The sequence below is a fragment of the Bufo bufo genome, chromosome 1, assembly GCF_905171765.1.
Source record: "Bufo bufo chromosome 1, aBufBuf1.1, whole genome shotgun sequence".
NCBI classification, from domain to species: Eukaryota; Metazoa; Chordata; class Amphibia; order Anura; family Bufonidae; genus Bufo; species Bufo bufo.
Genome location: NC_053389.1, coordinates 440047557 through 440287003, shown reverse-complemented (window position 1 = coordinate 440287003; position 239447 = coordinate 440047557). Strand labels below are relative to the sequence as shown.

The following is a 239447-nucleotide window of genomic DNA, read 5'->3' as shown; positions in this document are numbered from 1 at the left end:
ACAATGGGTAGTACCCACAGCATTCCGAGGTTTGATGTTACAGCACGCCCATGATGCCCCAACGGCTGGTCCTCGAAGTGAGAAGTTGACGTATGAACTATTCCGGATTATGCTTATTGGCCTCATATGTGCGCGCATATTGTCTAGCATGTTTTAATATGTCCTCAATTCCAGCCACAAGCACCCACTCATGGAGCACCACTGATGAAAAGGGGATGTCCCATGCCATGGTCAGACATCTAGATTGACTTATTGGACCAGTAACAACTTCATCAAAAGGCAACAGATATAGTTAATCGTGACTTGCTATTTCACAAAAGGGTAGAATGTATTACCTTGCAAAACATGCAGTTCAAGTGTGTGCGCGTCTCTACTCATTAACCACGTATTTTCCAGGTTTGGTCTTCCCAACGCATCGAATCTGATCGCGGATGTAATTTTACTAGTGAGGTGATGACGAAAATGTGGGAGATACTGGGGTAAAAAGAAAGCTGATATAGATTATCGACCAGCATCTAGTGGTGGAGAGTAAATGCTACAACCAAACCATTGTTAACATTCTAAAGAAATTTGTCAATGAATCCGGTAAAGACTGGGATTTAAGGTTGCCTTTGGTTCTCATTGGCCATCAGGGCCACCCCAAGTGTCGGCAACCAAACTTTTCTTCTCCCTTCGAAATGATCACAGGCAGGAAGATGGTGTTACTCCAGCATTTACTTTACCGGACAACAGACCACAATTTGATGAATGCTTCAAAGGCTCATCAATATATAGAGAATCTACGCAAGCAACTTCAGCATGCTTTGTGTTTGCTCAGAAGAATATAGAGAAAGCAGCAGTAAGCGCCAAAACTTACTATGACCTGAAGACTACTCAAAAGGAGTACCAGATTTCCGATCAGGTTTATCTCTATAACCTATAACTTTGCAGGATCACCCTATGTTGTCGTTGACAAATTGTCACCTGTGGTCTACAAGATCAAAATTCCTAGGGGACTCCAATGGACCCTTTACATTGAGAAATGTTGTTTTTAAAATGCTGTAGCGAAGAAGATGCATCAAGAAAATGACGTGCTAAAGATAAATGTTAAGTAATATATGCATCTGCGAAGCTGGTACCTTACCACCCCCCAACACCCCTCCCCTAACCCAAACCCCCGTTCAACGTTCGGGCACAAACTTACTCTCTACTATCTGTCAGCTGACATATGATACCCACCATATCAACCACCTATTAAGAATATTCTAGAGATTGTACATTTTGGGAGGAATAATAGAAAGGACTTGACGCTAACAAAAACATAACTCCCAGTGTGTCCTCTTTTTGCCTGTATTTTTACCGATTACTGCACCGTAATGTGGACACCATGTACCAATGCTCTTTTCCTAAGATGTATCTGTTATGATATGTTGGATGTACGTTGATAAAAATTCGAAAATAAAGAATTCTAAAAAAATATAAAAAAAAATCCTAAGGGGGATGAATTTATAGAGAAATGGGTGCATATTAATCGATTACGTGTTTGTCATCCTAAGTAAGTCACAACTTTGCAAAATGGAAGGATTACCGGATGACGAGGAGAAAAGAGATATCAAGGTTCCAGCTAAGACAGAAACCCAGGATCGGTATCACATACACAAACAAAGTGTACTAACCTATCCTCATGTATTTTTCCTCTGTAACTAATTATCTCTTGACTCACTTCTGAACCCAAGAACTTGCTCTGTTAAAGAAAGAAAAACTATGCCAAATTGAAGATGTATGTTAGTATGACATCTTTTATGGTAGGGTTGATAAAAAGAAAAGTGGAAAGATGTATGTGCTCATATTTGTCATACAATATATTATAGGCGCAAGATGGCATCAAGAATTTGTTGCTATTATCTACATCGTCCTAATCTTGGGAAGGAGTTTCACGCTGAACCGATCACTGTGCCAGGCCTGTCATCTGGGATCATGCTGCAGAATACCACGGGATTCATCTTGACGAATAAGAGGACTCTATTCCAGAAGATCTACGTCAGTTTGGATCCACGCATCTATGTTGAAAGACAGTTTAAACGTTTCCAAGATTCAGTCTCCAGAGATAAAGATGTGGTATCAAATACACGTCGGTTATTCCCAAGAATGGATTACACAGATCCTGGAACAGGCAGAAAAACCCTGACCAGGGAACAGAGTCAACGACTAAAGCAGGTTATTTCTGTTATTGCAGCTGCCATAATCTTTGGCATAGTAGGCGCTGTCGTCGCCACCGGTGTATCAGCTGTTAATTCCATTTCTATTAAGACATTGGAACTTTGATATCGGTTCACTAAAAAGGAACCTGATATGACTTTACATGCAGAGATAGAAAATCTGAAGATTTTATTTCAATGGATTAGATTGTAATGAAGGGGGATTTGTTGTGCCTTTTCATATGTGTATAAAATTTATATCAAAATATCCTCATTATAGTGGATTTGGTATATAATTGGTCATGTGTATTATATTCACAATGTTATGTATTTTAACCCGTAGCGGACCCGCGCCGTACATGTATGGCGCAGATGTCTATGACTTAAGACCAGCACCGTACATGTACGGCGCTGTTATTGGACGGGTGCAGGAGATGCACCCGCCTGATCCGCGTCAGGGGTCCGGCAGTCACTGAAGCCGGACCCTGCTGCATGCGCCGACATCGTGAATCACCGATGCCGACGCATTAACCCTTGATGTCCATGCGATGTCCTTGCGGGTATCAGAGCTTCCATTGGGTCCCATGCTGCTGTGATAGGGACCCGATGGCAGGAAAGGCAGCCCGATGCCTTCCATAGCATCGTGGCTGCCTTCCGGGAGAGCCTGTGAGATCCAGCCCCTGGATCTCACAGGCAAACAGGCTGTAAGTGTATTACAGTCTGTAATAACACTTACAGCCAATGCATCACAATACAGAAGTATTGTGATGCATTGTAAAGGGGATCAGACCCCCAAAGGTTGAAGTCCCAGATTAGGATAAAAAATAAAGTGTAATACAAAGTAAAAAAGAAAGTATACAAAAAAGTTTAAAAAGAAAGAAAAAAAAAAGAAAAGTAGAAAAATTAGGTATCGCCGCGTCCATATTGACAGGCTCTATAAAAATATCACATGACCTAATCCCACTCAAATGAATACCTCATCCTACAAAAAATTATATCCTAACTAAGACAATCGCCCAAAAACTATGTCTCTCAGACTATGGAGTCACTAAAACATGATTTTTTTTGTTTGAAAAATGCTGTTATTGTGTAAAACTTAATTATACAAAAAAAGTATACATATTAGGTATCTACGCATCTGTAAAAACCTGCTCTATAAAAACCACATGACCTAACCCCTCAGATGAACACCGTAAAAAAAAAAAAAAAAAACGTGTCAAAAAGGCCATTTTTTGTCACCTTACATCACAAAAAGTGTAATAGCAAGCGATCAAAAAGTCATATGCACCCCAAAATAGTGCCAGTGTCATCTTATTACGAAAAAAAATGAGCCCCTACGCAAGACAGTCGCCCAAAAAAAATAATAATATAAATACGTCTTTCAGAATGTGGAGACACAATTTATTTTTTATTTTTTCTAAGCTAAAACAAACAACCAAAAAATTGTCATATTTGGTATTGTCGCGTCCGTAACAACCTGCTCTATAAAATACCACATGATCTAACCTGTCAGATGAACTTGTAAATAACAAAAAATAAAAAACAGTGCCAAAACAGCTATAAATAGTACCAACAAAACTGCCACCTTATCCGTAGTTTCCAAAATAGGGCACTTTTTTGGAGTTTCTACTTTAGGGGTGCATCGGGGGCTTCAAATGGGACATGGGGTCAAAAAACCAGTCCAGCAAAATCTGCCTCCCAAAAATCATATGGCATTCCTTTCCTTCTGCGCAATGCCGTGCGCCCGTACAGCAGTTTACGACCACATATGGGATGTTTCTGTAAACTACAGAATCAGGGCATAAATATTGAGTTTGTTTTGGCTGTTAACCCTTGCTTTGTAACTTGAAAAAAATGGATTACAATGGAAAAAAAGTGAAATTTTTAAATGTTATCCCTAGTTTCCATTAATTTATGTGGAACACCTAAAGGGTTAACAAAGTTTGTAAAATCTGTTTTGTATACCTCTGGGGGTCTTCAAATTTGTTAGTTGAAAAAAATAGAAAATCTGCCAAAAAAGTGAAATTCTGAAATTTCATCTCTATTTTCCATCAATTTTTGTGGAACACCTAAAGGGTTAACAAAGTTTGTCAAATCAGTTTTGTATACCTCTAGGGGTGCATCAGGGGGGTCTTCAAATTTGTTAGTGAAAAAAAATGGATTAAAATGGAAAATCTGCCAAGAAAGTGAAATTCTGAAATTTCATCTCTATTTTCCATAAATTCTTGTGGAACACCTAAAGGGTTAACAAAAATTGTAAAATCAGTTTTGTATACCTTGAGGGGTGTAGTTTCTAAATGGGGTCACTTTTTTGGTGGTTTCTATATAAGCTTCACAAAGGACTTGAGACCTGAACTGGTCCTTAAAAAGTGGGTTTTGGAAGTTTTCAGAAAATTTCAAGATTTGCTTATAAACTTCTAAGCCTTCTAACGTCCCAAAAAATAAAATGGCATTCACAAAATGATCCAAACATGAAGTAGACATATGGGAATGTAAAGTAATAACTATTTTTGGAGGTATTACTATCTATTATAAAAGTAGAGAAATTGAAATTTGGAAATTTTCACATTTTTTCAAATTATTTTGAAATTTGCAATTTTTTAATAAATAAAAAATACTTTTTTTTTTTACTCAATTTTACCACTGTCATGAAGTACAATATGTGACAGGAAAACAATCTCAGAATGGCCTGGATAAGTAAAAGCGTTTTAAAGTTATCAACACATAAAGTGACACATTTGCCTGGTCCTTAAGGTTAAAAATCAGGGTCCTAAAGGGGTTAAAGATGGCCGAGAGAAGTTCATGGAAAGGACACTGTTCATAAGGTTTCTTTTCTCATGGATGTACCAGTCTGTGAAGAGCATCCTTCTTTCCTTATGGATTTACGGCTGAGATAAGGATATTCGCTGGACGCAGCTGGTGCTAATTACCTCAACAGTTTGGTATCTATTAATGAACAGAAAATCTGTAATATCTATATACACATACACTGCGTGCAGAATTATTAGGCAAATTAGTATTTTGACACATCATCCTCTTTATGCATGTTGTCTTACTCCAAGCTGTATAGTTCGAAAGCCTACTACCAATTAAGCATATTAGGTGATGTGCATCTATGTAATGAGAAGGGGTGTGGTCTAATGACATCAACACCCTATATTAGGTGTGCATAATTATTAGGCAACTTCCTTTCCTTTGGCAAAATGGGTCAAAAGAAGGACTTGACAGGCTCAGAAAAGTCAAAAATAGTGAGATATCTTGCAGAGGGATGCAGCACTCCTAAAATTGCAAAGCTTCTGAAGCGTGATCATCGAACAATCAAGCGTTTCATTCAAAATAGTCAACAGGGTCGCAAGAAGCGTGTGGAAAAACCAAGGCGCAAAATAACTGCCCATGAACTGAGAAAAGTCAAGCGTGCAGCTGCAAGATGCCACTTCTTGCCACCAGTTTGGCCATATTTCAGAGCTGCAACATCACTGGAGTGCCCAAAGCACAAGGTGTGCAATACTCAGAGACATGGCCAAGGTAAGAAAGGCTGAAAGACGACCACACTGAACGAGACACACAAGCTGAAACGTCAAGACTGGGCCAAGAAATATCTCAAGACTGATTTTTCTAAGGTTTTACGGACTGATGAAATGAGAGTGAATCTTGATGGGCCAGATGGATGGGCCCGTGGCTGGATTGGTAAAGGGCAGAGAGCTCCAGTCCGACTCAGACGCCAGCAAGGTGGAGGTGGAGTACTGGTTTGGGCTGGTATCATCAAAGATGAGCTTGTGGGGCCTTTTCGGGTTGAGGATGGAGTCAAGCTCAACTCCCAGTCCTACTGCCAGTTTCTGGAAGACACCTTCTTCAAGCAGTGGTACAGGAAGAAGTCTGCATCCTTCAAGAAAAACATGATTTTCATGCAGGACAATGCTCCATCACACGCGTCCAAGTACTCCACAGCGTGGCTGGCAAGAAAGGGTATAAAAGAAGAAAATCTAATGACATGGCCTCCTTGTTCACCTGATCTGAAACCCATTGAGAACCTGTGGTCCATCATCAAATGTGAGATTTACAAGGAGGGAAAACAGAAAACCTCTCTGAACAGTGTCTGGGAGGCTGTGGTTGCTGCTGCACGCAATGTTGATGGTGAACAAATCAAAACACTAACATAATCCATTGATTGCAGGCTTTTTAGTTTCCTTGCAAAGAAAGGTGGCTATATTGGTCACTTATTTGTTTTTGTTTTGTTTTTGAATGTCAGAAATGTATATTTGTGAATGTTGAGATGTTATATTGGTTTCACTGGTAAAAATAAATAATTGAAATGGGTATATATTTGTTTTTGTTAAGTTGCCTAATAATTATGCACAGTAATAGTCACCTGCACACACAGATATCCCCCTAAAATAGCTAAAACTAAAAACAAACTAAAAACTACTTCCAAAAATATTCAGCTTTGATATTAATGAGTTTTTTGGGTTCATTGAGAACCTGGTTGTTGTTCAATAATAAAATTAATCCTCAAAAATACAACTTGCCTAATAATTCTGCACTCCCTGTAGAATCAACCTTAGTTTTGTTTGTATAAGAAAATCAATAAGACCTATGTATTTTGTTTTATATTGAATATTATGAAGGACGTTTATGTATCTGTTATTAAATATATATTTCTTAATAGGAACGCATACAGTTGTGTTCAAAATAATAGCAGTCAGACATCACTAACCTGATCATTCACTGTTTTTGGTAGAAATGATATTTCTACATGGCAAATAATTTACTAGCAGGTGTAGTTGAGTAATAGAAATCCAACAGACCCAACAGTCATGACATGCATGCTGCTGATTCTGTGTAATTGAATCACTAATTGAAAGGGGCATGTTCAAAATAATAGCAGTGTGGAGTTCAATGAGTGAGGTCATTCATTCTTTGAAAAACATGTGGCAATTAATGCCCTTATTTAAGGAAGAAGGCAGAAAATGTTGTACATGCTGGTTACAGTGCATTTCTCTCTAAAATTCTGAGGAAAATGGGTCGTTCCAGACATTGTTCAGAAGAACAGCATACCTTGATTAAAAAGTTGATTGGAGAGGGGAAAACATATAAAGAAGTGCAGAAAATGATAGGCTGCTCACCTAAAATAATCGCAAATGCTTCAAAATGGCAACCAAACCCTGAAAGACGTGGAAGAAAGCGAAAAACTACCATTCAAATGGATAGAAGAATAGCCAAAATGGCAAGGACTCAAACAATCAGCTCCAGGAAGATCAAAGAAGGTCTAAAGTTACCTTTGAGTACTGTTACAATTAGAAGACGCCTATGTGAAGCCAAGCTATCCGCAAGAAGAGGTTACAATTTGCCAAAGAGCACATTGACTGGCCTAAAGAGACATTTTGTGGACTGATGAAAGTAAGATTGTTCTTTTTGGGTCTAGTGGCCGGAGACAGTTTGTCAGACGACCCCCAAACACTGACTTCAAGCTACAGTACACTGTGAAGACAGTGAAGCATGGTGGAGCAAGCATCATGATATGGGGATGTTTCTCATACTACGGTGTTGGGCCTATTTATCGCATACCAGGAATCATGGATCAGTTTGAATACATCAGAATACTTGAAGAGATCATGCTGCCTTATGCTGAGGAAATGCCCTTGAAATGGGTGTTCCAACAAGACAACGACCCCAAACACACCAGTAAACGTGCAGCATCTTGGTTCCAGACCAACAAGATTGACGTTATGGAGTGGTCAGCCCAATCCCCAGATCTTAATCCAATAGAAAACTTGTGGGGTGACATCAAAAATGCAGTTTCTGAGGCAAAACCAAGAAATAGAGAAGAACTGTGGAATGTAGTCTAATCATGCTGGGCTGGAATACCTGTTCACAGGTGCCAGAAGTTGGTTGACTCCATGCAACACAGATTTACAGCAGTTCTCAGTGGCTATACAACTAAATATTAGTTAAGTGATTCAAAGGAAAGCAAAATCTTCAAACATTTTTCAGTTTATATAGTGAATGTTTGAGTTTGTAAAGAAGAATACAAACACTGCTATATTTGTGAACGGTTTAATATTCACTTTTCTTCAGGGGCAGGAACAGAGAAGAGGTTAAATTTCCCCCTCCCACGACCACTCCCCAGCATTTCAAAAAATTACTAGAGAGCCAACGTTAAAACTAGTGCAATATATGGTATTATATCATACCAACAAGAAAAGAGAATTATAAGGGAGGGAATTATGTGCTGTCATGGTGATTTCATGGAAACAGAATTACCGGTAAGACTAATTCCGATTTTCCATATCATCACCAAGACGGAGAACAAGGAGAACTAAAAAATTATACAGTTTTAGGGGGGGGGGGGCAACCGCCTGAAGGACCTATTTAGTTTGAAGATCCACTTACTTTCTTTCCGTGACATTTCCTTAATATAATTGCCACCTCTTTTATTTTTGGGCACCTTTTCAATACCTCCAAATATGGATCCCGCAAAGTTGCCCGCATGATATTGGGCATAATGGCAGGATAATGGGTGTCCCTCAAATTTTTGGTGTATGTTATTGATGTGCTCTCTGATTCTGATTTTTAGCTGTCTTTTTGTTCTCCCCACGTATATTTTTTGGCAGGGGCATCTTATATAGTATATGACTCCTATAGTATTACATGTCATGTAATGGTTGATTTTAAATACAGAGTTTTTTTCTTTTATTTTCATTATTGGTCCTTTTGTGAATTTTTTGTCAGTTTACAGTTGGCACATACAAACCGGATTCCAAAAAAGTTGGGACACTAAACAAATTGTGAATAAAAACTGAATGCAATGATGTGGAGATGGCAAATGTCAATATTTTATTTGTAATAGACAGATGACAGATCAAACGTTTAATCCGAGTAAATGTATCATTTTAAAGGAAAAATACGTTGATCCCAATTTTCAAATCCCCAAAAAGTTGGGACAAGTAGCAATAAGACGCTGGAAAAAGTAAATTTGAGCATAACGAACAGCTGGAAGACCAATTAACACTAATTAGGTCAATTGGCAACATGATTGGGTATAAAAAGAGCTTCTCAGAGTGGCAGTGTCTCTCAGAAGCCAAGATGGGTAGAGGATCACCAATTCCCACAATGTTGCGCAGAAAGATAGTGGAGCAATATCAGAAAGGTGTAACCCAGCGAAAAATTGCAAAGACTTTGCATCTACCATCATCAACTGTGCATAACATCATCCGAAGATTCAGAGAATCTGGAACAATCTCTGTGCGTAAGGGTCAAGGCCGTAAAACCATACTGGATGCCTGTGATCTCCGGGCCCTTAAACGACACTGCACCACAAACAGGAATGCTACTGTAAAGGAAATCACAGAATGGGCTCAGGAATACTTCCAGAAACCATTGTCAGTGAACACAATCCACCGTGCCATCCACCGTTGCCAGTTGAAACTCTACAGTGCAAAGAAGAAGCCATTTCTAAGCAAGATCCACAAGCTCGGGCATTTTCACTGGGCCAGGGATCATTTAAAATGGAGTGTGGCAAAATGGAAGACTGTTCTGTGGTCAGACGAGTCACGATTCGAAGTTCTTTTTGGAAATCTGGGACGCCATGTCATCCGGACCAAAGAGGACAAGGACAACCCAAGTTGTTATCAACGCTCAGTTCAGAAGCTTGCATCTCTGATGGTATGGGGTTGCATGAGTGCGTGTGGCATGGGCAGCTTGCATGTCTGGAAAGGCACCATCAATGCAGAAAAATATATTCAGGTTCTAGAACAACATATGCTCCCATCCAGACGTCATCTCTTTCAGGGAAGACCCTGCATTTTTCAACAAGATAATGCCAGACCACATTCTGCATCAATCACAACATCATGGCTGCGTAGGAGAAGGATCCGGGTACTGAAATGGCCAGTCTGCAGTCCAGATCTTTCACCTATAGAGAACATTTGGCGCATCATAAAGAGGAAGGTGCAACAAAGAAGGCCCAAGACGATTGAACAGTTAGAGGCCTGTATTAGACAAGAATAGGAGAGCATTCCTATTTCTAAACTTGAGAAACTGGTCTCCTCGGTCCCCAGACGTCTGTTGAGTGTTGTAAGAAGAAGGGGAGATGCCACACCTTGGTGAAAATGGCCTTGTCCCAACTTTTTGGGGATTTGTTGACACCATGAAATTCTGATTCAACATATTTTTCCCTTAAAATGGTACATTTTCTCAGTTTAAACTTTTGTTCCGTGATTTATGTTCTAGTCTGAATAAAATATTAGAAGTTGGCACCTCCACATTGTTGTGCCTTTTCATAGGTAAATACATTCATATCCAATTCATTATTGTCAAGATGGATGTTCATTGCCTTTAAGAGCCATGCTCGACTATAGTTACAATTTTGTATGTCTTAAGGTCACAAAAGCTTAATGTTATTCTTCTCATGAATATACCAGTCTGAGAAGAGGCCTCTCCTTGTTTACTTTTAAATTTATGAGGGCGATAAAGATAAGCTCTGTGCAGCTGGTGATAATCACCTATACAATTAGGCATTTATTAATGAAGCAAAATATATAATATGTATGTATTCATTTAATGAGCCTTAGTTAGTCCTTAGCATAAGACAATCAGTAGGACATATATATATATTTGTTTATATCATATTGTTATATGTTACGAAGACAACATGTATCCAGTATATTGTATATATTTCTCATTAGAAGAGTGTCTGTGAAGATGTGTATTTTGTAACAATTAATCACATCTTTGCTATGACAGAGGAGGTACTGATATCTCTGTGAGAAAACAAGCCATTTACGATCCATAAATTAAGTGTGAGAAACATTCAAAAGAGACGCCTAGAGGTCTGTCTCTAATTGCTACAAGTGTCAGAATTAATCCCTATGGCTTTGAATTAAAGCTTCTAAGGTCAAAATGTATATTCAGACCTTCATAAGTTAACCCTTTATACAATGATGCAGATAGCTTATACAGCAGTGCCACCTAGGTATCAATAGGTGACATTACAACAGTAGCAAAAGTGCATTCTGGGTAAGGTTATGATGTCACATTTTTAGTGTATCATACATGTACACATTGTACCCTTCTGACCCTCTATTTTATTGTACAATGCACGTACATACCCCCCTAATCATGTGGGGATGTTTCGGCTTCGGCACTTTCATTGTATCCTTTTAGACTTGAGAAAGGAGTTATAAACTCCGAAACGCGTTGTCTACTGCACAATAAACAGCTATCAAACCAAACGTTCCCCGATTGAGGTCGTCTTTTGTGCGCCAAAGAAGTACCCTACCGTGTGCCAGCACACAAACCACCCACAACTTCCTCCACAGTCCCTAGGAGTTTTGGCAACTCCATCCAAAGGGACCGAACGGGTACTGGCGGCACCGACCCCCCCCCCCTCCCTCTCTCTGTGGACCTGCCCCTACGGACGTTGTGCGCACACACGCACAACACCAAAAGGTGAGCACACTCCATCCATTTCTGTAAACCGTATCATCGATACCCACCACCCTATGAGCGCCTCTCCCCATTTTTTGTCTCTCGCCAAAACTGCAAGTTATATCCTTGGATGGATTTGCCCATCTTGAGGTCATGTGATGTGTAGTTGGTTAGAGGGGGGCAGAATGTATTTATCATTCTATATTGATGTCTAGGATTAGACATTCCCATCCTGATATCATGAGGTTTTCTCTGAACAGAAGTAATGTATATAACTTATGTTCATTTTTGATATCCTAACCTAATAATAGCTTTGTTATAATGTGACAAGTTATTTCCACTCACATGTATTGTTAAGCTTGTAATGGTTTATATTAACGCTATATTATTCATTTGCATGTATCATTATGTTTATTTACTTATATATGTTTATAATCTTGTAACCAATAAATCTGCATATTTTTATAATACCTGTGTATTATTGTATAATACAGAACTACATTTTGTCATTAACGTCATCTCACGTCAAAAAGAACTTATTTATCTGAGGAAATAGTCGGACTCAGATGTGAATTGTATCAATTAGGTTGTCTACAATTCACCAGGTCATGATTTTAAGAATTTATGACAAATTTTATAAATTTAAAATTTTTTATGGTTAATTATTTTTATGACCATAATTAATAATTCTTAATTGAATTATTACCCACCGACAACATCATTGCATTCAGTTTTTATTCACGATTTGTATAGTGTCCCAACTTTTTTGGAATCCGGTTTGTAATTTACAGGGATAAAAACCCTTCTTCATGGTTTGTTTCTGTATGGGTGGTTTATTAATTGTTATAGAAGGTGCCACCAGGTTAGAAAGGTTTGGGGCCTTCCTAAATATGAATTTTGGATATTCTGTGATCATTTCACCTATTTGCTTGTCCTGTTTTAATATTTCCCAATGCCATCTTATAGTGAAGGCATCTCAATTAAAAAAAAAAACTGTATCTGCTGATGATAGGGATTTCAATGTTTTGCTGTCCTACGTGTTTGTCATCTTTTGGTAGTTTTACTTTTTTTTTTCTTGTGTCTTTCTGTAATAACGCGGATTGATCAAGTCTAATAACTTGATCTGCGATCGGTACCACATTTTTTATATCATATCCCTTTTCTATTAATTTTTTATTTAATTTTTGGGATTCTTCTCTGTAATCCCTATCACTAGTGCAGTTTCTCCGTGCTCGTATATACTGGCTGCGTGGGATATTATTTAACCAAATTGGTAGGTGACAGCTGTTGAGGGGTATAAAACTATTGGTGTCCGTGGGTTTGTGATACGTCTTCGTATGGATGGACCTATCTTCAATCGAAATTGTTAAATCTAGAAAATGTATCTGTTTTTTACTCCAAGTAGGGCTGAAATTAAGATAAAATTCATTTTTATTTAACCCCTTAGTGACCACCCATACGTGTTTTTACGGCGGTCACTAAGGGGCCTTAGGCTGGGCCGCCGCGTTTTTACGGCGGCCCAGTTTAAGCGCCGCGCGGCTCCCCCGTGCAGCGGGGAGCGTGGACCTGGCTCTCACATGAGAGCCGGGTCCCTGCTCTAACAGCACGGAACGGCAGGAGTGCCGATCCGGGTGGTTTAACCATTTACATGCCGGGCGCAATGGCGCCCGCTGCATGTAAAGTGGTGACAGAGGAGCGGACTCCCTCTGTCTCCCATCAGCACCCCGAAAATGCGATCGCGGGGTGCTGATGTGCTGGGAAGCTTACCTTGCTTCCGATGAGGGCCCGAGCCTGTCTTCAGTTACTTCCAGCAGGCTGTGCCTCTCTGGCGCAGCCTGCTGGTCAATGTTCGAATAGCATTGCTATTGAAATGCAATGCATTATAGAGATAATGCATTACATTTTAAAAGCAATCAAAATACTGTATATTATAGTCCCCTTGTGGACTATTAAGTAGTAAAAAATAAATAAAAAAAAATACACATTTATTAAATAAAAAAAATTCCATAAAATAAAAAAATATGCCTTTTTTTCCATTGAAAATACGCTTTTCAATGAAAAAAATTGCAAAAAGAAAATATCCCCCATATGTTTGGTATTGCCGCGTCCGTAACGACCGGGACTACATAAATATTACATAAATTATCCCCTATGGTGAACGCCGTAAAAAATTAAAAATAAAAAAAGACAGAATTTTGAATTTATTCTTAGTTTCCACCGAAAAAAAAACGTAATAACAAGCGATCAAAAAGCGGCATTTACTCCAAAATCATACCCATGAAAAATACAAGTTGTCTTTCAAAAATCAAGCCCTCACACAATTCCATATAAAAAAATAAAAAAAAGTTCTGGGTCTTGTGAAGTGGCAATGCAAAATAATTTTTTGGGTTAATAAAAGGTGTTTTATTGCAAAAAAAGTTGTAAAATGTAAACAAAATTATAAGTATTTAGTATCACTGTAATCGTACTGACCCAGAGAATAAAGATATTATGTTATTTGTACCGAAAAATGAACGCCAAAAATGTATAATGTAAAAACGCAGTGGCAGTATTGCTATTTTTCCCCATCTCCCTCCCAGAAAGAGTTAATAAAAGTTAATCAGAAAGTTATGTGTACCCCAAAATGGCGCCATTAAAAACTACAACTTGTCCCGTAAAAAACAAGCCCTCATAAAGCTATATAGATGAAAAAAGAAAAAAGTTATAGCTCTTGGAACGAGACCATAAAAAAAGGAAGAAAAACGCTTGGTCATAAAGGCCCAAACAGGCTTGGTCACTAAGGGGTTAAACCAGTTAAAAAAATTTCCAATAAAAGTTCATCTTCCTTCCATATGAAAATCACGTCGTCAATAAAACGTTTCCAGAGGACCAGATTTGCACCAATCTCGCCCGAGGAGCGGTAGGTAAGCTCCTCCCATCGACCCATATACAGGTTTGCGAAGCTCGGTGCGAATCTGGTCCCCATCGCGGTCCCCCACGTCTGTAAATAAAAATCGGATCCATGTTTAAAATAGTTGTGCTTCAAAATGAATGTAATACATTCTCCGATAAATTTAATCTGTTCCTCTGGCATCATGCCATCTTTCTTTAAAAAATATTCAGTGGCTTCTCTTCCTTTTTCATATTCAATAACAGTGTAAAGTGATGCTACATCTAGGGTACCTAGAATGTAATTGTCCTTCCAATCTATCTCTTTTAGTATCTGTATAATATGTTTTGTGTCTTTAAGGTATGCTGGTAGCTTTTGTACATATGGTTGCAATCCATACAACTTTATATCAGTGTTTGTGCCTCTAAGCCCTTGACTACACAATAATCAGCGCAGACTCCCACTCTGGTTGTTTCAAAACCAGACTTTTCTTATATACGAATATTTGATAAATGTGTGCACGCTAGACCAGGTAGCGGCCCTACAAATGTTATCTAAAGAAGCACCCGCCTTCTCAGCAAAGGAAGACGACACTGCTCTAGTGGAATGTGCTCTAATATTCCTAGGAGGATCTAGACTAGATCTAGCAAACTGAACATGGAGGTTATCAGATTTCCTAAAATCCCTTGTGACCTCCAAATATCTTAGTACAATACGACGTACATCTAGAGTATGGAATTCGCTTTCTTTCTGATTATTTGGCTTGTTACAGAAAGGGGGAGATGATTTCTTGGTTTCTGTGAAAGCTAGAAACTACTTCAGAAAGGAACCCCGGGTCCAGTTTTAGGACAATTCTATCGTCAGAAATATTAAGATAGGGTTCTCTGATGGAGAGCGCTTGTATCTCACCTAACCTTCTAGATGAAGTTATAACAATGAGGAAGGCTGTTTTAAAGGAAAGAAGTTTAAGTGAACAATTTTCCAGGGGTTCAGAAGGGGCATGCATAAGTACATTAAGGACCGGGTTTAGGTACCAATTTGGGATGCAGGATTTCAGAGAGGGTCTTACAGTCCTGATCAAAAGTTTAAGACCACTTGAAAAATGGCAAAAAATCATATTTAGCATGGCTTGATCTTAACAAGGTTATAAGTAGAGCTTCAACATGCAACAAGAAGAAATGGGAGTGAGACAAAACATTTTTTGAGCATTCAATTTAATGAAAACAACAAATAAACTGAAAAGGGAAAAAACATCCAGTATGCGGCAGTCCTGTGGGCAAAAATGCCTTGTGGATGCTAGAGGTCAGAGGAGAATGGGCCGACTGATTCAAGCTGATAGAAGAGCAACGTTGACTGAAATAACCACTCGTTACAACTGAGGTATGTAGCAAAGCATTTGTGAAGCCACAACACGCACAACCTTGAGGCGGATGGGCTACAACAGCAGAAGACCCCATCGGGTACCACTCATCTCCACTACAAATAGGAAAAAGAGGCTACAATTTGCACGAGCTCACCAAAATTGGACTGGAAGACTGGAAAAATGTTGCCTGGTCTGATGAGTCTCGATTTCTGTTGAGACATTTAAATGGTAGAGTCCGAATTTGGCATAAACAGAATGAGAACATGTATCCATCCTCTGATGGCTACTTCCAGCAGGATAATGCACCATGTCACAAAGCTCGAATCATTTCAAATTGGTTTCTAGAACATGACAATGAGTTCACTGTACTGAAATGGCCCCCACAGTCACCAGATCTCAACCCAATAGAGCATCTTTGGGATGTGGTGGAACGGGAGCTTCGTGCCCTGGATGTGCATCCCTCAAATCTCCATCAACTGCAAGATGCTATCCTATCAATATGGGCCAACATTTCTAAAGAATGCTATCAGCACCTTGTTGAATCAATGCCACGTAGAATTAAGGCAGTTCTGAAGGCAAAAGGGGGTCCAACATCGTATTAGTATGGTGTTCCTAATAATTCTTTAGGTGAGTGTATAAATCTTTATTAAAAAAAATTTCCTTCATACAAAAAAAGTTATACAATCTTTAGAATACATAACATTATATTACCCCCCCCCCCCTTATTCAGTATCTGCTCCCGAGGATATCTTCTCCCGAGGAGAGAGAGAAAAAAACAAAAAAAAAAAACAAACTGATGTACCGCAAAGTGTAAATAAAAAAACATAAATGTCAAGTGTGACACAAAAGCTTGAAAAAAAAAAAAGAAAGAAAGAAAGAGCGTTGACTCTCCAGGGGTAGTCTCTTGGGCTCAGTGGTGAGCAGAATATTTTTAATTTTGCGTTTCTTCTTGAGGCAAACAGATCTATCATGGGAGTACCCCATTTCTCGGTTTTCATTTTGAATACCTGTTGAATTAATGACTAATCTGTTTGGTTTACCTTCTGCCTGCTGAGGTAATCTGCTTCTTGGTTTAAAGAGCCCCCCAGGTGAATTGCTGAGATTGACATCACCTCTCTATCGGCCCAGGAAAATCTCTTTCTCGAGATATCCCAAAGTTTTTCTGATTGCGTACATCCCTGGTGTCTGAGGTATGCTACTGTCGTCATGTTGTCCGATAGTATTTTGACGTGGTGATACTAGAGAGACTCTGTGGCTGATTTTAGTGTCTCCCAGATGGCTTTCAGCTCTCTGAAGTTTGACGATTGGCTGGATACTGCTTTTCCCCAGGAGCCTTGGTAGTATCTGTCCTTGATTTTTGCACCCCAACCTATTTTGCAGGCGTCTGTCAGAATTGTTATTGAATTAGATTTGTTCCATGTAACCCCCTTGGAAAGATTTTGCACAACTGTCCACCAGGATAGAGATGCATTTACAAAACTCGGTATTAGTAGCTTGTGGTCTAGTGACCCTATCGTCTTGTCCCATTGACGTAAGATCCAGATCTGCATGGTGCGATAGTGGGATTGAGACCATGCTACCGATGGAATACAGGATGTTAGAAGCCCCAGAAGGCTCATTGCTTCTCCTATCGAGCAACTTATTTTTCTCTGAGGGCATGTATTTTGTCCTGGGGAAGCAAGGTTATGCGAGTTCTGCGAGTCCAAAATTACTCCCAGGAATTTTACTTTTGCAGAGGGCTGTAGGCATGATTTTCCTAGGTTTACTACCCAACCTAGTTCTGACAGACGGGACGAAAAATATTTCTAAGTTGGAGGATAGGAGATCCACTGAGTCGCCGATGACCAGAAAGTCTTTCTTCAGGTGAGCCACCATCTCTATCACTAATTTTGTGAATAGCCTTGGAGCCAAGGTAATCCCAAAGGGTAGCGCTGTGAATTGGAAATGAAGGATCTGACTGTCCGTATTTCTGATCGCGAATCTTAAGAACTTCTGGTAGCTTGGGTGTATCGGGACGTGATAGGCATCTTTTAGATCGACCGTACACATGACCGCCCCCGCATTTATCAGTGGAATAATTGGCTTCAGGGACTCCATTCTGAATTTTCTGTACAAAATAAATTTGTTTAGGCCTTTTAGATTTATTTTTGTACGAAAAGCTCCTTCCTTTTTCTTTACAAGGAAGAAGAGTGTTGAATGAAATCCTTGTTTTCTTGGAGAGATGGAAACTGGAACTACTACTCCTATTTTTACTAAATTTAGAACACCTTGTAATATATTTTCTCGAGAATTTTTGGTACTTAAGCTTGTAATTAAGAACTTTTTGGGGGGGACTGATCTAAATTCTATTTTGTACCCTGATCGAATTATCTCTAGGGCCCTAGGATTTTGTGTTGTATTTTCCCAGGCAACCAGAAAATTTTTCAATCTCCCCACTATCCTGGCGTCATTGCTTGTCGTGTGATTTAGCTTGGGGGTTAAGCAGGAAACCCCATTCCTTTGCCCCCTTTGGGGTAGCTCCGGCAGCCCGACTTTCCCTTGCCCCTGAAGGATTTGTTCTGACTAGAATAGGGGCGAAAGGACAATTTCCTTCTGTAGGATCTATCTTCCGGAAAACCCTTTTTCCTGTCAGCCGCTTTCTCCAAAATCCTATCTAGAACTGGTCCGAAAACGTATTCTCCAGAGAAGGGGATTGAAGAAAGCTTCATTTTTGAAATTTTATCCTCCGACCAGGATTTCATCGAGAGAGCTCTCCGGGCAGCGTTAAAAAGGTTTTGCATCTCTGGCATAGATTCAAATAGATTCTGCCAAGGCATCTGCCAGAAAGGCCGTAGCGGACTTTAATAGCGGTATAGATTCTAATATCTCTTCATAAGAGATTTTATTCTGATGTTATTTTCTAACTCATTCAGCCACAGGTACATGGTTCTAGCAACCGAAGTGGCCGCTATATTTGTTTTTAGTCCGAACATGGATGCCTCCCATGATTTTCTCAAAAGGGCATCTGCTTTACGCTCCATTGATTTTGCGTTTTTGGTTGGACTGCGCTGCTTCAGGAGATCCCGGAAGAAAGTTCCTGCACCAGAACCATTCAGAAAAATTGGACATGGGAAAGTATTCAAGACACACAAAGCCTCCCTCTCTCTTTCTTCCGAGCTTCTGTGAAAAACCAAAGGTTGCGACAATAGTGAAGCACCTTCACATGAGTTGCGTTAAAAGGATTTATTATACTCACAAACTCGGTTCGATAACAAGCAGTGTGCAAAAGGATAAAACACCGGAAGAAAGAGAGAGGGAGGCTTCGTGTGTATGGAATGCTTTCCCATGTCCAATTTTTCTGAATGGTTCTGGTGCAGGAACTTTCTTCCGTGGTCTCCTGAAGCAGCGCAGTCCAACCAAAAACGCAACTTCTGTATGTGAACTGTTACCCACTTCACTGTTGGGACCTGCGACGTTGACATCATAGGCAACGTATTAAAGGAATTTATTATTTATTTATTTACACTCCATTGAGTCTCTGAGTTGGGCTGCGTCCTCAAATGGCAGTGAGGTCTTTTTGTTTACTTTAGCCACTTGTTCCTCCATTTTTGAAACCTCGTCAAATAATTTTGACTCAGAAGGATCAAATAGTAGACGTTTTTTAAACTCCTTGGAAATACCCAGCCTTTTCTCTGAGTCAGACCATTCTCCATTATCATATCTTTAATGTTGTCATTTATTGGGAACACTCTAGCCCGTCTAATTCTAAGCCCTCCAAACATTTCATCCTGAATGGAATGCGCTTTTTGAACTTCTTTAATTCCCATGGTGGCATGAACCGCCTTTAAAAGGTTACTCATTTCTTCAGAGGAAAAGTAAAATTTCCTATTTCCCTCAAGCACCTCTCCCTCAGAGAGAGATTCGTCCTCATCCCAGGGTCTGGTAGAGGAATCCTCACCCCCCATGCAATCTGAATCCGAGGAAGAAATTGCCCTCACTCTTGGGTGCTTTGGGGGTTGGAGTTGGAAAGAATCTGTTACACCTGATTTAGAGGCTCTTAATTCATCTTGAACCACGGCTCTAATACTCTCCATGAGAGATGGCTACTACCTGAATCAGATATGCAGTCTTTGTAGAGTAATTTGACATATGACTCAGGTAATCTTTTTGAGCAGGATATGCATTTTTGAGGCTTTTTAATTTTCTTTTCAGCCTCTTTTACCTGAGGATATGAGAAAAAAGAAGGGGGGAGCCCGTCAGGGGAACTGTATGAAAAAAAAAACAATACACCTTTGTAATTAACATATGTGTGCTAGATCTGGAACTCCCACAAGGGGAACTTACGGGGGGCAGCGCTGGGGCATCAAGCTCCATCAGACTTTGCAGCTCAGGGACCGATATGCTGAGACCGAACGGTATTACTCACTCAGACCTCAGATCCATGTCCCTCCGTGGCTTCATGCTGTTATATCTGCTGCCTCCTCCTTCTGTCGAGAGAACTTCCGGGTTGCACAGCGCAACCAGGAAGTGACGTCATACGTCTTTGGCGTGCGTGCACGCCGGCCACGCTATCAGCCCTCCCCACCAGGTGAGAGGATGTACTTGCAGCCTGGGAGCAGGCTCTGGATAAACCAGAGCGAGTCCTCCTGACACCCCCAGCCCAGCATTAGCACGAGGCCGCCAGCGGACTGGGGAGCTCACGTAATGAGTCTAAGGTAAAACAGGAGACCGTTCCTACGGATCCTCCTGAAATAAAATAATAAAAAAAGAAATAATTTCCTCTTCATCTCCCTGACGTACAGGGAGACTCTTCTCTGCACCTGGCCTCAGTAGGGACAGGAAACACTGGTGAGTGGTCTTGGGAGGGGACAATTGAATCTCTTCTCTGTTCCTGCCCCTACAGAGGTCATGGGTCAATCTCCTTGTGATGCCGTCATGGTGATGATATGGAAAACTTTATTCATGTAGTGTTGATATAAATTGATTATCCTGATATTTAGAAAACTCCCCATTGTATGGCAGATGTATAGTGTTAAAAGTACTACATCAATATTATCACTATTTAGTAAAGATGCATATTACTGAATAAAAGATCCAATATTGATATCAAGAGAGAATCTCTGATTGGAATATTCATTCCATAGCCATATCAGGCTTGATAATTTATAAGTTGTGTCGCAATACTACCCGATATCCGAAATTGGTCATAGTTTATGCAGATCAAGGGTTCGTATTTATCATTAACATTATTGAATTTTATATCTGATAATTGTGGTCGAGACGGATCGTATTACATTTTTGAGGTACTTTGCATACATTGGTCGTGGTATTAGTGCCATCTAATGGCGAATTGTGAGTACTGCAAATCACTGTGTGTTATTGCATATTATTTACTTTTATATTCATTAAGCTTTGATTGTATCTTAACCACCTCAGCCCCCAGTGCTTAACCACTTAAGGACCACAGGTTTATACCCCCCTAAAGACCAGGCCCTTTTTTACAAATCGGCACTCCACAACTTTAGCGGTTTATTGCTCGGTCATGCAACTTACCACCCAAATGAATTTTACCTCCTTTTCTTCTCACTAATAGAGCTTTCATTTGGTGGTATTTCATTGCTGCTGACATTTTTACTTTTTTTGTTATTAATCGAAATTTAACGATTTTTTTGCAAAAAAATGACATTTTTCACTTTCAGTTGTAAAATTTTGCAAAAAAAACGAGATCCATATATAAATTTTGCTCTAAATTTATTGTTCTACATGTCTTTGATAAAAAAAAAATGTTTGGGTAAAAAAAAAAATGGTTTGGGTAAAAGTTATAGCGTTTACAAACTATGGTACAAAAATGTGAATTTCCGCTTTTTGAAGCAGCTCTGACTTTCTGAGCACCTGTCATGTTTCCTGAGGTTCTACAATGGCCAGACAGTACAAACACCCCACAAATGACCCCATTTCGGAAAGTACACACCCTAAGGTATTCGCTGATGGGCATAGTGAGTTCATAGAACTTTTTCTTTTTTGTCACAAGTTAGCGGAAAATGATGATTTTTTTTTTTTTTTTTTTTCTTACAAAGTCTCATATTCCACTAACTTGTGACAAAAAATAAAAAGTTCTATGAACTCACTATGCCCATCACGAAATACCTTGGGGTCTCTTCTTTCCAAAATGGGGTCACTTGTGGGGTAGTTATACTGCCCTGGCATTCTAGGGGCCCTAATGTGTGGTAAGGAGTTTGAAATCAAATTCTGTAAAAAATGACGAGTGAAATCCGAAAGGTGCTCTTTGGAATATGGGCCCCTTTGCCCACCTAGGCTGCAAAAAAGTGTCACACATCTGGTATCTCCGTATTCAGTAGAAGTTGGGGAATGTGTTTTGGGGTGTCTTTTTACATATACCCATGCTGGGTGAGATAAATATCTTGGTCAAATGCCAACTTTGTATAAAAAAATGGGAAAAGTTGTCTTTTGCCAAGATATTTCTCTCACCCAGCATGGGTATATGTAAAATGACACCCCAAAACACATTCCCCAACTTCTCCTGAGTACGGAGATACCAGATGTGTGACACTTTTTTGCAGCCTAGGTGGGCAAAGGGGCCCATATTCCAAAGAGCACCTTTCGGATTTCACTGGTCATTTTTTACAGAATTTGATTTCAAACTCCTTACCACACATTTGGGCCCCTAGAATGCTAGGGCAGTATAACTACCCCACAAGTGACCCCATTTTGGAAAGAAGAGACCCCAAGGTATTCGCTGATGGGCATAGTGAGTTCATGGAAGTTTTTATTTTTTGTCACAAGTTAGTGGAATATGAGACTTTGTATGAAAAAAAAAAAAAAAAAGAAATCATCATTTTCCACTAACTTGTGACAAAAAATAAAAAATTCTAGGAACTCGCCATGCCCCTCACGGAATACCTTGGGGTGTCTTCTTTCCAAAATGGGGTCACTTGTGGGGTAGTTATACTGCCCTGGCATTTTCCAGGGGCCCTAATGTGTGGTAAGTAGGTAAATGACCTGTGAAATCTGAAAGGTGCTCTTTGGAATATGGGCCCCTTTGCCCACCTAGGCTGCAAAAAAGTGTCACACATCTGGTATCTCCGTACTCAGGAGAAGTTGGGAAATGTGTTTTGGGGTGTCATTTTACATATACCCATGCTGGGTGAGAGAAATATCTTGGCAAAAGACAACTTTTCCCATTTTTTTTATACAAAGTTGGCATTTGACCAAGACATTTCTCTCACCCAGCATGGGTATATGTAAAATGACACCCCAAAACACATTCCCCAACTTCTCCTGAGTACGGCGATACCAGATGTGTGACACTTTTTTGCAGCCTAGATGCGCAAAGGTGCCCAAATTCCTTTTAGGAGGGCATTTTTAGACATTTGGATACCAGACTTCTTCTCACGCTTTGGGGCCCCTAGAATGCCAGGGCAGTATAAATATCCCACATGTGACCCCATTTTGGAAAGAAGACACCCCAAGGTATTCAATGAGGGGCATGGCGAGTTCATAGAAATTTTTTTTTTTTGGCACAAGTTAGCGGAAATTGATATTTTTTATTTTTTTCTCACAAAGTCTCCCTTTCCGCTAACTTGGGACAAAAATTTCAATCTTTCATGGACTCAATATGCCCCTCACGGAATACCTGGGGGTGTCTTCTTTCCGAAATGGGGTCACATGTGGGGTATTTATACTGCCCTGGCATTCTAGGGGCCCTAAAGCGTGAGAAGAAGTCTGGAATATAAATGTCAAAAAATTTTTACGCATTTGGATTCCGTGAGGGGTATGGTGAGTTCATGTGAGATTTTATTTTTTGACACAAGTTAGTGGAATATGAGACTTTGTAAGAAAAAAAAAAAAAAATTCCGCTAACTTGGGCCAAAAAAATGTCTGAATGGAGCCTTACAGAGGGGTGATCAATGACAGGGGGGTGATCAATGACAGGGGGGTGATCAGGGAGTCTATATGGGGTGATCACCCCCCTGTCATTGATCACCCCCCTATAAGGCTCCATTCAGATGTCCGTATGTGTTTTGCGGATCCGATCCATGTATCCGTGGATCCGTAAAAATCATACGGACATCTGAATGCAGCCTGACAGGGGGGGTGATCAATGACAGGGGGGTGATCAGGGAGTCTATATGGGGTGATCACCACCCCTGGAAGGCTCCAGGGAGACGCCTGTATGTGTTTTGCGGATCCGATCCATCTATCAGTGGAGCCGTAAAAATCATGCGGACGTCTGAATGGAGCTTTACAGGGGTGTGATCAATGACAGGGGGGTAATCAATGACAGGGGGGTGATCAATGACAGGGGGGGTGATCAGGGAGTCTATATGGGGTGATCACCACAGTCATTGATCATGCCCCTGTAAGGCTCCATTCAGATGTCCGTATGTGTTTTGCGGATCTGATCCATGTATCCGTGGATCCGTAAAAATCATACGGACATCTGAATGCAGCCTGACAGGGGGGGGTGATCAATGACAGGGGGGTGATCAGGGAGTCTATATGGGGTGATCACCCCCCCTGGAAGGCTCCAGGGAGACGCCTGTATGTGTTTTGCGGATCCGATCCATCTATCAGTGGATCCGTAAAAATCATGTGGACGTCTGAATGGAGCTTTACAGGGGTGTGATCAATGACAGGGGGGTGATTAGGGAGTCTATATGGGGTGGTCCCCACAGTCATTGATCACGCCCCTGTAAGGCTCCATTCAGACGTCCGTGTGCGTTTTGCGGATCCGATCCATCTATCAGTGGATCCGTAAAAATCATGCGGACATCTGAATGGAGCTTTACAGGGGTGTGATCAATGACAGGGGGGTAATCAATGACAGGGGGGTGATCAGGGAGTCTATATGGGGTGGTCACCACAGTCATTGATCACGCCCCTGTAAGGCTCCATTCAGACGTCCGTGTGCGTTTTGCGGATCCGATCCATCTATCAGTGGATCCGTAAAAATCATGCGGACATCTGAATGGAGCTTTACAGGGGTGTGATCAATGACAGGGGGGTAATCAATGACAGGGGGGTGATGAGGGAGTCTATATGGGGTGATCAGGGGCTAATAAGGGGTTAATAAGTGACGGGGGGGAGGGGTGTAGTGTAGTGTAGTGGTGCTTGGTGCTACTTTACTGAGCTACCTGTGTCCTCTGGTGGTCGATCCAAACAAAGGGGACCACCAGAGGACCAGGTAGCAGGTATATTAGACGCTGTTATCAAAACAGCGTCTAATATACCTGTTAGGGGTTAAAAAAATCACATCTCCAGCCTGCCAGCGAACGATCGCCGCTGGCAGGCTGGAGATCAACTCTCTTACCTTCCGTTCCTGTGAGCGCGCGCGCCTGTGTGCGCGCGTTCACAGGAAATCTCGGCTCACGCGAGATGACGCCTATTGGCGTTAGCGTAGCCTGGGGGAGCCGCCGCGATGACGCCTTTCGGCGTTAGGCGTGCGGCAAGTGGTTAAACACCCTGAAAGACCAGGCCACTTTTTACACTTCTGACCTACACTACTTTCACCGTTTATTGCTCGGTCATGCAACTTACCACCCAAATGAATTTTACCTCCTTTTCTTCTCACTAATAGAGCTTTCATTTGGTGGTATTTCATTGCTGCTGACATTTTTACTTTTTTTGTTATTAATCGAAATTTAACGATTTTTTGCAAAAAAATGACATTTTTCACTTTCAGTTGTAAAATTTTGCAAAAAAAACGACATCCATATATAAATTTTGCTCTGAATTTATTGTTATACATGTCTTTGATAAAAAAAAAATGTTTGGGTAAAAAAAAAATGGTTTGGGTAAAAGTTATAGCGTTTACAAACTATGGTACAAAAATGTGAATTTCCGCTTTTTGAAGCAGCTCTGACTTTCTGAGCACCTGTCATGTTTCCTGAGGTTCTACAATGGCCAGACAGTACAAACACCCCACAAATGACCCCATTTCGGAAAGTAGACACCCTAAGGTATTCGCTGATGGGCATAGTGAGTTCATAGAACTTTTTATTTTTTGTCACAAGTTAGCGGAAAATTATGTTTTTTTTTTTTGTTTTGTTTTTTCTTACAAAGTCTCATATTCCACTAACTTGTGACAAAAAATAAAAAATTCTAGGAACTCGCCATGCCCCTCACGGAATACCTTGGGGTGTCTTCTTTCCAAAATGGGGTCACTTGTGGGGTAGTTATACTGCCCTGGCATTCTAGGGGCCCAAATGTTTGGTAAGGAGTTTGAAATCAAATTCTGTAAAAAATGACCAGTGAAATCCGAAAGGTGCTCTTTGGAATGTGGGCCCCTTTGCCCACCTAGGCTGCAAAAAAGTGTCACACATGTGGTATCTCCGTATTCAGGAGAAGTTGGGGAATGTGTTTTGGGGTGTCATTTTACATATACCCATGCTGGGTGAGATAAATATCTTGGTCAAATGCCAACTTTGTATAAAAAAAATGGGAAAAGTTGTCTTTTGCCAAGATATTTCTCTCACCCAGCATGGGTATATGTAAAATGACACCCCAAAACACATTCCCCAACTTCTCCTGAGTACGGCGATACCACATGTGTGACACTTTTTTGCAGCCTAGGTGGGCAAAGGGGCCCACATTCCAAAGAGCACCTTTCGGATTTCACCGGTCATTTTTTTACAGAATTTGATTTCAAACTCCTTACCACACATTTGGGCCCCTAGAATGCCAGGGCAGTATAACTACCCCACAAGTGACCCCATTTTGGAAAGAAGACACCCCAAGGTATTCGCTGATGGGCATAGTGAGTTCATGGAAGTTTTTATTTTTTGTCACAAGTTAGTGGAATATGAGACTTTGTAAGGAAAAAAATAAAATCATCATTTTCCACTAACTTGTGACAAAAAAAAAAAATTTCTAGGAACTCGCCATGCCCCTCACGGAATACCTTGGGGTGTCTTCTTTCCAAAATGGGGTCACTTGTGGGGTAGTTATACTGCCCTGGCATTTTCCAGGGGCCCTAATGTGTGGTAAGTAGGTAAATGACCTGTGAAATCCGAAAGGTGCTCTTTGGAATGTGAGCCCCTTTGCCCACCTAGGCTGCAAAAAAGTGCCACACATGTGGTATCTCCGTATTCAGGAGAAGTTGGGGAATGTGTTTTGGGGTGTCATTTTACATATACCCATGCTGGGTGAGAAATATCTTGGTCAAATGCCAACTTTGTATAAAAAAATGGGAAAAGTTGTCTTTTGCCAAGATATTTCTCTCACCCAGCATGGGTATATGTAAAATGACACCCCAAAACACATTCCCCAACTTCTCCTGAGTACGGCGATACCACATGTGTGACACTTTTTTGCAGCCTAGATGCGCAAAGGGGCCCACATTCCTTTTATGAGGGCATTTTTAGACATTTGGATCCCAGACTTCTTCTCACGCTTTAGGGCCCCTAGAATGCCAGGGCAGTATAAATACCCCACATGTGACCCCATTTTGGAAAGAAGACACCCCAAGGTATTCAATGAGGGGCATGGCGAGTTCATAGAAATTTTTTTTTTTTGGCACAAGTTAGCGGAAATTGATTTTATTTATTTTTTTCTCACAAAGTCTCCCTTTCCGCTAACTTGGGACAAAAATTTCAATCTTTCATGGACTCAATATGCCCCTCACGGAATACCTGGGGGTGTCTTCTTTCCGAAATGGGGTCACATGTGGGGTATTTATACTGCCCTGGAATTCTAGGGGCCCTAAAGCGTGAGAAGAAGTCTGGAATATAAATGTCTAAAAAATTTTACGCATTTGGATTCCGTGAGGGGTATGGTGAGTTCATGTGAGATTTTATTTTTTGACACAAGTTAGTGGAATATGAGACTTTGTAAGAAAAAAATAATAATTTCCGCTAACTTGGGCCAACAAAATGTCTGAATTGAGCCTTACAGGGGGGTGATCAATGACAGGGGGGTGATCAATGACAGGGGGGTGATCAGGGAGTCCATATGGGGTGATCACCCCCCTGTCATTGATCACCCCCCTATAAGGCTCCATTCAGATGTCCGTATGTGTTTTGCGGATCCGATCCATGTATCCGTGGATCCGTAAAAATCATACGGACATCTGAATGCAGCCTGACAGGGGGGTGATCAATGACGGGGGTAATCAATGACAGGGGGGTGATCAGGGAGTCTATATGGGGTGATCACCACAGTCATTGATCACGCCCCTGTAAGGCTCCATTCAGACGTCCGTATGCGTTTTGCGGATCCAATCCATCTATCAGTGGATCCGTAAAAATCATGCGGACATCTGAATGGAGCTTTACAGGGGGGTGATCAATGACAGGGGGGTAATCAATGACAGGGGGGTGTTTAGGGAGTCTATATGGGGTGATCACCACAGTCATTGATCACGCCCCTGTAAGGCTCCATTCAGACGTCCGTATGCGTTTTGCGGATCCGATCCATCTATCAGTGGATCCGTAAAAATCATGCGGACATCTGAATGGAGCTTTACAGGGGGGTGATCAATGACAGGGGGGTAATCAATGACAGGGGGGTGATCAGGGAGTCTATATGGGGTGATCAGGGGTGATCAAGGGTGAATAAGGGGTTAATAAGTGACAGGGGGGGGGGTGTAGTGTAGTGTTGCTTGGTGCAACATATTACTGAGCTGCCTGTGTCATCTGGTGGTCGATCCAAACAAAGGGGACCACCAGAGGACCAGGTAGCAGGTATATTAGACGCTGTTATCAAAACAGCGTCTAATATACCTGTTAGGGGTTAAAAAAAATCACATCTCCAGCCTGCCAGCGAACGATCGCCGCTGGCAGGCTGGAGATCCACTCGCTTACCTTCCGATCCTGTGAACGCGCGCGCCTGTGTGCGCGCGTTCACAGGAAATCTCGTGTCTCGCGAGATGACGCATAGATGCGTGACTGTGCGCAGGGCTGCCACCTCCGGAACGCGAATCTGCGTTAGGCGGTCCGGAGGTGGTTAAAGGGAGTCTTTCACGCCGATTGACCCTATTAACCTATTAACAGACTTATGTCCACGGCATCCTTCCTATTAAAACTGTTCTTACCGTTAGTTCCCTGCTAGCATCGTTCGTCCAAAAAACACTTTTATTCCGTATGCAAATTAGGCTGTGAAGGTCCTTCCTCCTACTGTCAGTAATCCCGCGCATGCGCCGATGACCACGATATCGGCGCGTGCGCATTGAATGACCACAGTCTGGCCGGGGCATCACAGTTTACTGTGTGCATGCGCCGGCCCAGGCCTAACTTACGTTCTTGCCGTGATGCATGCGCACGGTAAACTGTGATGCCCCGGCGAGACTGTGGTCATTCAATGCGCACGCGCCGATATCGCGGTCATCGGCGCATGCGCGGGATTACTGACAGTAGGAGGAAGGGTAGAGAAGAGACCAAGGGCGGGCAGACGCGGCGGATGGGCGGGCAGACGGGGCGGAGGGGGAGTGGATTGGTATGAAAATGACCCAGGGGCCTAGGCACCGGCCGTTGTAAGGCCGCCCCTGGGCACCTTCACAGCCTAATTTGCATACGGAATAAAAGTGTTTTTCGGACGAACGATGCTAGCAGGGAACTAACGGTAAAAACAGTTTTAATAGGGGGGTTGCCGTGGACATAAGTCTGTTAATAGGGTCAATCGGCGTGAAAGACTCCCTTTAAGTTATGGTATAATAAATCATTTAGATTTTTGCATAGACACTTGTACCATGATTTACGGATTGCACAACATAATTAAATTAACAACGATCTCTTTTTGAGGTGTTTTATATGTCCACCTTCGAGGATCAATACCCTTTGACATTTTTCTTTTGATCCTATTTTTTTTATATAACGCATTTGCTTTATATCCCCGACATACCACTGTCATGAAGTACAATATGTGCTGAGAAAACAATCTCAGAATGTCTTGGATAAGTAAAAGCGTTTTAAAGTTATCACCACATAAAGTGACACTGGTCAGATTTGTGAAAAATGGCAGGTTCCTTAAGGTGAAAAATGGCAGGGTCCTTAAGGGGTTAACTAGATGACTGAAGCTAACAGTCTTTGTCCCTTTCTATGTGCCTGTTGTTTTTTTTATGAACTTTTATTTTATGCAAATAAATAGTAGGGGCAACGCCCCCATTGCTCCTAGAAGCTCATTGAGATAAAATAAAGTAAATTTTTCCACAAAAACAGAGGCACATAGAAAGAAGGGACAATGACTGTTAGCTTCAGCTGACATTAGGACATGTCTAATGTCAGCCAGTTTAATGACCATGTTCCTGTTGACAGAAGCCCTTTAAAGTGTGAATCCACTTTTTTTCTTTTTTTACATTTTCTTCACAATAAGATTACATCATTCCAAGGGTGATACTTTTCCTAAAACAACAGAACAGCTTCAAGAGTAACAGGCTGTACCAGTCCAACAACTAACCGACTGACCCTAATCACAACTTTGCACCACGCATGCGCAGGAATGTGTTATGCTAAGTCGGCACATTCGCCAAAACGACTAAAATAACCAGCAGACTAACGGACGAAATCTGTTATTGGTCTTCCGATAACACTGCATATAGATGCTCACTCAGGAGTTAACATTATTCTAGATTAGCTGTAGAACTTTCTGCCCACCATTTCCGCGTTGAATGTGCCGCGTGTAATCGCCAGTCTTCTGCTGTGTGACGTGGAGCTGTAAGCAGCGCTTCCGGGAGGGACACCGAGCCCATCAGCTGCAGCAGTGGTGTGTGCACGGCCGCTTCTCCGTACAACATGGGTGAGTGCGCTGGTCAGGACCCTGTATCATCCAGTTCCCAGGATACCTTCTACATGAGGTGGTCAGTGATTTACCTCTGGGCAGCCAGTCATGCAAGGGTCAGCTCATAGGCTCTTTCTGATCTAATATGTACGTGGCAGCAAGCTCTCTAGCTAAATAGTAACGACCTTATAATAAACTGATCAGGATGGACATGTTGGTTAGTGCCCTGACTACCCATTGTTGGCCAGGTGTGCCTATAGACTCTGCTAGGTCGTCCCATCTGGGCGAGACTGGCGTGCTGTGTGGTTTTTAACATTTTTCCCATTGGAACGCTTCTTAGATCACTCATTGTGAGTAGTGTTGAGAGAACTTGTGTTTTAAGTTTGGCGTACAAGGTTCGGGTTATCTAAGAATTCCGTTATGGATTCCGGACCATAATGCATGGTCCGTGGTAGCGGAATCCATAAAGGAATTCTTAGATAAGGCTACTTTCACACTTGAGTTGTGAAGATCCGGCAGGCAGTTCTGTCGCCCGAACTGCCTGCCGGATCCGGAAAGCATTTGTAGACGGATGCGGAACTGTCTAACAAATGCTTTGAAACACCGGATCCATCTCTCCGGTATCATCCGGAAAAACTGTATTATATTTTTTTGCATTTTTAAAGGTCTGCGCATACGCAAACTGGATCCGTTTCGCCGGAAAACTTGGTGCTGGATCCGGCATTAATGCATTTCAATGGAAAATAATGCCGGATCCGGCATTCCGGACAGTATTCTGGAATTTTGGATGGAGAAAATACTGCAGCATACTGCGGTATTTTCTCCGGCCAAATACCGTAAGAGGGACTGAACTGATGCATCCTGAACGGATTTCTCTCCATTCAGAATGCATTAGGATAAAACTGATCAGTTTTTTTCCGGTATTGAGCCCCTAGGACGGAACTCAATGCCGGAAAAGAATAATGCAAGTGTGAAAGTACCCTTACCCAAACCTTGTACGCCAAACTTAAAACCACAAGTTCGCTCAACACTAGTAAATGCACTTTTGAGGATTTTCCGAATCCCCCATTGCTTCTGGTCCATCAGCCTTGGCTCTGTTGGCTGCGTCTGTGTCGCCCCAGAACTGACACAGGATTATGACATCTCTTTGGGGTTGAGGTTTCACCAGGTAGGTTTTATTACCTGGATGATGGAGCAAGTGACAGATTAGATTTCGCCTCCAGAGGTGTCTCCCAAGAAAGGAAACCATTTCGCCAGTGCCCATGACTCAAGATCCAACCTTCCGGTAAGTCTTGGGGTTTTAATTTTGGAATATTGCTTGGCTGTATTCCCTTGTCAAATCCCAAGGCTTGTTGGAGCCACCTCTAATAGGAGGCACTGTTGAGATGGTTGTTTTCCCTAGTAGATACCTCCTTTGCCATGGAGAACTTCCAGTAAGTCTCCATACAGGACTGGTCCCTCTTTAAATTCAGCACCCTGCCTAAGCCCTCTCCAGAATCCTAAAATATGAGTCTTCTAATAGTGTGTGAATGAGATTTTGAAATTTCATCTAACCTGGTTTCACACTTGCGTTGTCCGGATCCGGCGTGTACTCCATTTGCCGGAATTACACGCCGGATCCGGAAAAACGCAAGTGAACTGAAAGCATTTGAAGACGGATCCGTCTTCAAAATGCGTTCAGTGTTACTATGGCAGCCAGGACGCTATTAAAGTCCTGGTTGCCATAGTAGTAGTGGGGAGCAGTATACTTACAGTCCGTGCGGCTCCCGGGGCGCTCCAGAATGACGTCAGGGCGCCCCATGCGCATGTATGACGTGATCCATGCGATCACGTGATCCATGCGCTTGGGTTGCCCTGACGTCACTCTGGAGCGCCCGGGGAGCCGCACGGATGGTAAGTATACTGCTCCCCCACTCCCCACTACACTTTACCATGGCTGCCAGGACTTTAGCGTCTTGGCAGCCATGGTAACCATTCCGAAAAAGCTAAACGTCGGATCCGGGAATGCGCCGAAACGACGTTTAGCTTAAGGCCGGATCCGGATTAATGCCTTTCAATGGGCATTAATTCCGGATCCGGCCTTGCGGCAAGTCTTCAGGATTTTTGGCCGGAGCAAAAAGCGCAGCATGCTGCGGTATTTTCTCCGGCCCAAAAACGTTCCGGTCCGGAACTGAAGACATCCTGATGCATCCTGAACGGATTTCTCTCCATTCAGAATGCATTAGGATAAAACTGATCAGGATTCTTCCGGCATAGAGCACCGACGACGGAACTCTATGCCGGAAGAAAAGAACGCAAGTGTGAAAGAGCCCTAAGGGACCTGCCATGGCAGAATTAAACACGACTGGCCTTTGGCTAGTCCCATACATGGTGCTTTTCCACATGACCTCTCGCCTAGTTTAATACACATGACTTACATAAAAGTGGCATGTATATATCGCTTTGAAAAGTTATTTCTGTCTTGGCATAAGGCTTTGTCGTAAGATTATGGTCGGTGTTAGTATGGCGGCTGGCCTCTGGGAGCCCCACCAGAAAGGATGTGACCAAGGTCCCTTAGATTTTCCCCTGAACATTTGTGGTGGGTGGACGGTCACCCCAGCAAAGTGTTGCCTTACAAATACAAGAAATTACACAGTCACAGAGTAATTAAAGGGGTTATCCGGTAATTAATATTCATGACCTATCCTCATGACTGGTAATCTATATCAGATTGGTGGGGGGCTGACACCTAGGACCCCTGCTGTTTCACCTGTTAGAAGAGGCTGGTGCTCCATGAAAGATGCAGCCTCTTCCTGGGCCATGTGAAGTAAGTCACTGTACATCGGTCACATGGCCTAGTTGCAGCTCAGCCCTCATGGAAGTGAACAGGGCTTTGCTGCAATACCAAGCACTGCCACTATACAATGTACGGCGCTGTGCTCACCAGATGACCGCTCCCTGCAACAGCTGATCGTGGGGGTGCTGGGAATCGGCCAACCACGATCTGATAATGATGACCTATCCTGAGGATGTAGAGTGACAGGGGGAGAGGAAATCACCACGGTCCTCGTGATAATGCTCATAGGTAGTGTTGAGCGAACTTCTGTTTTAAGTTCGGCGTCTAAAGTTCGGCTTCCGGTTAGCGGAGGATCCCGATATGGATTCCGAATTCCGTTGTGGTCCGTGGTAGCGGAATCAATAATGGCCGATTATTGATTCCGCTACCACGGACCACAACGGAATTCGGAATCCATATCGGGATCCTCCGCTAACCGGAAGCCGAACTTTAGACGCCGAACTTAAAACAGAAGTTCGCTCAACACTACTCATAGGTTAAAAGACCTTTGATGTCATCACCATGTGACCAGTTACATCTACCTTGTTTCTGGTCACATGGCCATGACATAATCACAGGTCCTTTATCCTTCAAAATCCAGTAAGATCTTGATGCAGGAGGTTTCCTGCTGTGTGCCTGTAGTAATGTGAGGCACTTGGTCTTATTATTTTAGCACCTCCATGTGCCTCACATTAATAGTAACAGTGACCCCACAATGTCCTCATATAATGGACATGAGGTTAATGATGGTGTCACGTACTATTAATATGAGGCATTTGTAATATGTGCCTCAAGTTAATAACCCGATAATGTACCTCCACACATAATGGACAACATGGAGTTAATGTGAAGTACATAATGGGGTTACCTACTATTAATATGAGGCACGTGCCGTCATTAACCTCATGTTGTCTATTACGTGAGGAGGTACTTGACGAGGTTACCATTAACGTAATGCATATAGTTTTGTCAATTTAGACCTCCATGTGCCTCACATTATTAGTAAGTGACCCAGTCAAGAACCTCCTCACTTCATGGTCAATTGATATTTTACAAAAAAAAACACCTCCATGTTGCCGGCAATGTGTGGGTATTTTTTGTGTTTTTTTTGCGTGTTATTGACTATTGCAATACTTTTTCTTGGTAATCAAATCAAAATTCTGTTATGGTGACAACGGTACGGGTGAGTATTGTTTTTTCTGTTATTTTCTTGACGTCATATAGGATGTGGCGCAGTCATACATGAAGCTTACTTTAGGTAATATTGCGTTAGTTCCTATTGACTTTACCTCTCCCTCCTTTTAGGGGGTTTCTTTTCCAGCATCTTCTCCAGCTTGTTTGGAACCCGGGAGATGAGGATTTTGATTCTGGGTCTCGATGGAGCTGGGAAGACCACAATACTTTACAGACTACAAGTGGGAGAGGTTGTTACCACCATTCCAAGTATGTACTTGTGTGAGATAATAGTCTGTATACACGTTGGTGTGATGGGCACTTTTATATGTACGTGCCTAAATGTCAATCACTCGTTCTGTTAGTGGCTGTGGTAGCTTTTTACACAATTTATATTAGAAGGGGGCTAGTATGCCTATCTGATCTGGATAACTGGTGGCCTTTTAGACAGATTTCATGGTATACTATTTTGAGCCATTTTGAACTTGCTGATTACAGCTAGTGACATTATATGTTTTTATCTCCAGCCATTGGTTTCAATGTTGAGACAGTAACCTACAAGAATCTGAAATTCCAAGTATGGGACCTTGGAGGACAGACCAGTATCAGGTAATATTGATAGCTATTTTGGGCTTATTTGGAAGGCATTATTTAGATCTGGTATGTCACTTTCAGGATCGTATGCAGGGCCCGTGCAAGGATTTTTGCCGCCCTAGGCAAGATAAAAAATTGCCCCCCCCCCCCCCCCCCCCCCTTATCAGATGATCTGCCCATATCATGACATCACATATGTTCCACCCCTTGGTCAGCATTTAAATTAAAAGATAGTTATATGTTGCAATAAAGCCCCCTATTAAGAATGGTGGAGAATAACTACCATAACTTAAAGGGTTTCTATCACTTCGTATGACATAATTAGCTGTCAGACACTAGCGATCCGCTAGTGTCTGCTCTGGCCAACCATCCTAATATAACAGCTTTTGGGGCAGCCGTTTTGCTAAAAAAAGAACTTTTATAAAAATGCTAATGAGCCTCTAGGTGCTATGTGGGCGTCATTAGCACCTAGAGGCTCCGTCTACCTTCATACACTGCCACCGCCCAGCACGTCCCTCCAGCCCGCCCATCTCCTGCTGAATGCGATCCTCCGTGTGACGCAGCGGACGAATTCTCGCGCATGCGCCGTGCGCGGCTGTATCCGGCGCATGTGCAGTGAATGTCTGACCGCTTCCCTGCTCAGACATCTCCACTGCGCCGATGACGTCATAGTGCTCCAAGGAACAGGCGCAGTGGAGATGTCTGAGCAGGGAAGCGGTCAGACATTCACTGCGCATGCGCCGAATACAGCCGCAACGGCGCATGCACGATAATTTGTCCGCTGCGTCACACGGAGGATCGCATTCCGGAGGACATGGGCGGGCTGGAGGGACGTGCTGGGCGGTGGCTGTTTATGAAGGTAGACGGAGCCTCTAGGTGCTAATGACGCCCACATAGCACCTAGAGGCTCATTAGCATATTTATAAAAGTTCTTTTTTTTAGCAAAACGGCTGCCCCAAAAGCTGTTATATTAGGATGGTTGGCCAGAGCAGACACTAGCGGATCGCTAGTGTCTGACAGCTAATTATGTCATACGAAGTGATAGAAACCCTTTAAGCCATAGCTAAAGAAACAAGCCTGGGGCGAAAAACAATAAGGCCTTCCCCCATGACACAATGACTTTTACAGAAGAAACTGTATATTGTGGGGCACAGTGTAGGCTATATGTGTATAACATAAACATATTTCATATGTAAACTTACAATTACTTGGCTTGACCCTTGGGGATCTCGGACACCACTTCCACACTTTGGCCGGGGGAGCTGTTGTTGTGTTTTTATCCTAATGAGAAAGATTTCATAATAAGGATTTGGAGAAGGGTCAGAGGGATAGCAGAGCAGAGAGAGGCTGCTACTAGGGGGTCATACCATGGGGGAGTAATAAATCCCACCATAATGCCCCCCCCCCCCCGTAGAAATAATTATCCTTATTATCATGTGCCAGAGCCCCCCCCCATATCATGTGCCAGAGCGCCCCCCCCCCCTATCATGTCCCAGTAGCCATAGGGGCCCCCCCTATCCCTATCATGTCCCAGTAGCCACCAGTATTGACAACAACAAAAAAACACTTATACTTACCTCCATGTCAGCGATGCAGGCCTCTTCCAGCCTGTGTCCCGCGCTGTACGGCTCAGGGGGCGCGATGGTGTCATCGCGCCGGCCTCTGATAGGCTGCAGGCATTAGGCCGGCAGCCTATCAGAGGAAGGGGAAGGGACACACCTCTCCCTCCCCTGCCCTGCTACACAGCCATCTGTATCGCTGTCCTGAGGACGGTGATACAGTGGACTGGAGATGAGCGCTTCCACAATGGAAGCGCTCATCTCCGTGTGACGTGTGTCCACAGTCCTGCCTATAGTTAGTTGCGGGCCGGCGCATGAGGGGCGCCGCCGGCCACTTAACAAACGTTTATTTTTATTTTTTTTTAAACCGGACGGTTCCGGCGCCCCCTGCTAAATTGCGCCCTAGGCGGCTGGCTAGGTCTCCTTACAGGTGGCGCCGGCCCTGATCGTATATTGCAGCTCTTCAAATATCACACTGGTCTTTTTTTTTCTCTCTGTTTTAATCAATTACCTTTGTTTTCTGTATAATAGACAGATACAAAATGGAGGTGGGGAGCTGCTGGGCGCAGGACACTTTACAACCATAAATAAGGAGCAGTGGGGCAGATTTATTAAGACTGGAGGGTCATTTGCCAAATGTATTTAAAGGTGCATTCCTCTTTGGCACATTTTGGACTGTCCTAAAGTTGGGACTCAAATCTGAGAGTGCTATGAGTAGGCATAGATTTGTGCCAACATTTGCTCCATCTTCTGTCCTTAGTATTAATAAATCTGTCCAAAAGTTTTAGGCCATGCCCCCCCTCTGGTAACCCATGCTCAATGACTGAGCATTACGTGTGGGCTTCCTCGCTCTTCAGTCACTGAATGATGGGTTTCTGTGTATTGCTGTGCACATAGAGAGGCATGTCAATCAGTGGTTGGAGGGCAACCTCACAGGCCTCATGCTATGAATTGTAACTTGTGCATTCTCAAAATCTACTTACTGTTAAAGGGGTTGTCTCACGTGGAACATTAGTGGCATATCACTAGTATATGCAACCAATGTCAGATGGGTGCGGGTCCCGCTCTTATCTCGAGAATTTAACTCCCAAAGAGAACAAGAGCGCACCGTGCATGTGCGTCTTTCCTCCATTCATTTCTATGGCAGTGGTGAAAATAGCCGAGCCACTTGGCTATTTCCAGCAGTTCCATAGACGTGAATGGAGCACTGGCCGCGTCGCACTCTCAATTCACTTCTACTGGAGTTCTGAAAATTGCCAAACACGTCACTCGGCTATTTACTGCACTTCTATAGAAATGAAAGGAGGGTGGGTGAGCGCGTTCTCTTTGGGAACTTCATTCTAGAGCTAGGTGCTGGTCCCAGAGGTTCCACCAATGGTCCAGGTGACACAACCCCTTTAACTCCCAAGTGACAGACCACTGAAATCAGCGTGTGATGACAGGTTCTCTTTAGGTAAATTGCTAAATTGTTTTTTTTTCTCCAGTGTGGGCGTTTCATATGCCTTTTGTTCCATTACAGACCATACTGGCGCTGCTACTATTCCAACACAGATGCTGTAATATATGTGGTAGACAGCTGTGACCGAGACAGGATTGGGATTTCTAAATCTGAACTGGTTGCAATGTTAGAGGTAACAGTAACATAATACATTGCTAGTTACGTGGAAGTATATACACCTTTGAATAATAGCTCTTATAATCAGCAAACGTAATCTTGAGAAGCTCTTTTGCTGTTTTAACTTTTCATTAGCTAGCTGGTAACTAATTTCTTATGACAGGTATTTTAGCATCATGTACCTGTATTTGGTTAAATTGAACAAGGGTATCATGGCGGGCAAAGACCACACTAAAATTCAGTGCTATCCCAAATGTGCTTTTTTTCTGTCTACAAATTATTATTATTTTTTTCTATTTTACTTGCAGAAAACCACACTCACGCAAGCATATTTTTCAGGTGAAGGGCAGTCCTATGTCTGGCCTTACCCTAAGGGCTGTTTCACACGAGCGGATGCCGTTCGTGGAATCCGCTGCATGAATGACAGCCAAGCCCCGTTCCGGACAGCAGAGACACGGAGTATTAACATGACTGATAATGCTCCGTGCCGCTCTGTGATCTTTTTACTACAAAATCACAGTGAGGTAAAGTTGTCACAGTGATTTTGTAGCAAAGAGCATTATCAATCATGTTACTGCTCCGTGTTTCTGCTGTCCAGAGCGGGGCTTGGCTGTCATTCACGCTGCGGATGACACGCACGCCATCCGCTCGTGTGAAACAGCCCTAAGGCCCCTTTCAGACGAGCGAGTTCCACACTCCGGATTCACAGCGTGAGTATAAGACAGCTCTCGTCCTGAACTTCCCAGCACTGCTGGGGTCACATTGCATTATATTGATTTATGATGTTATGTAACCCTTACAGTTCTGGAATGTATTATGTAACACTGACAGCATTATGTCTGTGTTATCCAATACATTCCAGACCTCTAAGGGTTACATAACATCATAAATCAATATGGTGCTACGTGACCTGGTCAGTGCTGGGAGGTCAGGACGGGAGCTGCTGCATACTCACGCTGGGAGTTCAGAGTGTGGAACTCTATTGTCAAAAGGGCCATGAGGTACATTCACATTTTCGCAGTTATAAAAGGAATTGCTAATTTGTGAGGTTCGTTAAAATCATTACATCTAAAGCTTTTCTTGGAGGAAGAAACATATTGACAACCTTTTAAATATTTACTTATGGCATATGCTGTAATTATCACAAATCAAACTTACACTGACATTTTTCTCCTAGGAAGAGGAGCTGAAAAAGGCCATTCTTGTGGTTTTCGCTAATAAACAAGACATGGAACAGGCAATGACCCCCACAGAGGTAGCAAATTCATTAGGTTTACCCGCTTTGAAGGATCGTAAATGGCAGATTTTCAAGACATCAGCTACAAAGGGCACTGGCCTTGATGAGGCTATGGAATGGTAAGCAGAACACGTGTTCCATTGAATTCATAGTGCCAACATATTCATTTTAACAACAAAGTTCAACTTCTAGTGACAGCTAAGACTCTGTTCACACTGTGTCAGAGTAATATATTTGATGTATATGATAGGAAAACTATCAGCATTTAATTCAAACACATCCATAGGGTCCCGTTCACCCGATGGGGGCCTAAAGAGTGTCTTTTTGCCCCCTGGGGGTGGTATTCATTGCATACTTTTTTTTTTCCCTATTGTGGACTGCACTTTCCTGTGGGACCTGGGTGCCCCGCAAAATAAACTATACTGCTTGCTATGCCTTTTTTTCTTAACAATGTGAGTCAATGAAAAACATATGCCACTGTATGTCTGTACACTGTTATACTGTGGAGCCTTCTGTTGGAGGTATGTGTCGGGGAATTCTCCCATGGAAGGCTTAAACCCAATGTGCATAGCCTGATGCCTTGTGATGGCAAGCGGTAAAGAACACAAATGGGGAGATTTAACAAAACTGGCTTAGTTGCCCATAGCAACCAATCAGATTTAACCTTTGGAAAATGAAAGAAGGAATCCGATTGGTTGCTATGAGCAATGAGCCAGTTTTCCAGTTTTGATAAATCTCCCCCAATATGTCATTTTTTTTTTGTCATCTAATATTGGCATGTCCCTAATTGAAAAAACACATTTTTTCAAGTACGTTGTTAAGCAACTGGAGTACGTAGGCAATAGTCACCTATTTGGAAATCCTCATGTACTAAACAACAGAGACTGTCTCCAAATTACAGACATCTGTCAGCAGATTTGTACCTATGAAACTGGCTGACCTGTTAAATGTGCACTTGGCAGCTGAAGGCATCTGTGTTGGTCCCATGTTCGTATGTGCCTGTGTTGTTAAGAAAAATGTTGTTTTAATATATGCAAAGGAGCCCCTAGGAGCAAGAGGGGATGTTACCTTTACACCTAGAGACTCTGCTCTCTCTGCCACTGCCATGTCCTCCCCACTTTGATTGAGAGGGCCTGGTATAATGACCTTTTCACTCACTGGTCCTGGAGATGTCGTGGCAGTTGCGGAGAGAGCAGAGTCTCTAGGTGTAATGGCAACGCCCCCATTGCTTCTAGAGGCTCATTTGCATATATTAAAACATCATTTTTCTCAGTAAGGCCTCATGCACACAAACATATTTTCTTTTTTTGTGGACCGTTATATGGAACCATTCACTTCAATGGGTCCGCAAGAAAAACCAGAAGTTACTCTGTGGGCATTCTGTTTCCGTATGTCCGTATTTCTGTTCCGCAAAAGAATAGAACATGTCCTATTATTGTCCGCATCACTGACAAGGATAGTACTGTTCTATTAGGGGCCAGCTGTTCCGTTCTGCAAAATACGGAATGCACACAGACGTCGTACATATTTTTGGTGGATCCGTTTTTTGCGGAACGCAAAATACATACAGTCGTGTTCATGAGGTCTAATGCGGGCACATATGAACATAGGACCAACACAGATGCCTTCAGCTGCCAAGTGCACATGCAACAGGTAAGCCAGCTTCATGGGTACAAATCTGGCAGATACCCTTTGAGCTCAATTTCACCCATTATATTGTAACAGATGATGTAGATTTCATTTAAATAAGATTGGGCATGCAGCAGATCTGAAATTGCAGCAAGTTTAGAATCTGCTTTTTTAACCACCTCCGGACCGCTGTACGCACAGACGCGTCCTGGAGGTGGTTGATTCATTCCGCCTGGACGCATATACGCGTCATCTCGCGAGACGCGAGATTTCCTGTGAACGCGCGCACACAGGCGCGCGCGCTCACAGGAACGGAAGGTAAGAGAGTTGATCTCCAGCCTGCCAGCGGCGATCGTTCGCTGGCAGGCTGGAGATGTGTTTTTTTTTAACCCTAACAGGTATATTAGACGCTGTTTTGATAACAGCGTCTAATATACCTGCTACCTGGTCCTCTGGTGGTCCCCTTTGTTTGGATCGACCACCAGAGGACACAGGTAGCTCAGTAAAGTCCCACCAAGCACCACTACACTACACTACACCCCCCCCCCCGTCACTTATTAACCCCTTATTCACCCTTGATCACCCCTGATCACCCCATATAGACTCCCTGATCACCCCCCTGTCATTGATTACCCCCCTGTCATTGATCAACCCCCTGTAAAGCTCCATTCAGACGTCCGCATGATTTTTACGGATCCACTGATAGATGGATCGGATCCGCAAAACGCATCCGGACGTCTGAATGAAGCCTTACAGGGGCGTGATCAATGACTGTGGTTATCACCCCATATAGACTCCCTGATCACCCCCCTGTCATTGATTACACCCCTGTCATTGATTACCCCCCTGTAAAGCTCCATTCAGACGTCCGCATGATTTTTACGGATCCACTGATAGATGGATCCGATCAGCAAAACGCATCCGGACGTCTGAATGAAGCTTTACAGGGGCATGATCAATGACTGTGGTGATCACCCCATATAGACTCCCTGATCACCCCCCTGTAAAGCTCCATTCAGATGTCCGCATGATTTTTACGGATGCACTGATAGATGGATCCGATCCGCAAAACGCATCCGGACGTCTGAATGAAGCTTTACAGGGGCATGATCAATGACTGTGGTGATCACCCCATATAGACTCCCTGATCACCCCCCTGTAAAGCTCCATTCAGATGTCCGCATGATTTTTACGGATGCACTGATAGATGGATCCGATCCGCAAAACGCATCCGGACGTCTGAATGAAGCTTTACAGGGGCATGATCAATGACTGTGGTGATCACCCCATATAGACTCCCTGATCACCCCCCTGTAAAGCTCCATTCAGATGTCCGCATGATTTTTACGGATGCACTGATAGATGGATCCGATCCGCAAAACGCATCCGGACGTCTGAATGAAGCTTTACAGGGGCATGATCAATGACTGTGGTGATCACCCCATATAGACTCCCTGATCACCCCCCTGTAAAGCTCCATTCAGATGTCCGCATGATTTTTACGGATGCACTGATAGATGGATCCGATCCGCAAAACGCATCTGGACGTCTGAATGAAGCCTTACAGGGGCGTGATCAATGACTGTGGTTATTACCCCATATAGACTCCCTGATCACCCCCCTGTCATTGATTACACCCCTGTCATTGATCACCCCCCTGTAAAGCTCCATTCAGATGTCCGCATGATTTTTACGGATGCACTGATAGATGGATCGGATCCGCAAAACGCATCCGGACGTCTGAATGAAGCCTTACAGGGGCGTGATCAATGACTGTGGTGATCACCCCATATAGACTCCCTGATCACCCCCCTGTCATTGATTACACCCCTGTCATTGATCACCCCCCTGTAAAGCTCCATTCAGATGTCCGCATGATTTTTACGGATGCACTGATAGATGGATCGGATCCGCAAAACGCATCCGGACGTCTGAATGAAGCCTTACAGGGGCGTGATCAATGACTGTGGTGATCACCCCATATAGACTCCCTGATTACCCCCCTGTCATTGATTACCCCCCTGTCATTGATTACCCCCCTGTAAAGCTCCATTCAGACGTCCGCATGATTTTTACGGATCCACTGATAGATGGATCGGATCCGCAAAACGCATCCGGACGTCTGAATGAAGCCTTACAGGGGCATGATCAATGACTGTGGTGATCACCCCATATAGACTCCCTGATCACCCCCCTGTCATTGGTTACCCCCCTGTAAAGCTCCATTCAGATGTCCGCATGATTTTTACGGATGCACTGATAGATGGATCGGATCCGCAAAACGCATACGGACGTCTGAATGAAGCCTTACATGGGCGTGATCAATGACTGTGGTTATCACCCCATATAGACTCCCTGATCACCCCCCTGTCATTGATCAACCCCCTGTCATTGATCACCACCCCTGTCATTGATCACCACCCCTGTCATTGATCACCACCCCTGTAAGGCTCCATTCAGACATTTTTTTGGCCCAAGTTAGCGGAATTTTTATTTTTTTTTCTTACAAAGTCTCATATTCCACTAACTTGTGTCAAAAAATAAAATCTCACATGAACTCACCATACCCCTCACGGAATCCAAATGCGTAAAATTTTTTAGACATGTATATTCCAGACTTCTTCTCACGCTTTAGGGCCCCTAGAATGCCAGGGCAGTATAAATACCCCACATGTGACCCCATTTCGGAAAGAAGACACCCCCAGGTATTCCGTGAGGGGCATATTGAGTCCATGAAAGATTGAAATTTTTGTCCCAAGTTAGCGGAACGGGAGACTTTGTGAGAAAAAAATAAAAAATATCAATTTCCGCTAACTTGTGCCAAAAAAAAAAATTTCTATGAACTCGCCATGCCCCTCATTGAATACCTTGGGGTGTCTTCTTTCCAAAATGGGGTCACATGTGGGGTATTTATACTGCCCTGGCATTCTAGGGGCCCCAAAGCGTGAGAAGAAGTCTGGTATCCAAATGTCTAAAAATGCCCTCCTAAAAGGAATTTGGGCACCTTTGCGCATCTAGGCTGCAAAAAAGTGTCACACATCTGGTATCGCCGTACTCAGGAGAAGTTGGGGAATGTGTTTTGGGGTGTCATTTTACATATACCCATGCTGGGTGAGAGAAATATCTTGGTCAAATGCCAACTTTGTATAAAAAAATGGGAAAAGTTGTCTTTTGCCAAGATATTTCTCTCACCCAGCAAGGGTATATGTAAAATGACACCCCAAAACACATTCCCCACCTTCTCCTGAATACAGCGATACCACATGTGTGACACTTTTTTGCAGCCTAGGTGGGCAAAGGGGCCCATATTCCAAAGAGCACCTTTAGGATTTCACAGGTCATTTACCTACCTAACACACATTAGGGCCCCTGGAAAATGCCAGGGCAGTATAACTACCACACAAGTGACCCCATTTTGGAAAGAAGACACCCCAAGGTATTCCGTGAGGGGCATGGCGAGTTCCTAGAATTTTTTATTTTTTGTCATAAGTTAGTGGAAAATGCTGATTTTTTTTTTTTAATTTTTTTTTTTTATACAAAGTCTCATATTCCACTAACTTGTGACAAAAAATAAAAACTTCCATGAACTCACTATGCCCATCAGCGAATACCTTGGGGTCTCTTCTTTCCAAAATGGGGTCACTTGTGGGGTAGTTATACTGCCCTGGCATTCTAGGGGCCCAAATGTGTGGTAAGGAGTTTGAAATCAAATTCTGTAAAAAATGACCTGTGAAATCCTAAAGGTGCTCTTTGGAATATGGGCCCCTTTGCCCACCTAGGCTGCAAAAAAGTGTCACACATCTGGTATTGCCGTACTCAGGAGAAGGTGGGGAATGTGTTTTGGGGTGTCATTTTACATATACCCCTGCTGGGTGAGAGAAATATCTTGGCAAACGACAACTTTTCCCATTTTTTTATACAAAGTTGGCATTTGACCAAGATATTTATCTCACCCAGCATGGGTATATGTAAAAAGACACCCCAAAACACATTCCTCAACTTCTCCTGAGTACGGGGATACCAGATGTGTGACACTTTTTTGCAGCCTAGGTGGGCAAAGGGGCCCATATTCCAAAGAGCACCTTTCGGATTTCACAGGTCATTTTTCTCGCCCATATTCCTTGGGGGACACAGGAAACCATGGGTATAGCTCTGCTCCCTAGGAGGCGTGACACTAAGCGAAAGCTGTAAGCCCCTCCTCCATCAGCTATACCCTTCAGCCTGGAGAAGAGACTGCCAGTTTTTGCTTAGTGTCCAAGGAGGCAAGACACCCCCTGCTTATGCAGGGTTGTTATCCTATGATTTTTATTTTTTACGTATTTGTTGTTTTTAACTCGGTTTTTTTCTACCTACAGGGACAACAGAGGCGCATTGACCCCTCTGTTTCTCCCGGGGTTGAGTTGCGCCAGTGCCGGTAATTCCGCACTGCCGCCTCCCCCACAGAAGACAAGGTGGACCAGGGCAGCCTCGCTCCCCTGCGTCCCGCCAGCTCAGGGTCGCCCGCACGCCAAGTCCCTCCCCCGGCTTCCTGCCACCGCGGTGCCAGGAGCTGAAGGGGCGACCCCGCTGGATGGACTGAGGGCGAAGACAGCGTATGGTGAGAGTGGCTGCTCCAGCCTCCCCTTCCTCCCTCCCACCGCTGCTACCAACATGGCCACTGTTACATGACCACTGCAAACCGCCCCCCGCCCCCCCCCCCCCCCCCCCCCCCCCGCATATCGGGACGTTACCGGGCATAGTTGGAGGGCAGTCTATCTGGGCAAGTCCTAGAACGCTGCCTTACAGGGGACGGCTGCAGACTTGCAAGCAGTCTGCTACATCTAGGCGCGGTGGGAGCCGTTCTCCTGGCATGAACGGCGCCATGTCATGGCCGGCACTTCAACATCCTTGGGGGTTAAAATCATTTTGCCGCGCGCGCGCGGCTCTGCTTCGGCTTCAGCGCGGCAGAGGGGGGGCGGAGCTTCCTTACACATTCAGCTCCGTGCTGCTGCGCTCCGCTACTTCCGGGTTCATCTCTCTGCCGTGCGATCCTGAAGCCTTTCAGCTCCGTGCTGCTGCCTCTCCTCCACAGCCTCCTCAGTCCGTTCCCCTTACAGCTGCCGCTTGTATCATCGGGTCTGGTAGGACTGTTTAACCCCCTCCGTGCCACAGTACTGTTGCCTTAAAGTGCAACATCTTTCCACCATGTCAGACCCTTCTGCAGCCGCCAAGCCATGGTACCATGCCTGTACCGCTTGTAGGGAACCCTTTCCCCGGGGGCAGTCCGATCCGCACTGTACTGCATGCCGAGCCCCACCGCAGCCTCAGTCGCCCGCTGTGTCGCTCCCTGCTTCCTCTGACCCGCCTGACTGGGCTAGATCCCTGTCCCAGGCCGTGGAAAGCCTCACTCATGTCGTGGGCCGCCTAATAGATAGGCCACCTACCCCGCAGGACGCCACTCTGACTGTCGCGCCCTCCGGGTCCACTGCTTCTGCCGCTGCAGCGGGTTCATCCTCTCCTAGTGACCCCTCCCGAGCTAGGCACTCTCAGAAGCGTATTAGAGTAGAGCGAGCCTCCTCCTCGGATGCCTCCCTCTCCCCGCCACGCGTGCGCACCCAGACGAGCCTCTCCTCTCCAAAGGATTCGCTCTCTGAAGGTGAATTGGCGGCTTCAGATTTGGAAATGGACTCGGCCCTGCCGTCCAAGCTAGCCTCAGCGATGGCTCAACTCATCTCTGATATACGTGACACCTTTAAGGTGCAGGATGACCCCCCTAGCTCGGACGCAGCTAGCGTCTCCTTTATCAGACCCAGGCAGGCCTCAAAAGTCTTTCCAATCCACTCTGATTTCTCCTCCGTGGTGTCTAAGGCTTGGGCTCGCCCGGACGCCCGTTTTGTCAACCCAAAGAAGCTGGACATTTGCTATCCTTTTCCAGCCGATGTCGTGGCCACCTGGTCTTCCCCACCCAAGGTAGACCCCCCTGTGGCCCGGCTGTCAAAGAACACGGCCATCCCTGTTCCCGACGGGTCCTCTCTTCAGTCAGCGGAGGACCGTCGCATGGAGACCCTGTCCAAGGGCATTTTTGCTGCCTCCGGTTCTGCCCTCAGGCCGGTTTTTGCCTCTGCTTGGGCAGGGAAAGCAATCTCTGCTTGGGGTACGCAGCTGGAACAGGAGTTGGACTCGGACATCCCCATCCAGGACCTACGTTCCTTGGCCCAGCTTATTATTCGGGCCGGGAATTTTGTCTGTGAGGCCTCCCTTGATGCGGGAGCCCTTATTGCGCGCTCCTCCGCCCTGGCAGTTGCCGTCAGGAGGGAGCTCTGGCTGAAGGTCTGGAAAGCGGACGCTGCCTCCAAACGTTCCTTGGCGGGGCTACCGTTTGCGGGTTCCCGCCTTTTCGGGGTCCGCTTAGACGAACTTATTTCAGAGGCCACGGGTGGTAAAAGCACCCATCTTCCTCAACCCCAAGCCAGGGGCGCCCCCCGCGGACGCCCTGGTGCGTCTCGTTTTCGGTCCTCCCGCAGGGCCTCTGGGGCTCCCACCACAGCTGCCGCTTCGGCTCCTCCCCAGGACAAGCGTAGGAAGCCGTTTTTTCGGGCGCAGCCCTCCTGGCGCAAGCCGCAGGCTGCCCGCACACCCGCAGCAAAACAGTCCTCTGCCTGAAGGCGCGCCCCCACCCACCCGGGTGGGGGGCCGGCTCCTCCTTTTCAAGGACGTCTGGATGGCTCACGTCTCCGACGCCTGGGCCCTCGAAATTGTGTCCTCCGGATACAAAATCGAATTTGCATCCTTCCCTCCGGATCGGTTCTTTCGCTCCCGCCCCACGCGAGACCCGAAAGACGCGGCCGCGTTCTCCGCGGCCGTTCAAGCTTTACTGGACAGGGGGGTGATTACCCCCGTTCCTCTAGAGGAAAGATTCCAAGGGTTCTACTCGAACCTCTTTGTAGATCCTCCGTGGGGCGGTTCGGGGTCTCCTTCTCCACCGTCGACCGTCCTTCCGCTTCTGCATGCGGGTATTGGGGCAGATGGTTGCCTGCTTCGAGGCGATCCCATTTGCGCAGTTTCACTCCCGCCCTCTCCAACGGGCGATCCTCTCCTCCTGGGACAAATCGCCGCAGTCTCTGGATCATCCCTTCCATCTGTCGCCTCCGGTGCGGTCATCTCTCCGCTGGTGGTTACAGTCCCCTCTTCTGGGCAGGTCCTTTCTGCCACTCAACTGGTTGGTGGTTACAACCGATGCCAGTCTCTCGGGCTGGGGAGGCGTGTTTCCTCCCCGATCCGTCCAGGGCATTTGGTCTCCATCGGAGTCCAAACTCTCGATCAATGTCCTGGAACTGAGAGCGGCCCTTCTGTCTCTACGACACTGGACTCATCTGCTGAAGGGTCATCCAGTTCGTGTACAATCAGACAACGCCACGGCCGTGGCGTACATAAACCACCAGGGGGGCACTCGCAGCGCTGCAGCGATGCGGGAGGTCACCAGCATTCTCCGTTGGGCGGAAGCCCACGTCCCGGCCCTATCTGCAATTTTTATTCCAGGGGTGGACAATTGGGCGGCGGACTTCCTCAGTCGCACCACCGTCGACCCCGGCGAGTGGTCTCTTCACCCGGAGGTATTCGAGGCCATTTGCCTTCGTTGGGGCATTCCGGACGTGGACCTCATGGCCTCAAAATTCAATCACAAGGTCCCCGCCTATCTGTCCAGGGCCAGGGATCCGGGAGCTTGCGGAGCCGACGCCCTCGTTCTTCCTTGGCGAGGCTTCGCGCGCCCATACATATTCCCTCCCATCCCTCTCCTGCCCAAGGTCCTTCGGAAGATCGCGGCGGAAGGCGTCTCGGTGATTCTGGTCGCTCCGGACTGGCCCCGCCGGTCTTGGTATGCCGACCTCATGCTGCTCCTGGCAGACGCGCCCTGGCCACTGCCCGCCAGGGAAGATCTTCTCTCTCAGGGACCGATCTTCCACCCGCGTTTAGGGTCCCTACGTTTGACGGCGTGGTTGTTGAGACCACCGTCCTGACACGTAGGGGTTTTTCTGCGGATGTCGTCCGCACCATGATCCGCGCCCGTAAGCCGTCCTCTTCTAGGATCTATTATAGGACCTGGAGGACTTTTTTGGGGTTCTGTACCGATCTGGGGATTCCTCCGCTCCGCTTTTCTCTCCCCACCGTTTTGTCCTTCCTGCAGAGCGGACTGGCCCAAGGTCTAGGCCTTAGTTCTTTGAAGGGTCAGGTATCTGCGCTGTCCATTTTGTTTCAGCGCCCACTGGCCCCCCTTGGTCCTGTCAAGACCTTCCTTCAGGGCGTGGCTCACGCGGTTCCTCCGTATCGCCCTCCGGTACCGCCCTGGGACCTGAACCTGGTTCTCTCAGCGCTCCAGGCTTCTCCTTTCGAGCCTCTGCGGACGGTTTCCTTGCGACTTCTGTCCTGCAAGGTTATTTTCCTTGTAGCCATCACCTCTCTTCGGAGGGTGTCCGAATTGGCTGCACTCTCCTGTCTGGAACCTTTCCTAGTGTTCCACCAGGACAAGGTGGTTCTTCGTCCGGTCCCTTCCTTCCTTCCTAAGGTGGTCTCCGCCTTTCATCTGAACGAGGACATCGTTCTCCCCTCTTTGTGTCCTTCCCCTTCCCATCCGCGGGAGAGGAAGCTTCATCGCCTGGACGTTGTCAGGGCGCTCAAGATTTACCTGGAAGTAACCAGCTCTTTCAGGCATACTGACTCGCTCTTTGTGGTCCCGGAAGGGTCGCGCAGAGGGATGGCGGCATCCAAAGTTGCTATCGCTCGTTTTGTCAAGATGGCTGTTACTGAGGCTTATCTCGCCAAGGGCAGGGTTCCTCCCCTTGGTGTTACCGCTCACTCCACTAGAGCGGTCGGGGCTTCCTGGGCTCAGAGAAATCGGGCTTCTTCGGAGCAGATTTGCAAGGCGGCCACTTGGTCCTCCTTGCACACCTTCACCAAGTTCTACAGGGTGCATACTCATGCGTCGGCTGACGCTGCTTTAGGCCGTCTGGTGTTGCAGGCGGCAGTTGATTGATGCCTCTGGCGTTGGTTGAGTTTGTTCTGGTCCCTCCCTTCTGGGACTGCTCTGGAACGTCCCATGGTTTCCTGTGTCCCCCAAGGAATATGGGCGAGAAAAGGAGACTTTTGTATTACTTACCAGTAAAGTCTCTTTCTCGCTCTTCCTTGGGGGACACAGCACCCGCCCTTCATTGGGTTACAGTTGTGGTTCCGGCTTGGTTGCCCCCGTTGGGGCCCGACAGTTCTTTTTCCGGTTGGTGGTTATCTTTCACTACTTGGACACGCAACTGGCAGTCTCTTCTCCAGGCTGAAGGGTATAGCTGATGGAGGAGGGGCTTACAGCTTTCGCTTAGTGTCACGCCTCCTAGGGAGCAGAGCTATACCCATGGTTTCCTGTGTCCCCCAAGGAAGAGCGAGAAAGAGACTTTACTGGTAAGTAATACAAAAGTCTCCTTTTTACTGAATTTGATTTCAAACTCCTTACCACACATTTGGGCCCCTAGAATGCCAGGGCAGTATAACTACCCCACAAGTGACCCCATTTTGGAAAGAAGAGACCCCAAGGTATTCGCTGACGGGCATAGTGAGTTCATGGAAGTTTTTATTTTTTGTCACAAGTTAGTGGAATATGAGACTTTGTAAGAAAAAAAAAAAAAAAAAAAAAAATCATCATTTTCCGCTAACTTGTGACAAAAAATAAAAAGTTCTATGAACTCACTATGCCCATCAGCGAATACCTTAGGGTGTGTACTTTCAGAAATGGGGTCATTTGTGGGGTGTTTGTACTGTCTGGGCATTGTAGAACCTCAGGAAACATGACAGGTGCTCAGAAAGTCAGAGCTGCTTCAAAAAGCGGAAATTCACATTTTTGTACCATAGTTTGTAAACGCTATAACTTTTACCCAAACCATTTTTTTTCTACCCAAACATTTTTTTTTTATCAAAGACATGTAGAACTATAAATTTAGAGCAAAATTTCTATATGGATGTCGTTTTTTTTGCAAAATTTTACAACTGAAAGTGAAAAATGTCATTTTTTTGCAAAAAAATCGTTAAATTTCGATTAATAACAAAAAAAGTAAAAATGTCAGCAGCAATGAAATACCACCAAATGAAAGCTCTATTAGTGAGAAGAAAAGGAGGTAAAATTCATTTGGGTGGTAAGTTGCATGACCGAGCAATAAACGGTGAAAGTAGTGTAGGTCAGAAGTGTAAAAAGTGGCCTGGTCTTTCAGGGTGTTTAAAGCGAACCTGTCACCATGATTTTGGCATAGAGCTGGGGACATGGGCTGCTAGATGGCCACTAGCACATCTGCAGTACCCAGGTCCCACAGCTCTCTGCGCTTTCATTGTGTTAAAAAACAGTTTTGATCAATATGCAAATTACGTGATATGAGTCCTGTAGCCGGAGAGGAGTCAAGCCGGAAAGGAGCCCAGCACCGCCCCGCGTCCTCCGATTCTCCTCCTTGCCTGCTGACGTCACAGAGCTGGAGCGCCGAAATCTCGCGATGCGCGAGCTAGCGCATGCGCAGTTCGTTCCCTGTGCTGATGCCAGCACAGGGAATGAACATGATGCCGACACTGCGCATGCGCTCGCTCGCGCATCGCGAGATTTCGGCGCTCCAGCTCTGTGACGTCAGCCGGCAAGGAGGAGAATCGGAGGACGCGGGGCGGTGCTGGGCTCCTTTCCGGCTTGACTCATCTCCGGCTACAGGACTCATATCACGTAATTTGCATATCACTCAAAACTGTTTTTTAACACAATAAAAGCGCGGAGAGCTGTGGGACCTGGGTACTGCAGATGTGCTAGTGGCCATCTAGCAGCCCATGTCCCCAGCTCTGTGTGCAAAATCATGGTGACAGGTTCGCTTTAAGCACTGGGGGCTGAGGTGGTTAAAGAGGTTAGCTGGGCTTTTTCTATTGATGACCTGTCCCCAGGATAGAAATATCCAAAAATCTGCAGCACTCCTCCATTAATGAAAAAGTCCAGTCTTTTATTAAACCAGCAGCATAACTACAGCGACGTTTCGACCACCTCTGGTCTTTATCAAGCTGCTTGATAAAGACCAGAGGTGGTCGAAACATCGCTGTAGTTATGCTGCTGGTTTAATAAAAGACCAGATTTTTTCATTAATGGAGGAGTGCTGCAGATTTTTGTATATTTTTACCTGATAATGGGACCCTTGGCCGGGATCTCTATCTGCGAGCACCACCGCCCATGTTGGAATTTGTAGTGCTGCTTATCCTTTTTTTTTACCTGTCCCCAGGATAGGTCATCAATATCAGATTGGCGGGGGTCCGGCACCCAGCCGATCAGCTGTATGAGGAGACTGTGTGTGCATGCTGTCTGCCTTCCTGTCCGCTGCTGCTGTCCCATAGACATAGCAGCAGCAGGAAGAGAGAAAGGAGACTGCACCTGCACACTGTGTGCCGTCTCCCCGTACAGCTGATCGGCAGGGGTGGCTGGTGTCTGACACCTGCTGATCGGATATTGATGATCTATCCTGAGGATAGGTCATCAATAGAAAAGGCCCGAACAACCTGTTTAATTGGGTTTTGTCAAAATCTCCATTACTTACCGGTACATTATCCAGTATTTTGCAATGAACTTGGTAGGACAGAATTTTGGTAACTTGATCTCTTATTTTGATTTCTTTGTCTTGCAGGTTAGTGGAGTCCCTGAAGAGCAGGCAGTAATGTTATCTTTCAAGAATGTTTCTTACCTCCAGTGTAAGAATGGCTCTGGATGTACATAATCTGCACCATCACCACCTAACTTTGCTCCAACAGTGACTGACAAGGGTGTCTGAAGTCTGTACCTTCTGTACCCATCTCCAGTAGCACTGTATCATACTGCACTATACCTCGTGCCTGTCCTGTAGTGTAGATTCACCTTATTTATGACTGTTTTGTAATGGGAACTACAATGTGGGGGATTGCACAACTTGGTTTTGAGATCACATATCTGTCTCTGTTATGTGAGATTTTTATTTTAGTGTAAAAACCTGATTGATTTAGACGATGGCCAGCTGGACGAATGGCCCTCGGCTGTGTAAAGATTGTACTCTGAAATCCATCTGTATAGAATAAACATTTATAATTGGAATATTTATGTGTGAGACATAAATTTATCACTGTTTTGATAGTTTTTGCTTTATAGGGTAGTCCCTAAATGACCTATCCACAGGATGGGTAAGAAATGCCAAAACCCCCAGAAATCATGACAGTAGGAGGATCCCCGAGTCCTATGGGATAGTCTTTGCTCTCTAATGTTTAAATCAACTACATCAAAAACTGCAGTATGTGAATGTAAGCATTGTAACACCAGGTTCTTAGAAGCAGAGAACTGAAACATGGCATTATGGCCATACCCATTAAAATAAAATGCAGTTTCCTCCCGAGTGCCACTTCCTGGTCGGCACGTCTGCTGGGGCTTACCCCTGCGGCTTATTTTTCCCTGACCGGCGTCTGGGTTCGGCCAGGGATGCCGAATAGTGTTCTGGCGAGCGCAGGGGCGTGGCCTGACGGGCGCTTAGAGCTGGTGTCATTTTGGGGATGGGGCTTGTTTGCTCCGCCCCACGCCAGCAGAGGGCGAATGGGCTCCGCCCACTTCCAGGATTTAAAGCACCTGGCAGGACGCTGATGGTGCTTGCTGCTTGGAGGGACACGGGCTAGGTGAGTGTTTGTCCCTTCTTACAGGGCCTAACCTTTCCCTTATTGGGGTGCCAGGGGTATCATTATGTATGAACCCAGACCCCAGGTCCAGAAGCAAGCGGTCCCTTTGGTGCATCATTTTGCCTGCGCATCATGTCACGCAAAATTTCCTTCCCCAGTCAGACTAGCTCTGCTTTGCGTGTGCTGCGCTGCCATCTAGTGGCTCGGCTCCGGACCCATTGCTTGCCGCTGCCCAAGCTATGGAAGAACCAGAATGGGCACGTTCCCTGTCTAGGGTGGTGCAGGATGTCTCTAATACCAACAAAGCTATTGTGGATATATTGGGGCATTTGTCGGAAGGGCTGTCCTCTGAGGGATCATGGAGCTCGTACCCATCGCGGCCGCCCCACAAAATGGGCTAGAACTTCCTCCCCCAAAAAGGGTTCTGTGTCTCCCGTGTCCTCGGCCTCTCCTCCTCCTGCTAGAGAGTCTCACTCCGACATGTCCTCAGTTGAAGAGGCATGTTCCAAGGAGAGAGGGTCAGATGAGGATGTTGTCTCACTGGAGGGTCAGTTGTCCAAACTATCCTCCATGGTGGACAATTTAATTACGGCAGTTATTGAGACGTTGCAGGTTGAGGTTTCAGCTCTGTCATCTGTCAGCGTGGGTGTTTCCTGTAGGAAGTATTTCCCCAGCCACCAGGAGTTTGATTCCTCTCTCTCCAAGGAGTGGAATTTTCCTGATAGACATTTCATGTTGCCAAAATGCTTGAACATCCTTTATCTTTTCGCGGAGGATTTGACTAAGAAATGGTCGGCTCCACCTTTAGTGGACCCGCCCATTTCCCGCTTGGCTAAACATACTACCTTGCCAATGGCGGATGGGGCTTCTTTTTCTGATAAAGATAAGAAGCATTTGCAAAATCTGCCTTTGAAGCAGATTGGCACAGCGCTGCAGCCAGTGTTTGCCTCTACATGGGGGAATGGGCAAATAACTTACATCAGGGTCTTGAGTCGGGAGTCTTCTCGGAGGAACTTGCAGATGTGGCAAGATCTGCTGCCCAGAAACTATGATCTCTGGTTCCTGCATGAACGACAGGATTACCCGATGAACAAGCGTTTCTCTCGTTCATTGGCAGCACATTTACATGGACAGATTGTCAGGAAGAAGTTTCGCAGGACTTTCCCCATAATCTGGATGATTATTGGCTTGTGTAAATGCAGTTTAAGTGAAACAAGGGCTAGCTCCTCCTACAGCTATATCCCTCCTCCAAACCCAGAAGGAGAAGCAGAGAATGAAACAATGGAGACATAAAATGAAGGAAAGAACCACATAGGAACTGCCGCTGCCTAGCAGTGTGTGGAGGTAAACAAACAATTCCTTGCCCTGCGCTGGATGAAATGCTCATATGATAGGGGCCAGAGTGGTGAAGGTAGGGGATATGTCCAGGTTCAACTCTGAACCTGGACAACCACTTTAACTGCTGCCTGCAGAGATCTGCGACCATGTGGCACACTATAAAGTTTAGCAAAATTGTGAAAAGGTGACCAAGTTGCTGCCTTACACACATGCATGGCAGAAGCCTGGGTGTTGGACTGCCCAAGAGGAAAAAGCAGTTACTCGAAAGGGACTGGGTTCCTAGTCCTTGGAACAACAGGTTTCAACAAATTAATTGGGCTATGGTGACTTTCGATGCTGCCAAGCCACACTGGGGAACCTAAGGAATGGGGCCTATGGTAAAGCGGAAAAAACTGTGAAACTCACAATTGGGAATGTGCAGGTACACCCCTTGATGTCCAAAGATAGGAATTGATGCTGCTTCATAGAGGTAATTACTGACCACAGTTTCTGTCATTAACCACCAGAGCTTGAAGCAATTTAGTCACTTCAAGCCCAAGACTGGCTGAACTGAGCCCCTTTTCTTTGGGACCACAAAGAGGATGGAATAAAAAATAAATAAATCTGAAACCCTCTTTAGAAGAGACTGGAATGATCACCCCCTGCAAAAGGAGAGACTAAATGGCTGTGGACACCGCCTTGCATGCCCAGGTATCAGTCTTTTACCCATCTGAAGTGGATCGGATGGGAACCATGTTTTATTCAGAAGTAGACTTGGTGGCTAGAGTCCAGGGCGCCCCTGAAGCACGTACGTTTACTAAAGAAATTATTTAACAGGTCTTTATCAGGATTTGGACTCCAGATCTTCTGTATAGCAGGCAGAAGAGTTACCATTACACTACAGATCCACTCTGTTGGAAAGGCTGGCTTTTCTATGCTTAAAAATCTTCTTCATAACCATAACACTAAAATAGTACATTACTGAAATGAAGGGAAAAAATTGCATCATCTACCAATCACAAATAATAATGTGTTGTCTCCTGTCAATTAAAGGGGTTGTGCAGTGGTTTTACATTGACCTATCCTCAGATTAGGAAGGGGGGGTGGTGTCTAACACCTGGCACCCCCACCGATCAACTGTTTGAAGAGGAGGTGGCACTTCATGCGAGCGCTGCTTCCACTTCATTACACTGGACGTCGTCTCGGAAGTGCAATGTAATTACACGTACTCGCTCTATTCACTTGAATGGAGGAAGTACTTGTAATTACACTACGTTGCCTTTCCAAGGCAGACAATGTCTAGTGTAATAAAGAGTAACAGCTGATTGTGGGGGTGCTGGGTCTCAATCTCCCACCGATCTAATATTGATGACCCATCTCGAGGATACGTCATCAGTATAAAACTCCTGCACAAGCCCTTTAATGCTGAAAATTGCAATTCCCTTTAGCCCAGAAGGTGTCAACCATGGATGACATTTTAGAGGACTGGTCGTCATCCAGCACTGAGGCAGAGTCTGAGACCTCTCCTTCACACGGATTGAGAGGAGTAGTCAAACCACATGGCTGGTGGGGAAGGAGTTGACACTGGAGACACAAACAGGAGTCAGGACAAGGGTGGCCGGGGTCACTTGTGTGGTCTACTGCGCAGGGGGTCTGCAAAAGAGGACTTTTTGCAGTTCAAGGCTGAGGTGACATGCAACCCACCTCAGTAAGGTGCAAAACTGCCAGTGACAAGGAACATTCCCTCTTTGTTTGACTGGATTGGTACAATGACATTTATATGTTGGTCCTGAACATGAAATGCAGAGGGACTTTGACTGTAACAGAAAAAGAGGGGGATGCAAGGTGTGTTCCTGGTGCCTGACTTGTAGGCCCAAAGGAAAACATGTATGCAGAGGAATTTAAAGGGGTTGTGCCATAAACTACTTACTCTACTAACTTACTCTAATATTTACTTTAATCAATTATTCTATTCTTCCTTGGATTGTGTTTTTTTTTCCCCAAAATGTACCTAATTTGCAGTTTTCTCCCCCATGCTGGAATCCTGCTTCCTGGTTTGTCATGTGTCTGCTGTTCTATCATGCCTCATGGCAGTGGATATGTGTCCTGACATCAGATCATGTGACACTAACCAAGCCCCTTGTTCTTACCAATGACGCGTCCTACATTACAAGGATCCAATGTAAGAAGTAACCTACAGCAAATGAAAAGCAAAACAGATTTGCTACAGGGTACAATGGTAGGCTAAAAGTGATATAACAGCGATACCTTTTGGGTGGGCGTAAACCCTTTAACCAGATGAAGTATACAACTACAGCTTATTTGGTTTGCAATTATGCGGATTCAGATTTTTATTCATATCGTTTAACATTTCGGCACGCAGGCCTTCTTCAGACACTATGACACAGGTTCAAAAGAGGAAGAGTTGGTAGCAGGAAGTCAGACGCAGAAGGAGACACTGTGTGTGAACCACACTAGAGTAAGCAGGTAAGGCGTCTCACCTTACGCCTTACCTGCTTACTCTAGTGTGGTTCACACAGTGTCTCCTTCTGCGTCTGACTTCCTGCTACCAACTCTTCCTCTTTCAATCCTGCGGCATAGTATCTGAAGAAGGCCTGCGTGCCGAAACGTTAGACTATATGAATATTGCCGCAAGTAAATAAAAACCTGAATCGGCATAATTTCAAACCAAATAAGCTGTAGTTGTATACTTCATTGAAAACAGGGGTTGGAACCCTACTTACAGCTCCTCACAAGAGTGCGACAAAGATTTATTTGAATCTATCCTTTAACCAGATGTGACCATGGCGTCTGAGTGGTGCACCCGTAACAGCCTTCCATGGCTGAGATGAGGGAAACCATAATATGCTCCAATACCCATCACTGGTATATTCCAATACAGGCATGCAGGTGGAAGCACTGTATTGGAATACAGTGAATGGTGTTTTTTGTGATGGATAAATACCCACCAAATAATACAATTAGCAATTTAGGGCAAGTGACTTAAAAAAAGAGTTCAAATCATCCCCCTTTCCCCAAAATATAAATAAACAAAAAAAAAATAATAGGCTTCACAGTATCCGAAAACACCCGTACTAATAAAATATAAAAATATTTATCGCATACGGTGAATGGCATAACGGAAAAAAAAAAATCTAAATAGACAATTCGGCCTTTTTTGTCACCCCCTCCCTCCCAAAATTTTTAAAAAAGTGATCAAAGTCACACATACAGTATTTCAAAATGATATTACTGTAAAGTACAGATTGCCCTCAAAGAATGAGCCCTCACACAACTCCATAAAACATAAAAAGTTATGGGGTTTAGGCTACTTTCACAGTAGTGTTTCTATTTTCCGGTATTGAGATCCGTCATAGGGTCTCAATATCGGAAAAAAACGCTTCCGTTTGTCCCCATTCATTGTCAATGGGGACAAAACGTAACTGAACAGAACGGAATGCTCCAAAATGCATTCCGTTCTTATACTGGAGAGCAAACCGCAGCATGTTGCAGTTTGCTTTCCGTTCTCTCACACAATAGAAAACGGATCCGTCCCCCATTGACTTTCAATGGAGTTCATGACTGATCCGTCTTGGCTATGTTACAGATAATACAACCGGATCTGTTCATAACAAAAGCAGATGGTTGTATTATCAGTAAGGGAAGCGTTTTTTGCTGAACCCTGCCGGATCCAGCAAAAACGCTAGTGTGAAAGTAGCCTTAGAATATGGCAATAAAAAGAGAAAATATTTTTACTAAGTTTTAAATTTTCTTTCAGTATTAAAACACAAGAAAAACTCTACAGGAGTGGTATCGTTGTAATCGTACCGACCTGGAAAATGAAGGTAATAGGTCAATTTTACAGCATAGGGAACGCTGTAAAAAAAATATATAAAGTTGTGGCGAAATTGCGTTTATTTTCCAATTTCACCCCATTTGGAATGTGAACGAAAAAAAAAAAAAAAGTTAAAAGGGGATGTCCGGGTTCAGAGCTGAACCTGGACATATCCCCATTTTCACCCAGGCAGCCCCCCCTGACTTGAGCATTGGAGCAGTTCATGCTCCGATGCTCTCCTTTGTCCTGCGCTAAATTGCGCAGTGCAAAGGCGGGGAGGGTTTCACCCAGCAGTGAGCCGGTGACGTCACCGGCACTGATGGGTGGGCTTTAGAGCTGCCCTAGCCCATCAGAGCAGGTGACGTCACCGAACACACTACTGGGCGGAAGCCTCCACCCGGCAGTGTGTTATTGTAAATAAAAGAGCCCTTGTCCTGCGCGATCCAGCGCAGGGCAAAGGAGAGCATTGGAGCATGAAATGCAGATTGCATTGCATTTTGTGGTGACAGGTCCTCTTTAATTTGTCATACAGTATCTGTTCAATGTTTCCCGTTGGCTGCAGCCATTATGAACACCTGGCCATTCTTCCCATGTTTTTGGTCTAACCAAGAAAGCCATAGTTATTTTTGTTCAATAAAAGATCAATAAAACAGAATGGCCAAAATCTCATGTGCTCCCTGCCAAAAGGATGACAAAGTGTCTGCAATATATCCATCAAATTGCATCCAAAAATACTGTTGTACTCAGCTAGTATATGCTGTGACGTAACAGGACATCTGTCAAACACAAAATTAAAATTCATAAATAAAAAGAAAAATACAAAATTTCAATGAGAAGTAGAAAGTTTTTAATTGTAATGTACATTAAACTGTACTAATTTTTTTCTAGCAGCACAACACACATGGATTCACATACAAAACGCCAACAATTTTTCTCTGTTACTTGTTTTTATATGTGCATCCATAGCATTAAGCAATGTTTATGATTAGGGATGAACGAATCCAAGTTGGAGCCGAACCAGAGTTCGGTAAAAGGTTTTTAACAGTAGAAATTAATTTCTGAAGTTAATACCAGAAGTCTCGCGAGACTTCGCGCATTAATAACTTCGGCTCATCTGAGCCAATACAATTCTAATACTGTACGGAGCGCTCGCTCAGTACAGTATTCAAACAAAGTTTTATGCAAATTGACTTCAGATGTTTCGTCCGAAGTCGATTCGCTCATCCCTATTTATGATGTGTCTTAGCCACTATTATTCCACCATTGCTAAGTCTTTGAGAGAATGGCCGCGTAGCCTCTTGGCTTTATATCCAGGTCGCAGAAACTCTATTTTCCTCTTCTTAGCTTCAATTTTATTCCTGTGTTTCTTTAGCTTTTTCTTGGCTGCTACTTCAGGATTTGCTACCGCCTAAAAGACAGACACACAATCTCAAGTATTCCATAACACAAACGACAATCATGTGTGCAAATGATAGAATTTATTCAAGTACATCTCTACCCCCTCTACTCCCAGCCCCGGTTTGCTATCAGAAACATTACCTGCAGTGCTTTTTGCTTTTTCCTCTTAACCCTCCTTAGATTGGCTTCTTTCTGTACGCTAGCAAAAGACCAGGAGAAACACTCCAATCCAACCAAGCTTTTCAGAATCTCAATGATTTCTTGAGAGAGGTTTTTCAGTGTAGGGTCTAAAAAAAACAAGGACAAGCCAAATTTGTAGGAAAAGCTGAAAATGTTCACATGAAAGAGTCAGGAACTGTTAACATCCCAATGAACGCCATTGCCTTGCAGTTATTCACTTGCTGCTGTCCCATTAGACCATTTTGTCAGAATTCTTAGAATGCTCAGGAAAACAATATAACAGGCCTCATTCTGACATGTCTTGCACCAATGTCTAGATTTCTAGACCTGGGCTCTCTGAGGTTCAGATGCACTGACTTGTATATTTACTAAAATGCAGGCTACATGTCTGCTATATGAGGATGTCACTAATGCTGGTAAAGGGCTTGTGACATCCTCCTAGTTTTCTTAAAAAGGTGATACTGGTGATCCCCAACCAAATGATGAAACTTGCCATATAATACCTTGAGCCATTTTTTTTTTAAACTTCTGAGTATGCTTTATGTATGTTAAATGTACTCACTCATAGTGTTGACATGTTCATCAGAGCCTTACAGACAGTATCACTTGCGGTCTCCAGTAGACCTCACAATCTTAACTTCCCTATCAGTATGTCTTTGGAGTGTGGGAGGAAACCCATGCAAACTCCATGCAGATGTTGTCCCTGATCAGATTCGAACCTAGGAGCCCAGCGCTGCAAGGCACCAGTGCTAACTACTGAGCCATAGTGTTGTCCATGTTAAGTCCCAAAGAAGAGAAAGGCAGTACTGCCTAATATGTATCAATGTTTCAGCTCTTACCAGAGTCTTCGCCAAGGTTTGAGAACCAAAATGCTGCTTGGGTGAATAAACATTTTTCACTTAGAAGTCAAGTGTTGCTTTGTTCATTGTGCTGCTGTCTTTTTCATTCTTCATATTGGAAGACTTTATATAGATATATTCCATTACACTGCCTGGCTAGGCAAGCACTGATCAATAATAAAAAGTGCATCGACCAAAGATCACTTGAATCGGTTTATTACACTGGCTGATGGAAAGTATGCATAGGAGGAAGAATTGCTACTGCAATTGTTCCTCCCCATTCAGATGTATCGCCCTCATTACACAGGGCGATGTGCTACTGATAAAGAATTCTACATAAAAGATGAAATGACATGCTGCGGTTTCTCACCTTGGTCTGCATATGTGCTGTTCAGTTCTCTGTAGAGTGGGGCAATGATAGTTGGCAGGAATGGCTTCACTTTTTCATTTCCAAGATCTACTGCTATTGCTCCCAGGAATTTAAATATACATATTCTCTATGGCAGAAGCACAGAAAATCAATAAGGTTGCATGTAGTTTAGGAGAATATCTAAATAAAAATAATTAGACAAGTATATAGAAAACACCCACACACAATAAGAGATGAAAAGATTCTGGCATAAATAGGATTTTTTGTGGCCCCACCTGTAAAATCCTTTTCTCGCTGAGTTCATTAGGAGACACAGAAGACCATGAGTATAGCTGCTGCCATTAAGAGGCGACACTAATTAGGATACAGGTTAGCTCCTCCTATTGGCTATGGCCCTCCTGCAGACACTGAGCTAATTCGTTTTAGACACAAGCAGCAGGAGCGGCCAACAGAAATTAGATTGTAACAAAAAGATCTGGAGATGGTTTAGAACCATGAACAGTTAGGACCCATCAATAAAAGCCCCTTTACACAGGCTGAGAATCGCACAGATTATCGCTGTTCATATCACGTTCATGGTAATGCTGTGTAAAGACTATCTTCTGCCAGCAAACAACAAGTCAGTATGGGGAAGAGCGATGGCATCAGTAATCGCTCCTCCCCATATTCTGCAGGAGATCACTGCACATAAATGCAGCGGTCTCCTCCACCAGCAATAAGCAGATTGTGGGGAAGGAACGCTTCTCTCCCGACAATCTGCTGCTCTCTCATCCCATGTAAGGGAACCTTAAACATCATCAGCAAAATAACTGAGTGGGAGCTGTGCCCCCAATGAACTCAGTGGAAAAGGGATTTTATAGGAGAGTCACAAACTTATTTTCTCGCTTCTGTCATTGGGGTCACAGAAGAGTATAGGATGTCCTAAAGCAGTCTCAAGATAAATAAAAACCGAAGCACAAAACATAAAACCAGCTGCAGCAACCAAAAAACATCTATGGATGCCAAAGGCAACCTCCTATAAAGACAGGAGATAGATGTGGAAAGGAGGTCAGACAGTGGCTTTACACAACTCTAGAGTGGAAGCATCATGGCACCCTGGCAAGAGCAAGACAAGGATTAGTCCTGCCCTATGGAGCTAAACCAATTGGGAGCAGACTTCAGAGCACACCAGAGGATGAATGACAAGTGGGAAAATAAGGAAGATAAACATGAGGATGGAGCAAATCCAAGTGCCCACTGAAGATGTAGGGTATACAGGGCCTAGTATGGGACTATAATCCTCCTTAGGGAAAAAGATAACAAGTGGACCACCCCGATACATGCGCAGCCGCCCTCCATTCATTTCTATGGGGCCGCCGAAAATAGCCGAGCGCTAGCTCGGCTATTTCCATCTGCCCTATAGAAATGAATGGGAGCAGGGGCTGCGCGTGCGCGGTGCGCTCCCATTCACTTCTACAGGAGCAGCGCTTGGGGGTTTACGGACCGTGGGAAATCCATGGTCCTCCAGCAACAACTCTCCCCGCTCCGTTCTCGTTGTAGGTGCGGGTCCCAGAGGTGGGACCCGCACCTATCAGACAATGGGGGCATATCCTAGCGATATGCCCCCATTGTCTGTGATGGGAATACCCCTTTAAACATAAGAAGCAACCTCTCTCAGAAATCTAGGCCAGGAGGATGCCTTACCAGAAAGATGTTTAGGTATGAGACAATGCCACAGAATAGATACATGCTATGGCTGTGACAAACCTCCCTGCCCATACAGGGACAATGGAGCATTTTCACCCCAGGAAGAAAATACAAGCTCCCTCTTCAGTGGAGGCAGATGGTAAAACAAAGAGGCACCCTAGATCAAGGATGCATACTAACAAACATAGGGGGACATTTACTAAGACTGGCGATTTAAATGCCGGTCTTAGTCCATGTCCGCTGGCACTTGAAGGCGCCGGCCTCTACATAACTTGGGCGCTCACAGTGCAACTTGCTTAAATCTATGCCGGCCTCCTTGCTGGCATAGATTTAAGTCATTTGCTACACCAAAAACAGGCCTAGTAAATGATAAATAATATGGGCTGACCGGCCGCCCCCACCACACCGCCACCTCGGAAAAGTGGCATGAGCGGGGATAAGTCGCAGATTTGGCTGCAAATCCTCTCTGCGACCGAATTTGTAACAAAAGAAGTGCCATAATTCGCTTCATAAATGACCACCATAGTCTGAAAGTCCAAAAAGGCACCCAATGGAGACAACTGCAAATAAACGATGCAAGACTGCAAAAAAAAAAAAAAAGAATGAATCTGTATTCTCCATGGATCCTGGATGAGGCCTTACCACAGTGAAAGGGATAATCTTGCTAAACCTGAGACTGAGGGTGCAAAATAAAGCTAGAAGACTGGAAAACAGACAAAGGAATCTATGGGTAGTCAACAGCAGAACAACTCCTGGAATATCAGACAAGCACGTCTACATATAAAAAAAATGTGAAGAAAAAAAGCAGAATATATCATTTAAGACCAGAAATGTAATCCAGCAACTCCCTTGTGCCAAAGTCTCACTCTGTGAAGGTGGGAATTGCCTATGAATTGAAAGATGGACAGAAGAGAAGGGAGCCCAGGGCAGCCTCCAAGGTGGTATCAGTCAGACAAACTGTCCCTGATGTGCTGTGAGGTGGCCCAAATTGGGCTGACTCAAGCAAAGACACAGAAAGTGGCCAGGTCACCTGAGGTGTGAAAATCGACTAGCCGAGTGGCTGGTGGGGAAGCTGGGCTGGCATGGGCATGTCTGGAGCACCTACTCCAGACCCGGAAGATGATCAAGAGCCAGGAGGGCAAGGGGAAGGCCACAGAAAACCATAGCTTGAAGGAGGACAGGAAGGAGGAGGGGGGAGAGTATTAATACTAACCCCTCCAAAGTCTCCAGCACCAAATCCAGCTGGGTCACCATCTTCTGTGTGTTGTCCCTTGGTGAGGTAGGGAATGAGCAAAGGATTTGGTGACCCACTGGTTTCCTTCCTTGCTAATAGGGTAAACAGGGGCTTGCTGCCTCCTGTATACCCATAAGACACGAAAACGGTTTTGTTAAGTGTCTGCAGGAGGGGTATAACTGACAGAGCTTAGGAAGATCTGCAGAGAAAAATGGCAAAAAATGCCCAAATCCAGATTTGCAAACCTTGTGGCATCATACCCAAGAAGACTGGAGGTCTGCCAAAGGTGCATCAACTAAATCTAAAGTGAGGGGCCGGAATACCTAGGTCAATGCAATATTTTAGTTTTTCCTTTTCAATAAATTAGCAAAGATTTTAAAATTCAGTTTTCTCTTTCTCATTATGGTGTATTGAATGCAAATTGATGGGGAACTTGATTTTTTATTTTATTTTAGCAAAAGGCACATAAAAAATGTGAAAAAAGTTAAAGGGTCTGAAGTCTTTCCAAATGAATTGCAGATATATCATGAAAATAATCAGAATGAATGGAAGCCACTCCATGCTCTTAAACAATTACATGAAACAAATGCAGTGAAATATTCAACACTCACTTTCAGTGGAATTTTTGGTGTGTGCGCCGCTTCCCTCGTGGCCAGTATGGAAAGCTTTTTCATAAGCCACATCAAGGTGGCAACTTTCTCATCACTGGTCTCTTTTTCAGCATCCTCCTCATCCTCAGAGCCATCTTCTTTCTCACCCTGGTCATTGATTTCCTCTTCAGTAACTGTCTGGGTGTCCTCCACTTCAGGATGGAGGAGATACATCACTTTCGCCACAAATAATAAATTCTTTATAACCTTAAAATGAGAAGCACTATTACAATTTCAGATTGAAAAATACTACTTGTGGGAAAACTTTGCACCACAAGAATGCAGTTATTCCCCAAATGTCCTCGATATACCCTGCCATTACCCAAAAAATGAACTTTAATCAGGCATATTTTAGGCTATGTTACACATATTAGTAATGCTGCTCCTATTCTAAAGAATAATGTTTAAGACCTCACAAGAGGTTATCATTCATTTTTTTAAATACCTGTTCCCCCAGCGTCTGGTCAAGAAATTTTGACTTCAACTGATGGCAGAAGGCAAGAGCAAGATCCTTCATCTGTGAAAGGACAAATATACAGTATGACAATGATTTCAAATACCTGCAGACATCAGATCATTTTTGCCACTGATTAAATTCTTTTTTTTTTTTTTCAATAAGTTAAAATCAATTGAAAAAAAACAAACAAACTAAAGAGGCTTGGTTACCTTTGTTTCCAGCTGATCAGCTAAGAACAAGTCTGAGCACTCAGGTTGGCTTTTCTTTTTCTTTGTTTTCCTAGCCATCCATTTACTGACCAGTTCATCTGGTTTTTGAAGGGAAAACAACTGTCCAAAAATCTGGGAAGAGGTTAACCAGACCCAGCTGTGGGGGTACCATAAATGGGACTGAACGTGAGCTAAAAAACATAAGAAACAGGACAATTAGACAATTGTCTACAGCTCCTGAGTAAACCTACACATCTCCAATAACAGACAACAACCCAAATCCATGTAGTGAGATTTGCTACAGTTAAAATATATTTTGGCACAAGATCGTACAGAATATGATGTATATATAAACTAATAACACATCTAATATACAGTTAAACATGAGGTGCTCATTTTTGATCAAAAATATCTGCCCATCCACCACAAGGTGACCTCTGTACAGATGGGAACCTACTCTAATACCTTTGCCTATGTCATACATGGGCATCTAGATTCAAGAAGAGCAGAACCCATATACAGTGGTCCCTCAAGTTACAATATTAATTGGTTCCAGGACGACCATTGTATGTTGTATCCATTGTAAGTTGACTAATCGATTCCAAAGCCCCAAAATGTCATCCAAGATAAGAGAAAATGAAGATCTAAGAAAAATAAGCAGATAACTAATACTGATAAAACAAGTCCTTACATATAAGGAATAGGTATAGCTGCTAACTAGCAACTAATACAGCTAATTTACCAGAGAAGTGGCCTTGACTGGATGGATCTGAGACATTGTATGTTGAGTCTAGTTTCAACTTACGAAGGATCAGAAAAGACCATTGTATGTTGAAAATATTGTATCCTGAGGCCATTGTATCTTGAGGGATCTCTGCTACAATTCTTACCTCTCTGGGTTAGCAGGCCATGACCTGCCATGACATGACTATGTGCACCTGAGTATTTATTTTAACCTGTAGGATGTACTGACTAGTTTTGCTTCCGTTCATAAGATCCTATATTTGAATTTTTTCGGGTATTCTGCAGGAAACTTAGAAAGTCCCAATTAGTATTCGGCTGTAAATCCAGAACAGAGGAGTGCCCTTACCACATATTTTATGCGTGATCTCTAGGTGCTTTGGCAGCTGCATAACATTGCACTCCTTGATCAGCTTGGTAAGCAGAGTCAGTAAACTGAACAGTAATCTGTCTGCTGCCTTTTCTTCAGTCTCCTCCTTTAACTGCAATACATAAATGAATTATGTGTAAAAAAAAACATAACCTGATTTTTTCTTTTACAAAAAATTTGATGTTGCATAAATACTTACATCCTCAAAGTGTATAGGATCAATCTCGCTTTCAATTTTTGACAGAACAGCTTTAAGTCTCCTCTCAAATTCAACTCCTTCAACTTCAACAAACAACCCACAGGTCAGAGCACCCAACCTCTTGTGAGAGGACTAAGGGGAAAAAGAAAGAACTTCATCAGGCATAGCAGTTGTTCTTTTTACAGATCACACATAACAACGTGATGCAGGAGGGTGGGAAACAAATGGGGTTTAGTACAGATATTTTCTCCGATATGACTTGACCATGCCCAGTGCTAATGCTCCTGTGCAGGGTGTCACACAGCCAACTATATGGACTACATAACATTCCCCCACACCCAACAACATGGATGGGAGCTGCATTGTGAGGGAAATCACGCCCTAAAGCCTTGTGCAGTTGGTTATGTCCTAAAATGAAAGGCTGATGAAGAAGATCTTAAGTGAACAACCCATCTTGGGCTGGACCAATATCATGTGAACGTAATACTGTGGATACGATAGCCAAGACAGATACAGAAGTAATTAATGGGATTATCGGATTTATCAGGATGCTGGGGGTCCTGAGTCCACAGTGATGGGTAGATGTGCTGCTTCATTCACTGTCTATGGGGCAGACAGGAACAGCTGAGTGCTTTACTCTGCCGTTTCCCTTGCCTTCATAGGCACTGATCGGAGGGGCAGAGCAATGCTGTCAAACTCCTTCCCACAATGGCCATGTGGTCAGGACTAGAAACCTCAGTTTTAGTGATTGATGGGGCCTCCAGCTATCAGACATTTTCTGTGGATTGGTGATAAATGTAAATTGTGGTATATTCCCTTTAAAGTTTGTTAAAATGGGATGTTGGACAGCCTTGCGATTACCTTTTCATTATTCAACCATTGTGTAGTCAGTGAAAACATCAAGTCCTTCTGCTTATTATCGACTTTGCCAAGAAGTGATTTTGCTGCCAAGGCGGCCATTTTTTTACACTTTGTCGAATCATCGTTGACCATCAGCAAAGCAAGTGGCACAAACATAAGTCCACAGAATTGATTAAGTATTCCCTGATGCGAGGAAAGAGCAAAACAAAAGCCTTTGTCAATTGGGGATGGCACTGGCTCTACTACACACTATAAATGTAATATAAGTATATATATATATATATATATGTAAAGATAAATGTATTTCCATTTGAAAGGACAATATATTCAAACTAGCGTATATTCACGTATCCAAAAGGCAACAGTGACCAAACCAAAATCTACGTTACTTACCGCTGGGAAAGTCTGGAACAGATAAGCGATCATTTCCAAGGCAGAATCCCGCCCTGTTTCATATTCATAACTACACAAAAGGACAGAAAGAAACAATGATGTTGGTAAAAAAAAGAAAAACTGCCAATTCAGTTATATAACATATATAAAAAGACGACAAATGTACAGTGCCTTATAAGAATATAGTATCAATGGCACACTAAACACTGCGGATGTTTGCAAGAAGATGGACAACAGACAATAAAGTTCCTTTCAGCAGTGCTGTTATCAGGAATGCCAATGTTCACACCTGTGTTTTATATGTTTGCCACGTCAGGCCAAACATACTCCTCACCTATCATCCAGCATAAAATACAGTAGCGAGAGTTGCACGGTACACTAAACAGACATAGTGCACATTCGTATCACTATATGTGCGGCCATTCAGCAACTTATTTGTGTTAGTCTACCACTTGTATAATAAACCACATTCATAAGCCTCACAATACACCTATGAGAGATCACACAGTGAATGCCTATAGTACATAAAATAGCTTGCTGTAATGTGTGCTTTAATGTGAATGTGTCTGAATACTGTAGTGCATCCAAATGACACATATACAAGAACGTGTCATGCGCAACAAAGAGTAACGTGAATATTGTTCACTACAATTTACAGTAATCCTTGGTAATCACTACTGTCAGTTCTTGTCTTTATGACCGATTTGTGACTTAAAGGGGTTGTCCCACAAAAAATATTCCAGTTTTCAAACCAGCTCCTGGATCTGAATTCTTTTGTAATTGCATGTAATTAAAAATTTTGCATAGCCGCTGAGTTATTCAATAAAATGTATCTGTATAGCGCCACCTGCTTTCTTATTTCTTTGTCCTGCTCGCCGAGATGGCCGCACATGCTCAGTTTCATCCTTCAGCTGCCTCCTGAGCTGTGATAGGGAGAGTGGAGATACACCCCTGAGCTGTGATAGGGAGAGCTTAGACACGCCCCCTGAGCTGCAGCAGAATAGACACCCCCCCTAAGCTGTCTGCTTGATATAAATCTAGCAGAGCAATAAATTAGGACATCTCTGGATCCATGTGAGGTACAGGGCTGGTTCTAGATTTGTTAGAAAGAGGTTGCCATTTTCTATATGATGTCTGATTTTAATCTTTTACATTAGTCATGGGATAACCCCTTTAAAGGGGTTTTCTGGGATTTTAATATCGATGACCTATGCTCAGGATAGGTCATCAATATGTGATCGTTGGGGGTCCAACACCCCTGACGATCATCTGTTTGAAGGGGCTGCTGCGCTCAAGTGAATGCCTTGGCTTCCTCACAGCATACCAAGCACAGTGGTGTACATTGTATAGCTGCTGTGCTTGGCATTGCAGCCCAGGCCTATTCACTTGAATGGGACAGAGCTGCAAGTAGGTCATGTGACAAATGAAGGTAATGTTACACGCCTAGGGAGAGACTGCGGTACTCATTTGAGCACTGCGGGCTATTCCAACAGATCAGACCCCCACCGTTCAGATGTTGATGTCCTAGTCTGAGGATAGGACAGCAATACTGAATTCCCAGAAAACCCCTTTAAGGGTACGGCCACGACGCCAGGTTTCTGCGTGCAGTTTTTGAATCCCAAATCATGAGTTAGACATAAAATGATAGAAAGGACAGATATGACTTTTTTATTTTATTTATAAAGTTATGAATGCAATCTTTGATAAATTTGTCACAACATATCACAGCATTTTCTATTCCAATTCTTGCGTGGAGTACAGATGGACCTATTTCTCTCACTTACTCCTTTTTGTTCAGCAGGAAAAAAATGACAGGATACACATTTTGTGACTTAAAAAAAAAAATATAATATCTAATAAATGTGTCCAAGTCCCAGAGAATGAGTACATCAAACCTACTTTTAGTCCGGCTGCCTCTCGCCATGCGTTGCCGGAACTCCGCCCCTATTATAGTTAATGGGGACGGAGCGGCCATCTGGGGGTACACGTGAACTAGAGACAGGACGGATCAGACAGGCTGTTCACCCGCCGGAAAAGCCTGCCGGAGTCCCCTGCCGCTAATGTGAAAGTGCCTTTAGAAGAAATATCAGGAGAGGTCATAACTTCACATTCGAAACTATGCACTTACCTTAATTGGGCAATTATAAATTCCAAGTTGAGTTTGAGATTTTCTCCAAGTGGATAGTCTAGCAAATACTTTAGGTATATCTGGAAGGACAATTGAGAGAGAATGGATTTGCAGCCGATTTCCAGCACAGGCATCACATACTATTGTTTCAATGTAGCATTACACTCACCTGACGACACTGGACTCTCACTGGGTCACTCTGGGCAGTGACTGACAACTTTGCCACTTTCTTCATCACCTCATCCATCTCAGGAACAATAAGTTTTCTAGATACTATAGCCTTTAAAAGAGACAAACACAATATCTTAATACATTTATACTTGGAAAAGTGTTTGAAGAAAATTCACTTTAATACAAGAGGCTGAAATCTGCATGGGTTGACAAAGGGGTTGTTTTCATGAAGACAACCTTTGTCCATATACTGTGGTAAAGCATATGGACATCTGTGAGGAGGGTCCTCCACTCAAGACACCCCTCCATTAGGCTAGAACAGAGGCATATTCTGTACAAGCAGCTCCTGTTGTTGTGGACTCGAGTTTTTCTTGTATTATGGGTCGCCAATCATTTGAATGGCGCCCAAGTTATACAATAGTCCGCTGCAGGAGGTGCTCAGGGAATATATGTGGCTGCCTGTGGGATCAGCTGCTAAGACACATCATTTACAACCTAACCTGATAACGCATCTTTCCCTAAATCAAAAGTAACGTGTGAATTTTGTAATATTACACAATACATTACATAATAAATATATTATAATATTACCTAATATAGGAAAATGTCCCACTCTGATTTCACTCCCTATGCAAAGACCAAATTTAATGGTGAAAGCTGAGACAACCTTGAATTTTATATGTAGACACGTTATTATCTACATATAATTACAGATTAAAAAGACATTTCTGCAGCACTGCAAAGTAGACATGCAAATGGCTAGAATGTGATGTGCCTTGATCAACAGGTAATTCCAGGATGTATCACGTGATCAGTTTGCACTTATTTCTGAAAAAATTTGTTTAAAGGGGTTCTGGGCTAAACCTGTTCTCAGTGATCCGACACTGCCACTGATCCGCTGTTTCAGGCTGCCACAGCACCGAAGACAGTGTATGGCGCAAAAGCAGAAGGCTCTGTGCACTGTGTAGTTTCCATCTGAAACCCCACCGCTGCCACTACACAGTCCACCTCCAAATCTGTACACTGTATAGCTTCTGACCCGAAACAGCCGACTGGTGGGGGTGTCGGGTCTCACACTCCCAACAATCTGATATTGATGACCTATCTGGATAACCCCTTTAATTATATCTGTGTGTGTAAATATATATATATATATATATATATATATATATATATATATGGAGAGAGAGAGAGAGAGAGAGAGACCCGTGATCAGAATGCCATTAATTTTAGCTTTTACTCCTGACGAAGCAAGACCAGATGTGCAGGTTGTTACTGGACTGCCCCTAGCTAGGCAGCAGATAGTAAGTTTAAATATGAAAAAAATAATTAATAACTTTAAATATGAAATAACTTGAATTGCAAAGCATTAGGAAATGACTTACTTTCAACAATCCAAAAGCTGTGGCCTGACGTGATGAATCGTAAAGATCCTCCTCGGCATATCCAAGTAAGACCTGTAGCTGCTTCTCAGTGATGGTTCCCTTCATATGTCGTACCAGTATGGTAACACACTGCACAGAAAATAAGACATATCATATGCATGTTTATACTTCTAATATATTTGATAAGAATTACAAAACCACACAACACCAGAAAAACTAGTCTGTTCACAGCAATCATTGCTCCGAAAACAACTGCACTAAAAGCACTGCAGCCCCATCAACAACCTCTTCCAATAAGCCACTATCAGGGTGTTAACATTATATAGTCATATATATGATCCATTTAACTGTCATATTAAGAGAGACCGTGCAGTGTACTTTCAGTAAATCTTTGAGATGTCGTAGGGACATAAAGTTTAGATCGGTGGATGTCTGAGCACTGAGACCACCATCGATCTCTAGAAAAAGAGGAGACAAGCACTCGCTTTGCAAGTTCTTTCTCCTCTCTGCAGGTCAGAAATCGAGAAGGACTCAATAGAAAGTCTATGGGCCTGTTTCACTCCCATTTTGAGCAGCGAGAAGAAAGCCCTAAGCGAGCGCTTCTCTCCTCTCATTCTAGAGATCATGGGGGGTCTAAACACTGAGACCCCCACCGATCTCTAGAATGCTAGGAGAGAAGCGCTCGCTTAGCAAGTTCTCACCCCTCACTGCAGGACATAAAGTGAGATGGACTCAATAGAAAGTCTATGGGCCTCAGGCTACCAGTAGTGACAAGGATAATAAAGAACTAGAGAAGAATCAGCCAGGACATTTAAGGGAAGAATAATTGTCTGTGACCTCCATCTGCAAAACCATTGCACCGCACTGCACCACTAATGAATATAGTTTATGCTTAATACAAATGCAGGTTGCGCTGCGGGTGCCGGGCATATCCCATACCCGGCACCCAGCCTCTATGACTGCGCGTTGTGATCCGCCGCTATTAACCCCTCAGGTACCAGTCATAGAAGCTGGGTGCTGGGTATGGGATATGGCCGGCACCCACAGCGCAGCCTGCGTTTGTATTAAAGGGGTTCTGCACTTTCATTTAACTGATGATCTATCTTCTGGGACCCGGGACCCCCGCCGATCAGCTGTTTGAGAAGGCAGCGGCGCTCCACCAGCACCGCGGCCTTCTCACTGTTTACCGCCGGCCCACTGACGTCACGACTAGTATCAACTAGTGTGGGCACGGCTAAGCTCCATTCAAGTGAACAGAGCTTAGCCCAGCCCAGGCCAGTGATGCTAGTCGTGACGTCACTTGGCCTGCGGTAAACAGTGAGGAGGCCGCGGCGCTGCTGGAGCGCTGCTGCCTTCTCAAACAGCTGATCGGCGGGGGTCCCGGGTGTCGGATCCCCGCCGATCAGAAGCTGATGATCTATCCAGAGGATAGATAATCAGTTAAATGAAAGTGCAGAACCCTTTAAGCATAAACTATATTCATTGGTGGTGCAGTGGCCACAGCCCCTCCCCTCCTCCTCCCTGCTATCAGCCCATTGGCAGCAGCGGTACAGGGGGGAGGGACTGCCTCCTTCTCCCCTGTGCTGTTGAGAAGAACATGACACGCACTGACAGCAGCGGGTGCCATGTCAGTTTGTGAAAGCAGCAGAGCAGCGGCGGGTCTAGGCGCAAATGGCAACAAGACTACAAAGTCTTGTTGCCATTTAGCAATTCTAGGTCGCATTTGCGACCATTTTGGTCGCCATCTGGAGCCCTGCCTTTGGTACCTGCCCCTATCTCCAGAAGAGGATCCTTGAAATGAAGGCGATCGCACCAAGCAAGCATGGCTGCCCTCCATTTACTGTTATGTGAAAATAGAGCAGCACCATAGTGGTGACTGGAGAGCAAGTTGTACATGTGCGGTGTGCTCTCCTTCACTTCAGGGGCCCCGTTCTGGAGATAGGAGCAGGTCCCAGAAGCAGGGCCTGTCCCCATCTGATATTGATGCCATAGCCTAACAATATGTCATCAATGTCTGAGATGGGCTAACCCCTTTAAGTGTTCCCTTAACATTTGAGAAATGTATATTGAGTATTCTACTCAATCATCTGAGTATAAGATTTGCATAGCGGGTAGACAGGAGGACTGCATCACTTACCTTAAAACAACTGACTACCAGGTGGAAATTCTGCCCTCTGGCTACTCCAGCTTTAGCATAATCATTTAACAAAAGGAAAAGCTGTTTAATTAGCTGCTGTGTATTCTGCTGGACAGATGGCAAAGAAAACTTCAACATCCAGATCAGAGACTGCAAAGCACCGGTGATAACCTGCAGAAAATCATCAACTCTTCTAATATTACAATATATACAGCAGAACATACAATACAAATGCTAGATAGAGTCTACAGATCCATACTTTAAGTTAGATTTTGATTTGGAATAACACTATGTGGGATTACCACGGGCAGTGTCTCAAGGCACAAAGAACACATGTGCCATGTGGAGGTTATCATATTGACTGGGGTATTGTAGGAGTTTTAATAACACGTTTAAGGGTACTTCCACACTAGCGTTATTCTATTCCGGCACTGAGTTCCGTCCTAGGGGCTCTATACCGGAAAAGAACTGATCGGTTTTATCCTAATGCATTCTGAATGGAGAGTAATCTGTTCAGGATGCATCAGGATGTCTTCAGTTAAGTCATTTTGACTGTTCAGGACGGAGATAAAACTGCAGCATTCTACGGTTTTATCTCCGGTAAAAAAAAACAGAACACTTGCCAGAATGCCGTCTCCGGCATTTTTTTTCTCCATAGGAACGTATTAGTGCCGGATCCGGCATTCAAAATACTGGAATGCCAGATCCGTCCTTCCGGTCTGCGCATGCAGATCGAAAAAAAGTGTCAAAAAAATAAATGCCAGATCCGTTTTTCCAGGTGACACCGGAAAGACGGATCCAGCATTTCAATGGATTTGTAAGACGGATCAGGATCCTGATCAGTCTTACAAATACCATCAGTTGGCATACGTCTTGAAGGATCCGGCAGGCAGCTCCGGCTACGGAACTGCTTGCCGGATCACTCTGCCGCAAGTGTGAAAGTACCCTTAACAAGAAGGCTCGATAAAAGTGATTGTTCCTGGTTTGGTTTTGTACCAATAGTATTTTTTGGAGACTAATCAGGATGCTTACAGCAGCACGCAGACCATGTTGGGCCATGTCAGTATGACTGCATTAGTGATTAGATAGAAGAAATAGCAAGTTCTTGGTCAGGTGCCGGTTCTAGAAAAACCTACATCACCTTTACACTAATAGAAACATTGACGTAGATTACCAGTCTGTCTTACAATGTACAAAGAGACTGATAAGGTTCCCATTTTCAGTGGAAACTATGGAAGGAAGCTACGAGCCACACATTAGATATGTGCACTATTGGGCTATTGCACTATTTGCAATCATTTTTTAAAATCCTCAAATGCATCCAAACTATAAGTTACAAAGCTTTTCAAAAAGCCTTAGAAGAGGGACCTGCAGAAACCCAGGCACCTGCTTCAGATAAATGGAGCTGGTTTTCTGAAACAGAAATTTCTGCAAAAAATCTGCAGCATATAAATATACTCTTTCTGCTTTTCATTTGCCCTATCTTGTACTGTCATGTCGGAGGTAGGTTGGTACAGCCGAAATGCGTCACATGATGTTATAATGTGACAATAAACTACAACAAGCAAACAAGTGCTGGTCTTTTTTCTACAAATTTACCAAGAAGAGGGACATAAGAAGTGGAAATCTCCCTTAAACGGGCAAGACAGATATAACAATAGCAAAATGACTAACCTGGACATCCCTGAACTGCAGGCAGCCGATCAGCATGGGAACAAAGGGATCCAGCATTTCCAGTGCTTGCTCCTCAGAAGAGTTCACTTTGGACTTTCTTAAGCTCATATACAGAAGCTGGATCATAGGAAGGAATACACAAACAGACAAATGCACAATGAAATACACTGACCAGTGAAAAACACATAATGACTATATACATGTAAAACTATTTGTGTGTGGTTTTAGTTTATAGCCATATTACCAATGAACCAATTCATTTACTGGGACTGCCCTCAGAATTTTATATGGTATATACAGATTCTGTTACATGAAAAAATAGTAATCAGAACTAATTGATAATTGAGTCAGTGGGATATTGACTATATACCACCTCTTCTGCTTCCCATACTGTGATATGAACACGCTTAAGCCTCATGCACACGGCCGTTGTTTTGGTCCGCATCCGAGCCGCCGTTTTGACAGCTCGGATGCGGACCCATTCACTTCAATGGGGCCGCAAAAGATGTGGACAGCACTCCATGTGCTGTCCACATCCGTTGCTCCGTTCCGTGGCCCCGCTAAAAAAATATAACATGTCCTATTCTTGTCCGCGCTTTGCGGACAAGAATAGGCATTTATATTAAAGGCTGTCCGTGCCGTTCCGCAAATTGCGGAACGCGCACAGACGCCATCCGTGTTTTGCGGATCGCAAAACACACCACGGTCGTGTGCATGAGGCCTTACTATGATCTTGGTTCATACCCTTTAAGTCATACAAATAGGTGTCGAGTTATGCTCTAAATAATATTAATTATAGGGGATTAAGGTAGATTCCATTATTAACTCATTAGCATCATAAGAGAGTGGAAAGTAGTATGTACTATATATTTCTACTAGTGCAAATCATATCAATAATGACATCTCCTAAGCCAGCCTAAATCTCCTGTGCACTGGCATGAGATCCACCTAAGAGGCTTAACAAAATTAGGTGCATCTCTGCCCTTAAGAGAAAGTGTAATCTATGCCAGGTCGTAGCCTTGAGCTATCTTTTCTGGCAGTTTCTGGCATAAATGAAGGTAAATTTGGCAGGCTATTCGAGACTCTCCCTTTCCTGCTATGCCCGGTCCCCTTTTCTTCCCATGTTTGAAAAGTGACTATAAGCACTAAGGGGGTCATTTATTAACCTGAAATACACCTATATTAGGCGTATTTCAAGTGCACATTGCACTTGGAAAAAGTTGGCATGGCATGGGAGGGCCAGCAGGTTTAGGGGTAGAAAAATGGTAGCAGTGCTGGATGCGCAAAGGTTATGTAAAGGCTGGCACCTCTTCATAACTCCGGCGCCTAAAACGCCATTCTTAATAAATTACTTTTTTATTCCACAAAACTGGTGGAGAAGCTTTAATAAACCTGCCCCTGTGGTCACTATATAAAGCCAATCCCCAGCACGCTTATACTATGAACACCTTGCGTGACACTCAGAGAAAATTTACACTTGTGTTGCTTGTCATGTTAAAGGGGTTGTCCGGGTTCTGAGCTGAACCCGGACATACCCATATTTTCACCCAGGCAGCCCTCCTGATGCTAGCATCGGAGCATCTCATGCTCCAATGTTCTCACTTGCCCTGCGCTAGATCGTGCAGGGCACAGGCTCTTTTATTTACAACAACACACTGCCGGGAGGAAGCTTCTGCCCGGCAGTGTGTTTGGTGACTTCACCGGCTCAGATGGGCGTGCTTTAGCGCTGCCCTAGCGGTTTTACTGGCTAGGGCAGCGCTAAAGCCCGCCCATTAGTGCCGGTCACGTCACCGGGCTTCCTGGCAGCCCCATGGAGAGCCCGGATCGTCACCGGAACTCCTGAAAATGCCTTTGCCCTGTGCTCATCGGAGCATGGACTGCTCCGACGCTCAAGTTAGGGGGGCAGCCTGGGTGAAAATGTAGGTATGTCCGGGTTCAGCTCTGAACCCGGACAACCCCTTTAAGGCCATTTTCACATTTTGTATCAGTATTTAAAAGTCAAAAACAGAAATGGAATCTACACAGAAAAAAAATAAAATTTAAAGACTTCCACTAGATAACGCTTTCACGTCCGATTTTTTTTTTCCAGATTTGACTGACAATACTGATGCGAATAGTGACCAAAAGGCTGCCATGTAAAAATGACCTAACTGTGACTTTTAGGTGGAGGCACAGAGACCTGACAATAAAAAAATAAGGAGTATAATATCGCTAGCGGATTATATTGTACTCGCCTTATCATAGCAGAATGTTAGGTTTTATTCACTTCTCTTTCTGTACTGCCATCTCTACCCAGCAGCATAGTGTTGTAAGACTGGGTATGAAATACAATCTACACTCGGGTGTACACTACAGCCGGGTGCACAACCAGCAGCCCACAATGCCTTCCTCTGCCAAAAGATAGCTGCATTCTTCTGATGCAGAAAACAAGGTGCCATGCCATGTGGCTAGCAATGATACAGGAGTCATGGAATGGCACTGGTAAGGGAGACCTGAGGGGCTATACGAGTTCTATTTCAAGCAATTTAAAGGAGAAATCTAGGCAAAATAGCAACTATGTCATGCCTAGTACAGACCATGATTGGTCATCTAGCAGTTCTTCAAATCTCCTTCAGGTTTACTAGGTATAACATAGTGCATCATTATACCCAGTTTACTCCCTTAAAGTGGTATTTCCCACATTCACAGGTTCTTTCTCAGAAGAGAAGGTAGATAAATATGGCTTTGCTGCAGTTTGTCTAAATCCCAAAAACTACAGTGAATAAAGCCGCAGTCATATGCGGCCACATTGTCTAGTTTTCTTTCGAATGCTGAAGAGGCGAGCTGGAGATACCTATTCTCTTAATACGTGAGAGACCCAGAAGTGGAACCCACACCTATCAGACATGTATGGCTTTAATTACTCAGACACGAATACGCCTGTTCATTTAATTGCAGCCCTTGAAAGTAGTACGTGGAAATGGACAAGAAAAGGATGTGCATATCTGGTCTACAGGGTGATCTTGTATTTGTCTTTTCTAACATAGACCAAACAGCTTCTGCGGAAAATGGCTGCATTCTGACATTTAAACCATAAGAGTATACACATAATATACATTACTAGCAATATCTACAGAAGTATACACTTCAAGATTATCGAAGGCGTCTAAACAATTTGTGAACACAGCTAACCTTCAGTCCAGTGTCTACAAGAACATGCATGTTAGTCTTGGTGCTAACAGCAGCTTTCACACCACCACGTGGAGGAGGAGGCTGGATTATCAAACAACTCTTTGGTGGAAGGCGAGGATCTGGGGGAGGCATCTCTAAGTTTTTGTTCCTAAAAGTAAAAGATAAAATTAAAATTTACCAAAATTCATATTACAGTCATTTCCCATCCAGTGTGCATTCCTTTGACAAGTGGTCAACATTTCTAGACAGGGGGAAAAGGTCGGCAAACTAGCTCTCTTTCTGAAAAGAAAACTTTGCCTCTGGTGCCACCAGATGTAAGGTACCTATCTGAAAAATTAATGTTCAACCTTTTATATAGGCCTTGGGATATAATTTAGAATTATAAATAATGTCTCAATGCCTGCTTTAACCCTTTCTACCCCGGGCCAGTTTTCACCTTTCTGCCCAGGCCATTTTTTGCAAATCTGACATGTGTCACTTTATGTGGTAATAGCTTTGGAATGGTTTTATTTATCCAAGCCATTCTGAGATTGTTTTCTCGTGACACATTGTACTTCATGATAGTCATAAATTTGAGTCAATATATTTCACCTTTATTTAAGAAAAAATCCCAAATTTACCAAAAATTTTAAAAAATTCGCAATTTTCAAAATTTCAATTTCTCTGCTTTTAAAACAGAAAGTCATACCTCATAAAATATTTATTACTTAACATTTGCCAGATGTCTACTTTATGTTGGCATCATTTTGTAAATGTTATATTTTTTTTTTTTAGGACGTTAGAAGGCTTAGAATTTTAGAAGCAATTCTTAAAATTTTTAAGAAAATTTCCAAAACCCACCTGTTAAGCATTAGTTCAGGTCTGAAGTCACTTTGTGGGGCTTACATAGTGAAAAACTCCCCATAAATGACCCCATTGTAGAAACTACACCCCTCAAGCTACTAAAATTTGATTTTACAAACTTTGTTAACCCTTTAGGTGTCCCACAAGAATTAAAAGAATATTTCACTTTTTTGGCAGATTTTCCATTTTAATCCATTTTTTTCTTAAACACATCGAGGGTTAACAGCCAAACAAAACAATATTTATTAACCTGATTCTGCGGTTTACAGAAACACCCCACATGTGGTCGTAAACTGATGTAAGGGCACACGGCAGGGCGCTGAAGAAAAGGAATGCCATATGGTTTTTGGAAGGCAGATTTTGCTGGACTGTTTTTTAGATGCCATGTCCCATTTTAAGCCCCCCTGATGCACTCTTACAGTAGAAACTCCCAAAAAGTGACCCCATTTTGGAAACTAGGGAATAAGGTGCCAGTTTTATTGGTACTATTTTGGGGTACATGATTTTTAATTGCTCTATATTACGATTTATGTGAGGCAAGGTAACCAAAAAGTTGCTGTTTTGACACAATTTTTATTTTTTACAACATTCATCTGACAGGGTAGATTATGTGCTATTTTTATAGAGCAGGTTTTATGGACGCAATGATATAAAATATGTCTACTTTCTTTGTTTGTTTCAGTTTTTAAAAAAAAAATTGAAAAAAAAGTATGTTTTTGTGTCTCTATTTTCTGAAAGCCATATTTTTTTTATTTTTCTGCCGATCGTCCTGTGCAGGGGCTAGTTTTTTTTGCAGGAAGAGTTGACGTTTTTATTGGTACCATTTTTGGGTACATATGATTTTTTGATCATTCATTATTACACTTTATGGGGCAAGGTGACCAAAAAATTTGTAATTTTGGCACCGTTTTTATTTATTTATTTTTCCGGCGTTCACCTGAGGGGTTAGGTCATGTAATATTTTTTATAGAGCAGATCGTTACGGACGTGGCAATACCTAGCATATACACTTTTTCTTATTTAAGTTTTACACAAATATAGCATTTTTGAAACCCCAAAAAATGATGTTTTAGTGTATCCATAGTCTGAGAGCCATAGCTTTTTTATTTTTTGACCGATTGTCTTAGGTACGGTCTCCTTTTTTGCAGTATGAGGTGACTGTTTGATTGGTACTATTTTGGGGGGGCATACGCCTCTTTGGTCGCTTGGTGTTGCAATTTTAGTGATGTAAGGTGACATAAAATGTCTTTTTTGTCACATTTTTTACGGTGTTCACCTGAGGGGTTAGGTCATGTGGTATTTTTATAGAGCAGGTTGTTACGGACGTGGCAATACCTAATACAGCTACCCCCAGTACAACAGGAAGATAGTAGTCGCGGAACAAAAAACGGCAGGTAAGGCAGAGACAACTAACCTCGAGACAGATAAGGTATAATTGAGGGCACCATCACTACCTCAGACCCGAGCGAATGGATTACCAGTACAGGGAGTGAGAGACTACGACCTACCAGTTAAGGGCCAATATGGCAAGGAATAGAAGGTAAGTGCCGGAAGCGCTACCGTTACCACTGTAGAGACCCAGATTCAAGCCTGGGGGTCAACTTACCGAGAAGGTAAGTTTACAGCAGGACCCCCACCTAAAACGGAAAAACGCAATCTGTCACCTAAGCATGAGTACAGAACGCGGTAAGCACGGTAAGTGGGCACACGGCCAGTACAGCTAGTGTGAATGAGGGAGACGGTCCGAGGTCACAACAGAAACTCCGGAACCATCCAAGTCAACAACCATACTCTCCCGAGGAGATGGCTGTAAAGGAACAGCCTCTAAAGCCTGACCAGGGCAGAAGCCACATCGGAAGGATATGCCCTGAGCAACCGAAAGGAGGAGTGGGTAACAGGGTAGTCAGAGTAGGACAGCTCAAAGACAGAACACCCGATACTCTGTGTGTCGCCCGGCTCACCGCCTCGCAGAAGGCGAACACCCTGAAGAACCCAAGGTGGAGGTCCCCCGGACCTGGCATAACCGAAGCACCCAAGAGAAGTTGGGTGTCCCTCCAAAGGAGAGCGGCCCGAACCTGGCAGCAGAGCGGCACTAAAGTGCAGAGGGCGCCCATAGGAAGGACTCATACCACACCACATCCGTAGAGGAGGAAATGGTAGTAGGTGAGGGAACCGTAGTCCTGCCAGAGCCAACGTAGAATTCGAAGGGCGCTGCAGACAGCCCTCTCGTCCACGAGACCGCTTGCGCAGGGAAGCAAAGCAGCAGGAGGGCGAAATGGGTAAGCATCCAGGAGCCATGAACACTCCACGGGTGGAAGGACCAACGAGCATGGTGGATACTGCCACAAGCGGAACCGCAAAATACTGTCCAAACCCGAGAATGAGCACCGCCTAGCTCGGTGCTCGCAGAGAGCAAGTAGACCATGTCCGGACCAGGTGGAAGCAGAATGATCTCTTCGGAGAAGAGTGTAAGGAGTGCGGCTAGCATCGTATCCCAAGAGAAACACGTATGTCGCGGGAGGAAGGGGGGCATACGTACGGTCAGCCCAGTAAGCAGTGAGAATGCCAACCCACCTACGGGAGGAGAAGGCATATACGGCCCATACAATGCTCAGAGCGCGCATGAATGTTCACCCACTGTAAATATTCACTCTGGGAAGGGGGCCATCGACAGAGCCCCACAGTATCTACAGAAGTGCAATATGCCGCCTGGAAGGGAGTCATGCACAAGACTAGTACAGTATGCGATGGAACGCAAGCAGTCCGCCTAGAAAAGGGGGATATGCACCTGGCAAACACTGCATTCGGCAAGAGTGTAAAGGCCCGCCTAAGAAGGGGGTGATGCCCAAGACCAGTACCGACTTCAGAGAAGTAGGACATACCATATTCCGCCCAGAAGGGGGTCATGCACATGGCCGCACTGAATCCAGTAGGAACGCAGGAAGTCCGCCATGGATACCATCGCATTAAGTGATAGTGTAATAATCCACCTAACACCGTATCCCGTGAGAGTGCAACTACCCCGCCAATGAAAGGGGACATGCACAAGGCCAGCACAGCATGTACAAGGTCAGCCTTGAGTCCCATGAGTGTGCAAAATTCCCCCTATGGAATGAGGGGCGGTCATGCACATGGCCAGCACCGCATCCAGTGGGAGTGCAAGTATTCCACCCAGGGAATGGGGTCATGCACATGGCCAGCAACGTATCCGGTGAGAGTGCAGTATTCCGCCTAAGGAAGGGGATCATGCACGTGGCCAGCACCGCATCCAGTGAGAGTGCAAGCACCCCGCCGATGAAAGGGGGTCATGCACATGGCCAGCAACGTACCGACGAGAGAACAACCTCATGCAGTGAGAGCGCATTATGCCGCCTAAGGAAAGGAGGCATGCACATGGCCGGCAGCGAATCCAGTGAGCGTGCATAATTCCGCCTATGGAAGGAGGTTGTGCACGTGGCCAGCACCTCCAGTGAGAGTGCAGTATTCCGCCCATGGAAGGGGGGCATGCACATGGCCGGCAGCGGATCCAGTGAGAGTGCAGCATTCTGCCTATGGAAGGAGGTCATGCACATGGCCGGCAGCGGATACCGTGAGAGTGCCGAATTCCGCATATGAAAGGAGGTCGTGTACATGGCCAGCACCGTAGCCGGTGAAAGTGCAGTATTCCGCCTATGGAAGGGGGTCATGCACATGGCCAGCCCGCAGCCAGGGAGAGTGCAGTATTCCGCCTAGGAAGGGGGGGGGGGGGGGGTAATGCACAAGGCCAGTACCATAACCGGTGAGAGTGCGGAATTCCGCCTATAGAAAGGGCACATGCACCCAGTCGACACTGTACTCCGGGGCGGGGTGCAAGATTCCACCTAGGGAAGGGGGCATGTACTTTGGCCAGCGCCGTGTCCGGGGAGCGCAACATGCCGCCTATGGAAGGGGGGCATGCACATGGCTAGCTCTGCCGAGATCAGGCTGCAGCGTCCAGCGCAGCCAACAAGAATTCCATAGCGTACAAACTTGACACAGATTTTCTTCTTTTTTTTTTTTAACCACTTTCCGTCCGCCCATAGGATATAAACGTCCTATGGGTGGACCTCTATTTCTGAAAGCACGTTTTAAAGTAGACATATGGGGAATGTTACGTAATAAATATTTTATGAGGTATCACTTTCTGTTTTAAAAGCAGAGAAATAGAAATTTAGAAAATTGCTAATTTTTCAAATTTTTGGGTAAATTTGGGATTTTTCATAAATAAAGGTGAAATATTTTGACTCAAATTTATGACTATCATGAAGTACAATGTGTCACGAGAAAACAATCTCTGAATGACTTGGATAAATAAAGGCGTTCCAAAGTTATTACCACATAAAGTGAGATATGTCAGATTTGCAAAATTAGGCCTGGTCAGGAAGGGGGCAAATGGCCCAGATGGCAAGTGGTTAAATGACACAGCCTCTCTGAGAGGTAGGAAGGGGCCACCATACAGGCCCATGAGAAAGGCCCGGATCTCAAAGGGCCTCCTCTATACGGGAGCCGGCCCATGGAGATGGCCGGTACCTAAGGGGTTAACTGGGATCCGGCCTGGGGGCGGCACAGCGATCCCCTGGGGGAGGAGGAACCTCCAGACGGGAAGAATTTGCGCCTGGGAGAAGTTCCCTCCCCCTGTAATTAAGGCCGGGGCCTAAATTTGCAGCGCCCGGCCGGTGCCTGGAGAGACCCGGAGCGGCGCGAAGGCGTCCGCATGTACATGCCGGCCGTGGGTGCCCACCCCGCGGTCCGGAAAAGTCAGGGGGCCCGGAGAAGAAGGGCCGGAATTGCGGCCTAGTAGGCCGCGAAGACGGGGCCTAAATTTGTGGCGCCCGGCCGACCGGGAAGTACCGACGGTCGGCTGGGGTCAGGAGGGACCCGGAGCGGCGCGAAGGCGCCCGCAAGTACATGCCGGCCGCAGGAGCTCACCCCGCGGCCGGAAGAGTCAGGCGACCGGGAGCCCGTGAATCCCCAGGAGGGTCTGGGGGCAGCTTGGCGTGGGCCTCCCGGCCCTGACGCAGGGAAAAGAGGCAGAGCAGCTATACCATGGCTGCCGCGGAGGAGCGGTGAGGTGACCGAAAATGTCCTATGGAGGTAGGGGGCAGGAGGGAAGGAGGGGGGCTGGGAGCATGGATTGCAGCCCTTGCGAGTATGCCCCCTGTTATCAGCCATTTCAGGGGAGAGGATGATTGTAGGACAGGAGACACCCCAGGAGCCAGTCTGCCCGAGTATGGGGGTCAGTCACATAGGAGACCGGGGGGGAGGCGTTGGGCTGGAGAAGCCACTCTCTCACCATCAGCCATCTTCACCCTCGGTCCTTTCCAGCAGGGTCGCCCCTTCAGCTACCGGCACCGTAGTGGCAGGATGCTGGAAGAGGGACTTGGCGTGCAGGCGACCCTTACGCTGGCGGGATGCAGGGGAGCTAGGCTGCCCTGGTCCTCCTTGTCTTCTGTGGGGGAGGCAGCAATGCGGATGACCGGCACTGGCTCGACCCCGGGAGAAACAGAGAGGTCTAGTGCGTCTCTGTTGTCCCTGAAGAGAAGAAGAAAAAAAATAATAATTTTTTTTTATAAGGAGATAAAAAAACAGCCCTGCGGAGCAGGGAGTGTCTTGCCTCCTTGGACACTAAGCAAAAACTGGCAGTCTCTCTCTCCAGGCTGAAGGTATAGCTGATGGAGGAGGGGCTTAACAGTTTTCACTTAGTGTCACGCCTCCTAGGGAGCTGAGCTATACCCAAGGTCTCCTGTGTCCCCCAAGGAAAATGGGCGAGAAAAAAAACTTTTGCCAACCATAACAGCTCAGTTTTACAGGCAAAGACTCACTATAATGAGTAAATGATGTGTGGGCTTAAAGGAGTTGTCCCACAAAAATATTCTACAGTTTTCAAACAGCACCTTAATCTGAATACTTTTGTAATTACATGTAACAAAAAAACTATTATAGCTACTGAGTAATTCAATTAAATCAATCTGTATAGCGCCACCTGCTGTTTGCTTTTTTTCTAATTTTTCTGTCCAGCTCAGTGAGACAGAAGCACATGCTCAGTTCCATCCTTCAACCACCACCAGCTGCAGCAGAAAAGACACATTCCTTGAGAAAGTGGCAGCTTAAATTAAATCTAGAAGAAAAATTGAAGCAATGGGGAGAACTCTGAATCCATGTTAGGTACATGGGTGGGTTTTAGCTTCGTTAGAGAGAGATTGTCATGTACTATTATGTATGATTTTCACTTTTACATTATTCATAGGATATCCTCTTCAATAAGAATAAAACATACTTTTCTTGATCGGTTAAGAGAGGAAGATTTTCACTGACGAGGCCGTAACTGAGCAGAAGGATGGACTGTGCAGTCATGTCTTCATTGGCTATTAAGCCAAAAACAATTCTGCGGAAAGCTTCATGGACTTTACGAGCCAGTTTTAGACTTGTGGTTTTCTCCAACACCTGCACATTAAGGGCATTGAAAAAAGTTAGCTAGATAAAGAAATACAGATATCTCCACTGTACATAATTATATAAATGATTACTATTCATAGCATTCTACATGTATCTTACCTCTTTCATGGGAAGGATCACTTTTATAACATGATCCTTTCCAACAAACTGTGCAAGAAGTTCATAAGAGTCATAGCTTTTGCTGCTTCGGGCTTCCATGACTTTAGAGACTATTCCTTTTACTTCTTTTTCCTCCGCAATGGACCCAAACAATTCATGGTTAAATATCTTTAAACAACAGAAAATACAAAGAATAAATGATACCAAAAATGTCAGGCATTTATTTTTGATTGCACATGAAGGCATTCATATATCGTCATATTCTGACCCCCCATAACTTTTTTATATTTATGTCTACAGAGCTGTGCGAGGGCTAATTTTTTTGCAGGGAGGGCAATCTGTAGTTTTCAGAGATACCATTTTGGGGTTTTTATGACTGTCACTTTTTATTCTTTTTTGGGGGGAGGAGATGTGACCATAAAACGGTGAATCAGACATTTTCCAGTTACGGCATTCACCACATGGGATCAATACATTTATGTTTTAATAGTTAGGCATTCTGGGATGCAAATTATCTTAATTTTTTATTGTTTATTTTAATTATCAGGAGGGGGGTGATTTGAATTTTAAAAAACTATAAAAAAAATTTTAAGCCCCCATAGGGGACCAGAACATGTAATCATTAGAGTGCTTCTCCCATACACTAATGTGATTTAATACATTTAATGTATGAAAAATTCAGCATATTCCAATGCAGTACTGCCACCTACAGACCTACAGTCGTGGCCAAAAGTTTTGAGAATGACACATATTAGTTTTCACAAAGTTTGCTGCTAAACTGCTTTTAGATCTTTGTTTCAGTTGTTTCTGTGATGTAGTGAAATATAATTACACGCACTTAATACGTTTCAAAGGCTTTTATCGACAATTACATGACATTTATGCAAAGAGTCAGTATTTGCAGTGTTGGCCCTTCTTTTTCAGGACCTCTGCAATTCGACTGGGCATGCTCTCAATCAACTTCTGGGCCAATTCCTGACTGATAGCAACCCATTCTTTCATAATCACTTCTTGGAGTTTGTCAGAATTAGTGGGTTTTTGTTTGTCCACCCGCCTCTTGAGGATTGACCACAATTTCTCAATGGGATTAAGATCTGGGGAGTTTCCAGGCCATAGACCCAAAATGTCAACGTTTTGGTCCTCGAGCCACTTAGTTATCACTTTTGCCTTATGGTACGGTGCTCCATCGTGCTGGAAAATGCATTGTTCTTCACCAAACTGTTGTTGGATTGTTGGAAGAAGTTGCTGTTGGAGGGTGTTTTGGTACCATTCTTTATTCATGGCTGTGTTTTTGGGCAAAATTGTGAGTGAGCCCACTCCCTTGGATGAGAAGCAACCCCACACATGAATGGTCTCAGGATGCTTTACTGTTGGCATGACACAGGACTGATGGTAGAGCTCACCTTTTCTTCTCCGGACAAGCCTTTTTCCTGATGCCCCAAACAATCGGAAAGAGGCTTCATCAGAGAATATGACTTTGCCCCAGTCCTCAGCAGTCCATTCACCATACTTTCTGCAGAAGATCAATTTGTCCCTGATGTTTTTTTTGGAGAGAAGAGGCTTCTTTGCTGCCCTTCTTGACACCAGGCCATCTTCCAAAAGTCTTCGCCTCACTGTGCGTGCAGATGCGCTCACACCTGCCTGCTGCCATTCCTGAGCAAGCTCTGCACTGGTGGCACTCCGATCCCGCAGCTGAATCCTCTTTAGGAGACGATGCTGGCGCTTGCTGGACTTTTTTGGACGCCCTGAAGCCTTCTTAACAAGAATTGAACCTCTTTCCTTGAAGTTCTTGATAATCCTATAAATTGTTGATTGAGGTTCAATCTTAGTAGCCACAATATCCTTGCCTGTGAAGCCATTTTTATGCAACGCAATGATGGCTGCACGCGTTTCTTTGCAGGTCACCATGGTTAACAATGGAAGAACAATGATTTCAAGCATCACCCTCCTTTTAACATGTCAAGTCTGCCATTTGAACCCAATCAGCCTGACATAATGATCTCCAGCCTTGTGCTCGTCAACATTCTCACCTGAGTTAACAAGACGATTACTGAAATGATCTCAGCAGGTCCTTTAATGACAGCAATGAAATGCAGTGGAAAGTTTTTTTTGGGATTAAGTTAATTTTCATGGCAAAGAAGGACTATGCAATTCATCTGATCACTCTTCATAACATTCTGGAGTATATGCAAATTGCTATTATAAAAACTTAAGCAGCAACTTTTCCAATTTCCAATAATCATGTAATTCTCAAAACTTTTGGCCACGACTGTACATCAGAATATACCTGTGATAGGTGTGGTAGCCTCATACAGGCTCCAGCCCATCACCAGGGGCGTAGCTATAGGGGGTGCAGAGGTAGCAGTTGCTACCGGGCCCAGGAGCTTGAGGGGGCCCAAAGATCCTTGTGCCACATAAGACACTGGCATTATAGAAAGTGCATGCTGGTCAATTTACACCTCTGGCTGGAGAGAAGGGGTTAGGTCAAGAATTTGGCATGAGGGGGTGCCCTTTCAATGTTTGCCTCAGGCAGCAGGAAGGATATTTGCTCCCCTACCCCTTGCCACAAAGTACTGAGGGAAGGGGGGCCCAAGCTGAACTCTTGCACCAGGGCCCATGAGCCTTTAGCTACGCCCCTGCCTATCACCATCAATGAACAGCTTTCTTGATTTCAGTGAGGGTAAGCCAAACGGGCCCAGGAAGCGCTACAGGGAAAAGCATGCGTGTACAGCACATCTTGTCAAAGGGTCAGGTCTACATAGGCTTATACATTTGAAAGCCATCAACCATCAAATTCATTACCTGAATTAGAGACTCAATGCAACCATCCAAGTCTCCACTCTTCAGTCTGGAAGAAAGGCCTTTCAGCAGTAAGTTTACTGTAAATGTTAGCACATGAACCTATGAATTTACAAGAAGGAGAAAGAGTATTGTAAGTAATCATGTAATTTACATTATGTTTCAGTGCACCATGGCTTGCATATCTATGCACAACTAGCACCCAATACCTGGTATCCTTTAACTAAGACCGTCTGCATCTCGTTTAATACATATTGCAGGTAACGAGGCCCGAGTGTTTCTATGATCTTAATTAGAGTGTTTCTTGCAATGTCACGAATTTCCTGTGCTCTGTTTCTCAGGTGAATACACACCTTTAACAGGATGCTGAAATACAACAGATATATAAAACGTAAGATTCAAAGTGTCAGAGAAAAAAAAAAAAAATTATCAGCCTTATGCATCAATCTATGCAAAAAGTGGAGTGTATTCCTTGAAGAAATATTCTAGGGAAAAAGCTGACAATTTTACAGGGCAGTACCACATTCATGATCTTGGTGGCCCAGATTGTAACTTACGCTATTACAGTTACGAGTTATGTTCCTTCATCTGGTACAGAAGAGGAGACCCGGGCGCAGAGAAGCAATGTGTCAGGCCATATTATAATGAAAATGGGAGGCAGCAAGTAGTGGGAAGTAGAAAAAACTGATTTTTACTTTGCCTAGAATATTTATCTGATTTAACTTAATACTACCTTGGCAGATTGACTTCCATAACCTCTTGTGGAAGTGTCTGCATCAACTTGATTAAAGCAAATGCTATTGGAATACGGACCACTTCTTCTTCATTAACTACTTTGCTTTTCACAAGTTTGTGCTCTTCCTCACTTTTAATCTGTAGGGACAATACAAACATTCAATGAAAAGTCACTATATTTGGATAATCTTTAAAGGGGTTTTCTGGGATTTTTATATTGATGGTCTAGCCCACTGATCAGCTGTATGAAGAAGCTGTGACGTTCCGTGAGCTCTTAGGACTCTTCTTAGGCCAGTGGCGTCACGTTCATTAGTCAAGTGACTTAGGCGCAGCTCAGTCCTATTTAAATTAATGCGGCTAACAGCAGTTATACAATGTATGGTGCTGTTCATGGAAAGCAGCGTGGAGGAAGCGGCGCTCAATGGAGCACTGCGGCCTCCTCAAACAGCTGATCAGTGGGGCTGCCAGGAGTCGTACCCCCACTGATCAGATACTGATGACCTATCCTGAAGATAGGTCATCAGTATGTAAATCACGGAAAACCTCTTTAATACTACATTAATATATCCATTCATACAATTTAATTGGCTGTCAGTGGCCACATGCATATACACACCATGTCACTTCTGGTCAAGCAGGTACTAGAAGCATTGTGAATGGGAACAGCCATGTTGGAACTGGGACACTAAATCCAATACAAAAAAATTCCCAGCTGCCTTGCTTGCTTCAATCTCGTATCTTTATTTGTCAAACAACAAAAGTCCTCAAACGGACACGTTTCGGCAATATAGCTGAGGAAGGCAATATGTGCCGAAACGCGTCCGTTTGAGGACTTTTGTTGTTTGACAAATAAAGATACGAGATTGAAGCAAGCAAGGCAGCTGGGAATTTTTTGTATTAGATTTCGTGTGGGGATCCCTCCCCTTTTCCCATGCAGCCGAAACAGGAACGTGAGCTGTTGATTTTGATTACTGACAAGGTGAATGTTTTTTTTCTAACAAAAATGTAAACTAATGACATACTTGAAAGAAAAAAGGGAAACCAAAAAGAGATGGAAAATCCGAACCAGATCTTCAACATCGTGTAATACAAGACACCAACCTTTGCATCAATACACTTCTGCAGCTTTGGAATTATGTTATTTGCCACAGTCTCCTGAATATGACTAATAAGTGAGACCAGATCTTCTTTATTTCTTGGAAGAGAGTTCAAGACTTGCTTGTTTTTGGGATTGTTGTCTTGCTGCTTACAAGGGGGCTCATTCTCTTTATTGGTGGGGGCTGCTCCCTGAGTGTCCATCTGCTCTTCCTCCTCTTCATGCTCTAACTCCATTAACTCATCTTCCACATTGTTCTCTTTTAGATCTAGAAAAGTAACCAGTAGGGCAGCACTATAATATCAGGTACCGGTAGACAAGATGTAAAATATGAAATGTACAATGCTTACCGCGTTTACTGCCTTTTATCTCAACTGCTTGAAGTTGCTTCTCCATAGTCATATAATCAAAGTGAAAAGCGTCGAGCACAGTCACCAGTAAGCTGTACAGAAGATACCGTCACAATTAAAAATTTTCCTACATATTTGACATTTCTGTTCTAACTTACAAGTTATCTAAATGGGCTTTTAAATTAGGAAAAACTCTGACTTTCTTTGCTCCAGAAACGGTGCCTTTTTCTAATCCCACAAACAACCCTTTAAAAAGTAACTAAACTTTGCAAAAACCTTTGTTACGTCAGTGATATATAAAAGGTTTTGATCAGTTGGGGTGGAAGTGCTGAGACCCCCACCAATCGCTATAACGAGGAGTTACCCCTCGCTGCTGAAGACAGCTTCACACACTTTCTATTGAGCCTGTCTACAACAGCGAGGAGAGTACGTGAGCAATTCTAACTTCTCGTTTTAGCAATCAGTAGAGGTCTCAGCACTCAGATCCCCACTAATTAAAACCTTTCATATTTCATTATGGAAACCCTATGTCAAGACAGTGGCCCTTTTAACTGCGTTTTTAGGACATTCAAAGGGGTACTCCAGTTATTTCAAATTATCCCCTAAAAATGGGAAGGGAAACAAGTATTAGTGTTCTGGTCCCAACTGATCACAAGAATGTACCCTGTACCCTGCCAATGAATGGAGTGTCATGTCGAGCATGCACACTGCCACTCCACTCATCGCTATGGGACTGGCAGATAGAATACAAGCTCTCAGCTATTTTGACAGTCCAGTATAGATGAAGGAGCAGCAGTGTGCATGCTCGACCTGCTTAACCATTCATTTCAGGGTTCCCCACGGGTTATGGAGCCCTCGTTCTTGAGGTCACTGGGGGTCCCAGCAGTCGGACCCAATAGTTATATAAACTGTCAAAATATTCTTCATTTCTCCAATATCAGCTCAATTTTATAGAAATTGAAAAATAAAAAAATACTAAACACTTTACCTGACTCCCAGTTTTTGATTGATTTGTCCCATCTGAAGCACATGAATAAAATGTTTTAAATAATACATGTATGCAGACCAGGACAGGTTTTTACACACAGAGCCAATCATTTCCACTGAGGCATTGATCATATGTTCATGCTGAAAAAAAAATAAGACATGGGTGATAAGATCATATAACAAGTTTACCTGGAATGTAAAATTTCACACAGAAACACTGAAAAAAAAAAAAAAGACCCCCCTCCCCAAAAAAATAAAAATAAAATAAAATTTTATAAAAATCAAGTCATTTCAGGCAGCTATTACACAGTGATTGCAGTAGCTGTTACTCCACACCACACCAATGATTCTAAACCAAGTGTGTGGCCATATAAACAGAAAACACCCAAAAAGCCACACTACAAAAATGTAAATAAATATAATATTTATTGAATTCCATATAATAAAAGATATAATGATACAATCACAGAGATACGGTTAAAAACGGATACCATATTGCAGCATGTGGAAAGTCACACATAAAAGCATACAGCGATCTATGCGTATCAAAGAACGCCTGTAAAAGTCGACTAATCAGAGGGGCCCATATCAGTACACTAATCCTGAAAGTCAGGATGATTTATATAGCTAGGTAGAAAGTTCCCTAGCCAACCTACACAGCAGGCAGGCCCAAGGGGGAGTTCCTGGAGGTCACACTATACAGCGGTCTGTATCATTTCATGTTTCTATGTTTGTTACACTTATTACCTTTGAGTCTAGCCTTGTGCCTTACCTACCTTATATTGTGGTTTATACAGTTGGGCTGGTTATCCAACATGCACTAATGCGATATGGCCATTGGGCCTGCCTGCTGTGTAGGTTGGCTAGGGAACTTTCTACCTAGCTATATAAATCATCCTGACTTTCAGGATTAGTGTACTGATATCGGCCCTTCTGACTAGTGGACTTTTACAGGCGTTCTTTGATACGCATAGATCGCTGTATGCTTTTATGTATGACTTGCCACAGGCTGCTATATGGGATCCGTTTTTACTGTATCTTTGTAATTGTATCATTATATCTTTTATTATATGGAATTCAATAAATATTATATTTACTTACATTTTTGTAGTGTGGCTTTTTTGGTGTTAGTAGTTGTTACTCAACATCGCATAAACTCTCATGCATTTATATCCTCTTCCCTCCCCAACTATGCGGCCTATTGTCTTTTTAATCCTAAACCTTAGAAAATCAAAATGGACGACGCTGCAGGTCTCACACCTTATCACAGCACTCAGTTCACGGTCCCCTGGTGCCTATGGATATGGCATGTAAACACTCGATGGCAGCAGCTGACAAGTCCATAGCACTTAAGGTGATTTGCCCTCTTCTGTGCAAGTGCTAAAAGTATAGAGAATACATAGATACAAGAGATTCTGCTTCCTGTATCTGCGCATGTGCTGAATGCTTTCAGAGCCTGCACAAAATAGGATGCTACCAAAGATTCTAGAGCTATACTTTAAAGAGCAATACTACAGAAATGTAATAAGCATCAGCACCTACTAAAGATAATATAAATATAAAGTTATTACAGGAGAGTTTATCCCCCCCCTTCCTTACCAGGCCAGTTTTTCAGTTGTAGCAATGCGTCTATCATCTAACCGCATATAACTGATTAATTTCTGAGCCTGCCTACATGTATTTGATATTATTTTTCTTGGGATGCCTTAGACCTTTCTTTTGTGCCATTAGATGATGGATAGAATATTTTTAACCCCTTAAGGACTCGGCCATTTTTTGCAAATCTGACCAGTGTCACTTTAAGTGCTGATAACTTTAAAACGCTTTGACTTATCCAGGCCATTCTGAGATAGTTTTTTCGTCACATATTGTACTTCATGACACTTGTAAAATGAAGCCAAAAAAATTCATTTTTATTTATAAAAAAAATACCAAATTAACCCAAAATTTGTAAAAAATTGCAAATTTCCAAGTTTCAATCTCTCTACTTCTATATTACATAGTAATACCTCCTAAAATAGTTATTACTTTACATTCCCCATATGTCTACTTCATGTTTGGATCATTTTGGGAATGATATTTTATTTTTTGGGGATGTTACAAGGCTTAGAAGTTTAGAAAGTTTCAAAAACCCCATTTTTAGGGACCAGTTCAGGTCTAAAGTCACTTTGCGAGGCTTACATAATAGAAAGTTAACCACCCACAAATGACCCCATTCTATAAACTACACCCCTCTAGGTATTCAAAAACTGATTTTACAAACGTTGTTAACCCTTTAGGTGTTCCACAAGAATTAATGGAAAATACAGATACAATTTCAAAATTTCACTTTTTTGGCAGATTTTCCATTTTAATAATTGTTTTCCAGTTACAAAGCAAGGGTTAACAGCCAAACCAAACTGATTATTTATGGCCTTGATTCTGTTGTTTACAGAAACACCCCATATGTGGTCGTAAACTGCTGTACGGGCACACGGCAGGGCGCAGAAGGAAAGGAATGCCAAAGTTTTTTGGAAGGCAGATTTTGCTGGACTGGTTTTTTTGACACCATGTCCCATTTGAAGCCCCCCTGATGCACCCCTAGAGTAGAAACTCCCAAAAAGTGGCCCCATTTTAGAAACTACGGGATAGGGTGTCAGTATTATTGGTACTAGTTTAGGGTACATATGATTTTTGGTTGCTCTATATTACACTTTTTGTGAGGCAAGATAACAAGAAATAGCTGTTTTGGCACTGTTTTTATTTTTTGTTATTTACAACATTCATCTGACAGGTTAGAGCATGTGACATTTTTATAGATCAGGTTGTCACGGATGCGGCGATACCTAATATGTGTACTTTTTTTTTTATTTATGTAAGTTTTACACAATGATTTATTTTTTGAAGCAAAAAAAAATCATGTTTTAGTGTTTCAATAGTCTGGGGGCCTTAATTTTTTCAGTTTTTGGGCGATTACCTTGGGTAGGGTATGATTTTTGGGGGATGAGATGACGGTTTTATTGGCACTATTTTGGGGTGCGTGTGACTTTTTGATCGCTTGCTATTACACTTTTTGTGATGTAAGGTGACAAAAAATGGTTTATTTAGCACAGTTTTTATTTTTTACGGTGTTCATCTGAGAGGTTAGGTCATGTGATATTTTTATAGAGCCGATCGATACGAACGCGGCGATACTAAATATGTATACTTTATTTTTATTTATGTAAGTTTTACACAATAACAGCTTTTTTAAAACAAAAAAAAATGATGTTTTAGTGTCTCCATATTCTGAGCCATAGTTTTTTTTTTTTTTTAGGCGATTGTCTCAGGTAGGGGCTCATTTTTTGCGGGATGAGGTGACGGTTAGATTGGTGCTATTTTAGTGGGCAAACGCCTTTTTGATCGCTTGCTGTTGTACTTTTTGTGATGTAAGGTGACAAAAAAATTGTTTATTTAGCACAGTTTTTATTTTTTACGGTGTTCATCTGAGGGGTTAGGTCATGTGATAGGTTTATAGAGCCGGTAGATACGGACGTGGCGATACCTAATAGGTATACTTTTTTATTTTTTTCCTTTTTTTTTTTAACTTTATTTGGGGAAAATGACATTTTTGTTTATTTTTACTTAAAACTTTAAATTTTTTGGGGGGGAAACTTACATTTTTCTACTTTTTTTTTTCACTTTATTTTTTGTCCCACTTTGGGACTTGAACTTTTGGGGGTCTAATCCTTTACAATGCATTCCAATACTTCTGTATTTGAATGCATTGGCTGTATGAGTAATACAGTGTGTATTACTCATACAGCTTCCGGCCTGTGAGATCCAGGGGGCAGTACAAACATATGTTTGTGGAGCATTTATGATCAGTAGTAGTGTGAATATAAATGTTTATTCTGCTGGATTCTGCACTTGCAAGTGCCCAGGGTGAAGCTTCACTGTGAAATGGAGTTTGTTCTCTGCACTTAGCCGCTTCAAAAGTTCTCCCCTCTCCTCTTAGGCTACTTTCACACTAGCGTTTTTGCTGGATCCAGCAGGGATCAGCAAAAACGCTTTAGTTACTGATCATACAACCATCTGCATCGGTTATGAACAGATCCGGTTGTATTATTTGTAACACAGCCAAGACGGATCGGTCATGAACTCCACTGAAAGTCAATGGGAGACGGATCCGTTTTCTATTGTGTCAGAGAAAAATGGATCTGTCCCTATTGACTTGCATTGTGGCTCATGATGTTTTGCTCCGCATCCCAGGACGGAAAGCAAACCGCAGCATGCTGCGGTTTGCTCTCCGGTATAAGAACGGAATGCATTTTGGAGCACTCCCTTCTGTTCAGTTACGTTTTGTCCCCAGTGACAATGAATGGGGACGAAACAGAAGCGTTTTTTCCAGTATTGAGACCCTATGACGGATCTCAATACCGGAAAATATTAACGCTAGTGTGAAAGTAGCCTTAGTGACAGCTGTAGTGGTCTCCTGGTTGGTTGCTACAGCTGTCACTTAGAGAAGAGGTAAGGGGCTGTGAAGCAGCTTGAATGCAGAGAGAATATAACAGTGAAGCTCTGCCCTGGCCACTCAAGGGGCAGAATCTGGCAGAATGAAATTTCATATTCACATTACTCCCAATAATAAAAGTTTCACAAAAGATACCATATGTTTATGCCCTTCCTAGCCACCACCTAGCGCTGTCAGCAGTTTGGCATGGTCCTAACTGCTGATGGCTCACGACAAACAGAATTAGTAATCATTATATACCTTAAGCATTTTCTCATCAAATACAGTGCTGGTTGCATACGGCATTATGTAATTTTGCAGGGATCTGGAGGACAGCACTACATTTCCTTCAGTTAAATGCTTTGCTAGTTTTCTCAATGCTCGCGCTCTCCTGTGGATCTGTTAAAAAAAAAATAACACCGCAGTAATAATTTAAAGATAAGTTCTGACATTTTCCCACACAGCTGTAAGAAACTATAAGTGCAGAAATATAGCATAAAAACACTGCACATACCTGAATATGTTTCATATTCTCAAAAAAGTCCATTTCAGGATCATTGTAATCTGTAAGCTGAACCAAGTCAGAGAACTCTGGATGCTTAGGAAATGTTCGGATCAAGTTAGAGAGTAAAGTAGTGTAATCCTGCTGAATAGTCTGTTAAAAGAAAAGGGTCATCTAGATTATGTACATGACATCACTTGTATTTCTAAGAGCCAGGACACAAACACATTTGTGCCATGGTACTTGCACATTACAGCTTACGCGTTTTGAGTAGCAGTTGCTGTTATTCACAGATGCAAGAGCAACTGCTGCTTGAAACACATAAGCCATTTTCTATACTGACCACTAATGTTTTTCGTGAAATAATAAAGCATTGAAGACTTTAACGTGGAGTACCACACTTGACCTTTGAACTAAGTGGTTGTGAAACACCACATTTGTGTATTACAGATCCAATACATTTTAATGCTCTACGGAGACAGGTCTTCGTACAACATTAAAACAAAGTGTTTGAACAAATTGTCAATATCTGATCAGTGGTGGCCAACTCCCGGCACCTCTGCCAACTGGTGCTCCTGTGATAGCGGTGGCCCCCTACTAGCCCAGTGATGCCATGCTCATCCATCACATGGCTTATGTGCAGCTCAGTCCCATTTAGGTGAATGGGCCTTGGCTACAATATTAAAGGGGTTGTGCAGGCCATATATATTGATGACCTATCCTCAGAATACATGTAGATCAAGGGACGTCATTTATATGATTCAATGCCCATGTAGCGTGATTTATATAGGAGAGACTACGATGGAGATTAGAGAAAGGATTAACAAACACAAGAGTACCATTAGGAAGAGAATGATGGATAAACCTGTAGCAAAACATTTTATTGAATGTGGCCACTCCATTAACCAACTACGATTCAGAGTAATTGACTCTGTGGGAAAGTTGAGAAGAGGGGGAGATAGAAACAGGATTCTGAGGAAAAAAGAATTGAAATGGATTTTCACACTAAGAGCACTTCAACCATATGGCTTGAATATTGAGTTTAATGTGAGTGCTGTAGAATAAAAATAATCTACTTCATTAGTGACCTGTAGTATATTGCTACTTTTATATTGATTTTACTTTGTTCTTATTGTTCCCTGCAGGGGTTAATGAATATAGCATTGAGCATTTCCCTTATATGTCCTAACACTACTGGCGGTCAGATACATAAGATGTGTCCACCCCTATTAGAATCACACAAACATGAAAATCGCGATTAGTTTTGATCACAGAGCATATGTCTTGATTCTGCGCTCCAATATCGCCTCGGGTGTCGGTTGCCGCGGCAACCAGACGGCGGAGTGTGGAGATAAGCTGGTATAGTCAAAAGATAGCGAAGATTCCTATCATGTGACTCGGACTGAGTCACGTGACTTAGGGGAGGAGCAGAGAGCGATATGCTCTGAACTACACATAGAAGTTTCGCAGAGCGTTCGAGCAGACCTGAATGAAGACTGGTAAGATAGTGAGTGGGAGGGGTCATGACGATGTGAGCAGCGGAGATGACGGATAGCTGCTGAGACATGCGCAATTAGCGAGTGGTGACGCCAAGTGGTGTGTGGACAAGAGGCGAAATGCTCATTGGTGGAGAAGGTACCTTGATAATTGAATACAGGTGCACGGTTTTGTTGATTACCTGCAGAGATGTCCCCATTGGTAGATTTCCAAGTGGGGAGTGGAAGTTTGATAGGTGTCCATTGTGATTGATGAAGTGTGACTTATAAGGTATAAATGTTTGGAGTAAGCACTGTATACTGAGCTTGATAAAGACTACGCAGTAGTCGAAACGTTGCTGTTTTTATGGGTCGGTTTTGTACGTATATCATGGATTAACCAACAATAAAGAATTAATGGAGAATAATGCTGCCATCATCGATTAACTGAATATCTATCCTCAGAATATGTCATCAAAATCTGATTGACGGGGATCAGACACCGGGGCACCCCTGCTGATCATCTGTTTGAAGAGGAGGCGGTGCTCCATGCTAGTGCTGCTTCCTCTTCATTACACTGCCCGTCGTCTCAGAAGAGCAGTGAAATAGCAAGCACTTGCTCCATCCACTTGAATGGAGCAAGTACTTGTAATTACACTACGCCACCGCTACAAGGGAGATGACGAGTAGTGTAATGAAATAATGTTCATTGTAATGTAAGGGTGCCGGGTGTTGGACCCCCACAGATCAGATACTGGTGACCTATCCTGACAATAGGTAATCAGTGTATATGGCCTGCACAATCACTTTAGGCATAGTCACTATACAATGTATGGCACTATGCTTGGTATGCTGTGAGGAGGCGGCAACTTCTTCAAGCAGCTGATAGGCGGCAGTGCAGAGAGACGGAGCCCCAGTTCTGATATTGATAACTTATCCGCAAGATAGGAAAGCTCTTTTTATGCTTTAACAAAACACGGCACAAACACAGATGAACTTAAAACACAATACAGAAACCAAAACGGATACAATGTGGAAACAAAAACTGAACAAACTGCATAAAAAAAAAAAATCTGTACTGATATGTATATCCGTGTGTTAAAGGGGTAATGCAGTTACTACAAGTTATCTCTATACTTGACTTTCTTTCTGAATGATGCAGCAGTCTAGTCTATTAAAGGGGTTGTCCGGGTTCAGAGCTGAAGCTGGACATACCCATATTTTCACCCAGGCAGCCCCCTGACAAGAGCATCGGAGCATTTCATGCTCCGATGCTCTCCTTTGCCCTGCGCTGAATCTCGTAGGGCAAAGGCATTTTCAGGAGTTCCGGGCTCTCCTTAGGGCTGCCAGGCAGAGGCTTCCGCCCAGTAGTAAGCCCGGTGATGTCACCGGCACTGGTGGGCGGGCTTTAGTGCTGCCCTAGCCTGTAAAACAGCTTCCGCCCAGCAGTGTATTATCTCTTATAATTTCTGGCTGTTCTTTATGTGCGACCAAATGACTGGACCGATCTTCATTTTGGCACACAGGTACATCAGATGTCCGGGAAGGTTTTAGACCGGATTTCAGCTCTCTAGGATGTACCGTTCCTGAGATATTCCCAAAAAATTACCTGCATTAGCCAATACAAGCCTGCAAGTCTCTCTCTTCAAATCCCAACTGCCATACACACGGACATATCCCTTATCAGCCAATAGAAGCTCGCAGGCTCTTAGTCTACACATACACAGTTTTACTCCAGGTTTCCATAACAACCCAGCCATTTTTCTTCACTGCTGTAGGTCAGCTTTAGGCTAGGGCTACACGACGACAATAAGTCGCACGACACATAAGGCACAACTACACTGCTACATGCATCCATATTGGATGGATTTTTTGCGACTGTCGTGTCGCAGTCGCAGCATGTCGCAGTGCGACACCATAGCCTATCATTATAAAAATTGTTGCGCCACATTGGTATGACTAAATGTCGCGCGACACATGTCGTCATGTAGCCCCAGCCTTAAAGGGGCACGGTGCTGTGGAGGTCACTGTCGTCAGGGGACACTATTAAAGGGGCAGCTGCTGTGGAGGTCACTGGTAAAGGGGCGTTCACTGTCGATGTTACTGTTAAGGAAGCAAGCCGCTGTGGAGGTCACTGTTAAAGGGGTGGGCACTGTGGAGGTCACTGTTAAAGGGGTGGGCACTGTGGAGGTCACTGTTAAGGGGGCAGGGGCACTATTAAAGGGGCAGCTGCTGTAGAGGTCACTGTTAAAGGGGCAGGCAATGTGGAGGTCACCGTTAAGGGGGCAGGCCGCTGTGGAGGTCACTGTTAAAGCGGCGTTCACCATGGATGTTACAGTTAAGGGGGCAGGCTGCTGTGGAAGGGGCACTGTTAAAGGGGCAGGCACTGTGGAGGTCACTGTTAAGGGTGCAGGAGCCACTATTAAAGGGACAGCTGCTGTGGAGGTAACTTTTAAGGCAGTGGGGTACTGGGGGACTAAGACTCCAATTCTCTGGATTGGTGGGGGTCTGAGTGCTCGGATTAGTTATTTATCCACTATTAAGTGGATAGGAGATAACTTGACGTAACTGTAATACCCCTTTAAGGTGAAATATTAAGATATTAGTTATCCATTGGCCATGTCAATAAAATATTGCTTGTTTAACAAAATAAACATTATTTCAAATAAAAATAGATACTTTATTTACCGTAATATTGCAACTACGTACCTCAACTTTACTTTTGAGGCCAATCTTCAAGCTGTCAAGCAGAGTGCGCTGAATGATCTCCCGGTACTCCTCCTCTGTGTGCTTTACTGCTGCTAGCAGCTTCATAATACTGGTAAGGAGTAGCCCTGCATTGTCACTCAAAGACATATCGCCAAGCTGGAAGAATAAACATATTAAAATATTATCATAACTTGTGGATATATTAATGCGGACTATGTCCACTTGCTTTGGAGCTTCAGCAAAATAAGAAGTTATTGGGATGATGTTTTCGTTACCCTAGAAAGGGAGAGTTCAATGAATTATAACCCGGGGGTTTTGATCGTGCTCTTTGGAGAATGTGGGTCATAAGTGGAAGTCCCGGCCCAGGTCAGACGGATTTGGATGCGGGGATTGATGGTCACTAAAGCTATATTGATAAAGTATTGGGGCTCTGTCTCCCCGCCCTCAACAAGGGAGTGGGGTTCATATCTTCAAAAAATTTGAGTTTATGAGGACATTGAAAGGAAACGGAGAATTGCACGCAGATCTACACAGCCATAATTAATATTATTCTACACATTAATGAATGGAGTGGACGGCAGCCAATGGGGGGGGGGGGGGTGGATATAGTTACTATTATATATTGTCATGAGGGTGTTCTTAGGAAGCTGTATAGAATTTTTCTTCTTGTAAGGATGTTTATGATTGCCATACTAGGCATACCGTTGTGATTATTACTGTTTTATGTACTAATATCATGATTTGGAAAATAAAAATATATATTTATTTAAAAAAAAGTTACAACATAAAAAAAAAAAAAAAAGTATTATCATAACTTGAAATATGTATAGCATATCCAGTACAAGATTTACAAAAACTAGGGAAGTGGTTTACAATCTACCTGCAAAAAAGGAAGATTTAGCCATGCAATTATCCAAATGTTTAATTCATATTAGTAACTATAACCCAAAGGAAAAGGAGTAAGATTTACCTGGATTGTGTAGAAACAGTTGTGCATAAGTAGAAGAATGTAGTTCAAATCTATAGATTTCATCTCTTTAATAAAGGAAGTTGCTTTTTGGAAGGCTGTTAATCGAACGTCAAAGTGGATATCATCCAAATGTCTCTGATCATATGCATTTAACTGTGTGAAACAAATAAAATAGCAAACATAAGCTCAAGCCAAGTGTTGCCATAAGATGAAAAAGGGATCATAAAAAAAACCAAACCTTGACAACAACATCGGTGATGTACTGTAACTGAGGATCAAGTTCAGAGAGCACCTGAAAAAAAAAAAATAATAATATAAAAAATCAATATATAAACTACTAAACACTGAGCGAAAAGGTTCATGAGCACAAACCACATCAATAAATGCATACTTTACCTGAAAAGTAGTACAAAGGGTCTGCCGGGATAGCTTATTCTGGATCACAGCAAACAGTTTGGCTAGTGGCTTTAAGAAACTTGTGCGCTTCAGACAGTGTCTCAGCAAGTTCTGCACAGTCTCCAGGATGTCCACTTCTGTGTCCTAGTAAGAGAAGAACCGGATTCACTATATAGTACATCTCAGTCATTTTTGTCCCCAGGGACACTGTCTAAACGTTGCAAGAACCTCTTCTCCATGTCCATGTTTTCAGGTTAACAACAGATAAAATAACAGTTTTTAATTCCTCTTGAATGTTAACAGAATTGACAACCAAATCGTACATGCAAACTAGCTCTGAAGTCGCACACCAACTCACTGCTAAGAATGCTAAGAATCATACAGTTTGATAGAGAACATATAACTCACCTGAGCCAAGTTACCTTTATGCAAGTAGGATATAAGGAGCCCTATGAGTAAATTACTCTGTTCTTTGTCTTGGATAAATTTGCTGATCCTGTTAAAGACAAAAATATAGATTTCAGTAATGTTCTAACATCTATGGATGCCCCCGTATCTCAGGAGGACTCAGTGCAACCATGTATTTTATATGACTGGACTCCATTTAATATTGACATTTCTCCTCCAAATGACTGTTCACCTATTATGATAAATTAAGAAAATAAAGCAACTCTTCAGATGGGAGGAGGGCTGGGGGTCATAGCTCTATTCAAGCCCTATCATTTTATTTTTGTGAAGATCATAGCAATTTTATTGATATATAGAAATAACTTTAGCAATGTCTATGCTAAGCAGAGACTGTTGAGCTCATTTACCAGTGCCGGCCAGTCCACTCACACTTTTTATTTTTTGGTTATATAAAATTGAACTAAGAGTCCTAGAGAAAAAAAAAACAGCATATCATCTACCTTTAACAATTATTTTCTTGCTTGGCAGGTCTAAAAAGTATTTTGTAAAAGTCATTTAAACTGCAAACTAGAGAGCAATCTCCGCTACAGAGACTTGTTGGGATGGAAACCTGACTGGTGTGAAAGTACGCTGCACTCTGTGAATACAGACACTAGAGGGAGACAGAGAGGCAGCACATTGCCTCCTCTGCAAGGTGTATTACAGCACAACAGATCTGACTGGACCTTTCAGAACCCTAATAAATCCTGTGATTATTGTGTGTACTTCATACTACCTAGATAAATAATGGAATCTGATCCCACTTGGGCATGCCTTCTAGGAGTTTTCTGGGATCTGGTATCTAAGGAAAGAATCATACTCGTCTGCTCCCTTCCGCTCCAGTCCGGAGCTTCTGGCCAGGGTACAGACAGCACACGTGACCCCATTCATACACCAGCTGGAAGTCAACAAGCCAGGGATTGGAAGATAGCCAAGCAAAGCCAGGGTGCCCAAATGGCAGTAGCAGGTGATTATGATAATTTTCTTAGGTACCAAGTGCTAAGGGGTCTAACTAAAAAGGGAAGAAATCCGAGAAAACCTTTTTAATTCAATGCATGCAAAAAGGCCATTGTTTTCACATACAAGTAAATGATTATTTAATTTACTATAAAAACTTTGTTTTATTGCTTGTACAATTATTACATTCCACGTAGAGGCACCCTTTTTTTGCAGATTTAAAAATACAGAATGTGCACAGTATGCATCCACTGTTCAGTCTAGATTTGCTGCCATCAGTAGTTGTTACTCTACTATCATTCATTTTAGCCACCCCCCTTGGTGATTATATTATCATACCATCCCTCAGGTGAAACCACACTTTATATTGACGTTTTTCATCTCTTCTTATCATGTTATGTATATCTATTCAATAAAGATTATTATATATACTCGTTGAGCTATAGAGACTCTGGTGTCTTTATGTAGGTTTTTCTGTAAGTATTGAGTTAGCTCTGTGAGAGGGGTTTAGAGTTTAGATATGTTTTACCTAATTGTTTGGGTTTGCATTTGTTTCTTTGATGTGTAACCTTCATATAATAATCATCATTCATTTATATAGAAATAGATTTGGATTTAACCTATAATATTTTAATATTTATATTATAGAAGATGTGACCATATTTATTATTTCAGATTGAAGCAAGGTGGCAAAAAACAATAGCTTTAAACCTGTAGCGACACTGGAGGATCTGAGGCCTGTCATAGCAACATTCCTATTAAACCCAGCCTGTGGCAGGGCTGTATAGGGACAAACTGATTTTCCAATAGACTGCAATGGAAAGACATTGCAGTCTATGGCATAAAATAAAAAAATAAAAAAGGTTTTAAAAATATAAAAAAGCAAAAAATAAAAATTCACATCACTCCCTCTACTCATTTTAGAAATAAAAAAAAAATAAAGATCCTAGGTATTGCGGTATCCAAAAATGCCCAAACTATTAAAATATAAACTTATTTTTTCCCCATATGGTGAACGCCGTAATAAAAAATTAAAAATCCAAATGACCAATTCACAATTTTTTTTGTTGCTTCACCTCCCCCCCAAAAAAATGAATATAAAGTGATCAAAAAGTCATACACACCCCAAAATGGTATTACATTTTTTTTTTTCATAACGCTACCTCATAGACATAAATATAAAAAGGTTATAGGCGTCAGGATGTGGTGATTAAAAAAAAAAAAAATGCAGTATTAAAACACAGGAAAAACTATAAAACTATTAAAAATGTAGTATTGTTGCAATAATACTGACACAGAGAAGGATGGTAACAGGTCAGTATAGATATGTGTGACCTGCATGTCAATGTTCAGTTGCGGGTGCACATAGAGGACCAGGGGGACATGTATCAAGAATGAGAAATCTATGCACTCCAGAATTGTTCTTCAATGCTTTTATTACGAACTTCAAGAAGGTTCATATCCAGAGGAATACATAGCCACTTATGAATGTCCGGATGTTTGGGTCAGAATTGACATCCAGCTGCTTTGCTCCCTCCTTACAGCTACAGATACCGTTGAAAAAGGTAATTTCTAACCAAAACGTCCGGAGATTTATAAGTGACTATGTACTAAAACATGGATATTCACCTTGATGTCAACGGTCTTGAAGTTACATAATTAAAGCTTTGAAAAGCAATTCCAGAGCGCCATAGATTTCTCATACTTAGTTTTACTGCATAGCAAACACCATAAAAACTAAATCCATAAAACGGTGTCGGAATTGAGTTTTTTCACTCAATTTCATTCCAAATGGAATTTCTTTTCAGCTTCCCACTACATCGATGTAATAAATAAATGGTGCCATTAGGAAGTACAACTTGTTCTGCAAAAAACAAGTTCTCCTACGTGAATGGAAAAATAAAAATGTTATGGCTCCAGGAAGGCAGGGAATGAAAAATGAAAAACCAGAAAAGTTCAATTTGTAAAGCAAAATCTGTTATTTAAATGCCAATGTAGATTAGGAGATTTTCATTTAGGGCTGAAACGATTACTCAAATTAATCGATTAACTCGACATAAAAAAATCCTTGATGCAAATTTTTTCGTTTGTGCCATGTGACCATGGAGTGTGAGTGAAGAGCTTGCTATTACTCACGATCCATGGTAACCCGCCTGCCTGCACAGCGCTGCACTGGATCCTGATATACACACATTGTCAGGACACAGTGCACGCAAGCACGCACTATGACCTGATGCTGTGTGACGTCAGGTCCCAGTGCAGCGCGTGAAGAAGAGGATGGAATATCTCTGGAGCGTCGTCAGTGCCCCAAAAGGAAAGGTAAGTATTTTAATTCACAGGCACTGTGGTTGGGCACTGATGGCTAGGAGGGGGAGTGGGGGAAACTATGCCAGTGGGAGCAGCTGGTGGCATTGGGGGAGGAGTTGGTGGCATTGGAGGGGGAGCTGATGGCACTGGGAGGGGGAGCAACTGATGACATAGGAAAGCTGGTGTCACTGGGGGGAGCTGGTGGCATCGGAGGGGGAAATGATGGCACTGGGGGAAGCTGGTGGCACTGCTGAAGGAACTAATTGCATTGGAGGAAGAACTGATGGCACTAGGGAAGAACTAATGGTACTGGAGGGGGAACTGATGGCAGGGGAGCTGATGAGTTTTTATTAAAAAAAAGTTCTTTTAATTAGCTTTTTCTTATTAGAGTACTTGATTAATCGTTGGATTAAATCGGTAGAATACTTGATTACTAAAATAATCGATAGCTGCAGCCCTATTTTCATTCTGCACTTAGTTGTATGACAGTCTGTTCTCAAGCCATGAGTTAACACTTTCCCAATTTCCGACATCTCACAACTTGTACAGTTTCTTGAATTTATATTTGCAGTTCATTTACACAAGAATATTATAGCTCAGCTCACAGTTTGTTTTGTCACACGGACCAATGTGTATGCATGGATATACACAGCAGCTAGCTGTTAATCACAGTGACAAAGACAGGAGAGGTGGGGAGAACGCTCTGGTCATAAAAAAAATGCAGAAACGGTGTGTCCGATGTATTGTATAATCGCTCCCGATAGGCAAAGAGCACAATATTTTGGCTAATAGTAGAGCCGACCTGTCTCCATACAATGCTGCTCTTACATAGTGGGTTGCACAAGATGTGAAAATAATAAAGCAGACTCTCTTTTCTAATCTCAGACAACGTCTTTTAAATGCTCCTGTCCAATGACAGGTGCTGCAAAAAGACACTCCAGCAAACTTGTCTCCTGTCTTTCCCAGGTGGTACGCATGAGCAATTGTCTGCAATGACAGTGACAAAACAGATCTTCAAAACAGTGTGGAAATCCACCTTTATCTCTCCGATCAGCCTCATCATCCATTGTTTAGCAGCAGCCTGAATAGAAGTGGCAGTGTAGCATACAACAAAGTGAATAAATTATTCACTATGGAATCACTAATACATAATTATATTGGGTATAAGCCTTTACAGGATGCATTAAAAAGAACCTGTCTCCACAAAATGCAGTGTAATCTGCAGGCAGTATGTAATAAAGCAGGGGGAGCTGAGCAGAATGATGTATAGTTTTATGGAAAAAGATGCAGTAAAACTTGTCATTTATACATTTAGATCTGTTTTTTCTGACTTTAGTTGCACATGAGGGAGGTGTTATCAGTGATTGATAGCATTCCCAATGTAAGCGTGTAGACTGAGATAGCGGTCAGTTATTGATAACGGTACATGGGGAGGTGTTATCAGTGATTGATAGCATTCTCTGTGTAAGTGTGTATACATTTTGCAAAAACACGTCTGAAGTCTCCCTAAGGCCTCTTTCACACTACAGTATGTCTTTTCCAGTGTTTTGCGGTCCGTTTTAAACGGATCCGTTGTTCCGTTTTTTGGTTCCGTTGTGGTTCCGTTTCCGTTCCGTTTGTCCGTTTCCGTTTTTCCGTATGGCAAATACAGTATACAGTAATTTCATAGAAAAAATTGGGCTGGGCATAACATTTTCAATAGATGGATCCGCAAAAAACGGAACGGATACGGAAGACATACGGATGCACTTCCGTATGTGTTCCGTTTTTTTGCGGACCCATAGACTTTAATGGAGCCACGGACCGTGATTTGCGGACAAACATAGGACATGTTCTATCTTTCCACGGCACGGAAAAACGGAAATACGGAAACGGAATGCATACGGAACACATTCCGTTTTTTTGCGGACCCATTGAAATGAATGGTTCCGTATACGGACCGTATACGGACCGCAAAAAACGGACCGCAAAACGGAAGAAAAAAACGGTAGTGTGAAAGAGGCCTAAAGCATGTGGGAAAAGGTGTTATGGTCTGATGAAACCAAGGTTGAACTTTTTGGCCATGATTCCAAAAGATATGTTTGGCCCAAAAACAACACTGCACATCACCAAAAGAACAACATACCCACAGTGAAGCATGGTGGTGGCAGCATCATGCTTTGGGGCTGTTTTTCTTCAGCTGGAACTGGGGCCTTAGTTAAGCTAGAGGGAATTATGAACAGTTCCAAATACCAGTCAATATTGGCACAAAACCTTCAGGCTTCTGCTAGAAAGCTGAACATGAAGAGGAACTTCATCTTTCAGCATGACAACGACCCAAAGCATACATCCAAACCAACAAAGGAATGGCTTCACCAGAAGATTAAAGTTTTGGAATGACCCAGCCAGAGCCCAGACCTGAATCCGAAAATCTGTGGGGTGATCTGAAGAGGGCTGTGCACAGGAGATGCCCTCGTAATCCTACAGATTTGGAGTGTTTTTGCAAAGAAGAGTGGGCAAATCTTGCCAAGTCAAAATGTGCCATGCTGATAGACTTATACCCAAAAAGACTGAGTGCTGTAATAAAATCAAAATGTGCTTCAACAAAGTATTAGTTTAAGGGTGTGCCCACTTATGCAACCATATTATTTTATGTTTATATTTCCCTCCACCTAAAAGATTTCAGTTTGTTTTTCAATTGAGTTGTACAGTTTATAGGTCACATTAAAGGTGGAAAAAGTTCTGAAATGATTTATCTTTGTGTCATTTTCTTTTTACTTTATAGAAACCTGACATTTTAACAGGAGTGTGTAGACTTTTTATATCCACTGTATATAGAGATAGCCGTCAGTAACTCATAGCTGTACACAGGGGAGGTGTTATCAGTGATTGATAACATTATCTGTGTAAGTGTGTATACATAGATAGCTGTCAGTCACTGATAGTTATACATAGGGGAGGTGTTATCAGAGATTGATAGCATTCTCTGTGTAAGTGTGTATACATAGATAGCTGTCAGTCACTGATAGTTATACATAGGGGAGGTGTTATCAGTGATTGATAGCATTGTCTGTATAAGTGTGTATACATAGATAGCTGTCAGTCACTGATAGTTGTACACAGGGGAGGTGTTATCAGTGATTCATAGCATTCTCTGTGTAAGTGTGTATACAGAGATAGCTGTCAGTCACTGATAGTATTCTCTATCCTACTTATATAACATGCTTTGATATCCTTCTCTATAACATTCTGCCTGCAGACTGCATTGTATTTCATGGTGACAGGTTTTCTCTTTAATGCAATTTTTAAAACATTTTAGCAATGCCTCCTATTTTCATTGTCTGAAATGCACGTACCTTGATAGGATGCTCAGCTCCTTGCTGACTTGTGCACTAAATTTCTTCTTCTTGATTTTTTCTGCATTCAGCATGCTCTTACAGAGATACTGTAAGAGCACTCGCACATTGGGTAAAACCAGCTTCACCCCAAAGGTTGGGCACTCTAAATTCAACAAAATATCCACACATTATTATGAGGAAGGCCACCACAAATGTAAAGGCAATGAATGAAGTACATAAACTTCTTCCCTACCATCACTGATGTTTGTGGCATCATGAACAACACAGTCATTGACAACCAAACGTGTGAGGCTTTCAGTTTCTTCAAAGTCCGGGCTGTTCAGCAGATTACTAGTTATATCTATGATTACACCTGCTGTCGTGTCAGATAAATTCTTTGTAGAGAGCAGAGAAAATGCATTCAGGAGTACATCAAACTCGGGCTGCCCAGGCTTTTGTTTAGCAAGTAAAGGAAAATACCTACAGAAAAACAGAACCATAAGTTCCATAATAAATGAGCATCATTCACGGTATCAATAAAAGTAAAGGCACACTGCAGGTTTTAATTTGCGCATCACTTAATTCTTATTTGGATTGCTAAAATTTGCCTTTAAAGTGTAACTGCCATTTGTTTTCTTCTAATATGTAGGGACAGTGATAGAGAACATTTAGAGAATTTGAACATTTATATGAGAAAACTTGCCCTGAAATCCTGAAATGTCCCTTAGCAGCGCTCTTTGAATGAGTGTTGCTAAGGCATGTCCGTCAACACATATGGCTCCAATATATTTCTAGAAATTAACATCTGTGCTATACATATATATTTGCTCTGCCCTCCTGCTATATTGACACTGATCAGCATGGTCAGCACTGACAGTGAATACTTCTTCTGTATCTCTGGCATTCTGAATAACTAACTAGCCGCCGGAAGATGCAGGGCATATTGTGCAGGCAGCACTGGCTATTGAGGAGAGACAGGGATAGCTGATTTATATTATATACTGTCCCTATATGTTGTAAATCAACTACCCCCTGTCTCTGTAAATTTATATGCATAGTACAGATAATTCAATGATTCATTTCTAGAAATATATAGCAGCCAGCAGGGAAGGAAAAAGAATTAACCCAGAAGTCTTTACAGTGAGCGCTGCTTTGTACTGTGTAGACAGACCTATGTAGAGATGAGGGAAATTTCAGGGCAAGTTCTCATGTAAATGTAGAAATTCTCTAAATAAAATGTTTTAGAAAAATGTTCCTTATTACTGTCCCTACACATAAGAAAAAATAAATAAATGGCAAGAAACACATCATTAAAATTTATAGTCATTAAAGGCATTGTCTCACCTCAGACATTGGGGGCATATCGCTAGGATATGCCTCCGATGTCTGATATGTATGGGTCACGCCTCTTTGCCTACCTGGTAACACAATGAACATTTAGAAACGCTCAGTGAGGGTAGCATAGTAGAGGTGACAGGTTCCCTTTAAAGGCCATATTCACAAGAGGTTATGCTGCAATGTTGTTGTTGCCGTAAATTACCATAGCTTAATTTACCCCACTAACTTTAATGGGGAAAAATGTCTGTAATAAGAGCAACCATTAAAATGGAATACAGAAATAAAAATGGTTAGAGTTCCCTTCCAAGAGGGGATTCACATGACCGTATCCGCAAACTGCAGACAAAACATGGATACCGGCCACGTGTGTTCTGCATTTTGCGAATCAGCATGTCCCACCCTATGTTAGAAATGCTTAGTCTTGTCAGCAAAATGGACATATTTGATTTTTTTTGCGGGCCAGTGGAACAGACAAATGGATGCGGACAGTATGATGTGCAGTCCGCATCTTTTGCGGTCTCATTGAAATAAATGGGTCCGATCCGCACCAAAAATGCGATCAAATACATGGGGCCTTAATGTAGCATGCCACAATGCTGTATGCTTTTTACGTAGCATGGCAATTCTACTACTAAGTGTATGAGCGGTGCACGACACAAACAGTGTATATATGTAATATGTTTACCATTGAAATGAATGGCTCTGCATCTAATCTGCAAAAATGCAGATTGGATGCAGACAGAAAATACGGTCGTGTGAATGGGCCATTATACTGTGTATGTAATAGTAGCAAAACCACATGCTTGCATGCGTTTTTACAAGATTTGTGGTGCTCCGATTGCATAGGGTCTGCTACACCTATATGACACTATAATTTGCCACAAATATAAGTTCTGAGACAGACCCTCAAATACAATAATTTGGAGAAAGCAGATACCAATAAAGGAATAAATCAATGTATTACCTGGAAGACTGACTCCAAACATGAATTAACTTTAGAACAAAAGAAGGAGAATGCTGACTTTCCAATGCCAGCCTGCAAATCTGTAATATAGAATAAAATATTTATTAAGTGTTCATATCAGACCCAAAAAGATAACGCCTGAAATATGTAAATGCATTCTCAAGAATACTATATTACTAAAGTGATATTTACCTGAGGCCAAACCATAGCAACAAATACAGCATCAATCTCCTCAGCAGTGTAGGGGTAGGTGTCAAAATCAGTGAAAAATTCTAATAAGCGTTTCATTCCCAGACGTCTCAAATTTTTTAGTGGATTAATAAACTTAAGTTGAATCTATTAAAGAGAAATAATGAAAAACTAATAAGAACTAAATATATAACATTTTCATTCAACATTTTATTATGCTTGGGAAAAATGTTTTCTATATATCTGCACCAGAAGTGTCATTATGCTTTGGGATTCATATTTAGGGGTTGTCCTGTGAATATTCATTTTACTGGTAGATCATGCAAAACATAAGTTTTCAACTGGAATAATGTAAAGGGTTGTCTCACGAAAAGTATTCTACATTTTTCAAACCAGCACCTGGATCTGAACACTTCTGTAATTGCATGCAATTAAAATTTTATTCAATTATTTAATAAAATATATCTGTATAGCACCACCTGCCGTTTGTTATTGTCCTTATTTCTCCGTCCACATCAGTCACTGATGTGGTTGCACATGCTCAGTTCCATCCTTTAACAGCCGTATCTACTGTTGGAATCTGTGACAGTTACAGAGAGAGCTGCCGCAGAAAGGACACAACCCCGAGAAACCACTCCCATCCCAAGCTGTGACAGTCAGGCCCCACGCTCCAGACTCGCAGCGTGTGTCAGGGAGAGCCACTTGGACCACCACCTTTTCCCCTTAGCTACTTCCGCGTCCCTTGAGCAACAGGGCCAGGCATCCTCAAAGTCTTCAAAGATGACACCTACTCAGAACCTGAGCGGGCGCCACATCAGCTGGGTTTCTACTGTTTTACACAGCAGACACCCGACCATAGCATATGAGCTGAGAAACTGCAAGAAAGCTGCACTCCTGGGGCCCAAATGGCTTCCCCATGCCAAGGTCAAGGGAGCCATTTACGGTAGTTGCTATGGCAGCTTTGAGCCTTCTGAAGGTCCCGAGGCAAGGTAGGGCTCAACAGTAACACAGTGAATCTTCCATAGCCTGAAATGTTAAATCACTGCTGTCTACGGGAGAAGTCATCAGACAACTGCATGTTAAAATAAAAAATAACCCCCTTTGCCCATATTAAAATAAAAATAAACAGTCATTAGCATCGTTAATAGAATAGTAGCACGTGTCACCTTATTCACAAATGTACCTTTCTATTAGACATTGGTGGTTCCAATCTTCAGAAAATGAACTTTGCAGGCTCATTTGCATTTCAAACGAAGTGCCCAATGGGGCGTTACAGACGGCAGAAACAGCTTAGGGACGCTTCTTACCAGTGTCCAAGCCCGCCTTCATGTACAGCTCAAGCCCGCCTCCTCTCAGCTTTGACATAACTCCCCCTGCTTCAATATGTACACCCCCTCCGTGCCACGTCACTGTCACGGACCCCCAGGTGACTGATGTCAGGAAATCAAGGAGATTGGCTGAGCGTGGAGGAATCTAACAGCCACCTTGATTTCTCTTGATTCAATCTTGATAGGGTTAATGACCACTTCCCTTTTTGTCAGCTGTTGCTCAGTGGTCATCACTTCTACCCTTTATAGTCTGACCCCACCCTTCTGACTATGCGGTAGATAGCTTCATTTGGGTTTGGCTGAGCTGGTTTGAGTTTGTCTCTGGTGTTCCTGCTCGTCCGTCTCTACAGAAGTGTCGCATTTGTTTGTGTTTGGTATATTCCCTGTTGTTTGTATCTGGGCCTGAGACAGAGACTTCCATTCGTCCATCTGGGGAGGAATGGGTTGTCTCTGGTCCTAACCTTTTCCAGGGCCTAATAGGGATATAAAGGCCTAGGTATCCTGCATATGAATATTCCGACCTTCAGGGTCTATTCATATTGATAGATAGTTAGGGCCCGGATTAGGGTTGTCTAGGTGGTGACCTGTTTCTTCCCTAGTTTCCAGGCCCAGTTACTGTTCCCCTTCCCTCCTGTGTTCAGTGTGGAGTCCTACCCCCCCCACACTGATCGTGACAGTCACATTCCAGCCTCATCTCCAACCGACTGTTTGTTGCTGCATCTCGTCTATGTGCAGTGCAGATAAAAATCTTGTATCAAAGTAATCGTACTGACCAGGAGAATTAAATTAACAGGTCACTGCACAGGGAACGCCATAAAAATAACATCCATAAAACTGTGGAAGAATTAAGTTTTTTCCCCCAATTCTATCCCAGTAGAAATTTCTTTCCAGCCTCCCACTACATCGTATGCAATATAAAATGGTGAAGTGGTGACAATAAAAAGTAAATCTTGTCCTGCACAAAATAATCCCTCATATGGCTATGCAAACAGAAAAATAAAGTTATGGCTCCAGGAAGGCAGGTTGTAAAAATGAAAATGGAAAAACCGCAAGATCAGGAAGGGGTTAGGAAATTATAAAAGTCTGATAAGTTCTCAGTTCAATTTAGGTAGCCTAAGTGCTTAACCTCTTAAAAGTTCTAACAGCTCAGCTGCAACTCTGTCAATAAGTTCTTACGTAGATGTCATAAATCTAATGACAAAGTTTAAACCTTCTTGGTATCTGGACCCTCAGGGTCAGTAAGAGCCCTGCTCTACAAGTGGAAATTTAACCAAATAGTCTTTTTCCTAATCTAGCTTTAGACTGTTACATAATCATTAGCCAGATTGAAGCCTGTGGCATTTAGCTTCTTGAACTTTTCACACCTTGCTGTCTAATGAAGCGACAAATGAACTCCACAAATGACTGCCTGGCATACGAGACACATATCTACAAGTTAGTGAATCTGAAAACCTGCTGTTAGACCATTCTGAGTATGGACATTACATGCTGTTCAATGTAAGGCTCTTTATAAAAAATGTTTATAGAGGTTCTGTGAACAAGTAACATGGAGTTTTAAGTAAAGTGATTACCAGGAAAAAAAACAAAACAATAGTCCATTTGCATTCTAGAAATACCGCTGACATCCGGAGATTTAGAGGCTGGATGCGCGAAATGACTAAAGTCATAATCAGATAATTTTGAGAACGGGTTTCAGATACTACATGGACGCACAAAGATATTTTTGTACATAAGCCCCGACGGCTCCATAAGCAGTGACAGACGGTAGTCTCTGGTTTGGCCAATCATTTTGCAACTGGCTACAAAGACAATCCAGACGGCTTAGTCACAGACTCTTATGGAATCACGGCTTGCCATGGTCAAAAAAAAAAATTCAAGAAACACATTGCGGCTGGCATTCACTACCTCAAATATCTCTGTCAGGGGCGTAGTTCAGGCTGGGCATCACCTAAATTAATGTATATGAATACTGCCATAATATGGAAGCCTCCATATTTTTCTAGGCCTATATCTGGCACACTTTTAGATCAATTTGTATGGATTGATCTGTGATCTTGCTTTTTTTCTTTCAGGATTAATCCACATTAACTTACATCAATAAATAAATGATATATATATATATATATATATATATATAGCACCATAAAAGTGCCAAATAATGTACAAGGCACACCAAAAAAAGAAAAAGTATCCTGACATAAACCTGACGAAGACTTAAGCCCCATTTACCTGACTTTGTGCTGATTGGATGCGGACCCATTCATTTCAAAGGGGCCCCAAAAAAATGTGAACAGCACTTGTGAGCTGTCCACATCTGTGGGTCCGCTCCACAGTCCGGAAAATAGGATAGAATATGTCCTATTCTTGTCCGTTTTACGGACAAGAAAAGGCATTGTTACCACGGATCCACTAACAAAAAACGGATAGAATGAGGACGTCAATCGCATTTTCTTGCCGATCACAAAATATATATTGTCATGTGAATACACCCTTAGTGATTTTTCCCCCACTGAAAAGTACTGGATTCTTAGAGCAAATCTTTTTTTTTTTTTTTTTTTATTAAATATATTTATTTTTTCAACAAAAGCAATATAAAAGTATATATATCTATAGACAAGGAGAGTCACACGCACATAGCACAGATACCGTTTCTTAAAGCATTTCTAGGTGCCTAGCCAAAGCATTAAAGACCTGATCGGTCAGCCAGATAACAACATAACTACTCAAACATCAAGACCAGGACATCCCCTATTAGTGCCAATCTCCTATCTCCGATATATAAAACAAACCAACCCAAACCAATTGTTTTGGCTGAAGAGGACCGGACATCTCCTAGCATTCCCTGTTGAATCAATGCCTCTGCAGAGCTTACTCTGGGGATCTGCATACTGGAAAGTGGGCACTATACAGTAACCTGGAAGAGGCGTGGGACAAAGTCAAAGAGCTAAAGCAGTAGATTTGTAAGAATCAGTAGAAGTAATCGCACTACAGTATACGGATGTCAACTGAACTCGCCTCTGAGCTTGGTTAAAGCACGTTTGCCTTCTAAAAAGGATAATGAATTTAGTAATAAGCAACGGGGACCACCTAAGAAGAATGTTCTGAAACTTGCTTACCTTTTCTTTCTGTTCAAGAACACGAGACACGGATGCTGTAAAGCAAAGTAAAATCTGGAGCATCTCTGGCAAGAAGGGGCTGATCAAGTGACCTAAATTTTTAAGAACGACCTCCAAACTGTTGAGTAAGCTGTGCTGTCGTCCAAGTGGCAGAACCTTAGAGAGGTCCACCTGTTCCACAGACTGTTGTACCAGTGCCAGACAGCTGCCTGCAAAGTAAAAATTAATTAGACACCAGCAAGCAAAAAATGTGTATTTTTTCATTTTAAAGTGCCATTGTACATAGACTGAGGACATCACGGCTCCTCTCAGTTACCAATCTGCAATATGCTGTTTGAGCTGACATATTTCTTTGCTTTCTTATTCTGAAATACCCTTTGAGCACATTTATCATTTCCTTGGCCACCTGAGGACATCCACAGTATAGGGGGTAACTATTAGATTGGTGGCCTCTTAATAAACTAGGCACATCTCTGACCCTCCTTGCGCCAGAAATGCAAAACACCACCAGCTAGGGGCAGGCGCAGACTTGTGCTTAGGCCAATTTCTGGTTTAAACTGTAGTAAATCTGGTGGGTGACTCTTCCACCTACTGCTAAGCCTCACCCCTTTCCTTGTCACTTTAGAAAAAAAGTCGAGAACTAAAAAAAAAAAAAAAGTCATTAATAAGGGAGTGCAAAACAATTTGTGACTTTTTAACTCCACTTTTTGGCGTAAAATACTTAAAAGGAAGTTATGGAAACAGCGGAGCACCGGCCCGCTCGGCTGTTTCAGTATGCCCGGCCACCTGGGGCCAGCACTTAGTCCCATCTTGAAGTGGAAACTGAGATGGGGCAACCCTTTACTAAATCTCACCCAGTGTGTGGGGTCTTTGACCCCTTTGCATCCATACGGTTTATTAGGAAATATGGAAACCATTAAGTGGAGAAAGCCACTGTCTTATCTGAATGGCCATAACAGAATATTACATTCTCTACATTGTCTGGCTGTCCAGTGTTTGGCTGGTGATAACAGGCAGGCTTCAGTTACCAAATGGGTACGTCCAAACAACAAGTGAATTAAAGATTTGCATGCAGTGTATAATATCCTACCATCCTTCAGATGTTTCACAGGCTCATACAGAAGATCTAAGAACATCCTAATCTCTTCAGACTGGGAACCAGCTAAGAAACGGAGAACAATTGACATTCGTGTTCCAGCGCCTGACTTGCCCTGTGTTTTGCTGCCTGTTTTGCTTCTCATGCGTCCATATAATATTCTATAAAAGGAGAAAAAAAGGAAACGTATATGACTAATGTTGCATCTAATGTACAGGCAAGTGGAACAATTCTATAGATTACTCTTTGATTCAATTTCTCTAAACCTTCAGAACGTAAGCTCAGAAACACATATAGGTATTTATTGGTAATGATCAGAGAGAAGAGCTGAGAATCATGTCTGCAGCTATTTTAACCCCTACGTTAGTGTTATACATTAAAGAATCCGCCCAAAAAAATAAGATCAATTAGGTAACTTGGGGTTCATTTAGAAGGCATGACGTGGGGCTATAGCGAGTGGCAATTGATGATAAAGCAATTGAAGTGGTGTTCATATAAAAGGCCTTCACACTGTACAATGGATCCTGTATCGGGGATGAACTTTGATCTTTTGTCCCACATACACTTTATATTATTGTGGCCGCACATCCCTTGTGCTGCCAACCACTGAGCAGTGTTATACCCGCATTAAGGATCTGATCAGCTGACAAACATGTATCAGCTCCTTGGTTGGCTGATAGCTGCCGTGCACACTGAGAAATGACTGGGAGTGCGGGGGTGTTCCTCCATCTGCCACCTATTCCTGTTCCCAGAGGGTAGGACAGCAAATACATTATTGAAACCATGAAATGCAGCATAAAAATAGGTGTAAGACAAAGACTATACTAGCAGGAGTAACTTATCTGGAACAAAATATTTTCTACATTAAACTATAAAAAAAAGTTGAATTTAAACATTTCTGTTTCAGGACCATAATTACCGAATCTGTTGCCAGTCTGTACATAGGACTTACCTCATGAGCATAGGCATTAGGTCTGCTCTATGCATAGGCTTCACTATAGAGCTCTCCTCTGAAATGCTGAAATGGACAATTTCCTCCTTAAAATTTTTATCTTCCAGCAACCTCTGCAGGTTTTCCCTGTAAGATGTGAAAACACATTTCACCAATACTTCAGAAGAAATTAAGTGTACAATTCACATTGGCATCAAAATGCACAGTAAGGTTTATACATCGCAATATATTTAGGATGTGGCAATAAATTACGTTCCGAAGCGTTAATACTTCAGCTTCTTTATATGGCCTCATGCCTCCTCATTTTCCCAATAGAAATGCCTATTCTTGACTGCAAAACAGACAAAAATAGGATATGTTCTATAGTTTGAGGAATGGCTGCCGAATGCTTACAGCACACAGATCACATGTGTTTGCAGTCCGCATTTTTTGTGGACCCGTTTGCAATACGCAAAAAAATGCTGATCCAAACAAAGGTTGTGTGCATGAGACCTATGGGAGTATAGCCAGATTTAATTCTAGGAATGGCGGGAGAATAAGGGCTTAGGAGAAATAGGGGAAGGAGAAAACACAACATATGGGACTGGGTGGTTAGCATAGTGTGAGCGTAATCAACTCTACTGATGTGATTAGGGATAAGGAAATCGACTTCGGATTAAACATCCAAAGTCGATTCGCATTAAAAACATCATTAGAACACTGTACGTAGCGAGCGCTCCGTACAGTATTAGAATGTATTGACTCCGATGAGCCGAAGTTATTACTTCACGACGACTTCGGGTAATAACTTCAGAAATTATTTTATACTGTTAAAAATCTTTTACCGAACTCGGGTTCTGTTCTAAGGTACCACTTGGAACCAAAACAGAGTTCGGGAAATGGTTTTTAACAGTAGAAATTAACTTCTCAAGTTATTCCCGAAGTTCCGCGAGACTTCGCAAAGTAATAACTTCAGCTCATAGGAGCCAATACATTCTAATACTGTACGGAGCGCTCGCAACGTACAGTATTCTAACGAAGTTTTATGCAAATCGACTTCGGATGTTTCATTCAAAGTTGATTCACTCATCCCTAGATGTGATGATAGGGACAAATCAACGGTTAAGTTGTGCAGCTCAGGAAAAATCATCATACAGAGACACAGGCGGTGTGTTCTCCACAAAATGACTTCAAACTTTATTTCAGCAATCGTGGATATGTATAACGACAGCATATCATAATGGCTCTGGGCCAAAAAGCTGTGAAACTCACAAAAGTGAGGACAAAACATTCGGTCTTGTATGGGAAAGATGAAATTTATGGGAGATTTTGGCATTAGACGATAAGGACAATTCATTTTTAACACCAAAATACACTAAAATAGTATAAAACAAAAAGAAAAGGATATAAAAAAAAAATCTATAAAATGAAAAATAAAATATGTGCTCTATATAGCACAAAGCCAACTGCATCATTTAGACTGTAAAGTTGAGTAGATATGCTGCAGAATAGTTGCAGATTTTTAGTTTGGATTCTGTCATAATTCACAATAGTTTTAAAATCCCAGCCACATGGAGCAAAAAATATGTTATTTCATATTTACGGTAGCTGCATGTCAATCCTTTTGCAAAGTTGTTGCATATTCTCAACATGAATTTTGCACTTCTCAAAATCTGCAAATAACATATGCAGATATCACTGCAAACCTACAACAAAAAGTCTGCAGCATATGATACTCAGACTAAGCGACCATTTCATAAACGCCTGATGCGTGATCCAAATGAAGAAAAGAGTGAGGCATCCAGACAGTTTTACTGCAAATGGGGACTAGAGTGGATTTTGTGGCCAAATCATAAATGAACATACATACATATATTGTTATTCAATGACTTTAATTATACCTAAGGAGGTGGTCACATAAAATAACTACCAATGATTTGAGTGGAAAAATTTATTTTCAACATGGTTTTGACTCTACGTTCTATCTTTCAAAATTTCAGATTTCCCAAATCCATAAAAAATAAGAAAATAGTTACTTGTAGGGTTGAATATGTGGGTGTTTGTAGCTCAGCACACAATCCAAGGCAACTTTTTGTACGTTTTGATCTTGATGGCACAGCAGCTGGAGAGAAAAGGGGAGAAATTAACCATGTCCCATAAAATATTTGGGTCTTCTGTGCTTTATCATTGCATTATACCCTAGGGAGGTGGTCAGTGGTTTACATAACTTCAAATAGAACAGACTGTAGGTATTGCTGAACATCTTAAAAGGGTTGTGTGTGTTTAAACTAAAGGCCTATTCTTAGGATAGTTCATCAGCAGGGGCGGATTGGCCATAGACCCTACAGTGAAATTTCCCGGTGGCTCGATGCCCCAGGGGGCCACCCAAGTTCTCCTCTCTGCCACTGACCTGGTACATAATGAGCTCTCAACACTAATTAACGCTGTGAGATTCAGTTACTCCTGTACCCAGCCGGCAACCACACATGCCCTCCTGAATTCAAATGCTGCGGCCCGCACCTCACCTCCTAAGTTCCCTGCTCAACTGCAGGAGGAGGACAGAAGATGGTAGCTATTGATGACCACCACGGAAGGCCAGCTTTTGAGCCAGTATATTGTGATTTGGTTCCACTGGGATGGTGTTTTGCACTATGGTATTGTTGACCACCGCCTACTTGTGTTGCCCCGCCTTCTTGTTTTTTTTCCCAGAGCCATTCAGCCCCTGGTAATCAGTATAGATGGGCACCCGGCCAATCACCTGTCACTGCTGCAGCCAATTAAGGGCCTCAGCAGTCAAGTGCAGAGTATTGCTGAGGCCAGTGATTGGCTGCATGGTGACTTGGTGTGCACGGGATACTAGCGTCAATGCTGAAGGACTGAAGTGTTATGCTAGAAGTAGCAAGGGAAAATAGTGGTAAAAATTACTTTTGTTAGTTATTTTATATTTATTGTTGCAGTGATTTTTTTATTTTTATTTAAACTTTGACAAGCCGTTTGTGGAGAATTTTCAACCAGCCAAGTTAGGAAAGTGACTAATAATAATTATTTTTCAATTTACAGATATATTGGCATTTTTGTAAAAGTGACTACAGTTGATATTACACGTCACCTTTAAATGAGCTTCTCACAAACACACAGTAAGGGTCCATTCACACGTCAGTATTTTTACCTTTCCAGAAAAACGTTCCTTTTGCGGATCCGTTTTTCAGTACAACCTTCCGTTTTTTTACTAAAGTGCTTCCGCATCCGTTCCGTGTTTCCGTTTTTTCGTTTTGTTTTTTTTCCATCCATTTTCCTGTCAACGGATCCGCAAAATCGGATGACATTCGGAAGGTTTTGTGCATGTCACCCGCATTTATGCGGATCCATTGACTAGAATGGACAACGGACCCGAAAAACGGACAGAAAGTAGGACAAGCTTAATTTTTTTTCAGGATACGCATACTCGAAAATAGGAAAACGGAACGGATTCCGTGATTCGGACAGCACTGATTGGTGTCCGCATTTTTGCAGAGGCAATTGAAATTAACGGATCTGAAAAAACGTTCCGATTTAAATCGGAACGGAAACGGAGTGTTATAACGGACATGTGAATGGACCCTTAAGCTGTTACTTGTGCCCAACTTAACAGGACAGTTACCAACAATTGGCAGACGTAGACGATCCCAGTAATTTATAGTTTATTAATGTGTCACAAATTTTATATTTTAGAATTTGAATTTTAAAATTAAATATCTAGCTTTTTACCTAAATAGTTTTAAAAGTCTGTGTCAGATTAATTTCATAATGTATCTTCATAGTGGACAGAGATGTTTTTCGGATACCCAAGGTCCAAATTCCCCACACTGACAAATCATAGTGGACAGAGATGTTTTTCGGATACCCAAGGTCCAAATTCCCCACACTGACAAAGTTACATGTTTGGTTCTCAAACCTGAGGCTGCCCAGAATTGGATAAAAGTGTTGCTGGTGTCATAAACCAGCGTCTCTGGTTTTTGACATATGAACCCATTAATAACCAGTCACGACACAGACATGACTTAAATATATTTTAGTACACGTGCTTATATTTATCACTTGTATCATTGGGGGACATAGAAGACCATGGGGTATAACCTCTGCCACTAGGAGGGGACACTAAGCTGAAATGTTAGTGCCTCCCCTCAGCTATATCCCTCCTGAAGGCACTAAGCTAATCAGTTTTAGCTTAGTGTGCATAGGAGGCAGACCTCCCTGCTTTGCAGGCTAACTTCTGCCATTTTCTTTTATTATTTTACCTTTTTCCTCTTTAGGTATGGGAAACAGAGATGACGCGCCTCTCCGTTTACACAGGGAGGAAGGCCGGCGTCAGTTTCCCTCACTGCCCGACCTCCACGAAGAACACAAAGTGCATTCCACCAGCCATGGGGTCACCTGCACTCTGTAGTCCCCCCCTCCACTCCAGCCTCCCTACCACCTGAGTGCTAGCGGATAAAGAGGTAACCCTGCTGGTACCCCAAGTGGGGGTGAAGTGAAGAGAATGAAAAGAGTATAATCCCCTCTTATCCCTACTCACTCCACTCCTCTAATCCGCCTCAATCCCCTCCCAGCCTGGGTTGGTCATACATGTGCGGTCCCCTGTCCTGCACTTTGTGGAAGTGGGTGCGGGTCCCACTTAGGGATATGCCACCAATACTTGAGATGGGCTAACCCCTTTAATCTAGGGCTCTGGTCTGGAGTTTGAATTTCTGTTGCTTGTAAGGGTAGCAATGGGATGCATAAGTAAAAGGAAGAAAGAGAAAAGAAGAAAGGGAAAGTGGACTATTTCAAACAGAGAAGATGTCACCTGTGAGGCACTGGATATTCTGCCTGTACCAGTGCCTGATCAGTTCTGCATTTTTGTGTGTGCAGCGTGAATATACTCTGTAGACCACCTGTGTAGAACTAGTATCTGACCACTATAAAGGTTTGTGGGTAAGGTTTCCTGATGCAATTTTGGAGTGGATCATAAAATGAGAGAAAGTATACAGTACAGATACAACTTCCCCCTCATTTTTTTATTCACTCCTGGATTTGGCTTCCAAATATTAAAAGCAGAAAGCGGACCAGGTGGTGGCATTATTGGGTATAGTCATAGCACACACTTGAACCTCACTGAAAGAGCAAGCACATGCCTGTCCCTAATTATGGGATTAGGCGTTTGTGTTCCACTTTCAATTTTCGCCTAGTATTGACTTTCTGACACTTTCAAAAGAAACAACTCAGCTCCCGAACACTTCTCATCTAGTAGCCAATTTGGCCAGACAGGAGTTTAGTATTTCAATCTACTTCTACGGAATTCTGAACTGTGTAGCAGAAAACTGAAGCTTTATCTGTTGTAATTGTATTTTCATTTATTTTCATTATGTCAGGATAGAATTTCAAAATTCTATTCAAAAATTTATAAATGACATACAATGTGAAAACAGACTGGCCAGGATTGAGATCTTTTGAAAAATATAATTAAATAGTAAATAAGTGAATTCACACAATCTATCATATTAACTAATAAAAATATCTTTTTATAGGGATAGGTTGCCCGACTATGTTATTGCTTCCTTTATAACTGCCTTTTGTAAGCCATTATAATGACTAGCTGTAAGTCTGACAATATCTCAACCGTTTACCATTAGGGATCCAAGCATTCTAGGTATAACCCTGTGTCTTCAGCCTGAGTGAGCAGAACTAGTTATGTAAATTACTCAAATACTACTGCTCACAGCAAACTGTTTCCACCTTAGGGTCAAAATACAGTTTTCCCACTGCTGTGCCTACGTCGTGCAGCACAATCAACACAAACCAGCACAGCCAAGGGTATAAATATTACTAAAATAGCAAATACACAAATGTGCCTGGTTCAGCTCTAAACATGGTAGCCAATGGTCCTTTAAACTAAAGGGTTTGTCCAGGCTTTACTAAGTTATGGCCTGTCCTGAAGATAAGCCATCACTAATAGGGATGAGCGAACTTCTGTTTTCAAGTTCGGCGTACAAGGTCCGTGGTAGCGGAACCCATAACGGAATTCTTAGATAACCCGAACCTTGTACGCCGAACTTGAAAACAGAAGTTCACTCTTCCCTAATCACCAACTAATCAGCGGGTGTCCAACACTCCCCACGCGGCTGATCAGTGGTTCAGCTGCAGCTTCTTCTCCAAAAGTTGGAACTACACAGTTTTGTCAACCTTGTAATGGACACAGCTGGTCACTGCAGATATGCTCTTATGGACGTTCCAGCTCCAGCTTCCGGTGACGAAGTTGCACCGGAACAACTAATCTGACACCCTGCACCCCTGCCGATCAGCTAGTGGTGGCCTATCTTGAGTAAGTCAGCAAACCTCGGATAACCTTTTTAAGGCCTCATGCACACAACAAAATGGGGTTCTGTTGTTCCGTGATCCGTTTCCGTGTGTCTTCCATTAATTTTGGAGGACCACCAGACATAAAAGGAAAGTAAAAAAAAGTCTAAGGCAGGTTTGTCATGCAAATGATAGGAAACAAAAAGGACGCGGATGACAATCTTGTGTGCCTCCGCGTTTTTTAGTGGTCCCATTGACTTGAATGGGTCCGCGAACCATTTTCCGTGAAAATAATAGGACAGGTTATATTTTTTTGACGGACTGGAACTACGGATCACAGACGCGGATGGCAAACGGTGCATTAGCCGAGTTTTCAACGGACCCATTGAAAATCAATGGGTCTGCAGAAAATCACGAAAAACTACACAACGGACACGGAATAAAACAACGGTCGTGTGCATGACGTCTAATGCAATGTACCTATCTTTTTCAAGGACCTGCACTGCTGTATACTCTTCAACGATTATTAAAGTTTCTAAATTTGTAAAATGCTCTTCAACTATTTCTACGGTTCGGCAGCAGAGAGGACAAGCCATGCATAAAGGATCTCAGGTAACTTGTCATCCTAGATACAGCGAGAGGAATCCAGGACATGGCGCTCTGCCATGAGAGACTCTGTTGGGATTTCATGCTGCCGTGGTTTAGGCAGCATCACCTGATGACAGGTTCCCTTTAATATATAACAAAATCGTAAAGTAATATAATATCCATGCTAACAGAGTAGTTACTTAATGACAGAGCTGAACCTGGGTTCAAAACATTAACAGTAGTATATATATTATGTATGTTACAAAGTGAAGTTACACATTCTCTAAAGTTAAACTAGAAAACACCACAGGATAGCTATGCTGTGCAGGTGGCATTAACTTTAATGGGTTGGTGTATCCTTATTGGCACACAGTAGTGTGGGTAATAAAATTACATAACTATATTAGTTACAGGAAAACACAAAGTCACTTACTGGCATTTGACAGGAGTTGACATTGACTAAGGGCTCTTTCACACTTGTGGCAGGACGGATCCGACATGCTGTTCACCATGTCGGATCCGTCCTGCCGCTATTTCGCCGTGCCGCCGCTCCGTCCCCATTGACTATAATGGGGACAGGGGCGGAGCTCCGGCGCAGCACGCCGAAAGCCGCCAGACTAAGAAGTCGGACATGCAGGACTTTTTAGTCCGGCGGCTTTCGCCGTGCTGCGCCGGAGCTCCGCCCCTGTCCCCATTATAGTCAATGGGGACGGAGCGGTGGTCCGGCGGCACGGCGAAATAGCGGCAGGACGGATCCGACATGGTGAACAGCATGTCGGATCCGTCCTGCCGCAAGTGTGAAAGAGCCCTAAAAGTCATTTATCACAATAGTTAAAAGAAACAAATTGAATTATATAAACATAGATACCATGCGGGTGATTACCTGGGTATAGAGCTCATATAACTTGGGTTCCAGATATAACGCACGTGGATTTGAAAACTTGGAAAAAACTCCTAAATGAACGATCAGTTGCCTTCAGAATCAAGAAACAAAATACACAAAAAAAAATATTATAATAATCACAATAAATGAATAGATTACCTTATTTTATTTTATATTTTTGGACTATAAAACAAACTTGACTATACAGTGCACTTAGGTACAAAGGGTCTGCCAGTATTTAAATTGAATTATACTAATCTACTGTGAGGCTAGTAAAATAATAAAATAACTTCGCTAACCTTCACTAGCCTCTATGATCCAACCTTGCTGTTACTTCCTCTTCATTGGGTTCCACCCAGTGATATATTGTTGCGGCTGCAACGGTGACATCCCATATACCACTGGAGCCAATAAATCACTGGCCTCAGTGGCAAATGATCCCAAGATTTTCAAGGCCAGCGTTTACCTGTGCTTGTGCAGTGTGTTCTCTTGTTTTCTTGACTGTGGTGGCCTGGACTGCAGGAGTGTGCATTTTTGCACATGCACAGCAGCCACCCACATAGGCACCACTCGGCATTGCAACAGTAATATCTGGAACAGGTGCGCAGTAGCCCAAGGGCTATTCAATACAGTGATGCAGAGCACAAACAGTCCTGCTCTGCCGATGCTGTTAATAGGGACATTATGATGTCACCAGAGCACCACTTGCCTGGCGAATCAAAGTGTATGGTAGCACCCACACACAGAAGCGGTGAGCAGAATGGGGGAAGAGAGGTGAAAAGGGGAGATGGGATAACGAGATTTTTGTGGACTCACCTGTAAAATCTCTCTTTCTCGCTTAGTTCATTGGGGGACACAGGACCATGGGTATAGCTACTGCTGCCAGTAGGAGGCGACACTAGGCTGAAAAGTGTTAGCTCCTCCTCTGCCGGCTATACCCTTTCTAGCCTGGAGAGAGCATATCAGTTTGTGCCCAAGCAGTAGGAGAAAAACATACATGAAAGGAAACCTAACCTAACCAATGTCAGTAGGACCGAACTAGAACTGAGGACTAGAGATGAGCGAACTTCTGTTTTAAGTTCGGCGTCTAAAGTTCGGCTTCCGGTTAGCGGAGGATCCCGATATGGATTCCGAATTCCGTTGTGGTCCGTGGTAGTGGAATCAATAATCGGCCATTATTGATTCCACTACCACGGACCACAACGGAATTCGGAATCCATATCGGGATCCTCCGCTAACCGGAAGCCGAACTTTAGACGCCAAACTTAAAACAGAAGTTCGCTCATCTCTACTGAGGACCCTACCGGCAAACCAACCGCCATCACCTGTGGCAAAAATAGAACAATAATGGACTGAGGGACATTCCAAGGCAGTCCACGGGGAGGAAAGAACCCATGGACAACGTCCTCGCGGAAGCTTAAGACACTGCTGCCTGCAAGACCTTGCGGCCCAGAGCGGCGTCAGTTGATGCAAAGGTATGCACTTGGTGAAAGTGTGCAAGAAAGACCAAGTCGCTGCCTTACACAGCTGTGAGGAGGAAGCATGGCGGAAACAAGCCCAAGAAGCGCCCACCTGGTTGAGTGAGCCGTGATACAGAGGTGCGGTGCCTTGCCCCGGGAGCGGTATGCCTCAGCAATTGCCGAGCGAATCCACCTGCCAATCGTCACCTTAGAGGCTGGCAAGCCCTTGCGGGGACCTTCAGGAACAACGAACAGGGAGTCCGTACAGTGGAACGACCTAGAAATGGACAAGTAAATCCCCAGAATCCAAACCACGTCCAGCTGATGGAGAGTTCACTCCCTAGGATGTGAGGGAGAGGGGCAGAACGAAGGGAGAACAATGTCTTAGTTGACGTGGAAACAGAAAAGATCATCCTTCGGCGCAAAAACGGACCGGCCAGTTGGAGTTAACAGCAATCTTCCAGGTTTATTGGTTATAAAAACACTTCACAACACGTTTCGGGGAAAACAACTCCCCTTCTTCAGGTAGAAAAAAGGTTGCTTGCTTAAAATAGCAGATATATATAAATACATTTTAACTTGAGAAAAAGCCTAAAACAAGGGTCAAAAGGGAAGGAAGAGGGGGTGGTCCCTAGGTTCAGGGGTGATCATAGAGAAATCCCTATAAAGATACATAAAAATAGTAATATGGGTGCCTTTGGGGTGAGTGGGACCTCTAAAATCGGGGGCAGCTTTAGGTGCAATCTACCCAGATGCGCCACAATAAGTTATCCCTCACTTTTTGTAGCAATTCCACAGGGGACTCCTTTCCGATTAAAGACCATCTAGATTGCGGATCTCAAAACATAATTTATGTATTGGAATGCCCCAGTGTCTCTAGTCATGCGGCTGAACACCACGAGGGGAGCTTTGCAGGTTTTAAAGTAATGCCCATTGAAAAAATATCAAATGACTGTCGAAACATAGGCCAAGCCTTAAAAAGACAGGAAATGTTCTGGATTTTCAAGTTGAATTGCTTGAATCCAAACGGTCAGAATGAAGCCTTCGAAATAAATCTATGAAAATAAGAACTGGAGCCTCAAAAAAGCCCTATATTAAAAAAATTGTTTCCAGGCTGATGATCTAAATGAAGCCCATTAACGATAAGATCCCCATTTTTTCTATAGCTAGGGTAAAAGACCTTTGACATAATGAAAATGGGGATAAGGGGCCATTCTGGGCGCCCAAAAATGCACCAGCTCTTTCTATCCCATAGTTTAGACCGCAGTTTACCCACTATATATTTTATCCCTGAATTAAATTTATAAACTGGCATAGAGTAATATCTAGCCTAAGACTATATTTACAGTCCTTAAGGAGGCACCGTGAAGCAGCCTATTTTATAACAAGGCCCGCACCTCTGGTCCTGATGCCCCTCTATATAATTGGTTTAACTAATAAAAGGAAAAAATTCTTAAGTATTGTAATATTGGGTTTGAAAATGAAACCCATATTCTGTGCATAGTTCTTTTATATATGGTTAGAGTATACAATCGATGGTTTTATATAATTATACACTTATTGCTATTTACACCTTTTAAAACCTTCTATTTTAGTAATGTTATATTTTTAGCATTTTCTAATTCCCCTAATATTCCTATCTCAATAAGGCTCCATTCACACATCCGTAATAATGGGTCCGCATCCGTTCCGCAATTACTGACCCATGTGAGATTTTCCCTCGTCCAGACGCCGGGGAACCCGCTCCTTCCGGCGTCTGGTCGCCCAGGCAGCATTGCGGCAGACGCGTGCTGTGCTGGGAGCAGGCGCCCAGTACTGGGCGTCTGGTTCCCATGGAAATATGGCACATAACCTGCTAGTTGCGGTCATGTGACCTTGCAGCTCGATGTAATCATGCGATATAGCATGAATTCTTTTAAAATAAGTACACTTTTTCATTATACAAGAAAAGCCCCTGATTAAATAAGTTTAACGGGTTTGTCTGAGTTATGGAAAAAAAATATAGCACTGTAAATCTGATGGTCAGCGATATATAACTCAGCTAACCAAGTTTTAGGCAAAAAAAAATCTATTTCCTCATTTCCCTGGTTCTCTTCTGGCCCTTTGTTTACCTGTAATAACAACAATCTCTGCCCCTCCCCCTGCACTGCTAAGGGAGTGGATACAAGAGCTGCCCTGAGCGACATGCCAGCCTGCTGGGAGACTCTGCAGCATGTTGTATGTGTAGGACTACAAGTCCCAGCTGTATAATGACACTGCCAAGGGAGTGAATACAAGAGCTGCCCTGAGCGACATGCCAGCCTGCTGGGAGACTCTGCAGCATGTTGTATGTGTAGGACTACAAGTCCCAGCTGTATAATGACACTGCCAAGGGAGTGAATACAAGAGCTGCCCTGAGCGACATGTCTGCCTGCTGGGAGACTCTGCAGCATGTTGTATGTGTAGGACTACAAGTCCCAGCTGTATAATGACACTGCCAAGGGAGTGAATACAAAAGCTGCCCTGAGTGACATGCCAGCCTGCTGGGAGACTCTGCAGCATGTTGTATGTGTAGGACTACAAGTCCCAGCTGTATAATGACACTGCCAAGGGAGTGAATACAAGAGCTGCCCTGAGCGACATGCCAGCCTGCTGGGAGACTCTGCAGCATGTTGTATGTGTAGGACTACAAGTCCCAGCTGTATAATGACACTGCTAAGGGAGTGAATACAAGTGCTGCCCTGAGTGACATGTCTGCCTGCTGGGAGACTCTGCAGCATGTTGTATGTGTAGGACTACAAGTCCCAGCTGTATAATGACACTGCTAAGGGAGTGAATACAAGTGCTGCCCTGAGTGACATGTCTGCCTGCTGGGAGACTCTGCAGCATGTTGTATGTGTAGGACTACAAGTCCCAGATGTATAATGACACTGCTAAGGGAGTGGATACAAGAGCTGCCCTGAGTGACATGTCTGCCTGCTGGGAGACTCTGCAGCATGTTGTATGTGTAGGACTACAAGTCCCAGCTGTATAATGACACTGCTAAGGAAGTGAATACAAGAGCTGCCCTGAGTGACATGTCTGCCTGCTGGGAGACTCAGCAGCATGTTGTATGTGTAGGACTACAAGTCCCAGCTGTATAATGACACTGCTAAGGGAGTGGATACAAGTACTGCCCTGAGTGACATGTCTGCCTGCTGGGAGACTCTGCAGCATGTTGTATGTGTAGGACTACAAGTCCCAGCTGTATAATGACACTGCTAAGGGAGTGAATACAAGAGCTGCCCTGAGTGCTGGGAGACTCTGCAGCATGTTGTATGTGTAGGACTACAAGTCCCAGCTGTATAATGACACTGCTAAGGGAGTGAATACAAGTACTGCCCTGAGTGCTATGTCTGCCTGCTGAGAGACTTTGCAGCATGTTGTATGTGTAGGACTACGAGTCCTACCTGTACAATGACAATGCAGATAAACACAGGATCTTCCACCTACCTGCAATGCTCTGCAGAACTTCTCTTTCAGCTCCTGTGCCCAGCATTTGTCTCCTCACTGCCTGCAGCTACACAGTAAACACTTCAGCCCTGAGTCTGTGCAGCTGAAGGGGTTAAGAATCCTGGGAGAGAGCAATAAGCAGCAGCCGGCAGTGCAGGGGGCGTGGCCAGCACTGTGACGTCTGGTGTACAGATCTCTCAGGTTTGTGCACAAACATTATCAGAGCAGGGAGAGAAGCGGACATCACAGGTCATGTGACCCTTAGTGAAATCTGAGAAACCAGGCACTGGAGATAAAGTGAGTTAATTGGAAAGCTGTTACATTTGCCTAGTTAGAAACATAGAAAGAATAAAAAAATAACCCCTTTAAATCTTTTTTTTGAGGACGTTTTTATGTATCCTTATAGGGATTTCTCTATGATCACCCCTGAACCTATGGACCACCCCCTATTCCTTCCCCTTTGACCCTTGTTTTAGGCTTTTGTTCTAGTTGAAATGTATGTATATATATTTGCTCTTATGATGCTATTCTAAGCAACCTTTTTTCACCTGAAGGGGAGTTGTTTTCCCCAAAACGCGTTGTGAACTGTTTTTATAACCAATAAACCTGGAAGATTGCTGTTAACTCCAACTGGCCGGTCCGTTTTTGCGCGGAAGGATGATCTTTTCTGTATCTGCATAACAATCCCCAGTGAGACTTCAGGCAACCCCACTTGAGGATATTCACATCTGCATACTGACCGCATCCAGGGAACGTAAAGCTATTCCCGACACGCCTACAATAGAGTTGTGGCTATGTTTTACACAACACCCTAAGGTGAGCCTCCAACTGGGGTATTATTTGGAACCGTGTATGTACGTTTTTCCCCCAATGGTGCGCCTCTATCTTTTTTGTTTATATATATATAGTAAACAAAGCTTGTGCACATGATTCGTTGACGTGGAAGGCAGAGACTACCTTCGGGTGAAAAGAAGTTACCGGGCGGAGCACTGCCTTATCTTGGTGGAAAACAAGAAAGGGCTCCTTACAAGAAAGCGCTGCCAATTCTGAAACGCGCCTGATGGATGTGATTGCCACCAGGAATGCAACCTTCCAGGATAGAAAACGGAGGGAAACAACGTCTAGAGGCTCAAAAGGAGCAGATTGGAGGGAACCGAGGACAAGGTTCAAGTCCTAAAAGGGCAAAGGGGGACAGTGTGAGCCACCCCTTGTAGAAAGATCTTAACCGGGGGCCTTTCCTGCTAACGGACGCTGGAAAAAAATTGACAGTGCCGACACTTGTCCCTTTAAGGAACTAAGAGCAAGACCCAAATCCAGACCCGATTGCAGAAAGGAAGGGAAAGGATGGTGGGAAGTAAGACGCGCAGTAGACGGAGGCTACGTTCCGCACAGAAGCGCAGAAAAGACCTCCAAGTCCTATAATATATTTTGGATGACACTGGTTTCCTGGCCTTAATCATGGTTTGAATGACCTTGTCAGGGAAACCTCTCTGCTTCAGAATGGCGGTTTCAACAGCCACACCGTCAAACGTAGCGAATCTAAACGCTGGTGGAAGACAGGTACCTGAAAGAGAAGATCGACTGAGCGGAAGAGGCCACAGTGTGTCTCCTAGAAGGAGCATATCGGTGTACCACATGCGACGGGGCCAATCCGGAGCAATGAGAATGGTCTGGATGCCCTCCATCCTGATTCTGCGCAGGACTCGGGGCAGGAGGGGAAGGAATACGTACAGTAGAGAGAACCCGTCCCATGGTGCCACCAGTGCGTCTACAGTGCACGCCCAGGGATCTCTTGTTCGAGAGAAGAAGGCGGGAAGTTTGTTGCTGAGCCTGAATGCCATCAAGTCCACCTCCGGTTGGCCCCAACGGAGACAAATGGAGTCGAACACCTCCGGGTGCAGAGACCACTCTCCCGGGTCCACGGTCGTCCGACTGAGGAAATCTGCCAGAAAGGCATACAGCAGTTCGAGTCGCTTGGATGTGGTAAAGCAACGATCTGGATGTCCCCACGCCTTTGCAATGACCACCGAAAAGTCGTCATGTAAGGGAAAGGCTTTAGGAGAATGTCTGGAGCGGAGAAAAGACCCCCCTGGTGGCTCGTGGAGGGGGGAGTCATCCTGCACCTGGAAGGTGTCACGGACAGCAGTAACTAGGCTCTCCACCATGGAAGCAATCTTAGAAGACTGTTCCGGATCCATATCAGAGTCAGAGTCCCCAATCTCCCCATCGGACAGAACTTCCCCTGGGAGGAAGGATGCGTCCGAGCATGACCCAGGTGGGGGTGGAGATGCTGAGGCGTTAGAGGAACCCCATAATCACAATGATGGCCAGGCTGTAAGGGCGCAACTGTCAGGACATGTCGATGTCCTGAAGGGGGGCTCCTCTCTAGGACTTGTCACAATTGATTGATATGCTCCACCGCTTGGGTCTAGATAATCATTTAAAATGTGGCTCTGTAAGTTTTTAATAAACGTCACAACAGCTGCAGACTTTTTGTTGTAGGTTTGCAGTGAAAATTTCTGAAGCACAGAAACTGAACTAAAATTGCACAGTCAGAAAATGCTAATAGGAACATTTTTTAGACTGAGTAACTCAATCAGATAACTCATTGAAAAATGCTGGAATTTAAATAGGTTTTCTGCTTTCCCCATATTATGACCTATACCCAGGATAGGTAATTAATTTCAGATTAGTGGGGGTCCGAGTCCTGGCACCCCCCGCCAATCAGCAAGCACTGCGCTCTGTTCACGGTTTACTTGCGTGCCGTCGACATTACAGCGGCGAGCAGAGTAATTACAGCAATTCCGTCTCATTTGAATGGGAGGTGTAACTACAATTGCTCTGTACCATTCAAGTGATCTCTGCTACATTTACTTTTAATGACTGTATAGTACAGAAAAATGATGTGCATATAAACATTTTTTTAACTTTTATAGAGTACAAAGTGTTTAATATAACATCATGCTAAGCGTTTTCTTGGTTTACCCATCCACTGTATTTTTCATGACACGTGATTATAGGCCCATATTCTCTAGCATTACTGAATAGAATAAAAAATGCTGCTGTGTAAAATGCGTGTAATTTAACTTGAAGATGCGGTCATTTTAGTGCACAGTAAATACTTTTCAAGTGCACTGAAAACAAACACTCACTTTGACGCAGCTCTTCTAGTTTTCTTTGGGTGTGATCCAATATTGTCAATCTCGTCAAATTCGGTGTTATCTTCTTCTTCCATCGCTACATCTTCAGCAATGGTTTGATCCCCAGTACAATCCTTCACCTTGTCAAACTTCCGAAGGTCTTGAGAAGGAGCTACTAACAAATCTGTTGGATAGTATTCATTGCTGAAAACAATAAAAGGTGGCAAACTGAAGATATAGTTGATTCATTTTAAAAACGCATTTAAAAACATTTTAAAAGGAAGCCACCTCCAAAATCTGTTCTAAAGTAAGCATACCACCATGAAGGTTCTGTGTCCTGAAACGTAACTATGCATTTCTTGTGGAAATCTGGTCCTCTAATCCCAAGAAATGCTTCTTTTTATTCAGGTCTTCGGTGCATGGGTGGGGCTTCTCTGTTTGGTGCACCCAGCTTCCTCTGCGTCATCACTACCACCTCTGAAATTTCAGGTGGTTGTCAATCAAACAAGAGGAAGAGGCCTAGACATGGCTGTTGGGGGTGCAACCCATGGTCCACTGAGACCCTATGCTTACTTGGAAACATACTTTGGAGGTATCAGACTCCCTTTAAGGGTACAGCTACCCAGCGATGCTCTCGCTGCCATGATCTCAGCATAGCGGTGATTCCACAGAAATGAATGGGATCACATCGCAAGTCACCAAATCCGGCAGCGTTGGATTTTCCTCACCATAATTCCATTCATATCAATGGAATCACCGCAACTTTGCGTACCTGGCCGCTACCAGTGTCACTATATAGCTGTAATGTAAAGTGTTACTGTTCTTCTACAAAGGGTTTTTCCAGGAGTTAACATTGATGACCTATTCTCAGGACTCCTCCAAGTACCATGTCTCCTTCAAACAGCTGATCAATGGGTTGATCCCACAGGTCTGATATTGAGGATAGGTCATCAATATACAGTACAAATCCTGGAAGACCCCTTGAAAGTAAACATAAGATACATAAAAAGAAAGAGCATAGCCACCATTTTCCTGCCTACAGGTTCTCTGTATATCAAAATGGTTCTCAGTCCCCTCAAAGAAGACAAAGAGGAGGGAGAGAGGATGTAGCAGCAGTTTCTCCCTCATGCAATTTCCTTGAACTACTGAAATGGAGAGGGAGCAGCAGCACTTCTGCAAAAGAATCACTGCATTCTGTTCCTGTTCAAAAGGGTTGTGCCACAAAAATATTCTACATTTTTAAAACCAGCACCTGGATCTGAATAAGGCAAGTTTCACACTAGCGGCAGGGGAGTCCGGCAGGCTGTTTTGGCGGGTGAACAGCCTGTCTGATCAGTCCTGCCGCTAGTTCACGTGTGCCCCCGGACTGCCGCTCCGTCCCGATTGACTATAATTGAGCAAGGGCGGAGTTCTGGCGGCAGCATGGCAGTGCACGGAGAGAGGCAGCCAGACTAAAAGTACTGCATGCAGTACTTTTAGTCTGGCTGCCTCTCACCGTGCGCTGCCATGCTGCCGCCAGAACTCCGCCCTTGCTCCATTTTAGTCAATGGGGACGGAGCGGCAGTCCGGGGGCACACGTGAACTAGCGGCAGGACCCTGGAACAGCCTGCCAGACTCCCCTGCCGCTAATGTGAAAGTACCCTAATTGCATGTAATCATAAATTTAGCATCGCCTGCTGTTCTTTTTCTCATTTCTTGTCCACCTTACTGAGGTGGTCGCACATGTTCACTTTATGTCCTTTATTAGAAACTGTGGCAGTTACAGAGAAAGCTGCAGCAGACAGGGCACAGCCTGAGAAAGGACATGCCCACTGAGCTGCCAGCCTGAAATAAATCTAGCAGAATAATTAGAGCGATAAACGATGGAATATCTGGATCCATGTGAGGTACAGGGCTGGTTCCAGCTTTGTCAGAAAGAGACTGTCATGTACTATAACTATGTCCGATTTCAAATTTTTACATCAAACTCTAACACCTTTAACTGTAATGCATCAAACCAACAAAACCTCATAAATAAATCATTAGATGCAAGATTGTAATGTGACTTTACAAGGTGTAGACTTAGCCGACAGGGCATTTATTGGACAGCTGCACGTTTTGGAATAGGGATGGTATACCTACCCAAGAGGCAGCCTTGGGAACCCGCACCCATCAGACCTTTGTGGCATATTTGACAGACATAATTTAAATGTCTAAATTGGGGAAACCCCCTTTAAACTATGAAACCCTTGATTCAAGAGCAGAGTTCTCAGTCTGAGGCAGACATACTAATACATTTACTAGGTTCGACTTCTAAACGGTTACATCACTTCTTCAATGGAGCAGAAAGCTTGAAGACATTTAGAAAGTGGTGTGATTTCACATTTGTTAACGTAAACTTAATTCTACCTTATAAATCTCAGGAGAAGAGGGGAAAGTTCCCTTGACCGTGGTTCCACCCTGTCAGGGAAGTGCGACATTGCTTTCCACAGCAGAAACCGAAAGTTGGTATAATCAGTCCTCTCATTTACATCTGTCCTACATTTCAGCATGTCACCATAGAGAACTCCAATGTCTCCAGCATAAAAGCCAGGGGAATCCTTTGCCTGGTTGCACTGTAGCTCATCTATTTGCTCATCCTGTAGTTCTCGTTCTGCATAAAAAAGCAAAATCACTTGTGAAATGCAGAAAAAACACGTTCAAGGTAAAAATGGAAGAATATAAGTTTGTGGAACATATTTCTTTATCAATCCTTTCCATTATAAATGGAAGGCATGGTGCTAATGTGAACAGAGCCTTAGCATGGATATATAGTCATATAGGGCAAGATAATTATAATCTAAGTGTTGGGTATCACGACACATCTAAAGAATCAACAGCACATTACCGGCATAAGCAGCGGCCTTTTCCAAATGCTCATAAAACACCTTCCAGAAAGTTTTGTTTTCCATCTCATTTGCATGAGAACTGTGAACAAGAAACAAGAGAAAATGACTTTGGGACCAGAGCCATGGAATGTATCTGAAACTTTCCAGTTCAATGACTCTTGACAAATCCTTCCTGTCTTGGGTCGATCACACAGTACGCGATGTGATATTAACTGGACATTTCCCATTCACATAACTATGCGGAGCAATTCTGAGATATCGTACAATTCTAGCACAAGTTATATCTTTAACTTTACCCCAATCAGTTAAAGGGGTTGTCCTGCCGTTAATATTGATGACCTATAGTCCCCACGTATCAGCTGTTTGAAGAGGAGGCAATGCTCTATGAGAGTGCCGCTTCCTCTTCATTACTCTGCACTTCGTCTTGGAAGTGCAGTGTAATACAAGTACTCATTCCATTCAAGTGAATGGAGCAAGTACTTGTAATTACACTATACCTCCGCTCCATAGGAAACTAAACATAGTGTAATGACAAGAGAGCGGCGCTTGAATGGAGCGCCGCCTCCACGTCTCATAGCTGATCAGCGGGGGTCCCGGGGGTCGGACCCCCACTGATCAGATATTGATGACCTATACTGATGATAGGTCATCAATATCAACAGCTGGACAACCCCTTTAATGGTTTATTGGATCTACTCCACAATACACTATTTGTCTTGGTTATACTAATACAAAAAAACACTGAATAACTACAACCTCAGTTAGATCAGAACCCAAATAAGGCTAATGTATGTAGTATAACAGAAAGACTGACTCACACAATCAACTCAATCACTGGGTCCCAGAGAGGACTGAAGTTCACATAAAGCATGGCCAGCAAATATCTTAATGGTACCTGGAAATAAACATAATGACGTAGTTAGAGGGGTGAGTAAGATGGAAAAGTAAAAACCAAAAAAGAAAACAGAATAAGGGCCGAGAAAGCTAAAGCATGCGATAAAAGTAGCTAAATGAATAGCCAGAGTGCAATACTATTCATATAGTGCACCGATCATGCACTTGATAGAATGGTCATGTTACATAAAAAGCATACAGCATTGTGGCATGCTACATTAAGGCCCCGATCCACATTTTTTGTAGACCAGATGCAGACCCATTTATTTCAAAGGGGCCACAAAAGATGTGGACAGCACACCGTGTGATGTCTGCATCCATTTGTCCGTTCAGTGGACCAACAAGAAAGAACATGTGTTATTCCTAGGACAGGACATTTCAACAGGGGTAAAAAAATTAAATAAAATTGTGGTATGCAAACAGGAGAGATCCATGTTTTGCGGATTTGCGGTTTGCAGGCCGCAAAACACAAACAGGCATAATGGTGGCTACATCTGTACATAAATACAGCCAGAAAGCGGATATCCAACAAACCTCCTGAAAACCTTCCTTTGCTGCCGCTTTTACAAGGTCATGTCTAAGTTTCCGAAGTTGTAGTAATTTTTCTCGATAGTCGTGGACAGTAGCCGGGACAAGTTCAGCTTGTAGGAGTATAGAAAACACTGACAAGTTCTCCCCTTCTCTAGTTTCCTAGAAATCAGACATACAGCGGTTAGGCCTTCTCTCATTGTAACATGACAAAGCAGTGCCTCTGGCATATTCACTTACCTCTAGACTTGCAGACGGTTGATCACAAAAGTGATGTAAAATCCGTATAGTCAATAGACGCACCTAAACCAGATTGGAAACATATTTATAACTAATTTAAATAAGTGACATTTAATGCACATAGTGAGAGTTGCTGGAATTACATGGTATGTTACAACAGAACAAGGCGAGAAGAAAGGTTAACTCATTAATGGAGTCCCCCAGACAAAAAATTAAAAATTAAAAAATTAAAATACATCATTGTTAATGCTCTAGCAATCGTAAGGAAAACTTAGATAAAAGCCCGGCGCCGTTTGTAGGGTCTCCATATCAGTGCTCTAGTTTCCACCATAACATCCACAAGTACAGTAGATAAATAATGAATAACCAAATATGTGAAAGTGGTAGGGGAAATATTTCTTATAAGCCACTAGTGCAAACTTAGAACCATGCGGCAGCAACAGAGCTAGAGAGTTATATAACATCTAATCTAGTGTATGGGGTCTCCCGGCTCTTTAAAGGGGTTGTGCAGTGGTGTAATACTGATGACCTACCCTCAGGATAGGAAATCAATGTTACTCCACTGCACAATCCATTTAAGAGTCATTGGGAGTGTCAGTGATCAGCTGTTGAAGGGGTTGCAGTGCTCATGGAAGCAGTGTGTCCTTTTCAAAGTTTACCTGCATGTTGTATCTGTTGATGCAATGGTGGTGCAGTGTAGCTATAACTGCTCCATCTCATCTCCACCGCACTTTAATTACACTGCCATTCACAGAAGTCTGAAAGTGGCTTTCTCCCATTTATCCATTCAGGACACTGGATCAGCCAAGCCAAGCGGCATATTCGGCCTTCCCCTCACTGGCCCTAGACAGCTCTACAAGTGGTGGCAACCAGTACTGCTCACATTCTAGGTTGCTGGCGACAATTTTAAATCATTTACAGAGAACCTCTTTAACATAGTTTTGTTGTTACAGAACCTTGCAAATAGTATATTGGATTAATAATAGACAAAACAAATTTTTAAGCTGTCCATACACATTAGATAGCTGTCAGTCGAACATGCCCGCTTTGCTTGGCTAAACATGCAATGCCCTGAATGGAGAAAGGGGGAAGGGGGAAAAACCACTGCCAGACTACTGTGAGTGGCTTATCTCCTCAAGAACAAAAGGACCAATATCAGATCGGTGGGGGTACGACTCCCAAATAGATAAGCTTTGACAATCACCTATTGTGAATGGTGGATCCTGTCGTATCCATACACAGATGTGATATCATTACAGGCAGGATTACAATGATATATAAGCAGATAACTGCAGTAAAGCGATCCAGACAAAGAAGTGGTGCCTACAATTAGACTTAGTGGCCAGTGCGAAAACTGCAGGATTTTATGTTTTTTGTTTAATTACAGATATTGAAAAACGAGATTTTTGCATAATTTACCAGTAAAATCTCTTTCTCGCTCTTCCTAGCTCAACTCCCTAGGAGGCGTGACACTAAGTGAAAACTGTTAAGCCCCTCCTCCAGCAGCTATACCCTCAGCCTGGAGAGAGAGACTGCCAGTTGCGTGTCCAAGTAGTGAGAAAAAAAGGCAATGACCAACAAAGTGGAAACCAAACAAGTCAACTACTCGACAGGGGCAACCAAACCGTAACCTGTAGAACAAATAATGATGGGTGGATGCTGTGTCCCCCAAGGAAGAGCGAGAAAGAGATTTTACTGGTAAGGCTACTTTCACACTAGCGTTCAGAGCGGGTCCGTCTGATGTCTGCTCAGACGGATCCGCTCCTATAATGCAGACGTTTGTATCCGTTCAGAACGGATCCGTCTGCATTATAGTTTGAAAAAAATACTAAGTCAGAAAGTAGCCTGAACGGATCCGTCCAGACTTTACATTGAAAGTCAATGGGGGACGGATCCGTTTGAAGATTGAGCCATATGGCGTCATCTTCAAGCGGATCCGTCCCCATTGACTTCCATTGTAAGTCTGGACGGATCCGCTTGCCTCCGCACGGCCAGGCGGACACCCGAACGCTGCAAGCAGCGTTCAGGTGTCCGCTCGCTGAGCGGAGGCTGAACGCTGGCAGACTGATGCATTCTCAGCGGATCCACGTCCACTGAGAATGCATTAAGGCTGGACGGTTGCGTTCGGGGCCGCTTGTGAGCCCCTTCAAACGGAGCTCACGAGCGGACACCCGAACGCAGGTGTGAAAGTAGCCTTAGTTATACAAAAATCTCATTTTCTCGCCCATTTCCTTCAGGGACACAGAAGACCTTGGGATGTCAGAGAACAGCCTAAGAAGGGAGGGACCACAGCCCACAGCGAAGCCACCGTAGGCATCATGAAACCGCCGCCTGCAAGACCAGGCGGCCCAAAGCAGCATCCGCCGATGCTTAAGTGTGTACCCTGTAAAACTTGGTAAAAGTGTGCATGAAAGCCCAAGTGGCCGCCTTGCACAATTGTTCAGCCGAAGCCCGATGTCTCTGGGCCCAAGAGGCGGAATGAGCGGTGACACCGAAAGGCGGAACCCTGCCCTTGGCGCGGTAAGCCTCAGCAATAGCTAATTTGATGAAACGGGCGATAGCCACCTTGGAGGCCGCCAATCCCTTCCGCGGACCCTCCGGAACTACAAAAAGATTCTGAGCGACGAAAGGGGCCGGTGATCTCCAAGTAAATCTTCAAGGCCCTAACAACGTCCAAGCGGTGAAGTTCCCGTTCCCGGGGGTGGGAAGGGGATGGGCACAGAGAGGGGAGGACGATGTTCTCATTGAGATGAGAGACCACCTTCGGAAGGAAGAAAGGGACGGGACGGAGAACAGCCATATCTTGGTGAAAGACCAGAAAAGGCTCGGAACAAGAAAGGGCCGCCAATTAGGACACCCGTCTGAGAGACGTGATTGCCACAAGGAACACGACCTTACAAGACAAAAGTCGTAGGGAGATCTTCCGTAACGGCTCGAAGGGGGAAGCTTGTAGCGCCGAGAGCACCATATTCAGGTCCCATCCATGGCGGAATCGGGGAACGGTATGGAGGAACCGAGTGAGCCACTCCTTGGATGAAGGTCTTGAGAGGTCCGAGAGGAGCCAGGGGACGCTGGAAGAGGATGGACAGCGCCGATACCTGACCCAGCCCCAGGTCCAGGTCGAACTGGAGGAAGGACAGAACCGTGGGGAGAGAGAGAAACGGAGAGGGGGAACACCCAGATTCTCACAGAATCCCAAATAAGACCTCCAAGTCCGATAATAGATCTTGGACGAGGCAGACTTCCGGGCGCAGATCATGGTGCGAACCACATCCGCGGAAAGCTCCAATTACGTAAAAAATGCGGTCTCAACAGCCACGCCGTCAAACGTAGCGACTTGAAATGCTGGTGGAAGATCGGCCCTTGAGAGAGGAGATCTTCTCTGAGAGGTAACGGCCACGGCGCGTCTCCCAGGAGCAGCATCAGATCGGCCGGCGAGGCCAATCCGGAGCGACCAGAATCGTGGGAATGCCTTCTGCCGTGATCATCCGGAGAATCCGAGGCAGTAGGGGAATGGGTGGAAACACATACAGAAGGGAAAATTCTTGCCACAGAAGAACGAGGGCGTCGGCGTCATATGCCCTCGGGTCCCTTGCCCTGGCCAGGAAGGTGGGAAGCTTGTGGTTAAACCTGGAGGCCATGAGGTCCACATCCGGACGACCCCAACGAAGGCAAATGGACTCGAACATGTCCGGGTGTAGCGACCACTCGCCCCGGTCGATGGTGGTCCGGCTGAGGAAGTCCACCGTCCAGTTCTCCACCCCTGGAATATAAATCGCTGACAGGGCCGGAACGTGAACTTCCGCCCAGAGGAGAATGCGGGTAACCTCTCGCATTGCCGCGGCGCTGCGAGTGCCCCCCTGGTGGTTTATGTATGCCACGGCCTTGGACACGGATGGGTCAGCCTTTTAGCAGGGGAGTCCAGTGTCGGAGCGACAAGAAGATCGCCCTCAATTCCAGGACGTTGGACTCCGATGGAGACCAAGTGCCCTGGACGGACCGAGGAGGAAACACACACCCCCCCCCAACCCTGCAGACTGGCGTCGGTGGTAACCACCTGCCATGTCATTGGAAGGAAGGATTTCCCTTGGAGAGGGGTCCGCAACCACCAGCGGAGGGAGGCCCGAACTTGGGGAGTTAGAAGGAAGGGCCGGTCCAGACTCTCTGGTGACTTGTCTTAGGCAGAGAGGATCACCCTTTGAAAGGCGCGGAAATGAAACTGTGCGAAAGGAATCGCCTCGAAGCAGGCAACCATTTGTCCCAACACCCGCATGCTGGATCGGAAGGACGGACGGCGGTGGTGAAGAAGATTGTGAACCGACCGGTGGAGGGCCAGACGCTTGTCCGTTAGAAGACGGACCTCCGCCGCCTCCTTATCCAGCAGCATCCCCAGGAAGATCAACCGTCTGGAGGGAATCAGGGAAGACTTGCGAAGGTTGAGAAGCCAACCGAACTGTCCCCGGGTCTCCAGAGTGAGGTCCACGCTGGCGGACGTCTGAGGAAAGGAGGGCGCCCTGATGAGGACGTCGTCCAAGTAAGGCAGCAGAAAAACACCCCTGGAGCGGAGCAAAGCTAGGACAGTGGCCAGGACCTTGGTGAACACCCGAGGAGCCGTCGCCAGACCGAAGGGAAGGGCGACAAACTGATAGTGATCATTCCCCACTGCAAAGCGAAGGAAACGATGGTGACACCGAGCAACCGGAACGTGGAGGTAGGCTTCCTGAATGTCGATTAATGACATAAAGTCCCCCTTCTCCAGGGAGGCCACCGCAGATCGGAGGGACTCCATCCGGAATCGCCGAAGGCTGAGAAAACGGTTTAGCCGTTTTAAGTCTAGGATCGGCCGCACCGAGCCTTCTTTTTTGGGGACCACGAAGAGGTTCGAGTAGAACCCCTTGAATTGGTCCGCCGGAGGCACGGGGACGATGACTCCCTTGTCCAGTAGGGTGTGAATGGCTGCGGAGAAAGCGGCCGCACCCACGGGGTCCCGCGGAGAACGGGACAGAAAGAAACGATCCGGAGGGAGAGAAGCAAACGCGATTTTGTATCCGGAGGATTTCGAGCGCCCAGGCATCTGAGATGTGAGCCTGCCAGACATCCCTGAAAAGGAGAAGGCGGCGCACCTTCAGGTGGGGGGCTGCTTGGCCGTGGAGGGACGAGCATCCTGTGACTTGCGCCAGGTGGGCTGAGCCCGAAAAAAGGGCTTCTTGCGTCTATCCTGAGAGGGGCCAGATGAGGAACCGGCTGTGAATCTAGACCCGGAGGACCTGCGGGAGGACCGAAAACGAGACGAGCCAGAGCGACCCCGAGGGGTGCCTTTGGTTCTGGACTGGGGAAGATGGGTGCTCTTGCCACCCGTGGCTTCTGAAATAATTTCGTCCCAATGGGTCCCCAATAAACGGGAGCCCGTGAATGGTAGCCCAGTAAGGGAACGCCCAAACCTTCAGCCAAAGTTCCCTTCTGACGGAAACGGCTAAGGCAGATCAGTGTGCTATGAGGGCACCCGCATCGAGAGAAGCCTCATAGATAAATTTTCCTGCCTGAACTATCAGTTGGGGCCAAGGATTGGAGGTCCTGAATGGGGACGTCCAATCCCAAATCCTGTTCAAGCTGGTAGCCCTATTCGGAGACCGCTTTCCCCACCCAGGCGGAGGCAAGGACCGGTATGAGGGCTGAACCCGAGGAAGCAAAGATGGCCTTGGAGAGAGACTCCATACGACGGTCCTCGTGGAATGAAGTCAGGAACCGTCTGCTACAGGAATGGCCGTGCTCTTAGACAGGCAGGCCACAGGAGGGTCAACCTTAGGCGGGGACGCCCATGTGGCAACACAATCCGCTGGAAATGGATAACATATGTCCAGCTTTTTGGGGGAGGTAAAGCGGGCATCAGGGCGAGCCCAAGCTTTAGAGACAACTGAAGAGAAGTCGGCGTGGAGAGGAAAAAACTTGGACGCCTGTTTGGAGCGGAAAAAAGACACGCCGGCCTGATCAGTGCTGGGAGGGTCATCGTGTATCTTAAAGGTATCACGGATGTTAGTGATGAGGTGACCCACTGTGGAGGCTAGTTTGGATGGTAGTGCCGAGTCCATGTCCCAATCCGAATCCGCCGAATCTCTCTCAGAGGGCGTGTCCAGAGGGGAGGAGAGGCCCGACTGAGTCCGCACGCGTGGCAGGGAGAGAGAGAGACGCATCTGAGGAGGATGCGCACTCTGTCCTGGAGCGCTTCTGAGAGTGCCGGGCCCTGGAGGATTCGCTGTGTGCGAGTGAATCAGTGGGGGCGGCAGAAGCGGTAGAGCCAGAGGGTGCGACAGGAGGTGTGGCAGCCTGCGGGGTAGGCGGTTTATCTACCAGGCGGCCTACTATGTGGGTGAGACTTTCCATGGCCTGGGACAGGGATCTGGTCCAGTCAGGCGGACCAGAGGAACGGTGAGCGGCACGGCCGGTGGCGGACCCTGCATGATACCAGGGCTTAGAGGCCCCTGTGGGGTCCGACATGTTGGTGATGAGGGGTAATATAATCCAGGAAGCAAGGCCTAAACCCGACAGACACCGGCCTTCCTCCCTGGGTAAACATAGAGGCCGGGCGTCTCTGTTTTCCGTACCTAAAGGGGAAAAAAAGGAAAAATAACAAAAGAAGATGCCCTGCAAAGCAGGGAGGTCTGCCTCATACAGACACTAAGCTAAAACTGATTAGCTCAGTGTATGCCGGAGGGATATAGCTAAGAGGAGGAGCTAACACTTTTTTTTGCCTAGTGTCGCCACCTAGTGGCAGCAGCTATACCCATGGTCTCCTGTGTCCCCCAATGAACTAAGCGAGAAATGGAAAATAAAAAAAATAAAAAAATTCTTTAAAAATGTGTTAAATATAAAAATGTGATTTGGACAATAGGTCATTTTCTGCAATGCAAATGCCATATACAGTTAACATTATAAAAGTTTAGTTTGTGATGAGATACCTTTGATGAGTTGCTCGATAAATTAAATTGTAACTTGGAAAAAATCTCCATCTTCATGTCATGAGAAAGTTGCGCTTGATAGCCACAGAAAACTAGTCTAGTCCAGTACAGATCAGCCAGTAATAACGCACATGGATCAGAGGGGGCGGCACTATAGAAAAAGAACCAGTTCAAGTGAGACTAAGATCATTCATGAACAGACAGATAACAGGTAACCAAGCACAATCCAAATAAAAATGCACGCCCTTTCCATGGGTTGAAGAGGGTTCTACTCAAAATCAAGGGGATTCTTCACTTAATTAGAAAGGAAAATGTTGGCAAAGATGAAAACAGACAAAAGCTTGACTACACAAGCATATTAGCAAGGCTGGCAGTAATAAACAGTCTGTTTGTCAATCACATGTATGGTCTTGTGGAACTAGGAAATGGTCCTAGAGGTGGTACACTATAATGAAATGGTACAATAAAGGCCAGAATTCGGGCAAGGTGCATCTTTCTACTTTGAGTAGTGCCAAACGTATTGAGTCCTTCCGATCACACAAGCATCGAAACCAACATCATCAAACATAATATCAATTTAAGGCCTCACACGACCAGAAGCATTTTGTGGTCTGCAAACTAAGAATCCACAGAATATGGAAGAGGTAAGTGTGCCCTCTGCATTTTTTTCCGAACCCCTTGACTTCAATGGGTCCATTTTTGTAGACAAGTATAGGACATGTTCTATCTGTTGTGGAATAGACATTCAGATCAGGAAAGCACACAGAAGTCACCCATGTGCTGTCTGCATCCATATGTCTGTTCCGCAAAAGATAGAACATGTCCTACACTTGTCCACAAAAAAAAAATGTGGACAGCACAGGGACCGGTTTCCGCACAAAATGCTTCTGGTCGTGTGCATGGGGCCTAATGGTGCGAATCTGACTTATCTGAGACTTACAGTAACAGGTTTTTCACTCTTTCCATGGGCAGCACCTGCAGAACATCAGCCGAATCATCAAGACTTAGAAGAGTACTCACAGCTTGGCAGGCTACAAGCAGGACATCTGACAGACAGAAACATGTTAGTAGGTCAGACTACAGGCATCACACCATCACAACCATCATTGGCAGTATCATCCATTAAATCAATATGGAAGCAATATCTCTGAGGACAGCAGTGATGACCTGACCATACGATGCTGAAGCAATATTGACTGGGCAATGTGTCACTAAGCGTCCTATTAGACAGGAAGTCATTTTTTGCATTAACGAGCAGCTATCGACAATTTGGATATAGTCTTTTTCATTCAGAATCCAATTACACAAAAACAATTACAGGAAACAATAATTGCTAAATATTTTTTGCTGTTTGCTCGTTCCTGTGATCATCCCTACACTGCTAATGAATGGCAGATTTCTGATGTGGTGACAGCTAATGATAATCTTTCAAACGGGCAGATTTGTCCAATCCAAAGATGGCTCCATTTGATAGCTTCATGCTAGTACATTTGATGATAAATACTGAAATTTCAGCAGTTAGACGAGAATTCAAGCGATAATCGGTTTGTCTAATAGGCCCATAACGATTTTTGTATACAAAGGCAAACAGCATGGGAAAAGAAGACGCGTTTAATTCTTGATTGTCGGATCCGTCCTGCCGCTAGTTCAAGTGTGCCCCCGGGACTGCCGCTTTGTCCCCATTGACTATAATGGGGGCGGAGTTCCGGCAGCGCACGGTGAGAGGCAGCCAGACTTAAACTACGACATGCAGTACTTTTAGTCCGGCTGCCTCTCGCCGTGCGCTGCCGGAACTCCGCCCCCTGCCCCCATTATAGAAAGGCTGTTCACCCGCCGAACTCCTCTGCCGCTAGTGTGAAACTAGCCTTAGACAACCCCTTAATGTTAAAGATAGCAACTGAAACTAAATTCAGCAGAAAGGAAATGCTTTAGGAATCAAATAATTGTCAGTGTTACAGCGCTATACAGAACAGCCGCTTCTGCCTGGTCTTCAACCCAACCGCACTGCAGGTCTTCTGAGCAGATCACAGCTCAATGTACTAATTCACAAGAATCAGATGAAAGCTCATACCATCCTGTTCGCACAACGTGGCTTGAAAACATATGCAGATTATTTTTACTTTACCATATTGACTTGGGAACTAGACTGAATGGTGTAAACTGCAGCTTTAAAAACTAAATACAAAAAACCTGTCTGCTCTGTACATGAGATACCAGCATTTCATTCAAATTCCTGAAAGATATTCCTAGAATGGGTTATACAAATAAAAAAAAGCCCCATCTGCATTATTACCATTCAGCTTTTGGCCATGAGAAGGTGGCATAGATGTATTTGTTCATGATCACTACACTTTTCTTTTCTAGATTCTTACCTTGAGGAAACAGTGTTTGGTTCATCAAAGAAAAAACATTCTCTATGAATTGGGATAAAACTGGAAGAATTCTGTCCTTTTCTAAAGGCCTGTAGAAAGCAACACAAGTATATCAGAATTCTTGGAAATCTGTTTTTCATGTATATTTTGTTAAAAATAATAGAATTGTTCTTGACTATGAATTTTCCATATAATATTTACCTTAGATGAGGCAGAACAACCAGAGCAGACCAACAATAGGACAGTTCACGGACATTGTCATGTGAGGACAGCGTCACCAAAGACAAGACGTAGTCTAGTACAGGGGATCCCTGGATGTCACCACTTCTCAGCTTAGCACTAATAAGAAGACAACAGAAGTAAAGGGCAATTCAATCCACTTTACATTTAAAGGGGTATTCCCATCTTTCATATTCTGGGATAAACCTATAGGAAGAACAAGGGACCTGTGACCCCAACCTGATGATTTTATGCCATCAGCAGCCACTTTTACCACCAAGTCTATTAAAGGGGTTGTCTCACCTCAGACATTGCTGGCATATCGCTAGGATATGCCACCTATCTCTAGCATGGGGCCCCCAAACTGAATGAGTATGCACTGCGCGTGCACTGCATGCTCTCCATTCACTTCTATAGGAGTTCAGCTATTTTTGGAACTTGCATAGAAATGAATGGAGGGCGAAAATCGCAAGCGTGGCCATCACTCCAATCACTTCTATGGGACTGCCAGAAATCAGAATTCCCATAGAAATTGAGGGCAGATACCGAAGGTTCCAGCGGTAGGACCCGCACCTATCTGACACTGTCTGAGGTGAGACAATCTCTTTAAAGTCTATTGTAGTTTTTGTTTTTGTTTTTTAACTCTTTTCAAACTCCAACTGACTACAATGGAAAGGGCAATTCTCTGTGTCTTGACTTACGGGTTAGTCTTTTCCAGAAACACAAGGGGATATTTTTCAAATGCAAGGGAAGCAACAACAGGCGGCTCCGCCTTTTCCAAAATGAGCTTCGTCAGGATCGCCAGAGCCTCACTTCTAGCTGAGCCGTCCTCTTCAGTAAAGAGCTGCAGAATATACTGCAAGAGGCTTGGCAGGAGATGCTAAAATATAAAAATGTATTAAACTATTATAAAGATGCAGATTCGCTGGTTCAGATGGCAACTATCCTTCCTACATAAACATGCATGCTCGGCTCATTGAGAATAAAAGAATTGTGCATGCCGAGATCCAACAACCCGATCCTTCTGAAGGTGGAGCTTAAATGTGAGGAACTCACTGCACTCAGCTGCTTCACAGCCCCCCCTCCTTCTGCATCACACCTATAGTGGTCTCCGGATTGGATGCTACAGTTGGCACTCAAAACTAAGTGGAGGGACTGTGAAGCAGCTCAATTCAGAGAGCACTTCCCACTGAAGCTGCCCCCTGGGCACTTGCAGGAGCAGAATCTGGCAGAATAAAAGTTCATATTCACACTACTGCTTGAAAGGTATGTTTATACTCTTCTCCCCAGCCCCTACCTAGAGCTTTCTATAGTTTAGCATGGTCAAACTGCTGAGAGAGCACGTGATAGTTAATAACTATTAGATTGGTAGGGGTCTGACCGCTGGGAGCCCCACTGATTGTGAGAAAAGGCGCCCCATACCCTGCAGGACTCTCAAAATGAATGGAGTGGAAGGTTCAGCATGTGCACTGTCATTCCATTCATCTCTATTGAACTACTGGAAACAGAAAACTACAAGCACTGGCCGTTTTCAACAGTCCCACAGAGAGGAATGGAGCAGCAGTGTGCTCGCTCAACTGGCTACTCCATTCATTTTCAACAGTCCCTGCAGGGTACGGGGACTCTGTTCTAAAGATGGGCCGGGATCCCAGTGGGTGGACCCCTACCGATCTATCTTGCAGATAGCGGATAACTTGATGTAAGCAGAATACTTCTTTAAGGCTTTTTGCAAGATTGTATTATGTATATCTGTTACTTAAAAAAAGTATAGTAATACTTGCCTGCTCAAATTGCATCATATTGAACATTTCTTCTGAGAACTCCAAAAGTAAATCCCTTGAAACATCACTCTCAAGTACCTACAAGATAATGTAATATATGCATTTGTTATATACTTCCCTCTAATGCAGTTTATCACCTCCTGCAGTCTAATCATTAAAGTTTGTTGCATAAAACTGGGGAAAATAGTTGGAGTATTTAGAGGCAAAACTATGCAGCTTGTAGCACACATGTAAAAGGTCACAGTGGCTCAGAGGTTTACACTGCCGCCTTGAATCACGGACGGGAGGGGGGTTCAGGCTTTATATCCCAGCAGGATAACATCTGCATTACGCTTGTATGATCCCAATGTTACATGGTTTCCTCCCACCCTTCAAAAACATGCTGATAGGTTCCTGTGTAAATTGGCCCACGTGTCAGATAGGGATTCTCAAAAAGGGATATATTAAACTTGATATACACACTGAAATTATTATTTTGAAACAAGCGAAGTACCTTGGTAACAGCTCCTTCGATCTCAGAGGCTGATAAGGAGATGTTTTCACTGAGAAGTAAAGTAGCAATGATGGAAAGAAGTTTACAACAGCAAGATGACGAGATTTGTGGGACTCGCAGTATGTCTGTCAGGGTCTAACGAAATGAAACCAATAAAAAAAAAAATCATACAACTTTCAGTAAAATGGAAGGCTTAGCAAGGTGAACAGAGGAAAGATGGACTTACCGTACAGATACGTTCTGGATGAGTGACTTTTGAACCGTGGCCATGTTCTACCAAGATATCCAAGGCTTCCAGTACCCGTTCTATTTGATCTGAACATTCTGCACTCTGACCTGGACTCATTTTTCCTGCCAGTTCCATAAGTGCATTCTTGATGAAGACAAACACAAGTAAGTATGACAGTTTAATAAGCCAGTCCTTGCTTTCAGGTGACTTATTGTTAAAGCTGAAGTATTCTTCATTATCTCATTACTTCTCCTACTCATTGTATTTCTTTGAATACCTAAAGGCGCATTTACACGTGCTGCCCATCCCTTCCCGATAATTGCCTGCTTGTCAGTGGAGGTAAGAGATGCACTTCCCCTTTCGCCATCCACTGTATGGGTACAAGGGATCATTACTATTACTACCAGCCCAGAAACAACGATTTAGGTATCCACATAAACACTTGTTCATCAGGTGATCAGCAGCACCTTTACATGGCCAGATTATTGGGAACAAGCTTTTGTACTAACGTTTGTTTCCCATTTTCGTTTTGTTTCCCCATTGGACGGACGATTGTGTGGTACATTGTGTGTACACAGAGATACAAGACCAATTTCATTTAGTTTCTGCTTGCATATATTCCCACTGTAAACTTTATTGTCATAAGTGCATTTTATTGGGAATGCATACTGTACTTTTATTGAAAAACTTTCTGAATAAAAAATTATTATACTATATTACGCAAACATTGTTTAGTCCTGTATGTACCCATATCTATCGTAAGCACCCATCAGAGCAGCTTTAAAAACAACTTGTCACCATAAAATACAATACAATCTGAAAGCAGTGTGTTATAAAGCAGGAGGAGCAGAGCAGATTCAAATATAGCTTTTTGGGAAAAGATTCAGTAAACTTTTATTTTATACATTTGTATCTTTGCTTTTTTTAACCGCTCTCAGTACAGGAAGAGGTGTTACCAGTGACTGACAGCCATCTATGTAAACACACTTACACAGAGAACACTATCAATCACTGATAACACCTCCCCTGTGTACAACTATCAGTGACTGACAGCTATCTAGGTATGCACACTTAGGGCTCATTCAGACGACCAAATGAATGGGTCCGCAAAAGATGTGTGCTCTCTGCATCCGTTGTTCCGTTCGGCGGGCCAGCAAAAAAAACATAGAAAATGCCAATTCTTGTCCACAATTGCTCACGCTCTATCATAGCGCTAGCCATATGCGGTCTGCAAAATACGGAACACACACGGCCGGTATCAGTGTTTTGCGAATCCGCAATTTGCCCTTACACAGAGAATGCTATCAATCACTGATAACATCTCCCCTGTGTACAGCTATCAGTGACTGACAGCTATCTCTGTATACACACTTACACAGAGACTATCAGTGACTGACAGCTATGCATACACACTTACACAGAGAATGCTATCAATCACTGATGACACCTCACCCATGTACAATTATCAATAACTGACCGCTATCTATGCATACACCCTTATACAGAGAATGCTATCAATCACTGATAACACCTCCCCTGTGTACAAGTATCAGTGACTGACAGCCATTTCCGTATACACATTTACACAGAGAATGCTATCAATCACTGATGGCTGTACACAGGTGTGGCATTAAGTTCAGAAAGAGAAGAGATCTAAAATATGTATAAAGTTTTACTAAACCTATTCCCACAAAACTAATTATCAATCTGCTCGGCTCCTCTGCTGCCTCAAGATTACACTTAGTTTTCTGGTCCTCTTTAAAGAGGTTACGACAGGGGTACTCAACTGGTGGACCGCAAATACCAGTCGACTGGACCCCTGCATGTCCAGTTAAATATAACTGTATAGCAGGGTGATGTCAGCTCTCTGCTTCACCATTCACCTGCCATTAGTAGTTTATTGCCAGCAAGCACAATGCAGTGATGCCTGTGCTGAGCCACAGCCAACAAGTACTTATATATATATATTCAGCATATAAGGATTATGCATCACCAGCTTATACGCTGAATGCAAAGTAAAAAGATAGGTGAATTAGACTCACAGAGGTCCACTGGCCAACTATAAGCTTACATTTACATTCAAAGTAAACACACCCACAAAAAGTGACTGTCAAATGTTAAGGCTGTGGTTTATATGCTAGTTAAATTAATGGTTTCTTGCATCTTGTTTCATATGAGATAATACCTGAATATTATTAAAAAGAGGCTCAAATTCTTCTTTTTGAATATATGATGTAGCAGATTCCACAAAGTGCTTGAAAACCTCTCCCACCAAAGTCCAGGGAAGTGACTCTTCTTTCTCAGTTACTGGTCCTATCTTCTGTAGAATGAGTTGTATTGCCTACCAAACAACAAAGATGAAAGATAAAATGATACCAAAAAAGGATAGGCAAATTGGTTCTACCAATTTGTGATTCAGTCCAAATTTCTCAAAAAGTTTGGAGTCGCTTGAAACTGGATTTTTTTTGTGATTCGTTTTGAGGGAGAGAGTGCCTAGTATACAAATGTGTGTTTCTCAATAATATATCTGTTGTCTAAGGGGTACTCTTTCTCACTATGGAGAATTCCTAGTATTCCGAGTACGTGTGCGCAGTATCGTAGGCCAGGCAATGCCCCTCTATTAGCTTTTCTAAACCTATCTGATGCCAGCAGATGTATATTTGCATATGTTTTCCCTAGAAGTCAAGAGAAGCATTGTTTAGTCTATAGTAGTCATCACGTATATCATCCGGTTTCCGCAATAGAAATAGCACCCACCCTAAAGGTTCCCCCTAAGGCCTTGTAACTAGGAAATCTATTTTCATCTGCTTTCCTCTGATAAAGGTTTTTTTTCCCTGAAAGAGCTAGCAGGAGATGTGAGGCTGGCTTGGCTATTTTTCTATTTTTAATGGTATCTGTCGGTGTCCGGCATATGCCGCATCTGGTGATTCCATACTGAATTTCAAGAACTGAATGTTCGCCGCTGATGTGGAACTAGTCTAACCCATGTAATTAAAATAAAAAAACAGGACTCTTTGAAAATAGCCTTAATTATAAATCATCATGCAGTTTTGTATACACAGCTCCTATGCAGACAGAGGTTTCCATGTGTCAATAATACTCCGGTCATTGTGGAGTTCATTGCAAGCTGTTCATGGTAAACTCCCAACCCTTAGATGCTTACATAATTCTGAACACAATCAGCAAGAGTTATTAATCAAACTGTGCCAGAAATCTGGTGTAACTTGCATAAAAAAACTGATGTGCAAGCTTTGCAGCATGGTGCAGCACGGTGGTGGCTCAGTGATTAGCACTGGTGCCTTGCAGCGCTGGGGTCCTAGGTTTAAATGTAACCAAGGACAACATCTGCATGGAGTTTGTATGTCCTCCTTGTGTTTGCTTGGGCTTCCTCTGGGTACTCCGGTTCAGGGTCGGCGCCACCCATAAGCAGAGTAGGCCACCGCGTAGAGCGCCACTCTTGCTGGGGGCGCCGGCGCTCGAGTCTGGGTGCGGGCCGCACTGGGTGACACCAGTCTAATGGGGTGTCACCCGCCAGACCCAAGTTGCCAACACCACTATCACCCGCCCCCTTGTACTTGTGTCGCTGATCTGATCCTGTACTTGCCGGCTGTGCAGGCATGAGTTCAGTCACTTTGGCACGCAATCCCGAAGACACTGAACTTAACGTAACTCATGCTTGCGCAGCCGGCAAGTACAGACTGTACAGGCTCAGCGACAAGTACAGGGGAAGGGGGGCAAACTACATAATGGAGGGCAGTCTGGGGGCAAAATTAACTTGTGTGGGGGAAAATTACTTAGTAGGGGGCAAATTACATAATAGAGGGCAGTGTGGGGGGCATATTACTTAATGTGGGGCAGTGTAGGGGGCAGTATTACTAATGAGGGCATTCTAGAAGAGAATTACTATTGGTGGGACGATTACTATGGGGGCACTATTATTTCTTCAGGATAGTATTTGTGGTATTGGGGGGCACAGCGAGCAGCAGGATAACACTGTGTGGACTCCAGGTTGGGAAATGATGATAGAATAGTGAGGACACTAAGATGTGTGTCACTCTGCAGAGACGAGGCGGCTGAGATTAGTGTCCGGACCGAATGGAGAAGATGATGACAGAGAAGATCTACATTGGAGGAGACGTCACCTGGAGGCCCTGGATGTGAGAGCTACAATCTGCTGTATATGTTCAATGCTGCTATTTTATGTATTGCATATGAGAAAATGTTTGAATTAAATGTTCTATTTTACAATTTTTATTATTTGGTCGAAAGGCTTATTAAGAATATCTAAAATTAGCTGGTCAAGTAAAATGTTGCATGCAACAATCATTAAATAGGTGGCCAACAAAAAAGGGGCGGGTCAAAGGGCGTGGTCAACGGGCAGAGTCAAGGGGCGGCAAAATTTGCTTTTGCCTAGGGTGGCAAAAATCCTTGCACCAGCCCTGCTCTGGTTTCCTCCCACACTCCAAAGACATACTGATCGGGAACTTAGATTGTGAGCTCCACTGGGGAGAGCAGAAAATGATAATGTCTGTAAAGAAATGAGGAATATCTTGGCACTATACAAGTAAGTAAAATAAATTTAATAAGCGTTGCAGATATTTTTTGTGACTTATCCAACAAGGGCGTGAGGCTTCGTGGGAAAGGAGTCATGGCTTAAATCCAACAGCGTGCACCAGCATTTTTTGGAGTAAACTAATTAAATGGATGGTGTTAACTTTGACTAGAAGTTTATATATGCACCAGATTTATCATCCAGCATCAGCCACTATGATAAATCTGGTGCAGTTAAGGCCTCGTGCACACGATTGTATCCATTTTGCAGTTCGCAAACTACGGATCCGCAAAATACTGACACCACCTGTGTGCATACCGTAATTTTGTTAGAGAAATGTCCATTTGAAGAGCATTTGCGTAACGACAACATTGAAGTACATCCATGTGCTGTCTGCATTTTCCGCGAAGCATAGAAATGAATAGGTCCTCGTGTGACCTGCAAAAATGTGAATTGGACGCAGACCCACAATATAGTCGTGTGCCTGGGGCCTTGGTTTGACTAAGCTTACATGGTCTTATTTTTAGACAATATTAATAAAAAGGTCAAAAAAGGTTCACTTTAAAACAGGCAATGCCAAAGGTTATTTATATATGATGCTTATAAAATAGACTTAGTAAAATAAAAATATAAAGGCATTGGTCCTACACTAATGTTCATATTTTGCTTTTTCAAGCACTACACCAAGAAATAATTGAGAACTTTGAGCACAAGAACATTTCTTGCAGCAGTTTGTTACCTTTGTGGCACAAGAATGAAACATGTTTCTGACCCCTTTACATGTCTCAAACAGCAGCCGCCCCAAACCATCAGCCTTCTGGGGATGTTCCTTCAGATCCAAGAACATGCAGTTAAATAGTCCATTCAAATCAGACACCTAAATCCACATGGAAAAAGAGTTTACATTACTATAAAAGAATAAAGGGCAAATAAAAAGCACTGATGAGCGCAGCACAAAACAAATCTGTACAGTAAATTGACCTTTGGTGTGGATTTTAAATACACATCATTTCAATTTATGCTACAGATTTATGGATTTCACCCTTTGCAATGCATAGGGTGAAATCCATGTCAAATCCGCAGCAAAACTGGTGTCAATCTGCATGAAACACGTAGATTTGGTGGTGGACCTGGCAAAATTTTTACGGTGGCAATACTGCAATATCCACTGTAAAAATTCTTCCCTGTATGGCCGTACCATAAGACCACGGTCATAGTGAAGGAAAATCCAGCCGAATAACCGTATAAAAAAAATGACATGCGGTTTTTGCTGCAGAAAAGCCAGTGAATTTCACCCTCTCCACTGAGAAGGGTTAAATCCGCAATATGTGGATTTCAAATGTGTAATACCGTAGCTTTTCTGCTGCATTTTTTGAACGCAACATGTGGATGACAATTGCATGATTTTCCTAGTTTACGACGTAAAGTCATGATTTTATTAACGACACGGAGGCGAGTATTGCATTCTCATTCTCCACAGCAGCAAAGAAAACCCACAAAAAATAAACCTACAGACCACCCCCACAAGGGGTAACCCCTCCCACAGTCCAGTCCATAAATGGGTCCTCCCACCGGAACCCTTCCTCTTTCTTTGCTGCTGTCCATGGCAGATAAGTATAATGTTAGGGCTCATGTCTATCGTTTTTCTACCCTATTTTCTTGATTTTTTTGAAGAATGTTTTTTCTCTGGGGGGGGTTTTGCTGGAACTGTAAAACCCTTCCGCATGAAAAATTGCTACGGCGAATTCGCAGTTAATCAGTTACGTGCGACTCCGGCCTAAAGGTATGCTTACATGACTGAAATGCTGCAGATTATCTGCGGCCAAAAAGTCAGCACTATTTCTGCTGGGAATCCACATAAGAAAAAAATGCAAGAAATTGTGAATATTTCTGTTGTGGATTTCATGGCAGTTATGCTGCAGATTTGAGAAAGATTTTACTATTTGCATTGCAAGGGGTGAAATCTACAGCATAAACAGACTGAAAACCTGGTTACTGGTCATTTTTTGCACTGCAGATTTTCTTCTGCATTGTGTGGATGAGAACTGCTAAAGAATCATTTACTTTGCTGGGATTGTAAAACATTGCAGATTTTCTGCAAGCAACTCCACAACAGAAAATCTGCAGCGTGTCCTCTATTTGTGAACAAACCCTAAGGTTCACGCAGAATCTGCCTCCCATTGTATTCAATGGGAATCCGCATTTACAGCATGTCCAGCCACACCAAAAAAAAAAAAGAAAAATACATGGGGCACATTTATTAAGGGTGGCGTTTTAGATGCTGGTCTTCATAAAGCCCCATAAGTGGCGAAGGATCCGCCAGAGTTATGAAGAGGTGCAGGCCTAAGTACAAATGTAAGACCATTTTATACACCTAAAACATGCGTAGACAATGATGAATGAGACGGGGAATCTGTGAAAAATCTCCAATGGCAAAAACTGCTGTTTTAACATTCCGTAAGGCCCCTTGCAGAAGAGTGTGTCGGATTCAGTCCGGATGCGTTGCGGGCGGGTTCAGGGAAACCGGCGCGAGTTCGCATGCAATTTGTCTGCTATTATAACATGGTTATAATGGAAAATAATAGCATTCTTTAATACAGAATGCTAAGTAAAATGTCCATTGAGGGTTAAAAAAATGACTCACCTTATCCACTTGATCGCGCAGCCGTTATCGTCTTCCTTCTTCTTGCAGGACCTGCAAAAGGACCTGCGCTAACATCATCGCGCTCACCACATGGTGAGTGCGATGATGTTAGCGCAGGTCCTTTTGCAGGTCCTGCAAGAAGAAGGAAGACGATAACGGCTGCGCGATCAAGTGGATGAGGTGAGTTTTTTTATTATTTTTTTACCCTCAATGGACATTTTACTTAGCATTCTGTATTAAAGAATGCTATTATTTTCCATTATAACCATGTTACAATGGAAAAACAAGATTACTTACCAGTAAAATCTCTTTCTCGCTCTTTCCTTGGGGGACACAGAAGACCTTGGGTATAGCTCATCTCCATAGGAGGCGTGACACTAAGTGAAAGCTGTTAAGCCCCTCCTCCACAGCTATACCCTCAGCCTGGAGAGAGAGACTGCCAGTTGCGTGTCCAAGCAGTGAGAAAAGGCAAAGTCCAACAAGGAACCAACAAGCCAACTACCCAACGGGTAACACAAACTCGGAAACCGTGTAGAGAAAAACAATGAATGGGTGGGTGCTGTGTCCCCCAAGGAAAGAGCGAGAAAGAGATTTTACTGGTAAGTTATACAAAAATCTCGTTTTCTCGCCCAGTTTCCTTGGGGGACACAGAAGACCTTGGGACGTTCAAAAGCAGTCCAAAAAGGGGAGGGACCACAGCTCCAAGGCGAAGCACCCGAAGGCATCAAGGAACCGCCGCCTGCAGACCCAGGCGGACCAAGGCAGCATACGCCGAAGCCAGAGTATGCACCCTGTAGAACTCTGTAAAGCGTGCACGGAAGACCTGTGGCCGCCCTGCTCAAATGCATGGCCGAAGCCCAATGTCTCCGGCCCAGGAGGCACCGATCGCTCTGGTGAAATGAACAGTGACAGCAAAGGCAGAATCCTGCCCTCGGTGCGGTAACCTCAGCAATAGCCAATCTGATAAGGCGGAGGAAAACCACCCTGGAGTCCGTCAACTCTAAGCGCGGACCTCCAGGAAACCCAAGAGACCAAACGTCGACAAGAGTCGGAGATCTCCAAGTAAAACCGGCAAGGCCCAAACAACGTCCAAATCGGTGAAGTGTTGAAGCGAAAGGCAAACACCACCTTCAGAAGGAAGGAACGGGATGTAGAACAGCCCTGTCCTGGGAAAAGACATAAGGCTCAGAACAAAAAGGGGCCATTCAGGCACCAGTCAGAGACACGACTGATACGGAAACACAACCGTACAGGACAGACGGGGTAGAGAGAACTTCTGTAACGGCTCCAAGGACAAGATTGGAGCACCGAGAGCTCAGTATGAAGTTCCCAGGGCGATACCGAAGGACAGTACAGAGGAACCAAAGAGCCATTTCGAGTAAGAAGGTCTTGACAGGCCCAGAGGGCCGGGGAACGCTGGAAGAGGAAGAACAGCGCTGACACTTGACACCTCAAGTAAAGGAATCCCAGTCCCAGGTCCAGGCCGGACTGGAAAAAAGACAGAACCATGGGGAGAGAAAAAAGTCAGAGTGGGGAATGCACAGCTTCCCACAGAACCCCAGACAAAGATCCTGGACGAAATACAGCCAGGAGCGGACAGTAGCAAACCCGCTGGAGTCGCCTGGCAAGCGGGCGAAAAAAACCAATGTGATCAGGCGCAGACCAGTAACACGGGCAGAAGTCGACAAAACTGGTCCCGTCGGCCCCCGGGCAACGTTGTCCCGTATCCACCCTAGCGGGGGAGTAGAAGGACAGACTGAAAGGAACCAAAGGGCCCGCCCAGCATCCGCCAGATGCCAGGACAAGACAGGCTAAAGTCCATGCTGATGTAGCCATGTTCTACAGTCCCGGTGTGGGAGATCAAAGGACAATCTGGACCGAAAGGTAGTCCCCCCCAAGTTACCGAGAAGGTAAGTCTACAGCAGGACCATTGACTTAGAATGGACCACGCAATCTGCACTCAGCGGGAGGACAGAACGCGGTAGACTCGGTAAATAGGCACAGCTAATACAGCCAGTGTGGACAAGGGAGACAGTACGAGGCCAAAAGGAACACCGGAACCATCCACATGAACAACCATGCTCTCCCCAGAGGGGAGGACAGTGAAGGAACAGCCTCTGAAGTCTGGCGGGACAGAAGCCACATCGGAGTGATCTGTACCGAGCGGGAGCCAAACAGAGCCTGCGAGATAAGGTAGTCGAGACAGAGGCCGGCATAACACCCTCCAATCGAAAGGAGGAGTGGGCAACAGGGAAGCCATAGGACAGCTCAAAAGCAGAACCCTGCTACACTGTGAGATGCCCGGTTCACCGCCTCGCAGAAGGCGAATACCCTGAAGAACCCAAGGTGGAGGTCCTCCGGACCTGGGTAATCGAGCACCCAAGAGAATTTGGGTGACCTTCCCGAGAAAAGCGGCCCGCACCTGGTAGCAGATCAGACTGAAGCGTAGAGGCGCCAAGAGGAAGGACTCATACCACACTACATCCGAAGAGGAGGAAATTGCAGCAGGCAAGGGAACCGCAGTCCTGCCAGAGCCAACGAAGAATTCGAGGGGCGCTCCAGACAACAGCACTCCCGACCATGTGACCACTAACGCAGGGAAGCAATACCGCGGAAGGACGAATGGGCACGCATCTAGGAACCACGAACACTCCCTGGGATGAAGGGCCAACTAAATGAATGAGTACCACCCAGCTCCGTGCAGCAGAGAGCAAGTAGAGCCCGTCCGGGTCAGGTGGACAGAATGAACTCCTTAGAGACGAGTGCAAGGCTTGCGGCCAGCATAGTATCCCAAGAAAACAAAAGTATGCCGCAGGAAGCAGGTGAGGCATACGTACGAGCAGCCCGTAAGCAGTGAGAAGGCCAACCCACCTACAGGAGGAGAAGGCATAAACGGCCCAAACAACGCACAAGAACGTTCGCTCACTGCAAAAAGGTTAATTCAGCGAAAAAGGGGGCTCGCCACAGAGTGCCACAGCATGTACGGAATTGCAAAGTGCAACCTGAAAGGGAGTTATGCACAAGCCTAGTATAGCATGCGATGGAACGCAAGCAGTCCGCCCCGAAAGGGGGGAAATTGTATCTGGCAAACTGCAGTCTGCAAGAGTGCAAAGGCCGGTCCCAAAAGGGAGTGATGCCTAAGGCCGTACCTACTTCAGAGAAGCAGGACATACCCTATAATCCAGCAGGAACGCAGGAGGTCCACCTAGTGAAAGGGGAACATGCACAGGGTTATCCTAGCATTAAGTGAGTGTGCAATAATACACCCAACACTGACTTAGCGAGAGTGCAACTACTCTGCCAATGAAGGGGGACATGTACAAGTCCAGTACAGCCATACAAGGACAGCCGTAAATCTCATGAGCGTGCCAAACTCTGCCCATGGAACAAGGGGTGGTCACGCACAAGGCCAGCACCGTATCCAATGGGAGTGCAAGCGTTCCACCCATGTTAGAGGGCCATGCTCATGGCCAGCAAGGTATCCGGTGAGAGTGTAGCATGCCGCCCAGAAAAAAGGGGGGGTAATGCACATGGCCAGCATCTCATCCAGGGAGAGTGCGTGCACCCGCCATGTATGGGAGTCATACACATGGCCAGCAACGTACTGGTGAGAGACAAACACAGTCAGTGAGAATGTGTGTATGTCACCTGAGGAAGGAAGGCATGCCCATGGCAGGCAGCGAATCCAGCGAGAGTGCGTACACCGCCCACGGAATAGGGGTCATGCATATGGCCGACAGCGGATCCTGCGAGAGTGCAAGCCCCCCGCCATGTATGGGGTACTTACACATGGCCAGCAACGTACCTGCGAGAAAACAACCACAGACAGAGGGATGTATGTATGCTGCCTGAATCATGCCTATGGCCGGCAGCGGAACCAGTGAGAGTGCAGCATAGTAACATAGTACATAAGTTCATCATAGCACATCAGAGAGAGTGCAGCGTTCCGCCTATGGAAGGGGGTCGTGCACATAGCCAGTACCGAATCCGGTGAGAGTGCAGTATTCCGCCTAAAAAGGGGGGTCATGCACACGATCGGCAACAGATCCAGTGAGAGTGTAGCGTTCCGCCTAAGAAGGGGGTCACGCACATGGCCGACAGCGAATCCAGTGAGAGCGCTGCGTTCCGCCCATGGAAGGGGGTCACGCACATGGCCGGCAGTGAATCCAGTGAGAGTGCAGCGTTCCGCTTAGAGAAGGGGGTCACGCACATGGCCGGCAGCAAATCCATAGAGAGTGCAGCATTCCGCCTAGGAAGGGGGTCATGCACATGGCCAGCACCGTATCCGGTGAAGGTGCAGCATTCCGCCTAAAAGGCGGTCATGCACATGGCCAGCCGGCAGCCAGGGAGAGTGCAGTATCCCGCCTAGGAGGGGGGGGATGCACATGGCAGGCACCATAACTGGAGAGATGATGAATGCTGCCTACGGAAGGGCCGCATGCACTTGGCCAGCGCCGTATCCTGGAAGAGGGCAGGAAAACTGCCTAAAAGGGGAAATGCCCTAGCACCGATGCAGGTTGGGAGCGCAACACTATGCCGCCTGTGGAAAGAGGGCATGCAGACATGCAGCACTACTGATGAGGCTGCAGCGTCCTGCGCAGTCCAATAGAAATCTGTTATATATATATATTTTTTTTTTTTTTTTTTTTTTTTTTTTTTAAACACAGCCTCTCTGAGGCTAAAGGGGGCCACCATATAGGGGCACAGATAGTCAGGAAAAAGGGGGGGGCCAGCCATACAGGCCCATTGGGAGCCGGCCTGTACCCAAAAGGGTTAACATGGATCCGGCCTGGAGGGCGGCGCTGCGATCCCCTGGGGGCGGAGGAACCTCCCGGCGGGAAAAATTCGCGCCTGGAGAAGTTCCCGCCCCCTCCACCAGAGGCCGGAATTTTGCGGCCTAGCAGGCCGTGAGGCCGGGGTCTAAATTTGCGGCGCCCGGTATGTACCGCCGGAACCTGAGGCGGAGTGGCGCATCAAACCGGCCGCGGGTGCCCACCCCGCGGGCCGGTCGGAATTGCGGCCCAGCAGGCCGCGAAGCCTGGGCCACAATTTGCGGAGCCCCACCGACCGGCACCGACGGTCGGCCGGGGCCTGCTGAAGTCAAGCCCAAAGCCGGCCGCGGGAGCCCACCCCGCCGGCCGGAATGGCGGCTTGCCGGCCGCGGGAGCCCACCCCGCCGGCCGGAAGAGTCAGGGGCCCGGAATAGCGGCTTTCCGGCCGCGGGAGCCCACCCCGCCGGCCGGAAGAGTCAGGGGCCCGGAATGGCGGCTTGCCGGCCGCGGGAGCCCACCCCGCCGGCCGGAAGAGTCAGGGGCTCGGAATGGCGGCTTGCCGGCCGCGGGAGCCCACCCCGCCGGCCGGAAGAGTCAGGGACCCGGAATGGCGGCCTAGCAGGCCGCGGAGCCTGGGCTAAGATTTTTGCGGCGCCCGGTCGCACCAGAGTACCAATGTCGGCCGGAGGCGAGGCCTCACTCCAACACTCCGGTAGGAGATGGGGGGGGGACCCAGAGACCGGGTGCCTGTGGTAGAAATAAACTATGTTGCCGCTTCTGTAGCTGGCTGTGGAGACAGCCACTGGCTGCATGTCTATGGGAGCCAGGCAGGGGGGGGGGGGGTAAGGCAGAAGGAGATTGCCGCTCTGCAGGTGCCAGCATAGATCCAGCAGGGGACTAGAGGCCCAGTATGGGGGTCAGGCACGCAGGAGACCGGGGGGGACGGGGACGTAGGGCTGGAGAAGCCTCTCTCTTACCACAGCCGTCTTCACCCTCGGTCCATTCCAGCAGGGTCGCCCCTTCAGCTACTGGCACCGTAGTGGCAGGACGCTGGAAGAGGGACTTGGCGTGCGGGCGACCCTTGGGCTGGCGGGATGCAGGGGAGCTAGGCTGCCCTGGTCCACCTTGCCTTCTGTGGGGGAGGCAGCAGTGCGGGTGACCGGCACTGGCGCAGCTCAACCCCGGGAGAACAGAGAGGTCTAGTGCGACTCTGTTATCCCTGATGATCTGGAACAAAAAAGAAAAGAAAAAAGTAAAATCTAAAATTTAAACAAGTAGAATACAGCCCTGCAGAGCAGGGAGTGTCTTGCCTCCTTGGACACTAAGCAAAAAACTGGCAGTCTCTCTCTCCAGGCTGAGGGTATAGCTGTGGAGGAGGGGCTTAACAGCTTTCACTTAGTGTCACGCCTCCTATGGAGATGAGCTATACCCAAGGTCTTCTGTGTCCCCCAAGGAAACTGGGCGAGAAATAATAAAGTTAATGGACTTTAATGGGGTCACGGGGCTCATCCCTATTTATTATCATCTCCTTAGCAAACATCCGTGAAAATCGCATTGCATCCGCACTTGCTTGTGGATGCAATGCGTTTTTCACGCAGCCCCATTGACTTCTATGGGGCCTGCATTGCGTGAAAAACGCAGAATATAGAGCATGCTGCGATGTTCACACAACGCACAAGTGATGCGTGAAAAACAACCCTCATGTACACAGCCCCATTGAAATTAATGGGTCAGGATTCAGTGCGGGCGCAATGCGTTCAAGTCATGCATTGCACACACACGGAAAACTCGCCCGTGTGAAAGGGGCCTAAAGGTTATGTACAGGTCTAAGGTAGATGGAAGACTAAGTAATGTGATCACGCTTCTACAAATCATTTTGCTTAGAAAACATCATTAGATATAAATAATAGAGATCTGTACAGTAATGTAATGCTGAAGGCAGCAAGGGCAAATATCTACTTGGGATATTCCACGTCATACTAGAAAGTCAATGCTTCTTGTAACAAAAGGTCAGATCACTGACATTAATTTTTAACCTGCACAGGGGAAATAAAATCTTAAATCTGACTGGTTAGTATGTGAACAGACACGCTCTTTAATTGGTCTGGTTTCGTAAGAGGCCCAATCCTAGGTTTATAGCATAATACAATGAATGCTATTATATCCTATTTATACACAATATGCTGGAAGCTCTGCTTCTTAAAGGATGCCAAATGACATAAATCTGTCACTGCCCAGCTCCAGTGACACTACAACAGTGCTGATGGATTTCCCTTCGTTCTGGCTTTGAATTAAAGGGCTTCTCCATGGCAGCGTATGCTAGACACATGTAACACTAAGAGCAGCTGGAAGACAGTCCAGGGACAGGCAATGATATCTTCCTTCCCATCAGACGACAAATGTGCTTGCTAATGAAGCGGCATCAGAGGGGAGAAATAGTGAAGTCGAGGATTACCAAAATACTGAGGAGCATAATGGTAAATTGCATTGAAAATGCAAAGATCAACTGGTTCTTACCTTTCTCATTAAAAATGCAAAGCTCTCCGCAGCAAAGTTTCGGATGTGCTCCTTCTGATGAGCCAACAGTGTACTGTACAAGCTAAAAGAAGGACAGGTGTCAATGTTTCAATACTTTCCTCAAACCCTAGGATTCATCAGCCCATAAATATTGTAATTCTCTAATGTTCTGTTAAAATAAAAGACTAATTCCAGCCCAATCTAACACTGAACGTGAAGAGAGGCAGAGGGCAGACTGCGCGACGCAGTTGTGGAAGAAACCCGAGGTCGCCTGAAGAGTTACATGCATCCTACCATGACATGAACAACTATACTGTCCGACCTCCAGAAAAGGAAAGGGAATAGAATTATAGGGCCATACATATTAGACAGCAGTCAGCTGAATGCTTGTTCAGTCCACAGCTATCTCTCCCCTCTGCCCCATAAGCATGCAGGAAGGGGAAAAAATACTCTGTCAGATGCCTTCGATTGATCGTGGCGTATTTCCCCAAGAACAAAAGGATTGGACATTTTGAAATCTGGACTATCCTTATCTCCTCAAACATCCGCTGTCAGGAGGCCCCATAAACATTAGATGGTCGGCCAGTCCCTACAAAATCAAAGATTGTAAGCTCATACGAACAGGGCCCTCACTCCTCTTGACAGTGACACGAATTGTAAAGTGGGGCGGGATATGTTGACACTATATAAGATTATTATTATAATTAAATCAGGCAGCTTTGGAAGATTTAATATGTTTGGCCAGCTCAAGTCATTTCTCTAATAAAACGAACAACTCTAAAGGGTATATTAGACAGGTAGATTTTCTGCCACATAATCGCTAACAAGCATTCCTATGAACGCTCATTAGCAATCATCTGTCAGTGTAATACTGCCTCCGTGTGCTCATTCATTGGGCAATTCTGATCTTTCTGCATACTGAAAGATCTGGATTTGCCATCACCAGATAGTGCTGTGTAATCATAATCTGCCACTGGCACACCGCTGTCCTGCATGGGAACAAGTGATGGCATAGAGATCGCTGCTCCCCATGCTGCGGAGGACATTGCTGCATGTAATAGCAGCGTTCTCCTCTGCTAGCTATCTGGCGACTGCCAGGAGGGAACGATTCCTTCCTGACAACGGCTTGCAGCATCAGGGTATCTAATACACCCTTAACAAGTTGACTCCAGATATCATAGTTTCCCATCAGTGTATTATCTCAGGTTTACTGAAATTTGAACCCTAATTGGCTACCTACGATCTACTCAGAAACTGATTAGACTAAGCATGGAATAAATACACCAGCAGAAAATGGAAAGACACCATCTGGGATTGAGACGAGATTGATAAAGTATAAACTACTAGTGGTGCTTGATCAATGATCACACAACCAAGGTGGTGCACCTTTATTTTAGGTTCTGCACGGTTCAGCTTTGACCCATAGTTCAGCCAAAGATGGTCACTGGCTGCTGTGCATGGGAGATCTTTCACCCCATCCAGTCCAAGATATTCTTGATGGGCGAGATATCTGGTAACCAAGCTGGCCAGGGGCATGCTGTGTAGCACTGGCAGTGTGTGCAGCCGGACTGGTTCCACAATGTCCTGGACATACCAAATACTAGTCAATGTCCCCCCCTACACCATGACACCAAGTGTTTGTACTGTGTGTCTCCACACCATGTATAGTGGCAGCAGGCATTCTCCATACCTCCTGCAAACTCTAATGCAGCCATCATTAGTACCAAGGCAGAAGCTGCTTTCATCACTGAACACTGTTTGCCATTGATGAATGCATCATAGTTTGCAGGAAGGCTGGAGCATGCCTAAAGCTATCATGTATAATACAGAGACACACAGAACCAACACCAGATGTCATGATGTAGGGCGACATTAGCTACCAAAGCTGTTTCTGTCTGGTATTCGTGGAGGGAACATTGACCAGCCTTTGGTATGTTCAGGACATTGTGGAAACCATGCTACTTTTTTTTTACTAAGGTAGAAGATGTAGTGTTGCAACAAGATAAAGACGTCCACAAACCGCTCGCTCTACACACCACGCTCTTCAGGGTACCCAGCAGCATCCCAACTCGATTACCAGATCTGTCCCCAATCGAGAATGTCTGGGACAGGATGGGGTGACAGATCTCCCATGCACAGCAGAAAACATCTACTTTGGCTGAACTATTAGTCCAAACTGAAAGAGCTCGGAATGACATACCACAGGGGAATACACAGCATCTCTATGACCTTTACCATGCCAAACTAGCAGCCTGTATCTCACCAAAGGGTAATGCCACCCAGTATAACTGTGATCCTGCCTCAACATAAACCCAAAATAAAGGATGCACCATCTTGGTTGTGCGATGGCTGATCAAGCACCATTAGCATTATTATACTTGGTCAATCTCAGTTCAATCACATTACGTTTTCCAGGTGTCCTTTTTTCATTTTCCGGTAGTGTACAAACTCATACTTTCTAAGTTTGGGGAAAAAAAGGGCGGATGGGTTAAAAGGAAGGGCTATATACAACTCAAAATGGCATTTGTATCAACACAGACAATTCTGCAACTTTCTAATGCCTATTGTCAGGTTATTGATTATTGATCGACCTATTGGGGTCCTTCACCAAGGTAGATGGAGTTGCCATATGTCTTGTACACAGGGAATCAATGAGACATGTGCATGCTCGGTATGTCATTATTCTGAGTGAAGCCATTCATACAACCTGTATTTAAACTGATGAACAAACATAATACATAAATATGGCAGACAACTGAAATAACCAAATTACGAAATTTTCCATGCAATTTAAGAACATGTTGCAAACACAACTATAAATCATGACTATAAAGGTTATATGATTATTTCTGGGCACGATCAAGGTCATAATTCTCCTGTTGACCCTACCCTTGGCTCTATGCCTTGAGTCAAATGCAAGCTCCTTACACTCCCTTACTAAACTTGACAAATGTATTGCTCGATTATCAGCGCATTTTTAGAAAAGTACATTTGGAAAATAACAAGATGTAATGTGTTATGCATTACTTCCACATTATCACACAGTATTGTGTGCAGTGACCTCAGTTCCCTTACTTCCCACTATGCTTGATTCGCTCCCAAAGCTGATAAGGAGAGATCAGACTTACAGGAGCTTCTCTGCTCTTCAGAAGCAGTGTAGAAGCAGTTCTATTAGGTCAGGGGCTCAGCTAGCTCTGGCATGCCGCGACGCCCCGTTACCTGTGAGCTGTCTTCTATGTCTCTGTTACTAGAGATGGATCTAGCCTCACAACAGGCAGTGGACAACAAGTTAGGCGGAAGTGAAAGCCCTAGTGGCCATGACTTTACAGCTTTTTTTCAGACGGATGCAGGCAGATTTTTTAAATGACATGGTTTAGAAATTTGTGAATTACACCATTCTCTAAAATTAAATTGTGTCAAAGTACAGTGACTCTTTAAGGAAAATCTGCAATGAACGCCTACACTGGAAACTATAGACATACCAAATTCCAGTCCAGAAGGGGTTGCTTTGGGTTTCTGTGAAGGGTTAACTACTACTGTGTCTGTTACCCTACTTACAAGATCACAATGCTAAGAGTAGTGCTGTGACAAATACCTGTATATTGCTGGCATGTCCTTCACCATAATTTTCCACAGGTATTTGTACAGGTAGGATAAGGACGTGAAGGCCCATTCTATTCGTTCAGTGTCCTTTGTGTCAAGCAAGGAGGAAATGGCTTTGAAGAAATCTTGAAAATGAGGGTAGAAATCAGCCTGAAGATCTCGAGCCAGCTGGACCACCAGACTAAATGGAAGCAGAAAAGGTTTCACAATAATGCGCGCCGCCAAGTTTCATACCATGGGCATATGTATACAGCATGCATGGGGGAGAGAATGGGGAAGCAGCGCAATCTCAGTTTTACATAAAGTGAAAGGCTGGATGCCACGGGTATACTGTATAATCTCTTGTACATACTCAAGTAGAGGCTGGTAGGCAAGGCTATTCTTCACTTGTAGGTGCGTCTTCAAACTTTGCACTATGGCAGTCTGGTGGTAAACAAGCATGTGGAATGACTGGCATTTGCTGGACACTTCCCTGTAGAACGTAACTGAAGAATAGACAATAAGTCGTATATTAATAAGGAGACAGGTTGACTGGAGCCTTTCCATATAATGCAGGTCAGTGGATAAGAGTCTTGAAAATCAAACTAAGTCAATAAAAGCCAGGGACGCAATGGATGGCAATTACAACGTACCTATTCACATGTATTACATTATATATCACTTGAAAAGTTGCCAGAGATTTTATATATATATATATACACACACACACACACATATACAAAGATCCATCACACAATGGACACCACTAGTTCTCAACAGACCCCTATGACTTACTGTAGATAAATTACTCTCTCTAGAACAGAGCTCCGAAAGTGAAGGAGAGCTCACTGCGCATGCGGAGCTTCCTTTTGTTCATTTCTATCGGAGTGCTGGAATTAGCTGGCTCGGCTATTTTCGGCACTCCAATAGAAGTGAATAGAACGGTGGCTGTGCTTGCGCGGTGCACTCTCCATTCATTTCTATGGGACTTCCAATGATAGGTGAGCGCTATTCTTGGCACTCCCATAGAAAATGAATGGAGGGTGGCCGCGCATGCGCTCCTTCTAAAGATAGGTGTGGGTACCATCGGTGGCATATCCTAACAACATGCTAGCAATGTCTCAGGTGAGACAACTGGAAATGAATATGTTCATAAGACAATTCCTCTAAATACTGGCACAGTAAAGTACCATAAGTGTAAATAAGTACATACCAAAATTTTGTGTGAGGTTGAGATCTCTCCATTTCTGTAAACCTTCATAGAAATAAGTCTCAACATCCTAGATTTACGAGAGAAAAAATCCAAATGTATATTACTTTAAGTAGAATAATGATAGAATACTATTATAGTGTACCTTCAGTTTGGGGACAAAACTGATCAGTATGCATCAGTTCCGTTTTATTGCATTTTAAAATGTGGAGTGCCTTTCCCCTATCTGTGGCTGGATGCATCAACCTCCTTGAAATGATACTTCTTCCCAAGCTTTTATACACTCTTGATGCTATAATGCCGCAACGGTTTTTCACTGAACTCCCTCCTATCTCCTTTCAAATGGGAACGGGGCGGGGAGAGAGAGAACTAAACTCCATAAGGCTGCGTTCACACGGGCGAGATTTCCGCGTGGGTGCAATGCGGTAGGTGAACGCATTGCACCCGCACTGAATCTGGAGCCATTCATTTCAATGGGGCTGTTCAGATGAGCGATGATTTTCACGCATCACTTATGCGTTGCGTGAAAATCGCAGCATGCTCTATATTCTGCATTTTTCACGCAATGCAGGCCCTATAGAAGTGAATGGGGTTGCGTGAAAATCGCAAGCATCCGCAAGCAAGTGCGGATGCGGTGCGATTTTCACGCATGGTTGCTAGGTGACAGTCTATAAACTGCATTATTTCCCCTTATAACATGGTTATAAGGGAAAATAATAGCATTCTGAATACAGAATGCTTAGTAGGTGATCAATTGAGGGTTAAAAAAAAATAAAAAAATTAACTCACCTTCTCCTCTTGTTCGCGTAGTTCTCCCGGTCTTTAGTTCTTTAAAAGATGAACTATGGGCTAAAGGACCTTTGGTGACGTCAGATCACATGCTCCAATCACATGGTACATCACATGAACTCGCCATGCCCTTCACAAAATACCTTGGGGTGTCTTCTTTCCAAAATGGGGTCACTTGTGGGGTATTTATACTGCCCTAGCATTTTAGGGGACCTAAAGCGTGAGAAGTAGTTTGGAATCCAAATGCGTAAAAATGCCCTGTGAAATCCTAAAGGTACTCATTGGAATTTGGGCCCCTTTGCGCACCTAGGCTGCAAAAAAGTGTCACACATGTGGTATCGCCATACTCAGGAGAAGTAGGGCAAAGTGTTTTGGGGTGTATTTTTACATATACCCATACTGTGTGTGAGAAATATCTCTGTAAATGACAACTTTTTAAAAAAAATTATACAAAATTTACAGAGATATTTCTCTCACCCAGCATGGGTATATGTAAAAATACACCCCAAAACACATTGCCCTACTTCTCCTTTGGCACAAGTTAGCGGAAAATTATTATAATTTTTTTTTTTTTTCTCTTACAAAGTCTCATATTCCACTAACTTGTGATAATTTATTTTTTTTTTTTTACATGAACTCGCCATGCCCCTCATGAAATACCTTGGGGTGTCTTCTTTCCAAAATGGGGTCACATGTGGGGTATTTATACTGCTCTGGCATTTTAGGGGCCCTAAAGTGTGAGAAGAAGTCTGGAATATAAATGTCTAATAAATTTTACGCATTTGGATTCCGTGAGGGGTATGGTGAGTTCATGTGAGATTTTATTTTTTGTCACAATTTAGTGGAATATGAGACTTTGTAAGAAAAAACTAAAAAACAAAAAAAATAATCAATTTCCGCTAACTTGTGCCAAAAAAAAAAAATCTTCTATGAACTCGCCATGCCCCTCAAAAGTGATCTTTATAGCGCCGCAGTGATTTTACGGTGTTTTTGCAGTGATCAGAAAAAAAAAATTCTGTCACTGCGGTGGGGCGGACTGAACGCAAGTGTGCGCACAAGATCAGGCCTAATCGGGCAAACACTGCATTTTTTGTAGAGCCTATAGAACATGTTCTATTCTTGTCCGCAATTGCGGACAAGAAAAGGCATTTTCTATATAGTTCTGGCAATGTGTGGATCCGCAAAATGCGGAAAGCACATTGCCGGTGTCCATGTTTTGCGGATCCGTGGTGTCCGTGTTTTGCGGATCCGTGGATCCGCAAAACACATACGGACGTCTGAATGAAGCCTTACAGGGGGGTGATCAGGGGTTAATAAGTGACGGGGGGGGGAAGGGGGGAGTGTAGTGTGGTGATTGGTGCTACTTTACAGAGCTGCCCGTGTCCTCTGGTGGTCGATCCAAGCAAAAAGGACCACCAGAGGACCAGGTATATCAGACGCTGTTAACAAAACAGCGTCTGATATACCTTTCAGGGGTTAAAAAAAATCGCATCTACAGCCTGCCAGCGAATGATCGGCGTTGGCAGGCTGTAGATCAGCTCGTTTACCTTCCGATCCTGTGAACGCGCGCTCCTGTGTGCGCGCGTTCACAGGAAATGTCGCATCTCGCGAGATGACGCGCCGATGCGTCCAAGAGGAACAAACCGACCGCCCGCAGGACGCATCCCTGCGTTAGGTAGTCAGGGGGAGGTTAAACAGCATGAGGAGTCTTATTGGCCAGGCAACGCTTCCCTGGAAGCTCTGCCTCTAATGCTACCAGATGTAAGGTAGCTTTCCTATAAGTTAATATTCGACCTTTTAAAAGGCCTAGGTCGAACATTGACTTATAGGATAGCTACCTTACATCTGGTAGCATTAGAGGCAGAGCTTGCTAACAGCTCATTTGCATACCATGTTCCCAGAATTCCAGTGTTGCCTGGCTTATAACACTTTATAGAATTCAGAAAACTGGGCTGTAAAAATAAAAAATACATTTTTTTTTTACAGGAAAATGGTGCTTTAAGCCCTAACTTTCTTTATCACAAGGGATAACAGGAGATCACCCCACAATTCGCTAACCATTTTCTCCTAAGTACAGTAACACCATATACTGCCGTTTAGGAATATGCCAGGGCCCAGAAGGGAAAGAGCGGCATCTGGATTTTCTAACATGGAATTTGCTGAAATCGTTTTTAAGAGCCATAACTTTTTTTTATTCTTTTGTTGACTGAGCTGCGTGAAAATTCATTTTTTGTTGGACAAGCTGTGGTTTTTATTGGCACCATTTTGGGATACATTTGGCTCTCTAATCGCTATTTATCTCATTTTTTGGGAAGTGGGCATTCTGTCTGTTTTTTTTATTTTTTTATGGGGTTCACCATGTGGTATATATGATAATGACTTTTTTTTGCAGGTTGATACGATTATGGTAATAAATTTATATTGGGTTTTTTTTTTCATGTTTTACTACTGTTGCATAATAAAAACACTTTTTGTTGAAAACCTGTTATATTGTGCATCGCCATATACTAACATCCATAACGTTTTTATTTTTCTGCCAATGTAGATGTCTGAGGACTTGCCTTTTGCAGAACAGACTGTACTGTTTATCGGTACCATTTTGGGGTACATATGCCTTTTTGATTGCATGGTAATATGTTTTTTGGGAGATGAATTTTAATTTTTTTTACAGCGTTCACCTGATGGGGTAGATAATGTGTTATTTTTATAAAGCCAATCATTACAGATGTGGTGATACCAAATAAGGAGACTTTTGTATTACTTACCAGTAAAGTCTCTTTCTCGCTCTTCCTTGGGGGACACAGGAAACCATGGGTATAGCTCTGCTCCCTAGGAGGCGTGACACTAAGTGAAAGCTGTAAGCCCCTCCTCCATCAGCTATACCCTTCAGCCTGGAGAAGAGACTGCCAGTTGCGTGTCCAAGTAGTGAAAGATAACCACCAACCGGAAAAAAGAACTGTCGAGCCCCAACGGGGGCAACCAAGCCGGAACCACAACTGTAACCCAAATGAAGGGCGGGTGCTGTGTCCCCCAAGGAAGAGCGAGAAAGAGACTTTACTGGTAAGTAATACAAAAGTCTCCTTTTCTCGCCCATATTCCTTGGGGGACACAGGAAACCATGGGACGTTCCAGAGCAGTCCCAGAAGGGAGGGACCAGAACAAACTAGACCAACACCAGAGGCATCAATCAACTGCCGCCTGCAACACCAGACGGCCTAAAGCAGCGTCAGCCGACGCATGAGTATGCACCCTGTAGAACTTGGTGAAGGTGTGCAAGGAGGACCAAGTGGCCGCCTTGCAAATCTGCTCCGTAGAAGCCCGATTCCTCTGAGCCCAGGAAGCCCCGACCGCTCTAGTGGAGTGAGCGGTAACACCGAGGGGCGGAACCTTGCCCTTGGCGAGATAAGCCTCAGTAACAGCCATCTTGACAAAACGGGCGATAGCAACTTTGGATGCCGCCATCCCTCTGCGCGACCCCTCCGGAACCACAAAGAGCGAGTCAGTACGCCTGAAAGAGCTGGTTACCTCCAGGTAAACCTTGAGCGCCCTGACAACGTCCAGGCGATGAAGCTTCCTCTCCCGCGGGTGGGAAGGGGAAGGACACAAAGAGGGGAGAACGATGTCCTCGTTCAGATGAAAGGCGGAGACCACCTTAGGAAGGAAGGAAGGGACCGGACGAAGAACTACCTTGTCCTGGTGGAACACTAGGAAAGGTTCCAGATAGGAGAGTGCAGCCAATTCGGACACCCTCCGAAGAGAGGTGACGGCTACAAGGAAAATAACCTTGCAGGACAGAAGTCGCAAGGAAACCGTCCGCAGAGGCTCGAAAGGAGAAGCCTGGAGCGCTAAGAGAACCAGGTTCAGGTCCCAGGGCGGTACCGGAGGGCGAAACGGGGGAACCGCGTGAGCCACGCCCTGAAGGAAGGTCTTGACAGGACCAAGGGGGGCCAGTGGGCGCTGAAACAAAATGGACAGCGCAGACACCTGACCCTTCAAAGAACTAAGGCCCAGACCTTGGGCAAGTCCGCTCTGCAGGAAGGACAAAACGGTGGGAAGAGAAAAGCGGAGCGGAGGAATCCCCAGATCGGCACAGAACCCCAAATAGGTCCTCCAGGTCCTATAATAGATCCTAGAAGAGGACGGCTTACGGGCGCGGATCATGGTGCGGACGACGTCCGCAGAAAAACCCCTACGTGTCAGGACGGTGGTCTCAACAACCACGCCGTCAAACGTAGGGACCTTAAACGCGGGTGGAAGATTGGTCCCTGAGAGAGAAGATCTTCCCTGGCGGGCAGCGGCCACGGCGCGTCTGCCAGGAGCAGCATGAGGTCGGCATACCAAGACCGGCGGGGCCAGTCCGGAGCGACCAGAATCACCGAGACGCCTTCCGCCGCGATCTTCCGAAGGACCTTGGGCAGGAGTGGGATGGGAGGAAATATGTATGGACGCGCGAAGCCTCGCCAAGGAAGAACGAGGGCGTCGGCTCCGCAGGCTCCCGGATCCCTGGCCCTGGACAGATAGGCGGGGACCTTGTGATTGAATTTGGAGGCCATGAGGATCACGTCCGGTATGCCCCAACGAAGGCAAATGGCCTCGAACACCTCCGGGTGAAGAGACCACTCGCCGGGGTCGACGGTGGTGCGACTGAGGAAGTCCGCCGCCCAATTGTCCACCCCTGGAATAAAAATTGCAGATAGGGCCGGGACGTGGGCTTCCGCCCAACGGAGAATGCTGGTGACCTCCCGCATTGCTGCAACGCTGCGAGTGCCCCCCTGGTGGTTTATGTACGCCACGGCCGTGGCGTTGTCCGATTGCACACGAACTGGATGACCCTTCAGCAGATGAGTCCAGTGTCGCAGAGACAGAAGGGCCGCTCTCAGCTCCAGGACATTGATCGAGAGTTTGGACTCCGATGGAGACCAAATGCCCTGGACGGATCGGGGAGGAAACACGCCTCCCCAGCCCAAGAGACTGGCATCGGTTGTAACCACCAACCAGTTGAGCGGCAGAAAGGACCTGCCCAGAAGAGGGGACTGCAACCACCAGCGGAGAGATGACCGCACCGGAGGCGATAGATGGAAGGGATGATCCAGAGACTCCGGCGATTTGTCCCAGGAGGAGAGGATCGCCCGTTGGAGAGGGCGGGAGTGAAACTGCGCAAATGGGATCGCCTCGAAGCAGGCAACCATCTGCCCCAAGACCCGCATGCAGAAGCGGAAGGACGGTCGACGGTGGAGAAGGAGACCCCGAATCGCCCGACGGAGGGTCAGTCGTTTTTCCGAGGGAAGACGTACCTCCGCCGCTTCCGTGTCTAAAAGCATTCCCAGGAAGACCAGTTGTCTGGCGGGAGGAAGGGAGGACTTGGGGAAGTTAATGACCCAACCGAATCTCGCCAGAGTCTCTAGAGTGAGATCCACGCTGGCAACCGCTTGGGAAAGGGACGGAGCCTTGATGAGGATATCGTCCAAGTACGGTAGCAGAAAAACACCCCTGGAACGGAGTAAGGCCAAAACCGGGGCCAGGACCTTGGTGAACACCCGGGGGGCTGTTGCCAGCCCAAAGGGAAGGGCGACAAACTGGAAGTGGAGGTCCCCCACGGCAAATCGGAGGAAGCGATGGTGACACCGGGCTACCGGAACATGGAGGTAGGCATCCTGTATATCGATGGAAGACATGAAATCTCCCTGCTCCAGGGAAGCCACCGCGGAACGGAGGGACTCCATCCGAAACCGTCGAAGGAGGAGAAAACGGTTGAGCTTTTTGAGGTCCAAAATGGCCCGCACCGAACCTCCCTTCTTGGGAACTACAAAGAGGTTCGAATAGAACCCTTGGAACCTTTCCTCTAGAGGAACGGGGGTAATCACCCCCCTGTCCAGTAAGGCTTGAACAGCCGCGGAGAACGCAGCCGCGCTTTTCGGGTCCCGCGGGGGGCGGGAGCGAAAGAACCGATCTGGAGGGAAGGACGCAAATTCGATTTTGTATCCTGAGAACACAATTTCGAGAGCCCAGGCGTCGGAGACGTGAGCCATCCAGATGTCCCTGAAAAGGAGGAGCCGGCCCCCCCACCCGGGTGGGTGGGGGCGCGCCTTCAGGCAGAGGACTGCTTTGCTGCGGGTGTGCGGGCAGCCTGCGGCCTGCGCCAGGAGGGCTGCGCCCGAAAAAACGGCTTCCTACGCTTATCCTGGGGAGGGGCCGAAGCGGCAGCTGCGGGGGGAGCCCCAGAGGTCCTGCGGGAGGACCGAAAACGAGACGCACCGGGGCGTCCGCGGGGGGCGCCCCTGGCTTGGGGTTGAGGAAGATGGGTGCTTTTACCACCCGTGGCCTCCGAAATAAGCTCGTCTAGGCGGACCCCGAAAAGGCGGGAACCCGCAAACGGTAGCCCCGCCAAGGAACGTTTGGAGGCAGCGTCCGCTTTCCAAACCTTCAGCCAGAGCTCCCTCCTGACGGAAACCGCCAGGGCGGAGGAGCGTGCAATAAGGGCTCCCGCATCAAGGGAGGCCTCACAAACAAAATTCCCGGCCCGAATAATAAGCTGGGCCAAGGAACGTAGGTCCTGGATGGGGACGTCCGAGTCCAACTCCTGTTCCAGCTGCGCACCCCAAGCAGAGATTGCTTTACCTGCCCAAGCAGAGGCAAAAACCGGTCTGAGAGCAGAACCGGAGGCAGCAAAAATGCCCTTGGAAAGGGTCTCCATGCGACGGTCCTCCGCTGACTGAAGAGAGGACCCGTCGGGAACAGGGATGGCCGTGTTCTTTGACAGACGGGCCACAGGGGGGTCCACCTTGGGTGGGGACGACCAGGTGGCCACGACATCGGCTGGAAAAGGATAGCAAATGTCCAGCTTCTTGGGATTGACAAAACGGGCGTCCGGGCGAGCCCAAGCCTTAGACACCACGGAGGAGAAATCAGAGTGGATTGGAAAGACTTTTGAGGCCTGCCTGGGTCTGATAAAGGAGACGCTAGCTGCGTCAGAGCTAGGGGGGTCATCTTGCACCTTAAAGGTGTCACGAATATCCGAGATGAGTTGACCCATCGCTGAGGCTAGCTTGGACGGCAGGGCCGAGTCCATTTCCAAATCTGAAACCGCCAATTCACCTTCAGAGAGCGAATCCTTTGGAGAGGAGAGGCTCGTCTGAGTGCGCACGCGTGGCGGGGAGAGGGAGGCATCCGAGGAGGAGGCTCGCTCTACTCTAAGACGCTTCTGAGAGTGCCTAGCTCGGGAGGGGTCACTAAGAAGGGGTGAACCCGCTGCAGCGGCAGAAGCGGTGGACCCGGAGGGCGCGACAGTAAGAGTGGCGTCCTGCGGGGTAGGCGGCCTGTCTATTAGGCGGCCCACGACATGAGTGAGGCTTTCCACGGCCTGGGACAGGGATCTAGCCCAGTCAGGCGGGTCAGAGGAAGCAGGGAGCGACACAGCGGGCGACTGAGGCTGCGGTGGAACTCGGCATGCAGGACAGTGCGGATCAGACTGCCCCCGGGGAAAAGGTTCCCTACAAGCAGTACAGGCATGGTACCAAGGCTTGGCGGCTGCAGAAGGGTCTGACATGGTGGAAAAAAATGTTGCCTTAAAGTGGGAGACCCCAGGGCAAAAGGAACGGGGATTACACCCAACAACAGTACTGGTGGCACGGAGGGGGTTAACAGTCCTACCAGACCCGGATGATGCAAGCGGCAGCAGCAAGGGGAGCAGACTGAAGGAGGCTGTGGAGGAGAGGCAGCAGGCACGGGGATGAATAGCTTCAGGATCGGACGCAGAGAGGATTCCACGCAGCACTATGCGATGTGGAGCTCGACGAAACCGGAAGTAGCGGAGCGCTGTGAAGCTCCGCCCACCCCTTGCCGCGCTGTAAGAGACGCAGAGCCGCGCGCGCGCGGCAAAATGATTTTAACCCCCGAGGTGGATGAGTGCCGGCCAGATGAAATGGCGCCGCCAAGAAAACGGCCCCCGCCGCGCCTGATATGGCAGACGGCCTCCTGCCTACAGCCGTCCCCTGAAGGCAAAGTCCGTGCCCTGCCGCTAAATAAAGGATTTTGCCCAGATAAAGTCCCCCCCCCCAAATGATACCCGGTAAGGTTGCCGGTACGAAATGCCCATGGGGGGGGATGTAGCAGCGGTGGGAGGAAGGAAGGGGAGGCTGGAGCAGCCACTCTCACCATACGCTGTCTTCGCCCTCAATCCATCCAGCAGGGTCGCCCCTTCAGCTACTGGCACCGCAGTGGCAGGAAGCCGGGGGAGGGACTTGGCGTGCGGGCGACCCTTGAGCTGGCGGGACGCAGGGGAGCGAGGCTGCCCTGGTCCACCTTGTCTTCTGTGGGGGAGGCGGCAGTGCGGAATTACCGGCACTGGCGCAACTCAACCCCGGGAGAAACAGAGGGGTCTAATGCGCCTCTGTTGTCCCTGTAAGTAGAAAAAAATCGAATTAAAACAACAAAAAACGCAAAAATAAAAATTATAGGAAAACAACCCTGCATAAGCAGGGGGTGTCTTGCCTCCTTGGACACTAAGCAAAAACTGGCAGTCTCTTCTCCAGGCTGAAGGGTATAGCTGATGGAGGAGGGGCTTACAGCTTTCACTTAGTGTCACGCCTCCTAGGGAGCAGAGCTATACCCATGGTTTCCTGTGTCCCCCAAGGAATATGGGCGAGAAATGTTTTTTCTATTTTTTACAAATTTTAAATGACTAGGGGAATTAGGGGAAAGGAAAGTTGTTGTTTTTTTCACAACTGAAACTTTTATTTTTTTATACCATACTTTTTTTATATATATATATATATATATATATATATATATATATATATATATATATATATATATTTGTATTTTACACTTTGTGCCCCCATAAGTTCATACAACACATTTGGGGACATTTAACATTCTTTTTTTACTGCCGATTTCTCCTGTAAGGCCAAGTTCACGCTTCAGTTATATGGTCAGTTTTATCCATCAGTTAGGGTTGTTTCACATTTGCATTATGCAGATCTGACAGACAGTTGCGGCTGGGAACAGCCTGCCGGATCCGTGAATACCGTGCGCTGCCTATATACCGTCCGGCCCCATTCACTAAAATAGAGACCGGCTGAGCAGCCTGGCAAATATGCTGAGGAGTGGCCAGACAAATACCGCTGTGTGCAGCAGTTTTCCGTCCGGCTGGTTCTCGGCATACTTGCCGGGTAGCAGATGAATCTCCGCCAGTCCCCATTACAGTGAATGGGGCCGGCCGGTATCTAGGCAGTGCACGGTAGCACCCGGTATTCATGGATCCTGTAGGCTGTTTCTGGCCAAAGCAGGATGTTCATAGTCTAGTCAGGAACCAGTTAATTCATCAGAATAGCACTCTCGCAACTTTTGAGTAACTCCAGACCTTATATAATATCCCTAAATCGTGTTTCTATGGATTCCTCAAAGTACATCATACCTTAAAGGGGTTGTGCAAGAATTTGGTAGCCATTCAGGTCCCATTCTGTGGAACCAGAAATGGAAAGATAACTCATCTGCTTCCCGTTCCTTCTTCTACTGGCCTGCAATGCTCATCTGGGCTCCAGCAATTTCAACATCCAGTTTGACATCACCGCAGCCAATCACAGGCCGTGGTGGTGTCAGGTTCCGCTTTTGTCATGACAAATGGTCACATGGTTGCAAGAGGAACCTGACACTGCTGCGACCTGTGATTGGTGGTGGTGATGTCAAACTGGATGCTGACATCACTGGAGCCCAGGAGAGCACTGCAGGCCAGGAGAACAGGGAGCGGAGAGCCAGCACTGGGAAACAAGTAAGTCATCTTTCCTTTGCAGGTCCTGCAGAATTGGGGGAGGGGGGTTGCCAAAAAAAAAAAAACATTCTTTCACACACCCTTTAAATATGAAGTTTCCAACACCACTAGAAGTGGTGGATAGATGCAGACTAACCCCAGATCCCAGTCTGACATGTGATAGGTGACTTATAATACTGAATATACAAGAAATGTGCAGCTTCCAGAACAAACAATTAGGGATGAGCGAATCGACTTCGGATGAAACATTGTATTTTATCTGCTTATCTTAGATACAGTGAATGAAGAAGGGCGCAGCACAGCTTACCTCTGAAAAGGCTTCTGTTCTGTCAATGCGATGTATGATGTCAATGTTGACATTTGCTAATCTTTCCGAAAATGTCAAAAACTAAAGAAAAATGGAAAAAGAAACAAATATATTAAATAATTCTAAAACTGAGCAACATAGTATCCATCATATATCAAACACAGTAATTTAGAGTTATAAGAAGTTATGATTAAATAATAAAATGTAATTAATTTTCAATTTAAAGGGGAAGAGGTGGTCAGCAGTACTTGCCTTTCATCGCACCGCCAATACCACGCTCTTGCCGTGATCAAGTGACTGCAGCTCTTCCAAGTCCTATTTCCTCCTGTTCAGTTGCATAATGTATATGCAGCTGAGCAGGAAGACACAGGAGCACATCCGGTCAGGACCTCAGCTGAAGAGTCTGCAGCCTGGTCACGTGATCATGGAATAAGTGGCGTGACGGAAGGGTACCTTGCAGCACTGGGGTCCTAGGTTCAAATCTAACCAAGGACAACATCAGCATGGAGTTTGTATGTTCTCCCGCTACTTGCGTGGGTTTCCTCCGATACTCCACATACTGATAGGGAACTTACATTGTGAGCTTTAATGGGGACAGCAAGTGATGACAATGTCTGTAATGCGCTGCAGAATATGTCAGCGATAGATCAGGGAGTAAAAAATAAATAAACTGTCGTGTCCATTGTCAGATATCCTATTGGAATTAGAGGAGGGTCCTTCATTCAGGATCCCCAGAACAACCCTCTCTCTAAAGGACCTTCGGTTGATGTGAATGAGCACTGTGCAATGCCTCCCCTGTGGTGGCACTGACTGGTTTCCACAGAGATTACAGTTCATTTCTGGGGGTCCCAGCAGGACAACTCTTCAGTGTATTGTCAAGGGGCCCTTATTAATCACTAGAACAGATGATCCCTGCATGTACATGGCTGCTTAAAAGGGTTAACATATCCTCAAGGTAGGTCATCATGATCACATTGGTAGGGGTCAGAGTCCTGGCACCCCCGCCGATCAGCTGCCGCTCTCATGAGCACTGCGGACTCCCAGCAGCTTACCAGTTACAGCGCCATACGTAGTATACTGGCTGTGCTTGGTATTGCAGCTCAGCCCCATTACCCTCCATGTGAACGATGTACGGTGATGTCACATGGCCTAGGAAGAGGCTGCGGCACTCACGGTGCACCGGCCTCTTCTAACAGCTGATCAGCAGGGTTCCCGGGAGTTGGACCCAGAATAACTCCTTTAAAAGGGGTTGTCCGAGTTTAGAGCTGAACCCGGACATAGCCCTATTTTCACCCCTCCTGCCCCCCCCCCCCTGAATCGCGTAGGGAAAGGGCTTTTTGTTTATATTATTACACTGCTAGGCAGAGGTTTCCATCTAGCAGTGTTCCTGGTGACATCACCGCCTCTAATGGGCGGGCTTTAGAGTCGTTTTACAGGCTAGGGCAGCGTTAAAGCCCACCCATTAGTGCCTGTGACGTCACCAGGCTCACTACTAGGCGGAAGCCTCCACCTAGCTTACCCATGGAGAGCCCAGGACGTCACTGGATCTCATAAAAAAGCCCTTGCTCTGCACGATTCAGGAGAGTATCGGAGCATGAAATGTTCTGATACTTATATCAGGGGGGCCCAGAGGGGTGAAGATGGAGATATGTCTGGGTTTAGCTCTGAACCCAGACAACCCCTTTAAGGGTACTTACACACTAGCATTGTTAGAATCCGGCAGGCAGTTCTGGGAAACCGTATACAAACGGATAGCTTTTTTCCTGGATGCGTTAGAAGTTCCAGGGATGCTCAACCTGCGGCCGTCCAGCTGTTGCAAAACTACAACTCCCAGCATGCCTGGACAGTCTACAACTATCATCCTACAGCAGGGCATGGTGGGAGTTGTAGTTTTACAACAGCTGGAGGGCCGCAGGTTGAGCATCCCTGCTAGACAGATCCGGTGATATACGGGATCCGTCTCATCCGGAATAATGGATCCGTATTTAAATTTTTTCAAAGATCAAACGCGAAAGTGGCTCCTCCTATATCCCGGCGCATGAACAGACTGGAAAAACGGATCCTGCGATGCGGCAATTTCCGGATGTGGCAAGTGCGGTATTATTCCGGGATTTTGCCCAGAAAAAATACCACAGCAAGCTGCGGTATCTTGTCCAGTCAAGTACCGTACAAGGGGCGGAACGGAAGACATCCTGATGCATACTGAACGGATTTCTTTCCATTCAGAATGCATTAGGACAAAACTGATGCGTTTTTTTCCGGTATTGAGACCCTTTACCGGATTTCAATACCGGAAAAGAATAACCCTAGTGTGAAAGTACTCTAATTCATACACTATGTAAGTTTCTATTTCTTCCACTGAGTTTGAAGTGATTAGCGGGGGCCCATAGGTAAGTGAAGGTTATGGTTTTAATATCATTTTCGTCACTATAATAACACAGACTGGGGTCATTTCTCAAAACTTGTGCAAAGTAGAACTGGCTTAGTTGTCCATAGTAGCCAATCAGATTCCTCCTTTCATTGTCCTAAGGAGCCCTGAAAGATGAAATCTGGTTGGTTGCTATGGGCAACAAAGCCATTTTTCCTTTACACCAGTTTTGATAAATCTCCCTCTTTATCTCCAGAAGATGAAATACTGACTGAAGTGTTCAGTGCTGCATCCATATGACTGTATAGCATAGCCAATCCCTGGCCTCATTGGTATATAGCAAAAGCCCACTGAGGCCAGCGACTGGCTACAGCTGCCATATGTGGTATGTGACAACCATGAAAACAAAGCCCAGAGAGGAGGAGCTGGGCGGTGGCACTGCAATGGAGGGGCTTCGGACTAGTGTGTCTAGCTTTTTTCCCCCCATGCCTTAAATTATTTATATTTTTTTTTAAGTCAGACAACCCTTTAAGGGATTATTCATAGCGTTGAGCGAACACGTGTTTTAAGTTTTAAGTTTGGCGTACAAGGTTAAGGTTATCTAATAATTCCATTATGGATTCCGGACCATAACTTATGGTCTGTGGTAGTGGAATCCATAACGGAATTCTTAGATAACCCAAACTTAAAACCACACGTTCGCTCATCCCTTATTAACCTCCAAGAGCAGAACTGACTGCGTACTGACAACCAATATATGGAAGAATGTATCCACAGAGCCCCACACTGGTCATGCGGCACTGTCCCTTTAACAGGCAAAAGCAATCAATCAATTAACTTTATTTATAAGGCTCAGAACACCACTCAATGTATATACCCCCACTAGGTACGTCCATGTGTTCAGTACATGCTGGGACTTGTAGTCCTACAGAACCAAATCTTCCATGTTGTGACCGTACAGTGACTGCTACACTGTATGCAGGAGACATTACCTTGAACGTGTTTTCGGCCTTGTGGTGAGAGGATTTTGTCTTCATGGCTGCCGAGAGGTAGGATCTGTACTACGGCGACAATGAAGCAGAGAATGCGCGTTATCGTATTACTGTATTACACTTTTTCATCCACAGCAACAAAAAGACACGTTGTTAGATACTGGGAGCTGCCATGTTGCCTCGGAGAATCAGGCAGGATTTCCGGCTTCCACTTACCAACCACAATATGAAAACGTACTTGCTCACGCGACAGTCGCCATTTTGTGATTGGCAGCGGCAAGGCTCTGCGCATGCGCTTCTGCTGCCCAGTGGCTCAGGCAGGTTATAGGCAGTACTGTGAGGCTATCCGGAGTCCGGACGCCTGGCTGCGTTTATTACTGCTAGTAGCCGAATAGAAAACTTAAAAACCATAACATCAGGGCCAAAAAAAGCACAAGCATTGAAAAACGCCACTAAAAACGTGTGAATCCACTATAAAGACCCCAACACACACCTTTTTTGGCATTCTTCCATCGCTAGAAAAAATGCCATGGAAACCACTTGTGTTTTTTTCCATATTAAATGAGTTTTTTGTGTCTTTTTTTAAGTAGTGTTTTATGCTAAAACTTGGAATGTTTTTTTTTTTTTCTGCCATTCTTTACCTATAGAGAAAGAGTTATAAAACACCAGAAAAAAAACAGCTTCACACAGAGCTTTTTGGCATAGATTTTGATGGATCAGAAGTGATGTGAACCTAGCCAACATTTCTTTACAATTCTTTGTGAGATTTAAAAAAGAAAAAAAAACATGATTTTGTAGAACGCTGATTTTCTTTTGTGTTATTGATTCATTGTGGAAATTTTAGAGGTGGGACGAATCCAATTTTTTTCAAATCCGTATCCGAAAAGGTTCTCGAATCTTTCGAATCTCGAATCCTACGAATCCTACCTTGGCATTAGGCATGTATAAAGTTATTGGTTTGGAGGGGTTAATGGAAACACCTTGGCATTAGGCATGTATAAAGTTATTGGTTTGGAGGGGTTAATGGAAACACCTTGGCATTAGGCATGTATAAAGTTATTGGTTTGAAGGGGTTAATAACTTTATACATGCCTAATGCCAAGGTGTTTCTATTAACCCCTCCAAACCAATAACTTTATACATGCCTAATGCCAAGGTGCTTCCATTAACCCCTCCAAACCAATAACTTTATACATGCCTAATGCCAAGGTTCTTCCATTAACCCCTCTCCAAACCAATAACTTTATACATGCCAGCCTAATGCCAAGGTGCTTCCATTAACCCCTTCAAACCAATAACTTTATACATGCCAGCCTAATGCCAAGGTGCTTCCAATAACCCCTCCAAACCAATAACTTTATACATGCCTAATGCCAAGGTGCTTCCATTAACCCCTCCAAACCAATAACTTTATACATGCCCATTGCTAAGGTTCTTCCATTAACCCCTCTCCAAACCAATAACTTTATACATGCCAGCCTAATGCCAAGGTGCTTCCATTAACCCCTCCAAACCAATAACTTTATACATGCCTAATGCCAAGGTGCTTCCATTAACCCCTCCAAACCAATAACTTTATACATGCCCATTGCCAAGGTTCTTCCATTAACCCCTCTCCAAACCAATAACTTTATACATGCCAGCCTAATGCCAAGGTGCTTCCATTAACCCCTCCAAACCAATAACTTTATACATGCCCATTGGGTTTGGAGGGCTTAATGGAAGCACCTTGGCATTAGGCATGTATAAAGTTATTGGTTTGTAGGGGTTAATGAAAGCTCCTTGGAGGTGCGTTCATTAACCCCTCTCTAAATCAATAACTTTATACATGCCAAGGTGGTGCCTGCAGCCTCCATTAACCACTCTCCATCTGCCTTTCATTTCAATATCAATTTACAGTGACTCAGTGCCCCCGATTCCCCCCTGGCGTGCCTCAAGTGCTGTTAACTTAAATTACCTAATGTCACTGGCACTAGTGAGGAGGGCGCAGCCGCAGACACATGGGGTCCGAGACCGTCTTCATCCCAGCATGCACTGGGACCTTGCGTGACGTCAGACACACATCGTTAGCCGGCGTGATGACGATGTATGAGCGCAACTGCGCATTACGCAAAGTCCTGTCTCTCTGGCCTCCGGAGGACACGGAAGCGGTGAGTGAGACGCTTAATTTCACTCCCGCTCCGTGATCATGTGATGTAACGATTACTCGATGCAGGGAAACTGCATCGATTCATTTTTTGACTCGATTTAATCGAGTTATTCGAATAATCGTTTCAGCCCTACTCGGCAGGATTCGTCGGATTCGAATTACGGAAATGACGTCGGGATTCGAGTCCACGAATCCAGCAAGATTCGATGGATTAGTGGATTCGACGAATCCCCTGTCCCATCTCTAGCTTTAATTAATTCTCTGGTATCCTCAGAGGAAAAAAGATAGTTTTTAAATTCTGAATCAGATCCAGAAGAGTCTCTGGAAGATAATTCTCCTGATTCCGAATCTTCATCTAAATCCGAATCAGAGGTTTTTGTCGCCTGTTTGGAGCAGGAAGGAAATACCGAGGGATCTGACATGGCAGAGCTGATTTCTTCCCTGATCGTACACTGTTCAAAAAAATAAAGGGAACACAAAAATAACACATCCTAGATCTGAATTAATTAAATATTCTTCTGAAATACTTTGTTCTTTACATAGTTGAATGTGCTGACAACAAAATCACACCAAAAAAAAAATGGAAATCAAATTTTTTAACCCATGGAGGTCTGGATTTGAAGTCACCCTCAAAATTAAAGTGGAAAAACACACTACAGGCTGATCCAACTTTGATGTAATGTCCTTAAAACAAGTCAAAATGAGGCTCAGTAGTGTGTGTGGCCTCCACGTGCCTGTATGACCTCCCTACAACGCCTGTGGATGCTCCTGATGAGGTGGCGGACGGTCTCCTGAGGGATCTCCTCCCAGACCTGGACTAAAGCATCTGCCAACTCCTGGACAGTCTGTGGTGCAACGTGACGTTGGTGGATAGAGCGAGACGTGATGTCCCAGATGTGCTCAATTGGATTCAGGTCTGGGGAACGGGCGGGCCAGTCCATAGCATCAATGCCTTCGTCTTGCAGGAACTGCTGACACACTCCAGCCACATGAGGTCTAGCATTGTCTTGCATTAGGAGGAACCCAGGGCCAACCGCACCAGCATATGGTCTCACAAGGGGTCTGAGGATCTCATCTCGGTACCTAATGGCAGTCAGGCAACCTCTGGCGAGCACATGGAGGGCTGTGCGGCCCTCCAAAGAAATTCCACCCCACACCATTACTGACCCAATGCCAAACCGGTCATGCAGGAGGATGTTGCAGGCAGCAGAACATTCTCCACGGCGTCTCCAGACTCTGTCACGTCTGTCACATGTGCTCAGTGTGAACCTGCTTTCATCTGTGAAGAGCACAGGGCGCCAGTGGTGAATTTGCCAACCTTGGTGTTTTCTGGCAAATGCCAAACGTCCTGCACGGTGTTGGGCTGTAAGCACAACCCCCACCTGTGGACGTCGGGCCCTCATATCACCCTTATGGAGTCTGTTTCTGACCGTTTGAGCAGACACATGCACATTTGTAGCCTGCTGGAGGTCATTTTGCAGGGCTCTGGCAGTGCTCCTCCTGTTCCTCCTTGCACAAAGGCGGAGGTAGCGGTCCTGCTGCTGGGTTGTTGCCCTCCTACGGCCTCCTCCACGTCTCCTGATGTACTGGCCTGTCTCCTGGTAGCGCCTCCATGCTCTGGACACTACGCTGACAGACACAGCAAACCTTCTTGCCACAGCTCGCATTGATGTGCCATCCTGGATAAGCTGCACTACCTGAGCCACTTGTGTGGGTTGTAGACTCCGTCTCATGCTACCACTAGAGTGAAAGCACCGCCAGCATTCAAAAGTGACCAAAACATCAGCCAGGAGGCATAGGAACTGTCACGACTGTGACTGATCCAGACAGGTCTGGGAGGAGAAGGTCGCAGCGACTTGCTACTCGTGATAGCTTGTGAGTTTGCTCCGTGGTTCAGGGTATGTCATCTGGGTTTTGCCTTGTGAACCTTTTTGTCCTGACTGGGAGTTTGTAGGCATCCTTCTCAGGTGAGCCCTGTCTGCCACTCCCAGCTACTATATTAGTTTCACTTTCACTTGCAGTCATTGCCAGATATAGTCCTTACTTCCAGTTCTATTCTGACCTTTGAAGGAGATCGTTTGATGGTGTTGCTGTGGAGCTCTTGTCCGGCGTGGACTGTCGTGATTGGGATCGCCTTCTCTGCTCGTGACTGGATAAGTCTATCTCTGCTATAAGTTTGTTTGTTGCTGTCTTCCCCTGAAGTTCTCCTAGACATGAGTGATGGTGACTAGTGCTCCCATCGGCCTTTCCCCACTCTAGGCTTTAGGGTGACTGAGGGTTTAGGCATCCTGCTCGCCGCACGGGTTCACACCCCGTCTAGGGTATCAGGGCAGACAGGTGCCAGCTTAGGGTTAGTCAGGGGTGGCCATACTATTCCCATCCGTAGATAAGGGTCCCCCTACCCCTCCGTCTGGTGCGACACGACTGCTGCTGGGGTAGCGGTCGTGACAGTATATCTGGCCTTTTAAAAAAAAAAAAAAGTGACATTTCTTTTTTTCTTTTTTTTTTGCTTGCTGTTTTGCTTTGTATTTTTCTGTTCCACTATGGATCCGGTTACGGTTTTGGCGAAACAATTACAGGGATTATCCCTTGAAGTGGCAGGATTAAAAACAACAGTGCGGCAGCAGCAGCAGCCATCCTTGGGTTCCACCGTTGCTACGGGAAACCAAGGTACTCCTGAGCCAAAAGTGGCTTTACCTGATAGGTTCTCAGGAGGGAGAGATCAATTTGTAACCTTCAGAGAAGCTTGCAAATTGTTCTTCAGGTTACGCCCTAGATCCTCCGGCGGTGAGGAACAACGGGTGGGTATTGTAATTTCTCTCCTGCAAGGAGATCCGCAGGCTTGGGCTTTCTCCCTACCATCAGACTCTCTGGCCTTACGATCAGTAGAGGAGTTTTTTGAAGCCCTGGGTCTCGTATATGATGACCCGGACAGGGTCTCACTGGCTGAGTCTAAGCTACGTAGACTTCGGCAAGAGAACCGGTCTGCTGAACTATATTGTTCCGAATTCCGTAGGTGGGCTACTGATACGTTATGGAACGACTCGGCCCTTAGGAGTCAGTTCTGCCAGGGGTTGTCTGAAAAATTAAAAGACGCGCTGGCGGTATACGAGGTCCCTGGGTCTCTGGAGGCTGCTATGTCTCTGTCCATAAGAATCGACAGACGACTCAGGGAGAGACTATTACATTTTACGGAGGCCTCTATAGGGCAGGGATCGGTTTGTTATGATCCAATCGAACCAATGCAAATAGGGGGCGCCACTAGACGGGTGAATCCTCCTAAGTTCCGCTGTAGGTCAGAGGTTTGTTTTCGTTGTGGGGGGAGGGGTCATTTTGTAAAGGTTTGTCCCTCAGAACCCAAGAGACCACAAACAAAGGAGCCGCCGGGAAAACTAGAGTCCCCAGATTGTGCGGAGGATAACAGTCTGGGCGTATTAGTTTCCTCCATACGCATGTCTCAGTTTTTGTTGTCCGCTACCGTTGAGGCGGGCAATAAGACTGAGATCTGTTCCGTCTTTTTGGACAGTGGGGCGGGGGTCAACTTGGTGGATTCACGGTTTGCTCAGGCTCTGGGTTTTACTCCAGAACCGATACGCAGAACTATTCCTGTTTTTGCCATCGACTCCTCCCCTCTTACTCAGAAAGAGTTAACTCAGATCATTCATAATATCCATCTGCAGGTAGGGGACCTCCATAAAGAGCATATCTCGTGTTATGTCCTGGACGGTCTTCCGGCTCCTATGGTATTGGGGCTTCCCTGGCTGGTGACTCACAATCCAGTGGTGGATTGGCAGGCCGGGGAGATTGTGGAGTGGAGTGAACATTGTAAGGACAACTGCTTGAGTAGTAGGTGCTCTACACTCTCTGTAACATCTTTACCTGCTTTTCTGTCAGATTTTATGGATGTGTTCTCTGAGAAGGGTTGTCAGGGGTTACCACCTCATCGTCCATATGATTGCCCGATTAATCTACTACCTGGGGCTAAACTACCTAAAACCCGGTTATACAATCTTTCCGGCCCGGAGAGGAAGGCTATGAAAGATTATATTTCGGAGAGTTGGCTAAGGGACACATCAGACCCTCTTCTTCACCTGTGGCTGCAGGGTTCTTTTTCGTTAAAAAGAAAGATGGGGGCCTACGTCCTTGCCTGGATTTCCGGGAATTAAACCGGATAACTATCCGAGATCCCTATCCTCTTCCTCTCATTCCCGACCTCTTTAATCAGCTTGCTGGTGCTAAATGGTTCTCCAAAATGGATCTCAGAGGAGCCTATAACCTGGTTCGTATCAAAGAGGGGGATGAGTGGAAGACGGCTTTTAATACTCCGGAAGGGCATTATGAAAATCTGGTCATGCCATTTGGTCTTACTAATGCGCCTGCGGTATTCCAACATTTTGTCAACGATATTTTTAGTCACCTTATCGGGAGATTTGTTGTGATATATCTTGATGACATCCTGGTCTATTCCCCGGATCTGGATACACATAAGATCCATGTGAGACAAGTGCTGCAGATATTAAGGGCCAACAAATTGTTTGCTAAGTTAGAAAAATGTGTGTTCGCCGTAAAAGAACTGCCATTTCTGGGGTATGTGTTGTCAGATTCAGGTTTCCGCATGGATCCAGAGAAAGTCCGGGCGATTATAGACTGGGATCTGCCTGAGAACCTGAAAGCATTGCAACGCTTCCTGGGGTTTGCCAATTTTTATAGAAAGTTTATAAAAAACTATTCCTTGGTGGTCAAACCACTGACGGACATGACCCGAAAGGGATCCGATTTTTCCAAATGGTCACATGCAGCCAAAACTGCCTTTGCATCTCTGAAGGAGAGATTCACCTCGGCCCCTATTCTCGTACAGCCAGATGTCTCGCTTCCTTTTATTGTAGAGGTTGACGCATCAGAGGTGGGGGTGGGAGCGGTACTATCTCAGGGCCCGTCCCCTGGTGAATGGCGTCCGTGTGCTTTCTTTTCGAAGAAATTGTCTACTGCAGAAAGGAACTATGATATTGGCAACAGGGAACTTTTGGCTATTAAGTTGGCTTTTGAGGAGTGGCGTCATTTTTTGGAGGGGGCGGTTCATCCCGTCACGGTGATTACTGATCACAAAAACTTATTATATCTGGAGTCTGCTAAACGTCTCACCCCTAGACAGGCTCGGTGGTCGTTATTTTTTACTAGGTTTAATTTTGTAATAACCTATCGCCCGGGGGCAAAAAATACTAAGGCGGATGCATTGTCTCGAAGTTTTCCTGGAGGGGGTGATGTTAAGGTACCAGAGCCCATTTTGCAAAAGGGGGTGGTGGTCTCTGCATTACACTCAGGTTTGGAGGGGAGGGTGTTGGAAGCTCAGGGGGACGCCCCGGCCTCCTGCCCCTCGGGTAAACTGTTTGTGCCAGAAAATTTACGACTGGAGATACTAAAAGAACACCATAACTCCACACTGGCAGGACACCCAGGTAGTAGGGCAACCTCTGAGTTAGTGTCTCGTCGGTTCTGGTGGCCTAAATGGCGACAGGAGGTGTTGAATTTTGTGTCTGCATGTGCTACCTGTGCTCGTTCTAAGGTAGATCATACTCGTCCGGCAGGGCGTCTTTTACCTCTGGCCATCCCCAACAGGCCTTGGACGCACCTGTCAATGGATTTCATTACGGATCTACCAGTATCAGCGGGGAAGACTGTTATTCTTGTAGTTGTTGACAGATTCAGTAAAATGGTGCACTTTATTGCTCTTGCCGCATTGCCTAATGCTAACACACTGGCTCAGGTTTTTATTGACCACATCGTGAAGCTTCACGGGGTCCCTTTCCGATATTGTTTCGGATCGTGGTACCCAATTCGTTTCTAAATTTTGGAAAGCTTTTTGTTCTCGTTTAGGGGTTCATCTGTCGTTTTCTTCATCTTTCCATCCACAGTCCAACGGTCAGACTGAACGTACCAATCAAAACCTAGAGACATATTTGAGATGCTTTGTTTCCGAAAATCAGGAGGAATGGTCATCTTATTTACCGTTAGCCGAGTTTGCCATTAATAATCGTCGTCAAGAATCCACCGATAAGTCACCATTTTTTGGTGCGTATAGGTTTCCATCCTCAGTTTTGTACGTTTAGTGAGGGGGGGCCGTCTGGGATTCCCGAGGAGGAACGATTTGCGTCTTCACTTTCTTCAGTGTGGCAGAGTGTGCAAGAAAGTTTGAAGAGAATTGGTGGTAGATACAAACGTGCGGCTGATAGGAAGCGCTCTGAAGGTCCGGACCTTGGGGTGAATGACTTGGTGTGGTTGTCTACCAGAAATATCAAGTTGAAGGTTCCCTCGTGGAAATTAGGTCCGAGATTTATTGGTCCTTATAGGGTAATTAAGATCATTAACCCGGTGGCTTTTCGTCTGGAGCTACCTCAGACTCTAAGGATCCATAATGTCTTCCACAGATCTCTGCTTAAGAGATATGTAGAACCTCCTGAACCATTGCCACTACCGCCTCCACCGGTGGTTGTTGATGGCAGTCTTGAGTTTCAGGTAGAAAAGATTGTTGATTCACGATATGTTCGCCGCTCTCTTCAGTACCTGGTGCACTGGAAAGGTTATGGTTCCGAAGAGAGAATGTGGGTTCCAGCATCAGAGATAAAAGCGGACAGACTCATTCGGGCATTTCATAGCTCCCATCCGGAGAGGCCTGGTCTTGAGGGTCCAGGGGCCCCTCGTAGAAAGGGGGGTACTGTCACGACTGTGACTGATCCAGACAGGTCTGGGAGGAGAAGGTCGCAGCGACTTGCTACTCGCGATAGCTTGTGAGTTTGCTCCGTGGTTCAGGGTATGTCATCTGGGTTTTGCCTTGTGAACCTTTTTGTCCTGACTGGGAGTTTGTAGGCATCCTTCTCAGGTGAGCCCTGTCTGCCACTCCCAGCTACTATATTAGTTTCACTTTCACTTGCAGTCATTGCCAGATATAGTCCTTACTTCCAGTTCTATTCTGACCTTTGAAGGAGATCGTTTGATGGTGTTGCTGTGGAACTCTTGTCCGGCGTGGACTGTCGTGATTGGGATCGCCTTCTCTGCTCGTGACTGGATAAGTCTATCTCTGATATAAGTTTGTTTGTTGCTGTCTTCCCCTGCTGTTCTCCTAGACATGAGTGATGGTGACTAGTGCTCCCATCGGCCTTTCCCCACTCTAGGCTTTAAGGTGACTGAGGGTTTAGGCATCCTGCTCGCCGCACGGGTTCACACCCCGTCTAGGGTATCAGGGCAGACAGGTGCCAGCTTAGGGTTAGTCAGGGGTGGCCATACTATTCCCATCCGTAGATAAGGGTCCCACTACCCCTCCGTCTGGTGCGACACGACTGCTGCTGGGGTAGCGGTCGTGACAGGAACTGAGAAGTGGTCTGTGTTCACCACCTGCAGAACCACTTCTTTATTGGGGGTGTCTTGCTAATTGCCTATAATTTCCACCTGTTGTCTATCCCATTTGCACAACAGCATGTGAAATTGATTGTCACTCAGTGTTGCTTCCTAAGTGGACAGTTTGATTTCACAGAAGTGTGATTGACTTGGCGTTACATTGTGTTGTTTAAGTGTTCCCTTTATTTTTTTGAGCAGTGTATTTTTAAGTTCTTCTTTTAACCACTTAAGGACCACAGGTTTATACCCCCCTAGTGACCAGGCCCTTTTTTACAAATCGGCACTCCACAACTTTAGCGGTTTATTGCTCGGTCATGCAACTTACCACCCAAATGAATTTTACCTTCTTTTCTTCTCACTAATAGAGCTTTCATTTGGTGGTATTTCATTGCTGCTGACATTTTTACTTTTTTTGTTATTAATCGAAATTTAACGATTTTTTTTTGCAAAAAAAATGACATTTTTCACTTTCAGTTGTAAAATTTTGCAAAAAAAACGACATCCATATATAACTTTTGCTCTAAATTTATTGTTCTACATGTCTTTGATAAAAAAAAAATGTTTGGGTAAAAAAAAAATTGTTTGGGTAAAAGTTATAGCGTTTACAAACTATGGTACAAAAATGTGAATTTCCGCTTTTTGAAGCAGCTCTGACTTTCTGAGCACCTGTCATGTTTCCTGAGGTTCTACAATGCCCAGACAGTACAAACACCCCACAAATGACCCCATTTAGGAAAGTACACACCCTAAGGTATTCGCTGATGGGCATAGTGAGTTCATAGAACTTTTTATTTTTTGTCACAAGTTAGCGGAAAATGATGATTTATTTTTTTTTTCCTTACAAAGTCTCATATTCCACTAACTTGTGACAAAAAATAAAAACTTCCATGAACTCACTATGCCCATCAGCGAATACCTTGGGGTGTCTTCTTTCCAAAATGGGGTCACTTGTGGGGTAGTTATACTGCCCTGGCATTCTAGGGGCCCAAATGTGTGGTAAGGAGTTTGAAATCAAATTCTGTAAAAAATGACCAGTGAAATCCGAAAGGTGCTCTTTGGAATATGGGCCCCTTTGCCCACCTAGGCTGCAAAAAAGTGTCACACATCTGGTATCTCCGTACTCAGGAGAAGTTGGGGAATGTGTTTTGGGGTGTCATTTTACATATACCCATGCTGGGTGAGAGAAATATCTTGGCAAAAGACAACTTTTCCCATTTTTTTTATACAAAGTTGGCATTTGACCAAGATATTTATCTCACCCAGCATGGGTATATGTAAAATGACACCCCAAAACACATTCCCCAACTTCTCCTGAATACGGAGATACCACATGTGTGACACTTTTTTGCAGCCTAGGTGGGCAAAGGGGCCCATATTCCAAAGAGCACCTTTCGGATTTCACTGGTCATTTTTTACAGAATTTGATTTCAAACTCCTTACCACACATTTGGGCCCCTAGAATGCCAGGGCAGTATAACTACCCCACAAGTGACCCCATTTTGGAAAGAAGACACCCCAAGGTATTCCATGAGGGGCATGGCGAGTTCCTAGAATTTTTTATTTTTTGTCACAAGTTAGTGGAAAATGATGATTTTTTTTTTTTTTTTTTTCTTACAAAGTCTCATATTCCACTAACTTGTGACAAAAAATAAAAACTTCCATGAACTCACTATGCCCATCAGTGAATACCTTGGGGTGTCTTCTTTCCAAAATGGGGTCACTTGTGGGGTAGTTATACTGCCCTGGCATTCTAGGGGCCCAAATGTGTGGTAAGGAGTTTGAAATCAAATTCTGTAAAAAATGACCTGTGAAATCCGAAAGGTGCTCTTTGGAATGTGGGCCCCTTTGCCCACCTAGGCTGCAAAAAAGTGTCACACATGTGGTATCTCCGTTCTCAGGAGAAGTTGGGGAATGTGTTTTGGGGGGTCATTTTACATATACCCATGCTGGGTGAGAGAAATATCTTGGCAAAAGACAACTTTTCCCATTTTTTTATACAAAGTTGTCTTTTGCCAAGATATTTCTCTCACCCAGCATGCGTATATGTAAAATGACACCCCAAAACACATTCCCCAACTTCTCCTGAGAACGGAGATACCACATGTGTGACACTTTTTTGCAGCCTAGATGCGCAAAGGGGCCCACATTCCTTTTAGGAGGGCATTTTTAGACATTTGGATCCCAGACTTCTTCTCACGCTTTACGGCCCCTAAAATGCCAGGGCAGTATAAATACCCCACATGTGACCCCATTTTGGAAAGAAGACACCCCAAGGTATTCAATGAGGGGCATGGCGAGTTCAAAGAATTTTTTTTTTTTTTTTGGCACAAGTTAGCGGAAATTGATTTTTTTCGTTTTTTCTCACAAAGTCTCCCTTTCCGCTAACTTGGGACAAAAATTTCAATCTTTCCTGGACTCAATATGCCCCTCAGCGAATACCTTGGGATGTCTTCTTTCCAAAATGGGGTCATTTGTGGGGTGTTTGTACTGCCCTGGCTTTTGAGGGTCTCCGCAATCATTACATGTATGGCCAGCATTAGGAGTTTCTGCTATTCTCCTTATATTGAGCATACGGGTAATGAGATTTTTTTTTTTTCGTTCAGCCTCTGGGCTGAAAGAAAAAATGAACGGCACAGATTTCTTCATTCGCATCGATCAATGTGGATGAAAAAATCTCTGCCAAAAAAAGAAAAAAGAGGGGAAAGGCGTCTGCCAGGACATAGGAGCTCCGCCCAACATCCATACCCACTTAGCTCGTATGCCCTGGCAAACCAGATTTATCCATTCACATCAATCGATGTGGATAAATAAATCATTGCCGGGATTTTTTAATTTTTTTTATATATACAAAGTGTTTGCCAAAGTATATGAACACCGCCGCCTCCTCAGCTCATATGCCTCGGCAAACGTATCTTTTACTGCAGAGGAGAAATCTCGTCTTGCAGCGCCGCATACACCGACTTGTGTGTAATCTGACAGCAGCGCAATGCTTCTGTCAGAATGCACATCAGTGCTGCAGCTAGTCGATCGCTTGGTCCACCTAGAAGGTCAAAAAAAAAAAAAAACAGGCCGCAACGCAATAAATTTATTAACATTAACTTTAGAGAACATTAACTTTTATAAACTTTTGAAACAGAACAATAACTTTTTTGCTTACCGGTGATTTTTTTTTTTTTTTACCTTTATAGGACAAACCTCTCCTTCCCCATGGGACAATGTGCAAAGCGCAAATCGCCCAGAGATGTGGCAAAGTACATTATGCACTTTGTCCCAGGTGAAAGGAGAGGTTTGTGGCAGCTCTGTGTGAAAGGGCCCTAATAGCCCTGTGTGCCTGTCCTGTGTTACGCGATCCCTACACTAATAGTGTACCTGAGTGTGGAACTTGCGGAAACACTCCCCTATGCATAGGGCAGGCTGGTCAGGACAGTCAGGACAAAAAACGGTGGTGTCACGCCTTATTGCAGCCCTGCTGCAGACACGACATCTTTTTCTTGGGGAACGTTGAGTTGGGGTACCAGGATAGACAGACGGGAAGTGTCTGCCATGTAGCCGGCTCACTACATCAGGGCCTTGGGGCACGGACCCTCCTGGATACAGGAGTTCCGAAATGATCTCTTCCTGGAATTTTAGGAAGGATCCTGTTCTCCCAGCCTTACTGTAGAGAACAAAACTATTATACATCGCCAATTGAATTAAATATACAGACACCTTTTTATACCAGCGTCTGGTGCGTCGGGAAACTAAATAGGGAGCCAACATCTGGTCATTGAAGTCCACCCCTCCCATGTGAAGGTTATAGTCATGGACAGAGAGGGGTTTCACAATGACTCCAGTTGCCCGTTCAATTTGGACAGTCGTGTCTGCGTGAATGGTGGACAGAAGGTAAACGTCCCTCTTGTCCCTCTACTTCACCGCGAGCAGTTCTTGGTCACACAAGGCAGCCCTCTCCCCCCGTGCAAGTCGGGTACTAACGAGCCGTTGGGGGAAGCCCCCGGCGACTAGGTCGCGTGGTGCCACAGCATTGAATTCCGACTAGATGTAAGTGCCGAAAGAGGGCCACGCTTGAGTAAAAATTGTCCACGTATAAGTGGTACCCCTTGTGGAGTAAGGGTGACACCAAGTCCCAAACAATCTTGCCACTGCTCCCCAGGTAGTCAGGACATCCGACCGGCTCCAGTTTTGAGTCTTTTCCCTCATAGACCCTAAAACGATATGTATAGCCTGTGGCCCTTTCACAGAGCTTATACAGTTTGACCCCATAACGGGCGCGCTTGCTGGGGATGTACTGTTTTATGCCAAGGCGCCCGGTAAAATGTATTAGGGACTCGTCTATGCAGATGTTTTGATTAGGGGTATACGCATCTGCAAATCAGGATGACAAATGGTCTATGAGGGGCCGAATTTTGTGGAGCCGGTCATAAGCAGGGTGGCCTCTTGGATGACAGGTGCTATTGTCCGTAAAATGCATAAAGCACATGATGACCTCAAAACGTGCCCTGGACATTGCAGCAGAGAACATGGGCATGTAATGTATTGGGTCTTTAGACCAATATGACCGCAATACATTTTTTTTAGTTAGACCCATGCTGAGGATAAGGCCCAAAAAAAATTTAAACTCTGAAACTGTGACTGGTTTCCACCGGTAAGGCTGGGCATAGAAGCTTTCCGGATTGGCGGTTATATACTGTGTGGCGTAGCTGTTGGTTTCTGCCACAACTAGGTCATAGAGATCCGCGGTGAAGAACAGCTCAAAAAACTGAAGGGCCGATCCTAAATGAGCCGTCTCCACGCGAACTCCAGACTGGGCTGTGAAAGGGGGCAATACGGGTGCGGCGGAAGCAGGGGAGTGCCAATTGGGATTTGCCAGCACCTCTGGGAGACTAGGGGTTCTACGGGCCTGTGAACGCGGTGGCTGCGACAGGGGAGTTACTGCACGTGCCACCGTACCAGCTGGAACTGCCCTTCTGGTGCTCGCCACTTCACCAGGGAATACGGCAGTGCTGGTAGAAGGTCCAGGGTGTGCTGCGCTGCTGGTGTATGCCGCACCATAAACAAGATTAGCGCTAGCACCACTCTGCTGCAAATGAGGGTCATCATGCAGGGTAGGCAGAACCCTGACATGGGATCGGGTACGTCTGGCCGTAGCAGGGACCTCTACCTCGTCATCCTCACTAGCGGTTAGAGTGCCACTGCTGTCTACAGGTTCATATTCTGAACCACTGGATTCATCGGGTGAGTCGTCCCCATCGCTTTTATCCATCAGGGCCAGAATCCTGTAGTCCTCTTCAGCGGAATACCCCTTGTTTGACATTTTGGGTTCACTAAATTTAGGGGGTATTCCTCTGAGACTACCCAGGAAAAAGAGCAAACCTACCTAGCAAAAAGGAGTGCAAAGTAAAGCTGCGACCGCTAATAAAGATCCAAAAAGCTCAAAAGTGATCTTTATAGCGGCGCAGCGATTTTACCGTGTTTTTGCAGTGATCAGAAAAAAAAAATTCTGTCACTGCGGTGGAGTGGACTGAACGCAAGTGTGCGCAAAAGATCAGGCCTGATCGGGCGAACACTGCGTTTTGTAGAGCCTAAGGTGACCCTAATGTACTTATATAGATCTGATTGCGATCAGTATTGATCACTTACAGATACTATATAGTACTAGTGCTGATTAGCGACAGCGATGACGCTAATCAGCGACTAATCAGTGACTGCGGTGCGGTGGGCTGGGCGCTAAACTACCTAGCAAGTAGCTAACTAACTGGCGGTGATAAGGGACCCTTACAGGGGGGGTGATCAGTGACAGGGGGTGGACAAGGGGGTGATCAGGGTGATCAGGGAGTCTAATATGGGCGATCAGGTGCTAAATAAGGGGTTAATAAATGACAGGGTAATGTGTAAATGTGTAGTGTGGTGTTTGGTGCTACTTACTGAGCTGCCTGTGTCCTCTGGTGGTCGATCCAAGCGAAAGGGACCACCAGAGGACCAGGCAGCAGTTATGTCAGACGCTATTTTCAAAATAGCGTCTGACATAACCTTTTCATTCGGCGATTCAAAAATCTACAGCCTGCCAGCCAATGATCGCGGCCGGCAGGCTGTAGAAGAACTTGTGCACTATGCGTTCCTGTGAACGCGCGCGCCTGTGTGCGCGCGTTCACAGGAAATCTCGGCTCACGCGAGATGACGCCAATCGGCGTTAGTGTGACCTGGGAGTGCCGCAGAGATGACGCCTTTCGGCGTTAGTGTGACGGTAAGTGGTTAAAGACGGAACCAAATCTTTTGTAATATTGTCAGTACATTTTACACAAACTTTCCTAGTATAGGTATCTGAAAGTTTTACAGCAACCTCTTTCTCACTCTGCAAACATACAGAAAGAAAGAGAAACACATATGGGTTAATTACAGCCTATACTGTTTAACCCTTGTCCCGGTAACGTTACTCACAAGAGTAGATCCCTGAGTGGTCTCCATAACTCCACTTGGATCCAACATATTTAGGGTAGACAGCCACGCTTTTCCCCCTTTTTAAATAGCTTTACCTTAAGACCTCAGATCAGAGGACGACCTTCGTCATAATCATGCGCGATTTTCAAATCTTCCGCCATCCCCGGCATGCGATCCACCGCCGGAAGTGCCCTCAGGCCCCGGACCGGAAGTAAGCCGTGGAACGCATCGTGGAACGCATGGAGCGCGTCCACTTCCGGTGACGACACTGTGAGCGCCAGCCATGCCGGATCGCAGTGTGGAGCTTGATGACTGACCAGAGAGACTCCATGAGTGTCCGGCCCCACGTGGACCTGTCTGCCCGTGCCTAGCAGCAGGTAAGAGACACATTCTCAGCGCCCGTTACCCAACTAGGGCTCGGACTCTGCTGCCTCCTCACATGGTGATTTCTTCTTTCATTCTTCGTGGTCCGCGACCATAAGCGAAAAACCTATCTCCTACCTGGAGGGACAGGAAGACACTGAGGAGGAGCCAGAGGAGAGTCAAATTTATACTTCCTGTCCCTACCTGGTTGGAGGCGGGTCATCTCTCATGGTATGCCGTCATGGAGGATGAAAGGGAAAACATATGCTTATATGTCACTCTGGGCGAATCTACAGTTCTCCCATTAATATGCGGTTCTACACTTAGTGTTTTATGACACTTTTTCCTTGTTAGTCGGGTATATGTGAGGGTGGGGGTTCACGGTCCCGCTACAAGGGGCGTCCCATCCCCTTTTACCTTGTGCCTTCGTGTTATTCTATATTTATTATTTTTTGTCTTAATAAACTACATATATTTTATATGAGTGTTCTCTCATTTTTCAATGGGGTTATTGGTTTTTCTTCTTTGGTTGGTACTACTATGGTTACTACTACTCAGGCTACTATGCATGTCCAACATTATCTTGGCTAGACATTACATTTGTTTCTACTATGATATGGTTACACTCATATGAATTTAAATCAGGTCAATTACGAATATACTTTGCTCTACTAAAATTATATTTACCTCTTGAGTTTTAGATTTCCTTTCCTCAGGATAGGTCATCAATATATGGTCTTGGGGGTCTGACACCCCGACAGTTAGCCATTTGAACAGGTCGCAACTGTCAGGAACTTACCTAGCCCTGATCCGATGCACAGCTATTTTAGGAGGGTTGCTTTGTTGACCGTTTTTTTGGCAGTGATTTTGTCTTGGCTCTTGGATGTTCAGTGTGCCCAGAAAAGTGCTGCAACATATCTGTTGGACCTTCCTGTGTATTGACGTTGGCTAGATTCTGTATTAACTGATTGGGCTTTAACTGTTTCTCCTGGCTTCCAGTCCTCAACTTGTTCCTGGTTTAACCCATTGTCTCATTTTGACTTTCCTGCCTTAGATTCTGGCTTGTTTCACTCTCCTGCTACTCCTTGGCATCTGCTAGGTCTGCTATCTGTTACCTTGCACCTGTTTTCTGCCGCCTTAGTCCACAGATGTAACCTGAATGGGACGGAGCTTCCCTGTACCGCGTAAACGCTGAAGAAAATGCAGCACTTGCGCAAACACTGTGAACCCTTCAAACAGGTCGATCGCCAGACCCCTGCTAATCTGACATTGTCAATCTATCCTTAAGATAGGTCATCAATATCAGAAACCTGGACAACCCCTTTAAGGAAGCAATCTGAATGTCTGCAATCTGCAAAAGCTCCACTTTTACTTTGCATGTTTTGTCGAACGGTCTATCCTATTTATCTGAATGCCTGCAGAATCCACGCATATACTGCAGAATCTAAAAAAGAAAAGCATGCAACAAATCTGCCACTTGTGAATATACTCAAATGCTCATTCAACAAACAGCTATACCTCCCAGCTCCCCCACATACACAGGCATGCTTGGCTTCTTTGAAAATTCATGTGTTCTGAATGTGTAGAAGGGAAAATGACACTGCCATACAATTTATGGCCGCTGGCTTGTCTCTCTGGTGAGCACATTACTCAGGCATGTTGAAATCAAACAGTACGATCTTTCATCTTCTGTTGGTTGAAAGTTGGGACATCCCTTCCATGCCCATTAGATGGTTAACTGATGCTGTCAAAATCAGTGGGTTTGGCTGATATTGTTGTTTGTGACCACTGACCAGTCTATGACGAAAGGGTCAGTAATGTGCTACCTGTAAAAGAACTAGATCAGCTCAAAAATGTTTACTTAAGTTTAATTGAATTACGTCTACTTCTCCTTTCCACATCCAGTAACAGCTTTGCAAAGGGGATATGTTCTTAGGGACTTTAAATCGCATTGTGAGTAGCTTAGGTAGTTGTTATTGAGATTATGCAATTTATTTCCTGCATCCAGCACAAATAAAAGAAGACAATTGCATAGTCCTGTTCTGTACTACCCATTCTTCCATTCAATGTGATGTATGACATGGTAGGTGACAAATCCCTACCTAATTGAATGGCAGTAGAGCCAAGTAATTAAAACCTGTTAAGGTTTCCCTTAATATATGAATTATCTTGAATACCTTAAAGTGTTATCAGATCAAGACACCAGCCAGGTTTCTGCTCTGATAGCAGTAAGAATGATCTGAGTATGATTAGACTCTTTGTCTAATTACAACTAAGTGGTTCCCATGTCCCTTGATCAGAATCTTCCATAGGAGACAAGCTATCAGTTCAGTCTCTGTTTTCCAGTATCTAATCTTGGTGCTCAAGTCAATTCCAACTATGCATACATGGTTATCTCTAGAAAGCTTATGAACCTAGGGTCACACAGTTCAGTCTTGGAGCAGCAGTGCACCAGCCTCAGTAATTGCACCAGAGCTGCCATGTCTGAAGCCTGGGTACATGAAACCTGTGCAGTGGCAGAGCCTTGATGCCCATGCTATTGATCAAAGCCACTGTGTGAGACACTGTATGGTGCGGGGGCACCTTATACTACCCATGTAGCAGTTCTTTTATAGGACAATACTCCCATCCTATCCCCTTTCCTCAGTGGTGCAATAAAGCCCATAGATTTCTAAGGGTGCTGTATTTGGCATCTGTGTGACATACAGTTGCAAGAAAAAGTATGTGAACCCTTTGGAATGATATGGATTTCTGCACAAATTGGTCATAAAACGTGGTCTGATCTTCATGTAAGTCACAACAATAGACAATCACAGTCTGCTTAAACTAATAACACACAAAGAATTCAATGTTACCATGTTTTTATTGAACACACCATGTAAACATTCACAGTGCAGGTGGAAAAAGTATGTGAACCCTTAGATTTAATAACTGGTTGAACCTCCTTTGGCAGCAATAACTTCAACCAAACGTTTACTGTAGTTGCAGATCAGACATGCACAATGTTCAGGAGTAATTCTTGACCATTCTCTCTGTACAGAACTGTTTCAGTTCAGCAATATTCTTGGGATGTCTGGTGTAAATCGCTTTCTTGAGGCCATGCCACAGCATCTCAATCGGGTTGAGGTCAGAACTCCGACTGGGCCACTCTAGAAGGCGTATTTTCTTCTGTTTAAGCCATTCTGTTGTTGATTTACTTCTATGCTTTGGGTCGTTGTCCTGTTGCAACACCCATCTTCTGTTGAGCTTCAGCTGATGGACAGATGGCCTTAAGTTCTCCTGCAAAATGTCTTGATAAACTTGGGAATTCATTTTTCCTTTGATGATAGCAATCCGTCCAGGCCCTGACGCAGCAAGCAGCCCCAAACCATGATGCCCCCACCACCATACTTCACAGGTTGGGATGAGGTTTTGATGTTGGTGTGTTGTGCCTCTTTTTCTCCACACATATAGTGTTGTGTGTTTCTTCCAAACAACTCAACTTTGGTTTCATCTGTCCACAGAATATTTTGCCAGTACTGCTGTGGAACATCCAGGTGCTCTTGTGCAAAACTGTAAACGTGCAGCAATGTTTTTTTTGGACAGCAGTGGCTTCCTCTGTGGTATGCTCCCATGAAATCCATTCTTGCTTAGTGTTTTACGTATAGTAGATTCGCTAACAGGGATGTTAGCATATGCCAGAGACTTTTGTAAGTCTTTAGCTGACACTCTAGGATTCTTCTTCACCTCATTGAGCAGTCTGCGCTGTGCTCTTGCAGTCATCTTTATAGGATGGCCACTCCTAGGGAGAATAGCAGCAGTGCTAAACTTTCTCCATTTATAGACAATTTGTCTTACCGTGGACTGATGAACAGCAAGGCTTTTGGAGATACTTTTATAACCCTTTCCAGCTTTATGCAAGTCAACAATTCTTAATCGTAGGTCTTCTGAGAGCTCTTTTGTGCGAGGCATCATTCACATAAGGCAATGCTTCTTGTGAAAAGCAAACCCAGAACTGGTGTGTGTTTTTTATAGGGCAGGGCAGCTGTAACCAACACCTCCAATCTCATCTCATTGATTGGACTCCAGTTGGCTGACATCTCACTTCAATTAGCTCTTGGAGATGTCATTAGTCTAGGGGTTCACATACTTTTTCCACCTGCACTGTGAATGTTTGCATGGTGTGTTCAATAAAAACATGGTAACATTTAATTCTTTGTGTGTTATTAGTTTAAGCAGATTGTGATTGTCTATTGTTGTGACTTAAATGAATTTTAGATCACATTTTATAACCAATTTTGTGCAGAAATCCATATCATTCCAAAGGGTTCACATACTTTTTCTTGCAACTGTATATCTGTTATTTTTTCCCATCATTTGAAAGATTTTTTTAAGTATTGTGTTTATTAATGACTTTGTAGATTTGTAGAAAATTTTCAATATTTGCAGTTAGTAAGATTTGTAAAGTTATCTATCCAGAAGAAAATAATAAAAATAATGTTATAGAGGGATTTCTGGAAGCCAGAAGCTTGCACGGAAATTGACTTGAGTATAAAACATGGCTGTCTTCCTGAAGCATCCATTGGCTGTGTCTAGTATTGCTGCTTACCCTATTCACTTAAATAGCTCTGAGTTGCAATACCAGTCACAGCCCATGGACAGTAGTGTTTTTTTTTAGGAAAGCACCTACCGTAGTTCATACTGACTTCTCTATCATAATGAGTCCACAGATATAAATTACAAAACTATTTTATTAAAAAGTGTTATAATGTGGGTAAACCTACATATTAATATTTATGGTTCGCACATTTTTGCTCTCAACGCTCTGATCTTCAAGTGCATGTATTCATGAGCAACAGCCATCCACACCTACCTAGACTGACCAACATACTGCTCCTTGTTACTGTGACTAAGGTCACCTTGGCATGGTCAGCATTTGATCATTATTCTGTGGAACCTACTTCCAAAAATTATAATGGAAAGATTTGTACCACTACTGGTTTTGACTTGGGACACTTCGTTACACATATCGTCAGGTTTGTCTGATGGTCATCTAAAGTGTGCGACCACCTTAACACTTGGACCTTGAGCTGTTCCAGTGTACCAAAATTATACTATGCTAAGGTTATATGGCAATCTAAGTTTAATTCAGTAAAACCACAGGTTTTCCAGGTCTTGCTGTTATTATTCCAGAGAAAAATGTTATGGCCTATTAGGGCATATAGAAGGGTCTTAAATTCCCTTTACATGGGCAGACACAACATTTATACAAATTCTAGTTTCCAACAATTGCCCTTTGTAATGGTGCCGACAATCACCCGATGAAAGGGTGTTTTCCCCGTTCATCAGGTGAAGGCACTATTGATGCGGACACCTAAATCATCGTTTTTTGGATGGCATGAGCGATCCATGTATAGGAATGAGTGATCACAGTTGCAATTATTCACCCCCTTAAGCTTCATTCACACGTCAGTGTTTTGGTCAGGATTGGAGCTTCCACAGACACAGTGGCGTTGCGTGGGGTGGCCGGGGGGGGGCGTTGCCCCGGGTGCCAAATTGCAGCGGGCGCCAGGCAGCAGGCCTTTCAAGGAGGGCCACGGGCTCCTATGGCTCCCGTCCCCTCCGTTCTTCCTCATAGGCTTTAGGCCAGACCTGAAGCCTATGAGGCAGTAGAACGGCGCAGGAGATCACGATTACCTCACCGTGGGGTCTCGCGAGATGACGTGATGACGCAGAGCAGGAGGGCACAGTGATGTGTTCCTGACCGCCTGCTTTGCGACGCCACAAGTGGGTGATGGTGTGAAGAAGAGAGGGGAGTATTATTATTTTTTTGTTGTTGTGTAACTACCCTAAGGCAGGCCATACTGGGGGCACTATGGAGGTTGAGGGCATTATCAGTTAAATAAAAGAAAAAACAAAGGAGGCAATTATAATTATATATTATACAGAGGGGCCACATTATATATATATATATATATATATATATATATATACAAAATTGCCCCATTATATATTATACAGAGGTGCCATATTATACAGAGGGGGGCCAGTATATATATTAATTTTACAGAAGGGCCATTATATATAATATTTTTACAGAGGGGCCATTAATAATATTAATGTGTTATATGTAATAATATTAATGTGTAATATTAGGATATATAATGGCCGCCTCTGTATTATTAGTATATATCATGGCCCCTCTGTATTATTAGTATAAAAAATGGACCCTCTGTATTATAATATATAATGGCCCCTTTGTATTATTATAATATATAATGGCCCCTCTGTATTATTATAATATATAATGGTCCCTCTGTATTATTAGTATATATAATGCCCCCTCTGTATTATTAGTATATATAATGGCCCCCTCTGTATTATTATTATATATAATGGCTCCTCTGTATTATAATATATAATGGCCCCCTCTGTATTATAATATATAATGGCTCCTCTGTATTATTATAATATATAATGGCCCCCCTCTATTAGTATAATGGCCCCCTTATTATTATTATATATAATGGCCCCTCTCTATTAGGCCTCTTTAAAACGGCCATAGTGCTCCCGTGGCCGTATTGCGGGCCGCATACAGTGGTCTTCAAAACACGGGGTACCGGGCCTGTGCAATGGGTCCAAAAATCCAGAGATGCGGTGCAGAAAAGAACAGAAACACGGAACGGAACCCCATGGAAGCACTACGGAGTGCTTCCATGGTGTTCCGTTCCGTGCTTCCGTTCTGCAAAAAAATAGAACTTGTTCTATCTTTTTGCGGAATGGACAGATCGCGGACCCCATTCAAGTGAATGGGTCCGCGATCCGCATGCGGCTGCCCCACTGTCGGTGCCCGTGCATTGTGGACCACAATTTGCGGTCTGCAGCTCGGGCCCGGCCAGCACACAGTCATGTGAAAGAGGCCAAATTAGTATATTTAATGGCCCCCCCTGTGTATTTTTAGTATATATAATAGCCCCCTCTGTATTATTATTATAATATATAAGGACCCTCTGTATTATTAGTATATATATACAGTATATATATATATATATATATATATATATAAAGGGCCCCCTGTATATTATTAGTATATAATGGTCCCATCTGTATTATTAAAATATATAATGGCTCTATGTATTTATTATAATATATAATGGCCCCCTGTGTATAATGATAGTAGAGGATAGTAGAGGATGATAGTAAAGTGAAGAATCTAAAAATGTTTTCTGTGAAACTCTGTAGAGATGAGACGAGGCTGAAAGAAGGTGTCATGGCGGTCTTATCTCCGAATGACGACGTTGAAGAAAGTCTACATCGCAGTAGATGTCACTGGATGGATAAGGTATGTGGTGCTGTATTCTACTGTATATAATAATGTCCATCCACATTTGTTTGACGGTAGGGTTGGGGGGTGGATTGAGAATATGGCTCACCCTGCCGCATCCTGGCCCCAGACTTCAGGTCACACTCTGCGTGTTCTGGATTCTGGGGTTTCACGCCCATCTAATACATGATCTGTATTCTGTTATCCCTGTGTTATCTGTAGTGTTACATAGGACTGCAGGTGACATTGTAACATCCTGAAGTATGTCACTAAACTTTTTCCACCCTGCTTCATACTGTTTGGTGTGAATGTATTGTCATCTAGTGTAACATAACTGTGCATTGCCATGATATGTATTTCTATGCCTGTTTTATATATATATATATATATATATATATATACAGTACAGACCAAAAGTTTGGACACACCTTCTCATTCAAAGAGTTTTCTTTATTTTCATGACTATGAAAATTGTAGATTCACACTGAAGGCATCAAAACTATGAATTAACACATGTGGAATTATATTCATAACAAACAAGTGTGAAACAACTGAAAATATTTCATATTCTAGGTTCTTCAAAGTAGCCACCTTTTGCTTTGATTACTGCTTTGCACACTCTTGGCATTCTCTTGATGAGCTTCAAGAGGTAGTCCCCCTGAAATGGTTTTCACTTCACAGGTGTGCCCTGTCAGGTTTAATAAGTGAGATTTCTTGCCTTATAAATGGGGTTGGGACCATCAGTTGCGTTGAGGAGAAGTCAGGTGGATACACAGCTGATAGTCCTACTGAATAGACTGTTAGAATTTGTATTATGGCAAGAAAAAAGCAGCTAAGTAAAGAAAAAACGAGTGGCCATCATTACTTTAAGAAATTAAGGTCATTCAGTCAGCCGAAAAATTGGGAAAACTTTGAAAGTAAGGGCTATTTGACCATGAAGAAGAGTGATGGGGTGCTGCGCCAGATGACCTGGCCTCCACAGTCACCGGACCTGAACCCAATCGAGATGGTTTTGGGGTGAGCTGGACCGCAGAGTGAAGGCAAAAGGGCCAACAAGTGCTAAGCATCTCTGGGAACTCCTTCAAGACTGTTGGAAGACCATTTCAGGGGACTACCTCTTGAAGCTCATCAAGAGAATGCCAAGAGTGTGCAAAGCAGTAATCAAAGCAAAAGGTGGCTACTTTGAAGAACCTAGAATATGACATATTTTCAGTTGTTTCACACTTGTTTGTTATGTATATAATTCCACATGTGTTAATTCATAGTTTTGATACCTTCATAGTCATGAAAATAAAGAAAACTCTTTGAATGAGAAGGTGTGTCCAAACTTTTGGTCTGTACTGTATATGCTGTAGTTCTCAATGTACACCAGCAGGTGGCAGCAGTTTGCAGCAGGTCATAGTTAGTATCTAGACTGGAATAGTTCATTCCAGGCTAGCTCCCCCCCTTTCTGAGGAGGAGTGGAATTTTCCCACATCCTACTTCAGGGGGAGGAAGGAAAGTTCTAGTAAATGTGAACCAGCCCCCCTGCTGGGGAAGGCTGTGTTAGTAGGAGCTCCCAGAAACAGGGATCCCAACTTAGGATCCAAGCCTCGGCTGAGGCCCAAGATCAACCTTCCCAGCCTGAGTCCTCTCCTTCAGCTGTGGACAAAGAAATGCAGCCATATACAGCACTATAGATCTCCAGGAAGACAACATCATACCCTGCGAGCAGTCCTGTAAGTACAGATCCAAAGACAAAGAGAAGCCAAATACCTCCTTCAGCTAGTCAGGCCCAAACCAAGCAGACCAAAGACAGAGCAGAAGATAGATACCTGCCAGATTCTACTAGGCGTATGTATAAGAAGCAGAATATATATAGATTCCTGCCACATATTGCCACTACCTGCTAGGATCCTAGACTATTGCTGTACCTGTATGGATCAAAGCTGCAAACCACTAAGTAAACACAAGTTGGACCCTATTATCTGTGTGGATTTCAATTATTCCTCAATTACTCCTGCTAACCACACTCAATTTATTGCATGTGAGCCAGAATACAGGAGTCCAGCCGTACCTAGGTAGGAGACACAGTTGACATACACAGAGACACTATCCCCCCTCTGGCATTCCTCACCTGGTACTTGAGCTATAACATCTTAAAGGGCCCTGCTACAGTACCTGCGCAAGCTGCAATTGACGTCACGAACTCAAAACAATTAATATTGCGCCAGTGTGCATCTGTCCCAATCCGGCTTACTGCAACATCTACTACATTATCGGTAAAAAGGGGTGTGTCCACAGGTTGGGGGGGCACAATACATGGCTTGCCCTGGGTGCTGGCAACCCACACTACGCCACTGCAAAGAGATAAGGTATAGGGGAAAGATTTGCACCTGTTCTGTGTTTTTAGAGCCACACTTGGTTTTGGCTCACAATCCCTGATGGAAATCACTGGCCAAAGCACTGACGTGTGAATGAGGCATTAGAGAGGAAATCATCCCCCATGTAAATGCAGCCCTTATCTCTAATGGTTCTTTCTTATAATCGCTTGCTCGGTTGTCATGTGTAAATGTGCAAATAGTGTGACTTTTTTAAAATAGATACTTTTCAATATCAAAAGCCTCTTTTATACCTCTTTTATGCAAAAGTATATTTGTATTTTAGGTTTTTGTTTCGCCTTTTTCCCATTTACTGGCAGAGCTGTGCTAAAGCAGCACAGGAAGCATGGCATTTATTGCATTAATTTATGTACAGTTCATTTAAAAACAAGGTCCAAATTGCGAAATATGTACCACATTCAGTGGAGACAATAAAGTTCCCAACATATAACTGATGTTAATAAGGTTATGCAACCATTATAAACCAAGCCCTGCCCTAAACCAACATGCAATTGAAGTAAGAGCTTGCAAGATGCCGGTAAGAATTAAGGAATAACAATATGTATGCAAAATGACTCTTGGATTTGTCCACAGCCATGTGCCAAGTAGATTATAGTTTCTCAATACACAGCTTGCAACATCGCAGCCTAGTTTAACTAAGGTGCTATAGTTGGATATTAAATCTGATATTACAGTGTGTCAGAGTATAGTATTGCATGGCATATACTCATTCAAACGTGTGTGATTTCCTTTATTAAAGATAATCAATTTCGTTAAACTGAGGTATGTTCTTTATGACATTCGACATTTTCGGAGCGCATATGCAAACAAAACTTAAATCAAGTAAGGCTATATGCACACGACCGTGCTATATGCACACGACCAATTTGCGTTGCGGAACGGAACAGGCAGCCCATTGTAGACATGCCTATTCTTGTCCGCAAAACGGACAAGAATAGGACATGCCATATTTTTTTGGCGTGTGTTGGTCCGGGCCCAGCGGGTACATCAGTGGGGGGTTAAGCCGGCTGAGCCAGCGAGACCCCAGGATTATGACTTACTCCACATTTTGCAAAAGTGGCTACAGCCTGATGTGCTGAGTCCCACGGCTATGCTGGATAGACTATTGGCTGACATATTCTGGAGGGCGCTGCCACCCCTCTTCAGCTCTGGATCAGCCAGGTGTCTCTTGGAAATGCCCTGGAAATCGTGGACCTGGTGGAACTCTATGAGGCCACTAAGAATCTTAAGGGGTGTTCTTTCGGGAGGGGGCAGGTAAACCCCAGAACTCCCCGCCCCATGCCCAACGGTTTTAGCTGGTGAAACCCACCTGGGAGGTTCCCACTATGGGCGGGACCCAGGTAATCTGCTGGCGGTGTCAGGAACCTGGCCATATAAGGGCTGAGTGTCCCCATCGGGTTGAGACCATGGACACTAATTGTGGTTTATATCAGTCACTGTATGCTATGAAACTGTGTGCCACAGGTACCCCAGAGGCTCTAGACCACTTGTGCCAAGTGGAAGTGGGAGACACTCAAGCTGAGGCGCTGCTGGACTCAGGGAGCTTGGTGACCCTAGTGAGGGCTACCCTAGTGCAGTTCGCTGAGTATACTGGCCGAAAAGTTGGGGTACTGTGCATTCACGGAGACTTAAAAGACTACCCCTCAGTGCTGGTGACTCTAACCACGGTGGCCGGCAGGTGGACCCACAAAGTGGCAGTCGCCGCGAACTTGCACTATGAACTCATAATAGGGAGAGACTTTCCAGGTTTCCCGGCCCTATGGCCGGTTGTGAGAGTGACTGTACACTGAGTCAGGGGTGAGGCCCAGGAGATTGGGCCTTGTGTCAGGGGAGGTAATGGTGGGAGACGTAGGGGAATTGCAACCGGGACCTGAGTTGACAGACCTAAACGTCTATGAGGAGAATTTCGGTACAGCCCAAAGCCAAGACCCAACCCTATCCCGGGCTTGGGAGAATGTGGTAATAGTTGATGGGGTACCCCATCAAGATGGTGGGTTAGCCCACCAACATGTTCTCGGGGGTCATCTTACACTGCGCAAGACAAAGGCCTGGATACTACAATGGTTTTACTGGCCCAGTGTGTTTAGAGAAATGGATGACTTTTGTAAGTCTTGCCCGACCTGCTAAACAGCTAGCCCCCAGCACCTGTTCCGCAGTCCCTTAGTGCCTCTCCCGATTATCGAGACTCCATTTGAAAGAATCGCTATGGATCTCGTAGGCCCAGTACTGAAGTCTGCTAGAGGGCACCAACATATCCTGGTAGTCCTAGACTACGCCACTCGGTACCCGGAGGCAGTGCCACTGCGACATACATCGGCCAAACTCATAGCAAAGAAGTTAATGGAGATGTTCTCCAGAGTGGGGCTACCTAAAGAGGTTCTGACTGGCCAGTGGACCCCTTTTATGTCCAAGGTCATGCGGGAACTCTGTAAGTTGCGGACCATCAAGCAGATACAGACGTCCGTCTATCACCCGCAAATTGATGGCCTAGTAGAAAGGTTTAATAAAACATAAATAACCATGTTAAAGTATTGTCTAAGGATGGGAAGGACTGGGACCTCCTTCTGCCCTATCTTATGTATGCAGTGCGATAAGTGGACCAGGTCTCTACTCGGTTCTCGCCCTTCGAACACTATGGCAGACATCCACGTTGTCTGTTTGGATATAGCCAAAGAGGTGTGGGAACAACAACAACCCACACCATATAAAAGCGTTATTGAATATGTTAACAAGATGCAGGAACATATGGAAACCGTGTTGCTGCTGGTAAAGGAACGTATGGAGGCAGCTCAGCGAGCTCAAAGTCGGGTGTATAATCGGCAGGCTCGGGTCCGGATCTTTAATTTGGGAGATTGGGTTTTGGTTCTGGTACCGACAGTGGACAGTAGGTTACTGGCTAGGTGGCAAGGACCCTACGAGGTACTCGAAAAGGTTGGATAAGTAAACTACAAGGTACACCAGCCAGGGCGGCGGAAGCCGGAGCAGGTGTACCATGTGAATTTGCTCAAAACTTGGAAAGATAGGCAGACCAGTACTGACGAGAGCCCGCGGCCGAGTCTTCTAGGAGGAGAGGTTCTGGCCCCTAAGTCTGATGTAAGGGAAGCGGTTGCCACAGTGAAAATTGCTGACAGCCTCTCCTCTAAACAGACTCAGGAGGCCAGGGAGTTCGTCAGCAGGAACACAGACCTCCCTGGACACACTTCCATAATCCAGCATGACATTGTCACTGAGCCTCAGGCCAAAATCTGGTTGAAACCATACCGGTTTAGTCTTAATACCAAAGTCGAACGGGTCGTTATGATTCTGTAACGATTTCCGGAAACTGAATGAAATCTCCAAGTTTGATGCGTATCACCTGCCGAAAGACTCCCTTCGGAAAGCTGGACTAACCGCTAACCCCAAAAATGGCGCGATAGGGTTAGAGGAGACAAAATACCTGGGGTGGATGCCATTGGCGCGGAGCGATCAAACCCAAGTAAATGAAATAGAGGCGATAAGAAATTTTCCCTGACCTGTCACCACTAAACATGTAAAGTCATTCCTAGGAATGATAGGCTATTACATGAGATTATTAGCCACTTTGCTACTGTAGCCGTGTCCATTGACAGGGTTATTGAAGGGACGCAAGTCAGTGATGTTCACTGGAATGAGCCGGGCGGAAAAGGCTTTCTCCGCTTTGAAGTCGGCCCTGTGTGGGTCCCCGGTTGTTGGTGACGCCCGACTTCAGCAGAATTCATAGTACAGACAGATGGCCTCCGAAGTAGGCCTCTGTGCTGTACTGTCTCAGGAAGTCAACATGAGGAGCATCTCGTTGTCTTCCTAAGCCGCAAGCTCACCCCAGGCCGAGACCAGGTACAGTATATTGGAGAGAGAGTGCCTGGCTATCAAGTGGGCACTTGAGTCTCTCCGCTATTATTTGTTGGGGAGAACTTGATGCCTGGTGACTGACCACTCCCCTCTCAAGTGGATGAGCCAGACCAAAGAGAGAAATGCCTGTGTCACCAGGTGGTTCCTGCCCTTACAAAGCTTTAAGTTCTCCGTAGAACATAGGGCAGGCCGTTGCATGGAAACGCGCATGCCCTGTCCCGAGTATACTGTATGGCATGTGTTCACACCCTTAGGGTTGAACAAAGGGGGGGGGGTATGTAAGAAGGTACAAGGAATCATCGTGGGATGATAGGTACGTGTCACCGAGGTTCCTGGCCTTGGTCGAGTAAGAGACGGTTTATTATGTGTCGAGCAACAGTTGCACTTTGACACCTAGATACTTAGTATGGCTGTAATAGCTGATCTGGGACAGCTCGTTACTGGGAGTAGTCAAAGTGCTGGGTGGGTGACTACTCCCCATGTTCCAGGCCGGGTTTTGCCAGGCATAAAAACCAGCCAGCACTGCTAGGTGGGAAGGATTACCTCCATCTGACAGTGGAGCTCAGGAGTAGTGATGGGCGAACATCTGCCGGGACGGTTTCGTGAACGCGATCAAATGTTTCGCGAACCGCAAGTTCGCGGTGGGTTCCATTTATTTTAATGGCAGGCGAACCTGAAAAACCTTCAGCTCATATTTGCAGCCAAGAAATAATTACTAGAAGTGCACACATAGTCCCACAACATGGACAGTGACATACCAGATGTATTATTCGAATTTTGCAATCTCCATTCATAATTTTTTTTCAATGCAAAATATCGGCAATATAATTTTCCCGCGTACGCGCATGCCGAAAATAGGTGCAACCTACTACAGCAACTGTTTCCACCAGACCAAAGTTGGATGCGATTAGGAAAAGATGATTGCCAACAACAAAAGTATATTATAGTATATTATTGGTATATAACACACCGCTCTATCAGTTTTTTGGGGGGCATCTGGTATATCACACCAGTTAAGATATTTTTTCCAATACCGTTTGTCACTGTGTGTAGCAGAAAGGAACGCAGCAAAAATCGCAAACAAATGCTGCTGTACCCAAATGCACTATATAGAAAGTATGTTATTGGTATATAACACCCCGCTTCTATCAGTTTTTTTGGGGGGCGACTGGTTTATCACACCAGTTATAATTATTTTTTCTAATTGCGTTTGTCTCTCTGTGTAGCTGCAATATCGCTGCAGAACCGCTCACCAGTCACTATGCTGCACAATACAAATCCACTATAATATGCTTTCTATGTTAGAAAGTATATTATAAGTGTATTACACCCCTCTGTACTGCACACCTATCAATAGTACACCTACAGTATACCAGTCCTTAAAAGGACTTTTGTGGACTTATTTGATAGCATTATTTGTCCCTAACAGTCTGTCCCTGCTCCACACAGCAAACTCTCCCTACACTGGCAAAAGAATGAATGTAAAATGGCGGCCAGATCAGGTCTATTTATAATGTAGGGGCTATGTCCATGTGCTGAAAAGTCTCAATTGGCTGTCCTGTACCACCTGATGGATGTGTCATGGGTCAAAGTTCTTCACAATGTAAAAGAATACGGCGGACGCGAATATCTCCATATGTTCGCATGTTCGGCGAATCCTGAACGGGCAAAGTTCGCCGCAAACCGACCACAAGGCCATCTCTACTCAGGAGGTCTGTGTGCAGTGATCTGAGGGCTGTGTTGGGATCCGCGGCTTGAGCCGGGCTGGAGGGCTCAGACTCCTGTGAGGGTGAACAATGCCGCCTAACGCCTGCCTTGTACTTGACAAAGCAGAACTTCCAACAGGGTGTGAAGTAACACCCAGGAGAAAAGGTGACTGTTTTGTATATGAACTTTTCACGTGTGTGAACGATCACCAAGCAACTTGCGTTTTATGTTTTGCTTTCACGTGTGAATAAACACTGATGTTTTGAACTAAGAACTTGTACTTTGCCTCTGTGCTGCACCCGCTAATCCAAACTACCAGAGCGAATCCACTGAATAAATTGACCTGACACTACATCGGAGTTTCAGCACAAAATTCCTAAAAGTAATAAAGATAACCAAACAAATGACTCAAAAATATAAACTTGGTCATTTATTTATTGAGGAAAATTATCTAATGCCACATGTTGTGAGTGGGAAAGGTATTGCTTTCATTATCTTTTGTGACTCCCTGTGTCAGCAGTATCTGCAACTAAACATTTCGTAATTTTTTTATTCGTACTGCACATCTGCTTGTAGGAATTTTAGCCCATTCCTCTGTACAAAACAGCTTCAATTCTGTTATGTTGGTGAGTTCCTCCCATGAATTGCAGGGATTTTAGGTCCTTCCACAACATTTCTATTGGATTAAGGTCAGGACCATTGCAAACTTTAACCCCAAATTAAGCCCTTAGATGCCACATTCCACATTCAATGTTGACAGTCGCATCTAAGAGGTTTACAAAGAAAGCTCCCTTTCTTACCCCATTGGCTCCCTGCAATGCGATCATGGGGTACCAATATCAAGCCCTTTTGATCTGGCAGCTACAGAGGCCTATGAGGCCCATCACCCAGACTGGGTCTCATTGACAACTGTCAATGTAGTACTGACAGTTCCAATGCATTACAATGCAGTATATATTGTTATGCATTGTAGAAGGTATTAGACCCTCAAAAGTGGTGGGACGAAAATAAAAGGTAAAAAAAAGTTTAAAAAAAGTTTTATCAAATAAAAAATTGAAGTTTTAAGTAAAAAAAAAGAAAGGATCCTTTAAACTCATCAAGCCATTTAAAAAAAAATATATAAATACATAATTACATATTAGGTATCACCGCATCCATAATGACCACCTCTGTAAAAATGTTATATGGTCTACAACCTTCAGGAGAACACCGTAAAAAATGTGCTAGAACAGCCATTTTTAGTCACCTCGCCTCACAAAAAGCATAATATTGAGTGATCAAAAAGTACCAAAATGGAACCAATAGAAATGTTACCTCTTGCCGCCCCGTCATTGAACCCCTCAGATGCCACATTCATCGATGATGTCACCGCGCCCGGCCAGCACGCTGATGTGGTGACATCCTATCACATGTCACCGTGCACAAGATTTTGTGCCGTTTCTTAAATCAAGATGGCCACAACAGCCTCTCTGCGAGCAAATGGATGAGGTGAGTATGTATTTTTTTTTTTTTTTACCTCAATTTCAGGAAAACTAGATTTGCTAATACAAAGAGCGAGGAAATTCTGCTTCCTGGTGAATCATTTTTTTTCCTGATTTCGGATCTAATCAGTTAATTTGACTTCAATTTGTTCAACCCAAGTGACTTTATAAATGAATTGGTCCTTAAAAAAGTTGGGTTTGGACATGTTTTTGAAATTTGAAAAAATTTCACATCAGTATGCACGTTATCTAGCTTGAGCAATGATAGTCATCTGGAAGTGTGCACATTACTGAGAAAGAGAAGCTGACAAAGGGGGGGGGACCTAGAGAAAAATTTGAACAAAAGTGTTGTTATGAGGAAAACCACAGCATAAGGCCTATTGCACACGACCGTATGGCCTTTTCAGTGTTTTGCGATCCGTTTTTTCACGGGATCCGTTGTTCCGTTTTTTGTTTCCGTTGTGTTTCCGTTCTGTTCCGTTTTTTTTCCGTTCCGTTTTTTCTTCCGTATGGCATATACAGTATACAGTAATTACATAGATAAAATTGGGGCTGGGCATAACATTTCAATAGATGGTTCAGCAAAAAAACGGAATGGAAACGGAAGACATACGGAGGCATTTCCGTATGTGTTTCCGTTTTTTTGCGGACCCATTGACTTGAATGAGGCCACGGACTGTGATTTGCGGGCAATAATAGGACATGTTCTATGTTAAAACGGAACGGAAAAACGGAAATACGGAAACGGTATGCATACGGAGTACATTCCGTTTTTTTTGCGGAACATTGAAATGAATGGTTCCGTATACGACCATATACGGAACGCAAAAAACGGCCAGGTAAACGGGGAAAAAAAAACGCCGTGTGCAAGAGGCTAACTGGCTCAGCTTTCTGGGCCTACAGTGTCAACCACTGATAATTCAGCATAGAATATATAAAAATATCTGTGACTGATGAGGGGGACATCCTCTGTGTCTAGAGAAACAAAGGTTTGTACACAAACATAGAAGAAGATTCTTTACGGTAGAAGCAGTGAGACTATGGAACTCTCTGTCTGAGGAGGTGGGATGGTGAGTTCACTAAAAGATTTCAAGAGGGCCTGGATGTATTTCTGGAGTGTAATTGTAATGGTGCAGAACACCCAAACAACCAGACAGAGTTTAAACAATGGTGGATTTATTAATGACGGCAGTACAGTCCAGACCAGAAATTATATGCAGGTAATCAATCCAAATAATAACTTGTGCAGGAAAACTCACAAGGGACAGCCAGACCAGCCAAAGTTCATATGCACAGAAATAGTCAGTGTAACGTAGTACCTAGGGACGAGACATTTCCAGGGTCCAATCCGAGGTCCAACACGAGACAAACTATTCCGCATAGAAGTTTTCCACAGGCAGCCTCTAGAGATGGATTGAGGAAGTCAGAGGTCATGCACAGGTAGTCTGGAAGAATGTGAACAGCAACATACACCCGGGTTGTCAAAACAACAGTGGGCACTGACCAGCCAGGGAGAACCTCTTTAAACACCTGCCTAGCCAATCACAGAGTGCCATGTGTCCTATTCCTCATAGGCCATATTATTATCCTAATCCTTGACACTTGTGCGGGCCTTGGCTGGTCAATTGATCACGTTGCCTGCCCTCTAATCTATAGAGTTTATGTACAGGTATATTCCACGCCAGCAGCCGGCGTAGCAAATAGAGTGCGTATGTTCGGCCGTGTAACCTTTGCGAACCTCTTCTCGAGCGTGCCACGCGGACCTCAAGCGGCCCAGCATGGATACACAATCGCATCGGCACGGACGCCGGTCCGCCCGCAAAGGAGTCGGAACCGAAGATCCGCAGGCACATGCGTGACCTTTCCCGCTACTCTAATGGGGTCCCCCGCAGGCCGAGGCCCCACGAGTATTCCTGGGGGCCCCAGTGGGACCGTGAAACAGGAGAGTGTCTTACAGTAATAATATTACACATTATAGTTATTCAATTTCTTGAGAGGTCATGGAGCCAGGGAATTATTCTGATTGCCTGATTGAATTTGGGAAGGAATTTTTTTCCCCTTAAAATGAGGACAATTGGCTTTCTACCTCATGTTTTTTTAGTTTATTTCTCTGGATCAACTTGTAGGATAACAGGAGGAACTGTATGGATGTATGTCTGTTTCAGCCTGTTAAGCCATGTTACTGTGTGTTACAACTGTATGTTACTAATTACATTGATAATCTATCCTTATGGGTCCCGCACATAAGCTCAGTGAAGGGACCACAGTTTCTTTATTGTTTAAAATAGCTATATAGCGTAGTGGTTAAGGTTCTTGGCTTTAATGTAGAAAGTTGTGAGTTCATTAGATTAAGTGGGAAGGGAGTATCTATGAGAGCTAAATTATTTGTGTGCATTGCTTTTGCTGCCAGGTTTATTGCAAAGTAGCTGAGAGTATACTGTGATTACATTTTTTTTTCTCTTCCTTCTCCAGGGTCTTGCAAAGGTGAGTAATTAGGGTGTGGCTGTCTAATTAAGATAAGTTAAATAGCCCAACCTTGAGGGCAGCTCAGTCCTTTGAATCCAGAGGAAAAAAAAGCTGTCTGGTTTGAGAGCTGCACTTATACAAGCAGCCAAACAATTCGAGTTTTGTAAGCGTTCACATGTTTGAAGTTCCAGTGTGTGTTTGTATTAAGGCCTAATGCACACGACAGTGAATGATGGCCGTGTGACGGCCGTCTAAGTAACGGCCGTCACACAGCCATTTTTAGCACCAATAAAAGTCTATGGGGCTATTCACATGGCCGTTCTTTTAATGGCCAGTGAATAGCGTCCATCCAAAAATAGGACATGTCTATTTTTTGCCATTTCCCCGGGCCAGATGGACCCCATTGAAATCAATGGGACAGTTTTAAACGGCTGATTGACAGGAGTGCACCCGTCTAACGGCCTTTAACCGTTTAAGCACTTGAGACGTACCGGTACGGCATGGTTCCCGAGTTCTTAAGGACCTATGACGTACCGGTACGTCATGTGTTGTTCCGATCACCGCCGCCAGGCGGGGCGGTGATCGGAACCCGGTGCCTGCTCAAATCATTGAGCAGGCACCTTGGCTAAATGCGCCGGGGGGGTCCCGTGACCCCCCCGTGTCAGAGATCGCCGCAAACCGCAGGTCAATTCAGCCCCCCTTGGATCTCACAGGCCGGAAGCTGTATGAGTAATACACACAGTATTACTCATACAGCAATGCATTCCAGATACAGAAGTATTGGAATGCATTGTAAAGGATTAGACATCCAAAAGTTTAAGTCCAAAATGGGAAAAAAAAAGTTTAAAAAATAAAGATTTCCCCCCCAAAAATTTAAAGTTTCAAGTAAAAATAAACAAAAACGTAATTTACCCCAAATAAAGTTAAAAAAAATTGGTAAAAAAATAGGGAGAAAGAAAAAAGTATACATATTAGGTATCGCCGCGTCCGTATCGACCAACTCTATAAACATATCACATGACCTAACCCCTCAGATGAACACCGTAATTTTTTTTTTATAAAAACTGTGCTAAATAAACCATTTTTTGTCACCTTACATCACAAAAAGTGTAATAGCAAGCGATCAAAAAGTCACACGCACCCCAAAATAGAGCCAATAAACAGTCATCTCATCCCGCAAAAATCATACCCTACCCAAGGGAATTGCCCAAAAACTGAAACACATTATGGCTTTCAGACTATGGAAACACTGTGACAACCTGGTCTATAAAAATATCACATGATCTAACTTGTCAGATGAATGTTGTAAATAACAAATGCTTCACAAAAAGTGTAATATAGAGCAACCAAAAATCATATGTACCCTAAACTAGTACCAACAATACTGCCACCCTATCCCGTAGTTTCTAAAATAGGGCCACTTTTTTGGAGTTTCTACTCTAGGAGTGCATCAGGGGGGCTTCAAATGGGACATGGTGTCAAAAAAACCAGTCCAGCAAAATCTGCCTTCCAAAAACCGTATGGCATTCCTTTCCTTTTGCGCCCTGCCGTGTGCCCGTACAGCGGTTTACGACCACATATGGGGTGTTTCTGTAAACTACAGAATCTGGGCCATAAATATTGAGTTTGGTTTGGCTGTTAACCCTTGCTTTGTAACTGGAAAAAAATTATAAAAATGGAAAATCTGCCAAAAAAGTGAAATTTTTAAATTGTATCTCTATTTTCCATTAATTCTTGTGGAACACCTAAAGGGTTAACGACGTTTGTAAAATGAGTTTGTAATACCTTGAGGGGTGTAGTTTCTTAGATGGGGTCACTTTTATGGAGTTTCTACTCTGGGAGTGCATCAGGGGGGCTTCAAATGGGACATGGTGTCAAAAAAACCAGTCCAGCAAAACGTGCCTTCCAAAAACTGTATGGCATTCCTTTCCTTCTGCGCTCTGCCGTGTGCCCGTACAGCGGTTTACGACCACATATGGGGTGTTTCTGTAAACTACAGAATCTGGTCCATAAAGATTGAGTTTGGTTTGGCTGTTAACCCTTGATTTGTAACTGGAAAAAAATTATTAAAATGGAAAATCTGCCAAAAAAGTGAAATTTTTAAAATGTATCTCTATTTTCCATTAATTCTTGTGGAACACCTAAAGTGTTAACAAAGTTTGTAAAAACAGTTTTGAATACCTTGAGGGGTGTAGTTTATAGAATGTGGTCATTTTTGGGTGGTTTCTATTATGTAAGCCTCGCAAAGTGACTTCAGACCTGAACTGGTCCCTAAAAATAGTTTTTTTTGAAAATTTCTGAAAAATTTCAAGATTTGCTTCTAAACTTCTAAGCCTTGTAAGATCCCTAAAAAATAAAATATAATTCCCAAAATGATCCAAACATGAAGTAGACATATGGGGAATGTAAAATAATAACTATTTTTGGAGGTATTACTATGTATTATAGAAGTAGTGAAATTGAAACTTGGAAATTTGCAATTTGTTAAAAATTTTTGGTAAATTTGTTATTTTTTTATAAATAATTATTATTATTTTTTTACTTCATTTTACCAGTGTCATGAAGTACAATATGTGACAAAAAAACTATCTCAGAATGGCCTGGATAAGTCAAAGCGTTTTAAAGTTATCACCACTTAAAGTGACACTGGTCAGATTTGCAAAAAATTTCCTTAAGGGGTTAAAAACGGGTACACTCTATCTATATGGCCATTTGCGCTGCGGCAGTCTCTTCTCTCTTCAATTAGCAGGACCTGCCGAAGGACCTGCGATTTGCGTGGTGACGCAACCACGTCGGAGCGCTCAGTGACGTCATCGCGCACATCGCAGGTCTTTTGGCAGGTCCTGCTAAGTGAACAGAGAAGAGACTGCTGCAGAGCGAGAAAGGATAAGGTGAGGGTTTATTTTTTATTTTTGAAAAATCAACAAAAAAAAAAAACAGCTGTGGGCCATTATGGGGGAATTATTTAAACCATGGGGGAAATTATTTAAGATGGGGCCCTACATTGGGGGCATTATTAAAGCTGGGGACTTTAAAAAAATAATTTCTATACTATGGGGGACATATTTTAAGATGGGGTCTTACATTGGGGTCATTATTAAAGCTGGGGAGGTAAAAAGAAAATATCATACGCTATGGGGGACATTATTTTACCAGGGGGCCTACATGGTGGCATTATTAAAGCTGGGGGCAGCAAAAAAATAAATAAATTCCTACACTATGGGGGACATTATTTGACCAGGGGGCCTACATGGGGACATTATTAAAGCTGGGGATAGTAAAAAAAATTCCTACACTATGGGGAACATTATTTTAGCTGGGGGCCTACATGGGGCATTATTAAAGCTGGGGGCACTATAAAACAATTATTTACACCGTGGGAGACATGATTTTAACTGGGGCCAAAATAGTGGGCATTATTAAAGCTGGGGGCAGCAAAAAATTCCTACACTATGGGGGACATTATTTTAGCTTGGGGCCTACTATCCTGTGGGTGTTCTCAGAAGGGTGGGTCTAGAAATAACTGCCAATCAAATTCATCCATTTTTCATGTCCGTTTTTAACGGACATGAAAAACTGATGCAAAACGGACATTAAAAACTGACACACGGACAGAAAATGGATGCACACACTGATGCAACATGGCCATGAAAAACTGACAGTGGGTCAGTTTTTAAAGGACGTTTTTTTCACAGCATTTTCGTGTGCATGTAGCCTAAGTGTGTGACTTTCGATTAAGTGACTTGAGATTCAGGGGCTTTAGGAGGGGACTGCAGTAAATCAGTTTCTTATCACTGCACTATATTGTATTTTTCTCTTTTCTTGCGTAATCCCCACTTAGTATGTGTTCCATTATTGACAGCGCAGTCCAGTGCACATCTTGTCTAATGTCTGCAGTTCTGGAACATCTGTTTGAGGGTGCATATCTTTGTTCAAAATGTGAGCAAATTGCCCGTTTGGAATCGCACATCGAGTATCTAAACGGGCGAGTTTCAACACTCAGAGGCATTGACAATTTGGAAAAGAGTTTGCTGCTCACTGAGCAAGCACTCTTTGGGGTAGATGTGGGGGACGGTGGTAGCGAGGAGGCTGAGGAAAGTGAGGTAGCTAGCTGGATAACAGTTAGAAAGAAGGGTAGAGGAAAGAGTGCCAGGGAGGCTAGCCCTGATCTGACACACCCCAACAAGTTTGCAAGGTTGGCAGATGAGGTGGATGTCAGTTCAGAGAGAGCACTGCTGCAGCCAGACACTTCCTCTGTCAGTAAGCTGGGGACCAGGAGAGCAGGGCAGGTCAGACAGGTGCTGGTAGTGGGAGACTCAATTATTAGGGGTACAGATAGGGCGATCTGTCACAAAGACCGGGATCGTCGAATGGTGTGTTGTCTGGCACTCGAGTTCGACACATCGCAGATCGGGTTGACAGATTACTGGGAGGGGCTGGGCTGGAGAAGATCCAGCGGTTATGGTCCATATTGGAACCAATGACAAAGTTAGAGGTAGGTGTAGCGTCCTTAAAAATGATTTTAGGGATTTAGGTCAAAATCTTAGGGAAAGGACCTCAAAGGTAGTATCTTCCAAAATACTGCCTGTACCACGAGCCACACAAGAAAGGCAGCGGGAGATTAGGGAGGTTAACAAGTGGCTCAAGAACTGGTGTAGGAAGGAGGGGTTTGGGTTCCTGGAGAACTGGGCCGACCTCTCTCGGCTACAGGGATGGTGTCACCACCAGTTCTGTGAGAAGGTCTGTTAGACGTTCTTCTCTACCTCTTGCATGAGGTTCTTTGTTTTGGTTTCACTTTGTCATCTCCTTTCCTTCTCCCAGCTGTCACCTATTTACACTAATTGTCTCCCTTTATATTCCCTCCCATACTGCCTCACTTTGCGGTTTATACTTCTTCCTGGATAAGTTGTTCACTGCTGGAGGCTGCTACTGCTTATTCCTCAGATAAGTCCTTTTCCTTTATTTGTGTTTCCTTGCTGGTTTGATTCTAGGTGACCCTGACTCCGTCCGTATTAAGTGCAGGGAGCCGGTGGTCGTGTCCTCTCACTATTATAGGGTTTTCAGGTGTCACACAGTATAAGGTATGTAGGCATGCAATCGTCTTCCATAAAGACCTTTGCATGGGCATAGCAGTCAGGGAGAGCTCTAGGGGTTTTATAGGGCTCACCCATATGCTCCTTAGTTTGTGATCAAGCCAGTCGGATGTTTATTTATAAGTTCCAGCTTTCTGCAACACTATCCGTGACAGATGGGCTGCACCTCAAGGGTAAGGGGCAGCTGTGTTGGGGAGAAGATGGCTAGAAGGTTGGAGGAGTGTTTAAGCTAGGGACTGGGGGGAGGGTAATTACGTTATAGGAGGGGAAGATAGTGCAGATAGAGACCTGGGGCAAGGTAATGGAACTGGGGGAGGAATGGAAGGAGGGACTAGAACAGTTCAGAAAAAAAGGTGTAGGGTAAAAAATATACATAAACCTCTTAAATGTATGTATACTAATGTGAGAAGCCTGACTAATAAAACTGGTGAACTGGAATTAGTGATGTGTGAGGAGGACTATGATATAGTGGTAATAACTGAGACATGGCTGGATGATAGTTATGACTGGGCAGTTACAGTCTGTTTAGAAAGGATCGCCAAAACTGGAGAGGGGGAGGGGTCTGCCTTTATGTAAAGTCCTGTCTAAAGCCCACAGTCCGAGAAGATATAAGTGAGGGACATAAACATGTGGAGTCAATGTGGTAGAAATACATGGAGGCAAAAACTAAAATAAAATACTTAAAAGGAGTTTATTATAAACCACCTAATATACCAGAGTCCACAGAAAATCTACTACTAAACGAAATAGATGAGGCGGCAAATCATAATGAGGTCGTTATTATGGGGGACTTCAACTACCCAGATATAGACTGGGAAAATTAAACCTGTACATCTCATAAAGGAAACAGGTTCTTGGCAATAACCAAAGACCATTACCATTACCATTACGGAAGCACTGAAAAACTATAAGGAAAAAAATAGAACATGTAAAAAACAAATAAAAGCGGCCAAACTAGAGACCGAGAGATTAATTGCCAAAGAGAGTAAAACTAACCCTAAAATGTTCTTCAATTATATAAATGTTAAAAAGTATAAATCTGAAGGTGTCGGCCCTTTAAAGAGTAATGAGGGGGGAGTCGCAGAGAGCGACGAGGAGAAAGCAAAGCTGTTAAATATTTTTTTCTCCAATGTATTCACTGAGGAAAATAAATTGTCAGATGACATGCAGAATGCAAAAATAAATTCCCCATTAAAAGTGTCCTGTCTGACCCAGGAAGAAGTACATCAGCGACTTAAAAAGATTAAAATAGACAAATCGCCAGGACCGGATGACATACACCCCCGTATCCTAAAGGAATTAAGTAATGTCATAGCCAGACCCTTATTTCTGATATTTGCAGACTCTATACTGACAGGGAATGTCCCACAGGATTGGCGCATGGCATATGTGGTGCCAATATTCAAAAAGGGGCCAAAAACAGAGCCTGGAAACTATAGGCCGGTAAGTTTAACATCTGTTGTGGGTAAACTGTTTGAAGGTTTTCTGAGAGATGCTATGTTAGAGCATCTCAACGGAAATAAGCAAATAACGCCATATCAGCATGGCTTCGTGAGGGATCGGTCATGTCAGACAAATTTAATCAGTTTCTATGAGGAGGTAAGTTCTAGACTTTACAGCGGCGAATCAATGGATGTCGTATATCTGGACTTCTCCAAAGCATTTGACACTGTACCACATAAAAGGTTAGTATATAAAATGAGAATGCTCGGACTGGGAGAAAACATCTGTATGTGGGTAAGTAACTGGCTCAATGATAGAAAACAGAGGGTGGTTATTAACGGTACATACTCAGATTGGGTCACTGTCACTAGTGGAGTACCTCAGGGGTCAGTATTGGGCCCTATTCTCTTCAATATATTTATTAATGATCTTGTAGAAGGCTTGCATAGTAAAGTATCAATTTTCGCAGATGACACTAAACTGTGTAAAGTAATTTACACTGATGAGGACAGTATACTACTACAGAGGGATCTGGATAGATTGGAGGCTTGGGCAGATAAGTGGCAGATGAGGTTTAACACTGATAAATGTAAAGTTATGCACATGGGAAGGAAAAATGCAAGTCACCCGTACATACTAAATGGTAAAACACTCGGTAACACTGACATGGAAAAGGATCTAGGAATTTTAATAAACAGCAAACTAAGCAGCAAAAACCAGTGTCAGGCAGCTGCTGCCAAGGCCAGCAAGATAATGGGTTGCATCAGAAGGGGCATAGATTCCCGTGATAAGAACATAGTCCTACCACTTTACAAATCGCTAGTCAGACCACACATGGAGTACTGTGTACAGTTCTGGGCTCCTGTAAACAAGGCAGACATAGCAGAGCTGGAGAGGGTTCAGAGGAGGGCAACTAAAGTAATAACTGGAATGGGGCAACTACAGTACCCTGAAAGATTATCAAAATTAGGGTTATTCACGTTAGAAAAAAGACGACTGAGGGGAGATCTAATTACTATGTATAAATATATCAGGGGTCAGTACAGAGATCTATCCCATCATCTATTTATCCCCAGGACTGTGACTGTGACGAGGGGACATCCTCTGCGTTTGGAGGAAAGAAGGTTTGTACACAAACATAGAAAAGGATTCTTTACGGTAAGAGCAGTGAGACTATGGAACTCTCTGTCTGAGGAGGCGGTGATGGTGAGTACAATAAAGGAATTCAAGAGGGGCCTGGATGTGTTTCTGGAGCGTAATAATATTACAGGCTATAGCTACTAAAGAGGTGTCGTTGATCCAGGGAGTTATTCTGATTGCCTGATTGGAGTCGGGAAGGAATTTTTTATTCCCCTAAAGTGAGGAAAATTGGCTTCTACCTCACAGGATTTTTTTTGCCTTCCTCTGGATCAACTTGCAGGATAACAGGCCGAACTGGATGGACAAATGTCTTTTTTCGGCCTTATGTACTATGTTACTATGTTATTATGTTAGATGAAATGCAGAATGTAAAACTGAATTCCCCATTAAAAGTGCCCTGTCTGACCCAGGAAGAAGTACAGCGGCGTCTTAAAAATATTAAAGTAGACAAATCGCCAGGACGAGATGGCATACACCCCCGTATCCTAAGAGAATTAAGTAATGTCATAGCCAGACCCTTATTTCAGATTTTTAAGAACTCTATACTGACAAGGGAGTGTTCCACAGGATTAGCGCATAGCAAATGTGGTGCCAATATTTAAAAAGGGTCCAAAAACAGAGCTCGGAAACTATAGGCCAGTAAGTTTAACATCCGCCATGGGTAAACTGTTTGAAGGTTTTCTAAGAGAGGCTATCTTGGAGCACTTCAATGAAAATAAGCAAATAATGCCATATCAGCATGGCTTCATGAGGGATCGGTCATGTCAAACTAATTTAATCTGTTTCTATGAGGAGGTAAGTTCTAGACTTGACAGCGGCGAATCAATGGATGTCGTATATCTGGACTTCTCCAAAGCATTTGACACTGTACCGCATAAAAGGTTTGTATATAAAATGAGAATGCTCGGACTGGGAGAAAACGTCTGTATGTGGGTAAGTAACTGGCTCAGTAATAGAAAACAGAGGGTGGTTATTAACGGTACACACTCAGATTGGGTCACTGTCACTAGTGGAGTACCTCAGGGGTCAGATCTTGTAGAAGGCTTGCACAGTAAAATATAAATTTTTGCAGATGACATTGAACTGTGTAAAGTAATTGACACGGAAGAGGACAGTATACTTGAGGCTTGGGCAGAGAAGTGGCAGATTAGGATTAACACTGACAAATGTAAGGTTATGCGCATGGGTAGGAATAATGCAAGTCACCCGTACATACTAAATGGTAAAACACTCGGTAACACTGATATGGAAAAGGACCTAGGAATTTTAGTGAACAGCAAACTAAGCTGTAAAAAACAGTGTCAGGCACCTGCTGCCAAGGCCAATAAGATAATGGGTTGCATCAAAAGGGGCATAGATGCCCGTGATGAGAACATAGTCCTACCACTTTACAAATCACTGGTCAGATCACACATAGAGTACTGTGTACAGTTCTAGTCTCCTGTGAACAAGGCAGACATAGTAGAGCTGGAGAGGGTTCAGAGGAGGGCAACTAAAGTAATAACTGGAATGAGGGAACTACAGTACCCTGAAAGATTATCAAAATTAGGGTTATTAAGTTTAGAAAAAAGACGACTGAGGTGAGATTTAATAACCATGTATAAATATACCAGGGGTCAGTACAGAGATCTATCCCATCATCTATTTATCCCCAGGACTGTGACTGTGACGAGGGGACATCCTCTGCGTTTGGAGGAAAGAAGGTTTGTACACAAACATAGAAAAGGATTCTTTATGGTAAGAACAGTGAGACTATGGAACTCTCTGACGGAAGAGGTGGTGATGGTGAGTACAATAAAAGAATTCAAGAGGGGCCTGGATGTATTTCTGGAGTGCAATAATATTACAGGCAATAGCTACTAGAGAGGGGTCGTTGATCCAGGAAGCTATTCTGATTGCCTGATTCGGGTCGGGAAGGAATTTATTTCCCCTTAAGTGGGGAAAATTGGCTTCTACCTCACAGTGTTTTTTTTGCCTTCCTCTGGATCAACTTGCAGGATAACAGGCCGAACTGGTTGGACAAATGTCTTTTTTTGGCCTTATATACTATGTTACTATGTTACAGCGTCTATGCCTGGTACTGCAACTGATCTCATCCTGTCCTATTCAAATCAATGGGATGGGCTACAGTATCAAGTTCAGCTGTCTGTATGGATGAACCAATATGCGTATGTAAATCAAGAAGGGGCATGGCACTCCTCTTGGCGCCTCCTCAATTGTGTGATGGACTATCAAATTACCTGAGAAGCCAGTGGGGAAGCAGCTGCTTCGGGGCCCGGGCTGCCAAGGGGGCCCGGCGTCCCGGCAGCGTGTGTGACAGTTTATTTTCAAGTTAGTTAAATATCGATGTCTTAATGTTCAGGGCCCCTTCACAGCAGCAGCAGCTGACCAGGCCCCCTCGCTAATGTGATCTAATCCTACTGTCTCCTAAAGTCTTCTGATGTGTCTGGGATTTGAACTTACAACCTCCAGTGTATCAGAGGCAAAGCATTTACCCTCACAACCATAAAGGCTGCAATACAACTGATTGAAAAAATATGAGACTTCTACTGTTATAGCTGGCTAAGTGTACATCTATTCACATGACAGCTGCCCCAACACACCCAGCACTGCTATATCTCTATATGACAGCTGTCCCAGCACACTCAGCTCTGCTATATCTCTATATATGATCAGCTGTCATGTGTATAGATGTACACTTAGCCAGCTATAACAGTAGAAGTCTCATATTTTTTCAGTCAGCAGCAAGGCAGCTGTTATGGTCTTGTGGTTAAATGCTTTGCCTCTGATACAGAAGGTCGTGGGTTCGAATCCCAGCGGACTGTTACTGCCATGGGGGGAGTGGGGGGCACTTGATACTGGCACATGGGGGGAGGGGGTTGGCACCTGATACTGGCACATGGGGGGAGGCACTGATACTGGCACATTATAAGGAGAATTATTACTACTGGGGGGGGCATTATGGTGGGCTTTATTACTCCCCCATGGTATGACCCCCTAGTAGCAGCACCAGCCTCTCCCTGCTCTGCTATCCCTCTGCCCCTTCTCCAAATCCTTATTATGAAATCTTTCTCATTAGGATAAAGCACAACATCAGCTCCGCCAAGCCCCCGGTCAAAGTGTTGAAGTGGTGTCCGAGATCCCCAAGGGCCAAGTAACTAAGTTTTCATGTGAAATATGTTTATGTTATACACATATTGCATCCACTGTGCCACACAATATACAGTATACCGCTACACTGTGCCCCACAATATACAGTATACCGCTACACTGTGCCAAAGGAGTGGGGTTTACACCTTAGGTGCGAAGCGCGCTGGGGGGGCCCTTACAAATATTTGCTGTGGGGCCCAGTCACTTCTAGTTACGCCCCTGTGAGAAGCCGTTTAACCACCTCCGGACCGCCTAACGCAGGATTGCGTTCCGGAGGTGGCAGCGCTGCGCAGAGTCACGCATATACGCGTCATCTCGCGAGACGCGAGATTTCGCTCAAAGCCGGCCCGCGATGCGCATGCGCGGGCCGGCAAAATAAAAGAAGTATTTCGTCACCAGCCTGCCAGCCAATGATCGTTGCTGGCAGGCTGGTGATTTTCAAAAAATCCAATCCAAAAGTCATATAACAGATCATATTAGTAAATATGATCTGTTATATGGCTTGTCTGCTCCTGTGCTGGTCCTTTTCGTCGGTTGGATCAAGCACAGGAGCAGACTGAACAGTGAGTACACCAACACTACACCTTAGCCCAGATCACCCTCCTGCACCCCAATAACCATTTGATCACCCCTTTGATCGCCCCTGTCAATCACTAGTGAAAGGAAAAAAAGTGATCAGTGTAAACTGTCACTTTTTTTTTTTCACTGGTATTGGCTGTTAGGTTTTAGGGATAGTTTAGGCCCCCTTGGTTAGGTAGTTAGCGTCAGTTAGCGCCCACCCCACCGCACCGCAGTCACTTTTATTCGCTGTTTAGCGTATCGCTAATCAGCATTTGTACTTTTATAGTATCTGTAAGTGATCAAAACTGATCACGGATCAGATCTATAATAGTATTAGTGTCACCTTAGCTCGCACCTCCACCCCAAAACGCAGTGTTTGCCCGATCAGGCCTGATCGGTCGCCCACACGTGCGTTCACCCACCGCCCGCCCCACCGCAGTGACAAAAAATATATATTTTTGATCACTGCAAATTCATTTTACACGCACTGCGGCGATAAAAAAATCAGTTTTGATATTTTTTATCAACCGCAGCAGCCTCCGGTACTTCGCTAGCCTCCCCTTTGTAAGACAGGTTTGCTTTTTTTCTTGGGTAGTCTCAGGGAATACCCTAAATTTAGTAGTCCAAAATGTCAAACAGGGGGTATTCTTCTGAAGAGGCCTACAGGATTCTGACCCAGTCGGATGAGGAGTGGGAACCCTCATCTGACGAATCTAGCGGGTCAGAATATGAACCTGTGGAAAGCAGATGCTCTCTGACCAAAGTTCGGACGAGGAGGTGGAGGTCCCTGGCAGCACCAGGCGTACCCGGCCCCATGTCGCTAGACCAAAGGTTACGCAGGATCCGCTTCAAGAGCAGCAGAGTGGGGCTGTCGCTGCCGGATCACGTGGTGAGGCATACACCAGCAGCGCAGCCTTCCTGGACCTAGTACCAGCACTGCCGTACAAACATGGTGAAGTAGCGTGCACCAGAAGGGCCGTTGAAGCTGGTACGGTGGCACGGGCACTAGTTACCCCGTCGCAGCCACCGCAAAGACGGGCCGTAGAGCCCCTAGAGTCCCTGAGGTGCTGGCAAATCCTGATTGGCAGTCACCAACTTCAGCCGCACTCAGTAGTTCCCCCTTTCACCGCCCAGTCTGGAGTTCGGGTTGAGAGGCTCAAATCGGTTCGGCCCTGGATTTTTTGAGCTGTCTTGACTGAGGAGCTCTTTGTACTTAGTCGTGCAGAGACCACCAGTATGCACACAATTATAACGCTAACCCGTGGGAGCTATTTATGCCAGCCTTTCCGGTGGAAACCGTCCAAGTTTCCGAACTTAAAATTTTTTTTGGGCCTTCTCCTCAACATGGGCCTGACAAAAAAGCATGAATTGCGGTCATATTGGTCAACGCACCCAATTCATCACATGCCCATGTTCTCTGCTGCTATGTCCAGGACACGATTTGAGACCATCCTACGTTTTCTGCATTTTAGCGACAATACCACCTCCCGTCCCAGAGGCCACCCTGCTTTTGACCGCCCTCCACAAAATTCGGCCCCCTCATAGACCATTTCAACTGAAATTTGCAGATTTGTATACCCCTGAGCAAAACATCTGCGTAGACGAGTCCCTAATACATTTTACCGGGCGCCTTGGCTTCAAACAATACATCCCAAGCAAGCGTGCCCGTATGGGTCAAATTGTATAAGCTCTGTGAAGGGCCACAGGGCTATACCCACAAATTTCGGATCTATGAGGGAAAAGATCAGACCCTGGAGCGGTCGGTTGCCCTGACTACCTGGGGAGCAGTGGGAAGACAGTCTGGACTTGGTGTCACCCTTATTCGGCAAGGGGTACCATCTTTATGTGGACAATTTCTACACAAGTGTGGCCCTCTTTAGGCATTTGTTTCTAGAACGGAATTTGCGCCTGTGGCACCGCGCGAACTGAGTCGCGTGGGCTTCCCCCAACGGCTTGTAACCACCCGTCTTGCAAGGGGGCAGAGGGCTGCCTTGTGAACGAAGAACTGCTCGCGGTGAAATGGAGAGACAAGCGTGACGTTTACATGCTCTCCTCCATTCACGCAGACACGACAATCCAAATTGAGCGAGCAACCCGTGTCATTGAAAAGCCCCTCTGTGTCCACGACTATAATGCGCTCATGGGAGGGGTGGACTTCAATGACCAGATGTTGTCTCCGTATTTAGTTTCCCGCAGAACCAGACGCTGGTATAAGAAGGTGTCTGCTATATTTAATTCAATTGGCGCTCTACAATAGTTTTGTTCTCTACAGTAAGGCTGGGAGAACAGGATCCTTCCTCAAATTCCAGGAAGAGATCATCGAGAACCTCCTTTACCCAGGAGGTTCCGTGGCCCCATCCACCAGTGTAGTTAGCCGTCTACACGAGCGACATTCCCAGTGTCGTTCCTGGTACCTCAACCCCACCGTCACCCCGAAAAAGATGTCGTGTCTGTAGCAGGAGTGGAATAAGGCGTGACACCCGCTATTTCTGTCCTGACTGTGCTGACCACCCTTGCCCTATGCTATGGAGAGTGTTTCCGGAAGTACCACACACAGGTACACCTAGCATAGGGATCACATCTCACCAGGGACAGGCACACAGGGCTATTAGGGCCCATTCACTCACAGCTGCTGCAAACCTCTCCTTTCACCTGGATAAAGTGCAAACGTACTTCGCCACATCTTTGGGCGATTTGCGCTTTGCACATTGTCCCATGGGGAAGGAGAGGTTTGTTCTATAAAAGGAAAAAAAACTAAACAAAAAAAAAAAATACCGGTAAGTAAAAAAGTTAAATGTTCAGTTAAAAAAGTTTAAAAAAAGTTTCTATGTTCTGTTCAACAGTTAATAAAGTTATTGCTTTGCGGCCTGGTTTTTTCTTTTTGTTTTGTTTTTTTTTACCTTTCAGGTGGACCAACCGATCGACTAGCTGCAGCACTGATGTGCATTCGGACAGAAGCATTGCGCTGCTGTCAGATTACACGCAAGTCGGTGTATGCGGCGCTGCAAGACGAGATTTCTCCTCTGCAGTAAAAGATACGTTTGCCGAGGCATATGAGCTGAGGAGGTGGCGGTGTTCATAATACTTTGGCAAACACTTTGTATATATAAAAAAAAAAATCCCGGCAATGATTTATTCATCCACATCGATTGATGTGAATGGAGAATCTGGTTTGCCAGGGCATACGAGCTGAAAGTGGGTATGGATGTTGGGCGGAGCTCCTATGTCCTGGCAGACGCCTTTCCCCTCCTTTTTCTTTTTTTGGCAGAGATTTTTTCATCCACATTGATCGATGCGAATGAAGAAATCTGTGCCGTTCATTTTTTTCTTCAGCCCAGAGGCTGAACGGAAAAAAAAAATCTCATTACCGTATGCCTCAATAAGGAGAATAGCAGAAACTCCTAATGCTGGGCATACATGTAATGATTGCGGAGACCCCTCAAAATGCCAGGCAGTACAAACACCCCACAAATAACACCATTTTGGAAAGAAGACACCCCAAGGTATTCGCTGAGGGGCATATTGAGTCCATGAAAGATTGAAATTTTTGTCCCAAGTTAGCGGAAAGGGAGACTTTGTGAGAACAAAATCAAAAAAATCTATTTCCGCTAACTTGTGCCAAAATTTTTTTTTTCAATGAACTCGCCATGCCCACATTGAATACCTGGGGTGCTCTTCTTTCAAAATGGGGTCACATGTGGGGTATTTATACTGCCTGGCATTTTAGGGGCCCCAAAGTGTGAGAAGAAGTCTGGTATCCAAATGTCTAAAAATGCCCTCCTAAAAGGAATTTGGGCACCTTTGCACACCTAGGCTGCAAAAAAGTGTCACACATGTGGTATCTCCGTATTCAGCAGAAGTTGGGGAATATGTTTTGGGGTGTCATTTTACATATACCCATGCTGGGTGAGATAAATATCTTGGTCAAATGCCAACTTTGTATAAAAAAAATGGGAAAAGTTGTCTTTTGCCAAGATATTTCTCTCACCCAGCATGGGTATATGTAAAATGACACCCCAAAACACATTCCCCACCTTCTCCTGAGTACGGAGATACCAGATGTGTGACCCTTTTTTGCAGCCTAGGTGGGCAAAGGGGCCCACATTCCAAAGAGCACCTTTCGGATTTCACAGGTCATTTACCTACTTACCAGACATTAGGGCCCCTGGAAAATGCCAGGGCAGTATAACTACCCCACAAGTGACCCCATTTTGGAAAGAAGACACCCCAAGGTATTCCGTGAGGGGCATGGCAAGTTCCTAGAATTTTTAATTTTTTGTCACAAGTTAGTGGAAAATGATGATTTTTTTTTTTTTTTTTTTTCATACAAAGTCTCATATTCCACTAACTTGTGACAAAAAATAAAAATTTCCATGAACTCACTATGCCCATCAGCGAATACCTTGGGGTCTCTTCTTTCCAAAATGGGGTCACTTGTGGGGTAGTTATACTGCCCTGGCATTCTAGGGGCCCAAATGTGTGGTAAGGAGTTTGAAATCAAATTCTGTAAAAAATGACCAGTGAAATCCGAAAGGTGTTCTTTGGAATATGGGCCCCTTTGCCCACATAGGCTGCAAAAAAGTGTCACACATCTGGTATCTCCGTACTCAGGAGAAGGTGGGGAATGTGTTTTGGGGTGTCATTTTACATATACCCATGCTGGGTGAGAGAAATATCTTGGCAAAAGACAACTTTTCCCATTTTTTTATACAAAGTTGGCATTTGACCAAGATATTTATCTCACCCAGCATGGGTATATGTAAAAAGACACCCCAAAACACATTCCTCAACTTCTCCTGAGTACGGGGATACCAGATGTGTGACACTTTTTTGCAGCCTAGGTGGGCAAAGGGGCCCACATTCCAAAGAGCACCTTTTGGATTTCATAGGTCATTTTTTACTGAATTTGATTTCAAACTCCTTACCACACATTTGGGCCCCTAGAATGGCAGGGCAGTATAACTACCCCACAAGTGACCCCATTTTGGAAAGAAGAGACCCCAAGGTATTCGCTGATGGGCATAGTGAGTTCATGGAAGTTTTTATTTTTTGTCACAAGTTAGTGGAATATGAGACTTTGTATGAAAAAAAAAAAAAAAAAAAAAATCATCATTTTCCACTAACTTGTGACAAAAAATAAAAAATTCTAGGAACTTGCCATGCCCCTCACGGAATACCTTGGGGTATCTTCTTTCCAAAATGGGGTCACTTGTGGGGTAGTTATACTGCCCTGGCATTCTAGGGGCCCAAATGTGTGGTAAGGAGTTTGAAATCAAATTCTGAAAAAAATGACCTGTCAAATCCGAAAGGTGCTCTTGGAATATGGGCCCCTTTGCCCACCTAGGCTGCAAAAAAGTGTCACACATCTGGTATCTCCGTACTCAGGAGAAGGTGGGGAATGTGTTTTGGGGTGTCATTTTATATATACCCATGCTGGGTGAGATAAATATCTTGGTCAAATGCCAACTTTGTATAAAAAAATGGGAAAAGTTGTCTTTTGCCAAGATATTTCTCTCACCCAGCATGGGTATATATAAAATGACACCCCAAAACACATTCCCCACCTTCTCCTGAGTACGGAGATATCAGATGTGTGACACTTTTTTGCAGCCTAGGTGGGCAAAGGGGCCCATATTCCAAAGAGCACCTTTCGGATTTGACAGGTCATTTTTTTCAGAATTTGATTTCAAACTCCTTACCACACATTTGGGCCCCTAGAATGCCAGGGCAGTATAACTACCCCACAAGTGACCCCATTTTGGAAAGAAGAGACCCCAAGGTATTTCGTGATGGGCATAGTGAGTTCATAGAAGTTTTTATTTTTTGTCACAAGTTAGTGGAATATGAGACTTTGTAAGAAAAAAAATAAAATAAAAAAATCATCATTTTCCGCTAACTTGTGACAAAAAATAAAAAGTTCTATGAACTCACTATGCCCATCAGCGAATACCTTAGGGTGTGTACTTTCCGAAATGGGGTCATTTGTGGGGTGTTTGTACTGTCTGGCCATTGTAGAACCTCAGGAAACATGACAGGTGCTCAGAAAGTCAGAGCTGCTTCAAAAAGCGGAAATTCACATTTTTGTACCATAGTTTGTAAACGCTATAACTTTTACCCAAACCATTTTTTTTTTACCCAAACATTTTTTTTTTATCAAAGACATGTAGAACTATAAATTTAGAGCAAAATTTCTATATGGATCTCGTTTTTTTTTGCAAAATTTTACAACTGAAAGTGAAAAATGTCATTTTTTTGCAAAAAAATCGTTAAATTTCGATTAATAACAAAAAAAGTAAAAATGTCAGCAGCAATGAAATACCACCAAATGAAAGCTCTATTAGTGAGAAGAAAAGGAGGTAAAATTCATTTGGGTGGTAAGTTGCATGACCGAGCAATAAACGGTGAAAGTAGTGTAGGTCAGAAGTGTAAAAAGTGGCCTGGTCTTTCAGGGTGTTTAAGCACTGGGGGCTGAGGTGGTTAAAGGGAACCTGTCACCATAAATATGCTGTGTTTAATTTGCAAGGAGCATTTTATAGAGAAGTAGGAGCTAAGCAGATTCCTATATAGTTTTGTAAGAAAGATTCAGTAAAACTTTTATTCCATTCATTTAAATTCTTGCTCAGTCTAGGCTTTGAAGTCAAAGAGGATGTCCTATCAGTGATTGACAGCTATTTCTATATGCAAAGTCATAAATGGAGGGATGTCAGTCTCTGATAAGAACGTTCTGAGGGAAGAATGAGCTGTGAGGAGACTGTAACTGAGACTGAAGGGCTGCAGATAGGTAAGAGAGGCAACTAAGGGCTCTTTCACACCTGCGTTATTGTCTTCCGGCATAGAGTTCCGTCGTCGGGGCTCTATGCCGGAAGAATCCTGATCAGGATTATCCTAATGCATTCTGAATGGAGAGTAATCCGTTCAGGATGCATCAGGATGTCTTCAGTTCCGGTACGGAACGTTTGTTGGCCGGAGAAAATACCGCAGCATGCTGCGCTTTTTGCTCCGGCCAAAAATCCGGAACACTTGCCGCAAGGCCGGATCCGGAATTAATGCCCATTGAAAGGCATTGATCCGGATCCGGCCTTAAGCTAAACGTCGTTTCGGCGCATTGCCGGAGCCGACATTTAGCTTTTTCAGAGTGGTTACCATGGCTGCCGGGACGCTAAAGTCCTGGCAGCCATGGTAAAGTGTAGTGGGGGGCGGGGGAGCAGTGTACTTACCGTCCGTGCGGCTCCCCGGGCGCTCCAGAGTGACGTCAGGGCGCCCCAAGCGCATGGATCACGTGATCGCATGGATCACGTCATCCATGCGCATGGGGCGCTCTGACGTCATTCTGGAGCGCCCCGGGAGCCGCACGGACTGTAAGTATACCGCTCCCCCGCTCCCCGCTCCTACTATGGCAACCAGGACTTTAATAGCGTCCTGGGTGCCATAGTAACACT

General features: G+C 44.4%; 2 protein-coding genes and 1 long non-coding RNA gene across 4 annotated transcripts; 1 reads left to right on the top strand and 2 right to left on the bottom strand.

The window, feature by feature from the left end:
- Positions 1–30457: 30457 nt before the first annotated feature.
- Positions 30458–53269, top strand: ARL1 (ADP ribosylation factor like GTPase 1). 2 transcript variants are annotated; one of them, XM_040407242.1, is made up of 6 exons: positions 30458–30565; positions 34668–34805; positions 35063–35144; positions 38208–38319; positions 39481–39659; positions 52830–53269. In XM_040407242.1, exons 1-6 carry the CDS (start codon positions 30562–30564, stop codon positions 52858–52860), a joined length of 546 nt encoding a protein of 181 aa, XP_040263176.1. In that variant the 5' UTR covers positions 30458–30561; the 3' UTR covers positions 52861–53269. The 2 variants fall into 2 exon arrangements, with proteins under 2 accessions (XP_040263176.1, XP_040263185.1); XM_040407251.1 differs by lacking the exon at positions 52830–53269 and having other exon boundaries at positions 39481–39663.
- A 6567-nt stretch (positions 53270–59836) lies between these two features.
- Positions 59837–185257, bottom strand: UTP20 (UTP20 small subunit processome component). The gene is made up of 62 exons (XM_040407229.1): positions 185078–185257; positions 181718–181798; positions 170856–170922; positions 170016–170148; positions 169656–169844; positions 166061–166142; positions 156867–157004; positions 153761–153916; positions 151573–151719; positions 151347–151481; positions 150854–150931; positions 149774–149952; positions 149055–149192; positions 148854–148942; positions 147422–147527; positions 146482–146632; positions 139526–139588; positions 139292–139447; positions 138682–138758; positions 137863–137942; positions 137385–137628; positions 135009–135200; positions 126926–127016; positions 121176–121261; positions 119161–119286; positions 118203–118369; positions 117113–117321; positions 112672–112815; positions 112480–112559; positions 110431–110657; positions 110196–110340; positions 103558–103645; positions 103150–103293; positions 102992–103045; positions 102754–102906; positions 101784–101939; positions 97612–97752; positions 97359–97496; positions 92628–92767; positions 91640–91731; positions 91295–91557; positions 90192–90331; positions 89668–89824; positions 89462–89560; positions 86660–86827; positions 86382–86548; positions 79244–79391; positions 76073–76189; positions 74399–74569; positions 72262–72390; positions 70875–70985; positions 70706–70785; positions 68578–68647; positions 68185–68367; positions 67324–67455; positions 67104–67236; positions 66014–66204; positions 65793–65864; positions 65309–65554; positions 61778–61904; positions 60530–60675; positions 59837–60398 (listed from the first exon to the last, which is right to left on the bottom strand). Exons 1-62 carry the CDS (start codon positions 185120–185122, stop codon positions 60243–60245), a joined length of 8313 nt encoding a protein of 2770 aa, XP_040263163.1. The 5' UTR covers positions 185123–185257; the 3' UTR covers positions 59837–60242.
- A 1943-nt stretch (positions 185258–187200) lies between these two features.
- On the bottom strand, positions 187201–201844 carry LOC120987070. Its single transcript, XR_005775903.1, has 3 exons — positions 201834–201844; positions 199836–199837; positions 187201–187359 (listed from the first exon to the last, which is right to left on the bottom strand). It is a non-coding gene; the product is annotated as an uncharacterized LOC120987070 (long non-coding RNA).
- Between the last annotated feature and the right edge of the window lie 37603 nt (positions 201845–239447).

What these genes read in the sequence shown, in the direction of transcription:
- ARL1 (XM_040407242.1), top strand. An exon ending in GGTTGTTACCACCATTCCAA is followed by an intron (nt 34,806 to 35,062) that starts GTATGTACTTGT and finishes TTTTATCTCCAG; the next exon opens with CCATTGGTTTCAATGTTGAG. An exon ending in GGAGGACAGACCAGTATCAG is followed by an intron (nt 35,145 to 38,207) that starts GTAATATTGATA and finishes GTTCCATTACAG; the next exon opens with ACCATACTGGCGCTGCTACT.
- UTP20 (XM_040407229.1), bottom strand. Translation starts at nt 185,122, where the DNA reads ATGAAGACAAAATCCTCTCACCACAAGGCCGAAAACACGTTCAAG. An exon ending in TTGATGAGAAAATGCTTAAG is followed by an intron (nt 92,768 to 97,358) that starts GTATATAATGAT and finishes TTTTTTTTTCAG; the next exon opens with CATGAACATATGATCAATGC. An exon ending in CTCTTAACCGATCAAGAAAA is followed by an intron (nt 79,392 to 86,381) that starts GTATGTTTTATT and finishes TTTTACTTTTAG; the next exon opens with GAACAAAAACTTAGAGATGC.